General features: G+C 44.6%; 2 protein-coding genes across 7 annotated transcripts; one reads left to right on the forward strand and one right to left on the reverse strand.

The window, feature by feature from the left end:
• Window positions 1-31,203: 31,203 nt before the first annotated feature.
• Window positions 31,204-217,389, reverse strand: SBF1 (SET binding factor 1). 6 transcript variants are annotated; one of them, XM_030217000.1, is made up of 43 exons: window positions 217,184-217,389; window positions 161,121-161,206; window positions 148,934-149,071; window positions 143,138-143,260; window positions 138,646-138,756; window positions 131,570-131,675; window positions 129,884-130,016; window positions 129,066-129,174; window positions 119,804-119,917; window positions 118,819-118,896; window positions 117,455-117,568; window positions 117,050-117,178; window positions 116,740-116,838; window positions 114,529-114,733; window positions 108,029-108,141; window positions 107,595-107,744; window positions 102,296-102,364; window positions 100,894-101,043; window positions 99,224-99,483; window positions 96,425-96,597; window positions 92,186-92,259; window positions 91,621-91,816; window positions 91,209-91,336; window positions 89,682-89,857; window positions 84,163-84,240; window positions 80,510-80,649; window positions 77,127-77,334; window positions 75,820-76,016; window positions 75,399-75,536; window positions 74,356-74,433; window positions 65,965-66,042; window positions 64,833-65,020; window positions 63,482-63,658; window positions 62,808-62,909; window positions 62,536-62,721; window positions 60,242-60,368; window positions 57,221-57,351; window positions 55,023-55,256; window positions 41,999-42,106; window positions 41,117-41,328; window positions 40,888-40,975; window positions 38,470-38,601; window positions 31,204-33,627 (listed from the first exon to the last, which is right to left on the reverse strand). In XM_030217000.1, exons 1-43 carry the CDS (start codon window positions 217,236-217,238, stop codon window positions 33,529-33,531), a joined length of 5,790 nt encoding a protein of 1,929 aa, XP_030072860.1. In that variant the 5' UTR covers window positions 217,239-217,389; the 3' UTR covers window positions 31,204-33,528. The 6 variants fall into 6 exon arrangements, with proteins under 6 accessions (XP_030072860.1, XP_030072862.1, XP_030072863.1 ...); XM_030217002.1 differs by lacking the exon at window positions 84,163-84,240; XM_030217003.1 differs by lacking the exon at window positions 65,965-66,042.
• Window positions 217,390-241,971: 24,582 nt separating this feature from the next.
• Window positions 241,972-285,245, forward strand: ADM2 (adrenomedullin 2). Its single transcript, XM_030216450.1, has 3 exons — window positions 241,972-242,000; window positions 243,196-243,312; window positions 284,745-285,245. Exons 2-3 carry the CDS (start codon window positions 243,197-243,199, stop codon window positions 285,055-285,057), a joined length of 429 nt encoding a protein of 142 aa, XP_030072310.1. The 5' UTR covers window positions 241,972-242,000; window position 243,196; the 3' UTR covers window positions 285,058-285,245.
• The last annotated feature ends 3,113 nt before the right edge of the window (window positions 285,246-288,358 follow it).

Genomic DNA, 288,358 nt, shown 5'->3' on the forward strand with positions numbered 1-288,358 from the left:
TCACCACATCCCCTGCATCTCTTTGTGCAGCTGGATTATGTTTGATATCTTGGTTGCTGAGTGTCAGTACCAGTAGCCATTCATTCAGAATGCTAATGAGACCTTTTTTTCAGACAATTTGTAGGCAGCACTTCTGCAAAGCTCTTTGCTTTCTGTTATTTTAATTTTCCCAAGAACCCGTCAGTGTTTGTTACAAGCATGGAAGAAAAGCATTGCAAAATTTGACTGCTCAGTTTTCTTCATAAATCCAGAGAGAAGTACAGGATAATGTGTAACTTTTTCTCCTCCTGAGCCAGGGGAAGGGGCCGAGGACCAAGGATTCTTACTGGATGGGGTAGGGAGAGAGCCTGAACTAATCAGATTTAGTAAGATGAAAACAAAATTCTGTTTGTTCCATTGAAGATATACATATGAGGGTGAAAATCAGGAATAGTCTGTAAAACCCAGGAAATTTTCTATTAAAAAAAAGAACTGAAGATGGAAAGGTCCTACAAATGTTGCTTTTGCCAAGATGCATTGCATCATTTAGCCATGCTGAACACCACCTTCTCCATTTGTCCATGATGCCAGTCTGTCCAAATCCATCAGTAATTTTACTTCTTCCTCCTTGTTTAGCGTTCAGCCTTATCTTATTCTATGGAAAGGAAGGAGGCTAAATCTATTTGCCATGTATGTTGTACATAAAGAGGATGTTTTTTTTTTTTTTACTTTATCTACATGACATCCCTGGAAGGTTCACTGTATAATGTCTGTGGGTGAACAGAGAAGGGCAGCTGTGGCTATGGGAGAACAAGCTTGGACAAAGTATTAGTTTTGTTGGGCGAGGGAGGTTGGGAGGGGCGGCAATGGCTAATACAGTGCCTGCATTGGTGTTAAAAGCATCAAATGACTTCCTCGTTACTCAGAATGACACAAGGGCAGACATAAAAAAAAATTTCTCCCATCTCTCTGCAAGCTTCTCTTTGCAGGAGTGCAGTGAATGACCTTAGTAATATTGAATTCAGGACGAGCGATGTGTGTGACACTGGTACCGCTGAAATCTTTGATTTTCAGTGGAGCTGTGGGTGACTAAATGGGTTAGCAGAAATATTATGATTTACTCCCTCGTGTTGTGGGATGCCAACCACTTCACAACTGCAAAATATTGTGTATGATGATCAACTGCCCTTTCATTACACAATGCAACAGTTCATTGTTGTAATCTGTGAGCCAAAGGAAGGTGCAATTAAAATGATTTTACTGCCCAATAGTGTTAGTCTGGGGAGGTTAAAGAGCTGAGGCTTCCTTAAAGGCTGGGACATGAGCTCTTTTCAGCTAAAAGTGTAGAAATGTAAAAGGTGCCAGTGATTTGTCCTACTCCTCCCAGGGCACATACCCTGGTGCCTTCTGCAGTTATATGTGCCCCACATGCTTGAAGGGTTCACGCATTACCTTCAGGCTCCATAAATGAAGAGGAGATTTAATGCTACTACTAGAATTGCCGCTGCTCTGGTAGGTGAGACTGGGACCTGCAGCTTCTGAGTTCCTGCTGTTTGTTTGAATGCACTGTGATGGGTACAGTATTGGTTAATTTGATAGTAACATAGACCTCTTCCCCATAGTGAGATTCCAGTATAGCTTCTTTTCTGTATTCCTAGAGAAAGGCCTTCCATCTGCTCCCCCCCCCCCCCCCCCCCCCATATATATATATACTAGTAAAAAAGGCCCGTTTCTGACACAAATGAAACGGGCGCTAGCAAGGTTTTCCTCGGAGTGTGTATGTATGAGAGAGTGTATGTGAGAGTGACTGTGTGTGAGAGAGAGAGTGAATGTGCGAGTATGTCTGTGAGAGAGAGTGTGTGTGAGAATGAGAGTGTGTGCAAGTGCGTATGTGAGACACAGTGTGAGAGAGAGTGTGTTTCACACAGATACAGTGTGTGCGAGAGAGAGTGTGTGTATGAGACACAGACTCTCTTTGAGGCTGAGTGTATGAGACCAAGAGAGTGTGTGAGTCACTGTGTGACACATAGAGAGTGAATGTGATACAGTGTGAGACACAGAGTGTGTGAGAGACAATGTGTGAGAGTGAGAGAAAGAAAGACATTGAGAGAGAGAGTGTGTGTGTGACAGAGATACCTCCCCCCCCCCCCCCCCCCCCCTCTCTGGTGTCAGGCCTCCTCCCCTATCTCTCTGGTGTCTGAGCGTTACTGTGCAGGACGCTGAGCTCTGGCTGTGCTTCAAGGAACTGACCAATCCTATTTAATAGAATGCACCTCCAACATTCTGAAGCCGAGAAATCTCATGTGGTTGGTCACTTCTGCTTGTGACAAACCCGGAAGTACGTGATGTCAATTCAGGAGATGGATACAGAGAGCAGGAATGCCTCAGCCATGCAGTCAGCTTCAGAATGTTGGAGGTGCGTTTTATTATATAGGATATATATATATATATATATATATATATATATATATATATATATATATATACATACATACACACACACACACCCCTGTAAGGAATCGGAGAAGAGGGATTCAACCTGCACATCCTGGAATTGGTCTTCTCTTACAGTACAATTTGTTCTTAATTGTTGAACCTGAATCTTTATAAGCAACGTATGGGTATTTGTGTGTGTGTATACACCTATACAGTGCCTTGCAACAATGTTCACACCCTTGTGCATTTTTTCGCTTTTTGCTGTCTGAAAAAAATATAGTTCTAAATGCATTAATATGAGAGTTGGTTTCATAGTTCTACATAACATACTGTACATTTTCAATGTGAAAGAATCATCAAAATATTTAAAAAAAATAGTAATTGAGCCAAAGAAATCAAAAAATCTTGACTGTATAAGTTTTCACACCCTTTGACGCAGTACTTGGTGGAAACCTTTTTCGCAGCAGTAACAGCCAGAAATCATTCAGGGTAAGTATCAACTAATTTTGCACAGTGGGTTGATACAGTTTTTGCCCATCCTTCCTTTTAGAATAACTCAAGCTCTTCAAGTTGGCTAGGGATGATCTGTGAACTACAACTGGGTTACTCGAACTTTCACTTTCTTCTGAATCACTTCATTGTTACTTTGCTTTGTGCCTAGGATTCACTTGTTCAGAATCCTTATTTTATCATCCTCACTTTAATATTCCCTTATCTCTTGTTTGTCTGTCCTAATTAGATTGTAAGCTCTGTCGAGCAGGGACTGTCTCTTCGTGTTCAAGTGTACAGCGCTGCGTACGTCTAGTAGCGCTATAGAAATGATAAGTAGTAGTATTGTTCTTTTAAAAGGTGAATTTTTTTCCTTGAGTTCTGGTTTGAGGCAGACTAGAGCAGGTTTTCCTTCAGGATCTGTCAGTTCATTGCACCATCTGTCTTTCCCTTTATTTTCACAAGCCTTCCCACAACATAACATAACATAATGAACTCTCTACACTTGATTGCTTAACTTTCCCTGTCACTCATGAACTCTATAGCAATACCACTCTATTTCTCATGCCAGAAATGAAGTCGCTACACTTGATTGCTTAATCTACTCTGTCACTTAAGAACCATTTTGTATTTCTCAATCCGGAAATGGCGATTGCCATTACGGCATTATGTAAGCCACATTGAGCCTGCAAATAGGTGGGGAAATGTGGGATACAAATGCAACAAATAAATAATGCCTGCCACCATCATGCTTTTTAACATATCAAATTGTGTTAACAAGGTAAATGTGCTTTCTTTTATGCTGGCTGAAAAATGAGACGTGAAAACGACCTTCCCCATGCATGCAGTGTTGCCAATGTGTTTCTTTGCAAACACTGTAAGGCACACCATATAGCTTTTATTCAGCAGTGGCTTCCTTCTTGCCGTTCTCCCATACAGGCCATGTTTATGGAGAAATCTTAAGTAGAGGAGTGTGGTAGCCGTGTTAGTCCACTCTTAAGGTTATCAATAGAAATCAAACAAAATAAAACATGGAAAAGAAAATAAGATGATACCTTTTTTATTGGACATAATACATTTCTTGATTAGCTTTCGAAGGTTGCCCTTCTTCGTCAGATCGGAAATAAGCAAATGTGCTAGCTGACAGTGTATATAAGTGAAAACATTCAAGCATTACTATGACAGTCTGACAGGGTGGGAGGATGGGGGTGGGTAGGAGGTATGCATGGGGACACCAAAGCATATCATTGATATTCTAACAGTGAGAATCCTGAAAGGTAACTTTAAAACCATACAAGAACGTAAGACCTTTGAAGTCAGAATGATTGAATATTTTAACACTCAACAGAAAGGACTTAACAAGGATCTGGGGTTCCTAGCCCATTATAAACCATAAAGCTGTATGTCTCTGTTGATCACCCCACCCCTCACCTATCCACACCCATCCTGTTAGAATATCAATGATATGCTTTGATGTCCCCATGCATACTTCCTACCCACCCCCCTCCTCCCACCCTGTCAGACTGTCATAGTAATGCTTGAAGGTTTTCACTTATATACACCGTCAGTTAGCACATTTGCTTATTTCCAATCTGACGAAGAAGGGCAACCTTCGAAAGCTAATCAAGAAATGTATTAAGTTATGTCCAATAAAAAAGGTATCATCTTATTTTCTTTTCCATGTTTTATTTTGTTTGATTTCTATTGATAACCTGGAGAAATCTTGAAATTGTTGAACAGTCAACATTTTTCCCAGTCTCAGACAGTGACCTCTTTAGTTCTTTTGCAATAGTGTTAGGGATCAGAGTGACCTTTCTTAGCAGTTTCCTTGATTGATGCTACTGTCTTGCTGGTGCCAAACTGTTTCCATTTTACAGTGATAGCACATTTCCCTCAGTGCTCTATACGTGAAGACTTACACAATCAAGAATTTAGGTTTCTTACTCTTAATTATTTTTGGAATATTTCTATAATTATTTCTTCATGTTGAAAGAATAGACAGAGTTATTTAGATCAGTGATAAAAGTTCCTTTTTAATGCATTTTAAATCATATTTTTGTAGAGAGAAGAATGAAAAATATACAGTGGTGTGAAAACTTGCTAGGTACTGTGTATATGTGTGGTATATATAATCCATACTTCTGTCCCTCCTTAGTTTTTCTTTTAATTTCACACATCATACTTTTTTTTTTTTTTCTGGTTAATACCAGATGCGTTTGTTTTCTGCCCGATAGAGCATTTTGTATTGTAACAACTAATATTGGTGGATTTTGTTTTCCCATATTTTAATCTTTTTTTTTTTTTTCCTTTTGTAAAATTAAGTCTGCATCTCTTTAATTGTTGTCAATTTTAGGCTGTAAAATTCAAACTATTAATAAAATAGGAAAACAGTTTTGAGTGGGCACACCTCTGTCCTTACTCCTAAAAGTATGTCCTAGAAGGTGGGTTAACAGCATGGAAGGTTTGCCTTAAAACTGTGGATATTTCCTGTGTCTCTCTCTTTCAGATACTGTCTGATGTATGTCGTTTTTGGCTGACATTGGTTACCCTCTGCATCCTTGCACTAGCGTGTTCTAGTTTCACCAGCAGGTTAGCCAGACACCCTCTCCCTCTTCTTAAGTGGATGTCATCAACAGAACCTGGGACAGATCTTCTGTTGAAGAACTTCTAGACGAGCTGTGTTTCTTGCGCAATGCACTGCTATCGTATAAAGTTCTCATTGGTCCTTGGTAGTGGCTTTCAGAAGATCGTATTTTCATGGGTAGGGGTTCTCTCTTCCTCTCTCTTTTCTTCATGGCTATCCTTCATTCATCCTTTTTTGACTGCTTCTGACCACAGTAGTATTACTAATTTGGTTTAGTGATTTATGAGTATCCATGGCATCATTCTGTCCCACCCCCATCAACAGTACCAGAGCCCCTTCTCCTTGTCACAGCGAATGCAGGGCCCAAATGATTGAGGCAGTCTGGCAGCCAAAAGCTGCATGCTGCAATGTTTGATGGTTATCTATTTTGGTAAAGCTTTCTTGATTATGCCTTGTACTTGTGGGATAAGAGAAAGCTCTGAATCTAGATTACTCCCAAACCTTTTACCTTTGTAACCAGATAAAATTAAACAGGTCCTATCTATAAAAACCTAGAAAACAAGGCTGGTGCAAAGATAATGGGTTCTCTTAGCAAGTCTTCAGTCTTGAGCCCCCATCCATCACCCCAACACCACCCCTCCTAGAGTAATCTAGATAAATAGGCTATTTGACAACTTCCTTCCCTCATGGGTAAAAGCACAGGCAGTTTGTATGGTTGTGGCTGCTGCCCCCTCCCCCCCCCCCCCCCCCCCCCCCACATACAAAATTTGCTGACCTAGACTGTGCCTTAGCCTAATGTTTGAGCCACTCTGATAGAAAACGATGGCGATAGACTATTAGGCTTATCCAGTTTGCCCATTCCTTGGTGTCTGCAGCAGATGAAGTCTGAGACTTGTGGGTTATGACCATCTCCCAGCAGGTGGAGATAGCACTGAACTGAACTTTGTCTTATAGGACAGTATGCTTCTTGGTCAGTTCGTATATCTCTAGCTCCAGCAGGCAGTGGACGGTCTCACAAGCTTCTGGTCTCATCTTTACCATAGCTTCTGTTCTGGGTTTCCTGGTCCAATTGAGCTTCGGGAGTGTCTTGACTGAGTGGTGCCAGCTTTAGGGGGAGGTGGCAGGTCCCTCCTCCACCTCTGTGCCTGCATCCTGCCACTTTGTCTATTCTCCTTCCTCACAGGTTTAAAAAAAAATGTGTCCAAAAGAGGCACTAAATGCAGGTTTCCTGCTCAGTGGCATTTTGGAAGGGGTGTTAATAAGCTGGCTGTCAGCATTTGCTCCCACAGAGAAGTGACTACTTTGCTACAAAGGGGTGAGTGTTGCTTTAAATTTTCTTTGAGTGTTGGGGTTAACTTGTGTCTTTTTCTTTCTCTTTGCTCCGATGGCAGTAGAAGCGGTTAAATGCTCGCGCTGTGGGAAGTAAGCAGCGTCGGGGCTGTGTCTGAGCCCACGTCTATCCTTACCACACTGTTGGTTTCCTGCTCAGGTGATTCTCTGCCTCATTCCCCTCAGGCTGATGGCTTTGACACGACACCTGTGGCCATTTTAAGTGAGCATGATTCTGTTCCTAGGTCTGTAGCATTGTTGATACTGGCTCAGGCTCCCAGTTTTCCCTTATCTTCCACTTCAGCTTCAGCCAACGAGGGGGTTCTGGAACCTTTTTCTCCAGAATTTGTACTTCTATTGCATCAAGCTAGGTTGCTTAGACAATCTCATCAGACTTCTGATTCTTCTGATCTGTTGCCGTAGCAGCATTCAACTCACTCTGGATCACTGCAAGCTTCTCAGCCTCTGCAGGTGGCTCCTTCAGGAAAAAGGATACATGTGGAAGGTGGATTCAGTGGCCCCACTGAAGCCTCCTCACTATGAAGGAGGAGGATTTTCGTCAGCTTCTCTTATCTTCTCATGTTCCTGAGCTTCTGGAAGAAGGTGAGATTGTTAATGATGAGGCAGATGATCCCACTGCTGTGTGGACTTTTCAGAGAGAGGAATTGTCTACTAATCATTTCTATAGCGCTACTAGATGTACACAGCACTGTACACATTATAAGCAGGTACTTTCTCTGACCCTAAAGGGCTCACAATCTGTTTTTGTACCTGGGGCAATGGAGGGTTAAGTGACTTGCCCAAGGTCACAAGGTGCTGCAGTGGGAAATGAACCAAGGTCGCAAGGATCAAAGCCCGCTGCACTAACCATTAGGCTGCTCCTCCACTCTTTTATCATCAGGGCTGTGGAAGTTCTGAACATTTCTAGCCTTGAAGCTTTGGCTGCATCTCTTATCCAAAGATGGCTAGTACCAGGAAACCGCCTAAAGCATTACTAGTAGATGAGGCTATGCAGGAATTCATATCTGCACAGTAGTCCACTCCAGATGCCAGCCTTAGGATAGAGGCGAGCCATGGCTCTGGCCACTCTGTTTCTCAGGAGGAATTAGAGAAGTTCTCATTGCCCAAAGTGGACTCTTTAGTGGCGGCGGTTACCAAGAAAACCACCTTACCTGTGGAAGGTGACCGCCTTGAAAGATGTGAAGGCTAGGAAGCTGGAGTCTTCCTTGAAACTGTCCAAGGTTCCTGCTCTTTCCTTGAAGGCAGCTTTATGCAGTTCTTATGCTGCTTGGGCTTGCCTTAGTTGGGCTCAGCAGAAGCAGTGGCGGGCTCACAGTCTCCTACCACGTGTGAGTTTTCTAACACAGAGCAGGATTCTCTGTATGGTCACTGGTCTGCAGATGCTGCCTCGAAGCCTTACAAAATTACCTGTCAGAGGTAAGCTTTTTGGGGAGGATCTTGAGAAGCTGCTGAAGGACTTGGGTGACTCTAAAGACTCAGTATTTGCCAGATGACAAACCAAAGTACTCCTTCAGATCTGCTCAATCTCACAGTAGGCTGAAAAACACCAAGCGCCACTCTTCCTTTCAAAAATCTCCATATAAACACAAACAGTCCTTTCCCTCACACATGCGATCTTCTAGTCAGAATTCCGGACCTTCTAACGCTAAAACAGAGTGGCCAGAGGATCCCCATCCACTCTTCGACTCAAGCATTAGGGCCCACTTTTACAGAGAATGGGCCAATATCACTGGTGACCAATAGGTCCTCAAAATTATCAGATAAGGATACAAGTTAGAAGTTCCTCTCCCATTGCAGATTTTTTTTTTCTTTGAGTCCCCGTGCAGGGCCTATTTAAAACGGGCAGTGGTCCTTTCCACTCTTTGCTCCTTAAGAGTTAGGAGCAGTGGTTCCGGTTCTGGTTCCCAAGAAACTATTCCATTTATTTCTTGGTGTCAAAGAAAGGGGGGACTCCACTGCCCCGTTCTAGATCTCAGGAAATAGCCCCGAGTATCTGAAGAATAGGATGATCCTCCACACACCGCCAAGGACACTATTTATTATTATTATTTGTGGCATTTATACCCCGCTCTTTCCCACTCGATAGCAGGTTCAGTGCGACTTACAAAGTATGGTACAAAGTATCACGGAGATAATACAGGTATTGAAACGTATCACAGAGATGACATAATTACATATGGTAGGTTCAGTGCGGCTTACAAAGTATGGTAGAAAGTCTCACAGAGATGATACAAAGTATGGAACAGAGTGTTGAAGAGATGACATAATTACATAGAGTAGGACAATAGTAAGAGATGTGGGGTGGGGAAGGGGTTGGATTGTGGGTAATACTAGTGGTGTGGAATTATGTTTGAGAATTAGGACGGGTCATTTGGGTAGGCTTGTTTGAAGAGGTAAGTCTTCAGCAGTTTTCGGAAGGGTCCTCCCAAGGACGTTCACTAACTACACCCTCTCCAAAAGACATTACACGATGTGATTACCCGCAAGCGAGCCTTCTCCGCAGTAGCCCCCACACTCTGGAATGCATTGCCTGAAAGGCTCCGCTTAACACAAGACTATTTCTACTTCAGGAAGCAGGTGAAAGCTTGGCTCTTCAACCAAGCCTTTAATGGAAGAAGTAACTAACTTGTTAGTCTCAATCACACACACAAGGATTGACTCGGGCTGCACATACTGTAGCGGGACATGTTTATCCACTCCTACCCTAGCTGAGATAATATTTAACCATCTCTCTGACCTCACGTGCAAGTTTCTTCAAATCAGTCACCTTACTTTCAAATTCTTCCTACTTTCTTACACATCTATATGTTACAACTTTGCCTTACCTTTCACTACCAATTATAATGTTCTATTACGTATTGTGTTGTCATTGAAAGTAGTATACCATCATAAAAGAGAGGGAAAACAGCATACAAATACAACCAAGCAAGCAAAAAAAGCAAACACTGGGCCTTCAGGATTGAGAAAAATGTAGTCCTTTAATATGACAAAGACCCGACACGGGCCGTGTTTAGGCGTACAACCTCAGGGGTCAAAGTCCTGTTGGTCAACTTGCAAACTATTGCGCAAGGGGTAAGTAAAACAATCGGGGTAGAACTCCCGTTGTGTTAACAGCTTGTCTGTATTCAAAAATATGCCTCCAGTAATGAAAACCGCCAAGACTGTACCCCGATTGTTTTACTTACCCCTTGTGCAATAGTTTGCAAGTCGACCAATAGGACTTTATTGACCCCTGATGCAGGCGGTTGTACGCCGAAACACGGACCGTGTCGGGCCTTTGTCATATTAAAGGACTACATTTTTCTCAATCCTGAAGGCCCAGTGTTTGTTTTCTTTGCTTGCTAAGTAGTATACCATGCCATGTTTTGTATTGTTACTTGAATATTTTTACTGCTGTAATTGCCTATTGCTCATGTTTGATCTATTCTTAATGTACACTGCCTTGAGTGAATTCCTTCAAAAAGGTGGTAAATAAATCCTAATAATAATAATACTGCCCAGAGCAAGGCTTTTTTACCAGATCAAAGGTAAATCAAGCATCAAGGTCAGATTCGTTGCCTCTTGTGCTCCCCAAATCTCCGTGCTTGGGATTATGTGCAGGTGCTAGGCTCCATGATGCTGGACGTGGTTCCATGGGCCACAGCTCACATGCATCCTCTTCAGCAGTCTCTCTTGTGGCGGTGGTCTTCTGTGGACACGAGGCAAGATTCGGCATGTGGTGGTGATCAATGTCAGCCAGCAGGGTTGGGAGACCCATTGCCTTCATCAGAATGCCAACGGTTTATAGGACTGCATGGAACTGTAGTGGACAATCAATCGCCTAGTACTCGGAGCAGTTTGCTTCTCTCTTCAAACCTTCCAGTCGATTCTTTAGGGCAAACCGGTGTGTGTTCTTTCAGACAACATGACAGCTGTGGCTTATGTGAATAGACAAGGCAACACACAAAGTCAGTCTTTGGCAGAGGAAGCTCTTTGACTCTCTGCCCAAAGAAAAGACATTTACAGCAGATTTCAGCTGCACATATAGTGGGCATTCTCAGTGTTCAAGCAGACTATCTCAGCAGGGCCTTCCTGGACTCCACAGAGTTGGGAAATGTTGCCGGACATCTTCCAGATGGTACCTCGAAAGTTGTCCACTCTGGACCTTGATCTCATGGCAACTTGGCATAACACCAAAGTACCTGAGAGGTTGAAATTGAGAGAGAGAGATTATTCAAAGGAAGTCATTACTACATTGCTTCATACACAAAAGTGCTCTGCTGCTTATGCTAGAGTCTGATGGACCTTTGAGGCCTGATGCTCAGAGATACATTGTCTCTGTTCAAGGCTTTGCTGCCTCATCTTTTGGCTTTCTTACAAGACAGCCTTAAGAAAGGTCTCACAAGTGGCAGCTCTTGCCTGTTATCAAGGTCAAATTTCAAATTCCTCTCTGGCCTCTTGTCTGGACGAGGTGTGTTTCTTGAAGGGGGTTAGTCATCTCAAGCCTCCTCTTCACCATCCTTACCCTGAGTGGAACCTTAATCTGGTGCAAAAGGCTCCATAAAAAGCCTCTTTTGAGCCTTGAGGAAAGCTGCCTTAAAGGATCTTACGTTCAAGACTGCCTGCCTTGTTGGGATCTCAACAGCGCGCAGAGTTTCAAAGTTACAGGTTTTGTCCTGCAGCGATCCATTCCTCCTTTGTTCGGAATCAGGAGTGATTTTGTACAGTTCCTTCCTTTCTTTCTAAGGTGGTGTCTGCATTTCATTTAAAACAGCCTTTTCTTCTTCTTTCTTTAGAGGAGGTGGATTACAAAATGTTCTGTGTTACCTTGATGTTCGTTGAGTCGTTCTTCAGTATTTGCAGACTAACAATGAGTTCCAACGCTCAGATCATCTTTGTTCTCTTTTCCAGTCCGAATCATGGTACTGCAGCTTCCAAAGCAACCATTGCTCATTCAATTAAAGAGGCTGTTGCCTCTGCTTATCTCCTGGCAGGCCGACTGCTTCCTGGTTCGCTACATAAACTCTCTACTCAGGGCATGGTGACATCCTAGGTGGAATCTCGGAATTTCTATCTTGAGGAAATATGTAGAGTAGTGACTTGGTCCTCTTTGCATGCCTTTTCCAGGCATTATTTCTTGGATGTCGCAGCTCATACAGAGTCTTTCTTTGGTGCATCTGTTTTTGCTGCAGCCGCATTGGCGTCTCACCCTACTTAGGAACTGCTTGGTACATCCCACAAGTCTCTGGATTCATCTGCTGCAGATGCCAAGGAAGGAAAAATGTTATGTCTTACCTAATAATTTTATTTTCTTTAATCACAGCAGATGAATCTAGGGTCCCACCCTTTGTCATTGCTATTCCTTTAATTCATGTTCAGTTCTCTGTTTAGGGTTTTTGCTGTTATACCAATTATCAAGAGTTCCTGGTGACGAAGGGGAAATGTGCTTAATTGTTCCTTCTGCTTTGTTATGAGAAATACTAACTGACCAAGCAGCATACCGACCCATGAGAGAGAGAGTTTAGTTCAGTTCTGTCTATCTCCACCTGCTGGTAGATGGTCTCTGGATTCATCTGCTGCAATTAAAGGAAAGAAAATTATCAAGTAAGACATAATTTTTCCTTTGCACCAACAGCTAAGCTATACAATCCTTTCTTCACCCTCAGCTATCCCTAGTATTTCTCCCATGCTTTCTTGAATTCAGATACCATCACCTCCACTGGGACATTCCACACATTCAACACCTTTTTTTGTAAAGAGTATTTCCTCATAGGACGAGTGATCTATTCTTCCAGTGTTTCCTTTCAATTGATAGAGGCTTACCTTGTGAATTTATACCAAGGAAACATTTAAATGTCTTTATTATATCTTCCTTCTCTTGCCTTCTGTATATTTGGATCTTTATCTGTCCCATATGTTTTGATGAAGAACGCTGGCCATTTTAGTAGCAGACCTCTAGACTGACTCCAACCTGTTTGTATCCTTCTGAAGATACAGTGTCCAGAATTGCATACAGCATTCCAAAGAAGGTTTCAACAGAGACTCATACAGGGACATTTTTTTTCCTACTAGACATTCTACTCCATAGATGAATGTCCATGCAATAGAATGGATGTTTGGCATTTGTGGAGGGTTTTTTAAGATAAAAGGCCAGTTCTGAATGATGATCAAAAAGTGACCAAAAGCCAGGACAGAGTTCTAGTACACTTCTCTGCAAATCAATCCTATCACATTGAAATAAGTACTGTTTTTTTTATACTAAATGCTGCTTGAAAGTTGGATTGGGCAGCATCAAAACATTGAGATTATTCCAGAAGGCTCTAGATGCTTCTTTAACAGAAGTTCCATCCTGGACTCCATCAATTATGTTACCCCCTTGTGTGGACTATCTTCAGAAAATTGTTACAGGTAAGTCAACTGGGTGATGAACTCCAGCATAGCTGGGACTGGTCACTAGTTAATCCTGTGTGTCAAATATATATCAGCAAAAGCTCATATAGTACACCAGTGTTTTTTTGTTGGCCCTATAGAGGGCAATTTTTATGGTCTTTGCAAAACTTATAATCCTGGAATTAATAGCTCCTTGTCAAAGTAAAACTCAAGAGTTGCCCTTTGGAAGTTCAGCTGGCCCCCACTCCTGCATACTCTTCCATTTTATTATTTGGCTTTCAGTGAAGTTTACATTAAAATAGACACCCACCCCATATATTACAATAAATCATGTCTCTCATCCCCCAATGTACGATAAATTTAAGAACACGCCATCCAAGTGATGCACACCGTTTTCTATGTTGTATAGAACATAAAATTACTGAAGATAATTTACACGAGACCATGTCTAAAATACATATATTTGAAATACATGTGGTGATTTGAAAATGAAATCTATACCTCTAATCTAACTCTGCCCATGCTTTCATTCATGTAACATCAGTCATAATTTACCCACATGAAAGCACTTATCTGAGTAAGTAGCACCTGCTATCTGCTTAGATGGCACTGGACAAACGAAAACGGTGGAAATAGTTAATGAGCAGGATAATCCAAAATAGTATCAAGCAACCTTTTTATTGACAGCTGTAACAAACACAGGTTCGAGTAGTAGTATTTTTATTGGTGTTATGTTTTTTGTTTTATTGATTATATATGTTTTTCTTGCTACCCACTTTGGGCAAAGGTGGGATACTAATAGAATAAATAAATAAAATAAATAGTGTACAGTTGCAAAAGCTAGATACAGCTAAGTTTATTGGACTCAATACAGGCTGTGTTTAAGCTTCCCAGGCTTCCCTCACGAGTCCTCTGCGAGTTCAAAGCGTAAGTAAAGAATGTGTATAAAATCCTTAAATGACTTCCAAAGCCAGCAAGAACAGAGGGCCAACAATGACCCAAACTTGCACATTAGGAGCAGCAATAAATACCAAAATAGCCTGCAGCATCACTGATGGCATTCTGGTTGTCTCTACAACTGAAATGCTATTTTATTTGTTAATCGCTGCTCCTATTGTGCTAATTTGAGTCAGTCTTGGCCTTCTGTTCTTGCTGGTTTGGAAGTCGCTTAAGGATTTTAGATACATCCTTCTGTTTCAAACTCGCAGAGGATGCCTGAAAGAAAGCTGGAAAACTGAAACATGGCCTGTGTTTGAGTGAACTTAGCTGCATTTAGCTTTTGTGACTGTACACCTACTTTGACCTGTGTTATTGTTGTGCATAAAAAAAGTTGATTGATACTATTTTGGATCATCCTGGTCATTAACTACATCCGCCCTTTTCATTTGCTTGGTGACTGTTTGTGGAAGTTCTGGTTTTCTCTGGGTTTGAACTAAATATCACTGGGCATCATTACTGACTGTGTTGTAGTATCTTGGATAGTGCTGGGGACCAGCAGTTCTCTGGTTAGTGGCAATATTTAGACTGTTGACTAGATAACTAACTATAAATGGTGATAACGTGGCATAAAAAAAAATTTTTTTTTTAATCCAACCACAGTGGCTGAATATTGGCCGGGCGGTTTACTTCACCCCTTGTAGGAGTACAAAACATTTTTCATTATGAGTTCCATAAACATCCTCACTATTTTCAAAAATTGGTTAACAGATTTAGATAGCGTTCAAGTACTTTAACACACCCCCCCCCCCCCCCCCCCCCCCATATTAGACAGGTTTTCAATCAGCCGTACGGGCAGAAATAATCCAGTCCTTGCTTTTTACTTTTGATCTGAATCAGAAGAGGCCAAGAAGACTTTTCATAGATTCAAAATAAACTACCCACAGGTATTCAGCTAGAAAGAGTAGTTGAATGATCTTCAGTGGGAATAGATACTGAAATATTTTGAAAGAAAAGATCTCCACTGTAGATACAATAGTAAAGGCTTCACTCACTCTTAAGGTGCATTATTTGCCACAGGGTTCAATCTATGTAATGGGCCATATGCCAAGCAACATGGAGTGGCCTAGTGGTTAGGGTGGTGGACTTTGGTCCTGAGGAACTGAGTTCGATTCCCACTTCAGGCACAGGCAGCTCCTTGTGACTCTGGGCAAGTCACTTAACCCTCCATTGCCCCATGTAAGCCGCATTGAGGCTGCCATGAGTGGGAAAGCGCAGGGTACAAATGTAACAAAAATAAAATAGATACTATTGGAGATTCTACATGGAATGTTGCTACTATTGGAGATTCTACATGGAATGTTGCTATTCCACTAGCAACATTCCATGTAGAAGGCTGCGCAGGCTTCTGTTTCTGTGAGTCTGATGTCCTGCACGTACGTGCAGGACGTCAGACTCACAGAAGCAGAAGCCTGCGCAGCCATATTGGTGATCTGCAAGGGCTGACTTCTACATGGAATGTTGCTAGTGGAATAGCAACATTCCATGTAGAATCTGCTAGTGGAATAGCAACATTCCATGTAGAATCTCAAATAGTAGCAACAGTGGAGGAGTGGCCTCGTGGTTAGGGTGGTGGACTTTGGTCCTGAGGAACTGAGTTTGATTCCCACTTCAGGCACAGGCAGCTCCTTGTGACTCTGGGCAAGTCACTTAACCCTCCATTGCCCCATGTAAGCAGCATTGAGCCTGCCATGAGTGGGAAAGCGCAGGGTACAAATGTAACAAAAAATAAAGGACCCTGTAAGGGAAATTTATTGACTAGCAGTTCTTGAATCAGTTAAATGGGGTTAAAGAAGTATGAAGATAACTTATTCATTGGGGATAGCCTAGAAATTAGACTTTTTAAACATTTGTACAAAAAAAGCTTTGAGGTTTAGGTATGTGCTTTTGTTTTTTTAAGAAAAATGAACAAAAAAACCCTGCATCATACACTTAAAACTTTACAGGCCCTTTCCCCCATTGCCTCCCTCACCCCTCTTATGGGGTGCAAATAAAGGGGAGGAGCAAACCCATCACTGCTGTGACCTAATTCATCATGGCACCAACAGACAGCACCATTTTGAATTTTTGCTGTACATTAAATGGGTGCTCCTACCCTGTTTTCACAGAGGGAACTGGGAGAGTGGGCATAGAGAGAGGGCCTGGGAAGATTGTAATTGAGCCTGGTTTTACAGTAGCCACAAGGAAGCAGGCGGACTTGATTTAAAAACAAAGTAAAACTACTAGTCATATTTTAACAGCATAGCCCTAAACACTGAGACTATGTGTATACATTTTTTTTAATGTGCAATGTTTTGTTTTTCATTCCTTTTCAATTTAAATACATTGAAAAAAAGAAAGTGAGAGATATTTTTGTGCAATCTTTATCTGGCTAGTTGAGCATTCAATTTTCATGATTTTATAAATCATTACAAGGTTACATCAGTGTTTCTGACTTTGCAACAAATGATCTAGCACAGCTGTCAAGATGATGCTCTTTGGGGGTGGGGCAGGAGCTGGGTGTTGATGTCAGCATGATCAACTTAATGGATGTTGAGCACACTGGTAACTGGATACTGATCCCAATACAACCATTAGCATAATAATATAGAAGCTTCTCAACAGAAGATCCAGCCAGAAGGTCACCTTCTTCTGTGGACCAGTATGCTGTTGTCTTCAGAAAACACCCATAACAGGAAAGGAACTTAGCCTCTGGCCACTCTGAAAGCAAACAAGAAAAGGAGGAAATGCCATGTGAAGTGGAAGCAGGGCTGAGATTGGGTAACTAACAACCTATTTTCAAAATCACACCTGCAGAAGGAAGCCACTGTGGACTTTAAAGCTCCTATCACACACCAACTTTTGTTTGCCAAGAGGCCAGTTTTTATATTGCCCATTCTACTAACACATGAGAGAAACCTGCCATTTCTACAGGCCTGGTAAAAACTATGTAGATGCTAAGAATATTTGTGAATGCCCTATGGTGTTCTGTATTTAACACTCAGAATATGATTAGATAGTAATCTAAAGCTTGATGACAAAGATAGATCATCCCATTAAATAGCCAGAAATAATAGTTTGATTACGTTTTGTTTTGTTTTTTTAAGTTTTATTGGAAGGTTAAGAAAATTTGATTGATTTATCTGTTATGATCAGTGATTGTCATCTCCCTTGTATGATCTGTACACACATTGAATTCAGCAAGAAGATTCAACCAAAAGTATCCTTGTCTGAAAAACTATGTGAAGCCTTCACTCAGTATTATCATTATTATAAACATTTGTATAGCGCTACCAGACGTACACAGCGCTGAACACCTGACACAGAGAGACAGTCCCTAGAGCAACTAGTAACCACTACTTGAGCAGTAGTAACTTCAATTAAATATTTCTTATAATGGTTGATCAATCTCGTGCATCATCCTTGAGAAATGGGGAAGCCACTTCTTGCCCTAGGATTGGTTGCATGGAGTGTTGCTACCATTTGGGTTTCTACCAGGTACTTGTGATCTGGATTGGCCACTGTTGGATGCAGGGTACTGGGCTAGATGGACCATTGGCTACTCTTATGTTCTTTTCATGAACAGATAGATTTGGATGCTGCCACTGTTTCATTAGGGTTTTAGTTAGGATTTTGACTTGGTCAATCCAAATGATTAAATCTCCTCCACCATTTTTAAGTAGATTTACATTTGTTACTGTGACAAAAAAGTTCAATTTCTTTTACTCATTTACTCAGAGAACATTGGTGGTTGACATATGAACCCTTGCATCAGGCACAGAGACTGTGGCCTGTAGATTTTTAGATGGTAGTTTGATTTTTATTCTGACTTTGTGAATGATTTTCTGCTTTCATCTTGGTGCATTCTTGCCAAACCAACAAATACATAAGAACATATGTGTTGCCATACTGGTACAGACTGAAAGTCAATCCAGGTTACAAGTACCAGACAAGATCCCAAAACAGTACAATACAGGAGTGGCCTAATGGTTAGGGTGGTGGACTTTGGTCCTGTGGAACTGAGTTCGATTCCCACTTCAAGCACAGCCAGCTCCTTGTGACTCTGGGCAAGTCACTTAACCCTCCATTGCTCCATGTAAGCCGCATTGAGCCTGCCATGAGTGGGAAAGCGCGGGGTACAAATGTAACAAAAATAAATAAAAATCCTAGAAATAAGCATGGATTTTCCTGAAGTCCATCTTAATAATGGCTTATGGACTTTTCTTTTAGGAAGGTATCCAAACCTTTTTTATAAACCCCACTAAGCTAACTGCTTTTATCACATTCTCTGGCAATGAATTCCAGAGTTTAATTACATGCTGAGCGAAGAAATATTTTCTCCAATTTTGTTTTTAAATTTACTACTTTGCAGTTTCATTACATGCCCCCTAGTCCTAGTATTTTGGAAAGAGTAAACAAGCGATTCACATCTACCCAGTGGTGTAGTTATGGGGGCCTTGGCCCCCCCAAATTGGCTCTGAGGCCCCTAGTTTGGCTGGCAGGGGTCTCCAACCTCTGCCAGCTGAAGCGTTTGTCCAGCGTTGGTCACCAGCTCTCCACTGCATTGCCTGCCCTGCCTTTCCCCTCACATCGCGTGCATGCTTGTTTTAGTGAAACTGAGCATGCATGACATTTTGCGCATGCTGAATTTCATTAAAATGAGTGTTTACGTGACGTGAGGGGAATAGCACTGGACAAAAGCTTCAGCTAGTGGGGGTTCGGGACTCCTGCTAGCCAAGGTGTATGAGGTTGGGAGTGGTGGCCTCTGGGCCCCCCTCCCCCAGGTTGAGGTCTGGCTATGCCACTGCATCTACCCGTTCCAGTCCACTCATTATTTTATAGATCTCTATCATATTTCCCCTCAGCCATCTTTTCTCCCAAGCTGAAAAGCCCAAGCCGCTTTAGCCTTTCCTCATAGGGAAGTCGTCCCATCCCCGTTATCATTTTCATCACCCTTCTCTGTACCTTTTCTAATTCTACTATGTCTTTTTTTGAGATGTGGTCACACACAGTATTTGAGGTGCGGTCACACCATGGAGCAAGACAAAGTCCTGGCTAGAGTCTGTGTATTCCTTTTGTAGACTATCTCACAGTGGTAGACTCAAATGGTGAGAAATGATTTTGTGACCCTGTCTAGACAGGTGAGTATCCACTCTTCTTTTGAATGTGTACTGAAATTTCTGTTGCTTGTGGCATGAAGAGTTCCCAATACATTTTATGATGAAAACCAAACTACAAACATTTGGGATCTTTCTATATGATAGTATGCCCTGCAATCCTGCAGAATTACTTGGCAGGGTGGTTATTTTAATTAATTACAGATTCAGATACTATTTTGCACATTAGCTTCTTGAATTATTCTTATTGTTTCTATATTCTGTTTCAAGAAACAAGGAATTGTTTAAAATTTATACCCTTTCTGCTGCATAAGAAAAAGCTGGGTTTGATTCATCAAGATTCTAATGGTAAGAATGTGTATGTAAGTGTTTAAATCTCTTTTTATTCTCAGGAAGTAGTCTTGGCATCTGTCTGGGGCAGTAACTGAGCAAGAATGCCCTGCCCCCTGGAACTGGACTGAAGGGGCAAGTGGAGTAGTTGGCACAGATCCCTTAGCAGTAGTACAGCCCTTGATCAGGCACCACAGTCCATCCCCTCCTGAGGAAATCCTGCATCAGAGGGTGAGCAGAATGCACAGTGCTTGAGCACAGGACTATGGTTAAAGGCACCACACTGGCATTGAATCCTTTTGCAGCTTTGGCCATGGAAGAGGGAATGTGGCAGCAGCATAAGCACCATAGGAGGAAGGGGAAAAGGGGGGGTGGGGGGAGAAGCCAAGGGTGGTAGGGAAGGGAAGATGGTGGACAATGAGATGGAGAATACTTTGAGCTGCCCCAGGGGGTGGGGTTGGAGAGCATACAACTGAAGGTTTGCATTAGGGGGTTAGATAATCTTGGGCTCACCCTGCAAATGCAGGTTGAAAATATAGTGTGAGGCCTTGATACTTGGAACCAAGACCCTCTGTAAAACATTGTTCTTATAGACTAATCAATTACATTACAAGTTACACAGTTGACTTAAGATGCAATCTGCGCATAGTAGTTATGTGTTTAAACCAAGGTCTGCCTGCACTACAGAGATGTAAAGTAGCTCTAGTGATTGCTTTGGCCTTCCCTCTACCTGTGTCTCAGCATCTGAGATGATTTAATCATTATACCCCTGGATTCTATATAGCCTACCTAGTGTTCTATGCCAAAATCCAAGCGTATTCTATAACGAGTAACTTAATTGGTTTTATGAGCCAATCAGTGTTGTTAAGCCATTAACAAGCAATGAGCACTAATAGGCAATAATTAGAATTTACAGGCACAACTCACTAAGTATTCTGCAATGCACTGTGCCTAAATTTTAATGCATGCAGACAAAAAGGGGACATGGTCATGGGTGAGGTAGTGGGCATTCCATTGCACCTAAATCTAAAGGCCAGCATTTATGCTACATTTTCATTAGTGTAAGTGGATTTACATAGTTTTAGGCGCTAAGATACCAACTATGTGTATTCTATATACTGCATCTAAATGTAGGTGCTGCTTATTGAATATGCTTAAGTGGACATGTTTTCCATGTGCCATATATAGAATGCCCCTCTATGTGTACAAAATGGGACTTTGGGGGGGGGGGGGGGGGCGGGGCAGCACAGGTGGAGAAGATTCACTGTCTAGGAAAACCACTTATTCTGATCTCTGCATTACAGGAGCACATGTATACGCCAAGGAAAAGCTGACAGACTAGGTGCTTAATGCTGTACTGGTCTTGGAAAGCCAAATCCCAATACCACAGGCCAGTCAGTACCAGCTCCATCCCCATCCCATGCTCTGAAGCGAAGTAGCTGTATCCATCAATCAGGAGCAAAGAACAAGTGACAGGGTGGCCAAGAAAACAGCAGATCTGAGCTGGTTGGTTCAGAACTGACTTTTTTTTTTTTTAGTACAGGGGCAAAGATTAAAAAACCCAGACATTATTACCACTTTGGTTTCTCCCTTCCCTCTGTTAGTACTCAGTAGCAGCTGGACAAAAACTCACCTTTGTAGGGCAGGACTCCCACAAGGCACATGGTGATGGTACCAGTGAGCAGTTCCCTAGGGCTGTAGATAACTCAGGCTGTTCTTGAAACACCACACCCTACTCCTGGCCAGACTAGAGCAACAGCGATACTTGCACCTTTATCATCACTGCCGCTGTGCGCTGCAGAATGAACCTGCTACTATACGCATGGTGTATGCAAAGCAGCATTTTATATCACCTGGCCTGCTTACCCCTCCTATTGGTTGAATTTGACCAATAGGAAGGCAAGCAGAGACAGAGCACAGACACTTTATTCAACCAACCCATGAGCCATGGCAGTAAAAACCCACTCAAAGTCCCAACCCATGACTTAAAAAAATAAAAACGCCCACAGGCGCCAGCATAAACCTGCCCAATTCCATGGGAAAACTGCAGACCTGGCAACTCTGCTTATGAAAATGTGACTCTGTCTGCTTGCTGCTGGATCTGGACCAAGGAGGTTAGATTAAGAACAGATGGCATGTCAAAAAGCTGAAGCCAATTCAGTTAATCTCCCTCTCCGCTACGCAGCCATCATCCCATATACCCAAAGCATAGCAAACTTGCTGCATCCATATTCATTCTTTATTGTTGGTAGCATTTTTATTTGAGCTCACTTATATTTTCAAACATGCCAGTTTGTGCAGCATGTGGATGCACACGGGGATGTATCTGTTTCATGGGATTAGTTCTAATTGTAATTATTGTGTCATTTGGAGGGGATGGTTATAGGGACTCCCTATATTCATGCAGCAATGTTTTCATCTAGTAAAGAGTCACTAAAGCAGATATCATGTTACAGACTTACCACAGGTAGAAGAAATTAGGTTGAAACCTGGGAGCATTTAATATCTTTTTTTTTTCTGAGTGTACATCAAAAGAAAAATATGGTAGGTAGAAGCTTACTCCTTTTGTTTTGTGGAATGCAGTGGTGTATTATAAAAATGCACTTGCTTTTTTATATTACTACTATTTTACAGAAATGTATTGAATAATGAGTTATGTCCAGAGATAGTCTAAATGTGCCAACAGTGTCCAGTTCAGCACACTATTAACTGTCAAATCCATACAAAGTTAATTATGTTCAGTGAAAAATAAATCTGTAGGCTCAGGCTGCTTGCTACGTGAATATTCCATCACTACTAAGTATTACATCTTATGGGCATTTATTATCTCATTTATACCCCACATTTTCCCAACTGTATCAGACCCATTTGGCTTTACACTTTGTTTTAATTAATTTAGCCATACTTTACATTGCTTTTTAAACCCAATGGCGAATCCCAAGGGTGGTTAAACAACCTAGCATGTGTTATATTCGTGCAGAGATGTTTCTGTCCTGGAAAAGGGCCACTACATTCAGAGTTTCTATTTATTTATTTATGACATTTATATCTCACATTAAACATGAATTAGGTTGAAATTTGGGAGCTTTTTAAAAATTTTTTTCCTGTGCCCAGATCAAAAGAAAAAGATGACGTGTGGGAACTTGCTCCTTTTGTTTTGTGGATTAAAGAGGTATATTAGAAAAATGCACTTGATATTTTTATTACTATTATTTAACAGATAATGAATAATGAGGGCAGAGCTAACTTCATACAGAAGTCCCGAGTCAGTCAAACTGTACCAGCATTGTCCAGTTCAGCACACTGTTAGCTTCTAAGTTCATACAAAGTTAATTATATTCAGTGGAAAATAAAGCTGTTGGCTCAGGCTGCCTGCTTTGTGAATATTCCCTCATTGTTTCATTATTGCTACCAGGTATTACATATGTAGTATACCATGCCATACTTTGTATTGTTATTTGAATATTTTTACTGCTGTAATTGTCTATGGCTCATGTTTTTTATTGTACACCACATCGAGTGAATTCCTTCAAAAAGGCAGCACATAAATCCTAATAAAGAAATAATTAGGTATAAACTATGTTGTTTCTGACTTGTTTTGGACTGCTTTGGGTCCTACTTATGTTGGAAGATGGAAATGAGAAAATAAAAATTAAGTTTTGGATGTACTTTTTTTTTTTTGTTACATTTGTACCCCGCGCTTTTCCACTCATGGCAGGCTCAATGCGGCTTACATATACAGGTACTTATTTGTACCTGGGGCAATGGAGGGTTAAGTGACTTGCCCAGTCACAAGGAGCTGCCTGTGCCTGAAGTGGGAATCGAACTCAGTTCCCCAGGACCAAAGTCCACCACCCTAACCACTAGGCCACTCCTCCACTCCATTGTACAAGTTGCTGTTTACTTTTGCAATGTGTGTATGGATGCCTGTTCTGGTGTGTGCATGTGAAAATATGTGAATAACTGTCTGTACATATGGCTATGATTTCTGAACAGGCAGCCTCATTAAAGGACAAACTTTTAAAAACCTAGTTGCATACAGTGGTGGAAATAAGTATTTGATCCCTTGCTGATTTTGTAAGTTTGCCCACTGACAAAGACATGAGCAGCCCATAATTGAAGGGTAGGTTATTGGTAACAGTGAGAGATAGCACATCACAAATTAAATCCGGAAAATCACATTGTGGAAAGTATATGAATTTATTTGCATTCTGCAGAGGGAAATAAGTATTTAATCCCTCTGGCAAACAAGACCTAATACTTGGTGGCAAAACCCTTGTTGGCAAGCACAGCGGTCAGACGTCTTCTGTAGTTGATGATGAGGTTTGCACACATGTCAGGAGGAATTTTGGTCCACTCCTCTTTGCAGATCATCTCTAAATCATTAAGAGTTCTGGGCTGTCGCTTGGCAACTCGCAGCTTCAGCTCCCTCCATAAGTTTTCAATGGGATTAAGGTCTGGTGACTGGCTAGGCCACTCCATGACCCTAATGTGCTTCTTCCTGAGCCACTCCTTTGTTGCCTTGGCTGTATGTTTTGGGTCATTGTCGTGCTGGAAGACCCAGCCACGACCCATTTTTAAGGCCCTGGCGGAGGGAAGGAGGTTGTCACTCAGAATTGTACGGTACATGGCCCCATCCATTCTCCCATTGATGCGGTGAAGTAGTCCTGTGCCCTTAGCAGAGAAACACCCCCAAAACATAACATTTCCACCTCCATGCTTGACAGTGGGGACGGTGTTCTTTGGGTCATAGGCAGCATTTCTCTTCCTCCAAACACGGCGAGTTGAGTTCATGCCAAAGAGCTCAATTTTTGTCTCATCTGACCACAGCACCTTCTCCCAATCACTCTCGGCATCATCCAGGTGTTCACTGGCAAACTTCAGACGGGCCATCACATGTGCCTTCCGGAGCAGGGGGACCTTGCGGGCACTGCAGGATTGCAATCCGTTATGTCGTAATGTGTTACCAATGGTTTTCGTGGTGACAGTGGTCCCAGCTGCCTTGAGATCATTGACAAGTTCCCCCCTTGTAGTTGTAGGCTGATTTCTAACCTTCCTCATGATCAAGGATACCCCACGAGGTGAGATTTTGCGTGGAGCCCCAGATCTTTGTCGATTGACAGTCATTTTGTACTTCTTCCATTTTCTTACTATGGCACCAACAGTTGTCTCCTTCTCGCCCAGCGTCTTACTGATGGTTTTGTAGCCCATTCCAGCCTTGTGCAGGTGTATGATCTTGTCCCTGATATCCTTAGACAGCTCCTTGCTCTTGGCCATTTTGTAGAGGTTAGAGTCTGACTGATTCACTGAGTCTGTGGACAGGTGTCTTTCATACAGGTGACCATTGCCGACAGCTGTCTGTCATGCAGGTAACGAGTTGATTTGGAGCATCTACCTGGTCTGTAGGGGCCAGATCTCTTACTGGTTGGTGGGGGATCAAATACTTATTTCCCTCTGCAGAATGCAAATAAATTCATATACTTTCCACAATGTGATTTTCCGGATTTAATTTGTGATGTGCTATCTCTCACTGTTACCAATAACCTACCCTTCAATTATGGGCTGCTCATGTCTTTGTCAGTGGGCAAACTTACAAAATCAGCAAGGGATCAAATACTTATTTCCACCACTGTATATGCTAATCTCAACTCTGTTAAATGTTTCAGACATATCCATCTACTTGCTCCCATGATGTTACTCAATTCAACTCACTACATTTTCAAACATAAGCCACATTGAACCCAAATTTGCTTGGTATGTATAAAAAAAAATCTCCTGTATCCTGCACCTTTTAAGGCATTGCCTACCTAGCCAGCTGGATGGTGATGGCACAAGCAAGTTTGGTCCAGTGAAGACTAACTCAAAATAACCTGTTCCTTAGCTGGGATACCATATTGAAATGTGACCATACCATGCCTCTGTGGTTATGTTCCAACTAATAAGCTAAACAATTAACTGGATCTTGAAAGGATAATATAACCTTTGGATGCATGACTAGGAACACATATACTTATTTATTCAATATCACAATTCCTTTTTTTTTTTTTTTAGCATGGATAGCGTTCACCATGAGCTCCTTTTATTATTGACTAGATATATGTTTTAGCACATTATAACTTAGCACAAGAACAAAATATAAGAAAACCAATGGCCTGGATTAGGGGCTTAAAGCCCATTTAGTTATGTTTAAACAAATGAAAGATCTGAATGAAACAAAAATATTTATTATTTTTATTTTGACTTATAAAACCACCACTTGTCCCTGAAACATGCTAAAAACAGAATAATCAATTTGTGTATGTAAAATGTAAACTTCTACAAAACAGATGCAGTGAAGATGTGATTCCATATGCCCCAATGAAAGGAGAGCTTAATTTTACTTCCATTTAATTGCAATATAGTCCATTTTTATAACACCAGGCTTCCCAAGGCAGATTACAACAGTTACGATGACCCCATCAGGAAACAAAATATCCTCACTGAAATTTGGTCATATATTAATTACTGCATTGAACAGTGTAGAAAAATGAGCACAAAATACAGTTTAACTGCTGTTTCTACCAGCTATAATAATTTTAAGCTTTTAGTAATATTCAATTTTTATTTCATGATCTCTCTCTCTCTCTCTATATATATATATATATATAAATCTTTCAAATAAATAAAAAAAGCTATCAACTAAGTAAAAAAAAAAATTAAACCTTTTGTCCTCCACTTTTACAACTGGAACAGCTTTAGACTTTTTACGGATGGACCATAGATAGGCTTGGGCTAGGTACGCTCATGCCATCTCCTGTTCTCTATCTAAGCTTCTTGATCCAAATCTCATTCTCAGTGACATCTCTGTTCCTTAACACCTTCAGTAAGGTGCCTGTCCAAGACTGGCCATTTACAGAAGCAATTGGAGCTGGATTAGAGGTGGCAATAGGAAGGAGAGTGTCCAAGGAGGTTTGATGACAGGAGATGGCATGATGTCAAACAGTTGAAGCCGGTTCCCCCAGCGGCCATCATCTTGGTTTGCCCAAAACAAACTAGCAGCTGCTGCAGGCATGCATGTTGTTGGTCATTGTTATTTTATCTCAGTTATAGTTAAACATGCCCAGCTTGTACACAGAGGAAGTATCAAAACAGAATCCCCTTTCAGTGGTTAGAGTGGATGTAGGTGTGTATTTGTTAGAGAAAAGTGAATCCAGCCACCATGGTACAGTGTGAAAGAGATTGCATGGGAGCCACGGCATCAGTAGCATAGACTGGCTGCTCCAGAAATTGTGTGTGTGTGGGGAGGGGGGGGGGGGGCTGGACAGATCAACCTAAACCATTTATCTGGGCAAGCACAGTCATTCTTGGGTTTGTTAGCAGGTAGAAAAAAAATCAGCTTAATTTCTGGTTTACTGTACTGAAAGATTATGGAAGGAATTACTGAGGGCTGCCTCTCCTCTCTTGTCATGTGCATGTGTGTGCATACAGTCATTATTGCACATCTCCAAGTCGTTTAATTTTTTTTTTTTTTTTTTAATCCACTCAGCTTCTGGCCCATGCTGGCTCAATATGGGCACCTTGGTATGTTAACAAGTGAATGCGTGGGGGATTTGTTATTCATTTTTTTTTTTCTAAACCTCTATTTTTAATTATTAGTTTGTGATTTTTTTTTTTTTTTTAATAATTGCAAATTCAACAGGAAAAAGTCAACCTGACCAGTGGAGGAAAGGACTAGCTTTTCTGGACTGGAATCACCAGAGCACATAGCAACAGCACTGAAATCCATAAAACCGTATTGCCAATACCAAAACATCTCACTTTCTTTTAGGGCCCTGTTTACTAAGCCAAGCTGATAGAGACCCCCAAAGGAATATAATGGGTGTCTTTATCGTTAGCATGTGCTAAAAGGTTAGCGTGCCTATAGCACAGCTTAGTAAACAGGGCCAAATAGCTTTTCTGTCTGCAACTTGAATAATGAAAGAGAATGGAAGAATAATTCCCCTTAAGTAATCAACAACAGCGTAGTTCTAAGCTATCCAGTGATGTCCTATGTTTGAATATAAACCTCCCCCCCCCCCCCCACCCTTCACAGACCCCTCAAACTACCAGATCCCCTACTAACAGAGAAAATGCAAAACTAAGGTGGTTTTATAAAGCCTCACGTTTGCTATTGGTTTGGACAAACTAATATGGAAGCAAGCTTTGTGCACTTAATTCTGCCAGATGTGATCTTGTGGTCTCCAGTCACCAAACCTCCTTGAGAGTAGCCACTGCTCTTCTGATAAGGGGGAAGGATCCAAGAAGTAGGACCTATAAACTGGCAGAGGAGGTGGCTATGCCCTGACCTGAAGCAGTTCACTACCTCTTCTCTCCTCCTGCTGAGAGCAAGTGTGCCAAGGGAAGAGTGGGCAAGGCAGAGCAAAGTGTGTTATGAGGGAGAGGCAGACCAAGGTGAGAATTCCAGAAGGAGGGTGAGGGTGAACCAGGGGGACAGAGAAGGACTAACCCTTTTTAAAAAATGATCAAATCAAAGGAAGAAAAAAATATTTCAATTTTGCACTATCAAACTGCATTTTTTTAAGTTGCTCTTATGGTTAAAAAAGACAAAGTTATTTTCTCTGCTCACTCCTGATATTGTCCTTTTCAATCATGCAATTAATCACAATAAAAAATTGTAATCAAAACACAGCCCTACTAAATTCCTCTACCTACAGGCCAAATAGCTACCACTTGGCTCAATTGAAAACCAGTTAACCGACTGAACCAAAAGTTGTCAGCCAAACAGCCTGGAGGCTGTAGAAATCCATCTGCTGGAGACAGAAAAATACTACACGTAAAGCTGCACAATACTATTATAGGGCAGAGCTCATACTTCTGTATTTTGTACCTGCAACTGCTGGTCTGGTGAAGATGCCAAGGAAATTGGTTATTATCAGTGTGATAACCTGTTAGGTTGGAATTACTTGAAGAGTAAGTCACTGGGGGGGGGGGGGGGGGGGGGGCGGGGGGGGGGGGAAGTGACTGGGAGGAAGCCCAGCCTACAGGGAATGGTTTGGAAATAGAGTGCAGAGAAATAGTGCCCCAAAACTGGGAGGGGGGGGCTTTAGAAAAGTGGTGGGGGGTGCCTTTAGTTGCTTGATGGTCCCCTACCAATGACATGGAGGAGTAAAGGGGTATCTGAAATCAGACTGAACAATCCACTTTCTGCTAGTGCAGTTGTTGACCACCATTTTAGCTGTGTTAGATTAATAACTCACTAGTGCACTTTGTATGAGTGACAAGTCATTTTCAAAAATTCAGTTTTACTAAGAGCAAAGTGGATTGAATTGTAGAGCAAAAAGAAGAAGTTGGGATAAAAACACTAACAAGAGTTGCAATCATTATAGTTGTGGTACTTTTACTTTTTTTACTCAAAATTTTTAACTTTCACTTAAGTAAATTTTTTTAAATATGTTCTTCACTGTACTTTTAAATACACATTTATTTTAACTTATGTACAGTGTTGGTCAAAGTACTTAACATCTAAAACATCAGCTTAGGTAGTCCCTGACACACCAGTGGCACAGTAACCAACAACTACTTCTAATCTCGGAGAAGCATTGAGTTTCTTCAATTTAAGAAATCGTACAAGGTACTACTGAGAAGGCTGTGTGGTATATTATAGCAAGATCCCTCACCCTTTTCTCAGATCAAGGTTGATGCAAGAAAGAAAGGAAGGGTCAGAGATGGAAAAAGTCTGACATTCTGCTCCCTCAACTTTATCTTCTTAATGCAGCCTATTACTTTACAGTTTTGCAAAGAGCTGGGTTACACCGTAGTTCTCAGGACACACATGGCCTGTTAGATTTTCAGGATATTTGCAATGACTATGCAAGAGCTAAGTGCAGGCACTGTCTCCATTGTATGCAACTCTTATGCACATTTCTTGCAGATATCCTGAAAACCTAATAGACAGGATGTGTGCTTAGGACCAGCTTGAGAACCACTACTTAAGCCAAAGACTTGGCAAACTAGATCTCCACAACGGTCATGTATGCAATAAATGGGCATACCCTGTAGGCTGGTTTTGAAATGCCCTGGCTAATCACTGGAGCACTCCTTTTTAGATTAAAGCAGGACTTCCCAAACCTGTCTTAGGACATTACACCTACACCCATGGAACTTTGGAAGGCTATAAGTGCTTTGAAAATATGCCTCCTAGTGAGTCAGGTTTTCAGTATATCCACAAAAAATATTCATGAGATCAAGTTGCATAGAGTCCTTAGGACACATTTGGGAAACTCCAAGGGCCTGGAGGACAGTGATAAATAAGAGGCTGGAAGAAATAAGTTGTACAGAAACGGAGACAGAGAAAAGTAGGGAATTTATGAAAACACCTTAGTTCATACCCAGCACCTTCCTTTCCCATCTCTCAACAAACCTTGGAACTAATCCAGTAGCTCTTAACCCAACTGGTTGGGTGAGACTCAAGGCCCAGGTCAAAAACTACTCTGCTAACCTAAATAGCTTACCATTTTGAGATGGCCATTGCTTGAGCATCTGGCTCCATTCCCATTAAAACTACTAGGGTTTCATAATTTCATTATGGCAACCTGAAAACTAGTTGTTGAATATTCAAGTATGACACTTTAAACATGCAAACTTCTAACAGAAGAAATGGACCAAATCGAAAACCCTGCCTTCCAGAAAGATGGAAAGCAGAGTAAAACAGAACCACAGAATGTGAAGCAGGCAGGCTGGACAGCCGATTGTCAATGCAGTAATAGAGGAACCCAAGCCGCTGAGTTATGCCTGAACAGTTCAGACTGCTAGACACCAAAACTGTCAGTCATCACTTGGAGAATGAAAGGACAAGAACAGGCTTTCCTTCACCCCAACTTCTGATGTGACAGATACACTTCACATTTACAGCTGTCAAATTTTATTGTTAATGAACACCAGTTTGTTATTTCTCTTTATATAATTTGTGTTTTGTTTTTTTAATCTCTAGGCACAAGACAATGACTTGTATATTTGACACAATGTACAAGAACTTCAAGAATCTACAATTGTTTGGGTAAGTTAAAAAAAAAAAAAAAAAAACCACCTTCCATATTACATCAACAATGGCCACAGCAAAGGGATCCTCTTATAATTATTATACATAGGGACAAAAACCCAGGTAATTAGGATTATGTACAAAGCATTTTATACCGAAATAAAATATTTAGCTCTTTAAAAACAAGACAGTAGAACGTTAATACAGGTCACAGTTGTCATGGCAACATGGGGCAGAGGTCACAATTCAAACAGCTGCCATGACATTCTGTAATAGAGAGGTGCAAAATTCACAGTCCAATAGAAGGAAGGGGAGCCTCCCCTCAAAATCTGACATGAGGGAAAGCTTTGACACATTCCAGCCCAAGAGTCCAGGACCATGTTTGCAGAAACTGCGAACAAGACAGCTGCACCCAAACCGGGCTCCATGTACACATCAGACAACAGTCTGCGTACACTGGCGAGATTTGGGAGAGGAGCAACTTCTCATCTTCTACCCTCCCTGCCGTTAGATTACCGTTTCTGGGTTAAGGGACAAGGAAAGAGCTCCATTTTTTTGGCTGTGTGATCTCTCTCAAGTGTAACTTATAAAGTGTATGTGCAAGGGATATGTCTAGGCCGACATGAAGTTTCTCTGGAGTGGAAAGCAGAGTGCGCACTGGAAGATAATGCACCCGACATATCTTTGGAATCACTGGATCAAATGACAAAACGCACAGGGCTGTTGCTGTTGAAGAAAAGGAGGTCTTCTACTGACTGAAAAAGTACTAGACAAATACTTGTGTTTTTACACCATAAACAAGGTTCTTCCCCACAATACTCCTATGAAGTTGGAGAGAAATACATGTCTGGCATGCCCTTCCCCCGAGTTAAAGACTCGTTGCACTGACCAATGCAATTATTCAATTAACATTATGTAACAGTAGTTGTGCTAAGAGGGACTGGGAGTGTTTCTATGACACGAGAGGCTTAGTGTGTGAACCCCCCCCCCCACCCCCAGTCTTCCACACTCCTTTTCTAGGTTCCCCTGAAACAAGAAATGCAACCCCAGATGCAGGGCCTGTTGAGTTCTGCAAGCAGACAGGTCAAGTGTGCTTTCCTTTCTATCACTTCACAGGCATTTTTGATGCTCCTATAACAGTATTTTGAGAGGTACATAGTACTCGGATCATATGCAACCTCCTCTTCTGCAAGCCTTTCATAGGTGATTCCATACTGCAGGGAATTGATCGTCACAGCTTTTACAATACTGTCAGAATACACCAGGAGTTAGCAGTGTGCCTTCATGGGGGATGTTTTCATTACTTGGGCCCGTAAACAATGCTCCTGTCACATTTCACTGGCAAGAAAGGGTTTCAATGGAAACTAATATTTTAAACAAGTACTGCCAAGCCCCATGAGACCACCACGAAGACTGCTCAATTTGTGCCCCGAGTGCAGAAGCCACCGCACACCTCTTTCCGTTTATATGGAGAGTAAGGGGACTGGTGGCCAATACTCGCTGCCCCAGCAGTGCTTAACCTCCCTCTAGAACCCCTGCTGTGCCTCTCCAGTCCTAGTACTGCCTCCAAACATCCTTCAAATGCAATTCCTATTGATATTTCATTCCCCTCCCCCCCCCCAGTGCTACACAATTACAGTATATACAAGTTTATATAAAAAATAGACTTATGAGCTCCACAGAACAGCAATACTGCTAACAGAATTCCCCTCCCCTCCCCCCAACAGCCGGGGTAGACCTACGACAGAACACAACAACTGGGACTGCAAGGGCAGCACTTAGAGAACCTCCCAAGGGAGGGGAATAAAGTGATAGCTCTATACATGCTCATTTAGTCCTACCAAGCACTATCACCAAAAGGGAAGCTATCCCTCCCCAGCCCCACGGGGATGGCCTGGTCCAGCTGTGGTGGTGCTGCTGCAGTGATCTGGGGCAAGGAGTAGAAGGGGATTCCCCCCACCCCCACCCCACTGATCATGGCTGCTGGTAGCCACCCCGGCTGCATATTGTAAACAAGGTTAGACTGCAATAGTTAAACAAGACGGTCCCTTCTATAAGGTCTGTGAGTGTCTCTCACAGCTCATACAAATAATAAATCTCAAAAATAAACTTCTCATTCTCACATAAGTTAATGTAGAGCACATGATGGTACTTGTTCACACCCTCGACTTCTTCCCCGAAGTTCTTATCACATACGTGTTTCACCATAAATCATGACAGCAGGGATGTTCAACGGCAACCCTCCTCTACCGCCGATGACAACAGGCTAAATGTCAGCAGATAGGGGAGGTACTCCAGGGGCCAATGTTGACAAAGTGACTTAGGGTGTTGGGGTAAGGGCAGGCAGCTTAAGCTGCACCCACAGTGGTTTCAAACAGAGTACTGCATTCCTAACAATGGAAGCACCTTTCTAAAATCTTCTTGTCTTCCCCAGCTAGGCTGATACTGAATGTTGATCCCACCTTCAGCCTTTGCAGTGGGGAAGAAGGCCCAGAGCCACAGAACTGACGTATAGGCATGGGAGGACAGATCTTGCAAGTTATGACTCACAGGGAAGAAAACAGTCCCAGGACATGAGCAAGGGGTGGGGGAGGCAGATTACAGAAACTTCAGACCATCTAGTGGGCCAGTACTGAAATCCACCAGCCTCCGAGACTTCTACAGTGTAACAGATAGGTGCTAAATTATCCCATCACAGAAGATCCATGCTCTTCCTCCTGCTGCATCAGTCTCCAACATCAGCATTCATGAAATTACGATAACTGGTGATCCCAAACATTTCACTGCTGACTCTTGCTATATGTCATTGGAGAGAAATGGGGTGTCCACTTTCCCCATGCTCCTAGGGAAACAATTGGCAGACCTTCAGCAGGTGCAAAAAATCATGCATCTGACAGGCAGCCTTGGATCCTGTCAATCCACTGCTGAGCATGCAGCACATCTTGGGCACAAAAGTTGTAAACTCGCTTTGTCGTCTTCAGCTGTGCAGAGAGAAACAAGATAATTAAGAGTACAGGAAAACCAGAACCTCAATGCAAGCATGAGGGAAACGTGGAACAGGGACAAGAACCACTAAGCAATCCCTCCTTCCCACATTTTACATTAACTGAGGGATAGGGAGAGCATTTCCTGGCAGTTAATGCCTCATAGTATCAGTTGAGAGCTAAAGCAATAATTCACCAGGCATTAGTGAGCGTATCTTATCCTGGAGGTCAAAGTTACTACATACAGACCCATAGTTTGGCACTTAAAAGAAACCAAAATGCATTATTCATTTAGAAACTACTGTGCACCAAAGTGAAAGATTTGGATCTCTGCAAGGCTCAAGATTGAATCTCACACACCATCCTAGGGTTATTCTCAGCATTAAAGTCAGGACAGATTGTAGGTTGCTGAGATATTGCATGTCTGAGACTGGGAAGCCATATGAGAGAAGCAGCGATACCCTGTTACCAGAGGTTTGACCAATGGTGAGCCGATTCATTAGGTCATATAGAAGAGTAAGATGCCAACTTTATAGCAAGGAGCAATTAGATCTTACCTGCTCATTGGCTTTCCTTTAGTCCCTCTAGACTGGCACAGATTGGTTATGCACTCCGACCAGCAGATGGAGACTGAGAACAAACTGAGCTGTAAGTGGGCTGTGCAGTCCTCGGGAAACCAGTCTACACCTAGCAAAGAAGATGACCCACAGGTCTAAACAACAAAGAGAAAACACTACATAAGTACATAAGCACTGCCATGCTGGGAAAAGACCAAAGGTCCATCAAGCCCATAACTCCGTCTCCGACAGCGTCCAATCCAGGCCCCAAGAACCTGGCAAAACCCCAAAATTTAATAATGATCAATGGACTTTTCCTTCAGGAATCTGTCCAGACCCCCTTTAAACTCAGCAAGGCCAGCTGCCGTCACTACCTTCTCCGGCAATGAGTTCCAGAGTCTAACCACGCGCTGAGTAAAGAAAAACTTTCTCCAATTTGTTTTAAACCTACCACATTCTAATTTCATCTTGTGTCCCCTGGTTCTATTATTGTTAGAAAGCGCAAACAAACGCTTCACATCTGTCTGCTCTACCCCACTCATTATTTTGTACACCTCTATCATATCACCCCTCAGCCGCCTTTTCTCCAGGCTAAAGAGTCCTAGCCTTCTTAACCTCTCCTCATAAGGTAGTCGTCCCATCTCTTTTATCATTTTCGTCTCCCTTCTCTGCACCTTCTCCAATTCCTTTATATCTTTTTTGAGATGAGGCGACCAGAACTGAACACAATACTCCAGGTGCGGTTGCACCATGGAGCGATATAACGGCATTATAACATCCTCATGCTTGTTTTCCATCCAACTTTGCCACCTTGATCACCTAAACTGCTGCTGCCAAATAGAAGGAACACTAGCCCCGACCACCAGCAAGAAGGCTGGTACGTGGCTGAATCCCGGCACTCCCCTGTAACTGTATTTTTTTTTTGTACAGCCCCGAAAAAGAACCGACAAAACCCTTCAGGAGAGCACCAGCAAGAACCCCGAAACTACCGTCCGCTGGGAGGGATCTGTGCCATTCTAGAGGGACTAAAGGAAAGCCAATTAACAGGTAAGATCTAACTCTCCTTCCATAGAGTCCCTCTAGACTGGCACAGATGGGAAATACTTGAGCAGTGACCATCATGGGTGGGACCCACGGAGCCCCATTGTCAGCACCCTGGATTCAAACCGCACATCCTGACGAGCAAACACATTGAGGCAATACTGGCATGTAAAGGAATGAAGAGAAAGTCAGGCTGAAGCCTTCCAAATTTTCATCAGAGAAACCAATGAATGTTCCGCCCACAAAGCCGCCAAAGCCTGAGTAGAATGGGCCTTCAAGGAGGAGGGAATAGGCTGTTTCCGAAGGAAACAGGCTGAGGCCACTGCCTCCCTACCCAACGGGCAATTGTGGTCTTGGATGCCACCTTGCCCTTTTGTGAACCCCTCAACAAAACAGTTGATCCAAATGGCAAAATTCGTGAGTCACCCTCAAATAGCAATGGAGGGCTCTGCGGACATCCAAACAGTGCAAGCGCTTCTGCTTTTCCAAGCCACATCTGTCCCCCAAGACAGGCAGGGAAACCTGCTGATTGACATGAAACGGAGAAACCACCTTAGCAGAAAGGAAGGAACCGCCTCGAGAACCACTTTCTCCCGAAAAAAAACCTGAAAGGCTCCCTTACAGGACAGAGCCTGCAACTTGGAAACACACAAACCGAAGCCAAGGCCATAAGCAGCACAGTCTTCAACGTCAAATCCTTCAGCATACAGGACCCCAAGGACTCAAAAGGCGGCTCTACAAGGGCAGACAATACCAGGTTAAGATCCCAAGGCGGAACAGGGCTATGAACCAGAGGACGAATAAGAAGTACGCCCCGAAACAAAAGAATCACATCAGGAAGGGAACCCAAAGGATGCCCCTGAATCAGGCCCCAAAAGCAGGCCACAGTCACCAGCTGCACCCTCAAGAATGACAAAATGAAACCTTTATCTAGGCCAGCCTGTAAGAAATCAAGAATCTGGGGAACCGCAGTGGCACAACGGAATGGTTCCCACACTAGTTTTCAAACACGTGCCAGACGTGAAGATAGGCGAGAGAAGCTGAATGCTTCTTCAAACAAAGCATAATGGCAACCACTGACACAGAAAACTCTTTCTTCAACAAGGACACCCTCTCAAGAGCCAAGCCGTAAGCAAGAACAGAGTTGGATCTGACATGAGAACCAGACCACGAGACAGAATTGTCACTGGTGGAAATCAAAAAGGCTGCATCACGAGAAGCTGAATGAGGTCTCCATACCACGGCCTGCGTAGCCAATCCGGCACCACCAAAACCACCTGGCTGGCATGACATTGAATTTGAAGCAGAACTCTGTCTAACAAGGGCCGGGGGGGGGGGGGGGGGGGGGGGAGGGACATAAAGCAGGCCGATGCTGGGCCAAGGCTGTACCAGTGCATCGAGTCCATCCTTCTGCCGGCTGAAGAAGTGAGGAACCCAAGTGTTGATGGTGGATGCCATGAGGTCCATGACAGGGAGGCCCCAGCGGTCCACTATCTGAGAGAAGGCCTCTGGACTGAGCTTCCATTTTCCTGGGTCCACGAGATGTTGACTGAGAATGTCCACTTGCACGTTATCCACCCAGGTGACATGAATTGTGGAGAGACCTATCAGATGAACTTGAAGAGTCGCTTCTTCTGCCACGGACCAGCTCTTCGTGCCTCTGTGATGACTGACGTAGGCGACTGCCGTGGCATTGTTGCAAATGATTCGCACCACTGTTCCGACCAGAAGGCTTCAAAGGCTAAGAGGGCCAGCCAGATCGCTCTCAGTTTCAACACATTTATCAACAAACTCACCTCTAGAGGAGATCACTCCCCTTGAGCCACTCTTCCCAATGCCCCCCCCCCCCCCACCAGCCTGATAGGCCAGCATCCGTCATCAACACAGTCCACTGTGGGGAATCTAGATTCATGCCTCCTGAAAGATGACTCAACACCATCCACCAATGCAGACTGCATCTCACCAGCCCTCACAGAGGGAGGCAATCCTCCAGGGAGTGCAACTGGGGAGACCAATGGGATAGAAGTGTCCACTCCAAGGGCCGCATGTGAGCCCTGGCTCACTGTGCCACCTCAAACAAGTCTGCCATGGAGCCGAGAACTTGCAAGTAATCTTTGGCCCTCGGGCACTGGGAGTCCAAAAAGAGACCAGACCTGTGACTGGAGTTTGCAAATCCTGGCCTCCAGCAGAAAAACTCCGCCTGCGCTGGTATCGAAACGAACTCCCAAATACTCCAAGGTCTGGGATGGCTGAAGATGACTTGTCTGGATTGACTACCCAGCCCAAGGACTGGAGCATGTGCACCACCCAGGCTGTAGCCCGCTAAGACTTTGCTCGGATACACCAAAATGCCCTCTTTGTGCAGAGCAGCTGCCACTACCATCATCACCTTGGAAAAGGTACGGGGCGCTGTTGCCAGACCAAAGAGAAGAACACAAAACTGAAATCCCAGGGCCCACAAGTAACGACTGCACAGGCTTACCACTCCTCCATTCGCTAAGACACAGAACAGACTGGTTTCCTGAGGACTGCACAACTCAGTTATAGGCTCACTTCATGCTCAGTTTGTTCTCTGTCTCCATCTGCTGGTCAGAGTGTGCCAATCTAGAGGGACACAGAGGCATATTTTCAAAGCACTTAGCCTTCCAAACTTCCATAGGTTTCTATGGAACTTTGGAAGGCTAAGTGCTTTGAAAATATGCCTCTATGGAATTCATAGTTTTTGTTACAAAATGAGTAGGGAAATCCTGCTTTCTGATTGGTTAAGAACAGGTCACACTTCTAATAAATACTAGTAAAATCTCAAGCATCAGACAAAATGTTAGGCTACTTCACAGGATATATCACTATATCAAGTGAGTTTGAAGAAAAAAGGAAATATCATGACACGTAGCCAATTTTAATAGATACAAAACTCAGTCATGGTATCCTATTTTTTCCTTCCTTTCTCATCCTGTTCCCTCCTCTACCTTGCAGCCTGCTCCATTCCTCTCCCTGCTTGTTCTGTCTTCCCATCTCCCACCAAATCCCTTCCCCTTTGGGCCCATTGCCATCCTCCTTCCTGCAGTTGTACCCTATTCATTCCCTCAATCTCCTCATTCTTGTTGGCCTCATTCCTTGTACAGTACAGGCTAGGGGAGAAGAGATGCAAGCGCAGAGCAGGAAGTGTTTTTTCTGTCATTTGTCCGTGCCTTGGTGACTCTAGTTAGGGGTTTTTCTGATAAAGAAGAGATACACTTACATCAAAGAAGGCTTTTTCCTCTACAGTTTTGGGAGCTCCCATGGTAGGAGTCCCTGTGGTGATGGATTCCACCTCAGCAAGGTCAATGACCCCCTTACACTCAGTGTCCATCCTGCTATCATAGTATCTCAGCTGAAAGAAACAAGACCAGAAATGATGATAATATGTATCAGGGCACCGGCAAGTAGTAAAGGTCCAGTTGCAAAGAGCAAATATTACAACAGTGGTTCTTAACCCAGTCCACAGAGCACACCCAGCCAGATGGGTTTTTCAGGATAGCCACAATAAATATGCATGAGATGAGATGCCTGCATGTACTGCCTTCACTGCATGCAAATCTTTCATATACACACATTGTGAATATCATGAAACTCGGGCTGGATGTGTACTGAGGACTGGATTGAGAGCTATTGCACATTATCGATTACGGTGGTTAAAATAAGGCAAGACAACTACCTGCACCCTTCAGATTTAGGAAGAGTAGGATTAGAAGCACAGGGAGAAAGATTTATCCACAAAGATTTAGAAGAACTGAAGTAATCGCTCAACTGCCTGCTTTAGAGCAAAGAGAGGCCAAGCATCCCAACCAGTCTGCCAAGTTATTCTCGTTTGCACTAGCAAGGCAATATCCCAGCTACAGTGTGAGCACTGGTAAGATATTCCTCCTTATTCAAGACAGTATTTCTTGCCCTCTAGTCTCTTACGTACGTGATCAGAGGAAGAGATAGTAAATGGCATGGATAGGCCACATGGTCTGCCTTCATCTTTCTACGTTTCTCTATCTAGTTTAGCTCACAACCAGCACCCCTCCTTTTCCAGGTCTCAACACAAGGCTTGTAATAATCTAAATAGCTACCAAAACCATCCAACCTCCCAAGTCTCCAAAAAGCATCACACCATCACCAGCCCTCCGCATCTCCCCAGTTGACAGGGGGATCACACAGCCTGCCAGACTCAGCTAAGCAATGGTCTGCACGTCTACTAGGACTTTTAGTCATTACTGCTTGTGGCCTGCCAGGCAAACCCCGGCTGCTAGTTAAATTCTATGATCACGGCCTTTTCAGCTATAACTTCTAGAATTTCATATTCCCCACTTTGCTATTCACTCTAGCAATCACAACTGCTGAATTGTTTGAGCAGGGCACCTACATCATGCTTCTGCTCTTTCTTCACTTTTCTGCAACTAAGGATCCTCTCTGCTTTTCTTATGTTTTCTTAATCTGCTACCATTTTCATGCAATTTACCATTTCCTTCACACACACACACACACACACACACACAAATAAAACAAAATGTCTGAGGGCTCAGATCATGGTCGCCTTCTAGAGCTTCCTTTCTACTGAAAATGGTTTACTTCTTGTGTATTGTTATTACTTTCTCAGATAACTCTGTCCTGTATTATGAGCTGTTTGATAGCCCTCTCTGGAGCACATTTATTCTGTTTATATCCTTCCAGACATACAGACTCCAGACCTGAACACAATACTCCAGATGAAGTCTCTTCACCAACAACATAATTACCTCATCATTCTACTAGTTACACAACCTAACGTCCTCTAGCTCTGTTTTGTCACATTTTTTCACTACCTGAAAATCTTTGTATACAATAAATCAGCCCTAACAACTTTTTCCTGTTTTGTGGGCCTCAGTATTACATACCACAGTGCACTTCCTTGGATTTCTGCATCCCAAATGCAGATAACCGCTCCTCAAATTCCAATTCTCATTCCCTTTCCTCCTTCAGGCATGTCTACCATTGCAAATCTTGGCATTCTTTATAAAGGCAAAAACTTCTCGCCCCTCTGCAGTGTCAGTCACAAAGACATCGAACAGAACTGGCCCCAGCGCCCCTTTTGCCACCTTACTTTGCTGTTTATCCTACCAGCAGTTTCTAACTCTATTTTCCTCCTCAGATCCCATTCCTAGATTGCTCTATTTATGAGCCTCCTAAGCAGGACAGTATCAAAGGCTTTGCTGAAATGCAAGTATACCACATCCAGCACCAGCCTTAATCCAATTCCCCAGTCATACAAATCAACGAAAACAAGATTTGTCTCATTCAAGCTCCCTCTACTGTCCATAGTATGAAATCCGATTCAAAATGCTTCACTAGTATTAGGAACTCATGGGCAGAGATTTTCTGAAATCAAGTTGCAGCCAGGGACATTAACTTACTACCCAGTTCAGTATTTGTAAAGGTTCCTCATCATTCTACTTTACGCCAAAGCCAACGTGACAGTGTGGCCAAGAATCAGAAGAGCAGCCATTTCCTCTGGATAGACAGTCAAAAACAAAGATTCACTCTCCCTATTTCTTTAGATATAAAACGCCCATATCATCACTGGGTTTTCAGGAAAGATATGAGCAGTCCCAACATGAAATCACAAACCTCTCCAGTATCTTCAGTTTAAACTCACCTGATGTTTGGTCTTATCAAGGACAAACCAGCGAGGTTTCCATGGCTTCATGAAGGCTCCCTTCTTGTACAATGTTCCTTCGTATGACCTAGCAAGAATTTTTAGTGGTTACAACATTCTCAGTACCTTCCACATTATGAGATATCAGTATCAGTCCGACAGTATACACACGTATGCTGCGTAGCACTCATGTCATAGGGATTAGTGTCACAGCAGTCGGCCTTCTCACCTGTTCTCACTCTCTGACATCTGGAACTGATTGTAGAGGGTGCTGGTGCTCTTCCTACCTCCCAGCTTTCCACTGGCTGGGGTTGAGCTTGTACTATTGTCACTATCCAGGCTGAGGTTAAGGGTGGAGCCCACACCACTCTCCTGCAGATAGACCCCCAAAGAGCGTCGGTGGTGGGACATGTTGGACGATAAAAGCAGAGAAGTAGATATCTGCAGGACAGGCAGTAATAAGGACAGAACAAGTCAGTTTTCGGTCAAAGCACACTGATTATAGTCACTTCCAAATAGTGACCCTCTCTGCCTATACCTATGATGTGAGTGGGAGTTGAGTATGTGGCTTCAAATGCTGCTACCTAGGCTTACCCTATTCTGTAATATGGTGGAGGGAAAGGGAAGTGCAATGTTCCACTCAGGGCTACTTAGAATGTGTCCAGCTGTCATGTCTGAATTTAAGAGACTGTTACTGGGATGGATCACATAATTTGTAAACACACTTAGCACTGTGGACTGGAATAACTGGGCAGACTAGAAGGGCCAGTTCTTTATATGCTGCCATCTTTTTAAATACAATGTATACTTATTTGATTGATTGATTTTTATGTTATGAGACTGTCCCTTGCTGTTCTTTCTTTTTTTTAATTTAAATGTTTTATTTAATATTCTAATAACAGTACAAAGTACTCAACAGATTCAACAATAACATTTCTTTTCTCAAATACAACCAATAAAGCTACCGTTATAAATCTCTATGCGTTCTTTAACCACTTATATCGTACCGTTACATCGTTAATCCCTTCCCCCCCCCCCCCTTTTAACCCCCCCCCCAGTCCTTTTCCTTGCTGTTCTTTCTAGGTATAGAAATAGTTAGAAACGTACATACCCTGCTCTCCTGTTTTGACTCCGTACGCTGTATAGCCTTGATCTTGTCCCACACATCCTTCCACCGGTCTGGAACATGACCCAACTCCATTTCTAAGTTCTGCAATTCCTATTATGCAAATACAAAATCATAATTTGATTAGAGAGTAAATATGTTATGATTATTATTCACAATCCCTATTAAAGCTTTTTAAGTCTCAGGTGGTCAAATTTATATACCAGTACTGGCAAAAGGGATTTTATAGCAAGAACTTCATGTGACATTCTGACTCATTGGGCTTTCCTCTTTCTATCAGTAAATGGAGATGAAGAAGATCCACAAGCCATTATGGAGAGCCAAGAGCCTCTCCTGTTAAAATCTGTATTGCACAAACCTCTCTGAACCAGGCAACGCAGACATGCTGAGACCTCACAGGGGCAAAATAAAACAGAGGAAATGGGATCATAGTAACATAGTAGATGACGGCAGAAAAAGACCTGCACGGTCCATCCAGTCTGCCCAACAAGATAAACTCATATGTGCTACTTTTTGTGTACACCTTACCTTGATTTGTATCTGCCATTTTCAGGGCACAGACCGTAGAAGTCTTGCCCAGCACTAGCCCCGCCTCCCAACCACCAGCCCCACCTCCCCCCACCAGCTCTGCCACCCAATCTCCGCTAAGCTTCGAACATTTAGCATGAATGCCAATCACTCTAAAAACAAAATACCTCTTACTAGCAGAAATTTTAGGACAATAACACAGCTGCAGAGATTTTGCAGTACAGATCTTACCCATGCGTTTTTTTCTAGCGAAAAAGGTGTCGGTACTCAAATGCCAGGCCACACCCTTCAGGGGTGGGGTGATCACTGAGTGATCCACTCCACAATGGCCAGGCCCCCTGCAACCAGTGTCAGAATTTAAGACAAGGCAGAATTGGTGTGTAGAGCCTGAGCTCTTTCATTAAAACTTGGGGACCATGCGTCAATTTTAGCAGAAAATGGAAAAGGTGCCGGTACTCAGTACCCCCTCAAAAAAAGCCCTGGATCTTACTGACATTGCAATAATGCAATGTTCAGTAACACCATTATTTTTCTTAGTATGTTAAAACTGATATTGCTATACCCCACTATTTGTTTCTAACAGTTTCAAAGTAAAAACGTGTTTGGTTAACTGTATAATCTAGCAGCAATAAATGGGTTAATGGAATATGAATACCAGTACGTTACAAAAGATGGACATTCCATGCTTAGACGAACTTTGGCAGCAGAGTGACTAGCACACTCCTGCCTTATCTTGGCTCAATGTGGCAGCAGACAGCTGGGGTGGCCATAGGGAATAGTATATCTATCAGCATTAAGTGTCAGCAGGCTGCATTATGTGATAAAATTCAAGCTGGGCAGTGGACTATAATTAATGCCACGTGAGAGGATGGGATGACTGAAGCAGATGGGAGAGGAGCATGAAACCAGACAAAGGATCATAGGCACGTGTTGTATTTTTTTTTTCTTTCAATCAATCCCATTAACAGGCTTGGGCTGCCCACTCTAGTGACTAGCTTCAGGATCACCCAACTGCTGAGGCATTTGCAACAGGTATGAACTGGACATCTGACTTTCTTTATTCTAGAAAGACCATGATTTTCTCTTGCAAGGTACCACAACAGCACAAACACACAAAAAAGTTGAGTGTTATTGCGTCTAAGACAGATGGGTGCATGAATATTTTTGTCATGAAACTGAGGGAACATTGCTTGTGTAATATCCTATGAAACTGTGTCAGCGATGAAAACAAAGCACAAACTGTATAAGGATCATACTAGAACAGGAATGCTGCAAAAAGAGCTGGAGCCCAGTTTCTGTGCACAGCAAAGGAATGGGGCCCAGGAAAACTAAACAGGATCAATGAAGTTTCACTCCCGACTGAACATGGAAAGTTTTTCTTTGCTGGTTACTTCATAAAACTGTGTGTCTGCCAAACAGTAGACACGGTCTTTCCTGAAAAGAAAGGAGTGCTTCAGAATGACAATCTCAAGGACTGAAGACATGGAAAACAGAGGCAGTTTTGACGTTTATTTGATTGCTTGTGATGAAAGCGCAGACAGCATTAATATTACTCAGCTTCTCTTGATTTATTTAAACCTGGCACTGATGATGAATGGCGTGTTACAGGAGCTCCTTGGTGCGAGAAGCCTTTCTGAAACAAGTGGATCTCTCTTTGTTATTTGATAGTTTAATTTGCCATGGAAGAGTTATTATGGGGTACCGACTGATGGTATCCCAGCAAAATTGGCTAGCAACACAGGTTTGCAGCAAAAGGTCAAAAACCTGTGACCAAGCTGATCTACTGTATTTTGTGATTCACCAAGAAGCGTCGTGCACAAATGTGATCAACAGGAAAACATGAGTGAAGACAACAAATTATATAATGTGAAAATAATTATTTTCAACTTTGTTCCTAATCTCATATGAGTTCCACTCTTAAATATTTTGGCATACTGTTCCACTATATAGGTGTTAAGAACAGAACGTTCTGTTCCTCTGTATTTCCTCTAAGGTTGGTACCTGTCGCAATGCCTCTCCAATTAACTTCTCATCTTTTCCAACAGTACCAGTTCATTCTGCTAGCCAAGTAGATTGACTTGGACCTCCCTGGCAACCCAAAATGTTAGCGTTAATTTATATTCCTATGCACTGATATTAGTAGCCAGTATTTTAAAATATTGGTTTGGCTCCCTGTGTGACAATCCAAAAATGAACTTTGCTGCTATATTCTGCAATAATTGCACTTTTTGCAGCAGTTTAGTTAACAATCCTATCAGTAAACCGTTGCAATAATTAATCTAAATGCATATCAGAAAGAGGGCCACGGAACACAATGCTTTTCAGTCTTTATATTTCTGAAAACTCCAGACTAAACTCAATTTTTAACAACTCTTCTGTGCCAGAGATAGTACCTGTGGCGAAATGGTGAATTTTCCAGCATATGAATTACAAGAATATTTCATGAAGTGTATTTCTCTAGTTTGGCCAGCAGGTGATGCATGTTTATGTTTAAAGCTGTTACAGAGAAATGACTGTTCCTTCTTTAATTTAACACAGAGAAGTTAACCTGCAGTGATGTGGCCAGCTACTTTTTAAAAATGTTGCTCTGGGCTCTGATTGGCCCAGGATCTCAAATTCAGCTAGGATGTACTGGCTTTTTCTCCAGTCTTAGCCATGGAGAAGAGAGAGAAAGATCTATTTGCTAAGGCCCTGTGAAGAGTTGTATTTGATAACCTGTGAACAGCTATACGTCCTGAACTCCCCAGGTACTATTTAGATAGTAAACAAATGTTTAGATAGTGTTATAATTGATCCATATTTCAGTTACCTGCTATTGTTTGCTGATTGCACCTTGTCTGTTCATTGTTCTATTTTTTATGACAAACATTTTTAGTTTATTGCCTCTGCTTGTCTGGACTAAGAATCCAGGTGGTTTGTGTGTTGGGTCTGTGGGTGCTTCCTAGGACTGTGGGACCACTGGGAGTGTGGCCCCAGTAATCTAGGAATCACCAGGGATAATTTGAGGGGGGGGGGGAGATTCGACCAGAGGCAGTTGGGACCCAGTCAGTGATAGGAGGGTGCTAGTGTACAACACAAGTGGCAGGTGCAGGTGGACCTGAGCTGTGCTGGGGATAGACCCTCTAAGTGGTCACAGGATAGCCCCAGGCAGGTGGCTAGGCATTTCGTGACAGTACCTGTGGCTCTAAGCTAAATGATTCAACCAGAATTAGCCCCCTAGATCATATAATTTTGGGTCATTGCACAGTTCCATCCTATCAAAACTTGTGTAGCATTCTAATGGCTCCTCTGTGCCATTTTAAAATATTTTAATTTTATAATTAGTTTTGTGTTTATCCGCAGGAACCAACTTAAAATCTCTTTCAGACATGTGCCTTCCCAATTTATGCACTGTATCATTTGCATACTGCTCTTCTACCCCAAATTTTGTAAGGATTGCTCAAAGGGGTTTCAGATAAAAGAAAGCGAGACAAGGATGAATGATATAGGACCTTGTTAAAAATAACGTAGGACAGGACATTTGCTCATTAACACCAGCTATTTACTACCTCTTCCAGAGAAATGATATTAATTTTAAGGCCATCCTCCTAACTCCCAATACCCAACATCATCTTCTAGAAGCTGATAAAAAAAATCCAGAAAAAAAGCATTGCGTCATTCTGATCTAGGTGATGCTGTACTTCATTAGCTACTGCAACTAGAAAAGACAATGTACTCTGGCTTTATCTAAACTGACTGATGCATATCACGACTATAGAAACATGACAGCAAATAAGAGTCAAATGGCCTATCCACTCTGCCCATCCACAGCAACCAGTATCTCCTCCTTTCCCTAAGAGATCCCACGTGCCTGCCCCATGCTTAAATTCAGACACAGTCCTCGTCCCCCACCACCTCCACCAAGAGGTGATTCCACGTGCCCACCAACCTTTCCGTGAAAAAGTATTTCCTTAGATTACTCCTGAGCCTATAATCTCTTAACTTCATCCTTTGCCCTCTCATTCCAGAGTTTTCCTTCATTTGAAAGAGGCTCATCTCCTGTACATTAATGCCACAGATGTATTTAAACATCACTACCATATCCCTCCTCTCCCGTCTTTCTTCCAAAGTGTATCAATAGAAATCAAACAAAATAAAACATGGAAAAGAAAATAAGATGATACCTTTTTTATTGGACATAACTTAATACATTTCTTGATTAGCTTTCGAAGGTTGCCCTTTTTCATCAGATCGGAAATAAGCAAATGTGCTAGCTGACAGTGTATATAAGTGAAAACATTCAAGCATTGCTATGACAGTCTGACAGGGTGGGAGGATGGGAGTGGGTAGGAGGTATGCATGGGGACATCAAAGCATATCATTGGTATTCTAACAGGGTGGGTGTGGATAGAATACCTGTTAGAATACCAATGATATGCTTTGATGTCCCCATGCATACTTCCTACCCACTCCCATCCTCCCACCCTGTCAGACTGTCATAGCAATGCTTGAATGTTTTCACTCATATACACTGTCAGCTAGCACATTTGCTTATTTCCGATCTGATGAAAAAGGGCAACCTTCGAAAGCTAATCAAGAAATGTATTAAGTTATGTCCAATAAAAAAGGTATCATCTTATTTTCTTTTCCATGTTTTATTTTGTTTGATTTCTATTGATAACCTTAAGAGTGGACTAACACGGCTACCACACTCCTCTTCCAAAGTATACATATTGAGAGCCTTAAATCTAATCGTCTGCATTAACTGCTTATGCATAAAGTTTAGGATGTGGAGGATCACATGACGCAGTCTGCCTGATTCAGGCTGTTGGGTTCACAGTCTGTGCATTCATTCCACTCTAAAAGAGCGGAGTTGTTCTTCTAGGTTCAATGCTTAGGGAGCCATAAATTCCAAAAAGCTTACCAGGTCTTTATCCAGTAGGGACTCCAGAAGACCTGTAAGTCCAGGTCATCCACTTTTTGTTCTAGGTCCTCCACACGTTTTAGCAATGCTTGTTGCAATTGCAAGGACTGCTGGGCCTGGTTCTCCAACATACTGGTCCCTCTGCATATGTGCGTCAAATTCTAGACTCAAGCTATCAAGCCACTTGTGAGCCTTTTCAGCTCTGTCATAGATCTGCTGTAGCTTTTTATCTAGTGTGGCTTCTACCGCTGCTGTTATCTCCACAGATCATGAGCAGATGGTAGGGCTCTGTGAAGAGTGTGGGCTCGCCATTTCAGAGTCCCCTAAACGCTGCTTGTCGTGTTCTTTTTTGGAGCAATTTGAAAGCCATCAGCAGTGTAGGGTGAGTTGAAATTTACACAGGCGGTACTTGCTGGACTCCTGAGGCAGATCGGTTGACAGGGAATTCGTTCAGTGAGTAGAGACAGAAATTTTAGCAGATTAGAAAGAGGCACAGAGGAGGCTTTGCTATTCAGTGTCTACTCCTTACCTCGCGTCATGTCATCTCCTGGTGCTTTCTTATATATTGCCACTGATCAGACACCTCTTGGGTCTAATGGGCTCCTATGGGGGACATGAATCGAGGTTGAAGGGAGGCAGACTCAGGAAAAATGTCAGGAAGTATTTTTTGTCACGGAGATGGTGGTGGATACTTGGAATGCCCTCCATCGGGAGGTGGTGAAGATGAAAATGGTAACAGAATTCAAAAATGCGTGGGATAAACACAAAGGAATACTGTTCAGAAGGAATGGATCCACAAAAGCTTATCGGAGATTGGATGGCAACACCGGTAATTGGGAAGCAAAGCTAGTGCTGGGCAGACTTCTATGGTCTGTGCCCTGAAAAAGGGTATGATACATACCTGTAGCAGTTGTTCTCCGAGGACAGCAGGCTGATTGTTCTCACGACTGGGTGACGTCCGCGGCAGCCCCCACCAACCGGAAGAAGCTTCGCGGGACGGTCGGCACGCAGGACACACCCACCGCGCATGCGCGGCCGTCTTCCCGCCCGTGCGCGACCGCTCCCGCCAGTTGAATGACTAGCAAAAAGATGAAACACACAACTCCAAAGGGGAGGAGGGAGGGTAGGTGAGAACAATCAGCCTGCTGTCCTCGGAGAACAACTGCTACAGGTATGTATCATACCCTTTCTCCGAGGACAAGCAGGCTGCTTGTTCTCACGACTGGGGTATCCCTAGCTCTCAGGCTCAGTCAAAACAAGAACCCAGGTCAATTGAACCTCGCAACGGCGAGGGTACAACAGAAATTGACCTACGAAGAACAACTAACTGAGAGTGCAGCCTGACCAGAATAAATTCGGGTCCTGGAGGGTGGAGTTGGATTTACACCCCAAACAGATTCTGCAGCACCGACTGCCCGAACCGACTGTCGCGTCGGGTATCCTGCTGGAGGCAGTAATGAGATGTGAATGTGTGGACGGATGACCACGTCGCAGCCTTGCAGATCTCTTCAATAGTGGCTGACTTCAAGTGGGCCACCGACGCTGCCATGGCTCTGACACTATGAGCCGTGACATGACCCTCAAGAGTCAGCCCAGCCTGGGCGTAAGTGAAGGAAATGCAATCTGCTAGCCAATTGGAGATGGTGCGTTTCCCGACAGCGACCCCTAGCCTGTTAGGGTCGAAAGAAATAAACAATTGGGCGGACTGTCTGTTGGGCTGTGTCCGCTCCAAGTAGAAGGCCAATGCTCTCTTGCAGTCCAATGTGTGCAACTGACGTTCAGCAGGGCGGGTATGCGGCCTGGGGAAGAATGTTGGCAAGACAATTGACTGGTTAAGATGGAACTCCGACACCACCTTCGGCAGGAACTTTGGGTGGGTGCGGAGCACTACTCTGTTGTGATGAAATTTGGTATATGGAGCATGAGCTACTAGGGCTTGAAGCTCACTGACCCTACGAGCGGAAGTAACTGCCACCAAGAAAATGACCTTCCAGGTCAAGTACTTCAGATGGCAGGTATTCAGTGGCTCAAAAGGAGGTTTCATCAGCTGGGTGAGGACGACGTTGAGATCCCATGACACAGTAGGAGGCTTGATAGGGGGCTTTGACAAAAGCAAACCTCTCATGAATCGAACGACTAAAGGCTCTCCAGAGATGGCTTTACCTTCCACACGATAATGGTAAGCACTAATCGCACTAAGGTGATTCCTTACTGAGTTGGTCTTGAGGCCAGACTCCGATAAGTGCAGAAGGTATTCAAGCAGGTTCTGTGCAGGGTAAGAACGAGGTTCTAGGGCCTTGCTCTCACACCAGACGACAAACCTCCTCCACTTGAAAAAGTAACTCTTTTTAGTGGAATCCTTCCTAGAGGCAAGCAAGACCCGGGAGACACCCTCAGACAGACCCAACGCCGCGAAGTCTACGCCCTCAACATCCAGGCCGTGAGAGCCAGGGATTGAAGGTTGGGATGCAGCAACGCTCCGTCGTTCTGCGAAATGAGAGTCGGAAAACACTCCAATCTCCACGGTTCTTCGGAGGACAACTCCAGAAGAAGAGGGAACCAGATCTGACGGGGCCAAAAGGGCGCTATCAGAATCATGGTGCCTCGGTCTTGCTTGAGCTTCAGTAAGGTCTTCCCCACCAAAGGTATGGGAGGATAAGCATACAGGAGGCCGGTCCCCCAATGAAGGAGAAAGGCATCTGACGCTAGCCTGCCGTGTGTCTGAAGTCTGGAACAGAACAGAGGCAGCTTGTGGTTGGTCTGAGAGGCGAAAAGATCCACCGAGGGGGTGCCCCACTCTCGGAAGATCTTGCGTACCACTCTGGAATGGAGCGACCACTCGTGCGGTTGCATGACTCTGCTCAGTCTGTCGGCCAGACTGTTGTTTACGCCTGCCAGGTACGTGGCTTGGAGAAGCATGCTGTGCCGGCATGCCCAGCGCCACATCCCGACGGCTTCCTGACACAGGGGGCGAGATCCGGTGCCCCCCTGCTTGTTGACGTAATACATTGCAACCTGATTGTCTGTCCGAATTTGGATAATTTGGCAGGACAGCCGATCTCTGAAAGCCTTCAGTGCGTTCCAGATCGCTCGGAGCTCCAGGAGGTTGATCTGCAGATCCTTTTCCTGGAGGGACCACAGACCCTGGGTGTGAAGCCCATCGACATGAGCTCCCCACCCCAGGCGAGATGCATCCGTCGTCAACACTTTCGTGGGCTGTGGAATTTGAAATGGACGTCCCAGTGTCAAATTGGTCCAGATGGTCCACCAGAGCAGTGAAGTGCGGCAACTGGTGGAGAGGCGGATGACATCTTCTAGATTCCCGGTGGCTTGGAGCCACTGGGAAGCTAGGGTCCATTGAGCAGATCTCATGTGAAGACGAGCCATGGGAGTCACATGGACTGTGGAGGCCATATGACCCAGAAGTCTCAACATCTGCCGAGCTGTGATCTGCTGAGACGCTCTGGTCTGCGAAGCCAGGGCCAGGAGATTGGTGGCCCTCGCTTCGGGAAGGTAGGCCTGAGCTGTCTGGGTATTCAGCAGAGCTCCTATGAATTCCAGAGACTGGGTTGGCTGGAGATGGGACTTTGGGTAATTTATCACAAACCCCAGCAGCTCCAGAAGTTGAATAGTGCACTGCATGGACCGGAGGGCTCCTGCCTCCGAGGTGTTCTTGACCAGCCAATCGTCGAGATATGGGAACACGTGCACTCCCAGCTTGCGCAGGTAGGCCGCTACCACCACGAGGCACTTTGTAAACACTCGTGGGGCAGAGGCGAGCCCAAAGGGCAGCACACAATACTGAAAGTGCCGTGCGCCCAGGCGGAATCTGAGATACTGTCTGTGAGCTGGCAGTATCGGGATGTGAGTGTATGCGTCCTTTAAATCCAGGGAACATAGCCAATCGTTTTTCTGAATCATTGACAGAAGGGTGCCCAAGGAAAGCATCCTGAACTTTTCTTTGGCCAGGAATTTGTTCAGGCCTCTCAGGTCTAGGATGGGACGCATCCCCCCTGTTTTCTTTTCCACAAGGAAGTACCTGGAATAGAATCCCTGCCCTTCCTGCCCGGGTGGTACGGGCTCGACCGCATTGGCGCTGAGAAGGGCGGAGAGTTCCTCTGCAAGTACCTGCTTGTGATGGGAGCTGAAAGACTGAGCTCCCGGAGGACAATTTGGAGGCAGGGAGGCCAAATTCAGGGCGTATCCGCACCGCACTATTTGGAGAACCCACTGGTCGGAGGTTATGAGAGGCCACCTTTGGTGAAAGAATTTTAACCTCCTCCGACCGGCAGGTCGTCCGGTACGGACACTTGTAGGGCGGCTATGTTCCCGTGGATCCAGTCAAAAGCCCGTCCCCGGCTTTTGCTGTGGAGGCGCAGGGGGCTGCTTAGGCGCACGCTGTTGACGGGAACGAGCGCGCTGGGGCTGTCCCTGTGCCTGACGAGGCCTTCGGGCCGGCTGGTTGTACCTACGCTTCGCAAAAGAATAGGGTGCAGCCTGCCGGACCCGGGAAAAACGCCCGCCCGTGGGGGCGGGTGCTGAAGGCGCCCGGTGGGAGAGCTTGTCGAGAGCGGTTTCCCGCTGATGCAGTTGGTCAACCATCTGCTCGACCTTCTCACCAAAAATGTTATCCCCCCGGCAAGGGACGTCAGCCAGTCTCTGCTGGGTGCGGTTGTCCAGGTCAGAGGCACGCAGCCATGAGAGCCTGCGCATCACTATACCTTGGGCCGCAGCACGAGATGCCACGTCACAGGTGTCAAAAATCCCCCTGGACAGGAACTTTCTGCACGCCTTCAGCTGCCTGACCACCTCCTGATATGGCCTGGACTGCTCCGGCGGGAGCTTATCGACCAGGTCCGCCAGCTGTTGCACATTGGTCCGCATGTGGATGCTCATATAGAGCAGGTAGGATTGGATGCGGGTCACGAGCATGGAGGATTGGTAGGCCTTCCTCCCAAACGAGTCCAGAGTGCGAGACTCCCGCCCCGGGGGCGCCGAGGCGGTATCCCTCGAACTCCGTGCCCTCTTGAGAGCAGAATCCACGACCACTGAGTCATGGGGCAACTGGGGCCGCATGAGCTCTGGGTCAGAGTGGATCCTGTACTGGGACTCTGCTTTCTTGGGAATGGTGGGGTTAGTTAATGGTCGCACCCAGTTCCGAAGAAGCGTCTCCTTCAGGACATTGTGCAGCGGTACCGTGGAGGACTCTCTAGGTGGTGATGGATAGTCGAGGACCTCGAGCATCTCGGCCCTCGGCTCTTCCACAGAGACCACGGGGAAGGGAATGCTGATAGACATATCCCGCACAAAGGAGGCAAAGGAGAGACTCTCAGGAGGGGAGAGTTTCCTCTCCGGTGACGGCGTGGGGTCCGAGGGAAGGCCCGTAGACTCCTCTGAGGAGAAATATCTCGGGTCCTCCTCTTCCCCCCACGAGTCCTCATCCTCGGTATCGGACATTAGCTCATGTAGCTGAGTCCGGTACCGGGCCCGGCTCGACGTCGAGGCACCGAGGTCTCGGTGTCGTCGAGCGGTGGACTCCCGCGCCGGCGGGGACGGAGCTCCCTCCATCGACGTCGACGGGGACTCCACCTGCGTGGCGGTCGAGACCGGCACCGCAAGCGGCGGCGGTGTCGACAGCCCCGGCGCCGGGCTAGAGCTCGCCGGCGCCACAGTCATCGGCGTCGGGGGCGCAAGCACCCCCGACGCCGGCACAGCCTGGCGCATCAGCCCTTCCAGGATCCCCGGAAGGATGGCTCTGAGGCACTCGTCCAGGCCCGCTGCCGGGAAAGGCGGTGGGGCCGGTAAGGGTGTCGGTGCCAGAAGCTGCTGGGGGCCAGGAGACGGCACCGAGGTGCCGGAACCCCGACGCGTCGGTACCTCCACCACCGACGGAGATCTCTCCTCTCTGCGATGACGCTTCGGCGTCGACTCCTCTTCAGGGTGCACCGAGGGCTCCCGGTGACGGCGCTTTTTGTCCTTTTTCCGGTGCACGTCACCGGCGCCGGAGGGCATGGAGAAGGAGGAGGTCGATCCCCCTCGGTCTCGAGGTACCGGGTCCGACAGGGTTCGGTCCCGTGGCTCACGAGCTGAGGGAGTGACCGGGGCCGACTGCCCACGCGGCCTCTCAACCCCACCCTCACCGGCGGGCCGGCGGGCCGACGGGACCTGTTCTCCTGGGGTCGCTGCCATCGGTGCCGATGTCTCGGGCATCGATACCGGTACCGAAGAACCGGCCTTCGATACCGATGCCGTCGAGGTCGACGTCGAGGGGCCGGCGCAAGTTCCAAAAAGACGGTCCCGTAGAACTTGCCTCGCAACCTGAGTCCGTTTCCGGAGACCGAGACACAAAACACACGACTTGAGATTGTGCTCCGGCCCGAGGCACTGGAGGCACCAAGCGTGGGTGTCGGTCTGCGAGATCGGCCGGCCGCAGCGACCACACTTTTTAAATCCACTCGGGACCTTCGAGGACATCGACGGAAAAATCGCGTCGGCGAAGTCAAAGTCGGCAATGGTGGCTAAAATCACACCACGAAAAACAAACCGACCGAGCGGCCACTAGGCCGCAACGTGGCGTCCCCGCTAGAAGCGAGGGAAAAGGGGAGCGCGTGCTCCACACGCGCGAAATCCCTTTTTTTTTTTTTTTTTAATAACACAAAAGAAAAGAAAAGAGGAAACCGAACGGGAATCCAAAAGCGACGATCCGCATAAACGCGGTCGAAAAATCCGGCGGCTGAACAGAGAGAGAGGCAATTGCACAACTCTCTCCAGTCGCGGAAAAAAAGTAACTGGCGGGAGCGGTCGCGCACGGGCGGGAAGACGGCCGCGCATGCGCGGTGGGCGTGTCCTGCGTGCCGACCGTCCCGCGAAGCTTCTTCCGGTTGGTGGGGGCTGCCGCGGACGTCACCCAGTCGTGAGAACAAGCAGCCTGCTTGTCCTCGGAGAATGGCAAGGACAAATCAAGGTCAGGTATACATATAAAGTAGCACATAAAAAGAGTTTATCTTGTTGGGCAGACTGGACGGACCATACAAGTCTATCTGCCGTCATCTACTATGTTACTATGTCTTTTGCCCCTAGTGGGAGCTCAAATTGCAGTTTTCAGCCTCCAAGGCTCAGCTTTTCAAGTCTCCAGTCCTTAGCCCACCTTTACATTCCATCACTTAAGTTTAACTAAAAAAATAAGTACAAAATTATCTTCTCAAAAGCCTATTAATAATTGGTCTGTATTCCCATTACTCAGTCTAATTAATGTATGTCCTTGTTTGTGTGGTGGATCATCAACTATTTTTTTTCCAGCCCAATCAAGGATAGACCTGTTAAGAAATACCTTAAGACAGCTCAAATTATCAACATGTAAGTTGAAATCTCCCATTGTTCAAAAAAGGCTGAAACAAAATACTGTATGATCCTCACACAGGAAGCATACATCCTATTTTCAGAAGCCTGAAGGCAAATGCAGCATTAGCAGTCATAGCTGTGCCTGCTTTAGCAAATAGAGAACTTTCACGGTCTCATGTCACCACCCTGCTCTGGCTGCCCCACTCCACTGGGTCCAAAACTCCACCTTGAACTCACCTCCAGAAGCCGTGTGATGGAATCGGGTTCCACCTTGCTCCGATTGTCATAACATGGCCAAATGATCTTACGTTTGGACTGTGGTGCACTGGTGTCCTGGCGCTCTGCTTCTTCCATCTGTTGGTAATGACCATGCACCAGCTCCCAGTCATAGGATGGCACCTCTGACAGCGTCTCCCATGTATAATAATCCCACACCTTCAGGTTAGAGATGTTACTGTAGGGCCTAAGAACCTAGAATGTGAAGAACAGAAACCAGCATGAAAGGCAAATAGGTGGTGAAGAGTAATGCCACAGACAACATAATTCAACTAAAGAGGCACTGCAGGATAATACCTTTTCACCACTGCTTTTGGCTCCTAGCCTCTACTCAATTGCCCTCCCCCCTTGTTCCTTCTCACCCAGTACTTCCCTCACCCTTGTCTTGTCTGTCTGTATTTTTAGATTGTAAGCTATATTGCGCAGGGACTGTCTCTCTGTGTCAGGTGTTCAGCGCTGCGTGTGTCTGGTAGCGCTATACAAATGCTAATAATAATAATACCCGAGCTAAACCGCCATGGCTAAGGAAGGCCATTTTATACTTCCAGCATTCATAACCTGCTCTTATCTGCAACTCACTCACAATTAGATTTGTTTACTATATTTTTAAGCTACAAGAAAATAATTTCAATGCACAGGGCAAAACGGCATGTGTGCTTGGAAGAGATGGGAAGGGGAATTGGAAGCTGGTTTTGTACTGCTCCCTAGTAAAATTCTACTACTACTACTACTACTAATTTCTATAGCGCTACAAGACATATGCAGCGCTGTACACCATACACAAAAAAAGAGAGTCCCTGCTCAAAGAGCTTACAATCTAGATAAGACAGGTAGTTAGAACAATAAGGGTAAGGGAATAAAGAGGTGAGGATAAAAGGACAGGGCAAGTGAGTAGTGGTTAGGAGTCAAAAGCAGTGGTAAAGAGGTGGACTTTAAGTTTAGACTTGAAAACGGCCAAAGACGGGGCTAGACGTAGAGGCTCGGGTAGTCTATTCCAGGCGTGAGGTGCAGCAAGATAAAAGGAACGGAGTCTGGAATTAGCAGTAGAGGAGAAGGGGACAGATAAGAGAGATTTATCTACAGAACGGAGTACCCGAGGGGGGGGGGTGTAGGGAGAGACAAGAGAGGTACTGGGGAGCAGCAGAGTGAATTCACTTATAGGTCAACAAGAGAAGTTTGAATTGAATGCGGAAACGGATAGGGAGCCAGTGAAGTGACTTAAGGAGAGGGCTGTGAGCATAGCGACTCTGGCGGAAAATGAGTCGCGCAGCAGAGTTTTGGACTGATGGAAGAGAAGAGAGATGGCTAAGAGGGAGGCCGGTGAGAAGCAGGTTACAATAATCAAGACGAGAGGTGATGAGGGTGTGGATAAGGGTTCTGGTAGAGTGCTCAGAGATGAAGGGATGGATTTTGCTGATGTTATAAAGAAAGAAACAACAAGTTTTGGCAATCTGTTGAATGTGAGCAGAGAAGGAGAGAGAGGAGTCAAAGATGACCCCAAGGGTTACGAGCTGATGAGACAGGGAGAATGATAGTGCCATTCACAGAAATAGAGAAAGGGGGGAGAGGAGAGGTAGGTTTAGGGGGAAAAGATGAGAAGCTTGGTTTTGGCCATATCCTGCTGCAAAACCTACTACTACTACTATTTAGCATTTCTATAGCGCTACAAGGCGTACGCAGCGCTGCACAAACATAGAAGAAAGACAGTCCCTGCTCAAAGAGCTTACAATCTAATAGACAAAAAATAAAGTAATCATTTCAAAAAGAACAGCCTTTCTGGTAACAGCATTAGATAAAGAGGAAGCAGCAACAGTTACATGCCTAGCACGGACTGGAAGTGGCCCAAGACCTTTCTGCTGTATCTTCCAGCTAAGAAAAGAATTAATGGCATGCTGCATTCCAGCAGCTGACTTCAAGAGAAGGTAAAATTAAATCTTTGATCTCATTAAAGGATTGCTTAAAACAGAAATCTTAATCTCAGCTGAGATGCTGCTGCTGCTGCCATACTGTACAGATTCTTATGCCCAGCTGTTAAACACTCCTCCCAACGGAAGTAGTACCTGCAGCTCTTCTCATTCCAGGACACCGTCACTGCACTGAACTGAAAAGGTCTATTACCAAAGGAGTACCTCATCCAGCGCATACAGTGGGGCTCTTACCTCACCATCCTCTGGAGCGTACATATAATTAAAGTAGACAGGCGTTTTCTTATTTAGCCGCTCAATATAATCCCATATAGATTTGTACACCTGCTGGGCCTTACGCTCACCTTTCTCTTCATACAGAATACCTACAGGAAGGAGAAAAGAGGAATAGACACCTGTATGCTTCAGAGACTCACACAGCAAGCCAAAGATAGAGGCATTCCAAAAACACACATACAACTCCAGACCTCCTCATCCCAGTGAATATATAATGAGAAAGTTCCTACCCTCCCTATTTCCCCTACTTTTGCATATATGTCACACTGAATTGTTTCTGATCTTTAAACGAAATATAAAAACTTAGACAAAGGAAACCTGAGCAAACACAATTGTTAAATTACTTCATTTATTTATTTAACACCCATGTGGAAAAGCAACTGCCCTCTTAGTTACTCAATGAACCAACTGACCGAATTTAATTGATTAGATTCAGCGGATTAACACACAGCCAGGCCTGATTTCAGCCAGCCCTGTTGAATCTAATCCGCGTTATATACTGAGCAGTCACCACACAGTTTCTACAAGAATATAAGCCACAATCAAAGAAAATTCCAGAAGAGAAGAAAAAAAAAAAAGAATGAGATGCTGTGACAGGACCTGGAATAAGTAGTTCATGCACAAATGTATCTGAATTAGGACAGCACATCGATTAAAAATTTTATTCACATGATGAATCACAAAGCAACCCCCTCACATTTATACCTGTACAGTGCAAAATATAGACAGCAGATTGAAATGTTTCAGTTTTAAGAATTTGTATCACTAAATTGAAAATAAATAAATTATATAACACACTTTACTTTTGTAGTCTGGGGACTTTTTCTAATCATCTTCTTTCTAATCATCTTCTTTCTAATCAACTCTGTTTTCAGGGCCTCCTTTAGTCACTATTTCTTCCCTTCTTCTTCACTTCCTGCCCTATATCCAGTGGTGTGCTGGAGCAGGTTCACACAGGCTCGCAAGAGCCGGTTGTTAAGTTTTTAAGAATTTTGGGAGCCGGTTGTTAAAGTAGGGCCCTCCATGGCTACTTTAACAACTGGCTCCCAAAATGTGGGCTTGGGCCCCCTGCTGAATTCTCTTTTACTTTGCTGGTGGGGATGCTGAGCCCTGCCAGCCAAGTAAATAGACTGCTGCTGCTCCCAGCTCCTTGTTTCCAGCTCTGGGCAGCAGGCTGGGACTTCTCCAGCATGTGTGAGAAGTTACAGCATGCTGCTCAGAGCAAGACGTTGGGAGTGGTGGCAGTCCATTTATTGGTTGCCAGCAAAGGTATGCCTAGCGTGCCCGCACGAAGGGAGGGAGGAGAGAGAGGCAAGTGTTGCTCCCCCCCCCCCACCCTGCAACCCCTGGCCCTTCCAACTGTAGAGCTGGCTACGTCAGGAGAAAGAGCCTGTTGTTAAAAATTTACCAGCACAACCCTGCCTATATCCATCTTTCACATTCAACTTTCTTCCTCAAATCTGTCTAGTTTCCATCTCTTTCCCCCTCCCCTCCTCTCTATGGGCATCATCTCCCTTCTGTGTTTGTTCTCTCCCCTCTTTCAGGTCCTGGCATCCCTCCTGTGAATCCCAGCATCTGTCTCTTCCTTCCCCTCCTCCTGCACTTAGGCATCTTGACTCTCCTCCCCCCAGCCCGCTGAACTTGCCTGCACCACTAAACCCACACTGCTTCCCTCTAGCTGCAGCCCTCTCTCTGTAGCGTCCTACCTCCTATGGGCAGGATGCTACAGACAGGGCTCCAGCTTGAGAGAAGCAGTGTGTGTTTAGTGGTTCAAAATGTACAGGTAAGTTCATAGGACAGCCAGGAAGAGAGAGAGATGCTGGAGTGCATACGTGTGTGTGCAGGGGGAGGGGGGGGGGGGTGAGGAGAAGGAGGCACTGCAGGAGAAAAAAAATACTGGCGTGCATGGTATGCGGGCAAGGGCAGCAGGAAAGAAAAATATGTCAGGAGGAGGAAGTCAAGAGTCTGGGAGAGGAGAAAAGGGAGAGATAAAGATAGGTCAACATGTTAAAATTATTAATACAAGTTAAAATTTTAATGCATTAATTGCTTTAAAAATGCATTAAAGGTACAGTCTGAATTAAAGCAGTTCTGCAAGGAAGAGTGGGTGTAGATTTCGCAACAGCTAGGTGAAGCAGGTAGGGACACAGTGCAGTGATGTTTGAGTGGGACCACCACGCAACTGCCTCCACGGGAGTCCCCATTCACCTTGACTGTCACAAGCACAGCACAACATGTCCCAAGCGGTAAGTCAGGATCCCTCCTCTGCACCAAGCAGAACTTGCAGCCCTCCAAGCGATTCAGAGTCAAATTTTAGTCAGACTTACCACTGCTGGCTGCTTCCTCCCAACCTCAATCTCCACAAGTCTTACCACAGGTGAGAAAGGCTCTCTCCCATGCTCGCCAGTAAACCTCTTTCCTTTTATATTTTTTAAATTTTTTAGATTGTTGTGCTGGAAAAGGAGAGCTCCACAGGAACAGGGGAAAGATGAAGAGAGGGAAGACGTATATTCATGGGGTGACACAGACAGGCATCTAGACCCCCAGATATAAGACTCGAGCCACATGCAAAGCTGGGGATCACATTATCAACTGGACCAGGAGCAAATCACTCAGAACCAGAGGCTGAAAAGTTTGTCCATCCATCTGCTGGAGATAGAAAATACTGAGGACCAGGACTGGATGCCAACAGAGATGTCTCAGCTCACTTTTCAGTTCTCTATCTCCACTCAACTATCTCACAGGTTTTGTTAATAGTGGGAAGCTACGTAATGAAATATATTTTGTTTAAAAAAACAGAAACTAGTCAGTGTGACATATATGCAATAATAGGGGAAATCAGGGGAGGGAGCGTACTTTTTCACATCACAGTTTGCCAACTCCCATCCTAAAAGTATCCTTGGTCCCAAGACAGCTTCATCGCATTGCCTGCACATTCTTCCCTTTCCTGGGTCAGTCCCATCTCCACACTGATCATACCAAGTTCTATCCTCTCATAGTCCGAGTCCAGAAGGAAAGTGCGGAAGCGATTGGAAACGTAGTGATAGGCCAGGAACTTCAGGTAGTACTGGCTGAACTCAAACTCCATGGGGAACTGCAGGTGAATCTAAAATATGACAGAAAGAAATTAAACTTCTATGCACTCGAATCTCTTCTTTCAACTCTCAGAATTCTGAAGGAAGAAAAGTTTCTAGCAAGTGTTAACAGATCTCACACACAATAGATCAATAAAAACCCACTTTAAAGAGGCTAGAAATCTGCTCTCAAGAGTGTTAAAACTTGCAATAATTTAATACAAATATCAGAGAGTACTGGGTGGAAGCAATGCTGAGTGCAAACCTTCTGAATCCCTAACTGGGATACTACAAATCTGGGGATTTGTATAAATCACATCCCTGAAATCCTGGCTTAGAAAAACACTGAAAAATCCAGCACAAACATGTATGTATCAGACAAGCACACAGTGGAGGAGTGGCCTAGTGGTTAGGGTGGTGGACTCTGCTCCTGAGGAACTGAGTTCGATTCCCACTTCAGGCACAGGCAGCTCCTTGTGACTCTGAGCAAGTCACTTAACCCTCCATTGCCCCATGTAAGCCGCATTGAGCCTGCCATGAGTGGGAAAGCGCAGGGTACAAATGTAACAAAAATAAAATAGATACTATTGGAGATTCTACATGGAATGTTGCTCTATTGGAGATTCTACATGGAATGTTGCTATTCCATTAGCAACATTCCATGTAGAAGGCTGCGCAGGCACTTAATGGGAATATGATAAATCATTTGTCAAATGGAGTCAAGAGAGACAATAAGTAACTTCCCCCTTTCCCTGAAATACTCAGCACAAGAGTACAAATGTCTGAATCACATAAAGGGGACATTTACCTGTTAATTTCCGTTCCTCAAGTCCTGCCAGACCAGTGGGTTATGTCCCCCTGCCAGCAGACAGAACCAGAGAAAAACAGCTCAAAGCTGACCTCACTTTCCTTATAGTAACTGGTGCTTACTTCAACTCCTCAGAATCCTATATCAAAGCTACGACTACTGAAGGCAATTTTTGTGTTTTGTGTTTCCAACTCACCTTAAAGCCAAATCCGGTGCGCTTAAAATCATCAGTTCATGGTCACTAACCCAGGAATGAGAATTTGATACAAGGAAACAACTACCTTCAGAGAAGGCTACAACATACAGGTTCTCTATAGCCTTCTGAATTTGGCAGACTAAGAACCCTTGTGTTATGGCTTCCAGGGGTGGGTTCTAGACTGGTGTGGCAGGAAGAAAATTAACAGGCAAGCCCAAATTTCCCCTATTCCAGGGCAGTTCAGATGAGTGGAATGTACTCAATCAAGGAAGAGAATGTGATCACTTTAGACAACCTAAGTCCCAATCTGATATACCATAGAAGATCAGGAGGCAGGCTAGGAAGAGGTTCCACTGAGGCAGCTTTTTTCCCCTCTTCTTCCTCTTCTAAGAGCTTTACCTGGCTTGCAATCAGGGCATATACTTCTGGCCCCCTTCCAAAAAGAGGGGAGGAAGCAATAGGCACTGCAGTCACAACCTCCACAAGGATCTGAGGTGGGCAGGGGGAACAAACTGACTGGGCTTAGACCCCCTGGCTCTGCAGACCAGCCTCTCCCAATCCTAGCCCTCTAGTTTGTGCCCAAGGGGAAAGAAAAATCATCCCCAAAGGACTGTTGCCTGCAGGATTCCTCAGACTCAGGGAATCTTGGCCTACAGCCTTCCTAGGAGCAGCATATTCCGCCTACTTAGTTGCTGCACCAAGTCACATGACTGTGCCAATTGCTGAAGACAGAGAATTACTGAGGAGCTGAAGGCAAAGTGGTAATCTCTGAACTGTTTTTCTCTGGCTCCATCTGCTGGCGGGGGGACATAACCCACTTGTTTGAACTGGTCTGGCATGGATGATAAGGAAACAGCTCTTCCTCACGCCCCATCAGCTTTGTAGCCAAAAAGGAGTAAGTTGAGGCTCTGTCTCCTATTTTTAGTAAAACTAGTTAAGAAATTGATAAAAACTTGATAAAATTTAAAAAGTTGACCAATACTCATCTGAAAAGGATTATTCTAAAGAAACAGCAACAGAACAGATCATAACCTCCTTTAGGCGGTTGTTCACTTTTTTGTCCTCATGCTGCATCCTTAACACATTTATTGAAAAATATCTACTTTCAATTGAGTCTAGTTGTAAAGTAGTACAATCAGTCATCTCTCATCAGGCCTGCAGCAAATAAGACAACCTCTTCTTCCAGTATGCTCACCTGATGTACACAGTCCAGAAACTGCAGGAAGATAGGGGTAAATCCACTGCTCTGGCTACTTAGTGTCTGAGCCCCACGGTGGCTGAAGCGATGCCCAAAGGAAAGCCACTCTTTCTCCACCAATAACCGGAAACCCTCCATTGTCCGGTAGTAGGGGTCTGATAGCAGCTGCACCAGGGACACCACCTGCAGGAAGCAAGCTGGTAGTGAGGAAGTCAAACTTGGACAGAACACTAGCAGAAAAGGCGTCAACCATGCCAATTGTCACCGACCTGTGTGGTAATGTCCCAGCCATCTTCTAGGCTCACCAACACTGAGGAGCCAGTGTCCAACAATTCAACCACCAGAACTGAGATCTGCAAAATCTTGTGCAACTGAAAATATAAACAGACAATAGTGTAAAACATGCTCACGCACTCATGCAACACCTATTCAAGTATAGAAAGTCAAAAAGGAATTAAGTATGGTCTTAAAATCTTGAGTGGGACAGAACAAGTGAGGGAAAGAAAAAGGAAGGAGGCACATAAAATTATCACAAGACAGCGACAGCTTATGTGCCAAGAAGACACCTGACACACTGAGCTATCTCAATGCAGAAAATATACGAGACAGAATGAGCTATCCCAGAGCAGTCAGTTTATATGCCAAGGCTTTTAAGTAAGATGCACCAAGCTGTTTCAATACGGTGATAGGAAGCAGATATAGAAGGCAAACAAAAGCTGGGAACACCTTATACATTTACCAATTTATTAAGATTGGAATTTGAAGGCAGCAAGAGTCCTTGACAGCTCATTCCTCAATAAATCACACTATAAAGTTGCAATCAGCCTCACTTGTCTTTTTTTTTTTTACTGATACAAACACAATTACCCCTTTGGAAGGTTACACAGCTTTTGCATTATCATAGATAACATACATACTGAGGATGTACACAAGATTCACTGACCTGAGAAAGCCACTCTGATTCCTCTAGGGAGCGCAGGTAGCTCATACTGGCGTCTGTTGAAGGGCAACTGGGAACACATGCTTTCATAAGCTTCTTAAAGCTGGCCTTCACTTGCCGCACATCAAAAACCTCAATGGGGACCACCTCCCAGAGCTGAAGTGGGTCCTGCTTCACGCCCTGAGGGAACAGCAACACCACAACTGGTATTATTCAAATTACAATAACTTACAGCCCCAAGGAAACATATGCACATTAAAATCCCTGCACACAACTCCAAGAGGAAGGGCAAAGGGAGAAGGATAGACACATATGCTAGAGTCACCATGTTTGGCCACAAGGAGAACAGACACACTATAGTCAATACACAATCCTAGAAAGATACACCTAAAACACCATGCACACTGCTGGAGGAAGACACATACAGTTACTCACCCACATATCACAGGGAAGATGAAGACGACGCACTACAGTCGCCAGGTACGGCCCAAGGAAGACACATAGACTCAAGGAAATACATACATGCTACAGCCACCATAAGGGCAAGCCTAGAACTCAGGTGCCACATTTACGCACATGTATGTGTGAGCATACTCACGTGTTAAGAGGGCACCTAAGCACTATTCTGAAAACACCCACTAAACTTGTCATTCAATTCCAAGAGGGCATATACAAGGGAGGAGCATGGCTTCCACCTACATGGTAACTTACAGAATACTGTAAGATGTATGCGTCCTGCCTACTGAGGCACATATACTAATATCAGCTCTATGGCGCACGGATACTGGGTTATCCTTGTATTCTATAATGGAACCTAGGTGATAGGATCCATTATACAGCAGACATCTACAACGTGGCCTTTGGTGCACCTAAATGAAAGCGCGCAGTTAAACTACCCCCCCCCCCCCCAAATGTGGCTTCAGTAAAACAAGCAAGCTACAGTCACTATGCAATTCCAGTCGTTGTGCAGGACAGCTGTCAAGGAAAAGGGAGGCAACAGAACTACTATCTGGAGTAAGAGGTGGCTAGAAGTGTCGAGGTAGGTGGAGATGTGAAAGGAAATGAGAAGATGGGTTGTGGAGGAAGAGAAGTTTAAAGTTTCAAAGGTATTTGATATACTGCTTAATTAGCGTACAAAGAAGAGAACCAGAATAGGAGTGGGGATGGGGGCAGCTGGCAGCAACAGTTTGGGGCAACAGGTGCCAGCAAGTTGAGCAAGGCAGAAGAGAGACATAAAAGTACAGGCTGGGTGAAAGGGTTCCGAAAGAGCCAGATGAGCGTTAGGGTTGGTAGAAGGCACAAGGATGCAGATTGGTGGAAGATGGTGAGAAAAGATACTCCCTTTTGTTTTTACCTTGAGCTGTGATTTATCTCCAATGATAAAGAGTGATGCCCGCTGCTGGCAGAGGAAGTTGGACTCTGATGGGCCCCCATTGTGTTGAGGCATTAGGAGTTCCTTCCCTGCCAGGCGGCTTCCAATTTCCACATTCAGTGCATATGAGCTCATGCGGCTGCCACCACCACGTATGCTTCCCCACTTACCTGCAAGAAGAAAAGTAGTGTAAGCAAGACACATATCAAGCACCTTTCATTCAAAAGACGGGCACACAGAGATGGAAGAAGCATGTCAGGGGAAGGCAAAACCTAGGAATTGGATCTCCTCTCACCCTCGTTATATTGGTGGATGTGCTGGACCTCCGAATACAATGTACTGTACACAAAGAGAAGGAATGCCCCCTCCCTCCATCAAATATATACTATACAGTACACTCAAACAACAATGCACACTAGAATAATTTATACTTCACGTAATATAGAAGGCAGGCAAGAGCCCATTCCATCACTATAGCCCTTATCTTTCTCCCCTTCATTAATGCATCCTTGATTCCACAGCCCCACCCTTCTCTCCTCAATGTCCTCCTATAGGTCCATTCCTCTCCCCTCTCTCTAGCACAGCACTTACCCTCCCCATCAATGCCCAAGCAGCTCACTGGTTATACTATGACTTGCCCAACAATTCTCTGTTTTGTGTGCAGATATTTACTTATCAGTATGTGGTAGATATAACCCAAAATGAAGTTTGATAAATATCACACGATGCAGACTGTCCTCAAAAAGCCACTACATGAATCAAGTATACTTTCATCTTCATCCACATCTTACCAGACAGCTCTATCTCAGGGTTTTTTTTGGGGGGGCGGGGGTGAGGGTGAAGAATATAGGGGGGTGAGGGGTAACACAGGAGCTGTTGCAGATGTTACAAGAAACCATAAACTCAGAAACTGAAAAGGAACTCTGTGTTAGCATGAAAGAGTTAGCAGTGGGGTGAGACGTTAATATGAAAGATAAATGTCAGTAAGATCTCAAAGTCACACAATCACCAAATGCATTATTGCTATTAGGATTATTATTATTCTACGTAGTAAGATGCTTACTGTTAGAGCTCCAGTGGGTTAAGAGTAAGCAAGCATGCTGCAGTACTGTACCTTGTGTTGTCTGACGGCCCTTCACCGTTGGGGACTTAGTGTTGGATAGAGTGATGACCCTAGCTCTGTGACCTAGTACTGGGAAGGGACAGGACAGAAGAGACAGTCTCAAAGCTACTGTGTACTGTTCCATGACACAAGGGTAGAGAATGACGGGTGTAAGGTGACAGAATATATCTCGGGGATTTACTATAAAGACTGAGGAGAGAGCCCAGATTTTTGAGGGCCAGAGGAAACTGGCTGTCCCAGAAAGCTTTTGTTACAACAAAGCAAAGCATTCTGTGCGACATCTGCCACTGATTAAGAAATGTGTATGAGACAGCATGTATCAGCTTGGCCAGAGTTCTGTGCCCCTAGGTAACATGAAAGCCAATTAGCATCCATAGCACAGTGCAAAACTAAGTGCTTAGCTATATAGTAAATATCAAAGAAAGGTGCTGCACAGGGCATTGAGGCTCACATTGAGGACTGCCAGCCCTGAAGCAATGATGTCTCACCGCCAAGAACTGCCTTCCTCCAGAGAGCAACAAAGCCATTGAATTACAACTAGAGAAAAGCATTACCCATGCAACAAGAAGAGTCAAATCACTGCAGTACATAGTGTGAAATTAACAAAACCTCAGTATGTTTAAGAAACTGCAAATTAAATAAACCTGATCCGAGAGGGAAGGGGAGAATGACAACAGCCCATTACTGTGTTGGTAAACAGCAACAATGTGTGTGTGGAAGAGTCCCCAAGGGAAAAAAGGCTGGGAGATAAGTGTTTGTCGAGGTCTTAGGTGGGGGAGGCTTAAGAGTTTGAAAGCTGGAACTGTGGTTTGGGAAGTTCACAGGGAGAAGAGAGACCACTGTCAGTGTGTGCTTGGAAGGATCCCAGGGGAATGGATGGTTTCGGGGTTAGAGCAGGATACCGGTTCTCACACATGGATGACATCTGATGAAGCCCTGTTTGGAATGGTGTAAAATGAAGCTTAAGAGTTTACAAGAATGCTTTACTGAGCTGTGCAGGGGTTCTTGCCTCGGCATTTATTTTTAGTTATTTTAGTTACATCTGTACCCCGCGCTTTCCCACTCATGGCAGGCTCAATGCGACTTACATATACAGGTACTTATTTGTACCTGGGGCAATGGAGGGTTAAGTGACTTGCCCAGTCACAAGGAGCTGCCTGTGCCTGAAGTGGGAATCAAACTCAGTTCCTCAATTCCCCAGGACCAGAGTCCACCACCCTAACCACTAGGCCACTCCTCATTTAATGGGGCCATATTAGTTTGCTATGAAGCTTACACGAGGAGAAGCAAAACTCCTAAAGAAACCGGGTAGGATTTTTTTGAGGAATGTATCCTTGGAGAACAGCCACAGGTCTGCTGTTGCTTTCTCTGAGGACAAGCACAAAATGGTCCCCTTACATGGGAATTCCTAGGTACATGTTTATTTAAATAAAGGGAAAAAGCAATACCAGCAGGTACAAATTAACATGTTTTTAGTGACAGGTCATTTTCTCTCTCTTCTTTTTTTTTTTTATTAAATTTATTTTTAACAAAAAAATCTGGAAATAATAAAACAATAACCCTAGAGGTGGTGGAACTGAATTGTAAACTTATTATCATACCAGGAGTTCCCATCCAAAAATGTGATCCGAATGTGTGGACAGAAATTCATGCCACAGCCTTGAGATCTTTCCCACATGGTTACAAGATTTAACTCTGTCCACCACAATGTGTTCTTCCCTGCCAAGTGGATGGCTCTGAGGGTGGTTCTGTGTAAGGAGAAATTAGACCTTACCTGCTAATTTGCTTTCCTTTAGTCCCTCCGGACCGGCCCAAGATTGGACTAATGGGTTATCCACGCCTCAGTCTCACCTGCTGGTAGGCGTGGATAACCCATCAGTCCAATCCTGGGCCGGTCCAGAGGGACGCTAAGGAAGATGGCCTTAGTGCTAGGAAGTTTATCTGATGATGCTTTTCCTGAGCAGACACCTCTATATGAGCTCCCCACCTGAACGGGAAGAATCTGAAAGATGAATCCTTTGGTCAGATTTGATTGAATCAGCTACTAGGATAGTCAATCCTCGAGCTGCAGAGTGATTTGGATGCTATCTTGAAAGCACTAAGCGACTTGTAGACACCAAGAACATCAGGGTCCGCTGGACTGGTCTCCTGTTGAGATGTGCAAAGGGAGTTCACTTGAAGTGTTCGTGCCAAGACCCAACATTCTCAACAAATTCCGTACTGATGTCTGATAATTCCCTTATTTCTTCCACTATGGATATCAAAGTGATGATTTTTCCCTCTGGAAGAATGGGTGTTGCCTGTATTATACAGAAGTGGAGGAGTGGCCTAGTGGCCTTGACATCCAGAGGTGCCTAGTTCAAATCCCACTGTGGCTCCTTGTGAGTTGGGCATGTCACTTAAACCTTCACTGCCTCAAGGGACAGGGAAATACCCAGTGTACCTACTCAACAAATAAAATACATATTTAGCAGTGCTTCTATGAATTTCAACTGGGATTTGGGGTAACTGCCTTGTAAAATCTTAGGAAATGAGGAGTAACTTAATGGTTAGTTCAGCAGCCTGAGGGGAAGCGGATTCAATTCCCACTACAGCTCCTTGTGATTCTGGGCAATTCATTTAACCCTTCATTGCCCCAGATACAAAATACACCTGTATATAATATGTAAACCACTCTCACTATAACCACAGAAACGCAATATATCAAATCTCATCCCCTTTCCCTAATTTTAAGGTAGCAGGTTATAATCAGTAACTATCGCAACCCTGGATGCTTGTGTAATTGATTCTATGGTCCGTTCCTGATATATGCTCTTGATCAGACAATCGCCTAGAAAGAGCAACACATGCAACCCCAGTTTCTGCAGATCCATTGTAAAATCACACTAGGCATTTGGTTAATGCTCATTGAGCTGGATCTACGCTGAAGGGCAGTCCATGCTACTTGAGCATTGCTTTTTTGTTTTTTTTGCAGAAAAGTGGGTAAGATGCCTAGGGAAACCATCTTGCTTTGTTCTTACTAGGAACTTACTTGTTCAAGGCCCTGAGTTCTAGTTCCTTCAGAATCAAAAAAAATAAAATTCTTGCCCTCTTTTCCCCTGGTAGAGAGGTGTGGTAGCCGTGTTAGTCCACTCTTAAAGGTTATCAATAGAAATCAAACAAAATAGAACATGGAAAAGAAAATAAGATGATACCTTTTTTTATTGGAATAAAAAAGGTATCATCATATTTTCTTTTCCCCTGGTGAAACAGGTTTGACAACATTGGCCTACAAGGGGCAGAAGAGTTCATTTAACAGTAAATTCTGATGTTGAGAACTTGACCACAGAGCTCTGGATTGACCATCTGGCAGAAATTTCAACAGCTGACATTTGCATTTATTCTGTACCATGCCAAGGAGCCAAGCATTTGAGGTTAAAAACTTAGCCTTCCCCCAGACACTGGCTACCCCCACACCCACACTTAAAATCCAGTCAAAATCTCATTCCAGGTTTTGCCCAGTGAGCAAGCTGTGGCTTTCACACCCTCCACTGTCCTGGAAAAGAATGAAGTATCTTTTGCAGATGTTAAGGACAGATGTGCATTCTAGGTTTCCCATTCAAAGATGCTGTTTAACCTCCCTTATCTGCTGAGCAAGCTTGACCTTTAAATTGTACCTAAAACCTAGAGGTGATGTACGGGGAGGGAGGGAGGGAGGGAGGGGGAGGGACATGATGGCAGGGGAGTTATCGTTAAATAAAATTGATGGTCACTGATGGAACAAGTACGAAGTGTATAAGTAAATATGCTGTATTGTTATGACTTTCATATGTTTGTTTTCTACAACATTGTTTATTAATATATGATCATCAATAAAAACCGTTTAAATATAAATTGTACCTAAAACCTGATGCTTGCAGCCATGACAGAGTCTGTGCACATTAATACTCATGGGGAAAACTCCCTATACCATTTCAAAAATATCACATGTTGACCTGATCATATGCTAACTGAAGGTGCATGCTCGAAGACAGTGAAATATTTCTTTAGATTTTCCTTTCCAACTCCTGAATGGGAAATGGTAAGAGAAGCAGAATCCTCCTATGTCACTTGATGGCTGTTACCTGGGCCTCTTGAGGACTGCTGCATGTTCCCCCACATGTAGAAGGGGAAGAATTTCTGGATTTACCTCACGCACGATACAAACGTAGGATGTAAGTCATCTCAAGACCAGGAATTACCTACTATACCTGAATGTATCTGAGGAAATGGAGGGTCTCCCTGGTTCTCAGCTCACTAGTCTAGCCATTAGGCTACAACGAATGGTTAAAGTAGAACCTCTATAAGAGAGGCTGCTCCAATCATCTTCCACTCTGAAGATGAGTAATACTTTGCAAAGGTACTTGGGAAGTGGTACAGAAACCAATAGTAGGCTTCTGGTGCATAATACTAAAGGTGGAATAATGCTTCCATGACATCAATACACCACTAGTGTCTGAGGCAGCTCTGGGGCCCTTGGTGATCAATGTCATAATGTCATCCGATGTGGGATTGGACCTGGGGGGTGCAAAGATCTCTCCATATAGAATCACCTGAAAAAGTTGGCAGAAAAGACCCATTTCAGCCCACCCAGTGACTCAGATGTTACTTGCAGTGCACTTCCATGCAGAAAGTTTCCGCTTAAATTCCTGGGTTGACAGAGTTTTGCTCCTTGGTTCTGCCAGACCTGGGGATGTTGCAGAGGATTGAGAAAGAAGTTGTGACCATTACATGAGATACTTAGACAGCTGATTAGAGGCTCATGGTGCCAGGTTCTGGAAGGAGCTCAGCTACATGCCCTCAGATTCAGGACTGCCACCATAATGGGCCGCTTGTGTGCAGTTGTAGAGATGTAAGTGGGGCATATATAATGTATGTAAACATTTGCAGATAAGGCAAATAAAAGCTCATGGAAGCCAGTTCCTAGCCTGGCTCCAATTAAGCTGGAAGAGAAAAAGAACTGTTGAGTCAAACAATAAAAGATTTGAAATGGGTAGTAATTCAGTGAGAGAAATGCAGATTGAGTAGGCCTGCCCTCCGAGCTCTATGAAAGAAATAGAACTAGTTACCCCTTAAGGAATTCTGCACAAATAAATTTTGCAAACAGTATTTCAGACTTCTGCAAAATTCTGCAGACTATTTGCCCTTATCACACAACATAATCACTGCCTTTTGAAACGTAAACCACTGATGATGCAATATGGAGAAAAGTATTTTATTCTTTGAAGAAGCACCTGCCCTTGTTCCACTGGCTCTACTACTCCTTCACTTGGCTTTATCTCCTCCCCAATTCACACACATGTACGTGCACACAGGGTTTCTCACTCAGCTCCCTCAGACTCAAAAGACCCTCACTCAGCTTTCTCTCCCACCCAAAACCATCAGCTTTTGTGTACCATCACATCACTCTTTTGTTTTGTTTTTTTGTTACATTTGTACCCTGCGCTTTCCCACTCATGGCAGGCTCATTGCGGCTTACATGGGGCAATGGAGGGATAAGTGACTTGCCCAGAGTCACAAGGAGCTGCCTGTGCCTGAAGTGGGAATTGAACTCAGTTCCTCAGGACCAGAGTCCACCACCCTAACCACTAGGCCACTCCTCCACTGTTGCTACTATTTGAGATTCTACATGGAATGTTGCTATTCCTCCTTGCAGATCACCAATGACCAATGTGGCCAAGCAGGCTTCTGCATCTGTGAGTCTGACGTCCTGCACGTACATGCAGGACGTCAGACTCACAGAAACAGAAGCCTGCGCAGCCTTCTACATGGAATGTTGCTAGTGGAATAGCAACATTCCATGTAGAATCTCCAATAGTATCTATCTTATTTTTGTTACATTTGTACCCTGCGCTTTCCCACTCATGGCAGGCTCAATGCAGCTTACATGGGGCAATGGAGGGTTAAGTGACTTGCCCAGAGTCACAAGGAGCTGCCTGTGCCTGAAGTGGGAATCGAACTCACTTCCTCAGTTCCCCAGGACCAGAGTCCACCACCCTAACCACTAGGCCACTCCTCCACTCCAACCCCCAACAAGAGTCCTAACTTGCTTTGCTCTGGTCTGACTATATCTCTGGCTCTTGTTCTCCCACTCAGCTATCAGTTTGTTTTTCAGTTAAGACTGTTCTCAAGGCGCAACAGATAAAGAGCTGCAAATCTCAGTGTTAAGCAGCCAATGGGAGAGTGAATCAGCCTGCTCTGCCTTAAAGCCAAGAAGGGGCAGGGTCCCTGTTGGGCTTGAGTTGAGCACACCGATTCAATCTCCAGCCTACTCATTAACACGAAGATTCAAGCTGTACATCACCTTGGGGGAAGGCGGTTAATAAATCCCAAATACAATAGAACGATTCTGCTCTCACCCACCAAGGAACCATGGGGAACAGTCCAATAGTGAAAACAAGGTATGGACAGGCTGTGTACCCCACATGTGCTCTCCGACTTTGCCTCCCCCTCCCCACCTTTGGCTGCACAGACTGCTACTGCGGCCTCTGTTTTCCAGCTGGTACAACAGACACTGCTACTCCCCTTCTGCCCTTTGAATTTGCAGCTCGCCTGGCCAGATACCAATGCTGCTTTTCTGTGGCTGCACAGCGCTGATGCTATTCCTGGTTCCTATGCTGAACTCCCTCCGGAGTAAGCTAGGGTGGCTCTGATGTGGGGAAACTCTGCACACGCTCTATAAAGTATTCTCAAAAAGCTCTTAAGATCTGTTCACACTGCTCCATTCTGAGCTCTGTCACATGTTGTCACTTATGTGTGAGGACTGCTCTCGTGCTTCTCCTCAGAGAACCTGAATATAACTCACCTTGTGTACAAGTTTAGAAAGGTGAGTAATTAGAACTCGAAAAATATCTAAATCCAGAGACTGGAACACTGTGTTTGGCAATGTCCTCAGGGCAGCACAGTCTAAAATGCTCTGTGTCTGTTTGGCAGAACACAAGGAAGAGGAGGCGACAGCTGAAGGCTAGAACACCCTGTGTGTGCTTGGCAGGTTCCCCAAGACAGAAGCCAGGACATTGGGGTAACAGGTGTGTCTTTGGCAGGTTTTCTTTTTGTTTTAAAGACACAAGTATTGGGACACCATATTTAATTTTATGTATTGGGATTTATTAACTGTTAGGAATCAGGAGGTTGTACAAGTTTTCAATAAGGTCCCCAAAGCCCCAAAGAGATGAAGGTCAAGGTGCCACATATGAATTTGCTAGGGTCCCCAAGGAGACTGGGACATCATGTGTGGGCTATAAGCAGGGCCCCCAAGGGGACCTGTGGCACAGTATCAAAAGCATGGGGATGGAGACGGCACTTGGGATGTTTTGTGTGTTTGAAAGTTATTCAGTGGGAGAGGAAAAAGGAAAGTGAACACCTGGCAGGGTGGTGGGTATGACCCCTCATACTAGATGTAATACATGTATCGTGCTATTCTTTCAAATATGTATGTATAACTAATCATTGTATTAATTCATATTTTATATGGTTTTAGGATTATGGTCATACGATAATCATGTACGTTCAGTTATAATCCGCTTAACTGGAAAAATACATGCATAAATAAATAAAATGCATAGTCATTAGTGCATGAGGACGAGAATGATTCAACTTAAATATGTACTCACTAAGTATCAAGATCAATTTTAGACAAACTAAAGAACCAAAAGAAAAAAAATATCTTTATTGAGTATCTGCAGTTTGTCTTCTACTTATGTAGTTAAACTCTGGATGGGCAGTTACCCAGTGGCGTTCCAAGGGGGGCTGACACCCGGGGCGGATCGCTGATGCGCCCCGCCCCCGGGTGCAGCACTCCCCAGGAACAGCGCGACGCCCCCCTCCCCCGGGTGCACACTACTGGGGGGGGGGGGGGGGGTGCCGCGCGCCTGCCGGCTCTTCGTTTTCATGCTCCCTCTGCCCCGGAACAGGAAGTAACCTGTTCCGGGGCAAAGGGAGCATGAAAATGAAGAGCCGACAGGCGCGCGGCACCCCCCCAGCAGCGTGCACCAGGGGCGGTCCGCCCCCCCCTTGGTACGCCACTGCAGTTACCTCTAACCAATAGGAAAGCTATCTGATTCTGGCAAATGTCCCGCACTCTCACTGCTCAAACAGTCTGAGCCTGTATGGGTGGAGCCCCTGCACTCTTGCTGCTCAGTCTGACCCTGCAGGGGTGGGGTCCTGTATACTTTCTTATGCAGTCTAACCCAAGATGGACAGTGCTGTGTATCACCCCACTTTAGCAATCTCTTCCATCCCTCCCCCTATACATGTAGTTTAATACTGGATGACTGTGCTCCGTTTCCTCTTAACGCATTTTGTCTGCACCTCAGATAGGTTGTACTGCTCTGCACCCTGTCCTGTCGTGAAAGCTTTCCTCACCTCCTCGGCTTTCCTCCTTCCCTCCCATCACCTGCTTCATGAGAGATCCCAGCTTGGGTTGTCGCTTCTCAGAAGAATCTGTAGCACCACAAAAACAGCAGCTTTTGGCTTTTTTCTTACTTCAGATTTAACCCTCTTCCTCCCCCCGCCCAGTCCCAACAGAGAACAAGGGAGGAAGAGGAGGAAACAAAAAGCAGAGGAAAGGAAAAAGTTCAACCCCTTGAAGGAGGAGCATAAACAGTCTGGGCTACAGCATGAGGAAGTGTAAAAGTACTCCAGCAGCCCGGCAGATGCTGCAGGAATAGTACACGAGCACTTCATCCACCAGGCCAAATTTCTCTTAGCAACTGGTGCTCTAAACAATGTCACAAGAGTACTTTAAATCACCAGTTCCAGGCTCTCCCAGCAGGAGGTGCTGTAGGGAATGCATCACCACTAATTCCAGGCTGCACAGGTTTTCTATATCCAATAAGTACAACTTCCCCATCAGATGGCACAACAGCCCATAATAACGATGCATACGAGTTTGTAGGTGTATAAGTGTACTCTGAAACCACAAGTTTAAACATATCCCATGAGATGACACTACAAACCGTGGGAGTAATATGTGGCCATGTATCCTTAGAACCCAGGTACAAGATTGTCTTAAGTGGCACTGCAGGTGGTAGAAGTAATGTGCCCTCAGTGACCCCGAGTACGTATCTTATGATGCCACATCCTCTAATCTCAGTTGTTCAGATACTTGCCCAACATTCACAAGGGCGCCAACCTCATGCCCTGCTAGTTGACATGGGGGATGTCATCTTCATAAAAGTAGGTTTGACAGAATCTACAATCTAGTTTTCCGGTTCATAAGAAAACAGAAGCTCTGTGGCTGTCAGGGAGATGCTTCCCAAATCACCAGTATTTTATGACCCTAATCCCAGGAAGGATGACAGCAGAAAAACAAGATGAGAGGAAAAAAGCAAAACCAGAATAGGAAACGAGAGAAGGAAGTGCAATCCTTATTGCAGTGCTGAGGGTCACCAGCAGGCACAACCTACCTGAGCTGTTCATATGTGCAGACGTGAAGCCACTGAGGGTGTTCCGCCCGCTCATCTCTGCACACCGAGGCATGGAGTTAATGATGGCCTGAAGGTACTTCTCCTGCTCCAGACTGATTGAATCTGTCTGAGAAGGACCTACAAATCGAGCAAAAAGGGTATTCACAATCCACTGGTCTATTACCGAAGGACATGTTTAATTGCACTCTAACCTCTATACTGCTCTAGGCCAGATTCAGCAGTAACAAGGGAAGGAAGAAAGGACTTCTGGCAAGGTCACTACACACAGTTTTTAAAGTCAAAGCTCACAGTAGTTGGCAGGTCTTGAACTGAAAAGTAAAATATTAATGCATCTTCCATTAGCAAATTTTGCTGAGGTGCACACTGGAACTGGAGTGAGGATGGGACGAGCAGTACATACCTGGGGAGGGTGCATTCTGTGACTTGAAAAGCCCTACAACACCTTTGCCATGCATACCCCCTGACCTCAGGAGCACAGCTTTGGTGCGGGAGTTTCTCCAGCAGATGACAGGAAAGCGGTTCTGCCGGTAGCATCGTGATATCCTTTGAATGGTGTTGTCCTGAATGCTTTGAGGCACAATCAACAGTCCAGGATAACTGCAGGGGACAGAGTAAAATTATGAATCCAACACGTGCACACCCTAGATTAGCAAACACTGAATGGAGCAACAGAGAAAAATGACAAGGCACACAAGCAGGGAGTAACTATTGTTTTTGCACTATTTGGAATTTCTTGAGATAGTCTGGGACCTTGTTGTTAACAAATCTTTAGTCATTCAGCTAGGGAATGTTTCCCCAAATTCTCAACTTTAGTTATTTCATAACTACACCAGGGGCGTAGCCAGACTTCAGCGGGAGGGGGGGGGGTCCAGAGCCCGAGGTGAGGGGGCACATTTTAGCCCCCCCCCACCTGCCATTGACGCCCCTCCCCCATTGCCGCTACCACCGCCCGCCAGCCATTGTCGACCCCCCCCTCCCGCCGCCAACCCGCCTACCTTTGCTGGCGGGGGACCCCAAACCTCCCCCCCCCCCCCACGCCAGCCAAGGTCTTCCTCGCAAAAGGCTTCCTAGTCCTTCTGTTTCTGACGTCCCGCACGTTGTAGGTGCAGGACGTCAGACTCACAGAACGAAGCCTTACACCACTGAACTACACAACGAAGCCTTACGCCACTGAACTACACAACACAGCCGAAGAAAAGACTGGTGAAGGAGCACCTGGCAGCCTGCATAACCATCCACCAAACTGGAGAACTCTGTGTTCTACACACTAAGGCACTGACCCTGAGAGTTTTGTGTTTGAATACAGCCACCCACCCTGCCTCCAAATGCCAGTATTGTCAGAATACATGAGACCTACCTTGGCATATCATGACTAGCCACTAGTAGACAGTGTTCTGTACATACAAAGTCTAAGTATGAAAGCAGAATACAAGTTCTAGTCTTGTTGGTATGAATGGCAGTGCTAGGAACTGGCCAATCCGGAAGACTCCTCTGCACATAAATGTTCCCATCACTCACTATCTTCTCCGAGATCACCTCCTCATGTCACACAGACCACTCTACCTGAGAGACAGAAGTTCACATTCTCCCATGTGGAGCTCAGTTTATAGCTGCTGTGTGGTAGATTACACCACTCAAACTTTTCAGCCCTGACAAAACAAGTTTTTGTACACCAAGCTATTCACATACCATTTGCCGGGGACCTACCTCCTACAGATGGCATACATTCGGTTCACAGTTGAGATCCGAAATGGCTCATTCTTTGACCTGGTCAAGCTGTTACTGAGTGTGCCCAGTCCCATTCTTTGATAATCACGGCAACAAGCTCGTTCCACCACATGGCTTGTGGTCGTCTTTTCCACAGGTCTAATGGTACTGGAAGAGGTCAGGGTACTTCTGTCCAACTCCTCAGATACTGCAAACAGCAAAACCCAAACATAGGTTAACAGGACAACTTCTAACACACACAGCAGAGCCCAAACTCAGCAACTGTCCTGCCAATTGATCTTTGCCACATGTGACTAAATCAGAGATTAGTTGGATGGTGTGTTTTACACTGTGGACACCACTTGTATTTCTCACTCCGAAAATGGCGATCGCCATGACGGAATAATGTAAGCCACATTGAGCCTGCAAATAGGTGGGAAAATGTGGGATACAAATGCAACAAATAAATAAATAAATATTCAGGTATTAGGATAGTCTGTACTTCAGAAAATATACATCATACAAACATGACTGAGGTCATGGAATTCTACATCCAGGGAGAGAGGCATTTTGCATCCTTCAAGCTGTTACATCAGTGCAACACTTGGCTTTACATTTGAAACTATGAACTCAGAGGCTGATGTCACATGCCAAGATGGATGCCTAGTCCTCTTGCTCCAACTTCGTGGTGAGACCTGAGGAAAATCCCCCATCATCCATGCTAAAACTGGCTAAAGGATATGCGGAACAGTGTAGCTCCAGAGATGGAGTCCATAAAGAAAAGAGCAGACCTGAAAGAATGTACATATCTTGGAGCAGCCAGTCAGTGCAGGGTCTGCAAAAGGTTAACTGTGGCACCAATGAAGCCAGACTGTCAGGCCCCAAACTGGAAGACAACACATGGGACAAGCAAGAGATGTTACATCAGAAGATCCCTCCAATGTAGTAGTGAAAGCGCAAAAGCTGTCTGGGATTATTGACAGACTGATGAGCATTAAAAACAAACATGCAGGCAATTTTAGCCAAGCTGTGATCTCAAATATAGATGGCTGTTTCTGTTCAAAATAGCCACAGCAGCAAACAGTAAAATGGCAAATTGTGTACAGTTGCAAAGACTATCACAGTTGAAAAGGCTGGGACTTAAGAACCTTCCAGAGGAGCCTGTGAAGAGTGAGGAGCCCCGCTGAAGGATCATTGATAGGAGAAAGAAAAACAAGGGGGGGGGGGGAGAAAACAGCTGCAAAAGCGATCTAGTGGTCTACAGGAGGTTGCGGGTGAACAGATGATCAGTTCTAATAAGAGATACGGTTGAATGCGGGTGATTTAATGAGTTGAATAGATGGTTAGTAAGACAGGGTGTGTGAATGGGGGTCAAACAAGGATTACAGAAGTACATAAGTATTGCCACACTGGGACAGACTAAAGGGCCATTAAGTCCAGCAGCCTGTTTCCAACAGTGGCCAATCCAGGTCACAAATACCTGGCAAGATCTCCAAAAAGTTGAATACAGTTTATGCTGCTTATCCCAGAAATAAGCAGTGGACTTTCCCCAAGTCATTTTAATAATGGTCTATGGGCTTTTCCTTTAGGAAGCCGTCCAAACCTTTTTTAAGAGTGGGGGTGCAATGCCTGGGGAGTTGGATGTGCGAAATGTGTGTGCATGGACAGGGAAGGAGTCTCTTGGGCAAGAGGCATCACTTACCCTGGGTAGTTTTGGGTAATAGAATCTATAAGCAAATGTTGAGCCCCTTTATTGGGCTTATGATGAAAGTCTAGACACAGTGGAAGGCAAGACTGCATACAACAGGAAATACTCTGTTCACAGCCATCTATTTTAGCCTCGATTCACTCCAGTCAGGGAGGAGGGATTATTCTAGAGAAGGGATAAAGAGGGCTTAGGCTACAGTGGGTAATTCTTTGAGAATGGGAAGCTCCTTGTATTCAAAGAGCTTGGGGGGGGGGGGGGGGGGGGAGACTGACTAGCCTCTCCCAATATTCTCCCATACTTGAACATTAAACACCACATGTCAGGGCACAAAGTACAGGTTGAACTAAAGGATGCCCTGTGAAGTTTTGATTAAGAGGGAGATCAGGAAGGGCTGGCTAGTTCAAATTTACAAACGGTCAATACTAGTGAGCACCAGAGGATAGAATACATGTTAAAATGGGAAGAGGACTTGGGCAAGGAATTACAATTTACAACGTGGAAGGATATCTTTACAAGAACTACAAGACTAGCCATCTTGAGCAAAATAATGGAGAACGGGCACATCGTCACTATGAGGTGGTACTACACACCCCAGTGCATCTCAAGATGATATTCTCAGAGAGTGAGAAGGAATGCTAGTGGAAATGTGGCATGAAGGGTACATTTTAAACACACCTGGTAGGACTGTAAGTTCTTGAGGCAACTAGGGGGATGGGATTTGATATACTGGGTTTACATATTGTATACAGGTACTTATTTTGTACCTGGGGCAATGGAAGGATACATGACTTGCCCAGAATCACAAGGAGCTGCAGTGGGAATCAAACCCAGTTCCCCTGGTTCTCAGTCCACTGCATTATTAGGCTATTCCTCCAACTGCTTAAGAGCCCCGTGACAAGGGAGGTGGCATTATTGAATTTGGGGGTACAAGGCCTAGAGGGAGCACATAAGCTAGTGATGATGGGACTCACAGCAGCTTGGAAGGTGCAGGGCTGCCGGGGGGGAGGGGGCAGGAGGGCAAAACTCCCCAGGCCTGGGTGGCACACAGCAGGAGAGGACATCATCAGTCACAGGAAGGTAAGGGGAGTGTGCGGCGAAAGTTGGTGGGGCGGTATGGCATCGGCCCAAGTGGGGGGGGGGGGGGGGGGGGGGGGCAGCGCAATGGTCCGGTCCTGCCCTGGGCTTGGCTGGTTCTTTCAGCGGCCCTGGGATGGTGTTGGCTTTAGACTGAAGGCAGGGGGTGCCTTTACTGAAGCAGTTGCAAGGAACTGCTTTAGAACAGCACAAACTTCAGCAATTTGAAGCTATGTGGGAAAGCTACTTGAATCAGGTAGAGGGGAGGGGATAAGGACTGAGTTGAAATAGTTAAGGGTTCAGAAGCTGCTGCCATTTCTGACAGTACTGAGGACATTAAGCAATGAGGACTGGGATCTGATCAGACATTTGGGGGGGGGGTTAATACTGTAAATGATGTTCAATGTTGTCAAACTGGCCAAGAAGGAACAATCGTGAATCAGATGATTGTAATTTGTTGATGTTGCAACAAAAGAAAAAAAAATTTAAAAAAGAAGAAGTTTATATTAAAAAAACAAACAAAACAAAACCCTATGATCTTAAATGACCTGATGAAGAAATACATTAGATATATGTTCTAGGAGTCTTAGCTCTTCCCAACCTGAAATTTCATCTTCTTTATCCTCAAGTGACTGCTGGCTTCCACGGTACTCCCACTGGGGGGCTGTGTACTTTTTACGAGTCACATACTGACGACCAATTGTCTTCTTCGCATTCTTCACCAGGTTCCGGGAAAGGGTTCTACAAAGAAGAATGATGATCAGAACATAATACCTGCAGCTATCACACTCCTACCACCAGAGACAGGAGATTCATGGGCTACCATAAGCCTACTGACATCAGAGGTACACAGCCTACAGCTGTACTTCCCATTCTCCAAGCAGCAAGGCCTGTGGTTGCTCATTCCTCACCTTCCACCACCAGAGGAAAGATACAGAGCAGTAAGGACCATGGTTGACCTCCATTCAACAGAGCAACAAGACTATGACTGATTATCCCCATTGCCCTCACCCCACCTCCCAAACCTTTTGAGCAACTCCCCTTTTCTCAGCCATAAGAGGCATACAGACCACATCGTATACACTTTCCCATTGCCCTTCTGCCTCAGTTTCATTCTCATTCAATCAACATGGCCAAGAGAAAGTTAATGTTAACAATGAACAAGCATTTCTGATTAAATTAATGCAGTAAAGATAAAGCAAAGAGACAGTAGTAGACTGGAGGAATTGGGAGGGGGAGAGGATGGCACGGCACAGCAGTCTCCTGAATCCTTTCCTGCTGGATATGGTGTGTTACTAAATACACTTTTCACTGTTGCCTGTACAGTCTGAGCTAGTCCCATAACTAACTAGAAATCACAGAGGACTGATGCCCGAGATCCCCGCTCCTAAATCGAGTGAACAGGACAATATCATCTGCATTCCTGCACAGCAACAAGAATTCTCACCCAGTAACAGTGTAACAGAAGAAAAGGAACCAGACAATGAAAGGAAAGGATGGGAAGGAAAGGAGCAGGCGAGAGAGCTGAAAAGGAAGAAGATGTTGAAGGAGGAGCTATAATTTCATAAAAGGAGGAAAAACAGGAACTAGAAATAAAGGTAAAAGGAGGAAGACAGGCCAGAGGGATAATTAAAGAGAAAGTGTAGAAGGGAGCTACCACAGTTCAGTGAATGATCCTCTGGTGAGATGCTGTCATTCAGCCCCAAAGTTGACTCACTTACTCCTGGCTTCTTCTAGTCCAACACTGCCAGTGACTGTCAGTCCTAAGAACTGTTCAGAATCTCAAACCCAATTTCACAATATGAAGAGATCACCATTAAGGCAGCAGGACTAGCAAGAGTTATAAAAAAAAAAAAAAAAAAAAAAAAGGATTCACCTGGACGTTAGAGTATCATCATGATTCCACTTTTGCTATCATGACTTCATCTTGATATTTAGAACATGGATATTTTAAAAGCTCTTCAGCGTTAGGTTGCTCTCACCATTATACATCTGAATAAATCGAGGGGTTACGGGGGTGATCCTCTCCAAAACTCCAGGAAGGGAGTACAAGTGATGAATACCGATACAAGCTAAGACGAATGAACTCATGAAAACGAATCTATATGGACATTTGCTTCATTTTATGTATGTTTATTATTAACTATCTAATCTAAATTCACCAAAATTACAAAATGCAGCATGAAAAAAAAAATTATAGCCGAGTCATGGCTAATTCAGCCCATTTGGGGTTTCCAGCTTCTGGCTGTTAGAGTTCCTGACGGAAGTATATTGGGAATGAGGTAGGTGGGGGGAGAGAGGAAGGCCTCTGCAGCTCCCCGGGGCTGGACTGAAGCAAGTCTGCTGCAGCTCCACAGGTAGGCACGATTTTAAGAGGACATGAATCCATGCATCTGAGCTGGTAGGGCTGGACATTCCTGGCCATTATAAACAGGTACATCAGCTACTACTATTTGCTCACATTGCTTCTGCCTTCTTGTGTTCTACCACAAGAACTGAGAGCTCTGTTTTGAAAATATTGTGCATACTGTTTTTATGTTTGTATTTTCTTTTTCTGGTACAACCCACCATCCCTTCTGTAACCCTGAGTGATTCATTAAATAGTTCTCGTGCAGCCTGGAACCTTTCCCATAACTTCAGGTGGCTAGCATCTGCACTGTGGCCTTGAAACAATGGTCTGAAATCTCTTGACATGCTGTGATCATTTGAAATCATTCTTCTGACGCCTAGTGGAACTCTAATGGCAAGCACATACAGGCTACTGGGTTACTGCTTGGTATCAGGCATCCGGTGGTGCAGAAGCAGTTGCTGCTAACCTTCGGCATAGGGTCAAGCTTCTCTTTTTGCCACTACCTTTTTATTAAGCCAGGCAGACTTTAACCATGTCCACATGGCTCCCTGTCCACTTCCGCATACAATTCAAACTTCTCTTACTGACCTTTAAATGCATCCATTCTGCAGCTCCTCATTACCTCTCCACTCTCATCTCTCCCTACATTCCTCCCTGTGAACTCCGCTCACTGGACAAATCTCTCTTGTCGTCCCCCTTCTCCTCCACCACTAACTCCAGACTTCGTCCCTTTTCCCTCACGGCACCTTATGCCTGGAATAGACTTCCTGAGCTTGTACGTCTAGCTCCATCTCTACCTGTTTTCAAATCTATGCTGAAAACCCACATTTTCACCACTGCTTTTGGCTCCTAGCTACTACTCAATTACCTCCCCCTTCTTCCTTCTCACCCAGTACTTCCCTCGCCCTTAATTGTCTTGTCTGTCTGTATTATTTTTAGATTGTAAGCTCTATTGAGCAGGGACTGTCTCTCTATGTCAGGTGTTCAGCGCTGCGTGCGTCTGGTAGCGCTATACAAATGTTATTAATAATAATAACCATGGATTCTTAGGGCAGAAGTTCAACTTAACAAATACTTGAATAGTAATACGCACTGTAGTGCTAAAAAATATGTTTTTGCTACAGAAGACATTGACTAAGTTCCCCATTATCCTTCCGGAGCACCCTATCATAGCACACCCATTCTTTCCCATCACTGACACAAAGTTAAGTGCGTTCCCAGTGGTGCTGCAGGGTTCAAAGTTCACTTCTGCCTCCTACACTCTGTAGCCTTGGGCAAGCTGCTAGCTCCTATTGCCTCAGGTACCCACCTGGATGGATATAGTATAATCCAACACTTATCACTGTATAGCAGCTCTATAAAAATTAAAAGTAGCTTATGCTTCCTACGGTTGCTTTGATCGCTGACTTTGCTATTGGTTTTCTACATGTGTACCCCGGGGAAAAAACTGTGCGGCTCAGTGTCGCCCTAAGGAAAACAAGATTCCAACAAGTAATTACTTTGGACCATGGTGAAGTGCCTGCAGTGTTCACTACAACAGGAGCTACTGACATAATACCTGCATTTTTTTTATTTTGAGAAAAAAATACAAAGGCAAAGATATAAGAGCTAAAATGTATTAGCTAATAAAGAAAGGAAGATCTAGTATTAAAGTCAAAAGAAGAAGCAACCAAGCCAAGAAAGGGGATTTGGCATACGGGGCAATCTAGCCAGTGACACTGCTTTAACTGGCTTACTGGAATATTGCAGTGACAGAACCCAAAGCCTCGTGAACATGCAAAGTGCAAACACCGCGATCACCTGCCTCGAGAAACAGGAGTCCAAAAAGGACAAGTAAAAGCGCCCCCGCCCTGAGTGAGTGCCATCACCCCTTGCCAGGAGTTGTGAGGGAAAGGCTTGCTTACGTGGTGGAATGGCCGAGCTGCCCAAGAGAAATAACTCCCACTGCCAGGCCATGGAACATGTCGTTCACCTGCTGAGAACTGAGTTATAAACAGAAAGAGAACATGCTTAGACTTCGCTTGGGATCTGTTCTCCTCCCTGAATCTCCCCCCAAACACCGTGCTCTTCCCACTACATTCTTTCCACAAGGCAAGTCAACTCCCAGTGCTGGGCAAGGAGCTTCCACACAGGAGCTCTCCCTAATGGATGAAATCTTGCTGTTGGGCTTACAATTAGGTCAAAAATCTCTCTTTAAGAATACAAGTGTTCCTTCTGCGATATAAATAACTTTCAGAACTCTCTACAAAGAAAAACAGAGATTGGTTTGAAACTAGAATTTATATCACCATGTTCATTCTTTTTTATTTTTTCCATTAAGCAGCACATCAATCTGCACAGCAGAAATGTTTTAAGTTATTCAGACAGATCAGTGACCACCCCCCCCCCCCCTTCAAGCCTGAGGTAGAATTAGCCACACTGCTTGTGTCGTCTTATTTCAGATCCACATATAATGCTGATTTTCTATATTTGTTTAGTTCTAGACCATGGCAGCAGATAAAGACCAAGAGGTCCATCCAGCCTGCATGTTTTCCTTCCTCAGTACAAAATGACAAATCTCACTTGATTTCAGAATGTATCTTCACATCAAGCGCAATAAAACTAAGGATCCCCTGCTAATCCCATATGCTTTCTTAACTTCTGATATGGTTTTCCTCTCCGTGGGGAAGCTATTCTATACATTCACCACCTTTTCTGCAAAGAAATACTTTTGGGAATATTGCTGGAATAATGGAAAGTGGTGAAGGCGGTTAGCTTAGCAGAGTTTAAAAAGGGGTTGGACGGTTTCCTAAAGGACAAGTCCATAAACCGCTACTAAACGGACTTGGAAAACTCCAAAATTCCAGGAATAACATGTATAGAATGTTTGTACGTTTGGGAAGCTTGCCAGGTGCCCTTGGCCTGGATTGGCCGCTGTCGTGGACAGGATGCTGGGCTCGATGGACCCTTGGTCTTTTCCCAGTATGGCATTACTTATGTACTTATGTACTTGCCATAAAGAGATATTAACCACCTAAAAGAAAAAGGAACCATACAGATGGAAACTCTAATCTCTGTAAAGCACAAGAATGGTTCCTGACAGGAAGTGCTTGCAACTCCATAAGCCATCGTGCTAAGCAAAGCGATACAAAGAAAACCATATTCAGAGTAAGATCATTACCCGTTACCTTTTTAAGGGCTCAAAAGATACTAGGTCCAAGGTACAGGGAACTGGATTTAGTCCACGAAGGAACGATTGCCTGCAGTGGAGGCCTAAGGTGAGGAACTCCTTTCAGGAAATGAGCCAAATCCAGATGGGAAGCTAAAAGGCTCCCCCTAGAGCAAGTCAGCACTGAGGCCTATTTTCAAAGCACTTAACCTTCCAAAGTTCCATAGAAACCTATGGAACTTTAGAAGGCTAAGTGCTTTGAAAATATGCCTCACTGTTACCTAGACCTTTGACAAATCAACTGTAAAACCTTTCCTGTTTCCCTCCTGGCTTAAGAATTTTTCAGATACCAGATTCTTTAGAACTGAGTGTAATACAAAATGTACTAATGCGTGTGCTGCAGTTCACATTTCATATATGCCACCCACCATTCCCAACAACAAACTGAAACGGCTAAATCTATCACTACTAAAGTTGGTGTGCAGACGTCTGGCTTTTCTCCTTTTCAAAGTTCGAAAGTGATCTGGGGAGATTAACAGAGGCAAAACGGCTAGTTTTCCAGGCCCTGATATGATCTGTCTATGCTGATTTCCTTTGATATTCAGCTCTTAGGCCCGACTGTCCTCATAAACATCTCTAATGATTCTCCTTCTCCACAGAGCCAAATCAGCTGGCTGTCTACAGCTAAGATTCTCGACACTTACATTTCTATATTTAATTTCAGGAAATGAGGCAAGATTGTTTAAATGCCGATGACACTTGAGCTCTACCCCATTCTCACCCACATACATCACTGGCAGCCGAGTCCTCACACAAAGTGACCATAGCCTCGGTATTCTTTACATTTCACCTACACCATATGAAAACAAAAATGGGAAAATCCCTGTGGGAGTCAAGACAAAAACACTGAGATTGTCATCTACTAGATTGTCATCTCGGTAGAACGAGAGGACATGAAATGAGATTGAAGGGGGGCAGACTCAGGAAAGATGTCAGGAAGTATTTTTTCACGGAGAGGGTGGTAGACGCTTGGAATGCCCTCCCGCGGTAGGTGGTGGAGATGAAAACGGTAACGGAGTTCAAACATGCGTGGGATATGCATAGAGGAATCCTGTGCAGAAGGAATGGATCCTCAGAAGCTTAGCTGAAATTGGGTGGCGGAGCAGGTGGGGGGAAGAGGGGGTGGTGGTTGGGAGGCGAGGATAGGGGAGGGCAGACTTATACGGTCTGTACCAGAGCCGGTAATGGGAGGCGGGACTGGTGGTTGGGAGGCGGGAAATACTGCTGGCCAGACTTGTACGGTCTGTGCCCTGAAAAGGACAGGTACAAATTCAAGGTAAGGTATACACATAGGAGTTTGTCTTGGGCAGACTGGATGGACCATGCAGGTCTTTTTCTGCCGTCATCTACTATGTTACCATGTTACTATGTAGATTAGAAAGTTTACTGCGGGGTCTTGAATCATTCCTCCCCTTGGTCATCTCCGCTCTATTATTTTTGTCTTTACCTACAACAATATGCCAAATCCTGTCTTGAATACCTATGACTCTACTATATCATCTCCTTCCCCACTTCAAGTCACTGAAATGTCACCTCCATTGTTCCTAGTCTTTGTGTTCTTCCTTTTCTCAGCCATCCTCACTCCTGCCTTGTCCTATAGTCCTCTACGTTCTCTTCCCCAGAATGTTTCAGCATCTGCATCACCCTCTCTGCATGCTCTCACCATGGCTTTATTTACATTAATGGTAAAAATGGCAGCAATCATGTCTTCCCTAACTTCAGCTGTTTCTCCGACATTCCTATTAGAATTCCTTAGTCCACTGGCACCGGCCACCCATCACTGGGTCAAAGTGAAGGAGGAAGGGAGAAAATGCTGGGTCTATTCACCTGAATAAACTTCAGGATCTGCTTCTCAAAGTCCACCTATAAACTAGACTGTAAGCTCCATTGAGAAGGGATCGTGTATTCATACAACACTGTCTATACCCTGTATAACTATATAAATATATTTCATAGTACCACTGAAGTCCTTCTGCAAGCCATCTGACTTATGAGTAGAAAGGCCAGTTCTGAAACCTAAAAAACTGGACTGGCAGTTTTACAGAAGGAATGGATCCTCAGAAGCTTAGCTGAAATTGGGTGGCGGAGCAGTTGGGGGGAAGAGGGGGTGGTGGTTGGGAGGCGAGGATAGGGGGAGGGCAGACTTATACGGTCTGTACCAGAGCCGGTGATGGGAGGCGGGACTGGTGGTTGGGAGGCGGGAAATACTGCTGGGCAGACTTATACGGTCTGTGCCCTGAAAAGGACAGGTACAAATTCAAGGTAAGGTATACACATAGGAGTTTGTCTTGGGCAGACTGGATGGACCATGCAGGTCTTTTTCTGCCGTCATCTACTATGTTACAGGTTCCAACAGCTCTTGCCATAATCGCTATCCTTATCAAGTTCCCTGTATTCCTTTTAAAAGATGTCTACCGTCATCCTGATTCCAAGCAGGCGCAGCAAGGGTTGTGTTTGAATGCAGGTTAGTGCAAGCATGGTGGCTAAGCTGGTGTATGCGATTTCTGATATTTCCAACGGAGAACAAGCAGCGAGGTAACATTTCTGCTTTTCAGACTGGTGTGTATATGAGATGGAACAGGCTCTTTACACAGCAGAGGGCACGATAACACACACAGAGCGGTTTGAATATCAGCTAGAGCCCAGCAGACCATGGAGGTGACATGCTCAGTCCTACAGAGGGAGGAAGACAACTGCCACAACTGGAATAACCCCATGGTTTAAGCACAACGCTGAGGGGAACCTCTGAAAAAGCTTCTCTCCAAATACAGCGAACATACATTATATGACCTAAATAACCTAAACGTCCCATCCGGGTTTATGGGGATCAAAATGATTTATAAAATAAACAGGTTGAACATGGCAAAGCAGCAGCTTTAGAAAGCCACTGAACGCAGATATCGATAGTGAAATAGTTCCAGAGCAGTGCTGCACCATCCCAAACAAATATTAGTTCAATCCAGATCTGCCATACCCCCCTGCTATTCCAATACTGAGACTCAATTCTGAGCTTTCCTCTACACAAAGTTCTGTGATATTCTCTGAAGCCTTACACCTGAAACCAGCAGCGTAGCCAGACCTACCATTTTGGGCGGGCCCCGCATTAACCTGGGTGGGCTGTTCCCAACCCCACCCCTACACAGTAATTTTAAAATATTCCCCCCCCCCCCTGGCATTTTCTTCTGTCTCCCTCGGCCTACCTTGGCAGCGCTTTCTCCCTTCGCCATCCCCTCCCTCTCTTCTGATGGCCCTCCCCGTCCGCGTGGTCTGTTTATTTTTAGTCCTTGAAGCGCCGTTCTCCCTCCAGCACCGCACCGGCGATTCCGATAGCCTTTTGGCAACGTGCGTCGTCGGGGACGGGGCCTCTCAGGCGCATCCTGAGGTGGGATGCGCCTAAGGAGAAGCCCCGCCCCCGACGATGCACGCTGGCAGAAGGCTATCGGAATCGCCGGTGCGGTCCTGGAGGGAGAACGGCGCTTCAAGGACTAAAATTAAACAGACCACGCGGATGGGAGAGCCAGCAGAAGAGGCAGGAAAAGATGGCTTGGGTTGGGGCTTGTTAGGGTGGGAGCTGGGCGGGCCTGAAGGAAAAGTGGCTGGGCCTGGGCCCGTCCAGGCCCACCCGTGGCTACGCCCCTGCCTGAAACTAGAAAGAGCTAATCTCAAGGATCGGGCAGAGTCTGCTCCAACTAACCAGTGTTAGAACAGGCTCTCATCACTCTCATCCCCTCCAGGTAGTGCAGACAACATAGTATGTTATGGGATGGTTTCCTGTACCAGGTTGGCTGCTGACTACTTTGCTTTCTCGTTATTATGTAAGCCACATTGAGCCTGCAAATAGGTGGGAAAATGTGGGATACAAATGTAACAAATAATAATAATAGTCAAACAGGTTATCAGTGTACAAGCAACAGATTAAGCATGCAGAGAAGCCTTGGAAACATGATTCTGAGTGTACCACCGACTGCCCCCCCCTCCCCCCGAGAAGCACTTTTCCAAAGCTCACAAAGCAATAAAAACACCCTCAGTGCCCTGAGAGGATTGAAAATTATGGGGTTATGGCCAGAGAGACCAGTGTTTTTTTTTTTTCAGATGTTGATAAAGACAACAAATTATTTTTCCTGAGGTATGCCGGTGATACACTCAGAGTTGTACAGAGACCCGCTCAGAGCCTGGCAAGAAATGTCTAACTCTAAGAGACTAAAAGGTTCTTACTTGAGAGACGGGTTTTTCTCCTTTTGCTTCGGCTGTATGGTCTGCTTTGGTGACAGACCCATTGTGAAGGCAAAGGTGCCATGTACATGCTGTGGGTATCTGAGTTTGTGAAGGTGCTTCCGGAACACTTCTGCACTCTCTGATGCCACTTCCTCATCAAAGGCAATCTTCATCAGCTGGAATGACATGAAGCATTAGAGTGAGGGGTCCAAGAACCTCGTCAATGCACACAGAGAAAGCACAGGGACATTCCACAGTGAGACGCTGATCTCTTAGAAATCAGCATTACATACAACACACTAGGAACAGATGAAATCCATTGAAGGTTAATTATGGGAAGCGAGTGCAGTGTTCACACAACTCCTGCACTTAATGTTTCAGTAAACAGAATGGGTGAAGTTCTCAAAGGGAACATGAAGCACCCATATTCTAAAAGAGATCTGAATCAGTATCAGGCAACTACAGACCAGTGAGCCTATCATCAATACCAAGGAAATTACAATAAACCAGAAGGTAGTTATGCATGTGGTGATATCCTACCAAACTATTTCCAAAACATTAGCAACCAACTTCACACAGGAAATACAACATACAAAGTTTCCTACCTTTGCTAGGGCATAGAGAGGTCATCTGTTAAGTGTTTAAGGCCATGACTGAAAGGAATGCGCTAGGAGGTTATACCTTTTATATCAGGAACGGCTGGGACCAGACTTGTTCCAAAAACTAAATTTCTGGAAACAGCGGGTCTTCAGATAACAGACTGAAGTCCATGATTGTTTATAGATAAAAGAATTATGAAGATAAGGTGCTCTATTGCAATACTTTTCTGAGTGATTAAATAAGCAGCAGTACTGGCCATGTTTCTGCAAATGACACCCATATGCAGGGTTCACCAACCTTACCAGAAAATAGATATACTGACCCAGGCAAATAGGCAGAAAAGTGGCCAATGAGATTTAATTTGAAAACATGTAGGGACGTACAAATGGGGAATAAAGGACAGTAATTATTAATGTTAACTAGATAAAACGATCTTGGTTTAGTAGCTGAAATCCAGCAGGAAAGTCCAGATATATATGCACAAGACGGTGGCGTAGCTACAGGTGGGCCTGGGTGGGCTGGGGCCCACCCACTTAGAGCTCAGGCCCACCCAACAGTAGCACACGTTTAGCAGTAGCTGGTGGGGATTTTAAGCTCCGCTAGCTGAAGACGTCCCCCTGATGGTAACGAAAATGCTACACTCCATGATACCGGCACCTGTGTATGCTCAGTTTTCAGCGCATGCCTGCTACAGACTGCCAAGGTGGAAGCATTTTCCTGCCAGCTGAGATATATTTTTGGAGGGGAGAGAACATATGGTGCCCACCCAATTCTTGCCTAGGCCCACCCAAAATCTGTTGTCTGGCTACGCCCCTGAAGATATAATGGGAAATATTGTTACCTGTCCTGCAAGATCCTGCAGGAACCCCCTGGGAACTGTATTAGATAAAATGGAGGATACTATTGCAGGCCAGCAGATGCCCTCACCTGGAACGTGCAAGAACGTAGCTGCAGTCCCTCCTGGATGAATTGATCCAGTTGAGCCTGGACAGTGATTTTTTTCTCCTTTGTGAAAGCAGCAATAGGGAACGATCGTATCACCACCTGCTCTGCCGCTGCATTAAGATAATAAAATAAATATCAACCATAATACACTCTCCTACATGGCTCCTCCATGCATCTGAAGTGTTCACTCACTCTATTTTCCTTTCATCCATTCATAAACACAGACATCACAAGAAAACTGTGAACCCTAGAGTTTGGTTTTAACTGGATGCCAACCTGTCTGAATGAAATACGTGTGTCCAGTACTACAGGAGGCAGCACAGAGTTAGTGCTCACAAGGTCAAAGTCCCCATGCAGTAGCTATCCACACAGCCCTGCCACCTACAGTTGTTACCTAGAGGGTCCGTGGGGGTGCCCTTGAAAATGCAACGATAAGATGTTAGGAAGATGGCGCCTTCTGCTGGAAGTAACGGTGGACCCCCGATATTTCCTCCGGCAGCTTCTTCTCGACCATCTGGCATGAGGTATACTCGTAAGCCCTCCATCACACACTCCTCTCCAACCAACAAACTGGGCCGCAGCAGTTTTGGCTGTGAAAAAGGAAAAGTGAGACCAGGAAACAAGTGAAAACGAAGAAAAGATCAGATAGTGATATACTATGCACACCTCCCTTTTTGTAATCATCTGTGCTTTTCTTATGCTATCTTGAATTCAGATACAAGGACGGAATTTGAGACAACACAGGACAAGCAGAGAGGATCTGTGAAGGAGAGGAAGGAATTACAGTGCTAAGCAGGTGGTATGGAGGGGCAGACTAGATGGAACTTATGTCAGATAAAGATCATATAGTATGTTTCTACGTAATAGCCCGCTTCTCAGCTTGGCTAACAAAGAACCCCTTCCTGCCCTTAAATATTCAGGATCTAATGGTAGACTTCTGAAGGAGAGGTGTTCATTACCTTTTGAATAGGAGGGAGCCTCTTGCTTTCTCTATGCACAGCATCCAGCGTTTCTATGTGCATCTGCACAATGTCTGCAAAAACCAGAGTCAATGCACATGTTATTGAGAGATGAGGGAGGAGAAACAAACACCCCTACTACAGTATGCCAGGGGTGTAGCCAGACCTCACGGTGGGAAGGGGCACATTTTAGTCTGCCGCCCCCCTGCCTCGTCTCCCCATCTTGCTGCTCCCCCCCCCGCCCTTCCGCACCCCACAGCAGCAAATACCTTCGCTGGCAAGGGTCCCCGGTGGCGCCACCACGTTCCAGGACAAGTGGGTAGTTATGTCCATCGACCAGAAGGTGGAGATAGAGAATACAGAACTGAGCACCACTACATAGCTCCCTGCTAGCAGCTCAGCTCCTCAGTATCCGTCCTCAAGCAAGGAAGAAAACACACCCAATCAGGAGTATGGTCAGCAATCAACATATCCAGCCCCAAGAACCATTCAAAGATAAGGTCCCTGGAAAACAGAATACGAAGACAGTACATAGAGCCACCAACAAAGGCGTCGCACCACGGGAGGGCTCCTGGAATAGTGTGAAGAACTAATGGAAAGAAATTATCAGGTAAGACCCAATTTCTCCTTCCATTACGTTCATTCCCACTATTCCAGGACAAGTGGGATGTTCAAAAGCTATCCCTACGAGGGTGGGAAGCCGAATCTACCATACACAGAACCGACGCCCCAAATGTAGCTGAGCACTGCCTGAGCGGCACCAGCCATTCTACCATACTTACTGAAGGTATGCAGCGAAGCATACGCTGCTGACCTACAGATAGCCATCAGAGAAGACAACAAAGTCTCCACCCAAGACGTAGCCACACGTCCAGGAGAGAGAGCCTTCAACCTGAGAAGCGCCGCCCAGGATAGCCTAGGGCAACATGAGATCCCCCTGCTGTTTACCAAACAGCCCAATAGGACCAAACGAATGGCGAAAAACATCGGGAACCGGGAATTGCAAGAACGCCCTAAGACCAGAAGCTTCCAAAAAACAGACCGCTGACTACAGAAAAAGAAAGACCAACAAACACTAAGGCAAGAAGTATGGTACTGCCCCAAGTAAGACCCCTGCCTCCGAAAAACGGATAAAGGGACCTTCCAAGAGAGAAAGACACTGAAGTTGCAAGAAGCAACAGGTTGACAGAAACACCTCAAAGAACACCGTGGACAAAGAGACAACTAGACAGGTGCTTTAGCAAACTAAGCCATGGTGCCATAGAACGAGGGCCACCTATCAACAGACTCAAATGGGGAGTGCTGAAGCACCTGAAGGACCAGAAAAAGAACTCAGTCCAGAAGGAGCAGCTAAAGAAGACTCCTGCAAGCAGCCCTGAAAGCAAGCCAGGACCCCCACTGGACCTACAGCACTAGCCCCATGAATTTCCCTCCTGCCAAAAATCCAGAAAGTGGCCCAGAGAGGACGCAACAGCGACCCAAAACCTCACAGCACGCCAGACTTAGAAACACACTCTGGCAAATGCCGATGAAAGCAAATGCCACTGAAAGCAAATAACCTTTCTTCCGCAGCCGAGCCCTCTCCAGGGCCAGGCCGCAGGACCAAAGGAAAGGGGGGAGGGAACCTCCATAGCCACTAGGCCCCGACAGAAAGACCTCGACACTGAAGGAATCACAATGGCTTCCTAACCAGCAACCTCATGAGATCTGCATACCATGGAAGCCATGGCCAGGCTGGAGACCAGGATCACCCTGCCCCAAAGGTCTGCCACTCTCCCCACAGCCGGCCTAAAATCGGCATGGGGGAAGGCATATGGAGGTCTCTCGCTCAGATACAACCATCGCAGGGCAAATAGATCCCTAGAGTCCTATGCCCGGCGGTGGCTGAAGCACCGAGGAACCTAGACATAGGACTAGGCCACCAGCTGAAAACGGCTCAACCAACCGCTCCCTCTGCTGGAAACCAGAGCGTACCGACTAAGCAAGTCTGTCTCCATATTGACGGACCCTGCAAACCAGCCGAAGGTACAAACAAAGTCTCACTGCCCCGTCCATTAACAAGCTGGACTCCCCCGCCAGCAGACTGCTAGGAGTCCCCCCCGCGAGGCAAAAAAAGGTAACCGCTGCAGGCATGACCAAAAGGCCCAAACGGCGGCATTCCCAACAGTGGGACAAAGGCCTCCAGAGCTCGGCTCACTGCACACAGCTCCAGAAGACAGAGGACCAATGCCCTCCTTGGAGACCAAGAGCCCTGCACCAAGGAACCCCAGCAAAGGTTACTCCCCGGCCCGAGAAGCTGGTATCCAAAGACACCACCTCCCAAAGCAGGCTCGAGGAGGACCTTCCCAGGGTCAACGGCTGGGGAAGCAGAAACCCCCTCATACACTGACAGCAAAAGAGCCAGATGCCACCGCCCTCTGAAACCTGAGACCAATGGCTGAGCAGGGCCCCCTAATGCGGCCACATGAGAGAAGAAGGAACCCCTTCCATGGCCGCTGCCATAGATCTAAGGACCTGCACGAAATACCAGGCCTGTGGCTGGTGACAAAGTAGGAGCGAGAAACTCGGTAGCTAACTTAAAGCGTTGTCCCTCTGAAGAAACACTCAAGCTCATCGGGAATAAAAGTTGGCGCGCTGGCGCCAGCCTGCTCCTGTTGAAATTAAACACCTAACCCAGACAAAAAAACTGGTCGTGAACCAGTGCTGAAGGGGTCTCTACTCAGGCTAGGCAAGAAGAGACCTGGAGTCATCCAGGTACAGGAGAACACAAAAACCTGTGTCTCTGCAGAAAGACCGCCACTATGAGCATGACCTCAAAAAGAACGTAGAACACTCCAGGGGGGAAAGCACGACAGGGACCCAACACCACCAGGTATGTCTAACCACTATGCTCGACTGGGAACCAGTTGACCAACTGGACCAGGAGCAAGGCCTCAGAACCAGAGGAAGTCTGTTCATCCACCTGCTGGAGATAGAAAATACTGAAGAGCTGAGCTGCTAGCAGTGAGCTATGTAGTGGTGCTCAGTTCTGTATCTCCACCTGCTGGTCGATGGACATAACTACCCACTTGTCTTGGAATAGTGGGAATCAACGTAATGGACAAACTCATTAAGCTTGTGCTCTGTTTGACAGGACAGAACTTTTGACCATTGTCTAGGTTTTAGAGATGGGGAATAGATTACTGTCAATCTTTATTACCACAGCTCTCCTGCTATTATGCTGAAAACACCTGCTGCAAAATACAGCTGCAAAACTTATGAAAGGGAAATTTATAGAGCATTTTTCACACCTGTATGCCCAGTATATATGCGTAAAATGCCCCTCAAACACAAATACTTGATATGGCAAATAGGCAGGTACTTGTACCTAACCCATATATGTAAGCATGTTCATGGGAGGATAAGTACATGCACAGATTATAAAATACATACCTACATGCTAACTTCAGCTGAGCTAATGCAAACGTGTGTGGCCACATTTTAGTCATGATTTTGACCTATTTTGTGTTGGTATTTTATAAAATAAGCTTAAAATAGGTGCCCACTTAGCCTTCCAACCTAGGTGATCTGGTATAAAATTACACTTGAGGATAAAGAGGGGGTGGGGAGAGAAAAAAAAAAGTTTTCACAGACTATGTAACTACCACTCTTTGGGTATTACCCTTGCTTCTGCTGAGAAGAGAATTCAGCTTAAGATGCCCTCCATCACTTTTGCATGTCTTTGCTGAGTTATTCAAAATATTTGTCAATTTTACTCTGTCATTATGAGCCATGAAGGCTATTAAGATCCTCTCCGCAAGTTTCGTTTAAGCACCATCTAACCCGGTTATGAAATTTGTGATCCCAAAACAATATGCTTTTTCCTGTTTTGCACCTGCACTGTGGAACTTTATTCCACAAGAGGCCTGCTCAGTTATCTTACATTTCACAAGATGACCAAGAAACAATTGTGTAAGGTCAGGGAGGAACACAGGCACTGATTATTAGAACTGCTTTGAAGCATGCCCTTCCATTCAAAGATAGCAAAACAGCTGCAGAAAATAAAAATATGAACTATCTGGAGCTAGATTTAGACTGATAAAAAGGAAGGCTTCCAAACCTCCTATTATTTTGGGGCTCTATAGCTATTTGTTATCTTGATCTATTTGTAAGGTGGGTATTTATAATTGTGTGCATTTACGTTGATGAACAGAATGGTTGGCAATGTGTTTTGGAAAAATAAAAGCAGGCAAGAAGTACCTGGAATCATGGTATGCAGCATCTTCAGGTGCTCATTTGTGACCCCACTTTCTGTACACACTTTATCCACAAACCGATTAATGAAGCGTATTACCGAGTTTGCCACATCTGAGCTCTCTGCGTCCTCAAAGCCACTCTCTGTGTCGTAGCTCTCTGCCATGCTGCCTGTGACACTGCAGGAGGACAGAGAGGAAAGGAAATGTGCCATGTGAGCTTTTCCCAGGTGTCAGGAGCCTTCTCCTTACCTGCAGTTTCTCTGTCATCAATATTTACTCACTATGTCCTTCTGTATCAGGAACAGAAGGGCACACGCTACAGGAGGAGTGGCCTAGTGGTTAGGGTGGTGGACTTTGGTCCTGGGGAACTAAGGAACTGAGTTCGATTCCCACTTCAGGCACAGGCAGCTCCTTGTGACTCTGGGCAAGTCACTTAACCCTCCATTGCCCCATGTAAGCTGCATTGAGCCTGCCATGAGTGGGAAAGCGCGGGAAACAAATGTAACAAAAATAAAATAGATACTATTGGAGATTCTACATAGAATGTTGCTACTATTGGAGATTCTACATGGAATGTTGCTATTCCACTAGCAACATTCCATGTAGAAGGCTGCGCAGGCTTCTGTTTCTGTGAGTCTGACGTCCTGCACGTACGTGCAGGACGTCAGACTCACAGAAGCAGAAGCCTGCGCGGCCACATTGATGGTCTGCAAGGGCCGACTTCTACATGGAATGTTGCTAGAATCTCAAATAGTAGCAACAGTGGAGGAGTGGCCTAGTGGTAGGTCACAGTGGAGGAGTGGCCAAGTGGTTAGGGTGGTGGACTTTGGTCCTGGGGAACTAAGGAACTGAGTTCGATTCCCACTTCAGGCACAGGCAGCTCCTTGTGACTCTGGGCAAGTCACTTAACCCTCCATTGCCCCATGTAAGCCACATTGAGCCTGCCATGAGTGGGAAAGCGTGGGGTACAAATGTAACAAAAAAAAAAAATACTAGGTCTGTAATTGCTTCTCTAGTCTGCCACCATTGCCCATGTTTGCCTCATGTTATTCACTTAGTAGAAAACTAGAAATTCCTTCACAAACCCATCCTGCTCTTCCTTTCTCCACCGGTGCAATCACTATCTTAAGATAATTAGGTATTTATAACCCACTTCTATCCCCCATAGAGGTTTGAGGCAATTTACATCATCATAATCAATAAAACATTCTTCACTACATAATAATGACAACTATAGCTAAAACACAGTGATCTTACTATACTAGGAATACAAATGTGATCACCATGTCCTATATATTGGTTTCTCAAAACATAAAATCGGATTGGAAGTAATTTATTCAAACAAATTGCTCCAACCACTCTATATAAACAGCCAAGTTTCAACAGCTTTCCAAAACTTAAACCTAACTGGTAAGTCATATCTCTCACTGTATGATTTCTAGTAGTCACTTCACTGGCATCCGATCAGGTACCGCATACAGTTCAAGCTTCTCCTACTAACCTACAAATGCTCTCAATCCGCAGCCCCTCCTTACCTCTCTACCCTCATCTCCCCTTACGTTCCTACCCGAAACCTCCGCTCTCAAGACAAATCCCTCCTCTCAGTACCCTTCTCCACCACCGCAAACTTCAGGCTCCGCCCTTTCTGCCTCACCTCACCCCATGCCTGGTATAAACTCCCTGAACCCATACGCCAGGCCCCCTCCCTGCCCATCTTCAAAGCCTTGCTCAAAGCCCACCTCTTCAATGTCGCCGTCAGCACCTAACCACCATACCTCTACTCAGGAAACCTAGACTGCTCCAACTTGACATTTCGCCCATTAGATTGTAAGCTCTACTGAGCAGGGATTGTCCTTTTTGTTAAATTGCACAGCGCTGCGTAACCCTAGTAGCGCTCTAGAAATGTTAAGTAGTAGTAGTAGTCACCAATTTACATTACCTAGTGGAGGAGATAGGCACCAGTACATTACACCTTCAGACCATAGTGGAACATAGATTTTCACCAGTTTTCTTAAATACCTAGGGCCACTGCCCTGAAACTTTTGTATATTGTGGTTAACAGTTTAATTTTTACACAATACGAGATGCATAACCAGTGAAGTTAAGTTCATACAGGAGAAGCCCTTTCCCATCTACTTGCCTTCTTTGCCACTTTTGCAATCATTGTTATGAATCACCTGCAACCTGGAGATTTACTGCTGCTCCCAAATACTGAAGGTTGCAGTAATCAAGTTTTGAGACTGCCACCATTTTCAATACCATTTGCAGACCCCAGATATATAAAATCCAATCTGTCTAATCATCTTTAACGTCTACAAAGATCTACATACCATCTGTGTTCTGTATTCCTCCAACGTCAACGATGACTCCCAAACTGGGAACTGTGTGCTTACTCTACCCTCCACTGTTCTATTTGCTTTAAGGTAGTTCCTTTCAATTTCTTGACTCTTGTCTCAAAGGCAGCATATAAGTTTTCAATAAACAAGCATACAACATAACAGATTCTCCTAATATAGGATCAACCACTGACCTCTGATCTAGATCCTCCCACCCAAAGAATTTCAGTCTTCTCTAGGTCTTATCCAGTTTCACATCTGCATACAGCATTTATCAAGAAATGTGTCTTTCAAACCTGCAGCTTCCACCATCAGGCCTCAGTTGTATCTTTTCAATTCAGAATTAGGAAACTTTCCTGACAATTTGCACATGTATTGTCAAAGTGATCCATAAAATTGTTAAAGACTATAAAAACAACTCATTTAAATCCACTTTGTGTGCTCAGTGCAACAAGAGGAGCCTGTACCTGTTGGTTACAAAGCTATTGCTGACACTCTCCACGTCCCCTAGACCTGAGGTCCTAAGCAAGCGGTTCTTGCTAGTATCGAGAGGTAAGAGCAGGTAACTCATCCGGTTGGCATAGTGGATGGCTTGGCTGAACACCGTGCTCTCCTCTTTCTGTATCAGTTCCTGCTGTTTCTCCTTGGTAAAGGTTGGCCACAACCTGCGCTGCTCTGAAGCAATTTCCAATGCCGATTTATCTTCCTGCATCTCGCCAGTGATTTCCTGATGACAAAGATGATAAAAATGAGAATATAAGGTCAAAGAGGGACATGCAGTATCAAAACTCATCCAAACAGCCAGCATCCTGATAGTACTTCAATTGCAAAAAAGCTGGGGGACTGAATCGTTGTAAGCTTGAATTTGTATCAGTTAGAGGAATTAAGTTTAAGAGTATCTTTCAACCCTCTTTACAGCTCCAGGCTGGACTTTCTGCAAAAAAAGACCGTCTGCTTCTTATTTAGATTACTGATGTTTACTTAAACATTTTACTTTTTAATAAACATTATTCTAATATATAAATCTGTTGTGTTATAAACTTCTTGGCAAACGTTCTGGTCTCTTTACGAAATGTAAGCCGCTCAGAACCCTTTTAGGGAGTGACTGAAATATAGAGCCATAACACCATAGCCAAGTAAAACAATAGTACAACATAGAGAACATAGTTAAGTTTTTCTTTTTTTATTTATTGAGAACATTTATATCCCACATATTCCCACTAAGGCAGGCACTAAGTGGCTTACAGTGTTTTAATAAAAGAACATCATAACAATTCTAGTACAACACAAAGTATAAGGTACATAAAGGAGGGAAGGAACAACAGGAGAAACGAAAGAGGGATACCAAGAGGTTAAGCAGCGGAGGAGTATGATCTATCACGAAGATAAGTCTTGAGGGATTTTTTTAAACAGATTGTGATCGGCAGTCTCTTTTAGCGTTGACGGCAGAGCACTCCAGTAGCAGGGACAAAGAAAGCAGAAAGAGGAGGCAAGGTAAGGGCGACTGAATATGAAAAGGTAAAACAAAGAAGGTTCATGGTGTCCAAAGGAGCTGAGGGAAACTGCTGGGTTAGGAAGGCCGTCAACAGCGGTAAAAGGCGTGCAGGCTCGGCCCTTCTCTCTTAGCTCTGGTCCCGCCCTCATTTCCTGTTTCCACAAGGGAGAGAGAAGGGCCGAGCCTGCACGCCTTTTACCGCTGCTGCCGGCCGCCGTAAACCCGACTTGGTAAGTGAAGATGATTTTTAAAATTCGGAGGGAGGAGGCCTGGAACTGGAAGGGAGGGAGGGAGGAACAACGACACCCTCATGCGTGTGATGTCGCGTTCCTTTGCCTGGCAACTCTGCAGCATTCCCTTCCAGTGACTGGTCACTGCTCCTTGTGACGAACCAGGAAGCATGCAAACGTCAGGAGATGGATACAGCAGGCAGAACGAACCCTTCAAAGCTTCACTGCCACGGAGTCAGCTTCAGAACGTTGGAGGTGCTTTTTATTATAGTAGATTAGAAAAAACAAGGGACTCTTGGAGCAGCACACTTCTTACAAAAAGGATATCCAAAGCCCAGGACAAAATCCAGCTCTCTATTTGCCTAGAGTACATTTAAACACTGGACAGTCTAAAAAGCTGGGTCCATCTTACCTGGCTATCTTCACTGTTCTCCAGATACAGGGCCCGAATGTGGTTCTGGACATCAGAGTAGAACATGGATTCCCAGAACTGGATGTTGGTCCACACTACATGTTCTTGAACACAACTATAAGCAAACTGTGTGATCCCAGGGCTCAGTTTCTACAAGAAGACAAACAGTAAAGACAAGTTACAGGTACAAGGTCAATAAAATGTAAATACGGAAAGACAAAAAGTCAAAATAAGAAAACTTCAAGACACTTGTATTGTTTAAAATAGAAACTGAGGTACAAATTTATTTCATGAATAAATCAGTCCCTTCTTTGATAAAGTGGTTAATTAAGGTGTGGTATATTTGTGAAATGGAGAGACTGAGGGCTCTTAGTGGTAACACTTTGTCGAAGTGGGAGGAGGTTTGGGATCCTTTTACTTCAAAATGCTGTTTGTGGAAGCTTAAGGGGTACTGTGATGGGATGGTTATTTTTTTTTTTTTTTTTTTGGGGGGGGGGGGGGGGGTTGAGTTTTTGTTCTTTAAAAATTATACTACTAATGAATTAGTAAATCCTTCAACATTAATAGCCACAGTGGCCCTGTCACCGGACAAAAACTGGTTGATGAAACAGAGAAAAGAGCTTTCTTAGGTTGAAGGTTCAACTCTTTCCTGACGTTACTAAAGAAACACAAAAGCGCAGACAGAGATTTTTACTTATGAGACCTGGTGTAACTCAGTTGGGTGGGACCTTTTTCCTAAAGTACCCTTGCAAATGTATAATTAAATATCAGTCAAATAAGTATGTATTCTACGAACCTTCACAACTTTCCTCTTTTCTGGCTGCAAAAGGGATTAAGGGAGATGTTAGATCATAGCTCTATATAATAGTAAAGGGGTATCAACTATGAGCTTCTGACATAGTGCTTTTTCTTATAAATTTACTTTAGTTTTTCCATAATCGAATATTTTGAATCTCAGAAGTGTGGACTTTAGTAAACTTGCTGTATGTAAATTGCTTAATTAAGGATTTTTTTTTTCCTGTGAAAAATAGAAAACAGTAATTGTTTAATTTCCTGACATGCATGTATTTTGCTTGGTTTATATTTGTAAATTGATAAATAAATTAAAAAAAAAATTATACTACTTGGAAGTTTCTTGGTTGTGTTTGGATAACTGCTGTTGCGACTTATTCCCTTTTGGGATTTCTTGTGCTGTTTATTTTCAGTTTAATGACTTGTTTATCTGATCTATTTTGTTGTCTCAAACTGTTTAATAAAGACTTCTTTAAATTTCAAAAACGCAGGAACCCACATGACTTTTTTTTTGGAGGGGATTATTTTGTCTAACCTTCAAACCCAATCTACCCTTATAGTCAGGAGGTCGACATATTTCTTGGCAGCTTATGCCTCAAAGGACACCTACCCGGCAGAAAGCGGTCACTAGGGGTAAAAGTGCTGCAGCAATCCCATGCTCATCCATAGCAGTGCAGTCCTGGGGATAGGAGAGAAAAGGACAATGATTCCATATGTAGACCATGCAAGACCATTTTATTTATACATATATCTATATCTCTATATTTATTTATATTTTACAGGCCTAAATGCCAAGATACTAAGGGAGCTACAATATAAAAACACAGACATAAAATGAAATCACAATCCATTTAACTGAAGAATTAATAAAACCAGGGGCGTAGCTAGACACCCAACTTTGAGTGGGCCTGGACCCAAGATGGGTGGGCAGAAGAACCCCTCCCTGTCCCACAGGATCATTTGGTCTCTCCTTGTCTCACCTGCATGCCATCTGCTATTTACAAGGTATGCAGGAGGGACAGTTCCAACAACTGTTGGGAGTTTTCAGCTGGTGGGGCTTGGGAATCCCTGCCAGCCACACCATAGGTGTGCTGCTACTAGGTGGGCCTGGGCCCACCCACACCCACTCTTGGCTACACCACTGAATAAAACTGCAAACTTTTTTCATAATTAAAACATATACACATAAAGAGGGAACACTTTTCAGACTACGGAGTAAATGTAAAGTCTGCAGTTACTTTTAGCTGCAGGTGAAAAGGAAAATGTATCCTTTTGGAAGTTGACTCGGTTGAAGTGCACCTGCTGTTTGTGTGCTACTTTTCCCATATAAACTTATTCATATTTATTAGAAGCCGCAAGAAAATCCACATCGGTGCCCACATCACCGAGCCTACATGCATTTAAAACTTTCGCCTGTACTAACGCTCTTTACTGTTTATGCACCTAGAGAGTGGGCAGTTTTCATAAAGGGTATGCAAGTTAAAGTTTTACGTGCAAAAATGCTTCCGAAAATTGTCTTCCACAGGAACAAATGATCCAAAATTAATACTACAAAACAGCAACACCAACAAAACACCCAAGCCAGCAAATAACAACTAAACAAACAAAAAAACATACATGAAACTGTAGTGATGGACAAAAGCAATCAAAACAGAAACCAGTATGGCTCATATCAGGGGCGTATCTGGACTTCGCTGATAGGGGGGTCCAGAACCGAGGTGAGGGGGCACATTTTAGCCCCCCCCCCCCCGGCACCCCCCGCCGCCACCAAAACCACCTCTGTGGCCCGCCTGATGACCGCCGCCGACCCTCCGCCCGCTGTCGCCTACCTTTGCTGGCGGGGGACCCCAACCCCCGTCAGCCGAAGCCGTCTTCCTTGTTTCTTTCTGAGTCTGACTCTGACGTCCTGCACGTACACAACGTGCAGGACGTCAGAGTCAGACAACGAAGGAAGATGGCTTCGGCTGGCGGGGGTTGGGGTCCCCTGCCAGCAAAGGTAGGCGACGGCAGGGGGGGGGTTGCGAGGGCCATCGGTAGGGGGGTCCAGGGCCAAATCTACAGGGGACTGGTCCCCGTGGCCCCATTACAGATACGCCCCTGGCTCATATTATCCACACTTCATCCTCCTTAACTTCCTGCAAGCAGCCACATCACAATGTTAGCTGTTCCTAACCCACTTCCTCACTGTACACTGAATTTGTAATTTTTTTTTTTTTTAATGAGGTAGGTAACTTCATGAGTGAACCCTAACCAGATACCTAGCCCATTTACCTCCCACCCCCCCCCCCCCTAATCTCATGCACTTGGGGGGTAAAGCAGTTCCCTATACCAACTAAATTGACCCCTAAACCAAACTACCAAACATGTAAATCCATGTTTCTGCTAAAGGAACTTCAAGAATCTTTAGGGTAACCATACTTGTCTATGAAAAATCCCAACTGAGATGCCAATCCAAGAGTAAATTCATAATTTCTTTGACTGATTGGATCGAGGGAGAGGGCTAGATGTGGTGAGCGTTTAGATTTTAGTAAAGCCTTTGACACGATTCCACACAGAGGATTAATAAACAGACTGAGTGCCCCTGACTGGGTTTGAAACTGGTTGAGTGAAAAGCAACAGAGGGTAGTGGTAAATGGAGCTCATTCTGAGGAAGATGTTACCAGTTGTGTGCTGAAAGGTTAGTTCTTGGACAAATTCTTTTTAAAATATTTGTAAGTGATAAGGCCTGTCTGGTAAGATTTGCCTAATAAGGTTTGCCTCTTAGCGGATGATACCAAAATCTGTAATAGGGTAGACACCCCTGATGGTGTGGATACGAGGAAGGACCTAGAAAAGTTTGAAGAATGGTCCAGAATTTGTAAGCTAAGATTTAATGCTAAAAAATGCAGGGTTATGCATTTGGGCTGCCAGGTCTTAAGTTTCTTCCTGAAAAGGAGATAAAGCAAAATTACTCACCTGTAGCAGGTGTTCTCCAAGGACAGTAGGCCAAATATTCTCACATCTGGGTGACATCATCCAAAGCCCAGTGGGGATGCTGCCCAGTGTATACAGTTATTAGAAAATTCTAGAAGCGTCCCACCATGGATACACGGGTGCTTTCCCGCCCAATGTACAAGCACCTCCACCCCCCCAAGGGCACAAAACAGCTGGAGATCCGGTGGCCCTCTAGCCCCCTACCCCCCCCCCCCAAATACATGGTACTGAAGCCCTGCCCAGTGCATCCCAGAATGCACCAGGCAGGGCACTCCATTTTGAAGGCGGCGCCCCAGGAGGAGGGAGTGCTACTCCCTCCTCCCTTCTAAAAGGTATGGGGGAGTTTGGAGGGCACTAGGCCACCAAGGCGGGTAGGGTTGCCCACTGGGCTACCAGGGACAGGTTTTTTTTTTTTTTTTTTAGTGTTGGAGAAGTTGGGGGTGGGGAGGGGATGGGCTACAGATCCCCAGTCCTCTGTATCCATAGGGTGAAGGAGAAGGCCACCAGAGATACTTTATGGGGGGGGGGGGGGGGTTATAAAGGCTGAATGTCCACCAGACCTCCGGCCCCATGCGTACTGGGGGGGGGGGGGACTTTTTTTTTTTTATGGACAGCCTGGACCTGTGAAACAACTTCTGCTGGTGGATTGGGCCTTGGGCGCATGCCCATGCACAATCTTCTGGCTGATGTACCACCATGAACAAAACTAATAAGAGCACATAAATTTGCAGGCTATTAGTTTTGATCATCGGGGCTTTAATTCCCCGTACTATTCCGGCACTAATCTTTCAGCGCTGTTCGGAATGGTGCAGTGAATTTGATCATCGGCCCCTCAACAAAGACATCCAATATTTCAGCCCTAGGCTCGTCCTTAACCACCAATCAAATGGAATGGTTTTACTCATTCCCCTCAAAAAAAACTGGTAAAGGAGAGTTCTGATAATAGGGAGGGGTCTGAAGGTAAGCCAAGGGAGTCCTCCTCAGAGATCTCCTCTGGTTCAATTTTAGACACCCAGGTACAGTCTGAGTCAGACTCCAGTAAAGCATCCATCCTGAGTAGACTGAACTTGGTTCTGTCTCTGTAAACTAAAATGTCTACACTCAGGGCAAGAGTGCCAAGGGACAAGTGCTGTCCTGGCCATCAGGGGACATTCCTTCCCAATTGGTTGGAGGAGTACTGCCTTTTCTGAGGCAGATGCTGGCCTCTGTCAAGACACTGGTGTTGGCACACAGGCAACAGACAATGTGTGGGCCTTGAGAATTGGTTGGAGGAGGAGCCATGGCCAGCATCAACACCCTCGAGGCCTTGGCATCATGCCAAGCCAAGATCTGCTCCAACTCCTCCTGTAGAATGGCTTGGAACTATTCCTTGGAGGTAGGCATCAGTAAAGGCAGGACCAGTATTGGATCGGTAACTGACTGTGAAGATGTTGAGCTGAATCAGAAGGCTGGTCCCAGCGTTGAGGAGACTGGCACACTGGCACTGACGCCACAAAAGAGAGCAGTCCTCTCGGCATCGACACTTTTCGGATTATGGCTGTGCCATTGACATGGAGCTCCCGGCACCATGCTTCGAGGGGAATCAGTTTTGGTGCTTCTTCACTTTCGCTCGATGCACATCGGGATCCCTTGGTGACAAGGACAATGTCAAAACCTGACGAGTCCTTGGTCTTGGGTCCAATGCAGGTTGATCCAAAGGGGCCTTACTGACACTCGATGTCTGTGTGCCCTCAGTGTCCAATGAGCTCCACCAGCCAATATGGACCAGTGCATCAGATGCTGATGGATTGGACTTAGAAGCGCCAAACATTGTCTCATGCTGGGACTCTTGTCCTCTGCATTTTCGAACAGAGGCATCAGACCCTATGCATAGCAAACACCAACTGTCAGTATCAGTTACAGATATAGTTTTTCTGTACCTAGTTCACATCTTAATCACTGGGAGTTTTTAGGGACATTGGGGCAAAAACAAATGAATCAGTTGTTTGTTTTTAAAGAACAAAAGAGGGAGAGACCCGACCTATCACATAGGCCTAAGAGGGCCGAGGGAGCATTAAAAAGAAGTTAAATAAGATAATGAATAAAAAGGTCCATGTAGCGCAAGGGAAGGCACCAGACAAGACGACGAAATAAGCTTGGAAGACAGCTGGTAAACATGACTTCTCTACTCTGCGGAAAAACTAAGATTGCTGGTCCTGCGCACTCACATTGGGCAAGGCGGCATCTGTGCATGCACGGTATGGTGCTGCCAAAGGCTTTGAGAATTTTCTTGAACACTGGGTAGTGTCCGTGGCAGAGCTCCATTAGATGATATAAACCAAATGTGAAAAGATACCCTGCCTGTCCTCGGAGAAAAGGACGCATATGCCATACTTCTACGTACAACAAGCAGAAGCATTCCCGGGGATGTAGCTGGGAGAAGAACCGGATTTACATACATACTCGCTTTCAAAAGTATGTGTAAAGTGTGTATTTTCCATGGGACCATAACTGGTGTAAACTTATGTGTGTACTTCCTGCCAATGTTAGGAAGCCTGTTAAAGATTACCCTTTCAATCACACAGGCAACCCCTAAATATACCACTCTATGAACCCAGCAGTTTCAAAGCAACTACAGTATAGAATTGCTGGGCAGCGCATACACGTTATTGTAATATTTCCTAATAACCTCAAAACATTCACACACCAACAGGCGGCATCTCAAAGTGTTGTAAAAACTTGTACGAGTTCTCTGTAATCAGGACAAAACCCCTCTATCTCTGCATACAATAGCCAACACCAACTCCTTGCAGAAGCTCTAAGTTACTTGTAACCAAAATTATTAAAATCTTATCAATAAGACCCAAAGTCTCTACAGAACTCCGTACTACTTGCACTTAGCATACACTGCCCTTATCCTAATCATCCCTCCACTCCCTGAATGAGTTAAGTGTTACCTGTAAACAGCAGTTCATCATTCGTACAACAAAGTCAAACTGTTGGTGGTCCAGCACAGCCCGATTCTGTTGCACATGGAGATGGAGCTCCTGGGTCATGCACTGTCGGGCCATCCGCCCTTTCAGGGCCCGGAGTACCGCTGGAAGTAACTGCAGACCAAGGAGGAGAAAGAGACAACACACAATGGGTACTGAACTTCTAAAAGGAAGTGGGGTAAGAGAAAACAGAGTAATGGCTAAGTAGGGAGTGCACTACGTTAAGAGCATCACAAGAACACTGCAGTCTGCACTACTCCTTCTGCCAAGCCACTAGAGAGAGAGAGACTGCACTTATTAGCAAGTTGCTGGGAGAGAACAGCAGCAAGAGCAGAGACTGCTCTTCCTGGCTAGCCTGTAAAACAGCACTGCACCATGCACCACTTACATGGCATTACCTTTTTAGCATCTAACATCTTGTTCTCAAAGACATAAGAGATACAGTTCTTGACCACCTCCATCCTGCGGGCACTGTTGGCAAGGGCACTGCCATTCCGCTCCACAATGGCAGCTAGAAAATCAAGAGAGAAAAAAAAAAAGAGAGGTAATTACTTCTATTCACTGAAGGGACTTCAGACAGTGCTGCTTACAAAACAAAACAAAAAAAAAAGCCTTCTTAACAACCATTTCTTTCTAGGAATGGTTTGACTATCTTAAAGGGTCATCAACACTCAGGAATTGACTTTCTGTACTGAAAGCAGATTTCCTTTAGCAGTGGCTCACTTGCTTTTTTTTTTCCCCAGAGAAATGCTTAAGTTTGTATCATGAGAACCAGTTTTCTGAATCACAAAACTGCCAATTTCTTCTTTCAGCAGCTTGATGAAAGGTTTCACAGGCATTTTGTATGAAATTAAAATTGGGAAGAAAATCCCGGTTAGTATGGTATCACTGGCCAGCTATGCCTTTATCAACACGCAGAAAATTTACAGACCAGATATCAAGAAGCTGAGGTCTTATTGTTATCATGATTTGTACATAACCCTTGGTACAGCCGCAACAGAATTAAATAGGTATGCTTGGTGAATGTATTAATTTAACTAGATATCACAATGTTGCCAGTTCTGTTCACAAAAATTGATCTGAGGTTGCTGATGTGCTCCACCATACTTGCCTGCCAGAGGTCATGTACTTATCTACCAGGCGATCCATGAAACAAATACTTGTGTGGGGTGGGAGCGGAGTGAAGTAGTCATCTAATGTCTAAGTGTAGTGAGCTGAAAATATTTATTTATTTAGAGCACTTATACCCCACCTTTTCCCACAGAATACAGGCTCAAGGTGGCTTACAAGAGACTGGAAAGGCTAATGCCAATCCAGAAAAAATACACATATAATAGTTAAACAGAGAAATAGAGGGGAGAAAAAGGAAAAAAGAGGAGAGATAAAGAAGTCCAAAATGTTGTGAAGGCGGCGACACGCTGTGACAGAGTATGGTAGCGATGCAGCTCTCTTCAACCCCAAAAACAGCTGACTGTAAAGTGGACATTGCCGAACAGGACTGGCAAAGCAGGCGAAAGCCGACGGCTGAAAACGGGGAGACAGAAGGAAGCGAGATTCCCACGATGAGCAAAAGTCTTCAAGACGCCTCCCTAACGTAAAGCAGCTGGCGACACTCAGCAGAAGGCAACTGACAATGCAGGCCAGCATGGATTGGCGGCTGGGCAGAGCGGCAAACAGCGCAGGCAGAGCACTCCAGAAGATGGCCCACAGTGCAGAAGAAAGGCTGGAGGAGAACTGGAACAAATTGGCAGGGACGAACCGATCACCTGCCAAGTAAGCACCCCGCAGCAAGATGAGTAAGAAATGGACTGCGTTCTCCCGCTCCTAGAGCTGTGCTGGCGATGCAAACGGGTTCTCTGCCGGTCCTCTGACACTCTGAAAAGCCGATCCTAATGGTAAGTTGGACTGAGACAGTCGAAGAGAAGTGTGGAAAGCGCTCCGCGGTACCTAAAGATGCCGTGACCGCCAAAAGCGAGACAATCTACAGCCATACAACGGGATAGCTCGGCGATGGTAACCGGAGCTAACGGTTGTTAAGTCCGTTAAGCTGCAGCCATTTTAGAATCTTTTTTTCCCACTCAACTTCTTGTGCCTCTGGGCAAGTCACTTAACCCTCTATTACTCAGGTACAAAACTTAGACTGTGAGCCCATTAGGGACAGAGAAAGTACCTAAATATAATAAATGTAAACTGCTTTGGTTGTACCACAGAAAGACAATATAACAAGTCCATGAACCATCTCACTGAAGTTGAGGGTGAGAAGGTTGCTCTTTTAGCTACAGTGGTGGAAATAAGTATTTGATCCCTTGCTGATTTTGTAAGTTTGCCCACTGACAAAGACATGAGCAGCCCATAATTGAAGGGTAGGTTATTGGTAACAGTGAGAGATAGCACATCACAAATTAAATCCGGAAAATCACATTGTGGAAAGTATATGAATTTATTTGCATTCTGCAGAGGGAAATAAGTATTTAATCCCTCTGGCAAACAAGACCTAATACTTGGTGGCAAAACCCTTGTTGGCAAGCACAGCGGTCAGACGTCTTCTGTAGTTGATGATGAGGTTTGCACACATGTCAGGAGGAATTTTGGTCCACTCCTCTTTGCAGATCATCTCTAAATCATTAAGAGTTCTGGGCTGTCGCTTGGCAACTCGCAGCTTCAGCTCCCTCCATAAGTTTTCAATGGGATTAAGGTCTGGTGACTGGCTAGGCCACTCCATGACCCTAATGTGCTTCTTCCTGAGCCACTCCTTTGTTGCCTTGGCTGTATGTTTTGGGTCATTGTCGTGCTGGAAGACCCAGCCACGACCCATTTTTAAGGCCCTGGCGGAGGGAAGGAGGTTGTCACTCAGAATTGTACGGTACATGGCCCCATCCATTCTCCCATTGATGCGGTGAAGTAGTCCTGTGCCCTTAGCAGAGAAACACCCCCAAAACATAACATTTCCACCTCCATGCTTGACAGTGGGGACGGTGTTCTTTGGGTCATAGGCAGCATTTCTCTTCCTCCAAACACGGCGAGTTGAGTTCATGCCAAAGAGCTCAATTTTTGTCTCATCTGACCACAGCACCTTCTCCCAATCACTCTCGGCATCATCCAGGTGTTCACTGGCAAACTTCAGACGGGCCGTCACATGTGCCTTCCGGAGCAGGGGGACCTTGCGGGCACTGCAGGATTGCAATCCGTTATGTCGTAATGTGTTACCAATGGTTTTCGTGGTGACAGTGGTCCCAGCTGCCTTGAGATCATTGACAAGTTCCCCCCTTGTAGTTGTAGGCTGATTTCTAACCTTCCTCATGATCAAGGATACCCCACGAGGTGAGATTTTGCGTGGAGCCCCAGATCTTTGTCGATTGACAGTCATTTTGTACTTCTTCCATTTTCTTACTATGGCACCAACAGTTGTCTCCTTCTCGCCCAGCGTCTTACTGATGGTTTTGTAGCCCATTCCAGCCTTGTGCAGGTGTATGATCTTGTCCCTGACATCCTTAGACAGCTCCTTGCTCTTGGCCATTTTGTAGAGGTTAGAGTCTGACTGATTCACTGAGTCTGTGGACAGGTGTCTTTCATACAGGTGACCATTGCCGACAGCTGTCTGTCATGCAGGTAACGAGTTGATTTGGAGCATCTACCTGGTCTGTAGGGGCCAGATCTCTTACTGGTTGGTGGGGGATCAAATACTTATTTCCCTCTGCAGAATGCAAATAAATTCATATACTTTCCACAATGTGATTTTCCGGATTTAATTTGTGATGTGCTATCTCTCACTGTTACCAATAACCTACCCTTCAATTATGGGCTGCTCATGTCTTTGTCAGTGGGCAAACTTACAAAATCAGCAAGGGATCAAATACTTATTTCCACCACTGTATGTGTTAATGGAGCAAAAAAGAGGCAGGTCTTAGCCCACCATCAGATTCTCCTCTCTGTATACAGTTTCTGAGTAGCTGCCTCTGAATGGAGAACAAATCAACCTTAAACTACATAAATCTAATCATGAAGGTGCAGCCTGGAACATAACAAAACTAGGCCTAGGAGGGTGGAGTTGGATTCTAGGCATCAAACAAATTCTGCAGGACTGTCTGACTGAACTGGCTACCACATCCTGCTCAAGGAAGTAATGAGATGCGAGTGTGTGGCATGAAGACCACGTTGCAGCCTTGCAAAGCTCCTCAATGGAGGCTGATCTTAAGTGAGTTACCGACATAGCCATAGCTCTGACATTATGAGCCTTATGACCCTCTAGAGTCAGCCCAGCCTGAGCATAAGTGAGGGAAATGCAATCTTCTAGCCAACTGGTAAGAGTGCCTTTGCCAATGGCTACTCTCATCCTGTTTGGATCAAAAGAAACAAAAATGTTAGGTGGACTGTCTATGGGCTTTAGTCTGCTCCAGATAGAAGGCTATGGCTTGATATACTTTTCCCAGAATGGGTATGCAGCTTTGGGAAAAATGTTGGCAGAACAATTGACTGGTAAAGATGGAAGTCGACACTACTTAGGAAGGAACTTAGGATGTGTGTGAAGAACTATTCTGTCATGTAGGGTGGATCAGCTACTAGGGCCTGAAGCTCACTGACTGAACTGATTGCTAGAATCTAAATTTATCTCATTGCTCTATTTATACTATTGTTATGCTGTTAACAAAGCTGTATGCATTATGTCAAGCTATATCTGCTGTGCGCTGCCTTGGGTGGCTCTCTCAATACATAAACAGAGTGTGTCCGAAGAGTGAAAGCATATGCCTGTGAGTTTGTTTCTATTAGGGTCAGCCTTATATAGTGTTCACCTTTGAAAATCTGGAGATCTTTATTCATGGGAAAGGACCACGCCTTATGCTGAATACCCTTGACCCATTCTCCCACGGGAATGTCTGCCTGCTCAAACTTGCTGTCACCCTGTGAAGACCACAGTCATTTGGTATAATATCAGCTTTCTGCTGGTTTGACTGTGGTCTTCACAGGGTGACAGGAAGTCGGATTATTATCCAGAATATTCACAAAAAAACAGGATCGTCAAGGGGAGTATTTACAAACCTGTTTGAGCATAAAGGTCGGAATCAAGGATATTGTTTGAAGGTATTAAGTAATGGACATTTCAACAGAACAATAAGAGCCGATTCTAGGGCTGAAGAAAAGAACATTTTTATATTGTACGGAAGAAGTGAGGCATATTAGGTGCCGTTGACCTTTTGCGGGACTTTGAAATTCAAGTTGAAAAGCTGTTAGTGGAAAATTGTTAGTAATGCAGGATTGAAAACAGTGAAATTGCGTAACCTTGAAAATCTGAGAAGTGTTATACTGTGGAAGGATTGTACATTAATGGAATGTATAAGTATGAATGTATGAATGAATGTTTTGATTGTGTGGTGGGGAAAATTAGCATATGATATTGACATGAGGAAATAATTTTGTACACAAGGTTCTGAAATGCACGTAAAATAAATGAATAGAGAAATATATAATATTATTTTGGTGGTTACTAAAGGGCAATGAATATTCATGAAATAAATTTGCATGCAGTAGAGGCAGAACATGCAAATCTCTCTCATGAAAATTTATTGTGGGTAACCTGAAACCATGACTGGTTGGGGTGCCTCCAGGACCAGGTTTGTGAACCATTGTTCTAATGTGTTCGTTTCTAAAATGACTATTTCAGCTATGTACGGCACTAAATGTGATTTTTCAGGAATGATATGCCCTTCCTTCCTTTATTTTTTTATTAATAAAATTCTGCACAGCTTTTTTTTTTCTGTAATGCTAAGGCTTTTTCTCCTTACTCCCCACTGAATGTATGGACCTAAAGCTGAAATTTGTCTTTACCTGCTAACTTCCTTTCCTTGATTCCTGCTAGATCAGTTCAGACTGACAGATTATTCCACCCTACCAGCAGATGGAGGCAGAGAACCTAAGCTTTCCGGTGACATCACCTGTATAAGGAGTGGTGCAGTGGTAGCATAACTACGGGTGGTCCTTTGTGGGCAGGAATCCACAAGTTTTAGGCTCAGGAAAAAAATCACTGATGAGTATGATATTGTTAGACAATTAGAGAATTTATTAATCTATGAATTTCAACAGACTGCCATATTCAAATAGAAACAGGAAGAATGGTTTATTCTGTACTGCAGAATTTACTATAAGCGCTGTTTTTCTCTTTCCTCTGCAATGTCACAGCAGTTACACAATTTTATTTAATTAGATTTTGATTAACAAACTAGAAAAATTACAAGAACATTTTACCAATGCAAATATCTATTAGGAGTGGATCAGCAGTAACAAACTGGCCAATTAAAGTTCAAAATATGCAAGGCTGAAAAGATTGATTTTCAGAAGTTGAAGTTGACCGCGATTAAAAAATAAATAAAGGCTTAAATATTTAACACCAGTAAAACATGCCTGTTTCTGGAGCAAATGAAACGGGCGCTAGCAAGGTTTTCCTCCCGAACCCCCCCCCCTCCCTACCCACCCCTTCGGCGTTGTGAAGCCACTGACCGCCATTGTTCTGGACCTCGTCAACGCACGCCACCTTCATCTCCCGAGTCCTTGTTGTTTGTAAAGCCACTGGCGCCATTGCTCTGCCCTCGACGTCATCACGTTTGACGCGAGGGCGGGGCCCAGGCACAGCGATTTCGGTGGCTTCACCACCATGAACCCTTCGAACCGGAAGGAAGTGCCCACAGGTACTGACAGTGACGTCAGAACGTTGAGGGTGAGTTTTATTATATAGGATGATCAACGAGCTTCTAAAGATAGTTTATAGTTTATTCAGAAGGCTCTCCACTGAGACTGCGAATTGATATTCATCAAAAATTTTTAATTTAAGAAAGCCTGCCCAGATGGGCACGAGATGTGTCTAAAACAAAAAGACTGCAAGCATACAGACCGCAACTTAACATACCAATAGGTGGTCCAGATGGCACCATACACTTCTTTTCCACCTTGACAGCAGGAGGTGCGTTCTGCAGTTTGGCAGTGGCTTGGTCAATGATCCATTGCACAGTCCCTTCATCCAAATGGGGAAAACGCCTCTGATGTAACCGCAGATGGCAGCCTTCAGTGGGCTTCTGCACCTTGTGCATTGTGACTGCAGGATATGGGTTCTCCTACATTCAGGAAACAACCAGGTTGCACTGAAATTAACCAACTTCCACTAGCTGCCTACGAGCTCTTATTTGCTTCTGCCTAGTATTTTAGCCCCTACAAGGTCAATAGTTTTCTACAAGGTTATATACTTTTCTTCATTACCTAGTACTGTTTAACAGCAATTTATCATGGCTCTCCTTGGTAACTGACGTGTACTACTACTACTACTAAACATTTCTAAAGTGCTACTAGGGTTATGCAGCGCTGACAGTCCCTGCTCAAAAGAGCTTACAGTCTAAAGGACACAAAAATACAGTCAGTCAAGTTGGGGCAGTCTAGATTTCCTGAATGGAGGTATCATGGTTAGGTGCTGAAGGCGACATTGAAGAAGTGGGCTTTGAGCAAGGATTTGAAGATGGGCAGGGAGGGGGCTTGGCGTATGTAGCAATTTGTAAACCAACTGTATTACAATGCACATCAAGTAAAGCTTCTTACCTCTAATACATGTTCTGAAGACAGCAATTCACCAAATAAGTGATAATGCATGATATAGAGTGGAATAAAATTCCAGAACTTTGTGGAAAAAACTAGGAACAATTTGTGTGTGCACACAGGACTTCTTGTACTACTATAGCTCTACACCTTCTGTCAGTTCTCATTTGGTCAAAATACAGGGTAACAATGAGGACGGTAGATCCCTACAGAGTAGAAGGAGGGGTAGCTTTGTGGCTAGAGAAGCAGGCTGTGGACCAATGGAGCCAAGGTTCAAATCCTGCTTTTCCTACGACACTTTCTGATTTGGGGGTGAGTCAGTTCACCCTCCACTGCCTTAAGTGCAACTAGATCATAAGCCAATTTGGGCAGGGAAATAACAGTTTCCTGAAAGAGCCTTCCGCTTGGACTGGGAAAAATTTAGCTAAAAAAAAAAAATTTTAATCTAACAGATTTATTCAGGCACAAGCCTTCAAGGACTATAAGCCATTTCATCAGATGAAAGGAGACAACTACATCCAATGGGAAGAGAAAAGATTTATGTGACCGATAAAACTAGTGTATCCAGAGGCTACCTGCTACAAAATAAGCAACTTGGTATTTTCTGAAGACAGGCAGGTTCACTGACTGACACAAGGAGTACTTCCTAGCTTAAGGGTTGCCTTCAACAAAAAAACTTGGGGAAAAGAAAAAGGGGGGGGGGGGGAGAGAGACTGCAAATGGACTGTAGCGACACTGGCCTTAGATAAGTCTAGCAGTGAAATTTTCAACAGAATGGAGAGAAATGTTTTAGTGGGAGACTTGTGATGAGCAGGTTTCAATAGTATAACAGTATAAGTGGGGGTGATGAAACCATAGATACAGTTTTGATAGTGTGCTCAGAAAGGAAGGGATAAATTTTGATGATGATATAGAGAAAACTGACATGGTTTAGCAAAGACAGAGAGAAAGGAGTTAAAGAGAACCCTAAGGTTATGAACTGAGAAAACCGGAAATATGACTGCATTATCCACAAAAAGAGAGTAGGGGAAAAGAAAGATTGTCTTGAACTAGTCTCCCTTCCAGGAGGGAGCTGGTGGACAGATTCAGGATCCATGATTGAAGGGTTTCTAAAAGGAGAACTGTTGAGAGGTCCTTTGACTAGTACCATTTTTATAATGTCCAGATTTCAAACAAACAAACAAAAAACATTGGGGGCACTAGTGGGAAGGTATAAAATAAAGGAAAAATCTCCAGTTACGTGTAAAAACTAATGACTCCAGATTCCAGTCTGATTCCAACTACCTGTAGGCCCAAAGTGGCAGAATGAAAAATCCCCAGGTCCAAAAACAAAATACTTCGTCTTTTTTAAAAAGCTCTGGGATTTCACTCCACTTGGTACCACACGTGGTCGTGCAACCTATTTATGAGATACGGGGAACCTGCTCATCTTCAGAGAGACATATAATAAAAATACCGAATAGCCTATCAAACTGCAGCTTAAACGGTTTACAGTCCTGGCATACTTCAGTTCTAAACGCATAGTATAACTCACATTTTTGTAAAGTTGTTCAGCTAGTTCCTTGATATGCTTCAGGGTTTTCTGCGGGTATTCCTCCTCAGAACGCATCCGTTTTGCTTCATAGGCAACCAGCTGAAAGAGCAGACATGATGAGAGGAGCATGACCAGTACTCAGTGGGAGGATGGGCCAACTGCAGAGTTGTGTATCGAGCCCAGTAAGGAAAAGGGTCATGTGCAAAAGGGAAGCACCAAGCCCTGGGAGGAAGAGGACAGAGGTGAGCGCCAAGTGCAAAGAGTGAAGATCAAGGCCAGGGAGGAAGAGGGCTGAGCACACTGTATTTACCTCATCAAACAGATCAATTGCTCTGTAGGGAGCCCCCCTCTCTGTCACAAATCCAGCAAAAGCCATGCCCTCCAGAACTTTTGTTAGAAAGTCATCTTCTATCAAACCTCGCTGGCCAAGGAAGGCTGCCTGCCAAAAGAAGGGAAGAGTCAGTACCAATCAAACAAAAATGAGAGGCGGAAGAAACAAACAACAGAGAGAACTGGAGAGCTGGGTATTCAGTACCAACAGTATGTATGTGAACGAAAGTAAAAGAAGCAGAATATACAAACAAACGAGAAGAGGGAATCGGACAGCAAGAGAGGAAAAAAAAACGCGGGAGTGTCCAAAACATGCGGAAAGACAAATACACGGGTCAATTCACAGTCAGAGGCAGGAGGATGGTAGTAAAGGAACAGTCTTCACCTTATGGAAGCGAATAACAGGCTCTGGGTGGATACGAATAATGTGCAGACACCACCGATAGCCCTGTAACAACTGTGCAAACAAGCGTAAAAAAACAGCTCGGATCTCCTTATCCTGGAAGAGATGAAAAATACAACTGTGAAAATCAATGCAAACAGAAGGAGAAAAAGAAAACGAAGTAGTAGGATTCCAGCTAGAAAAGAACTCCCTTGCAGCCTTTCACTTCTTCTATTCCAGTATAAGAAAGAGCACAGAGGTTTCAGGAAACCCTACGTACAATATCCCAATATCAAACAGAAACCAAAATACTTGCAAGAAATTATCCACAACACATCAAACATATAAAATGCGAGTGACCGTACTCACCCGCAAATACGCAGTAGAGACTTCCCTCTCTGTCCCGCCCCCGCGTCAATACGTGATGACAAGGGCGGGACAGAGAGGGAAACTGCACGAAGGGGAGGGAGGGAACCGCTCCCCCCCCCCCCCCGCCGAGGTCGCCGCTACCGCTCCACCTCCACCCGGGCCCTCTCTTCGCTATTGAACTTACATCGCCGAAAACGCAGCAGGGCAGATCAGCTGAGCTCCCGTCAGCCTTCCTTCCCTGCCTGTGACCCGCCCTCACCGACGTTACGTCACACGAGGGCAGGACACAGGCAGAGAAGGAAGGCCCACGGCAGCTCAGTTGATCTGCCCTGCTGCGTTTTCGGCGATGTAAGCTCAATAGCGAAGAGAGGGCCCGGGTGGAGGGGGGCGGCGGTGGCGACCTCGGGGGGGGGGGGGGGGGGGGAGGGGAGGAGAAACATGGACATGGGGGGAGGAGGACATGGGAGGTACCAGAAGGAGGGGGGCCTTGGAGCTGGGAGGGAGGGACAGAGGGCCTTGCAGCTGGCAGGGAAGGAGAGGGGCCTTGGAGCTGGGAGGGAGGGACAGAAGGGGGGCCTTGGAGCTGGCTGGGAGGGAGGGACGGAGGGGGGCTCTTGGAGCTGGGAAGGCATTGGGCCTTGGAACTGGGAGGGCAGGCAGGGGGCCTTGGAGCTGGGATGGGGGGGAAGGAACGGAGGGGGGCCCTTGGAGCTGGGAGGAAATAGGGCCTTGGAGCTGGCAGGGAAGGAGGGAGAGCAGGGGGCCCTTGAAAACCCCCATACCAATACTTGCCTGTTTTAATGGGCTTAACAGCTAGTATCCCATTATCCAAGCTATAACATCTCTCAGATGAATGTTTTACCAGAGCAAATAAAAGCCACAGTGATTTGCAGAGATAGATACTCGTGTTAAGACATTTTACAGATGGCAGTACACTTTCAGCTGTACCCCAGACCCCGTGCTAGAACCACCTCTGAAAGTTTTGTCCTACCTCTTACCTGCATTCTCAATGAGGAAGCAGAGACAGAAGAGGGAGGAAAGGCCAGATCTGCAGTCTCTAGCTCTGGATCTAGAACCTGTGGAGAAACAAGTGAAAAGCTCTTATAAGGAAGAAATGGAAGTTTGTAAAAAAAAAAAAAAAAAAATAGGCTAAAAGAAAACCAGGCGCAGCAGCACTTCAGCCTGCCATGGAGGATATCCAGCTATGTCTTCCATGACATGGAAGGAAAAACCGCACCGGCTAAATCAAACGGCTCGATTGTGCCAAGAAAAAAAGGCACAAAAAAAGGTAAAGACCCGACTGCACAACCTAATAAGGCGGCCGCTGTCAAAAAGAAAAGAAACTTAAAAAGTGGAAAAAAAAAGCAAACTAAGAAAAGAAAGGAAAAAAAATAAAGGTTTTTGTTTGTGTGTGGGGGAGGGGGGGAAGGAAGCGAAAACGCTTCACCGTCACTGAAGGCTCTTTCCCGAGCACAAACAGAGCAACAGAAATTCCTGCCGCTCCTCAATGCAGAAAAAAAGAAAACTGAGATACACGCTCGCGCGGCAGCCAATCAGTCCGTGTATGCGCAGTGCGTTGCTGCATGCATGCCAGAAGGCTCTGGCAAATCTTTTGCGTTCTGCTATTTTTTCATGCGGCTCGTCGTCCCAGTTGTGAGAACAACTCAGCCGGCTTGTCCTCGGAGAACAGTCATTTCTTTCAGGTCAGCTGAGACTGGAGGTGTTTATGGACTTGTGACTCTGGGCAAGTCACTTAACCCTCCACTGCCTCAGTACAAAAATTTAGATTGTGAGCCCACTAGGAACAGAGAAAGTACCTGTATATAACAAATGTAACTGCTTTGACTGTACCACAGAAAGGCTGTATATCAAATTCTACATTTTTGTTTTATTTCACATCTGGGGAGGGAATTCCCATCATCATTCAATAGTGACATCTATTGTATATGAGGAGAGGTGATGACCTAGAGTTCTCATGCTTACCAGGGAGAGGGCAGTTTGCGTGCAGTGCAGCAGTGGATCAGGCAGCAGTGAGATGTGGATACACTCTGGGATTGTTATTGTCCCTCCATCTAGGTCAGCAATAATCACATCCAGCTGCAGAACACAAAGAACAGAAGGCTCGTCACTGTGAGCATGACAGGTAAACCCTTTGCCAGATGTCTTGCTCTGTGATACCATCACTCACATGGGCTTCCAAGTGTGCTGTCATCTTAAAACAGTGACTGCAGGTATGCAACTAATCTTTTTTGTCAAAGCTATGCATTCTTCACAGTCACAATAATGGAATTAACTAGCTAAGAGTTGAGGTAGAAAAACTATGGCACAAGTGAGAAAAAAATAATGCCAAAAAGCTTGTGTGTATGTAGCATGATTTTTTTTTTAACCAGTTAACAATGGAGACGAGACATCCCAATGAACTGGCAGAGAATTACAAAGTTACCAGTTTAAATCCAGGTCAAGTCAAGAGTGACCAAAATTATTGAACGCCTACACAAATGAACTCTCTTCTAGTCAGGATGTACTAAACAAAATGTCATCACTCTAAATAAATAAATAACCAGCATTCCACTGTTTGCATTTTCAGCATAAGCACAACAGACGACATAGGTGCAGAAGCACAGAAAAGGACTATGAATGACGTAGCAAAGCCATCAAGGTTGGTGTCTCTGTTTATTGGCTCCAGTTTTCCACAAAAGGCTTATGCCTCAGCAGGATAAGACAACAACCCTTTCAGTCCCCTTCATTGGGGATCATTCATAATGCCAATCTCCCACTAGGATATGAGAGCCTGGCAAAGGTCCAGTGGAAGGAAGACATTAAAATTAACATGAATAATCAACTGTATTAATGGTGAGCCTATACTACTAGGGATGCCCTGCTGGAACAATTTCCTGACATAGTAGCTCCCATGCTCCCCTGGCTGCAGCTTCAACATTCTCTCCAGGCTTATAAACCATTTCCTTCTGCCACTTCATCAACTCTCTTATGAAAATCAGATTCTGGTTTAAAAAAAAAACCCGAGGGGGTTTCTTTGTCAGCATAAGTGGGAGAGAGGTGTGAACTAGGTCCACGTGGAACGTCAACAGATAGACCACTGGAGAAATGTAAGGAAAATCTCTCTAAGTACATCAACAGATACCTAATATAAGCTTCTACCGCAGTTTTATGTAATCCTTGTACTTCTCAATAAAACCAACCCAGAGGTCTGAGATGACTGCTGGACAGGCTGTGACACAAGAGGGTGTTAGTGTCCCAAACTGATGCCCCGATGTTCAAAAGCAAAATGTTGGTGCTAATGGCCTCTAGAGCCCGACTGCGCCTGCATTTGCTTGTGCTGAACGCTCAGAGTCGACAAGCACATGAAATGAGATCACCACCTCTGAGCAGGAGCATGCAAATGCATGCAAAAGAAGTTATCCCGTATTCCTCCCCAAAGCTCAGCAAACAAGGGTGCTCCTCCCACGGAAAACCCTAGGCCATCTCAGAGCTGGCGTTACAGTTTGCCGAGCCATGGGGAGGGGATAACCTGTGAAATGAAAGCCCTGGTGGTCCGGTGGACCCCCGACTCCCCAAACACATAAGGGCCTGGTGGTCCGTTTGACTCCAGCCCCCCCCCCCCCCCCCAAAGGCCTTATCCCCACCTTAAAAATATTTAACACCCTGGTGGTCCAGTAGAACCCCCCTGGTCAGGACTCTGAACCCCCTCCCCCCAAAGGGCTAGCCCTGGTGGTCTAGCAGTGGCCTCCTACCTTGAAGGAGGGTCTAGGTGGAGCAGGTGGGGGGAAGAGGGGGTGGTGGTTGGGAGGCGAGGATAGGGGAGGGCAGACTTATACGGTCTGTACCAGAGCCGGTGATGGGAGGCGGGACTGGTGGTTGGGAGGCGGGAAATACTGCTGGGCAGACTTATATGGTCTGTGCCCTAAAAAGGACAGGTACAAATTCAAGGTAAGGTATACACATATGAGTTTGTCTTGGGCAGACTGGATGGACCATGCAGGTCTTTTTCTGCCGTCATATACTATGTTACTATGTTCCTCCTGCTTAGCACCTCCTCAAAATGGCGGTGCCCTGCCCAGCGCATCCTGGGATACACTGGGCAGGAGACTCCCTTATATGGTAGTTAAACCCTGCCCAGTGTATCTCAGGATACACTGGGCAGGGTACCGCCATTTTGAGGCGCCGCCCAGCAGGAGGAGTGGATCCTAGTCCCTCCTCCTCCAAGATAGGAGGGAGTTGGGAGGGCCACTGCTAGACCATCAGGGAGGGGGGGTTGAAGTCCTGGCCAGAGGTTCCACTGGATCACTAGGGTGTTATTTATTTTCAAGGGGGTCTGGGTATCCACCACCACGCCCTCACATCTTGGGGAGGGGGTGAAGGGTCTGGGGTCCACTGGACCACTACGGCTTTTAGGTTTAACAGGTCAGGGCTCGTTTTAACTCACAGCTCTTGAGCGCATGCCTAGGTACAACCCTCCCCTTAATGCTCCAAAAACTCCATGTTCAACGCTATGTCCGCGCTTAAATTTGCACATCATTAGCGTTGAGCATGAGGGAGCTGGTCAGATGTACTGATTGGACAGTATTTCTCCAGCGCTGTTCCAAACAGCGCCAGAGTTTAGAGCAGCTGGACCTGAAATCTTTTTGGCAGGCAGTGCTTGACATTATATTACAGGATGTAAGCACTTGCAAGATTGTGTGTTAACGTTTGTGGGTTTTAGCACAGACTAAGGGAACAATAAGAATATCTGATTTGATAAATGTTCTGCTTTTGGCAGCTTGTCTCTCTAGAGCAGCCAACTGGAAAAAGCAACGTCCTCCTAGTTTGATGATTGCTATAAATTGATCTGATGGATTCATGCGATGGATATATTAACTGCATTGCTGTGGAAGCAAATGACACTATTTGCAGAGATATATTCTCTCTTTCTTTTTTTTTTTTAAAGTCTTTGGCTGAAAACATGGTCACAATGCATGCTGATGAAAGGAGAGCTCTGCTTCATCATTTGCTAGGCTCTCGCCTTTCTCCTTTTTGTTTATTCTTTTGTCTGACAGAAAAATTGCTTTATTTATATTTGCTGCTGTTTTTTTTTTGTAATGCAAATGCTGATGGTATAAGCTGTTTATACAGGCTGCAATATTCAAAACAAAACAAAAAAAAACATTTTAAAAAAGACTGGGAGGGTACTACCCAGCTATTGAAGGTCACGGTTGTCTGAATTATCTGCTCACCATCTCTCACAACTGAAGAGCTATAAGATGCATTTAGGATGCACCTGTGTTCCGGAAACTGAGGAAATGATGTCAGACAGTGTGACGTAATCCGCATAGTGCCGAGGAGCACTGGGGTTGATTGCATCTACAAAAATGCCACACGCTGATTCAGGGTCCTGCAGAAGCAAAATACTAACTAAGGCTACAGTGTAATGCAACCGCACACCAAACATATGAAGGGAGACTTGCCTTGCAGGCCTGAAATAATGACGAGGCAAGAATAAAGTGACAAACTTAAATATCAGTATAAACAGCATGAGCATGATCGAGTGGACCAACTGTTCAGAAGTGGAATGAAGCAGGGCAGTACTCGACTGAGAACTTTCCAGTGGCAGGACTAAGCTTGGCTGGAACAGGTTCAGCCTGGAGGAACCCTATAGCTACTGCAGAGGTCAGCGAGTTAGGCTGCTGCAGGAGAGGGAAGATCACATAAGGAGATCAAGGTGTTACAAACAAGTAAGGGCAATACATGGCCTAGATCTCTTGCTATTGAGGGGACAAACCTGAGAGATCTGGGGCACTAGGAAGGTAAAAGTATAGGAAGTAGACTTCCTTTTTTAAAAATTGTGCTGCATATTGAAGGCCCCAGTGTGGCCCATTGGAGGTCGTCCATGATCCACTGTTGTTCGTTGGAGAAGGGGGGAATCAAAGACTTAGCCTCCAAGAAAGGTGACACATTTTGTAAGACTTGGTCCCCATTCTGGGATACTCTCACTCCAGTGGCCAGAAGTAAAATTTTGAATTGTTAGGGGAAGGGTTTAAAAGGGGTTATGGGGGGGGGGGGGGGGGGAGAGAAGTAAAGGGGGGGAAGGGGGAAATTGAGGATAGACACATAAAAATACTATCCAGTTTGTGTTGCTTTCTATTTGGGTTTGTTTTGTACCATGTTAACCGTTCTGGATATTACTACTTAACATTTCTAAAGCGCTACTAGGGTTACGCAGCGCTGTACAATTTAACATGGAAGGACAGTCCCTGCTCAAGGAGCTTACAATCTAAAAGACAGGTGTATAATCTAAAGACAAGTGTACAATCTAAGAGACAAGTGTAGAGTCAATCTGATAGGGCAGATAGATTGGGGGGCATACTATATTTCTCGAAAGGTTAGGTGCCGAAAGCAGCATTGAAGAGGTGAGTTTTAAGCAGAGATTTGAAGATGGGTAGGGAGGGGGCTTGGCATAGGGGTTGAGGAAGATTGTTCCAGGCATAGGGTGAGGCAAGGCAGAATGAGCGGAGCCTGGAGTTGGCAGTGATGGAGAAGGGTACTGAAAGGAGGGATTTGTCCTGTGAGCGGAGGTTACGGGCGGGAACATAGGGGGAGATGAGGGTAGAGAGGTAGTGAGGAGTCGCAGACCCGGTGCATTTGAAGGTAAGGAGGAGAAACTTGAATTGTATGCGGTATCTGATCGGAAGCCAGTGAAGTGACTTGAGGAGAGGGGATATTAATAAACAGATTAAAAAAAATTGTGCTGCACTTGGGCCTCACAGGAGGAAGATATATCTGAGCCATAATAGCAAAGGAGATCAGTAAAAAATGTCTGCTTATCCTGCTGGGGCAAGCAAAACAGTAAACCTAGATCTTCTGAAAGAGTATGCACATGCTATACCATGTACAACTGCTGAAAAGCAATTCTTACGGATAGCATGACTTCCTAGAAACACTCTTCTCCTTACAATTGCTGACATTTGCTGAGCAAACAAAAAGTTGCAAAGTCAAAAAGACAGCACAACATAATAAAAGGATCTTCAAGGAGAACACAGTGTCCAGTTAAAACTGGTGGATACCTGGCTTAGAGGGTCTGCCTATAATCCACATGGCGTGCAACTTCAAAAGAGGAGAAAGATCAAAAGAATTCCGGTAGGCAGCTCCTCACCCCGATGAGAAAATATTTTCAAAATAAAGGGAGGGTCATAGTATTCTAATGCCAACGGAGAATGTCCTGAACGTGAGGAAGATGAACCAAGGAATGAACCTAGTATCCCGCCTCCAACAGTGGCCAAGCCAAGTCGCAAGTGCCTGACGGAATCTCAAAGAATAGCAAGATTCCATGCTACCAATCCCATTGATAAGTAGAGGCTTTCCTCACGTCTAACCTTAACAGCAGATTATAGAATTTTTCTCCAGGAACTTGTCTAAACCTTTTTTTTTTTAATCCAGATACACTAAATGCTCTTAGCACATCCTCTGGCAAGAAGTTCCAAAACTTAACTATTCGTTGAGTGAAAAAATAATCTATTTGTTTTAAAGCATTAGCATGTGACTTCATTGAATGTCCACTAGTCTTTCTACTTTTTTGAAAGAGTAAACAACTAATTCACACTTACTCGTTCTACTCCACCCAGGATTTGTAGACCCCAATCATATCTCCCCTCAGCCATCTTCTCGAAGGTGAAGCAGCCCTAACCTCTTTAGCCTTTCCTCATATGAAAGGAGTTCCATCCTTAATCGTTTTGGTCGCCCTTCTTTGAACTTTTTCTAATTCTGCTATATCTTTTTTGAGATACTGCAACCAGAATGGCACCCAATATTCAAGGTGAGGTCATTTCATGGAGCCAGAGGCATTATAATATTCTTTGCCTTATTTTCTATCCCTTTCCTAATAATTCCTAGCATTCTGTTTGCTTGTTTGGCCACCACTGCTGCTACATACAAAGCAGAAGATTTTAACAAGTTGTCCCATGATGGCACCTAGATCTTTTTCTTGGATGGTGACTCCTAATGTGGAACCTAGCTATGATATGGATTATTTTTCCCAATGTACATTACTTTGTATTTGTGCACATTAAAATTCATCTGGCATTTGGATGCCCAGTCTTCTAATTTCTTAAGGTCCTCCTGCAATTTCTCACAGCCCACAATGTGATTTATCAACTCTGAATAGTCGAGCTGCTTATGGTTCTTTAAGTTGCTGGAGTAGTTGTTAAAAGTGGAGGGAAGAGAGCAAAATTGTTATTGTTTGACCATTTGTTAATCTTTTTCTATACTCCACTGCATTTGTTTTGCCATTATATTTACTAATAAACAGATTCTTTAACAACAACTTTGAAATAGTTTTTTGTCATCTGCAAATTTTATCACATCACTCATTTCCATCTCCAGATCATTTAAACATGACAGTTAACACTGGTCCTAGTACAGATCACTAGGGCACTCCACTATTCCTCTTCCCCCATTGGCGTTTCAGAATCTAGACAAAATTGATGCTACAGGATCTCTGAGCAGGAGTAACACCTGTAGACCAAGAGGCCCGAGGTGCAGCTTGATTTTGATAGGTTACTCCCAGTATGCCTTTGCAGTAGCCTTTGACAAAATCATTCAACATTCTCTGAAGGAATGAAAGAGGTTGCTCCAGGACAGGTAAGGAAACAGAGATTTATCTGCTACCATGAACAGTGCGCACTAGTGTGACAACGGGAGGTTGCTACCCCGTGGCTTAAACACTCAAAGCATTCAGTGCAGAAAAATGTTTTCCAACAGGGGGGGTTGGGGAAGCGATAATCCAGAGCCCTGCATTTGAACTGGTGAACATGGAGATATTTGTGTCAGCTCAGTACTGGAAACATCATACAGAAGAGCAACAGGCTGAAGCTGATGGCAGAACAGTATCTTCTACATCCAGGAGTTAGTGAATCAGCTGCATCGATGGCAGCCTATCCTAGGATTCTGGTGAACCTTGTTCCTGCACAGGAGTTGTCAGCTTGAAGTTGGTGCCAGAGGACTACAGAGATTTTAGGTGGCACAGATGGAACAAGAGTAATGCCTGAGTGACTGAGTAGAGGCAGTGCCCTCGTCTTATGCACCAAGATGATGGTGCTTCTCAAAAATCTCACCCACTTTTTTGCCTGATTATACCCTACTTGTTTATAGAAATTGTTTTTTATAATTTATATACAGTGGGGGAAATAAGTATTTGATCCCTTGCTGATTTTGTAAGTTTGCCCACTGACAAAGACATGAGCAGCCCATAATTGAAGGGTAGGTTATTGGTAACAGTGAGAGATAGCACATCACAAATTAAATCCGGAAAATCACATTGTGGAAAGTATATGAATTTATTTGCATTCTGCAGAGGGAAATAAGTATTTAATCCCTCTGGCAAACAAGACCTAATACTTGGTGGCAAAACCCTTGTTGGCAAGCACAGCGGTCAGACGTCTTCTGTAGTTGATGATGAGGTTTGCACACATGTCAGGAGGAATTTTGGTCCACTCCTCTTTGCAGATCATCTCTAAATCATTAAGAGTTCTGGGCTGTCGCTTGGCCAACTCGCAGCTTCAGCTCCCTCCATAAGTTTTCAATGGGATTAAGGTCTGGTGACTGGCTAGGCCACTCCATGACCCTAATGTGCTTCTTCCTGAGCCACTCCTTTGTTGCCTTGGCTGTATGTTTTGGGTCATTGTCGTGCTGGAAGACCCAGCCACGACCCATTTTTAAGGCCCTGGCGGAGGGAAGGAGGTTGTCACTCAGAATTGTATGGTACATGGCCCCATCCATTCTCCCATTGATGCGGTGAAGTAGTCCTGTGCCCTTAGCAGAGAAACACCCCCAAAACATAACATTTCCACCTCCATGCTTGACAGTGGGGACGGTGTTCTTTGGGTCATAGGCAGCATTTCTCTTCCTCCAAACACGGCGAGTTGAGTTCATGCCAAAGAGCTCAATTTTTGTCTCATCTGACCACAGCACCTTCTCCCAATCACTCTCGGCATCATCCAGGTGTTCACTGGCAAACTTCAGACGGGCCGTCACATGTGCCTTCCGGAGCAGGGGGACCTTGCGGGCACTGCAGGATTGCAATCCGTTATGTCGTAATGTGTTACCAATGGTTTTCGTGGTGACAGTGGTCCCAGCTGCCTTGAGATCATTGACAAGTTCCCCCCTTGTAGTTGTAGGCTGATTTCTAACCTTCCTCATGATCAAGGATACCCCACGAGGTGAGATTTTGCGTGGAGCCCCAGATCTTTGTCGATTGACAGTCATTTTGTACTTCTTCCATTTTCTTACTATGGCACCAACAGTTGTCTCCTTCTCGCCCAGCGTCTTACTGATGGTTTTGTAGCCCATTCCAGCCTTGTGCAGGTGTATGATCTTGTCCCTGACATCCTTAGACAGCTCCTTGCTCTTGGCCATTTTGTAGAGGTTAGAGTCTGACTGATTCACTGAGTCTGTGGACAGGTGTCTTTCATACAGGTGACCATTGCCACAGCTGTCTGTCATGCAGGTAACGAGTTGATTTGGAGCATCTACCTGGTCTGTAGGGGCCAGATCTCTTACTGGTTGGTGGGGGATCAAATACTTATTTCCCTCTGCAGAATGCAAATAAATTCATATACTTTCCACAATGTGATTTTCCGGATTTAATTTGTGATGTGCTATCTCTCACTGTTACCAATAACCTACCCTTCAATTATGGGCTGCTCATGTCTTTGTCAGTGGGCAAACTTACAAAATCAGCAAGGGATCAAATACTTATTTCCCCCACTGTATATATATATTTTTAATATTGGTATCTTTTCTGTCCTGAGGAAGGGGGGGTAAGAGCTCCCCAAAGCTAGTCAATTAACAAATTAAGTTAGTCCAATAATAAAAAAATATTAACAAAAAAAAAACCAAAACCAAAAAAAAAAAAAAAAAAAAAAAAAGAGTATAATTTATAATTAAGTTAGATACCACTTTTTCTTTTTAAGTCTTCACTATAAAAAAAAAATGCAGCTTCTCAAGATCGAGAATCAAGTTCCTCAAAACAGAATGAATTGTAATGTAAGAACCATGCTCAGTGTCTTCATACACTATGGCCCTTGATGGAAGGTTTCAAACATAAGACAGATGCACAGGAAAAAGGATACAACTTGACATGCGTACATGTGAAAAACAATGCACAAACGAGAGAGAAGCTTAGAGATTCAAATTTGTGCATGAGAGAAGTATCACACAGAAACAGTCAAGGAAATACCACCAATCCAAGTCTCACCAGTTCCTGCGTTTCACTGCGGAACAGTGAATTGACACCGATTATAAAAGGTGTGGGAGTGCTGAGGACCTCTAGGAGCTGTGCAGGCAAAATTGGTACGTACGTGAAGCTGTGAAAGGGAAAATAAAATACCCATGAATTAGAGACTGGGGATACGTTCATGGGCCTGGACATCTTTCCTATCTAACATTTACCCTCTCTCTTACAATCCCTGCTCCTCATTGTGGCCATCTTCCCTGCTTTTAACAGATTCTTTTATCAAAACCTCCTCATCTCCTGGTAACTCTTTAAGAGTTCTTGTTAAAGAAAGGAGAGACACAAGGACAGACTGAAACACCACAGTAGAACCTGCAGATGAGATTGGGACAGCGAGCATAAGTAACGCTACAGATACAATGTTCACAGCTCCAAAGTGAAGCGAGCCTAACCGTCAAGCAACACCACCAATTCAAGGGTGCACCTGAGTTAAGCTCTAGAGGGAACCATGATCCATGCATGTCATTTCCCAGCTGATTAGCAGATAGGTTAAAAACAGGGCAAAAAGGTCAGACTGCTGCAAATGGATACAGAAAGGCTTATGTTTTCATCTTTAGACTAACAGCAAGTCAAAAAAGTTACCACCAGCTGAACTTATTGCTGAGGCTGAAGGTGGGTATCTGAAATCTTGTGTTCCTCTCTGAACCTTCTGCTACTGCTGAGGGAAGTAGGTGAAGAATCTCACTTCCTCATGGGATCTCTCCTTCTGTTTCATCTTGAGCTTACTGCTAAGGACAGAAGCACAAGAGCTTCCATTTCTGTCTCCTGCCTGCATTGCTTACCTGTACTTGAGGGGGAACATGAGTGCCATCAGAGCCCTGCAAGCATCTGTCAATCTCTGGTAACTGCTGGACAGGAAGAGGATCTTATGCTCATTAAGGGCAGCACAGAACAGGCATAGAACATTGGTTATACCTGTAGATATAAACATACAGAACATGATAAATACTTTCTACTGAGTCAGCGGAGAAATAAGTGAGTAGGAACCGAAAATGAGAACGGAAATCATGAAAAGGAATGGAGAAACAAAATGAAAACGGTGGGGGAGGGGGGGGGGGTAAAATTGGACAAAGATAACACAGAACGTAAACAGCTGTGTGAGGCAAATAAGGAAAAATGCTGCTACAGAGCAGTACTGGAGACCACCACCACTGCGGGGCAATACAGCGAGAAGCACTACTTTACTATAGTACTATACTTCCAGTGCAGACACTCCAGGGCTGCATTATTTGAAACACTGCACTCACAATGCTGACAGTACAGTCTAGTCCTAGTAGGGGCACTGCATTTCTCAACACATCACCCTTCCACTGCTGACGCAGCACGGCAGTACTAGCGCTGGCAGTATTAGAAAAGCAGTGCATCTAACCGTGTGGTGCCAACAGGGAAAGAGCACTGGTAGTACACAACAGTGCAGGGCAGCTCGGAGATGTACTGTTGAATGCACTATCCTTTCCATGTTACTTAGATAATAGTTTTCTATTTCCTAGAATGTCCCTAAAGAGAAATCTACTACATAATAAATGTAGAGGATGCGTACACTTGCAGGGCCGCCGAGAGGGGGGGACAGGGGGGACAAAATTCCCTGGGCCCAGGACTCCGGGGGAGGCCCGGCGCCACCACCGCCGCAGTCCGGCCCGCCCGCCGTCGCTCCCTGGCATTGAACTTAAGCACCTCACCTTCGAAAGCGCAGCAAGCAGCGGCAGACCACTCCTTCCTTCCGTGTCCCGCCCTCGCCTGACGTAACTTCCGCGAGGGTGGGACTACTACTACTACTACTATTTAGCATTTCTATAGCGCTACAAGGCGTACGCAGCGCTGCACAAACACAGAAGACAGTCCCTTCTCAAAGAGCTTACAATCTAATAGACAAAAAAATAAATAAAGTAAGCAAATCAAATCAATTAATGTGAACGGGAAGGAAGAGAGGAGGGTAGGTGGAGGCGAGTGGTTACAAGTGGTTATGAGTCAAAAGCAATGTTAAAGAGGTGGGCTTTCAGTCTAGATTTAAAGGTGGCCAAGGATGGGGCAAGACGTAGGGGCTCAGGAAGTTTATTCCAGGCGTAGGGTGCAGCGAGACAGAAGGCGCGAAGTCTGGAGTTGGCAGTAGTGGAGAACGGAACAGATATGAAGGATTTATCCATGGAGCGGAGTGCACGGGAAGGGGTGTAGGGAAGGACGAGTGTGGAGAGATACTGGGGAGCAGCAGAAGGAAGGAAGGAGTGGTCTGCCGCTGCATGCTGCGCTTTCGAAAGTGAGGCGCTTAAGGTCAGTGCAGAGGGCCCGGTGGCGGGTGGCGGCCGGCAACTTCGGGTGGGGGGGGGGGGCCCGGGGACGGCCTTGTCCTGGGCCTGGCCCAGTCTCTCGGCGGCGCTGTACACTTAGAAAAAACAAAATGTCTGCTTTGGCGGATGATGGAATGAAGAGATGGCATCTTAGTGACAGACAGAAAGGATATGATACCTTACCTAGTTGTCTGAAAATGAGGGCAACACTGCAACCACTAACAGGAAGCGAATCATTAACTGGTGTCTGAATCACCTGACGATCCCCTGCTCCCAATGAGATAGTTCTCTGTAAAGAAAAAAAAAAAGTTTTACCTGCAGTCTGCAGGGGGCTTATCAAGAGCTCTCTTCTCCTTGCATACTCCAAAGACACACGAGTAACCTTACCCAAACATGTATAAACGGTGTAAAGATACCTTCAGCCCAAGGCAAGAATTAACCTTCTCAAACCCCAGGTCCATAATCACCTGAAAGCCATTAGCAACCTTTCCCACACACTATATAGAGATCTCAGTTTAAAAAAAAAAAAAAAAAAAAAAACCTAAATAACCTTCTTTATACAACGTATTTAGCAAACAGCCATGAGCAACCTTCTCTATACAATACATACCCTACATATCCTCAGCACAGAACTGTGACTAAACCAAATCTGCTTAGTAAGAATCCGTTCAGTATGAAGCAGTAGCCAAGCTAATATACCCCAAGATAAGGAATCTATGAAATTAAGGGAAAATGCAAGCAAGTTCTTATTCCCCAAAACATTTTGATATCAAGGGCATGTGCAGGACTAGCTTAAGGGGCAAACTAGTCAGGAAATGGCTCAGAAGACCCTTCACAGTGGCAGGATCTTGTTTCTTTTCTCCCACTTCTGGGTTGTGCTTCTAGGTATGGTGTCACAGAAATGCAGGCAGAAGCACAGCAGGAGCAAAGGAACATGCTCCAGGAACTGTGTAAAAAGATGAATCCAAGGGTGGAGTTTGGGGGCTGGTTACTACTGGAAAGGAGCAGACACTGGCAAATGCTGAGCATAGTGTGAAAAAGAAGCAGATGGAGAAGGATGGATATGATGAGGATAGATACAGGGTGGGGGTGGTGGGGGGAGAAAAAAGGGCATATGCAGGGGAAGGTTGAATCGACACACAGACTAGATGTTGAGCATTTTCATATTGTACTGTTGACGAAACACGACCCGTGTCAGGTCACTGATATACAAGATTGTGTGATTGATGTACAAGACTGACCTACGCTGTGGAATAAAAGGACTTGGCCCGTTTTTGAAAGCTCTTGGAAATCCTTTTTAAACCCAGATACGCTAACCCTATTACCACATCCTCTGGCAACAAATTCCAGAGCTTAACTATTCGTTGAGTGAAAAAAATACTTACTCTTATTTTAAGTATTTCCATGTAACTTCACTGACTGTGCCTTAGTCTTTATACTTTTTGAAATAATAAAAATAAATAAATTATTCATTTTTATCCGTTCTACACCAATCAGGATTTTGTAGACTTCAATTATATCTCCTCCTCATCCGTCTTTTCCAAGATACAGAGCCCGAACCTCTTCAGCATATCATATGAGAGGAGTTCCATTCCCTTTATCATTTTGGTAACTCTTCTTTGAACCTTTTCTAGTTCCACTATATCTTTGAGATAAGGTGATCAGAACTGAACACAATACTCAAGGTGATGTCGTACCATGGAGAAATACAGAGGTGTTATAATATTTTGCATCCCTTTCCTAATTACTAGCATCCTGTTTGCTTTTTTGGCCGCCGCACACTGGGCAGAAGATTTCAGCATATTGTCTAGATCTTTTTCTTGGGTGCTGACTCCTAAGATGAACTCTAGCATCAGGTAACTATGACTTAGAGAACAGGAAACTAAGGAAGAAAGAATATAAAATGGGACAAATGAAGAATGGACTAATGTGGAGTGGAGGAGTGGCCTAGTGGTTAGGGTGGTGGACTTTGGTCCTGGGGAACTGAGGAACTGAGTTCGATTCCCACTTCAGGCACAGGCAGCTCCTTGTGACTCTGGGCAAGTCACTTAACCCTCCATTGCCCTATGTAAGGTGCATTGAGCCTGCCATGAGTGGGAAAGCACAGGGTACAAATGTAACAAAAATAAAATAGATACTATTGGAGATTCTACATGGAATGTTACTACTATTTGAGATTCTACATGGAATGTTGCTATTCCACTAGCAACATTCCATGTAGAAGGCTGCGCAGGCTTCTGTTTCTGTGAGTCTGACGTCCTGCACTGCAGGACGTCAGACTCACAGAAGCCTGCGCGGCCACATTGGTGATCTGCAAGGGCCGACTTCTACATGGAATGTTGCTAGTGGAATAGCAACATTCCATGTAGAATCTCAAATAGTAGTAACAGTGGAAGAGTGGCCTAGTGGTTAGGGTGGTGGACTTTGGTCCTGGGGAACTGAGGAACTGAGTTCGATTCCCGGCACAGGCAGCTCCTTGTGACTCTGGGCAAGTCACTTAACCCTCCATTGCCCCATGTAAGCCGCATTGAGCCTGCCATGAGTGGGAAAGCGCAGGGTACAAATGTAACAAAAAAATATATATATATATCATAGAGACAGGGGTGGCTTAGAGAGGGAAGAGGAGAGTGGGGGTAATTTGGTTAGAGCAATGCACTCCTATGGAGAGTTTTTACGTTTACTAAAAACTTGCTATTCTGCACATTCCAAACAAGTGGATCTAAAGCAGTGTGGGTGAGGGATGATTATTTAGGGCGTATAGTTTAATTCTTTATTATTATGGAGATAGCTTTTGTAGCTGTGAATTGTGGGTTGAAAAGCTGTGTCTATGAGAGCAGGCGTAGCTTTTTTTTCCCCCTTCAAAAACAAGCCAGAAGCCTGAACTCTCTTGCGAGGGGGGGGGGGCACTGATGCTGGGAGCCTGGAGTTAGCTCCCGTAGGCTCCGGGATTCTCTTCTCTGCAGCCCCCGCTTTCTTGCCAGGGGCAGGACAGGGCAGCAGCAGCAGCACAAGAACTCCTGCGGTTCTCCATCATCTCTTCCTAGACCCGGGACAGCTGAAGCAGGATCTTTTCCTCCCACATGCAGGGACTCATCAGCTCCCTACAGCCTTTCAGTCACATGTTTTTGTGTTCTGGTTAAAAAAACAGTTCCTCTGCCCTGATATTTTGATGTGGAGCTCACTCAAATTTAACGGGAGGTCTGGAGCTGCCAGAACAGACAGCTCCAGATCTCCCATTAACTTTTCCATGGTAAAGCTAGGGACTGCTTCTCTGCATCGGGTAGGAAAACAGTTGTGCATCGCCTTGCAATCACATTTGTATAGTAATTAGCTCATTGTAATAGCTTTGCATTCTGTTTTTTTTTTTTTTAGCTGCTACCGTGATAGGAAAAGAGCTGAGAGAGAGAGAGAGAGATGACAGACTCTGGGGTGGAGAGGAGGGGAAAGAGGAGTGCTGGAAAGGAGCCTTGACTTATACAAGGGTCACAGCAGTTTGGGCCATTTTTAGACCCAAAATTGGCCTCGACTTATGTATGAGCATATACAGTATGTGTTACACCCACAGGCCACCTATAAATGCTTCCCCAAACACAGCTAAGGGCAAGATTGTTGGATTAGGTACATGTGGTCATGTTAATATTGCACTAAAGAACAAAATATTTTCAGAATGTGACATTCTACATATAGGGACACAATAAAGCTGCATTAAACCCAAGGAAGCACACAAGAGCAAATAATAAAAAAACATTAAAAAAATGCATAGTAAAGACAGCAGATAAGACCAGTCTGCCCAGAAAGGCAGCCAGGGTTGTACCTGCGACTCCATGTGGATTATCTCCCCCATCCCCCACACGCATACTTTGTCTTTAAGGTTATAACTGGCATCCAGTGCAGTCAACACCCTTCTATGTCTCTCTTTATTTTTCATTCTTTAAAGTGTGGAAGTTATTTTAAGTTTTACTGTGAACGGAAATTATCTATATTTTATTCCATTCTCTTGCCATATAGGGAATCTGTGTTTATCCCGTCTGTTTTTGACATAACCACACATAATGCTGTGTATGAGAGTAGGTGGTTGGTAGTAAGGAAAATCTATCAGATGAGTGGCACAACATAAGACAGAATAAAATACAAAAAAAAATTGTTCATACCAGTCCATCATCATCCAAGTCATCAGGCTGGGACAAGACACAGAGATAGCATAATAAGTGAGGTACGATAAACACAGAACACAGTATTGACACCAACACACAATGAAAGTAAGACAGAGGAGAACCACATTCACTGTTTTACCTCAGGGGCCCTGCAGTATCTACTACCCCTCATTCCCAACTGTTCAATCATAGCAGACCAGAGGAAGAACAGCTACTCAAGCATCACCTGCTGCTCCCTCACAGGGTTAATTTATGCTCACCAAATTCCAAGCCACAGTTACCCTCATAAAAATACAGGTCAGGCTGAGCCAGACTAAAGTCTATAAAGCCCAACAGCCCTTCTCCAACAGTGGCCAGCCTGAGTCACAAGTACGCAGCAGACCCTGAAAGGCAGTTCAAATTTCTCACAGTTCATTTCCAAGGATAAACACTGGCTTCCTAAAGTCTGTCTGGCTAATTTTAAGAACTTTTCCTCCAGGAATCTGTGAAAACCTCTTGAACTCCACTAAGTTAACAGATTTCACAGCTTAATTTTGCACCGTGTAAAATAAAAAAAATACTTTCTGCAATTTCTTTCAATCTGCTGGATGTTAGTTTTATGAGAGTATGCTCATTTTATCGTTTGAAAGGTTAAACCACCATCTCTTATTTAGCTGTTCGATCCCATTCGCAATTGTATATTGGAGTGGCCTAGTGGTTAGAGCACCGGTCTTGCAATCCAGAGGTGGCCTGTTCAAATCCCACTGCTACTCCTTGGGATCTTGGGCAAGTCACTTAACCCTCCATTGCCTCAGGTACAAACTTAGATTGTGAGCCCTCCTGGGACAGAGAAATATCCAGTGTACCTGAATGTAACTCACCTTGAGCTACTACTGAAAAAGGCAAGATTCTAGAATCCTAAAGAGTAACAAGATTCCATGCAGAATCTCAGAGTAGCAACATTCCATGTAGAACCCCAAAGAATAGGAGTGGTCTAGTGTTAGAGCACCAGTCTTGACATCAAGAGGTGGCCAGTTCAAATCCTGCTGCTGCTCCTTGGGATCTTGGGCAAGTCACTTAACCCTCCATTGCCTCAGGTACAAACTTAGATTGTGAGCCCTCCTGGGACAGAGAAATATCCAGAGTAACTGAATGTAACTCACCTTCAGCTACTACTGAAAAAAGTGTGAGCAAAATCTAAATAAATAAAAATATATATTTTTATCACATCCCCTTCCATTGTCTTTTGCAAACTGAAGAGCCCAAATCTGTTAAATAGAACAGGTCCCAGTTAAGACATTTGGGACTCTTCACCACTGACCATCCATTTAGAAAACTGAAAATTTAGTCCTACGCTGTTTCCCATCATTTATCAGTTTCCAGTCCACATTAAGTTGCTGTTTCTCTCATGGGAGACTTTCAAATACCACCAGAGCAAGCTCATCAATGCCAGCAACAATCCAGAATACCCCTGATCCCTTAGGAACCATAATCTACCACTTTACATTCTGTATGACATCCCACTGTTCTAACCATTTCATATATCTAAAAGGAAAAGCTGAATGCATAGTTTTGCTTATACTATTGTTGCAAACCCTGGTAAAAAGTACACATGGTGTTTCAACTAATTTAAGCAGTTTGATTATTCTCTCCCCCCCCCCCCCCCCCCCCCACTCATGTCATGGGCAAACACTACCCTCCACTAACAAATCCTGAAACAGCTGACCTCACAAACATCCCAGTACCCAGGGGCATAGCTACCACTGAGAGAGGCCAGAAAAATGTCCAGGGCTGCCAACGGTAGAGACTTATTCAGTCCTAGCTACGTCACTGCCAGGACCAGAATCAGCCTCCATCATATAGTGGGAAGAGGAAGGGATACTGTTATCCATTACTACCAGTGCCTCCCTTCAGCTATTAAGACAATTTCTTCACACGCTGTTATAAACTCTGCTGCCTAAAATTACAAATTCTCAAATCAACCATTTTTAAAAATACTTTTCAGCATCCCCAGTCAGTCCTAACTCTGCTACTAATTTTGTAAGTTAATGGCTGTAAAGCACTAAATCCATGCCAAAATAAATTTTAAAAGTTTCCCTAGAAGTAATGAATGGCATATATCATTTACCAATATTTTGTCTAACACAGTATCAGCAATTAAGAGAGCTTGAAGGCAGAGCTAATGATTTTGGTTGGAGGAGCAAAATAAACCAAAGCTACCCTGCCACCCCTGCACATCAATACACCAAATGAAACATACAAAAAAGTGGAAGATTCTCGGCTTTGTTTTAATGAGATGTGATTTCAAGATGAGAAACAATATCCAAAATGTGAGAGATTAATAGATAAATATAAGTTTACGGCATTTCAATTGGGGGGGGGGGGGTTTGCATGGGACTTTAATGAGCAAAGCTGACAAGACATTCTCTATCTTCATCTTCTAGTTGGCTAACAACCTATTGGTTCTGGACTGGTCTGGGGGACAATAAGGACAGGGAGCATTGAGTAATCTAAGAAAATACATATTTATAGAAAAAAAAAGTTGTGGATGAAAGGACGACAGCCATACAGTGGAGGTAGAGGAGAGGAAGACTATCTGAATTTTAAAAAAAAAGGGCATGGGACCAATACAGAGGATTTCAGAGAGAGGAAAGAAACTGTAGAGCTTGGCAGTTTGCATACACTGATAGACTGTATAGGTCATATGGTCTTTATCTGCCATAATTTTCTATGAATTTATAAATTATTTTCAGAATCATGTGAAAGGACTGCAACATGCAGACGTGGTTAGAAGCTGCAAGACTAAGGCAGAATGTTTCTCACAGAATTCTTGGTCTCTTTTAGGATGCATTCAGCTACCATACTCTGGTGTAGGAAATTGAGCTGGTTAAATACCTTAGTTATATGAACATAATGCTTCATGCCTAGTTCCTACCAAAAGAAAGTACAATTGATAGAGGGTCACTCATGTTCTCTTTCAAACATCCATTCGCCACAAACATTCTCAAACCACAAATTTGTTTCCACAATGACCCAAAAGCCATCAGTAACTGTGATAGTGCAAACAATCCAGCAGCTGTCTAGAATAGGGTATGCTGGGATAAACACCAAGAATACAATAATTACTTGTGAGCCACCAGTTATGGGGATACAGCAGGTCAGGAGATTTCCAATGATGTTTTCCAGGGATGCATTCAGTCCATCTGCATACACTGTGTATATCAAGCCAAGGGAATTCTGCACAAGAAAAATCACAGATCACAAAATTAACACTGTGGTACTATAAATAATTCTAAGACAACCAACATATTGCCTCAAGATTTCTGCAAGGGTAAACGTCAGAATATTTCTTAATTTAGAAAATTCTTTTATAGGCTTGGAAGAGACTACAAAAAAGGGAAAGACTTCCACAAAATCCTACCTGTCCATAGTGACAACATGAAATGTACTTAGGCATTTCTGGGGCACAGTTGCTGAAGGGCCATATTTTCTAAAATATACAAAGTACACACACATATTCTCACCAACTTCAAAGCAGGTATAAACATAGAAGCCAGCTCTGTGGGTGCTTGAGCATCCCCAATACCGAGTAAACTCCTTGACTGTGTCCAGGGACGGGATAATTTCCATTGGATTCAGCACCCTAAATCATTTAGAAGAGTTGGCTCCCCACAACATTTATATATTTTTATTAAACAAAGGTTCACTAACAGTTCTCTCTCAGCTAGGTTCCAATTTGCAAACTGGCCTAGAAGCTTCCCTCCTAATTATCAAATAAGACCATTATACACGATCCATACAAAGCCGAACTTTTTATCGCATGACTGTTCAACCTCTTTGTTATTACTGATCAAGCACTAACACTTAAACCTTATGTCGAATAGAGTCTCTCTATAGTCGATGACCTAATGTATGTTACAATTAACTTAATACTCAGGAACCTTCATGCAATACAATAATGTATTCCTTTACCATAAATGTATGCACATGATATTATATATATATATATATATATATATATATATATACCATGATCTGTTCCATGTATATTATATTCCATGCATATTACCATGTATATTTGCACCAAACACAATACCATTTGTAATTCTGTCAACCGGAAATGACAACCACCATTACGGCAAATGTAAGCCACATTGAGCCTGCAAATTGGTGGGAAAATGTGGGATACAAATGCTACAAATAAAATAAATAAATTTGTCCACAAGCTGCACAGTTTGCCCGTCACCACCTGCTGAAGACAGAGAAATACTGAAGACCTAAGGCTGCACAGTACCCTTTCAGGGCAGAGTCTATAAGTCTTTAGTTTTTTCATTGCTATTTGACGGGCACAATCCATATGGTCTGGACTGGTCTGATAAAGAGTAAGTAATTTAACTTTCTCACCAAGATATTTTTAATTCTTATCATCATAATTTGAAAATTAAATAATAGTCCGTCCTACCAGGTCCAAAATTCACTCAGTTGGAGTCTATTAGACACACTGCCTTTTTCTTTCTTTCACCATATATTTGGAATGGACTTTCCCTCTCTATTCGCAGCAACCTTTCGTTTAAGAATTTTAAAGCTGAAGTCAAGACCTGGCTTTTTGGATGGGATTATGAAGGTGCAGACTGATTGGGATTGCCAAATGAAACTTAGGGAAAGAGGGAGAGGATCAGAATACAAGGTAGGGTTTAGGGAAGGAGCTCTCTCACCTTTTTCTTGTGTGCATAGTTTACTGTCCTATTTAAATTGTAGCTCTTTCCTTATTTCTTCAATATTTTAGTTTGTACACTGCTCTGCAGTTTAGCAAGTACCAATAAACTATAAACAGTCTTGTGCAAAGTTGGCCAAAGTTTTTCCCGAACTCGCTGTTACTGCTGCAAAAGGGACTTACACTAAGTACCAAGTCGCAGGTGTGAAAGCTTATGCAATCTATACTTTTTGTTTCTTACTCTTAATTTCTTTTAAAATATTTTTACAGTTGTTCTTTCATGATTAAAGTGAAAAGTATAATTTTCGGTAGGGGAGCGTAATTGGAGTTAGTTACTTCCTGGAAAATATATGACAATTTCATGGCAATATACTAAGGAGCCATGGTGTATCCTGTACTGTTTCTCCTTGAATTTGATATATACTAAAAAGCCAGTACACACATTTATTACAAAAAAAAAAAAAAAAAAAGAAGGTGCAGAGTATGTTCTGTAGGTCAGTGAAACAAACCCCTATTTTAAGGCATTTTTAGTCTACACAAAGTTAAAACGTATATATATATTTGGATATATGAGATTGTCTAACTAATGAAAAAAGGCTTGAAAAGATAATAGAAGCTTGTGCCCAACATCTTGCACCCTGAATCCATACCCATCATAATTAGTGGCAAGCAGGAGTTTTATAGAATGGGCTATTTAAAAAGTAAAAAAAAAAAGAGAGAGAAATCTTCTCTTCCAGACAGGGTGAGGCCAATATTATTAAAATATGAGGCAATGCAGCTCAAAAGGAAGACATCTTCCGCAAATATGGTGCCAATTAGTGAGGACACTATGGTTCCCTTGAAAACTACCATTTCCACTTTGGGCTTCTGCCTTGACAGCCAGCCTGATGTCGCAGAACACATCTCCCGGAAGTCTCTTGTCTTTAGGAAGATCAGTTCTGTTCAATCATTTCTCGGCACTAATGATTTGTGTACTCATTGTCTCACTTACACGCACTTCTGTAGAGAAATATAATTCATATCCAGTCTGAAGTGCTTACTAATAAAATAGTTTTATATGATTCCAAAATACTGCTATAATAATCTTACATGGATCAATAAAGTGGACTGACAAAATGGACTCCAGTCCTCAAAAAGCTCAATAAATTGATTAGTCTAAGGTGCTACCTTCCTCCCTCAATACAATATGACCATGTTACTCTTTTGTTGAAACAACAACCTTGGCTGTCAATCAGAGTGAAGTATTAGAGCTTTTGGATGACCCACTATGTTATTTTATACACGTATTCCACTTATCTCTTGAGCTACCTTCATTTTGCCCACTAAAGGTCAGTCAACACCATTAATTTTCTGCACCCTCCTACCACCAAGTAGAATTTGCTTAGAGTCGACATGCTATTCCTCTTTCAGTTATCAGTCCTCACTTAGCTTGAGATGTGAATCTTCATTAATGTGTTGAAGGTGGCCTATAAATCTGGATTTTTAACTTGAGTTTTTTCACAGTAGAATTATGCGTCTCTCAGGGTTCCTCTTCAGAAAGATCAGCGCATTTTTCTTTTCCCCGTTCTTGAACTTCACCAAATTGTAATTATCAGTCTTTGTTTCCTCACAACCTCCCCGTTTTCCTCTTTTCCTCAACTTTACTCTAATTTTATTTTGTAATCTGCCCAGCTATTAATCTGAGAAAAGTAGCATATCAATAATAAATGTAAAAACATTTCTCTTGATCAAGACAAACCAGAAAAAACTGTCCAGCGTCAAACAACCCTTTCTGGGGGAAATCATGGAACAAGCTCAGCGTAAACACTGGTTTGTCCATGCTGACTGAGGTTCAGACCTAGATAAGGTACAAAGATTTACTGAACTGATGGAGTACCTTCAGAAGAACAATGCTGGGATTTGCCTCTGTGTTGGTGCACATAGATTTCTCAGAAACATTCAACAAAGTAGATCAATGTTTTTCACTGTAAGGCCAGAATTCACTGGCAGCACCCATCAACCCTAATTACAACTTCCTGGCTCTCCCCCAACCTTCTTCAGAGGCCTGCCAATGCTGCCTCCAGAACAGCTGTTGCATTTTCTTCTGACTGAACAGAGTTTTTCAGTGGGAGGATGGATAGGCTATAGTACGTATTGCTGGTTTTCATATTTTATTTACTTTTATTTTATATAAGCCACAACCATCTCATTGTCAGAAAAAACTCGGACCAGGGCTCCCCCAGAAAGGAATTCTACTGCCCTTAGTGCCAAGTGATTTATTGATCATCAAGACTCCTGCGCCATCCAAGTGCTCTGAGCTAGATGGAACTTGTAATGAGTTCCTTAACCCAACTTGCAGGCATCCATTGTCACCATCTCCCATTGTGTTATTGGAAAGAGAGCTCAGACAGTCAAGTTCCTGTGAGACAACCACCGCATATTCCATCTGACAACCAGCATCCAAGGAAGATGGTCCTACTTCTGTGACATAGGAGACTAGCAGTTTAGAAGAGATTCCTGTAATGGCCGCATATGAGCCCTTGCCCATGGCACCACTTCCATCACCCCTGTCACTGATCCCAGAACTTGGACCTGCCTTGACTGAGGACAAGATGAGAATCTGCTGAACCAGCTTTGACCTCCTGCGCTCCATGAGGAACATCTTCTCCCATGCTTTGTAGAATAGAGCGCCCAGATACTCTAGTGTTTGTGGAGTTAGTCTGCTTTTCTCAAAATCGATCACCCAACCCGAATGCAGAAGGCAGACAATTTTGTCCATCACTGCGCTGCACTGTCCGAATAGGATGACACACTAAATGAGCCAGTTGTCGAGATATGGGTGAATTCTGATTCCCTCTCTCCCGAATATTTGTATGGCTATACTAAAATTATATAGGACATTATATTATAAGAGGACATACATACCCGGAAAACTTCAGCATGGTCCAAACGTGATACAAGCACCAACGTCTTTGGAGCAAAGAGCTGAGCTGGTTTAATGAGGCTAGACTCTTCCTCAGCATCACCATTTCTAGAGTGATTCTGAGACTGGAAAGAGAAAAAAAACAGAAGCAAAAAGTGAGGAAAATGGAAGGTAAATACTACAGGAAGAAGAGAGAAACACAGAAGGATTACAGAGTATAAAATAGACATGTAACATGCCCAGAAGCAACACTTAACGTCAACAAAACCATCTGCAATTGTCTTGGCTCTCTCTATTTTTCCTTATATGATACATTATTTAGCATCACATCCAAATTATGTCTAGGAATCTTCACGATATTGACCCTTCATCTCTATCCTCCCATGTTTCAAACCTCCTCTCTACTGTGGCACCATCCACGTCTGTCAACGAGGCTGTTTCTTCTTACAACAATACTCTATCCTCTGCCTTAGACACTCTTGCACCTTTGATGACCCGCCCTGTAAGGCGTACAAAACCCCAACCTTGGCTGACTTCTAATATCCGCTACCTACGTTCCTGTACCCGCTCCGCCGAACGCCTCTGGTGGAAATCCCGGGCCCTTGCTGATTTCTTACACTTTAAGTTCATGTTGACCTCCTTCCAATCTGCTCTTTTACATGCCAAACAGGATTATTATATCCAACTGACCAACTCTCTTGGCTCTAATCCTCAACTTCTCTTCATCACATTGAACTCTCTCCTCAAGGTGCCCCCTCCCCCAACTCCCCCTTCATTATCTCCTCAGACCCTTGCTGAATTCTTTCACAACAAGGTTCAAAAGATAAACCTTGCTTTCTCTACCTCACCACCTCTCCCTCCACTAGTCCGTTCCCCTCTCTCTCCTTCCCCTCATTCCCTTTCCTCCTTTCCTGAAGTTACTATTGAGGAAACTACACTTCTCCTTTCTTCCTCAAAATGTACCACCTGTTCCTCTGATCCCATTCCCACCCACCTTCTTAATGCCATCTCTCCTGCTCTTATTCCTTTTATCTGTTACATTCTCAACCTCTCACTTTCCACTGCGACTGTCCTGCTGCCTTTAACATGCTGTGGTCACACCTCTCCTTAAGAAGCCTTCACTCGACCCTACTTGTCCCTCTAATTACTGACCCATCTCCCTCCTTCCTTTTCTCTCCAAATTACTTGAGCGTGCTGTTCACCGCCGCTGCCTTGAGTTTCTCTCCTCACATGCTATTCTTGACCCACTACAATCTGGTTTTCGCCCTCTCCACTCAACCGAAACTGCGCTTACTAAAGTCTCCAATGACCTATTACTGGCCAAATCCAGAGGTCAATATTCCATCCTCATTCTTCTTGATCTTTCCGCTGCTTTTGACACTGTCGATCACAGCATACTTCTCGATACCCTGTCCTCACTAGGATTCCAGGGCTCTGTCCTTTCCTGTTTCTCTTCCTACCTCTCCCTCCGCACCTTTAGTGTTCACTCTGGTGGATCCTCTTCTACTTCTATCCCTCTGCCTGTCGGCGTACCTCAGGGTTCTATTCTTGGTCCCCTCCTCTTTTCTATCTACACTTCTTCCCTTGGTTCATTAATCTCATCCCATGGCTTTTCCTACCATCTCTATGCTGATGACTCCCAAATCTACCTTTCTACCCCTGATATCTCACCTTGCATCCAAACCAAAGTTTCAGCGTGCTTGTCTGACATTGCTGTCTGGATGTCTCAACGCCACCTGAAATTAAATATGACCAAAACCGAGCTTCTCATTTCCCCCCCCCCCCCCCAAACCCACCTCCCCGCTCCCCCCCGTTTTCTATTTCTGTTGATGGCTCTCTCATTCTCCCTGTCTCCTCAGCTCAAAACCTTGGGGTCATCTTTGACTCTTGTCTCTCCTTCTCTGCTCATATCCAGCAGATTGCCAAGACCTGTCGTTTCTTTCTTTACAACATCCGTAAAATCCGCTCCTTTCTTTCTGAGCACTCTACCAAAACCCTCATCCACACCCTTGTCACCTCTCGTTTAGACTACTGCAATCTGCTTCTTGCTGGCCTCCCACTTAGTCACCTCTCCCCTCTCCAGTCAGTTCAAATCGCTGCTGCCCGTCTCGTCTTCCGCCAGGGTCGCTTTACTCATACTACCCCTCTCCTCAAGACCCTTCACTGGCTCCCTATCTGTTTTCGCATCCTGTTCAAACTTCTTCTACTAACCTATAAATGTACTCACTCTGCTGCTCCCCAGTATCTCTCCACACTCGTCCTTCCCTACACCCCTTCCCGTGCACTCCGCTCCATGGATAAATCCTTATCATCTGTTCCCTTCTCCACTACTGCCAACTCCAGACTTCGCGCCTTCTGTCTCGCTGCACCCTACGCCTGGAATAAACTTCCTGAGCCCCTACGACTTGCCCCATCCTTGGCCACCTTTAAATCTAGACTGAAAGCCCACCTCTTTAACATTGCTTTTGACTCGTAACCACTTGTAACCACTCGCCTCCACCTACCCTCCTCTCTTCCTTCCCGTTCACATTAATTGATTTGATTACTTTATTTATTTATTTTTGTCTATTAGATTGTAAGCTCTTTGAGCAGGGACTTTCTTCTATGTTTGTGCAGCGCTGCGTACGCCTTGTAGCGCTATAGAAATGCTAAATAGTAGTAGTAGTAATGTCTATGAAGGCTCTTGACTTGAAATTAAACTGACAAAGAGAAAAACAAAACACCTTTATGTACTCATTCCATAAAATACACAGGAGGAGGATGCACACAGAGTTAACTAAAATCAAATAATTTCTTTTATTCTAAGAGGATAAAAGTTGCTCTCTGGTCCCAAATTATTTGATGTTAATGGGCAGAAAAGTCACAAACAATTAATGCTTACGCTGTGATGAAAGGCAAGGTAATTACTGAGGAACACATTATGAATCACTTTGAGAATGTACAACATTAGGTTCTGTATCCATAGCTGACGTCTTAAAACAGAATGGATTCCCGGAAGAAAGGGTGGAGGCAAAAACTGTTACAGAATTCAAAGAGGATAGTAAAAAAGCACTAGAACAACTTGCACAAAACAACACTTACAATCAAAAGCAACAGTGATATAACTGAACTTCCAAAAAAAAAAAGGGCACAGGGTAACCTGCACAGAGCAGCAGCTAAAACCTTAATCAACAATGACATCACTGGACTTCTAAGAAAGACCAGACCAACACTGCTACTGCCATTCCTCTGGTGGGGGTCCAAATGACACTGAATCAAGCCACCATCATGAACATTAGACTCACCTCTAAACTAGGAGCTGCTCTGGAAATTAAGATGCCCTCTTTCAAATACTCCAAGGGCAGATATCAGCACTGGAGAAGAAATCACTGAACATAGTCATTTGTAACCCCAAGGTTGCCAGCTGAAACACCTTCAGTAAAGCCTCTATCTGAAGACCTTTAATAACCATGTACTCCTAACAGGAGAGTGGATTTCTTGGATAATCACCATAATCCATGCCTCCACTTCAGGATACAGGCAACCAAGGTACAGTCTGCTCATGGCACTGCTTTCTCTCCGACCAGCCTCCGGAGAAGTGCCGGGGACAGAGCACTAAAGGCTGGATTAACCCATTAGTGCCTAATGTTCCCTTATGTGGGAACAAATATGGGAGCACTGGACACTAATGGGTCAAGAAAGAATTACTTGTGCCTCAACCCTCCTTTCTCAGTCCCTTCGAACTTCTTAGTGCCTCCAGCACCAGGGCTAGAATAGAAACTCTTCCTGCCAGAAGAGCTGCACTGCTCATGGTCATCACCTCACTACTGATGCCCTCCCACAGGAGGTGGTGGAGATGAAAACGGTAACGGAATTCAAACATGTGTGGGATAAACATAAAGGAATCCTGTTCAGAAGGAATGGATCCTCAGGAGCTTAACCGAGATTGGATAGCAGAGCCGGTAGTGGGAGGCGGGGCTGGAGGTTGGGAGGCAGGGATAGTGCTGGGCAGACTTATACGGTCTGTGCCAGAGCCGGTGGTGGGAGGCGGGGAATGTGCTGGGCAGACTTATACGGTCTGTGCCAGAGCCGGTGTTTGGGAGGCGGGGCTGGTGGTTGGGAGGCGGGGATAGTGCTTTATACGGTCTGTGCCCTGAACAGCATAGGTACAAATCAAAGTAGGGTATACACAAAAAGTAGCACACATGAGTTGTCTTGTTGGGCAGACTGGATGGACTGTGCAGGTCTTTTTCTGCCGTCATCTACTATGTATGTTACTATGTTACTGAAAGGTTACTCCTGTAAAGGCCCTTGGAGGTCAACCTTTACCCCTGGCACCAAAGGCAGAGGGAGCCCCAGTAATCAGTCCTTTGAAGCACCAGGCTGGCAACCAGTAAAATCAAGGTTCAAATACTACTGCTGCTCCTTGTAATCTTGAGCAGGTCACTCAACTCTCCATTGCCTCAGGTACAACATTTGATTTTAAACCTAGTGTACCTGATTGTAACTCACTGAGCTACTACTAAAAAACATGCAAGTTCAATTCAAATAGAAAATTGCTTTGCCCCTCCTAATGGGCCGCCTGAGCCAGACCTACTTCCACCACAGCCAGAGGTGGGTCCTCTAGGTCCAACCCACAAACAGGATTTTCACTCAGGTCTAGCCTTAAAGCCTTGTATTACCAAAAAAACAAATCTAGGAGTAAGAAAGACTTCCAGCTTGAGGGTCCTGGCCCACTAAGGCAAGTCTATCTTCTGGTAAGAACAGGTGACACAGGATGTTTCCCACCCAAACTGCCTCCGGAATAAGCACAAACAGAACAGGGGAGTTAGAGCCCTTTGAGTGACAGGTCCAAAAAATGGCTGCCATTCGTCTGCTGTCCCAGGATTTTGATGACTCCTATGAGGAAACTGCCCTGGCTCCTTGGATCCTCCTCAAAAGGCTTCCAAGTACTCTTGAATGGTGGGCTGACACCTCCTTCCCACAGTTGTAGTTTAATGTCCAAACCTCCATTGCCATAGTGGAAGCCATATTTCACTCTCCTGAAGGCGCTGCCTTTTTAGGACAAGAATGGTATCCTCCATGGACTGCCGCCGAAGGCTGCTTGTGACACCACTCCCAGAGCTGCCCATTTGAATACAAAGCCTTCTGATCAATGGGCAAGAGCTCCTACCTCCACTCCCTGTTCTGTCGCTTCCCATGGCACTTTAACTCCAAACTCTCCTATCTTGTCAACTGGCCTCCTGTACATATTCCTGCTGCAATCATGTCTCCCCAATATGCCTGTCCTTATCACTGACTCATTTCTTCTTTACTGCCATATCCCCCCAGCCTTCCACCTCAAAGCTGGGATGGCAAAAAAAAAAGAGGGAGAGGGAGGAGGCAGGAAAAGGGAGACAATGGCACAGATTTCCAAAAAGCAAAAGGAGGCCAAGAGTGGGAGAGATCTGGACTCATCAAGATATTCACTTAAGGATACAACAAAAGCAAAGGCCAGGATGCCCCAACTGTCTGAACTCAACTGGGTACCCAGTTTTTCAACTGGACCGAGTAGACCACCATGCCCAATTCTGATGCTGCACAGACTGTCAGCCTACCATCTGAAGGAGAGGAGCTGGAGGGTGCCGTACAATAGCAAGACTCACAACAGTTTGTTTTGTCTCCATCTGCTGGTAGAGAGGCATAACCCATTTATCTGGACTGGTCTGGTGGACAAGAAGTGACTTTCTGCATGGATGTATAATACAAATTACATATGAGAAGGCCATATACTTCACACATTCAGTGGGACAGAAGAGACAGAAGCAGCAGCTTCTTACCTGCTGGCTCTCGACGGCTTCCCAGAAGGTGAAGCATGAACAGTAATGACGCTCAGAGTTAATGTCAGTCAGAACAGCAATGAAGAAAGTAGGGGAATTCCTTTCCGTAAACAGCTGCCACCCACTCGGCTGACAAAACTACAGAGAAAACGAGAGGGTCATGAAGAGGATGACACACAAAAGGTGTAATATTTGGGGTAAAGACAACTCCTACAAATGCCCTTTCATGGTCCTAAACAACTAATTCATTCTGTGAATATTCTTTTCTTATTCAAATTTGTAGTTTTTATTGAGTCATTACCTACACTTGCAAAGCTGTATAGTGCAAAAATTTCAACTACAAGAGAAGATCTGAATATACACATAAATCATAAGATATCTCCTTCTATAATTTTTTGATTTATTGGCCTTCTTTCCAAACATTCCAGTGATTAACATGGCAACCATACTATGCATAGATAAAAGAAAAACAATACATTTTGCTAGCACACTGAGGCCCCGAAGCTCAAAATTCTGGCAATGTTCCAAATGAACAGCGCAGAATGCCCTAATATTCAATGCTAATGAGATGCAAATATAAGCGCACACTCATAGTGTTGAGCATTAGGGAGTTCGGCGAGAGGATTGTGTTTGGTGCATGCACATTAGAGTTCCGCAGTAAGCTTGGCTCCTGTGCCTGGTAAAACCCGAACATGAAGCACACACTAGTGTCCGTTTTCTGCAGTCTAAATATAAGCTGCCTTTTTTTTTTTTTTTTTTAAAGCTTGGTCACTTATATTTAGACACAGGAAACAGATGCCCAATGTGTGCTTTCACTCGGGTCTGTTGTTTCTTGTGACCAACTCTTACCTCCAGATTCTATACGCGTGACCTTAATTGTGCGTGCAAATCTGGTTGTATTCCAGATTTGCTTGAGCAATTTAATTACTTAACAAGCCAATCAGTGCCGATAATTGCCATTTAAACGGTCTGTGCCCTGAAGAGGACAGGTACAAATCAAAGTAGTGTATACACAAAAAGTAGCACTATGTTACTATGTATTTAACAAGCAACTATTGACACTAATTGGCATTAAATAGAAATTATGTGCACAACTTGTTATGCATAATCTGTAAAGTGGTACACGCACATTCTAATGTATACTGCCAAAAAAGTAGGCGTGGCTACGGGTGTGGAATGGGCAGGCTGTGGACATTCCAAAAATCTGCATGTGGGGTTATAGAATACATCTGCTTAGCATCTAACTTATGTGCTGGTATTTACTTGGCGTAAATGGACGTACCTAGAGTTAGGTGCAAGCATAAACCGCAGCTAAATCTAAGAATGGTTTACAGAATACGCCTAGGCGGAAACAGTTTCAATGCCAATTTTTCAGGCGCCATATATAGCATCTAGTCCTTAAGGGCTTGAACGGGCTTCCTTCTGTTTCCAAAAGCAATCAAAACCAGCGGATTCTGCAGAAAGATTCTGAAGAGAAGCATGAGAAGAAAGAGAGGATTTCTCATGATTCTAACAGTAACACCTGCTCCAACCTGGTGTTATTTTTTGCAGCAGTAAGGCAGTTTTGTTTCAGGCACTCTTTTCTGAGCATTGGGGAGGAATTCAAAATGACCTCATTAACATGAGCTTCACATTAGCATGAAACTTGCGTTGTTCGTCTGCGTGCTCGTTTGTTCCCACGCTCTGGGCCTCTGAACGTTCTGCACAGGTAAATGTGTGCGTAGTATGGCGCTAATGGTCTCTAGCGCTCGTGTTTACTTTTCAGCATCAGGCGCCTGAATGAATGTACTAAGATCACACAATTGTGCAATTTATGTTACCTATATTTTCAGGGTGTGAAGAACCATAAAATCCAGTCCCTTTTGTGAAAATCCCCAATACCAAGGCAGAACCGGAGCCAGAGAAACAGCGCCGACAGCGAAAGCTGTATTCTATCTCCCATCCATTCCCATGCGGCAATTCTGGCAAATGATGCTGCTTTAAGCTGCTCCCCCCTCTGCTTCTGGCCCAGACTGTCATACTTTAAATCAGTATTTTTCTATTGGTGTGCCGCAACTACTCCCCAGGTGTGCCATGGGGAGTCCGATAACCCCCTCCAGATCATAGGCACTACGTAATTTGCCTCATTATCTTCCTCCTTCCACCCCTTGGGTCTCTCTCCTGTCTGCCACATTTCTTCAAACTTTGCAGTTGCCGGCAGGTATTAGAACAGGCCTTCCTCTGGCCAGCCCCAGGGTCCTTCCTTCCGACATGACTTCCTTTTGCCATGCAGGAGGGACACAAAAGTGAAAGCCTTGGGCCAGCCAGAGGAAGACCTGTTCTAACAGCTGCTGGCAACCACAAAGTTTGTGGAATCGGACCAGAGAGGCAAAAAGGGTCCAAGGGGTGGGAGAAGGAAGGTAGGAAAAGAGATCAGACCAGCGGGAGAGGAGAGACAGGCTGCAAATATAGGGAAGGGAAAAGAAAAGGGGAGACAGTCTGCACATATAGGAAAGGAAGAGAGAAGGAAAACAAGATAGATTTGAGAATGAGGCAGAGAGATCAAAGAAAGCTGAATGTGGAAATTCAGTACCAAACAGACATAGGGCAGAAGGCGAGAAAAGGAAGTGCAGACGGAAAGGAGGCCCTGGAAACAGAGTTAAGAGTACAGACAGAGGATAGCATAACCAAAGATTGGGAACAAGATGATTGGAATAATAAAAATTAAGCAGACTATAAAAGTAGGGAAAAAGATTTTACTTTCAGTTTAGTGATTGAATTATGTTGATGTTGAGAATTTACATCTGTCAGCTTTATTTTGCACTGTACAAGAGGACGAGCATTTCTTTTTCTGATGTTGCATAACATGCAGAGTCCTGTATCTCTGCTTTTTTTTTGTCTGCATGAGTTTTGTGGTTCCCTATTCTGTATCAGGTGAGAATCTTGTTCTGCATCTGCAAATGAGGAAAAGAATTCTGCTGGCATGTGTAGGAATCTGCTGTAGCTATACTGGGATGGGAGGCAGAATGAGTCAAGGGGTGGGGATGGAAGAGGGAGAAAGAAAAGTCAACGACTGAAGTATGGGGGGGGGGCAAGAGTACAAATAAGTGAGGGAACGGAGGACATGTGTATGATCAAGTAGGTGAGGGACAAGGGAACAGGGCACAGATCGGAGGGAGGGTTATGATGAAAGAGATGGGGTATAGAGTAAATAGATTGTCCCTCCTTCTCCTTACCCATCCCTCTTACTCCCTGATTCTCACAATCTTACTCTCACTTATCCCTTTAGCCCAAGATCCCTTCTCTATTTTCTCTACTGAGATCCGCTCTCCCTCTTTCTGAGATTATCCCCCTCCCCCTTTCCCAGATCCCTTCTCCACCTAATCCCTACCACTCTCCCTAACTTCCCAGCACTTACCACAAAGATCCACGCCCCACTCCTCCCCAAACCAAATAAACTAACTGGGCAAACAAGAAATGCCCAGATGATGTCTTAACAAAATTGTAAAAATGTAAAAAAACAGAACCTTCAAAAATCTGCTGCAGGAAAACTTGGAGCTGTGGCTATAGTTCATTAAGCTTGTGCAAGGTGGGTTTTCATAGTCGCTTAAGGTTGCCAAGCGAGATTAATGTCCCAATTATATTCTGCCACCAATGTCCAGATTCACAACTGCATGTTTTCACCACTATGCTACATTTGCTGGCATAAACATTTATCCGCTGAGAGCACCGACAAACCCTCCCCACCCCACCCCCCAGAACAATTGAAGTGCCAGTCTGCAGCAATGTAAGTGACAGCAAATTCTGTCTTGTGAAAATAAAAACATAAGAAAAAGTACAATGTGAGCCTAAGATCTATTCCTTCCGTATTTCATAAATGTGGGAGAGGGTCTGTGACATCATCCAAAAAGGAAAACTGCTCTCTCAGTCATCATGCATGATCCAACAATTTAGAACACTCATCTCACCCTCTCCTCATTACAAATCTGGTGTGCTGCCACAGAGAGTCCCAGGGTGGCAACAGGGAGTTAAAGCCTCTGTACCAAAACCTGCCAGAACAAAGAGATAAAGACAGGGAATACCAGGTCCAGAAGCCGTGTCCCTGCACAGAAAACCCAGAATTCGCACACTGTTTCTGGTAGATTACACTTCCAAGTTACCCTCCACCACAAAGCCAAAATCTCTTCACTTTAGGGGCCAACTCGCATCAAGATAGGATATATTAGGGAGAGCTGACCAAGGGTCCCTCAGTAACTGTTGGCTCTGGCATCATTTGGGGAGTTGGTACTCAGAGTCCCTTGGTCACCACTAACTGGGATTATTGCAAACAGTTCAGGAACAGAAGGTGAATCGCTGATGGTGTACAGCCCCGGAAGATTCACTGTACTTAAGTGGACCAGCAGCGAGTTAGGCACTTCCCCTTGATGTCACTGGGATGCTGCCTACCTAGAAAAGGCCAGCATCTCTGTGGCACGTGGCCGAAGGGGTGTCCTCCTTCATGCACCTTGAATCACCAATTCATAGGCCTGTTGTCGCGCTTCTTACCGGCGACTCTGCTGGAGGGGCAGGAGAATCGGGCTGACGCGGGTCGTCGCCAGCACTCCAGGGGCATCCTGTTGGCCGTCTGGGCGGCTCTGGCACTTCGTTGCCAGTCATGTCGGCAGCGCTGGCGTTCCCGAAAGGGATCTTTTCCGGGCGCGGAGCCCCTGAACACAGAGGACACGCCCCTCGATGCCCGGATTGGCCACTTGCGGCTGACGCCGCCTCCCTCTACTGGCCAGCCAATCCGGGGCTGTTGAGTCATTGATGATGTTGCTCCACCTTCTACCAGCTGTTCCCTGCCTTCGGAGGGCTATTTAGGAGCAGCACGTTGTGTCACTTGCTGCTTCGGCTTCTGCTTGTGTGGATTCCTGGGTGCCTCTCTCTCTCGTTGTTTGGACTTTGCCTGCCGCCTGCCTTTGAACCTTGCTTGGACCTGGACTTTGCCTTGTGCCTGCCGCCTGCCTTTGAACCTTTGCCTGGACCTGGACTGAGTTTTGCTTGCCTTGGAACCCTTACCTGGACCTGGACTGAGTTTTGCTTGCCTTTGAACCTTTGCCTGGACCGAGTTTTGCTTGCCGCTTGCCTTTGAATCTTTAGCCTGGACCTGGATGAAGTTCGGCTCACCGCTTGTCCCTGTGATCTGGTCTGAATCTGTCCGCTGGCGAGCCTGGTTCCTATCCTGGGTCTGGAACGGTTCTCCACCGACGATCCCTGCCCTGCTTCCTCAGGTAAGACCAGGATTGTTCGGCCGCCGAACACTGTTTGGCACAGGGGCTCACACCTTGTGGTTACTGGGCGTGACACCTGTTTCTACTTTGTCCTGAACTTAACTGAGAGAGGCTCATTTTCAAAGCACATAGACTTACAAAGTTACATAGGTCACTATGAGGCTTATTTTCAAAGCACTTAGCCTCCCAAAGTTCCATAGAAACATATGGAACTTAGCCTCCCAAAGTGCTTTGAAAATATGCCTCTATGTAACTAAGTCTACATGCTTTGAAAATGAGCATCTTTGTTGCTTTCTTCTTTTCCACTGGCAAAGTTGATGGGGAAGCGTAAAGTTAAAAATCAAGCCCACTGTAACAACAGTTGCTGATCCCATAAATAAGCATTTGATCTCCACAACTACAAGTGGAAGACCCATACAATCTACTGAGGGATCTTCTTTAAGCCCCTTAGACAGAACTCCTTCCCCACCTCCTATGGTATCTGCAGGTGGAGAGATTGGGATGTGTGCTATACCTATCCCTAGAGATAAGGCAGGAGAGATGCCAGGCTCCTCTTTACAAATTACTTCATTTCCTAGGGTCATAACACCGTTAGAGGATTTGCAACAACTTGGTAGTAATACTCCTACCCACGAGACAGCTAACTATAGATCTTTTAAAGGTATTAATTGCTTAGAAGGAATGCTAAAATCCTCAACTGCACAGGTGGTCACTTTTTCCTCAGAAACTGTAGACAAATTTGATAGCATGGACAAAAATCTGTCTGTTCTAGATAAACACGTATTACATATTGAGACAAGTTTCCTCACTTAAAGCTGTTTCTTTTTTCGCTATTAATGATTCTATTAATATTCATTTTAAGTTGGCGAGAACTGAAAATTCTGCAAGGATTAAAAACCTAAATAAAAAACAGAAGTGGCAATCTCAGAGTTTATTGAAGAAAGGTTCGAGTACAGGACTCGACACGGAGCCATGTCTTAATAAGTCCGGACTGTAGAAGCTTGAGCAGGGCAGAACCAGCTTATGCTAAAATCAAAAAACGCTACAGTTGTAGCAAGCCAAACAACAACAACAAAAAAAAGGTTAACGAAAATTAATTCAGTTTCTGAAAGTTGTGTCGGCATCTAGCTGAAGCAGTACAGGTGCTACTTACTTCCTAAAATTTCCTTGTAAATGTTTAATAACTCATTAAGAGGGGTGTTTTTTTTTTTTTTTTTGGGGGGGGGGGGGTCTACACAATTAGAAAAGATTTCTGTCTGCAGTTACCGCAGCTTAACACTGGACTTTACAGTGCAGTAGCTACAAATTTAACGTGGCAGCCAGTAAATATATATATTTTTTTTACTACAGCTTGTGTGTTGTCATTCAGATTAACATAAGGTACCTGCTTCCGGTTAACGTGGAAGTCCCTCATTCTATAATCTCGGGTGTGCTTAACGATATGCTTATAAAGAAAAAAAATTTAATATGCAGGTTATAAAAATACCTATAATTACGTGTATAATTGACAAATTTGCTGTTAATTAGAACAACCAGTTATTGGTAAAAATGGTGCTAATTTATAGTTACATTTCTAACTGGATTTATTTATTTATTTGCTGCATTTGATCCCACATTTTCCCACCTTTTTGCAGGCTCAATGTGGCTTACAATATTCCTTCATGGCATTTGCCATTCCAGAGTGAAAAGGTACAATTGATATCACATAGAGAACATGGATGACATAATAGATGTGTGGATAACATGGTGGATCGTCATTCCAGAGTAAAAGAAACAATTGGTGTTAACTAAAGGATATTGATGACCTGGTAGATTAAGCAGATAAAATAATAGAACGTCATTCCATAGTAAAGATGCAATTGGTATAGATGAACTCGAAGAACTACACAGTAGGCATAGGGAGAAAACATTCTGGATTTTAAGTAAGTTGTGATGTATTACAGTTCCTATTCTGGGTCATTGTGGTATGCCTTGTTGAAGAGACAGGTCTTCAGTGATTTACAAAAGTTGTTTAGATTGTGAATTATTTTCAGGTCCTTTGGCAGTGCATGCCACAGCTGCGCGCTCATATAGGAGAAGCTAGACGCACGTGTTAGTTTGTACTTTAGTCCTTTACAACTGGGGAAGTGAAGATTTAGTTGGTATTGTACTTCCTTAGCATGCAAATTCTTTAGTGTGTAACTGCAAGAGAGGGCAGATTTGGCAGAGATATGAACGGGTCACGTGTGCCCAGCATTTACATAGTAACATAGTAGATGACGGCAGAAAAAGACCTGCACGGTCCATCCAGTCTGTCCAAGATAAACTCATGTGTATACCTTACCTTGATTTGTACCTGTCTTTCTCAGGGCACAGACCGTATAAGTCTGCCCAGCAGTTTTTCCTGCCTCCCAACCACCTGTCCCGCCTTCCATCACCGGCTCCGGCACAGACCGTATAAAAGTCTGCCCTCCCCTATCCTCGCCTCCCAACCACCAACCCCTCTTCCCCCCACCTGCTCCACCACCCAATTGTAGCTAAGTTTCTGAGGATCCATTCCTTCTGCATAGGATTCCTTTATGCACATCCCACGCATGTTTGAATTCCGTTACTGTTTTCATTTGTGTGTTAAGGTTACAGAATACAGACAGTTATGCGTAAATTGCAATATTTAGTTGTGGACATTTACACCACCTATGGACAAGGTGTACACAGCTGCACCTAATGTCAGCATATAAAAGCTGACTTACACTAGTATTCTATAGCAGCAATGTGAGGGAGGGAGTGGTATATGGCTGAGTTCTCATAAGATCACTTCCTCACTGATGTTGAGAGTGAGCCACCTTAGGGCAGGTGGAGCTAACCCTTGGGGTGGAGCAGGGAGAAGGTTAAATGCCTCAGCAGCTTCAGAGAGCATTTTCCATCTCACAGATAGGCTGCAGAGAATACCTTCTCCTGCTTTAGACTTAGCCTGGCCTCAGAATGACATCCTATAGTATATCTCCTATCAAACTGAGCTCTCTTTTTCATCAAGCACTGCCATTTCCTCCCCTCACCCTCCCCACTTACAGTTTGAACTTCGTGGGTGTGGCTTGGATCTCTTTCAGGGAGAGAAAACTAACAACTTATAGCAGCAGCTTCAGAGAGCATTTTCCATCTCACAGATAGGCTGCAGAGAATACCTTCTCCTGCTTTAGACTTAGCCTGGCCTCAGAATGACATCCTATAGTATATCTCCTATCAAACTGAGCTCTCTTTTTCATCAAGCACTGCCATTTCCTCCCCTCACCCTCCCCACTGACAGTTTGAACTTCGTGGGTGTGGCTTGGATCTCTTTCAGGGAGAGAAAACTAACAACTTATAGCAGCAGCTTCAGAGAGCATTTTCCATCTCACAGATAGGCTGCAGAGAATACCTTCTCCTGCTTTAGACTTAGCCTGGCCTCAGAATGACATCCTATAGTATATCTCCTATCACCTTCTCCCACTACTCCAACCAGAGTTACACCTAATCACACTGACCACCCTTCAACATCTTCTGTCCTTCTGTGACTGTTCTCTTGTGCTTGACTGCTTAAATATTTTAAATTTAAATGCTTTACTTTTTGTCTATTAGATTGTAAGCTCTTTGAGCAGGGACTGTCTTTCTTCTGTGTTTGTACAGCGCTGCGTACACTTTGTAGCGCTCTAGAAATGTTAAATAGTAGTAGTAGTAGTAGATCAGAACAGGGAAGCCCCAAGTGAAGGAATCCTCCCAGGTACAGCACCTGGGGAGAGCCTGGGGAAGAGGAGCAGCCCTCAGCAGACACTGATACCCCCTGTGTTTGCCATAAGCAAAGGCTTCAGTGAGGTAGGACAAGTTAATAGAGTGTTGACTCAACCCATGGAGCTGAGAGAGAGAGAGAGAGACTGTCTGAGTACAGGAACTTTAGAGTTAAGGAGTGACTGTCTGTCGAACCTGTGGAAACCATGTCTGGGACAGCCTGCGGGGACTGTGAAGAGGGAAAAGTAGCGTACACTGAATTGTGGAGCCTGTCAGGGACAAGGCTCAAAGAAACTATAGTAAAGCTTCAAGTAATTGTTTGGTTCGAGTATTCCAGCCTGTGGCGATAACAGACTTGGAAAATCCTTACTTTGAACTTATAAAGCTGTGTTACTTACAACCCTTGTGTGTCTGTATTCCTCAGAGTTCCAACCCTGGCCGTGGAGCCATGCTACCACAGGCAATTTAACCGCAATACAGAATTCATGCAGCATCTTGGTGCCTAACTTTAGGTGACCTGTATAGAATTACCCCTATGTACCTATTTAGGAGGCAGTGGGCACACAACATGGTAAGCGCATTATGTTAACTGCAGGGCATCTTGCACGGTCATTCTCCGCCCATGCCACTCCCCCTGGTACAAAAAAAAAAAATACACTGGGTTTACCACACGCTGTGAACATACCGCAAAGCCCCTTATCACAGCTCTGTGCTAGCAGTTAATGCGGCATAAGCCAAGCATTAAGTGCTTAATGTCGTTTAGTAAAAGGGCCCCTAAGCTAATTAATAGAGCACAAGAGACTGAAGCCCCTTCAATATGAATTTCAATATACACCCTATAAGCTCAAGGAGTGAAGCCAGTGATTGATGAAAAACAAAAACAGGTTATATGAAGTACATTGACCTGTATATCTGATGCTTTTTCCTTCATGAAAAAAATGATTAAAAGTATTTTTTTTTAATGGTATTTTCTAGTTGTGGGAGCCTAGAGCACAACTTTTGGTGAAGTGTATTTAGTAATATTACACCCATTACACATATCCGTACTCACTTTTAAAAATAAAAAGCAAGAGTTGTTAATCATTTAAATATATTAAATGGCATCTGCCCTTTTGAAAATAAACAATGAAAAAAAAAAAAAAAAAAACATACAAACCCCGTTCATTCAATTCAGCCCAGTTATTTGCCTGTATCTTGTCCTCCTAGGCTTGGAACATTAGATCATCACATACACATACACTTCAGGAAGTATTTTTTCACGGAGACGGTGGTGGATGTTTGGAATGCCCTCCCGCGGGAGGTGGTGGAGATGAAAACGGTAACGGAATTCAAACATGCGTGGGATATGCATAAAGGAATCCTGTGCAGAAGGAATGGATCCTCAGAAGCCTAGCCGAAATTGGGTGGGGGGAAGAGGGGTTTGGTGGTTGGGAGGCGAGGATAGTGGAGGGCAGACTTATACGGTCTGTGCCAGAGCCGGTGATGGGAGGCGGGAAGTACTGCTGCGCAGACTTGTACGGTCTGTGCCCTGAATAAGGCAGGTACAAATCAAGGTAAGGTTTACACATATGTTGTCTTGTTGGGCAGACTGGATGGACCGTGCAGGTCTTTTTCTGCCGTCATCTACTATGTTACTATGTTACATACATGTGTGCCGTCATCTACTATGTTACATACATGGGCCTCTTTCAATTGAAAGGAAGCTCTGGAATGAGGTATCATAGGATACAATCTAAAATATTTCTTTACAAAAAGGGTGGTGGATGCATGGGACAGCCTCTCAGTGGAGATAGTGGAGACAAGGACTGTATCTAATTCAAGAAAGCAGGGGATAAGCACAGAGGTTCTCTATGGGAGAAGGGACTGAAGAACTCAGTAGTTGTATGGATAGGAAAACTTGATAGGCCATATGGTCTTTATCTGCCGTGTTTTAACAAAGACAGACGAATGCTGTATCGATGGACAGGTTGCCTGAAAGAGTCCAACATTTCTATACCTGAAAACTATCAATATTACATAAGAAGCTGGCACATTTCAATGGAAATTCCAAGACAAGAGGACATGATAGGTTACCCCGGGTCTAAACACCTATAGCCACCTAAAAAAATTATATTTTTTTTCCTCAGGAAGGGTAAAGGACTTATGAATAGTCTTCCACAAGATGTAACAGGGAAAAAAAATCAGTACCAGAATTCAAGAAAGCATGGGACAGGCACAGAAAAGCCTCAGTAATGGAAACTGAGGGTAAAGCCAAAGATTAAGTAGGGTTTAGAGAGGGTATGGAAAAAGTTAAGGAAAAACGGGTGATGCACCTAGTGGACATCAATTTCTGTGTGTCTTAATGTGCAGGGAAAGACCTGGATTACACAAGATTCCTCCTGCATTTTGCCAGCATAGTAGTACTTTTAATACGCCATTAACGTATATTTAAGGACTAGGGAACAATTAGATTTCATTTAAATGTCATTTCAAGTGCAAATTTCCTCTAGCGCATAGCAAAGATATGACACTGAAGAACAGCCCCCAGGCAATCCCCTTTAGGGCACAGGTGGGCAACCCAGTCCATGACGGCCACAACCCAGTCGGGTTTTCCACACCTAATATGTGCAAGATTGATTTTCACGTACTGCTTCCATTTGTATACAAATAGATCCAATGCATATTCATTATGAAAATCTTGAAAACCCAACTGAGTTGTGGCCCTCAAGGACTATGGTTGCCTACCATGCCTTAGTGGATACATTGAGGTTTAGAGGTCAAAGTACAGAATATTGCCTGGGTAACATCTGGGGCAGGAGTTTTAATCCCAGTTTTGACAAAGACATCCATTTTACCTCAGATTTCATTTGCCCCTCCCCCCACTCCCTTTGGGTTTCCCTTCTCTCCCATCATTCCACATTAATACCAGCCCTCTTCTATCTTCTCATTTCCAGGAGGACCCACACCCTCACTTTTTCATACACTTTTCCCTCCCTAAAGTTACACAATACTTTAAATAAAAGGCACTATGATGTGCCAAATCACGTCATAAAATGTGAGAGATGCACCGCTCCAGAGCTGGATCAGATGAAAATACAGTGTTGTGTTAAGGTAAGTAGAAGAGCATCAGCTGTAGCCTCTTCAGTCTGATGACGCTTCAGTGTGCAGTAAACCATCAATCAGTCACACTTCCCAAGCCACAGGAGGGTCAAACTCACCAACTCGATGCCTTGAGGGAAGGGGTTATCCTCCCAGTCCTTTTCTGGAAAGCGCTGTACGATCTGACCCTGGCCTTCCCCACTGCCTGTAGAAAAGAGATCAAGTTAAAAACACATCAACTACGCAAGCATGCAAGAGTGTTCCAGTACAGTTCCGTGAACTTGCGACAGGACACACCAAGTGTGAATAGCTGCACAAGTAACTGCAAAAACCAGAGAAGCCAAACACTCAGGCTAAAGTACATAAGCTATCCTTCAGTACGGCAGGTTAGTACCAATTTCTCCATGTTAATCTTACTTCTAACAAAACAGTCACAACAAGGGCGACAAAAGAAAGGGGGGGGGGGGGGGCAGCAGGCGATGTGAAAACTTGTCCTTTGTTGAACATTCAGGACTCGACACAAGCCGTGTCCTCACCTGAGTCCGAGAGAGTTTGAAGGCGCTTTCACCAGACAGTTTATAAAGATAAATCTTTGATTCAGACACTGAATATACCTGCATTTTTTCAACTATACACATCCAATTTTAAGTGACTCCTGAGGAAGGCCCGTGTCAAGTCTTGGATGTTCAATATAGGACAAGTTTTCACATCACCTGCTGTCCCACCTTTCTTTTGTCGCCCTTGTTGTGACTGTTTTGTTTGCACGGCTACAAGGGTTGCTGTTCTTCTGTTTTCTGTTTGAATCTTACTTCTAATACAGAAAGATTTTTAGTATGGAAACCCAAAAGTAAGTGTGCCACATTAAAGCACACCATGGCAGACATACAAAAGGTTGAATTCTTAATTGCTCCCAATTTTTGAAACAAATTATTGTTTTTCAAAATAGATCGCCTGGTACTGATTTTCCTGTTATTTCATGGAGATTGAGCAGGATCCCTTCCAGGCCCAACCAATACTCATTACTGTTCAGAGTTTAGTGGAGCATGATCTGAAAAACAGAGGCAACGCAGCCTTCTATTGTCAATTTTCTTGAAAATAACGTTTGGCTTTAACATCCTTGACTACAGATTTGGATATCGTAGACTGACCGATCACAGTGAAAACATCATTATAGTGAACAGATCTGGTTATAAAAAGGAAGGCTACAGACAAGAGGTATCAAACATACAGACCATTTCCAGCCTGACAAACTCCATCTTTCAGCCCATGTGTCTTTCCCTGGTTCTCTGCCCAATCTCACCCTGAAAGTGTGTGATCTGTAGCTGCATCACTGACATGGTGCATTTTTTACACTTTTCACTGTCTAGTGCCTCACTCTGAAGAATCAGGGGCCAGTATTTCCAGGATCAATGTCAATATTAAAATGCCCCCCCACCCCAAGCTCTGGGCTAGTTGAAGAATTACAACCATTAAACTCACTGACCAAGGAAACTCTAGAAAATGAAACCAAGCGCTATTATTTAGTACGTCTCACACAGAGACCAGAAGGCCATAATGTCCCTGGCTTTGCGCTTCTTTCTTTTGCCAGTATACACAGCTGTCTCTTCCCCTCCGCGGGCAGTACCATACAACTTATTCTTGCTGCGCTCTGCTTGCCCTTTGCCATGTTGCTTTTTCTCTCTCTCCATCTATAGCTGGGCAAAATGCTTCCCACCATTTCTTGCAACTCTGCTCTGCCCTTTCTTGGGGGACTGCTCATAGTGGCACCACCAGTCATTTTAATTTCAGTCAGCCAACATACTAACCAAGGAGAACGACTACATATATATTAACAGAGCTACCACTGTTACACCAATACTGTCAGGCCCTTCCTGCAGAGAGCAGCAATACTTCCAGGCTTCACCATTAGTCAGCTGGTGGTTATTTTAACAGGCACAACAAAAATGTATACACATACTATAACTATGTAACTATGTACACATTAACTTAATTGTGACCTTGCCCACCAGTTAGAAACTTCTACATTTTCTCTTCCCTAGTGTGGCCCAACACAGAAATGAGTCCAACACCACGACTAGAAGCAACTTCCAGACCCAGTACATTATTATAATATGCCTTCAGGCCCCAACTCCCTTTGCAAGCTTATCAACTTCTGCATCAGTTGCTGAGGGACATGAGATGGGTTCTTTAATTTATTTTTAATTGAATCTTTCCAATATGTGCCCTCCTTTTACATTTTACCAAAAGTTGCATAACTCATTGGAAAATCCTCCAAGAAGGCTGACCGTCTCAGGAATTTGCTCTTTCTTTGTTGATACTTTTCTTCAGTTGTTTGCAACTCTGCTCATCTGATCTGTATTCTTGGAACCATATCAAGATTTACTCAATTTTTTTTTTATATCTACGGATAAGTCTTTCTATGCTAACCATGGTTTCAGCCCTGTGCTTTTTGATTCTGCTAGAATCTCCTCCGGTGTTTTCAGTCACACACTCCAGTTTGCTGGAGTCTTTTTAACAGTTGTGAATTAATTATCTAAGTTTACTCAAAAATGCTTGAAAGTCTATTGTGATGTTTTGAGTCTTAACACAAAACCCTGTGTAATTATAGTGCAACATTAAAGTGACATACACGATAGGTGTTTACATTAATTGCAGTGTACCTAGAATTATGCACAGTATTGTGCCGTGTTATATATGTATAAAGACTCTTGACTTTAATAAAAGGTCAAGACATTTTCTCCCTCTGAGGATGACAGTTCTTGGCACCCAACTAGGTTTCTGCCTCTAAAAGGGCATGCAGAGACTTCAGTACCCATACTGTTTTAGTTATTCCCATAAGAAATGAAACTTCCTTATCCCTTTATTTATCCTGTTTGTCTTGAACAGGTTTCAGCACATACGTGCCTGCCTCAGGAGACTTAATGAAAATATTCAACAACTGTAGATATTTCCGTTGATGTATCTTGAAAAATGAGCAGAACTGGTCTTTATAAAGACCACTGCTGAATTAGAAAAAACGGGTCGCTTATGGACACCACTTGAGTGCAAGAAAGGGTCTTACACGTTTGTGGTCAGTGCTACATAAGTCTAATAAAGCTATAGAAGTGATAAGTAGTCACAGTAGTAGTGGTTGTAGTATGATTGTGCAGGACATTTTGGACACTTGGGCTCTTGAACCAAGGACTCAAAATTGATTTTTTTTTTTTGTCTCTCAAGTGTTTCTTTATATTTAATCAAGGAATTTTGCCAGCAGTTTAAAGCTGCCTCTATGAGGGCAACAGTGGCCCTCAATACAACACACCTTTATGTGGATTCCTTTGAGAAAGAATAAATCTGTATTACTGAAAGTGTATTTTATAATCTCACTTAATGACCTGAAAAGGGATTCCTTGCACTCCTTGAATTGCAGAAATGTACCAGATTGAGCACTATGTTCCTTTGGGTTTCTTAATCAAAAACGTGACCAAGGATATTTTGTCATCTTCATTAGGTGAAAGTGTATAAAACTTAAATTTAAAAAAAAAAAAAAAAATACCCAATCTCAAATAGAAATAATAAAAAAAAGCACTCTGTATAGTGTTCAAAACAGTATAGACTAAGAAAACTATAATGATAGCTTTCTTCAATCTTTACTGTTTTGAACACTATACAGAGTTCTTATTGGATCATTAGGGTAACTTTTGACTGAAAAATAGATAAATATGCATTTTGCTAATGAAAGGCCTCATTTCCTCACAGAATTGTTTGGTTTGTGCCTTACCTTATTCCATCATGACAGATTTCTTGAATAAGGATATAATAAGAATGCATTGGCCAGTATTCCAACAGCATTCAGTTTGGTTCTTTGTCACTGTTTGCACATAAACATCAGAAATCTAAGACTTTTTGGGCTCCATGAATTTTCCTACAGGGCAAGCTGACGTTGAATCAATTTCAGGCCACTACCCTTGTGGTCACTGTAGTGTGTGTTAGTTTTTTCAGGGTTTTTCTCCTCAGATCTTTCCATGTAAATCAAGTGCTGCGGTTTATGTTACACCAAGGCCTTGACCTTATTGCATGTATGAAAAACACGAGAACTAGGATCACTAAAGTAAGATTCATATGCTTACTTTTGACAACCCCATTAGAATGAAAGAATTGTCAGCAATGATCAACTGTCACCGATTTGAAATTTGATGTGCTTCAATAGGTTGGATAGCTCCATGTGAAGTTGATTTAATTTTAGGTGGCTTCTACAAGATTACTCTCTCTGAACTTGGGGGGGGGGGGGGGGGGGGGGGAGGGGGGCATGGTTTGAGTCAGCTATTGAGATTTTATTGTAACCTGCTGTGAAGACATGACAATTGGTGGCATATCAAACACAATTAAACTTGAAACTTGAGATTCCTGCTGCCTGATTATTCCCTGGTTAGTCAGCTGCTTATTTAAACCAGAAGCAGCTAAGTGTGGGGGTTAAAGATTACAGAGAGTACTGGGGATGACATTCCTCTATTTTCTGTGCTGCTGAATCTTTTGAAAAACACTGTTTTCAAGATTATTATGGTTCTGTTGGTTTATGATGCATATTCTTAAACTTTTTACTTAAAATACGTACGTTTTTACATTTGTATTTAACAGCAAAAATGAGCCTGATATGCAAAAGCCCTGCAGGAATTTCTGGTGGCATGTATGGAGATAATGTATGCAACTTACATGTCAAGTGGTCTGGTGGTCCCTGCGCAACCATCACAGATTTCGATGAAATTTTCTGTGAATATTCATACATGTCCCCAATGAACATTGGTAAAGTTTTACGTTCGCCGATGCAATACTTGCTGAGATATAGTAATCTGTTTGACCCCCATACTGCAGCCTTTGCGCAGGGACCTCCAGACCACTTGACAAGGAATGACCGTTGTCGTACTGTGGCGAAGTGGGAGGCAATATGGGAGCCCTTTCTGAAACATTTGCTCTTATTAAGATGGGTGTGGGAGGGGGAGGGAAAGTGACGTGTGGGGGGGAGAGGGTTGGTTTTGCTGGGAGGGTTAGTTGTGGTCATGGGAGTGGGGTGTGAGGGTATTTCACCAAAAAACAATGAGTTTATCTTGTTGGGCAGACTGGATGGACCGTACAGGTCTTTATCTGCCGTCATCTACTATGTCCTCTGCAGTTACTGCACTGAAATGTTCTTTACTATACATTAGGACTGTTTCCAGTTACCACAGATACACTTAATACCTCATCTTCAGGTGAAAAGTGACAGTGCATAAGTACCATACACTAACTGCAGTGTGCAATCTATATCCATTTTCCACCCCTAACATACTATGCAGTTAATATGTGAATTAGCATAGAGATATGAAGGCAGATAAATTTCACTTCCAATTATTCACCACCTGTTTCATATCCATTGTCCTTTGGAGTATTTCAAGGCTCTAATTCATCTCTCTGTCATATAATATTTTCCTTAGCCCACTAGCCACCCTTATTTAGGATACTGATGTCAATGCTTTTTTTCTATGCCAATGACATTTTTACTCTTCTCTACCTCACCTCTACAGCCTGATCGTTCTACATTGTACCATATTTTCACATATATAACCCATGCCCAAGTATAACCCACATAAACTAGGTGCTGTTGTATGCAAGTTTGTGTATACCCCGCACCTTTATATATCCCGTGGGTTATATATGCAAAATATAGATACGAACACCATGCAGAAACCTAGGTCGTGCAACATCATTATAGGTCTCCCTCCCTGATGAAGCCCCTCCCCAGTTGACGTGGAATTGGCTTTATAAGGCAGCAATTCAATTATTGCAGTTTATTGTCTACGAATGTAAATACTTGTATAAGCCACACCTGTGTATAACTGCACTTTCCCTGTGCCAAATGTCAAATCATATATAATCTGTGGGTTATATATGCATATGGTACTACTGTTTGTGTCTTGTGAAATATTGGCTCTTCAACCATACGTTAATTCTGAATATAGAAAAAACAGCTTACTGGATTACTGGTAAACTTCCTCGACCCAACCTCTCACTCCTTCTGGTGTTTCTCCCTACTATGGACTCTTTCAGATATCTAGGGATTATTCTCAGTTACGATCTTTCCTTTCACAAGCAGATTTCAAATGAAATTAGGATATGCTGTCCTCCATTGGCTCCGATCCCTTTGAAAAACTGATATGAACCCTCAGCACTTCACACCATGGACTCGCACCTGCTTAATATCACCTTTTGCAATTTCATTTATCCCTGACTGACCCACACCCAAACGCTTACAAAACTTTTCAAAATTCTACATCCCGTTTTCTGTGCTTTGCACACTTGAACCATGCCTCTTCTACTTTCAAATTACATTGGTTGCCCCTTCACTTCTGCATCCAGTTTAAAATTCTCTATACCACAAGACATATTCAGGGGTTCCCCTCTATCTTTCTTCTCAGACTATCCCATATATTCTTGCTCGGTCCCCTCACTCACTAAATTGCACATTGTTTAGTCTTACTATTGTTCCCTTGCTTTGCACGTCTTGAATCCACTAGGCAATACTGCATTCTTTTTCCTTGCTCCTAAACTCTGAAATTATCTTCCCCCTGCACTCTGTCAAGTGCAAACATTTTTGAAATTCAAATCTGCCATAAAAACTTTTATTTTTCAATTAACTTTTGTCCATTACTTTGAGGTCTCTACTGATTTGCTGCTAGCCTAGACAATTGTGATCTCTGAATGATTTTATCCCCTACCTCCTCCTCTTACATAAGTACATAAGTATTGCACACTGGGACAGACCAAAGGTCCATCAAGCCCAGCATCCTGTTTCCAATAGTGGCCAATCCAGGTCCCAAATACCTGGCAAGATCCCAACAAAGTTCAATACATTTTATGCTGCTTATCCCATAAATAAGCAGTGGATTTTCCCCAAGTCATTTTAATAATGGTCCATGGACTTTTCCTTTAGGAAGCCATCCAAACCTTTTTTAAACCCTGCTAAGATAACCACCTTTACCACATTCTCTGGCAATGAATTCCGGAGTTTAATTACATGTTGAGTGAGAAAAACTTTTCTCTGATTCATTTTAAATTTACTACTTTGTAGCTTCATCGCATGCTCCCTAGTCCTAGTATTTTTGGAAAGAGTAAACAAACAATTCATTTGATAGACCTCTATCATATCTCCTCTTTTCTCTGTATGATCTGTACCTGTCTTATGTTAAATGGCATTCCTTTTTATGCTATTTTAATGTATTTTAGTAAACCACCCTGACTTGCTCATCAGATATTTGTATTTTCAAACATGAGCATTCTCAAATAATACTGTCCAGCTGCAGAAAGACAGCAAGCAGCCCTCCTGCCCTGGAAGCAGATTTCTTACTTCATTAGTTCAGAAAGTTGGCACAGGTATGCTTTGTTACAGTGACTGACATTACACCTTGCATAACTCAGTTCACCCACATGGCAGCTGTCAGGACCGAAGTGAAAATGTTGAAATGTCCAAGTCATAGGAAGGTTTCTATTTGGCTTCTGTGGGGCTCAGTCGTTACCCATACAAACTACTGCTTCCCTGTTAGAATCCAACTACTGCAAAGTGAGTGGGCAGCTGGCCATCTTTCCTGTCAAGGCAGCCTGCAGGTTGTGCAGATAAAATACTTATCACTGTAATGTAACAGAGGGATGCCAAAACAATGCAACATGCTTGAACCTGTAATGTATGATCCTTTAAAATGCTGGCACAGTTTACTAAAATGATAGAACACCAAAGCCTACTTGAGACCACTTAACAGTCCTCTCCACATACGAAATCGAGGGAAGAAACGGTATCTCCACCTGTGATCCACGACACAAAAAGTCTGCATTGGCCTACATACAGATAAATGTCTCGACCTTCCCTTTCCTAAAACACTATAACGTTACACATCACAGAACTGAAACACACAGATCATTTATGTTGAAATCTATTTATTAAATTGCAGTAACAAAATGGTCATGCATCATGTTCTACTTTTTTTGACTCAGTCCCAGCCTCTCTAGTTCCTTCAATCTAAAATTTTATCCAATTTCAGATTTCATTTCTTAGGCACGAATCACTCCGCTGGAAAACAAATCCATAGGTTTCGTGACTTTGAATGACAAATCCTTTCTTCTGAGGGCAGTGGAATCTATTCCCCCCTTCCCGAGTCTGACATGGGCTCTTTTGTCTTGTTTGTTGTTTTGGAAATGAGTCTTCCCTGAAAAATTATAGTGAATTATAGGCTGAAATAATAAACAAAAATCCCACAACTGTCAGATTTACCCATCCCCATGCACAAAAAGGTGGCTCTGGGGGCAATACAGTAAAGATAGAGATGGACTGCTCTCAGTAGAGTGTCATGGCACAGGCAGGCTCAGGGAATGATGCACTAAGGACAAAGCTAGGCTGTTCACTCTCTAAAAGATTCTTTGTGCCAATTTGGCTATTTTCTTCCGTAAGATCAGAATCCACTATAGTCCATTCACTACATGAAATTTTCATACCAGCTATAACCACGTCATCCATGAGATGGAAAATCTGACACTCTTTGAAGCAGAAATTCAGTGAATGTGAATTATCTGCATCCAAAGGCATTACAGAAAAATCCTATAATTGACAGTTGTTAGCAAACTTATGTGTCAGGGCTGCCACCGCCATGGAGGCGATCCGGGGTCAGTTCCCAAGACCAGCTTTCTCTCCTCTTCTCATAACGCTCATGTGTGAATGCCAACATATGCTTAGTAGAGTATTTTCAAGAGCGCTTAAGCTTTGCTTACACTGCTCCAACCCAAGTTCCATGACACGCTAGCCTGTTGGCCCTCAGAGAAATGCACTTGTTTCTTTCTCTAGGGTTACACTGCATGCTCAGACTGGCTTTTTGGGGTTTCAATTTCAGTTTTGCTTTATTGTTTCCATTTTGTGGTTTTATACTCTATATTTAATAAGGGTTTGTTTGTATTTATGTGGGACCCAAGTAAGGGTCCTGTGCTACCATGTAGTTTTTGTGAATGATAATGTGGTCCAACTTGTACTTTCACCATCAACATCTACTTCTAGGGGAATTCTCTACAAAGAAAAAAAAATGTTCTCCACAAAAATTTTGAAAATTCTAAAACTTAAAAAAAAAAAAAAAAAACCCCAACCCTCTGCATATATCTGCAAATATTTTTTGGGGGGTAGGCACAGAATTCCCTTATCATAAAGGGTCGGCTCCTCTCTGCCTCCCCCTCACACCACATGGTTCACCCTACCCAGCCCATTCTTCCCCCACTTGGGGGGGGGGGGGGGGAGACACTGGAGGTCCTCCAGCCCTCTCTGTCCAGGAAGGAGGGGGCAGGTTTGCCTCCATCTGGGGTGGGATGGGGGTCCTCCAGCCATGTTTGACAGGTCTGGGATTTTTTTTTTTTTTTTTTGACAGCCTTGACCTGTCAAATAACTCCTGTGGGAGATTTGTACCTGGCACAATCCTCCCACAGGATGGTCAATGCTATTAGTTTTGATCATGAGAGCTACAATCAGATAAGATCAGGAGGTTGAGAGAGACTATCCATCCACCTGCTGGAGATAGAGAGCACTGTCTTATAGGATGGAATGCTCTTTGGTCAGTCAGACAGTATTCTCCTATCTCCACCTGCTGGTAGATGGTCACAATCCACAAGTCTCTAGATTCATCTGTTGCCGACGTTAAGGAACAAAAATTTCACACACACAAAAAAACCCACCTCGGCATATATTTGCATATTTTTTTGGGGGGGGGCACAGAATTCCCTTATCATAAAGGACCAGCTCCTCTCCAGTCTCCCCACCCAACATGGTTCACCCTACCCAGCCCAATCTTCCCCAACTTAGACTAAGCCACCCCCTCTCCTAGCAGATTCAGCTCCCAGCTCTATCTTTGTCTGCTAGTTCTTTAACCTCCCACCCCACTTTCTCTCTGTTCTTTGGTTCTCTCCTTACCAGCAAGACCCCAGTTCTCTTGTCCCCCTCACCTGCTCCTCCTTGCCAAGGACATTCATCCCCCAGCTTGCTCTCACCATCCCCCATAGCGAGAGAAGAAAGGGGAGAGTGGTTGAACACCGGGCCACATCCTCCTAATTTGAACTATGCAGCTATACACAGTGCAGTTCAATCAGTAGTTGGAGCCAGGGCAACAGAGGAAGAGGGGACTACAGCAGAGCCAGGGAGCACTCTATACAAACACATAACACTTTACCAAGATAAAAGCTGTATGTAATTCAGTTCTGGAGTATTGTTCTGGAGTTAGATTCCCACTTCAGGCACAGGCAGCTCCTTGTGACTCTGGGCAAGTCACTTAACCCTCCATTGCCCCATGTAAGCCGCATTGAGCCTGCCATGAGTGGGAAAGCGCAGGGTACAAATGTAACAAAAATAAAATAGATACTACTGGAGATTCTACATGGAATGTTGCTACTATTGGAGATTCTATGCAACATTCCATGTAGAAGGCTGCGCAGGCTTCTGTTTCTGTGAGTCTGACGTCCTGCACGACTCACAGAAGCCTGCGCGCCCACATTGGTGATCTGCAAGGGCCAACTTCTACATGGAATGTTGCTAGTGGAATAGCAACATTCCATGTAGAATCTCAAATAGTAGAAACAGTGGAGGAGTGGCCTAGTGGTTAGGGTGGTGGACTTTGGTCCTGGGGAACTGAGGAACTGAGTTCGATTCCCACTTCAGGCACAGGCAGCTCCTTGTGACTCTGGGCAAGTCACTTAACCCGCCATTGCCCCATGTAAGCCGCACTGAGCCTGCCATGAGTGGGAAAGTGCGGGGTACAAATGTAACAAAAAAAAAAAAAAAAACCTGACTGGCTACTGTTCCTTCAGAACAGATATGAAGCCCGTGCTCAAGGAGGGGGTGGGGAGGTGAACCAGAGATTTTATTTATATATATATATATATATATATATATATATATATATATATATATACACACACACACACACATACATACATACATATACATATATACATATATATAAAGCGCCATCTCTGATCTGGGGAAATTTTGAGCTTTGTGCTCAATGCTAGGTTGCACTAGTAGCTTCCTGCCATGAAGCAAGAGCAACAACACAACTAGAGAGGAGTTTACGCCCAGAAAGCAGAGATAACTCTTGAGAATCAGAAAGGAGGAGGAGAGGCAGGCTTCAGGCAGAACATTCGTTCAAAAATGAATTCCTTCCCAAATGCATCAGCTCACTTTAATAGAAAGAAACTGTAATGACACAGCAGGAGAGAAGAATCCACATCTGTCATGAGGCCTACCCACAGAGATGCCCAGCAAGCCGCACCTCCTCTGAGAGCCTGTAATTACCACTATAAATATACCTGTTTGCCATAAAAAGCACATCCTGCTTTAACAGAGGTTCAGTTTTCAAGTAACAGAATTACAAAGGAATCAACTGCAGCTACATCCACAAAAGCCCTCCTTTCCACCAGCATCCTTTGCCCATGGAAACCTTAATTACCAATTATCAACTTTTGGAATGAGCATAGCATTAAATTCCAGAGATATCTTCAAACACATCAGCAAAGGTTCTGATACCAATTTCCTTTCACAGATTGGTACCTATGAATGTATAAAAGTGTTATAACAGTAAAAAAAAAAAAAAAAAAAAAGAGGAGGAAGTAATATTACATATCTACAGGTCTCAGGTAAGATCCTCACCTTGAATATTGTGTTTAGTTTTAGAGACCTCTTCTACAAAAAACACTGATAAGGTAGAGGCAAATCAAAGACCACCAACGAACTGCTGTATTGCCTATAAATCAAATACGATGACAAAATATAAATCACCAACAAGCAATACTGTAGCACGTGCTATAAGAATTTTAATGACTAGCCCACATTCTCGCACAAATTACTGCAACGTGATTGCAACAAACATCGTATAAACCTGAACTGGTTGACGGACAGACGACAGAGGGTGGTGGTAAATGGAGTTCGCTCAGAGGAGGGAAAGGTGAGTAGTAGAGTGCCTCAGGGATCGGTGCTGGGGCCGATTCGGTTCAATATATTTGTGAGTGACATTCCCATAGGGTTAGAAGGTAAAGTTTGCCTATTTGCGGATGATACTAAGATTTGCAACAGAGTGGACACCCGGGAGGGAGTGGAAAGCATGAAAAAGGATCTGAGGAAGCTAGAAGAATGGTCTAAGGTTTGGCAATTAAAATTCAATGCGAAGAAATGCAAAGTGATGAACTTAGGGAGTAGAAACCCAAGAGAGACTTATGTGTTAGGCAGTGAGAGTCTGATAGGTACTGAGGGGGAGAGGGATCTTGGTGTGATAGTATCCGAGGATCTGAAGGCGACAAAACAGTGTGACAAGGCGGTGGCCGTAGCGAGAACGTTGCTAGGCTGTATAGAGAGAGGTGTGATCAGCAGAAGAAAGGAAGTGTTGATGCCCCTGTACAAGTCGTTGGTGAGGCCCCACCTGGAGTATTGTGTTCAGTTTTGGAGGCCGTACCTTGCGAAGGATGTTAAAAAAATGGAAGCGGTGCAAAGAAAAGCTAAGAGAATGGTACGGGATTTGCGTTACAAGACGTATGAGGAGAGACTTGCTGACCTGAACATGTATACCTTGGAGAAAAGGAGGAACAGGGGTGATATGATACAGACGTTCAAATATTTGAAAGGTATTAATCCGCAAACAAATCTTTTCCGGAGATGGGAAGGCGGTAGAACGAGAGGACATGAAATGAGGCTGAAGGGGGGCAGCCTCAGGAAAGATGTCAAGAAGTACTTTTTCACGGAGAGGGTGGTGGATGCTTGGAATGCCCTCCCGGGGGAGGTGGTGGAGATGAAAACGGTAACGGAATTCAAACATGCGTGGGATATGCATAAAGGAATCCTGTGCAGAAGGAATGGATCCTCAGAAGCTTAGCCGAAATTGGGTGGTGGAGCAGGTGGGGGGAAGAGGGGTTGGTGGTTGGGAGGCGAGGATAGTGGAGGGCAGACTTATACGGTCTGTGCCAGAGCCGGTGATGGGAGGCGGGAAGTACTGCTGCGCAGACTTGTACGGTCTGTGCCCTGAATAAGGCAGGTACAAATCAAGGTAAGGTTTACATATATGTTTGTCTTGTTGGGCAGACTGGATGGACCGTGCAGGTCTTTTTCTGCCGTCATCTACTATGTTACTATGTAAAGTCAATACACTTAATAAAACATGCAGATATCAAGAACTTGTTTCATTAATATCGTCATGCCACACCAGCCCCCCTCCCCCCCCATTACTTTTATCTTAACCTACCTTATCATAGTAACATAGTACCATTGTAAAAGATGGACGATAAAAAGATCAGCATGGTCAATCTAGTCTACCAAGTAAGGTGGCTAGAATTGTACCACACACCCCCCTTTCCCTTTTCATGCCATTTTTGAAGTGTGAAAGTCATTTTAATTTTTCTTTGAATCCCTGTTATATAGGGATCCTCTGGGTTTATGCCACACCTTTTTGAATTCTCCATCACTGCTTTTGCTCAACCACATCCACCGTGAGAGAAGAGAAGTGGGTACAGCCTCTGAAGAAGTAACTGACGTTGCTTTTAAGTTCAAACAAAGGAGTAGTGTGACCAGCAAGGCACCACCAATGACAACAGGAAGACAGAGCTTATAGTAGAAAAAAAAATTTGTAATGCTTTTATGTTCACCACCTTGAATCTTCATTTAATGTCCTCTAGTATTATAGCTTCTCCATCTTCGTAATATCTTTCAACTAAACATCTGTATCACATCCCCTGTGTTCCTAAGTCTCTTTTCACACATCTTCTGGCGCAGACCCCATACCATTTTGGTCACCTTCTTCTGAACCACTTCAACTGTTTTTATATCCTCAGCAAGACCCACATACTACACTGAAAATCCTTGCTTAAGTCTAAAAATCAGCTTCCTATATCTCACATAATTAAGTTCACTGGGGTCCAAAGAAGCTAAAGATTGTGCAACATGTAACCGACAACCTTATCTGCTTTACAGAGGGCATCACCACCAGCTTCTGAGTTTGCAAATGAAGCAACCTTGCTGCTCATGGCTTTGCATCAAGTCCACTCCATAACTTGGCCAATGCTGAATTTTTAAAATCGAGCATTAGAATTATGAACTGCAATCATGCTTTCATGGGTAACAAGTGTCATCCGTTCAAACCTGGAGTGATTGAATCATACTTCTTGTATTAATATCAACCTTGCTGTTGTGCTGTAAACATCTACTATAATAAAACTCACCCTCAACGTTCTGAAGTCACTCAATCACTCCCTGAAGGGTTCATGGATTCATGGTGGTGAAGCCACAACACTGACCATGTCTCTCTGCCCCGCCCTCGCATGACAGACCAATCAGAAAAAACACCCTCAGCATTCTGAAACACAAAGGACCATCACAACACCGTTCCCAGGCAACCCTAGGCAACGTAAGACGGACCAATCAGAGGAAACTACATGACAATAAGGGAGGAGCATTCCCCAGCAGAATGGCTCATTATCTGTGCAGCACGGAGAGCACAGAACCACCGCTGGAACGAGAGAAGAATATTCCTGCTGTGGGTATGTGCAAAAATAGACCGGGGGGGGGGGAGAAACACTCACTCACTCACACACACACACACAAAATAACTCTGTGACACATACACACACACAAAAAGCCACATGCTAGTGCCTGTTTCATTGGTTTCGGAAACGGGCCTTTTTTACTAGTTTCAAAAATAATTTTATCAAACTAGAATTATAAATCGTTTTATCCAAATCCTCTTAAGTTTCAAATATGCTCACACATATAGATGAAATTGCACACAATAACATTCTACACTTGTTTTATATATTATTGCATGCAGTTTGTGGCTTTAATTGGTTTATTCCAAGCCTTTTTTTTTTTTTTTAATATATTTCTTCGTAAACGACCCCCTTAATGAATTTTACACTTTTATATAACAGGAAAATGTGAAAAGCATACAGGATATGAAGACTTTTGCAAGGCACTATATTTACTCTTTCCATCAACTTTGAACCTGGTGAAGTAAATCCTCTGCCCCATTCTCTCTCTCTCTGTGGTCTCCAGGTGATGTCAATAGAGCTACACAAGGCAGATCACATATTTCCAAGACAGCACAGAAGACTGATCCAGAGAACCCACTTTCTCAAGATTAAAGAATTTGGAGATTCACCTGGCCATTTCCCACACCTGCCATGAGAAGTGGGTACAGCCTCTGAAGAAGTAACTGCTTTGCCCGCAGAACTGCCCGAGGGCTCCTATTACTCCTCTACTAATTGACCTACACTGCCATCATTGAATTATTGTCTAGTACATGAGCTGTCAATCCCAGGATCAAGAGGAAAAGGGACCCCAGGAATAGCCAAAAGAGTCTAGATTCCTCCTGTTAACTGACCAGCTGGACAACTCCTGACTAGAGACCCTGTGCCCCTGAACCAAAACAGTGTATCCCCCAGTCCATTAGGCTCACCTTAGTAAGGACCATAAATTAAGTACCTTTTTCAAATTCCATACCCATGGCAAGGCGGGCCCTGCTCAGCTCCCAAAGGTAATTAGACTGGACTCCCAGAGAGATCCAGAGACAGACTCTGAATTCCTACAATATGGGAACCACTTCAACAAAGACAACTGTCATGGGCTCTAGGAGCACTCACTCTGAGGCCCAGCACATATAGAAAAACCTCAGCCAAAGTAACTCTGCCATCAAAGAAGATCTGAACTCAAATGTCAGAAATAGGGGTGGGTGATTAACATGTTAAAAATATTTTCTGCTTTAAAATATTAACACTGTCCCACCTCTCCCCCCTACCACCACCATTTACCTCATCTCCTCTTCAGCCTCACCAGTGGCGCCAGCTTCGTCTCTGCGTTTCAAGCCTCATTCTGGAGCTCTAATAGCATTAATTTCAGGCCTCAGGGGCTCCAATAGGAGAAGGTTTGAGCGAGGAGAGTCAAGTAGAGAGAGCAGCACATGGATAAACAGTCCCATGACAATGCCTGAGTGAGCACCTGGCCAGAAGCGTGAGAGAGGAAGCAGCAGCGTTAGCGGCTGGCGACTTCAGCGCATGGTCAGAAGTGTGGGAGAGGAGGAGGCAGCGAGTTTTGAGCTGAGCAGTGTGAGCATCTTTAAATTGTACCTACTTTAAACTGTATTCATGCCTCTACCAGAAGTCAGTGTATCTTAGAATACAGAAAGCTTTCACAGAATCTTATCTTTTAACCATTCACAGACCCCTTAACTGACACAAAGGGCTGCTCTTTAAAACTGTCACAGTCAAGAGCTCAGCACCAACGTCAGCCAGAAAAAAAAATCAACAGCCACTTCAAAAATAAATATTTAAAATTATCCCTCCAGATACCATTACAGAGTTGCTCACTTTCCATATTCACTCAAGCAATGTCATATGCCTGTCAACAAATAAAATATCTATTTTATGCTCCATTTTGACAATATGCCTCAAATGTCTGTCCTTCCCCTATTACTTCAGATGCTAGGTGGTAGATTCAGGAGTCTCAAAAAATACTTTCAAAGGAAATCTATAGCCAGGGTAGAAACAAAAAAACTGTACTCTTAATTCAATCAGTAAGTATCTGCTGAACAACGCATGGCACTAACAGTGGCACATCAAAATACTGTGTTCAAAAGTACAAATGCATCTTTGGTGAGAATGATCAGTCAATGAATAATTAATTCTGATAACATCTATACGATTCCTTGTTCAGTTCACTGGTTAAAAGCCAATTTCAACAAGTTGCTGACACTGTTAGACCAGAGCTTCTCAGATATCAATAGTATCAGCACCAGAAAACACATCCTGCATGCCATCCGTCATTATTTATTTTTATTATTTAGATTTTGCTCACACCTTTTTCAGTAGTAGCTCAAGATGAGTTACATTCAGGTACTCTGGATATTTCTCTGTCCCAGGAGGGCTCACAATCTAAGTTTGTACCTGAGGCAATGGAGGGTTAAGTGACTTGCCCAAGATCACAAGGAGCAGCAGCAGGATTTGAACTGGCCACCTTTGGACTGCAAGACCAGTGCTCTAACCACTAGGCCACTCCTCCACTAGCAACATTCTATGTAGAAGCCTGCCCTTGCAGATCAGCAACGCGGCCGCGCAGGCTTCTGTTTCTGCGAGTCTGACGTCCTGCAAACAGAAGCCTGCGCGGCCGCGTTGCTGATCTGCAAGGGCAGGCTTCTACATGGAATGTTGCTAGTGGAATAGCAACATTCCATGTAGAATCTCAAATAGTAGCAACATTCCACGTAGAATCTCAAATAGTAGCAACATTCCACGTAGAATCTCAAATAGTAGCAACATTGCATGTAAAATCTCAAATATTTATTTTATTTATTGCATTTGTATCCCACATTTTCCCACCTCTTTGCAGGCTCAATGTGGCTTACAATTTTACTTATTTATTTAGATTTTGCTCACACCTTTTTCAGTAGTAGCTCAAGATGAGTTACATTCAGGTACTCTGGTTATTTCTCTGTCCCAGGAGGGCTCACAATCTAAGTTTGTACCTGAGGCAATGGAGGGTTAAGTGACTTGCCCAAGATCACAAGGAGCAGCAGTGGGATTTGAACTGGCCACCTCTGGATTGCAAGACTGGTGCTCTAACCACTAGGCCACTCCTCCACTCTGTCCATTAGCTGTAACCTACGTACTAAGCAGCTGAGAGTTAGGTGTTGTAGAGCAGGTTACTCTTGTGAGATCGCACAGCAAGAGGAAATGAACCGCTGCACACCAGGTCATTTCCTCCTTCTCTGCTGACACAGACCCAACTGTGTATATGAACCATGCATATTATTAAATGTATTATGATTTAAGAAAATGTGGCAGTGAATTATTACAATCTCAAAAATTGTGCTAAAGAATGGTTTTTAACTTGGTTTTATAATCTACCACTATGTGGCTTCAAGACACGGAATCTTTGAGTACTAGCCTCAGGGAAATAGAAGGTAACAACTATAGGGCAAAACATTCTGTACCCTACCACCAGCCCAGAAAATGGGATACGGATTGGGGGGGGGGGGGGGGGAATACAATTTATTCCCATAGCCCTGGAAATGACTTATCTCCAGTCTCTCCTTATGCTTCTGTTTGCTGATGCATTTCATTAATGGTCTGTATACCATAGTAACATAGTAAATGATGGCAGATAAAGACCTGAACGGTCCATCCAGTCTGCCCAACAATCACACTCACTATCAATTCATGATTAAATCAACAATGAACGTGATATTATATACTTTATCATGAGTCTTTCTTTGGCGTTTCTGGGACATAGACCGTAGAAGTCCGCCCGGTTCTGTCCTTATGTTCCAACTACTGGAGTTGCCCTCAAAGCTCACTCCAGCCTATCCAAATCCGTCTTGGGAAGAATTATACAAAAGGTGCTGAGAACGTCTGAATGTCATCTCTTATCAATATAGCAAAATCTGGTGGATTCCTGACAGAAAAAGAAATCCACTTCCTGACTGATCCCCATCCAACATCCCTTCTGCCTAAGATTCACAAACCTCTTCCTCTGATTATTTTTGCCATATCAGGATCACTCCTGGAACCTTTATCCACATTTGTGGATACGTTCCTCAGACTCCTTGTTTTTAAGATTCGTTCATACACTAGATACTCCACTGATATTATCAATACGTTCACTAATATAACATGTACAGGCAATAATTTTTTTTTGTTAGGAACTTTTGATGTTGAATCATTATAATGCCCTACTCTCAACCAGATATATTTCACTCTATAGAAGTTTCTGTGCTAGAAAAATTGGAACTCTTTTCCCCTTATAAACGCACTGCACCATTTCTCCGGAACCCTCAGTGCGATTAGCCTATTTTCAAACTTGTGGTGTCTTTTCCCCTCAGGTTTCATCCCATTCCATAGATAATGTATACTTGATTGTTAGATTTCATGTTTTCATTATGTTTTGTTTTACTTAAGTTGTCTTTTGTTGGGTTGGGAGAGGGGGGGGGGTTCTCTCAGATCAACAGAATAGAAATGCTCATCAAAATTACTACCTCGACTACTTAATAAAATTGCTTTGGCAACATTTGGACAAATTAGGATACCAATAAAGTTCCTTGAACTAAACAGACAAGCAATGTGGATAGCTTCTCTCAAGCTGTGACATACCACTCCCAAAAATATCAGATTTACAGAGTCACACATGGCTGCCACATGCACATTGCAGCTTTAAAATGATGCTGTCACTTTCCAGAAATAAAGACACAAAAAAAAACAAACAAAAACACACACACACAAAAAAACTCTCCCCCCAGAACAGAGATGCTGTCCATGTCTATAAATGTCTCAGTGCAACTACATAGTTCCTTAGCTTATACTTGCTGCTGGAAATCTGTCCTGGGAAACCTTTTATAGATGGACCCCTTCCCACATGCAGGACCGGGGGGAGGGGGGGGGGAGAGAGAATATAGTACTAAGGAGAAATTAGACCTTACCTGCTAATTTGTTTTCCTTTAGTCCCTCTGGACCGGTCCAGGGTTGGACTGATGGGTTGTGCACACCTTCCAGCAGGAGGAGACTGAGAAACCTCTGACTCTAGAGAGCCGATAAGAGCCCTGGCCATGTGACCCTAGCCTCAGTATTGTCTCAGTCTCCAGCAGGCAGTAGAAGGTGCGCCCATTAGTCTCTCTCTTTCTCTACTTAAAAAATTACCCTTCTGTGCCTGGGGAATCCAGTATAGAGGCTAGGAAGAGAGCAATTTTTTCATCTCCAGCCTCTGGGGTGCTAAACTGAGGGGTCCCTCCCCATCTCCCTCTGGTGCAGGGAAGGGCTAATCAGGGTTGCCAGGTCTGTGGATTTCCTGCCCAATTGGGCGGCTTTCCGCGACCCATTGTGGGCAATTTTTGCCAGCTGCAGGAAATTGGGCAGCTTTTAAAAAGTCGCGTTGCAGATTGGGTGGTTTTCTGGGGCTTCTATTGGTCCAATAGAAGCCCCGCAGAGGCTGGGTTAACGATGTCAGGGGCGGGGTTAGTGACTCAGGGGCAGGGTTAGTGGCGTAGGCTACGTCGGGGACGGGGTTAGTGACGTCGGCGGCTATGTTGGGGCAGGGTTGATGAAGTCGAGGGTACGTCAGGGCGGGGTTGATGACATCAGGGGCAAGGTTTAACTTTGAGTGGGTTTTGGGCTCGTTTGGGTGGGGAAACGTTTTTCAACCTAGCAACCCTGGGGCTAACCCTTTCGGAGGAAAGGTGTTCAGCCTTTGGGAGAGGCAGCCACTTTCACTTTTGATTGGGGGAAAAAAAAATAAAGCACCATTTGTTACCTTTCCTCTCCCCCAGGCACAAATGAGCAAGCAGCTCCAGTGTGCTACCCTGATTTGTAAGCCTGCTTCATAGTACTAAGAAATATTAAAAAAAAATTATAAGCAATCTCTTACATGCCTCAGTATACATGTATGATTCATTGCCAGCTGACAAAAGCCTTATCAATTGTGCTCATGGGAGATCTGTCAAGTCAGCTGAACATGCAACCCCCTCACTTTTTTCTTTTAATTGGCAGTAAGGGTCTTGTATGTGGGTACCTGCTTATGTGAGAACAGCAGCCCTTTCATTCATATAAAAAGCAGCCATGGCTGGAATACACATTTTATATTCCTATGCAGAGGTCTACTTATTCTCTCTCGCTTCCCATCCCAAAAGCAGTCACTCCCAAATCTCTATAAATCTCCCCTACTTACGTATATAACCTTTCTACTTTGTTCTCTAAGTTCAGTGTAATAACACTGCATGAAAAATAACTTTAAACTTTTAAACATAACAAAACATAATAAGATGCATTCCACACTATAATTAAAACTGTGGATTAAATTCAAAATAAAAGTTTCATTTAACACCTTTAAATACTGAACTGGAGGCTCTGTGGTGCAATACCAAGTGACCTAGGGCAGTTTCCATCACTACTCTAAAATACTCCCCACCCACGGACTAGCTGGTGGGATAGACGGGTGGCTTCGAAGCAGCTTAGTAAGTGAATGGAGGGTAGATCAGAGGGGGCATCAGTGGGTTGTCGTGAATAGATAAGAGGTAGGTAGATGGATGGATTTTGGGGCCCAGTTTCTTAGGCTGGTCAAGAACAGCCACTAAGATCTCTCTGATGAATATTATTTTGAACAGTTATTCTCTCTTATTATAGGTCTCTTTGATAGTACTGTTCATAAATCAGGACCCGGAGATCTTGAGTCTGAGGGTCCCAGTTCTACGTCCCCTAAGTGGGAAACATGTGTCCAGATATCCCCAGTTTTTGTTTTAACTTGCAACTGACTTCTCATTGAAATGAACCAGAAATTAAAGACTTTACTGCTGATCATTACTCTGGAAGTGATAAAAAAAAAAAAAAAGTGCAGCGATTTACAGTGCAGTTTATGCACTGAAAGAAAATTTCATATGCAATTTCATTCGCATGCACTACCCCAAGAACGATAACATTTGTTTACGCCTTTACTTCCTGTTTAGCACACTTTGAGGGGCATAATCGAACGGCGCTGGCCATCTTTGGGGCCGGCTCTGCAAGCGGATGGAGCCAACCGTATTTTCAAAATACAGTTGGGGCCGGCTAAATCGATCGCCGGGTTTAGAGGAGATGGCCGGCTTCGTTTTTCAGCCATAATGGAAACCGGGCCCAGCCATCTCAAACCCGGCGAAATGCAAAGGCATTTGGTCGTGGGAGGAGCCAGCATTTGTAGTGCACTGCCCCCCCCCCCCCCCCACATGCCACCAACCGGGCACCCCAGGGGGCACTTCTAGAAATTAAAAAAATAAATAAAAATAGCTCCCAGGTGCATAGCTCCCTTACTTTGGGTACTGAGCCCCCCCAAATCCCACTCCCCACAACTCTACACCATTACCATAGCCCTAAGGGGGGAAGGGGGCACCTGCATATGGGTACAGTGGGTTTTCGGGGGTTTTGGAGGGCTCAACATTAACCATCACAAGTGGAACAGGTGGGGGGGGGGGGGGAATGGGCCTGGGTCCACCTGCCTGAAGTGCACTGCACCCACTAAATACTGCTCCAGGGACCTGCATACTGCTGTCAGGGAGCTGGGTACGACATTTCAGGCTGGCACTCAATGGCACAGCCTCCTTCCTAAAGGAACATGGAGAGAAGACCCCCACCTGGCATACTATCACAAGGCACTTTTCAGCGTAGGCTTCAGAAGCAGAAGTGGGAAAAGAATTTCAAAGCTCCAAGGTAAAATTCCATGACTGGCAGGGCAGGATACTTCCAACTCACAAACATCTCTATATATCCATTTTTACCTTGTATATTATTGTAGCTTCTCGTTAGAGAACGCCTGACCCACAGCAACAGGTAAAGCATTTATCATTTGAAGCTCAGGTCTCAAAGGTGGTCTTAAGCATCTTCCATACACTAACACTACGGAAGTTAAAAAGGTTTTATATCAAGTTCTCTACCTGGTAATTGACAGTGGAGTAATTTCTGCTGCTTTTGTAGATGGGGGTTTGCTTTTGTTTTTTGCTGTAGGGTTTCCCCTCCTAGTTCAAAGGGGAAAACCAATAATACTGTTTAAAGTCACAGCATTCTGAAATCTGAAGGGCTTGTACATGGTAAGAAAGCAGTACTATAGTTTAATCTGGAAAGAAAGAACACAACGAGCTGTGGTATTACTAGGTGATCTCAATATGCCAGATGTCGACTGGGACCTCTGGCTGCGGATGCCGCCTAGAAGTAGGGAGATGCAGGATTCTCCACAGGAAGAGCTCCTCCAGAAAGGAATTCACATGGGAGGAGGCGATGCTAGGACCTAGTGCTTATGTAATTCAACATCTATAGACCGCTTTATCTAACTGCGAGGGTCCAGAGTGGTTTCCAAGGAATTCCACATTACAAATGGCAAGTAAATTGGTGGTAAAATTGGCAAGGCAAAAAAAACCACTTTTGAAACAGATGTGCGTCTTTAAACATTTGCAAAAAGCATTATAGGAAGACACTTTGTTCAGTAGGGAAGGAAGGTCATTTCAAGTCTTAACTACTTTATTAAAAAAAACGGTAATTCCAACTTTAAACCTACTCTCTCTAAGAAAAATAGGAGGGGAAAAAGCCTGACAGTTTCCAGACCTAGAAGAACAGAAGGAAATGCCACTAACTGATAAAATTTAAATGGTATGGTGCCCAAAACGTTTTTAATACAAAAAAAGCTATTTTAAAAATAACCCATGCTTGAACAGGGAGCTACTGAAGAGCCATTGACGAAAGTGAAATACGATCTCTTCCTAAAAATCAATCTTGCTGCAATGTTTTTCATAAGGGAATCCAAGATCCCAGTGTACCATCTGAGATTCAGTGATCATCAGTCGGCGAGGGTTCAGTATTAGAGTACAGGCAGTGATGAGGAAGACAATTTTGCCAAGATGAGGCGAATGGAATACTTCAAGTTGTCAACTGGATGAGAACATCTTCTAGGGGAAGTAGAAAGAGAGGCTGCTGTGGTTTTCAAACTTAGCAACAGAAAAAAGGAAAACATGGTCGGTGTTCATAAACTACAAGGGACCGAGTAAGAGAAAAAACAGCAACAATATCTGAAGAAGGTAAGAAAAGCTTAGAAAGCAGTCAAGAAAGTGAAGATACAAATTGAAGAGAAAATAGCAAATGCAGGAAAAATGGGGACTTTTTTTAGTTATGTTAGTGACAGGAGAAACTTCAACTCTGGCGCTGTGAGACTCAACTATCAAGGAAGGAATCTGTAGAAAATTGATGAGGAAAAAGAATTGCTTAACAAAATGGGTTTAGTGTTCACTGAGGAAGGGTAGTAATTGAATGGTATCACAGAAAATGGACACAAATATGAATAGAAACGAGGCAGAGCTCAAGACACTGTTCTCTATACAAAATGTACAGACGGATAAGTAGACAAGGCCGTAAAGTCCCTTCTGTCTTTATTACAAATATAAACCACTTGCCACCTTATAACTGAAAGAGAAAAACGCCTAGATTTCGACCCAAATTGGGAGATAGACGTTTATCTCACAAAAACGAATAAATCGGTATAATTGAAAGCCGATTTTGGACGTTTTCAACTGCACTCCATCGCGGAAGCGTACAAAGTTGATGGGGGTGGGTCGGAGGCGTGGCGAAGGTGGAACTGGGGCATGGTTATCGGCCGAGGAAAGATGGGCGCCTTTCGCCGATAATGGAAAAAAAGTATGTGTTTGTAGCTAGAATTTAGGGCACTTTTCCTGGACCCTGTTTTTTCACGAATAAGGCCCCAAAAAGTGCCCTAAATGACCAGATTACCACCAGAGGGAATCGGGGATGACCTCCCCTGACTTCCCCAGTGGTCACTAACCCCCTCCCACCACAAAAAATGATGTTTCACAACTTTTTATTTTCACCCTCAAATGTCATACCCACCTCCCTGGCAGCAGTATGCAGGTCTCTGGAGCAGTTGTTAGGGGGTGCAGTGGACTTCAGGCAGGTGGACCCAGGCCCATCCACCCCCTACCTGTTACAATTGTGCTGCTTAATGCTTAGTCGTCCAACCCCCCCAAACCCACTGTACCCACATGTAGGTGCCCCCCTTCACCCCTTAGGGCTATAGTAATGGTGTAGACTTGTGGGCAGTGGGTTTTGAGGGGGATTTTGGGGGGCTCAACACACAAGGGAAGGGTGCTATGCACCTGGGAGCTCTTTTACCTTTTTTTTTGTTTTTGTAAAAGTGCCCCCTAGGGTGCCTGGTTGGTGTCCTGGCATGTGAGGGGGACCAGTGCACTACGAATCCTGGCCCTTCCCACGAACAAATGCCTTGGATTTATTCGTTTTTGAGCTGGGCGCTTTCATTTTCCATTATCACTGAAAAACAAAAACGCCCAGCTCACAAATTGTCGAATAAAACATGGACGTCTATTTTTTTCGAAAATACGGTTCGGTCCGCCCCTTCACAGACCCATTCTCGGAGATAAACGCCCATGGAGATAGACGTTTTCATTCAATTATGCCCCTCTTAGTCTCCTTACAGCAGTGTAATGCCACGTAAACTAATCTAGTGTGCTGTCCCTGCAGGATCCTCTCATGGCCTGCAGTGCTTAAGTCTAAGGGGTTGAACTGGAGGGCTAGCCAAGGCACTTCCAAAGGGAGTGTCGAATAGGAGAAGGGAAGATAGTGGGCTAGCAGTACACAGGCAGTTACAATGCAGCTCAATTCCACAATGCAGAAGAAAGGAGAGATGCACAGTTTTTAGGAGGCAATCACTGGCTACAAAGGATTGGTTTTCTTCAACCTGCTGCTCTGTGACAGCTGCAGAAGAAAATTAAGCCGCCTGGCCCAGGTCAAACAAAGAACACCAGTCTGAAGGCATGATTTCCCCAGATTTGTACCTGGATCAGACTTATTTAGGCAACATACTGACAGCAAACACACACACACAGAGCCAGGGCTATCATGAAAGCAGGTCCCTTCAAATATTTTGCGAGGTCCACTAATCTCTCCTTTAATCAAGTAAGTTGTGATGCTTTGACTATGTAAGGGAAACAAAATGATGTACTTGTGTCTGGCTGAAAAACCTCAACTTCCTGCTCATATTCACTTCCTCTCCAGTCTGCAGCTCGGTGAACAACAAGTGAGGGGGCACAGCACCTCGAGTAAGCACCAGGTTTTAAGTGGGAGAAGACAGGACCTCCGCAGCAAAAAGCACAGATGCACAAATAATGCCATAGAGAAAGCAGAGCAGGGATCAGCGAGCTGCCAAGAAGGGCAAAAGCACACCCAAATGCAGAAGAAACACTGGTTCAGAATTGATTTTCAACAGGTCTTATTTCCCCAGCTCATAAGTGTGCAGACAGCTGAGTCATGTATTGGCCTGTGAGTGACTGGTGTTTTCTCTGTTCTGATGAGTGACTGTCTGTCTCTTTCCTATAAACTTTTTTGGTGTTCCTTTCATGTATGTTATTTTACTAGTCGCTATATTTGTAAACCGTCTAGACCCACTTGTCAGAATAGGCAATATAACAAGTTCCTAATAAACGCTACCACAATGTACACTACTTATTCAATGAATATAAAACCCATCTAGCTTCCCCATTTCCCTTACCTCTTGCAATGCTCTGATTTTGCATTCATTAGGTTCTTAGCAGATTTTGACACCTTTGATAGGACTAGCATATATAAAAGCATAACGTACAAATCCCCCCCCCCCCCCCCCCCAAAAAAAAATAAATAAATAAAAATCCCACACACAGTGGTCCTACAGACAACCCTTAGAAACATCTGCCATCAAGGCAACAAAGAGTGGGAAAGGCAGTTGTCAGTGCCAGAGAAATGCTTGGGGTGTACAGGGAAAGGTTTACCCAATCAGAGACAAAAAAAAAGGTGTTGGGAGGGGGGGGATGTCTCTGTAGCGTTCACTGGTTAAGATTCACCTAGAGTACTGTGTCCTGTTCTGAAGCCTGTACCTTCAACGGGAAACGAACTGAGAAGAGATGGTCCAGAGAAGGGAACTTTACTGTACAGTCTGCACCAAAAACCTTCATGCAGTAATACAGTGAATGATACTCATTTGCCCAGTTGTCGTCTTTGCTCATTTTCTATCACACTGAGTAGATAGCATTATACATTCCTATACTTACACTCCCCCCCCCCCCCCCCCCCAATGTCTTTTACCCAACCTAGTCCCAGCACTGCCCCTATATCTGCCCAAACGTGTTCACTAATGTATAGGTTATAACCACGGCTATTGCAACTGTCCTGGAAGCCCAATACCACTGCTGTTAGGGTTGTAATCACAGACACCCTGATCAGTTTATCCAGATTCTCTCTGGAGCCCAATGATCTATAAACATGGTTGAGCTGTTCACATTTTCCCTATCTTTTCAGAAGCCTGATACAGTCATTAACCACTTTCTCTCCACTGGCCCTCTAAAGGTTAATGTGAGTGAGCAAACACTCAAGCTCCATTCAGCATTTCCTATTCTTGTCACCACTGCCTACCCTAACTCTGTGATCTGTATCTATGCCGAGTATATTTAGATTCCGTCACACTTTTGGTAGGCACTATCTCTGCCAGAAGGGGTATTACAGATATCAACCGTCCTCTCGGTGAAGTAGCATTATTTCACAAGTCTTTTGAAACGTCCCTTCTCTAACTTCATGTCATGACCTTTTCCCTTGGGTTTCTGCCAGGTACTTGTGACCTGGATTGGCCACTGTTGGAAACAGGATACTGGGCTTGATGGACATTTGGTCTGTCCCAGTATGGCAATGCTTATTTTCTAGGGAAAAGTTTAGCTTCTCTGAACCCTGTCAAGGATCTGAATGTTTCTATCATATCCACCCAGCGTACACATTTTAAGTATCTTAAACCTTGCTTTGAAGGCCTTGGATCATTTTAGTAGCCCTTTCCTGAACTTCTTCTACCTTGTTATCATGTGAACAGAACACAGTTCTCAAGGTGTTTTTGGTACCCTTTTATTTCTTCCACCATTACAGATTTTAGTACAATTCATTTTATTTCATTTCTTTTATACTGCAAGGTTTATGGACACTTCATCATGTATTCAAGGTACATATATTCAAATCATACGTGCAAAAAACATGGCAAATGGGGGCGTGTTTTTTTTTAATTTGTTCTGCTCCTTATTCTATTTCAAGAATTTAAATTTCTGTATCTTCTCTCTCTAACTCTCCTCTCCTGTAGGGTATACATATTCAAGTCTTCGGTTGCTCTCCTCTTAACAGTTTGAGGTCTGTGTCCTTGGCAAGATACAACTTCTAAACTAAAACACAGTACTTCAAGGGCCCTGTTTACTAAGACACGCTAGCGTTTTTAGCACGCACCTAAAATTAGCATAGGCTAAATGCTACAGACACCCATATATTCCTATGGGTGTCTTTGGCATTTAGCAAGTTGGCACTGCAGAGCACATTGTTCCACTGCCAGTATGTCTCAGTGTTACTGCTAACTTTATTAATATTTTCCATAAGTAAATGCACAGCACATATTGTGGACACCTTCCCCTGCCAGAGTAGAGTTGAACAGGGACAGAAATCTAACCTGTCCCCACAAGAATCTAACCCGTCCCCATCACAAGTAATCTCCTCTATCCCCAGCCATGCCACACCACATCGCACCCTGCCACTCAGTCACCTTGACCCCCCCCCCCTCCCCCAGCAAATCCAGATTCTATAAGCAGTGAAAATACCGGTAAAATTAACAAATGTATTTTCTTCCATACTCAATACAATATTTTAAAAGATGTACATTTTCAAAAATGAAAACATCCATGAGCAGCATATCCCATCCCCTTCTATCCCATATGCTCTATTTCCCACTTTTCCATTCCCCCCTTCCATGTACATCTCCCTTATCCAGTCTCCTCCCTGCACCCACAGTCCATTCATCTTTTTTTTTAGAGCCCCCTCCCACCCACGAACTTCGTTCATCCATTCAATCCACTCACCATCCATCTGCTTGTCTCCATCCCTCCTCTTCATTTCTTCAGGCAACCATCCCAATGACAAACCAAAAATTCACTGTGTTTTGCCCTGCCACACATACCTTTATACACTGGTTGGTCTAGTGGTCTCCTCGGGGCAGGAAAGATCGCCATTCCTTCCTGCCCCGCTTCTATAGAATGGCTGCCGAGACTTCAAGCGGCGGCCTCAAGAGACTTTCACAGAGGATGCCGTTTGAAGTCTCAGCAGCCAATTTAGTGAAGCGGCTGCAATGAATGGATTAGCGGCAGCAGGGCAGGAAAGAATGGGGATTTTTTCCTGCCCCAGAGGCCACTAGACCACCAGGGTGTAGAGGTATGTGCGGGGAGGGGGGACTGGAACACTGATCTACCTTTCCACAGGAACCCCGCAGGACCTGGGTTCAACCCTACAGGATCCCCACAGACCTGGACCCATCACAGTGGGATCCCAGCTGTCCTCATTCCCATGCAGCTCTCTATACCAGAGTCAGTACAACTGCTTCATTTTTATATTAGTTGACTTCACCTGGCTTCATTTTCCAAGGTACTTACCTCCTTTCTCCTAATCCTTCCCATCTTCTCCGCTATCCTTAGTGTTGCATTTCCTCTATCTTTAACATTCTCAATCGGTCTGTCAATCTGTGAGGACTCGCAGCCTATCTGCATATCCTCACAGCCTAGTCTAGGGCGACTCCCAGGTCCACCTGGGGCCTTTGCTCTAGGTGCAGCGTGCCGTTAAACATCTTCTCTCTGCTATGTGTTATAGTTCCAGTACAATTCCTCTTCTTAGTACTTTCCCTTCCCAATCTTTCTCCATCTGAAACCACTGTATAATTCAGGAACATATTGCCCACCTTCTGCTTTCATCATCTCACCATCCCTTTTGTCTTCTCCCTTCTTCTCAGCTCTCAACCTTCAACATTTCTTTCCTTTCATTCAACCATCTCCATTCTGTCTTGAGTACATCTCGTCTTCGTCGCCGACCAACTTTGCAGCCAGGGAGACCAACAAGCAGCCACTCCTACAGCCATAGACTTCGCCGAGGCACAAAGCAAATCATACAAGGTATCTGCCAAAAAAGGAGACCAATCTTGGAGACGTCTCTGTCTTGGTTCTATGTAAAACTTTCTCAGACCATCTAAAATACGCCCTAGCTACCAAACTGCCACAAATAGTCACCCAAACTGTTAAGGCAGAAACATCAAAGCTACTCTTCAAAAGAGCCTCCATACGGCGATCTTAGGGATGAAGCGTGAACCCGCCATCCATCAGTACTCCACAGCCGAGACAACCGCATTCACTACTGGAGGCTTCAACAATGCCCTATCCTGATCTAGAACAGGATATAAGCAGATCATGAACTGAGCCAAGCGAAAGGGAACATCCAGAACATCCCACTGGGCTTGAATAATATCTCTAATGTCCTGATACATCAGGAAAGATCTAGTAGACTTGCGAATATCTCGGACCAGGGGATTCAATTTATGGACCTCTGACGCTGACTCTTCATCAAAACACCAAAGAAATCAACTGCAACTCCTCCTTATGAAATACCCTCACCACTGAGGGGTCCTCCCCAGAAGGAAGATCATCTGCTGAAGGCAATGCTCCCTGAGTCCCCTCAAGCACAGCTTCACACTCCAGATCTTCAGCAAGATCCTGGTTCATAAATTCCACAGAGCCGTCATCCTCTTCCAGAGCCCAAGAAAGCAGAGGACGCTTCAAAGAAGAAGAACAAGAGGCTGTCCCAGAAGGACCCGGTGCCTCTGTAGACAAGGGTTTGGCTTGCTTTAGAAGAAAGCCAACACAAACTCCGGAGGGAATCCCCCCTCCCGGGAATTGCCCTCTGCTCTACACCTGAAGGCAACGCTGCAAGAGCAGACTGCACTGAGGTCCTTTCCCCAGTTGCTGTCACAGACTGATTCAAAATGGCAGCGATTCCCACCAAAACTGCCTGAGAGGAAGATTCTGAACCCGAAACAGCTGTTCCAGGAACCACCGCCATGCGCGACTGAGCCGCTTCACAGGACTCCAAACGAGCAGGTTCTGCTGCAAACATTTTACATACACCCGCCGCAGTTAAACCACGACACTGACAAATGGAGCAGTGCCTTAGCTTTTTTGCCATTACTGCGAAGAACTGTGCTGCTTTCCTGCATCTCCCGCTTAAAAAGAAATAAATATTGGAGAAATACTGAAGAGAAGACAGCCAGGAACAGCACAACAGAGCCCTGAGGTAACGGCGCGACTCACAAAGGCACAGCCTTGTATGTTCCAATCTTTTTTTTTTTTTTAATAAAGAATTCAGGCAACAATTCTACCCTAGCTTTCTCCCCGTACCCCAAAAGTACCCTTCCCTCGAAGGAGTTGAGGTAATAATGTAACTCCACTCCTGCTATGGTCTAAACAGACCTGCCAGGAGAAACGGTAAACAGGGATGGATGGGGGGAGGGGCTCGGCCACCTGTGTGGCACCCCCCGAGACTTAAAAAGAACCCCCACAGGCCTCAGCCTTCTTATAAAGCAGAACGTCTGGTGCACAGTTAACAGGAAGAAAAAAAGTTAACACACAAACTGAAGGCCAGAGAAATAAAGAAGAAAAACGCCGAGACTGAAGGGCTCATCACCTACCACCTGCTGGAGACTGAGAATACCGAGGTTGGATGGGGCTGAGCAGGGTCCTTACTGGCTCCCTTGAGAATCAGAATTTTCAGTCTTCACCTGCTGGTAGGCATGCATAACCCATCAGTCCTTTGCTGAGCCAGTCCGGAGGGACGTAAAAGGAAGACAAAATAAAACACAACCGCATATTGCTGAAAACCGAGAAGGGAGCAGTTTAGAGCTGAACTGGGAATTGCTTACCATAGCCCTCACCATATATTTTCAGCCCAGCATCCTTCCATTTGATTTGCATTAACCTCCTTTCATCATTAGAAAGGCCATTCTGTCACCATCAATAGAAGCACTATAAGCATCAATAGCTTGAGGGGCTTGCAACAGCCTATTATGAAAAGCTATTTGGAGAACAATGATACAGTATGGCGCAGTATGACACAAACATTCAAATATGAGGCAGTCATCTGCTCTTAGGAAGACCAAGACTGGAAATATTTGGGAGGTCACATTCACAGCCCTAGGAGGGAGGACTCAACCATCACTCAACAGCAGTGGTTCTCAATCGTGTCCTAGGGGACCCCAACTAGTCAGGTTTTCATGCTATCCACAAGGGATATGAACGAGATAGATTTGGATGTAAAAGGAAGCCATGCACGTTAAAACTATTTCATGCATGTTCACTGAGGAAATCCTGAAACCAAAAACTGACTTGGGGGTGAGGGAGGCCTCCAGGACAGGTTCAGAAATCACTGCTCTACATGATAAAAACTTTAAAAAAATAAATAAAAAAGAGTTAGTCTGGTGTAAAAATTGGCAAAGGCAGATGGAATCTTATAGGCTAACCAACATACTGAGGAATGAGCTCTGGTCCTCAAACTTGCACCTAAATAAATTGATTACTCTATAAAAGGCAACACCTGCCTCAGCCACTGCTCTACAGTAACACTTGCTGGCCAAACAGAGCACACATATAAGATCAGAGTCCACACTGTGGATTGAAAGTCTGTCATAATGACTGGGCTTAAAAGGGTGAAAGAGGAATTCAGAGACAAGTCCTGTTTTTTTGTTTTGTTTTTTTTTTTGCTGATGAACGTGGATGTGCAGCAGCACCAAGAGATCAATTCATACAGAGATGGAAAGAAAGGTGCAAGCAGAAACTGCTGCCTTTTCCTTCCTGGTGAAGGACAGAACAAGCCTGTAGAAGTCGGTATAGTGACATCTTCTAGGGGTGCCCACTGGATCCAGTTTCACCATTAGATTCCCTACGAAAAGCCAGGCTACAAGTCCCTGCATGCATTGGGGTAAGTCCACAACTGGATCAACCCTGATGGGCGAATCTGAATCCAGCTGGTAACCCTTTCTTCAAGATAAAGAATTCCACTTTCAGTAACATCACTTCCCATTAATTGTTTTTTGTTATATAAGAATTTTTTGTACTTAAACATTTCTAAATTATGCCAATAAGCAGCTTAACCCCCCCCCCCCCACTACATCCTAGTTACCCCCCCTGTTTACTAAGCACAGCTTAGTAAAGAGGAGAAGGGGGGGTTAGTAAGGAATCTACAATGCTTTTTATCCATGAATTTCTAGGGAATAATTTTTTAGTGAAGACAGAAAATCTAACTTTCCTCTTTTCCAGCATCAAGAGAAGAAAAACAGGAGGAGCATTTGGAACTTTTTATTTATTTATTTATAATATGCACAGTCAAATACAACTTTGAGAGAAATAATAGTGGAAACATGCTAATTAATATCATAAGCTAAGCAATTCTAAAAGAAAAAATAAGCTGGGAGAGGAAACCAAGGAGAAACACCATGAGTAAATGGAACTAGAATAATTACAAGAAAAGAAGCAGAACCCTGCGATCTGTTGCAATTAAAATACACGCTGGCGGCAGTCCGCTCTCTGCTCCACCCGTGCCCTCAACCTGGCTATGCTTCTGAATGCATCATTAGTATTATACTAACATTATATTACATCTCTGGTATTTGAATTCCAGTGTAGTTAAATGTGTATATTTTTTATATTGTTTCACGGTAGTTCTATTATTAGGTTTCAATTTACTGTTTTCAAGTTTATCTCATTTATTGTATTTATGTTTACTCTTGGTTATTTTACTATTGTTATGCTGTTAACAAAATTGTAAGTTTCATGTTAAACTGTACACCGCCCTGGATGAATCTCTTCATAAAGGCGGGTTAATAAATCCCAATAAATAAATAAATAAAATAAAATGACCTACTACACTAGGAAACACATGAGGATGCCACAGACACACACTTACCCTTCAAAATGAATAACAGTTGGACCGGTTCATAGAATATATATCTTTTCCCTTCACAGGTAAAGCATTTACAAGGAAAATGTAAGAAATTTTTAAAGAGCTCTTGGGATCTCAACAGTCTAGAAACAGGAAAATTAAGAAACCTGAAATTTAGACTCTTATTTTGTCCTCCAAGTTCTCAATCATTCTTAATAAGAGGGTTTTATCTCCAGCCTGTTGCACCAACAAATCTTCCAAAGAAGATTTCTCCAACTGCTTCAGTCTAGAATAGTGCTATTTTACCACTGTCTCGATGGCTGCATTTGGAACATTTAATTTGCTTTTTTGGGGACTTGTGTGAGACCAGAAAGAGAAAGTGCTCTCAAAGTAGTTGGCAGCTTATATAATAAGCTGTACTAGCTTTTAGCATGGTGGTTTATGTCCGATTATTCCACACCCAATGTAGTAAGTTTCAGTTTGGGAAAATTCAAAAGGTGGGCATGCAAAGCGGCCTAATCTGAAACTGCACCCAATGTAACAAAAAAAAACAAAGATCAGGAATAGGAGCGAAGGGTCATCTGACAAAGTGCAGCCCTTCACCTCAGATGACCCTGATCAGACTTCCTATTTTGTACTGTTAGATTGGAGGAATACTGATCTTCTACGTTTTCAATCGCTGGCCCAAAATTATGGAATTCATTGCCATCTTCTGAGGGCAGTTAAACTGAAGTGATTAATATGCCGCGATAGACAAAGCTCTTTAATTTAGTTCATACGCCGACAGGAAAGGAAAAAAATAGTCGGCAAAATGTTACTGCAGAGGTACACCCTGTGTTTTTCTCAACCCATATTTTAATGCCATGGTAATATGAATGCCACAAGTTTAATGCATTGGGAACAGAAGCTCAGTGCATGGTTTTAGAGCAGGCTTGTCCAAGTTCAGTCCTCAAAGGCTACAAGCAGACCAGGTTTTCAGGATATCCCTAATGAATATCATGAGAGGTCAGCATATAATGGATGTAGTGGGTATGCTGATTTCTCTCATGTATATTCATAAAGCAAAGGAATATAGCATGAAATGTTAAGCTGAATAAGACACTGTAAAATCTGCTGTGATGTTGGGTAAACAATAGAAAAAATGGTAGTATTAATTATGCGATGAGGATGCATAAAGCAACAGAGTTGATCTGGCAGATCAGTCCATTTGATGGTTTGAGTATGAACGGTAGAGTGAGTGATTGTAGAGTGTTTAAGTATTAAGGAGGGTTTTAAATTTAAAATTTGTATAACTAAATAATAAAGTGGAGTAAAATAAAAGTGTTTTGATACATAGAAAAAAACCTGTGGAATACTTCCTGAAAATAATACCTTATATTAGTGTAACTAGTTAAGAAATTGGATACTCATTTGAAAATAGATGCAGATTCATTAGGGATATCCTGAAAACCCGGTCTGCTTGCAGCCCTTGAGGATTGAACTTTTAAACAAGACTGTTCTAGAGCGTTTCCCAAGTCATTCCTAGAGTATCCTCTTGCCAGTCAGGTTTTCAGCATATCCACAATGAATATGCATGAACTGTCTCCATTATATGCAAATCTCTTTCATGGACATTCATTATGGATATGCTGAAAACCTGACTAGCAAGGGGATAAGTAGTGGATCATTTGTCATCTGTAGCTCAAGCTCAGACACAGTTGGCAAGAAATTACTACTACTTATCATTTCTATAGCACTACTAGATGTATGCAGCGCTGTACACTTGAACATGAAGAGACAGTCCCTGCTCAACAGAGCTTACAATCTAATTAGGACAGACAAACAGGACAAATAAGAGATAAGGGAAAATTAAAGTGAGGATGATAAAATAAGGGTTCTGAACAAGTGACTAAAGGGTTAGGAGTTAAAAGCAGCATCAAAAAGGTAGGCTTTTAGCTTAGATTTGAAGACAGCCAGAGATTGTACCGGCTCAGGAAGTCTATTCAGGCATATGGTGCAGCAACATAAAATGAACGGAGTCTGGAGTTAGCGGTGGAGGAGAAGGGTGCAGATAAGAGAGATTTACCCAGTGAACAGAGTTCCCGGGGAGGAGTGTAGGGAGAGATGAGAGTGGAGAGGTACTGAGGAGCAGCAGAGTGAATGCACTTATAGGTCAGAGTTTGAACTGTATGTGGAAACGGATAGGAAGCCAGTGAAGTGACTTGAGGATAGGGCTAATATGAGCATAGCGACACTGGCGGAATATAAGGCGTGCAGCAGAATTTTCAACAGATTGAAGAGGAGAGAGATAGCTAAGTGGGAGACCTGTGAGAAGCAAGTTGCAATAGTCTAAGCGAGAGGTGATAAGAGTATGGATGAGGGTTCTGGTAGTGTGCTCAGAAAGGAACGGGCGAATTTTGGTGATATTATAGAGTGAATGACTGTGCTACTTTGATCATGAACTTTGTCTTTGAACAAGACTAATTCTATTATCAGACTACTTTTGAAAAACCAGATCTCAATTTTGTGGTCAACGTAGTTAGCTATATCCTGATACTACAAAATCTACTCGGTATAGACAGAAAGAATTATTGGCTATGAGAGAAGAGACAAAGAAACCGTGTGACCTTTTTATTGGCGTATTCATGTAAATGTGTAGTGAAGTGTCTTGGGTTGATCTACCTGACCATCTCAGATCCTTTTTGGACCTAAAGAAGTTGACCAGTAGTGTACCATCATAATTTGGCTTAAGGATATTTGATGTTCAGAATTGTTCTGGTTAAGTCTCTCCATCACATTTGCCTTTTGATGAGCTCATCTCAGATTATACCTCTCCCCCTCCACTTTAGAGGTCTGAGGGATGTGTGGGGCTTCTTTTGATATATATTCTTGTTTCATCACTAGGTAACTATTTTTTTTCTTTTTTTCTTGATATGATCTTAAGAAGCTTTCATTGTATTTCTTGAACAAGTGGTTTTAACTTTGTAATTTATGTTTAAACTAGCAGTTGAACCCGTTAAAACGGGCTGGTGGGTCGCCGCCCCCCTCCCCCCGAGTTCGCCAGCCCGTCTCTTCGCTATTCAACTTACATCTCCGAAGCAGGCAGAGATCAGCTGAGCTCCCGTCGGCCTTTCTTCTCTGCCTGTGTCCCGCCCTCGTGTGACGCAACGTCAGCGAGGGCGGGACACAGGCAGGGAAGGAAGGCCAACAGCAGTTCAGCTGATCTGCCTGCTGCGGAGATGTAAGTTGAATAGCGAAAAGACGGCCGTGTGGAGTGGTGGCGGCAGCGGCAACTCCAGGGGGGGGTACCAGTGGTGGTGACCTCGGGGGGGGGGGGTTGTAGCGGCGACCTCGGCGGTTCCCTCCCCTTCGCGCAGTTTCCCTCTGTGTCCCGCCCCCCCCTCGTCATCACGTATTGACGTGGGGGCAGGACAGACAGGGAAGTCTCTACTGCGCATTTGCGAGTGAGTACGGTCACTCGCCGTTTATATGTTTGATTTTTATTTAAAAAAAAAAAAGAACAGGTCAGTGAGATGGACATCCAAGATATATTTGAGAAAAAGGATACTTGTCCTCAAAAGCTCATGCCTCAAATTGAGTTAGTCTGTGAGGTGCCACCAGCCTACCATTTCTAATTTGTCAGACGTCTTTATTGTCAGTTCAAACACGTGGGTAAAACTTACAACATGTCACTTACAGCAATATGCAAACATTTTGCATCAAATGTCAATACATACACATAGTATTCACAAAATACCTTTCCCCCAGTCCGAACTACTGTATTATTGCTCAACCAAACTTCTTGTGAATTACTTTCCAATTCCCCCCCCCCCCCCCCAAAAAAAAAAATAAAAAAAAATAACTGATACTCCTTGTAACCTTGGCCAAGTCACTTCACCATTCATTGCCTCAGGTACAACTTTGATAGTATTTATTTATTTTATTTATTGCATTTGTATCCCACATTTTCCCACCTTTTTGCAGGCTCAATGTGGCTTACAATACATCATGAACGGTGGAAATATATTAGGAAATAAACATTTAGTGTTACAGAAGAATCTTGGGTAGCATGATAATGATAAAACATGATAGTAATATAACAAGAAGATATGCCCCCTTGAGCAGAAAACAAATTACAATACCTGAATTGAAATTCACCTTCAGCTCAGAATTAAGCTCCTAATTTGTCAGGACTATTCTGACATGCTGCACCTGCTGCTACTCTAGTACTGACCCCACACATAGCTTTACCTCAGTCCTGACCTGCAGTGCCCTGTTATGGTACAAAGAGGAAGACATAACACCCCCTCCCTCCCCCACTGTTCAATTATAACATCTTATTCCTTGTTGTATATAGCTTTTACTGTCTTCTCCTCACTTCTACTAATTCAACTTCAACAGATAAAAAGTGAAACAAACAGCAGGTACATCAGCAAACAGTATCAAAATTTTGCTCCCAACTCTAAGAAGAGCTATCCACAGCCACGGATGCTTGCGCCTCCAGTGAACAGCTTCCCTTCCAGCTCCGCCAACACTAGCCTTCACTCCATGCTGGTACAGAGTGAACTCCTTCCAGCAATACTAGCTAACAGCAACATGCTGTCAGCCTGTGCTCATATTTTGTGATATTAAACATGTTTACTGAAGGCTGATTCCTAGCCCACGTGGAAAGATAACGTCAGTAATTATGTTGATATATCATGGCAGAGCTTCGATCAGGAAAGACACAGCCCCCAGTTGAGGATTTGGTGCTGCACTAACTGGGTTAAGGACATGGAGGGGATGGATCAGATAAAGGGAAACATTTCCAGGTAGCTACAAATAGAGGCTTACAGAGACAGAAGCCAGCCCCGGTTCCAACCCAGCTAAAAGCCCAAAAGGCAGGAAGAAACTGCTGAGCCAAACAAGGAGAAAATGAAATTGTGAACTGTAACAGAAATGCCACGCCTCTCATGCGGAGTACATTAAGATTATCAACTCAGGATTTCTGATTAAAACTCTCATGGACTGGAGCGTGATTCAGAGCTCCCAGACATGCAACTCAGGTAAGTCTCAGATAGAGGCTTCATAAACTCACGACATGCCTCATTCACTGTTCGTAACATTAAAAGTTGCTTCCATAGCCAAGCCAGGAGATCCCTTCAAACTCTACCTTCCCCTCCAGTGCACTGGGCAGGGCAGTGCATAGCTTCAAATGCCAACACTTACACACCTCAATAGTCAATAATGTACCAAATCTCTTCAGAGAGCAAATAAAGAGGCCATCTGCCAGTCCCTTGCCTGAACGCTGGTGTACTATCACACCAAGGAAACACCAAAGTGGCTCCTGGACTAACTACAGAAATAATTCTCATTCCAAAAGATAGATGGCTCTAGCTGATAAATCCTGGGTATCAAATCAAATGTAAAAGATCAGTATTTATTTATTGCACTTGTATCCCACATTTTCCCACCTATTTGCAGGCTCAATGTGGCTTACAAAGACCTGTTATTGAAAGAAGACTTCAGAATAGGGTGGAGTGTTGAGTATTATATCTCTGCTCCTGACAGTATGAGACCATTAACAGACTGAATGAAATCCTCAAATATGTAGAAAGAAGTTGGACCCCAATCCTTAGGAACTGCGAAATGAAAATGACGCTTCTAAATATCAGTAACCAGGGATGGATTAAGGTACCTTGAGGGTAAACCTAGTCATAGGCTCCCCTACTCCAATTCACATCCTGTATTAATAGACCCTTACCCAGGACTCTGTTAACAACCCCTCAAAATTACTATGGAAGACAGCAGACTAAATATCAGAACAACCTACACTGCTGTAAACATGCAACACTCAGCGGTGCCCAATACCCAAAATATATTCCAAAAAGGAAGACCACAGTTCAAAAAGTCCAAAAAAATACAACTTATCTGTTACTGTAACTCAATCCAAATTCAAATAGACTTTCATCACAGCATATCAGCTGGTGTGTAAATGCAATCCAAAATCCAACCTGTATGTCCACTTCAAGATCAAGGTAAACCCAACGAGGGCCCCTGTTTCATCATGAGCTGCTTCAAGGGATATCCTCAGACTGTCAACTCAACACAAAGTGGCACATAAATACTTAAAACGCTGAAATTTCAAAACATCCAATCAGTGTCATGAACATGATCTCTACCCAATCAGAAGGCAGCATTCCATTCTACCCTGTGGTTTAAGCCACCAGGCTCCAGTGGCCTTACATGAAAAATCCAACAATTTTCCCTTTGCCTAAGCCGCTGACAAATTTTTGGGAATTTTTGCACTGTGGTCTTATCCTTGGACTCAAATCTCAGCGGTGGTTATTTTGCAGATATTTACTAAATAAAACATCATAAAAGTACTGAAAAATTTTTATTGAACTGTTTAAATTGACTGAACTGTTAGAATTTATGATGGAGTTTGTTGATCAATGATTAAGGACTATTGCCCACATGAGAGTTCTCTGAAAGGGGGCAGAATGATGAGATAAGCTGAGATATTTTTTTTTGGGGGGTGGGGGGGACAGCATGTATAGCAATATAAGCATTGATTTTCTGACCCTGTCAACATCCCCCCATCCAGCCTCTCTTTGCCTCCCCCATCTTGATTCAATGTTAGTTAACTCCAATACAGTAATTAAGCGAAGGGAAGGAGAAAGATAACAAAACTGGATGAGAAAAATCAAAACCATTTATTTTATTTATATACTCATTAGATTTTCTACTCTTTCCTTTAGTAAGACACCAAAATGGATTACATAATATATGGGATATACTGGGCAACAAAACTGATGCTAGATACACTGAGAAAACAGCAGGCAAGAGAGAGTAACTAAGCTAAAGACGGACTTGGGGAAAGAAACTCACTTATAAAAAGTTAACTAGAAGAGCCTAGGCAAAGGCCTGGCTGAACACGTCTGTATGTATTAGAGAGTTACACAGGGACAGATATCAAACCTGTCCTCACAAGTAATCTCTTTCATCCCCATCTGTACCAATAACCTTCAGAAGTACTTGTTTTTTTAAATTGAGTGTTAATGAAAATACAAGCATGTGCCAAAACAAACATAAAACCAATACCCCCCCCCCCCCCCAAGTCCCCAACCTCAAACCAATCTCCAATTTCTCTGCCCAATCTGCGTAAGATTCCCTCTCCTCTTCCATATCCTTCTTATTTATTATTCCTTTCCTCCATTTCAATCACCAACGGCCAAAATCTTTTCCTCTAGAGACCAAATAAACTGGGCACAAATACTAGAAAACAACATTTCTATAAAATTTTTAAAAGTACATAATATGCAAATACATATATAAAACTATAAAAATATAGAAATTATCTCCCAGGTGCAAGCACAGTACTTTCAATGTTTCTGAACATTTATTTCGTGGAAAAAAAATCCACTTTTTTTTTTGTTACATTTGTACCCCGCGCTTTCCCACTCATGGCAGGCTCAATGCGGCATACATATTATATACAGGTACTTATTTGTACCTGGGGCAATGGAGGGTTAAGCGACTTGCCCAGAGTCACAAGGAGCTGCCTGTGCCTGAAGTGGGAATCGAACTCAGTTCCTCAGAAACAAAGTCCACCACCCTAACCACTAGGCCACTCCTCCACTTGTATGCAAATTTTCAATAAATATACTTTGACTTTTTTAAACTATAAAAAAACCTCACACGTTCAGCATCTTACACAGAGAGACGTTCAATGCAGGGAAGAATTCCACACAAACACCACTATTACCGATGGTCAGTGTTCCCTGTGCTTCTTCATCCAACACTCCACACTTCTCTCATCATTCCGTGAAGAAGCGCAGCTCGGGAGTCTCAAGTCAGGACTATGCCGCACTGCCAGCCACTCCTGGCACAGCCACACAAAGGCCTGCAGCTCCTGCAACTGCCAGGAGTCCCTGCTGCCGCACGTGATACACGATCTGTTTTGCCTTGCTGTTCTACCTCCTTGCGCATGCCTGCAGGATGCACAGGATCAGAGTGGGGCAGGGGGAGCCCGAAGATGTGTTGTGCTGCACTCCTGGAAATGGAGGTTGTGCTGTGCTGTGTCAGGAGGGGGGGGGGGGGGGGACTGAGAGGTCACCCAATTGCCAGTCACCACATGCACTCATCTGTAGATCAAGTGACCCAATGTTGCTTGCCCATGCATGTGTGCTGATCAGGGAGGAAAAGGAGGCGTCGGTGACCACAGAACAAGGTGCTGTACACCCCAGGAACCCCGCAGATGCCGCATCCATCCCCGCGGGAGTCCCATGGACCTGGTGAGGATTCCCGCAGACCCCATTCCTGTGCAGCTCTCTAGTATGCATGTATTTAGCGGAGGAGTAGCCTAGTGGTTAGTGCAGTGGACTTTGATCCTGGGGAACTGAGTTCAATTCCCACTGCAGCTCCTTGTGACTCTGGGCAAGTCACTTAACCCTTCATTGCCCCTGGTACAAAATAAGTACCTGAATTTATGTAAACCACCTTGAATGTAGTTGCAAAAACCTCAGAAAGGCGGTATATCAAGTCCCATTTCCCCTTTATACAGAGGGTAATAAGCTTCCATGTGCTCTAGATCTATTTGTTCCCTATTTTGAATGCAAAGCAACTGAATACATTAAGTTCATGCATGTTAATTCTACTAATGTCAGTAACAGGTGGAAGGCACGGAAGGGCCTTGTGGAAGTGTAAGAGAGAAGCAGTTATAAAGTCTACTGTCTCTGAAGTATCTATTCCATTTCCTGGTCTTCCCTCTTCTGAATACCAGAGACATGAAGTCCACTGAATCTTCAAATGACAAATCCCACTGCAACCAGACCAGCTTCCAAAGGGCTACGTACCCTAACTCCAGAAACTCCTGAATTAAACTAAATTCATTCCAAGGCCACCCCCTTCCCACAAATAAGCAAAGGAAAAGAAGTGCCAAGCACATAAATCAGTCTCCTAAAAACATTCAGTTTGACATACAATCTACAGTCACTAATAAGCTTGCAATATTCGGAAAGATGATCAACCTATTTTTAAAACAGGCAATAGGAGATCAAAACACGCTAAACCACTGAGCAGAGATGTTTAAGGAATTATTGTGACCTCTTTTATAGATCAATTATGGTTAATTGTTTCCACAGCTGTTATGCTAATGATATGATGGAAAAGAGTGAAGTTATTACAGGGTGGCCTGGTTTCCATTATAATATGAAAGCCAACAGGACAAATGAAGGAAGATAGGGTGATGATGATAAAAATTAACACACAACATCCATATTTGACAGAAATAAGAGAGGGCAGACATAAGTAGTAATTATCCCTCACACGGTCTCTCCTATGATCCCAAAAGTGGGCAAATGTGGGGGGGGGGGGGAGGGGGCAGTTCAGAAACTGGTTACGATTATACACTTTAGGCTGTTACTGTCTTTTACATAAGGCCTAGGTAGGCAGGGAGGTGCTGGATCTCCCGTATTAGGGAGTGACTGAAAATTTATCAGTGAGCTGACCTCAAGAGTGACAAGGAAAGGAATAAAAATGCTCAGATAATCACACACAGGTATTTCAAGCCTTTCTACAGCAATAAAATGTAACTTGGCAACTCTAATAACTACTGCTACTACTATTTAACATTTCTAAAGCGCTACTAGGGTTACGCAGCGCTGTACAATTTAACATAGGACAGTCGCTGCTCAAAGAGCTTACAATCTAAAGGACAAATGTACAGTCAGTCAAGTGGGGGCAGTCAAATTGGGGCAGTCTAGATTTCCTGAAAGGTACAAAGGTTAGGTGCCAAAAGCAACATTGAAGAGGTGGCAATAAAATGTAACTTGGCAACTCTAATAACTACTGCTACTACTATTTAACATTTCTAAAGCGCTACTAGGGTTACGCAGCGCTGTACAATTTAACATAGAAGGACAGTCCCTGCTCAAAGAGCTTACAATCTAAAGGACAAATGTACAGTCAAGTAGGGGCAGTCAAATTGGGGCAGTCTAGATTTCCTGAAAGGTATAAAGGTTAGGTGCCGAAAGCAACATTGAAGAGGTGGCAATAAAATGTAACTTGGCAACTCTAATAACCTACCAATAATAATGAGAAAAACATCATCAGCCAAAATGCACTGGTTTACAGACTAACCATTTGGAATTTATCACCATATGAACAGCTCTGTTCTCACTTCAACGTCTTGGTCACGCAAGTACCCTCTTCCGTGACCAATTCAAAAACAACCATGGGAGTACAAATACACACACACACGTCTCAACAAAAATCATATCACATAAATCTATACCTCATTCCTAGAACCCTGCCACAGCCAGCGTTATTCCCAGAAAATGAATTTACATCAGTGACCTTCTACTCAATTGCCCCATTTACAGAAACACAACTGGCATACACTTCATCTGTGACACGTTTCTCATGGATAAAATCATGTCCCAATTACAGGAGCATATCAGCCTTCTCCTTAGGCATTTATCTGATTTATATTTAGCCAATACCTTCTCACAGGCAGCTCAAGGCAAGTTACATTCAGGGAAACTGGGTATTTTCCTGTGCCCAGTGGACTTACAATCTTAAACCTGTACCTGAGGCATGAGAGGATGAAGTGACTTGGCACTAATGCCAACCATCCTATATATTCTGCTGATACATATCACAATCACACATTCCAACCATACATGCTCCAAAATACCTGGTCTCATAATCAATACACAATATCCACATGACAGAATGGAAAAAAATTATAATTTAAGCCAGAAGACGTCAGTACCAGTTTCCTGGCACCAAAAGTGACCTAAGAAGAGGGAAGTGGGGCCTCATTTGCACAAATTAGTAGGGACTTAGGTAGCCCTTGGGTGAAATTCAGTCACTCAAGGGTAGGCCTGGCCTTGCCTGGGACCTAAAGGGGCCATCAAAATACTGATGTGGCTGGACTGGAAGGATCTGAGGGCCAATGATATCAGCACAGCCGGCAAGAAGAGGCAACCCAGAGTGAAGTAATACTTCTGAGCTGCCAGAAGAACCTGGTCAAAAATTGCAAACTCCACGGAGCATACTTTTCAAATCTTGTTCATTCTGTTTTGTAGTATTAACCTCAAGCGTGTGCCTACAACATTTGCTTATTTGTCTAAATCAGAATAGCATATGAAAAAGTTATGCCAGTCAAAAAAAAATTGTAGGCGTTTTTATTTTGTCATTTCTTTTTATTATGACAAAAAGGAACATGTGGTGCTTTTATCCTCCACAATTCTATTGTGAACCATACAAAAAAATGTCAAAATGCTACTTAACATCAGAAAGAAAACCTTTCCTGCTAGCAATGAAACTCTTCAGAATACACATCCTTCCCTAGACAAGCATGTCAACTCCTCACATTAAACCACTTGCTCCTATTACTGCCTCTTCCCCCTCCCACCCCCCAATTTTTTTTTTAATAAAATAAAAAAAATAATTCCTAATTCAACAATTGCATTGCTGGGGTAGTATTCCTCACATTGCATATATACAGTTCGAATCTCCCAGAAATCCCTCCTCGTATGTTAAATTTTCCATTTTATAGATAAACTCAAAAATGAAGATCTGCACAGGTGACAATTATAAAATCAACTAGAATTATCAGTGGCCCTTGTGATTCAGAAGATACCATATACTTAATTAGAATTCAGTGAATAAATGATCACAGACCTATGGCTGTGGAACTGCTGATGTTTATTTACTGTAAAGAGCACCTACAACAAAAAAACCAACAACACACTATCATAACACTAGCGAGAAAAGAACACATTTCTTAGTAATCACACTGCAGAAAAGAGGAGAGGTCTTCTAGAACCAGATCCATGACACTTCAATGAGGAAGAGTCTTCCATGGCAAGAACTCCAGATCTATGATACTGCGAAAAGAGGGGGAGAAGGGAAGAACCGGGGCCTTCCACAATAACTTGCCATCTACAATTCTCGAAGGAGAGAAGCTTCCCTACATCCATACCACTACAAACGGAAGGGAATTTGACAAGCAAGGACAAGAGCTTCCCACCATCACATCTGGACAAGCAAAACAAAGGAGGAAGAAGTGTGTAAACCCACAATCTGGGGAAAGGAACAAGAACAAATGCAAAACCAGAAAAAAAAAAAAAAAACAGCTGGACCCACCAATGAGGAAAAACAAGTAGCAACAGCATAAACATAGTGGGAAATACAAAAAGTTACAACAACTACATGCTGATCAAAACCCGACGCAACAAGTTAGAAGGGTAAACGTAAACCTAACAATGAGAGGGGGATGTCCATTTCCTCAGTCTTGCAATTAAGCACAGATTCTGTAGCACTAAACTGGAGACACTCTCCCATCCCCTGGCTGGGCTGGGTGTGTCAGTTGATGTCAGAAAGCCTGTGAACAGGAGAGAGAACAGAATTCACTGGAAACTGTGTAAACTGTTACATTGCAATACTGGAGAAATGCCGGGATCACAACCTTGACAGAACTGCAGAGAAGGAAGACGCTGTGATCACATGGGCCATTACCATACCAACAGATTAAAGGCTTGATTCCAGAAAACCGAAGTGGCAAGGGAGGAAAACAAGAACAGCTTTGCTAATAGAATCCTGTTCTGTAGTACAGAAGGAGAGACAGAAGATCATCAGGTTCCAAGAGATGCAATTAGATCAAGAAAATGCGACTGTTGGGATGAAGCAAACACACACACTCTTTGCATCTTGATATCTTGCCCCTATATAGGGAAAGGGAAATGGGACTTGATATACCACCTTTCTGAAGTTTTTGTAACTACATTCAAAGCGGTTTACATATATTCAGGTACTTATTTTGTAACAGAGGCAATGGAGGGTTAAGTGACTTACCAAGAGTCACAAGGAGCTGCAGTGGGAATCGAACTCAGTTCCCCAGGATCAAAGTCCACTGCACTAACCACTAGGCTACCCCTCCACTAGCAACATTCCACGTAGAATCTCAACTAGTAGAAACATTCCATCTTGAATCTCAAATAGGGAAAGGGAAATGGGACTTGATATACCGCCTTTCTGAGGTTTTTGTAACTACATTCAAAGCGGTTTACATATATTCAGGTACTTATTTTGTACCAGAGACAATGGAGGGTTAAGTGACTTGCCCAGAGTCACAGGGAGCTGCAGTGGGAATCGAACTCAGTTCCCCAGGATCAAAGTCCACTGCACTAACCACTAGGCTACTCCTCCAGGAGAGCCCTCATTTGCATGGTAAAAGTATGAAAACACTAGCTCAGTGATTATATCCAACATACCCTGACGGAAAAGCTAATTCATTTCCATCGTGGCATTTGGCGACAATAGCCAGAAGCTCTTTTGAGCAGGGACTGTCTCTTTGTATCAGGTGTTCAGCGCTGCATGCGTCTGGTAGCGCTATACAAATACTAATAATAATAAAATAAAAGCGTATACCTAAAAACATTAAAATATTCACTCGCTCTCTTGTTAGAGGAGCATTTTACTCTTCCACCTATTAATCTGCTACAGCCTTCCCACCCACATCTCCTCTAAGTCATTAATTTTTTTCCCCCTTCCTTTCAAACTCTATTCTCTCTGGGTTTCAATTCTTCATCCAAAGTGAAATCTGAGCAGCCTCTCAGTAAAATGTCTACTGCACCTCCCCATAGGGCCAGATGAGATACATCCCAGGATATTGAGGGAGCTCAAAGAAGTTCTGGCAGGTTCTCTTAGAATATTTAATAAATCCTTGGAAATGGGAGATGTTCTGTAGGATTGGAGAAGAACAAACGTGGTCCCTCTTCACAGAAACTGGGCCAGAGAATGGGCAGCTACAATCCAAGCCTCACTTTGGTGGTTGGAAACATAATGGAGGTGCTACTGAAGGAAAGGATAGTAAATTTCCTGGAATCCAATGGGTTACAAGATCAGAGGCAACAAGGTTTTATCAAAGAAAAACTATTTCAAACGAATCTAATAACCTAATTAATTTCTCTGACTAGGTGACCAGAGAATTGGATTGAAGACATGTGTTAGATGTAGTCTACTTGGATTTCAGATAAGCTTTTGACAGTTCCTCAGAAAGGCTCAAAACTAAAAACTAAGAAATTAGGACCTAAAGTGGTAAAGTGGATCAGAAAATGATTAACAGAAGGTGATATTACATGAAAAATTCAAGCAAGCAAAACACAGGCCTCAATGTAAAAAGACTTGATGTGGTTCAATGGAAGGTGGCAAAAATGGTACCAGGTTTGTGTCAAAAGATAAATGGGGGAAAAAAAACCCAAAACAAAAAGACTTGATGTGAATATATATACACTACAGCATGAGTCCTCAAATCCTGTCCTCAAGGTCCACAACTCTTCAGGATTTCCACAATGAATATGTATGAGACCTATTTGTACTTACTGCTTCCATTGTGTGCAGATTTCATACATATTCATTGTGGAAATCCTGAAAACCAGGTTGCGTTGTGGACCCCAAGGACTATATTTGAGGGCCCCTGCCAAACAGCAGTTTTTCCCAAGTCCAATCCTAGCCCCTTGCTGGTCAGGATTTCAGGATGAATATGTATTAACTATTTGCATGCACTGCCTCCATTATATGCAAATCACTTTCATGCACATTCATTGTGGATATCCTGAAAACCTAACTGGTAAGGGGTACTCCAGGACCAGACTACTCTGCCCTGGAGTAAAGAAGGTACAGGGGAGATATGATACTTTTTAAATATTTAAATGTCTGTATTAACAATCTTTTCCAGAAATGATAAAAGCAGTAGAACTAGAATACATAAATTAGTGTTGTTGGGTGCCAGATTTAGAAGTACGATCAGGAACTACTTTTTCACAGAGACAGACATTGAAGGAATTGAAAAACACATGGGATAAACACAGAGGATACCTAAATAGAAAGAGGATGGAAACAAAATATGGCTACAATGTGTTATGATGGGCAGAAGTGGTGCTTAGACAGCAACTTCAATAGCTGGCAAGTAAGGCCGGTGCTGGGCAGACTTCTACGGTCTGTGTCCCAAAAATGGCGAAAGACAGTTCAGGATCAAATCTGCATACTTTACATTACATTAATATCATATGTTATGCGTTCAAGTGCTGTGTATCTTAATAGGGGAGGAGATGACATCTTAAGGTTGAAAAGTGAGTAAAATGTTGTTAGTTACCAATATTACATTTATAATGAACGAGTATGCTGAAGACATAATAATAAAATCCCTCTTTGGACTATTGGCATGGTGTTGTGATACTGTGTTCCAAGACTGTTTTATATATAACTGCCTATATATGGTTGGCAAGCTGACAAATTACTCACCACCCTGTTTACAATGCCAGTGTTTTAATTATAAAGGATTCTAACTTACACATAATGCAGGGTGCAGCTCTGGACACCTTGTTGGGCAAACTGAATGGACTGTTCAGGTCTTTATCTGCCACCATTTACTATGTTACCATGTCTATTTGTTGCATTTCTCAGTTACAGGAGAAAAACAGCACATTTTTATATAGTGTTTTGCATACATTTGCACTGTCCTTTCACCAAGACCCTTGTACCTTTTCACAGGATACAGCACTTGGCCCAGTAAACAGAACAGGATTCACCTCCTCCACCTTGTCCATCTTTATCTCCAGATTTCTTATAACACCCTGGGCTAGACCAAAGTTTTACCCTCAGTCCTTGAAAGTTGCAAGTGTGTCCGGCTCTCCGGATAAGCAAACCGTACAAATTATCCTTACTCTGAAACCATAAGCTTGCAAATTAATGTTGTGTGGACATTCTTAAATGACCAATCTGTTGCCTTTCATCACAATTCTGGATTTCTATAGTACCATTTCACTCAAACAAGATCTCGGTGTGCTTTAAAAGCAAATGCAGACATTTCTGGAGATGAGATGTCTGAATGCTAGAAATATGCTGCTAAATGCTCAATTAACAATGGGGAAAAGACAGAAGAAATACAGAAAGAGTAATTAATTACACTGAAAAACTGCGTGACTGGGTGAAGTAGTATGTGATTATTTATTTAAGCGCATTTCTATTCCACATTTTCCCACAAGCACAGGCACAATGTGGCTTACAGTAGTGCATGAAACAATACAATAGGAAAGGTAAAACATAGGAAGACAGAATTGACATAGAAAGCATGCAAAGGGTAAACTGTTCAGCCTGAGCCAGATTAGCAGACCTGGGATTAGGAGATTTGAACAGAAGCACAGGCAGATCAAGTGACTTGACACACAGCGCTCTGGTCTCTCCTGCAACATGGAAAGATGTGTGATCCTGCGATTTACAAAGCAGTGAAGAGAGAGCATGGTAAAGGGACCAGCCTGCTTAGTTCTTAAACACATCCGTTAGCTCCATAATCAGCTGATGCCTGCTATGTCATCAACCTCAACAAGTGCTTCCTACAGTCAGAAAAGACCGAGGGTCTGCTGGCACAAGTTCTGTTTTTCACTTGTCTTTACTTCAACAACAAGCTTGAAAATTACTGCAAAAGCTACGCTGTGTATGTTAACGTGCATACATGTGCCTGCTCAATCCATGCTCTTTCTTCCAATCCCCTCCTATTTCAACTGATTGAACATATAGGTTTCCATAACTAACCAGACCCACTCACTGGCTGTATCTGACCCAAATATACTTGAGATTCTGTCACAGATTGGTTACTAGTACCTATGCTGTTAACCTACCGAGAGTGATACATGCCTGAAGTAGCCATTTCCTCCTGTTTGCTCCGAGCTGCCCTCCAACTTCAGACCATGATCTCGTGCTACAATTTTTCTTTTACAGAAGACACCGCCTCATACTTTACTGAAGTCTTCTAAATATTTAAACACTCTTACCATATCCCCTTTATCTTTTCTGTCAGCAAACTAAGATTTTGGCTATCCTGAAATCAGGTGATGCTAGTGGTTGTGGGAGGCAGGATGCCAAGAATCATGTTAAATCCCAAAAGGCAGCTGCCAAGACAAATTCAAGCACAACACAATTTCTTTAGCTTTGTGGCATATATGCATTTTAAGTATAGAATAGTGCTGTAAAAGTTAAGTGTGTGTAAGCATGAACTTACTGGGCACTCAATACTGTGTCTAGCCCTATCCTTGTTGCACTTCTGAGAGTGAAAGATTTAGAATTCAAGAAAGTATGGAACAGGCACACGACATCTCTTAGGGATGGGCAGACAGGATCTCCAGTATTATTCAAGATCCAGTATTGTTCTCTATAATTAAGCAGAATGTGGGAGGGTGGAAATATTGAAAATCTTCTTAATTATAGAGAATACTTGATATTTACACTGAACGCTGTCATACCTAGGGGACTCAATTGTGAGATTGAAATGGATGACGATTTAAACCCAGTCTCTGATCGGTGCTCTATTTTGCCCTATGATTTGATTCAGCTGAGTATATAAATGACAGAAAAATGTCACAGCCATCTTGCAAACCGCTGCGAAGGAAAACCTATATTTTATTTTTATTACATTTCTACCCCGTGCTTTCCCACTCATGGCAGGCTCAATGTGGCCTACATATTGTATACAGGTACTTATATGATTGGTACTTCTATTGTTGGCTAAAATATTTTTAAGAAAGATTATATTGATAATTGGTTTGTTTTAATGTTGCAGGAGACTGACCTTGAAACAGCCATTTGGCAAAACGTGAATTCATGTCGGTTCTGAAATGTCTCCTATTATGCTTTTACATATACACCAAAATGAAAACATCTATATATATAAAAGGCACCTCCAACGTTCCAATGAAGCCTCAAGCCGGATGAGGCGCCCGAGATATCCGGTTCGCATCAAAACGCAATGACGTCGAGGGCGGGGCAGCGAAGGCACAACGCGCGACTCACACAGATTCAGTTACAGCAGCGCGGCAGCGAGAGCGCTGCGAACTTTCATCGCTAAATCACAAACAAGTGAGTCAGTGAGGGAGGGACGGACGGAGGGAGGGAGAGGGGGGGTTGCAACTCAGAAGGAACGGACGGAGGGGGGGTCTGGAACTCGGGAGGGAGGATGGAGGGGGGGGGGATTACCCTGCTAGCGCCCGTCTCATTTTTTCCCGAAACAGGCATTTCTTACTAGTTAAAGAATAAGATAAGTACTGTCAGAAAATGTTTTTTGAGAAGAGATGAAACATTTGTAGTTGAAGGATCAATGAAGATTACATGCTCACCTGGATGAAATAAAATAGCCTAAGGGTTGAAGTATGCATGTCTGACAGATCCAACAATATTTAAATAACTATTTTGCAAAGAGATTTTTTTTTAATATATAGGAGTTAGGCTTGATGCTGTTGTCATCATTTTTGCCTCCTCCTTGATTGAAGAGTTGCTTCTGTGCTGTTAGATGAGAAATTCAATGGCATTCAAATACCCTTCAAATGAAAAAGCACAAGAGGCAAAACATTTCAGGAAAAGGCAAGGTTCAAGTCCCACTTCTCCCGACACTGTTCATGACTGCAGGAAAGTCACTTCACCCTCCACTACCTCAAGCACAACTTAAACTGTAATTCCACTTAGGCATGGAAGTAACTTGTGCAACAGAATGTAACTCATCAAGATTTGGAAAAAGGTGAGTATTAAATCCAAGATGTGTACAGGGGATGATGTAATATCAGTATGCAATACTAAGGCAGAAAGAGAAAACAGGCAAATGGAATTTCTAGAAGCATGACAGCAAATAAAGGCCAAATGGTTTATTTTTTAATTGTTACATTTGTACCCCGCGCTTTCCCACTCGTGGCAGGCTCAATGCGGCTTACATGGGGCAATGGAGGGTTAAGTGACTTGCCCAGAGTCACAAGGAGCTGCCTGTGCCTGAAGTGGGAATCAAACTCAGTTCCCCAGGACCAAAGTCCACCACCCTAACCACTAGGCCACTCCTCCACTGTTGCTACTATTTGAGATTCTACATGGAATGTTGCTATTCCACTAGCAACATTCCATGTAGAAGTCGGCCCTTGCAGATCACCAATGTGGCCACGCAGGCTTCTGCTTCTGTGAGTCTGACGTCCTGCACATATGTGCAGGACGTCAGACTCACAGAAACAGAAGCCTGCGCAGCCTTCTACATGGAATGTTGCTAGTGGAATAGCAACATTCCATGTAGAATCTCCAATAGTATCTATTTTATTTTTGTTACATTTGTACCCCGCGCTTTCCCACTCATGGCAGGCTCAATGCGGCTTACATGGGGCAATGGAGGGTTAAGTGACTTGCCCAGAGTCTCGAGGAGCTGCCTGTGCCTGACGTGGGAATCGAACTCAGTTCCTCAGTTCCCCAGGACCAAAGTCCACCACCCTAACCACTAGGCCACTCCTCCAGTCTCCCCATCCACTTCCTCCTCCTCTCCCTTACAGATGTCAGGTGCTTTCTTGAATTCTAAATCCTTTCAATCTCAGAAGTGCAACAAGGCTAGGGTTAGACACAGTATCAAGTGCCCAGTAAGTTAATGCTTACACACACTTAACTTTTACGCACCATTCTATACTTCAAATGCATATATAGCACAAAAATAAAGAAACATCCCCACAAAGATATCTACATTAAATACTGCTCCCCACCAAAACAAAGTTGCTCTAGATCAAATGCATGTGCACCACAAAGGTACAGAGACTCCCACAGAGGGATGTCCAGATCTAATAACAGCATAACCCATATAGGCTCAAAGAAACACACCTGTTCCAGATCAAATATAGGTACAGACACACACCCTCACACAAAGCTGCTCCAGATTAGATGATTATGCATGCCACACATAGCTAAGAGAGATATCTGCATAGCCACAGAAGCTACATCATATCTGGTGTAGACAGTACTTAATAGTACAATGAGAAACCAAGAAGAGCCATGAAAAAAAAAACCTCAGTTTCAGAGCTCTCCTGACACCCCCACCACACGCACACCTTCACATGCTCCTTGTTTCAATTCAGCTAATCCCAATTTATCAGGAATATATTTTATAATCACTATTCACTGTCCCTCATCTCTTTTCAGGCAGCTTCCCCCATCCCCGATATGGAGCCTATATGCAATACAAGATATTCTCAGAATTTCCACCTATGATGATAGTCCCTCAGCGATTACTGCCCCAACCCTTTCCTTAAGGGATGAGAGCGACAGCAAGCTGTTAGCATTACTTGAGTCCCAAAGACCTGGCTTAAATGCCAGGATGGAAGTACAGACAAAAGATAGGACGAAGTCCTGCCTCAACAGAATCCCTTGAGTTTGTCGCTAAACTAGAATAAGATGCATTAAACATGTGGGGGGGGGGACGGACAAAGATGTATAGCTGTCCAGATGTTCACAGGAAAATTAACAGGACAGCTTCAATAACTGTAGACATGATAAATGTCAAAAGTACTTTAAAACGTAGTAAACATTCACTGACCCTAGATTAGGTTTAAACAAATTCCTGGAAGAAATGTTCCCAGTCTGCTATTGAGACAGAAATTGAGAAGCCATTGCTTGCCCTGGGATTGGTAGCATGGAATGTTGCTACTATTTGGGTTTCTGCCAGGTACTTGTGACCTGAATTGGCCACTGTTGGAAACAGAATACTGACTAGATGGACCATTTTGGTCTGACCCAGTACGGATATTGAACTAGGGAGTCAATTAATCTGCGCTAGCAGACAGCTAAAGAAGTTATAAGTTGACAAAAAATATTTCCTAATAGTTTATTACAGAAACTGTAATTTATTTGTATCATTCGTTATAGCATGACAAATGAACTGGGAATCCACCTTGCCCTGTTCTTAGCATCAATCTATACGCAATGGATTCTAGTTTTACTAGTGTCATTGTGCATTCCCTCATTATCCCACCAGCCACATACCAAGACCCTGAAGAATGGCCCCACTCCGCTCCCTTCAGAAGCCCCATGGGATGGCTGCTGGGACACCTTTAAAAAGAAATCCCACGACATGATGGACAGTTCATAGCTGATGCTTTCACAGAAGTTAGCCAACAAAGTAATTACCATATGTCAATAGAAGTACAACACAGAAAAGTTTTGATTTAAATTTGGGTATAACTTTCAGCTAAACATAACATCATTCATTTTTAAATCCCTTGCCCTAAGAAGAAAGCTTTCCCAGCAATGAATGAGATATACCATACATTTGAATATTTTACTTAATTCAATGTGAACTTTTGTGGTCGTAAAGCAGGACTCCCACAGTACCTTCAAATCAAGATTATCACATTAACTATGCCAAGCCCTGGCAGAGCGTATATCACCAAATAAGGTACAACAGCAGCACTACATGACTGCATCCCTAAGTTCACCATTGTCGTCACATGACTTCCTCCATACCTACTAATTCCCAGGGTCTATATAGCCTCCTCTTGAAACCCTGTGGTTTTGCATACATCGCTCTCAGAATCTATTTTTATTCTCAGCATTTATTTATCTCATCCATCCCACAACATTCATAATCACAAATAAGCAAAATACACACCATACATATAATCAAACATCTAAAACATGCCAAAAAAAAAGTGCACAGTATATTCTCTACATCTGTTGTGTATAGCTTAAGATGCAATCTGAAGAAGAAAAGTAAATGATTTAAAAAGCCTGTGCACCCCATTGCTGGATAACTTACGCTGGTCCATTTACCAAAGATCCAGTTTTTCCTATGATCAAAACAATAGATTCTGAACCTCATAAAATTAACACTGTAGTTTTCATTGATAATGCCCATTAATGCCTAATTTACTGAGACTGTGTCTATAAATTACAGCTTAAATTCAGAATCCCCTCTTTCTCAAATAATACATATTGATCTCTACCTCTTTCCCTAAAGTGTCCATCTCCTCTATGCTCAGATTTTTACCCTGTTCCTTTTAACCTTCTCCCTAGCTTTTCTTGATTCCCCCTCCCTGAATCCAGAACCTCTCTCTCAAGGTGCCCAACCTCACACCCCTCCCTACGTCCATCAGCGCATCCTGATCAACAATCCCCTCGAAATCTCATTATAACCGGCTCCTTGAAGTCTACCCCCCCCTTTCCCCTGTAAGATACCCTGAATTCACTTGGAATACCCTGATCAGTCTGAACCTGTCCAGCCTCGCATACCCTAACAGCCGATCCCCAGCCTGCTCCCTGTCACATAAGCTATCAACCGGCATCCTTTCAACCTTCTCCCTAGCTTTTCTTGATTCCCCCTCCCTGAATCCAGAACCTCTCTCTCAATGTGCCCAACCTCACACCCCATCTCTACTTCCATCAGCGCATCCTGATCAACAATCCCCTCGAAATCTCATTATAACCGGCTCCTTGAAGTCTACCCCCCCCCCCTTTCCCCTGTAAGATACCCTGAATTCACTTGGAATACCCTCATCAGTCTGAACCTGTCCAGCCTGCTCCCTGTCACATAAGCCATCAACCGGCATCCTTTTAACCTTCTCCCTAGCTTTTCTTGATTCCCCCTCCCTGAATCCTCTCTCTCAATGTGCCCAACCTCACACCCCTCCCTACTTCCTGATCAACAATCCCCTCGAAATCTCATTATAACCGGCTCCTTTAAGTCTACCCCCCTTTCCCCTGTAAGATACCCTGAATTCACCTGGAATAGCCTGATCAGTCTGAACCTGTCCAGCAGCCGATCCCCAGCCTACTTCCCTGTCACATAAGCCATCAACCGGCATCCAACCTTCTTCTCTCCCTGACACATCCCTTGACAAGCGGCAATCAGCCAGACTCCCCTTCCTGCTGGCCCACACTTGTCCACCATAACATGCCGTTTCCTGCTAACTCTCCGCTCCCGTACTCCGTTACTACTTTCAACAGCTCAGAACCCCCCTCCCCCCACCCCAGGCCCGCGGAGTTCCCCCTGCCCGATCCCCTTCCCCACCCCCGGACTCACCACTGCGCTGCAGGTCGTAGCCCACCAGCACGAAGTAATCCGCCAGGCGTGTCATTGCGCAGCCGGGTGAGCTTCGGCCCCGTCCGTCTTGCGTCTCCCTTCCCCGGAGCCGCCGCCGCCGCCACTCCTGCCGCTCTCAGGCTCCAGCCGCGGCCTGCCTCGAGCAGTTCCCAGCGAGCTCCCGGCACCGCCCCGCAGCCGCCATCTTTCCGGGCCGCTTCTGTGACCGCCGCGCAGGCGTATTCCGAAGAGCGACGCGTGAAGGAGCGCGCAGCTGATTGGGGGAAGTAGGAGAGTGACGTCAGACTAGGGCGGGTCAGAAGACGCCGGCCAACGCACGCTGCCGGAAAAGTTTGCAGCGTGGTCAGTGGAACGATGGGCGTTGTAGTCAACTCGACTTCAATCCGTAGAACTTTATGTGCGTGACACGTTGCTATTTTGTTCATCGCTAAAAATGATAAAGAGCAAACCAGTGAAAACGTAAATATCTGGGACAGCACTGCCTTTCGTGTGTGTCACACAGCAGCACCAAGATACCTCAGAATGACTTCCAAATGTGTGGACATGACATTTTTTTTTAAATGATTATCATTTTCACACTGTCACATTGAATATTCATTATGGTTTAAAAGCAAGGATAGTTTTAAACTATAGGTTTGTTGGAGATTGAGAAGAGACAAAACAGGAAGATATTGTTTTAATACGATGTGAATTTAAGGAGTTTTATATTTATATCTTCAATTTATATATTTTTCCAAATATACCATTAACCAGTCAATCTTTCAATAGCTTTTCTCTCAGGAGCTAGACTTTATTGTTTTTTTTCTGGTTTTCTAACCTGGTTTAAAAATAAAACAACATATCTAACTTAGCAGGTAAGTATATGTAAATTAAGTTTAGGTTCCTTCTGGTTTTTAGACAAGTACTGTTAAGTGTACCCTAATCATTTGCCTGTTTCTTCCAAATACAGGCACTTAATTCTTCTGAAGAGCAGAAGTGCCCACTTTCTTGCTGTAGGCGCCTATGTACTACTACTACTACTTAACATTTCTAGAGCGCTACTAGGGTTACGCAGCGCTGTACAATTTAACAAAGAGAGACAATCCCTGCTCAAAGAACTTACAATCTAATAGACAAGTGAACGGTCGGTCCGATAGAGGCAGTCTGGATTCACTGAACGGTAAGGGTTAGGTGCCGAACGCAGCATTGAAGAGGTGGGCTTTAAGCAAAGACTATGTAGAGGATATGCTGGTCCAGGTGGTCCAGCTACAAGATCCCTCAAACATCAGGCTTACTTCATGAGTACCTACTATGATGACAATTCTATAAATTGTCACCAAGATTTAGGCAAACCAATGCTACACACTGAGCACCAATTCTATAACGGCATCTTGGCACCAAGGTGCTTTTATAGAATGCTAGCATAAGTCAGCATGGATGCATCTAAAGGTAAGTGCCAGCATTTACGTCAAGTGAATGGCAGTCGTGACTGTTGGGGCCTAAATGTGCCGTATACGTAACTTATAGTATTCCATAAGTTACACATATCTTAGAGATGCACGCATGATCTGCCCATACTCCACCTACACTTACACTCTCTGGCACTTAAGTGAGTTTAGTGTGTATTTTATAGAATAGCACCTAGCATTTATGTGCATAAATGCCAACCAATGACAGGAGTGATTTGCTTGCTTTATTTTTGTCTATTAGATTGTAAGCTCTTTGAGCAGGGAATGTCTTTCTTCTAGGTTTGTGAAGCGCTGCGTACGATTTGTAGCGCTATAGAAATGCTAAATAGTGTAGTAGTAGTAGGAGTGGCCTAGTGGTTAGAGCACCAGTCGTGTAATCCAGAGGTGGCTGGTTCAAATCCCACTGCTGCTCCTTGTGATCTTGTGCCTCAGGTACAAACTTAGATTGTGAGCCCTCCTGGGACAGAGAAATATCCAGAGTACCTGAATGTAACTCACCTTGAGCTAATACTGAAAAAGGTGTGAGCAAAATCTAAATAAAATTTATGCACATAAGTACACCTATTCTATAAATTGGTGTTCATAAATTATGCCTAAATGTAGGTGCAGTTTATAGAATTGACCTTTACAACTTTAATAAATTAGAGAAACCTGACCACTCTGAATGTCTGGTTTCCTTTAAATCTGATTGTTCCTCATTTATGGGAAGCCTAAAAGACAATAGCAGGACAATTTCCATATTTACATGCATAAATGTTTAGAATATTAGCACTTATGTACGAATGTGCATGCATACGTACCCAAGTGCTAACCTGATAAGACAGTAGCCTTTCTGTTTAAATTAAAAATTACAGGTGTTCTTTTGTCTGTAAACCATATAAAGCACATAAGCACCGCCATACTGGGAAAAGACCAAGGGTCCATCAAGCCCAGCATCCTGTTTCCAACAGCGGCCAATCCATGCTTCAAGAACTTGGCAACCCCCCCCCCCCCCCAAAAAAAAAATATATATATTTAATAATATTCAATGGACTTTTCCCTCAGGAATCTGTCCAAACCCCCTTTAAATTCCGTAAGGCCAGCTGCTGTCACTACATTCTCCGGCAACGAGTTCCAGAGTCCAACTACGCGCTGAGTAAAGAAAAACTTTCTCCTATTTGTTTTAAATCTACCATATTCTAGCTTCATCTTGTGTCCCCTGGGTCTATTATTGTTTGAAAGTGTAAATATGTACAGAACCTGATGTAATGTTGAAGCAGAATTGCAGTGCTCCGCTGTGTGTGTACTCTTATTTTTTTCTTTGTTAGCCGACCTCCTAATAAATTAAAACTTTCAGCTGATGTGCCGAGTACTAGGTCTAAATACCAATGTCTATCTTTTTGGACATAAACATCTGTTCCCCTTCTGAAATCAGGGTTGGATGTCTATATTTTGTCCCCTCCATAGTCCTGCTCAAAACACACCCAGATCACATCCCATTTCCATAAGGATGTACTTCAGTTTTACACATCCATATCTCAGCTTTATAACTTCGGGATTTTTACATCTATGCAATATGGATGTCTAAACAACAGTTTTCAGATGTCCAAAATACAAATAGATCTTCTAAAATAAGGGCCATATTGTCTATTTGCAAAGGGGCATACACAGGAATAGAGTATAGTCAGGACATCTGCAAAGGTCCTACTTATGTGAGTAACGTACAGAATACTGACAGTTACACACTTAAGTGCTCGCACACACCAACTCTATGGCTGACATAAGTGCGCGTTCCTAATTTTTGGTGCACTGATAGCCAATTACACTAGATTCTATTATGGAAACTTGGCACCTAGGCTCCTTTACAGAATAGTCTCCTAGTCTCTGGGTGCCTAATTTGAAGTGTCCAAATCTAAAACACAAGAAAAGTAACGGGTTTCCTATTATCTAGGGTTACCATATTTGCTGCTACAAAAAAGAGGACACAAAATAACATTTAGCCCCGCCCCTGCCACATCCCTGCACTGCACAGTCACCGCCCCTTGAGCCCCCCCTCAAAAAAACCAGATTTTACAAATAGTGAAAATACTGCCAAAGTAACAAATGCATTTTCTTCTGTACTCTGCTAATATCAGCCTTTGTTGTTCTTTTACCCTCCCTGATACTATCCTGACCCGAGTAAGAAGTTTCTGATTGTAGCTATTCAAAAAATATGTAAAGTTAGTCCAATAAAGATGTATAATCTTAGTTTTCTTTCTTTGTTCCTCTTTTTTGTTTTATTTGTTCATTCTCCTCTCCCACCTAATTTACTTTCTCCACCCTCAGTATATTTTTGCCTTTCAAATCAGTGGTGTAGCCACAGGTGGGCTTGGGTGGGCCAGGGCCCACCCACTTAGGGCTCAAGCCCACCCAGCAGCAGCACACCCTTAGCAGTAGCTGGTGGGGATCCCAAGCTCTACCAGCTGAAGACCTCCCTCTGTTGGTGCCAAAAATGCTGCTCTCCGCTTCAGCAGCCTGAACTTCCTAAGCTGCGCATGCTCAGTTTTCAGTGCATGCCTGCTGCAGACTGCTGAGGTGGAGAGCAGCATTTTCCTGCCAGCTGAGATTTTTTTTTTTTTTTTAAGATAACAGGGAGAGGACACTTGGTGCCCACCCACTTCTTGTCTAGGCCCATCCAAAATCCACTATCTGGCTACGCCCCTGTATTCAAATACTGGAAAACACCAGTTTCCGCCAGTTATCATCTCTGGGTGACAGCAGTACTCTTTTTTTTCTGTTTTGTTTCTCACACACAACGATGTTCGTACATTCTCAATCACACTCAAGCAGGTACGGTTTTCCTTTTTGTTAGAAAGCTCTCTGCTAACTAAAAGAATCCAGCTCTCTTCTCAAGGACATATGCACATGTTCTGCCCACATTCACAGTAACCAGTTCTTCCAAGGCAATACTGTCTCATACTTCTGCCTATATTTTTCAGTATTTTTTTCTGCCAGTTATTATTCCTCTCTTAATCATAGGAGTTTCCTTCTTTCACTTAAGGCTCCAACCTTAATTTCTTTTTTTCCTTTTTAACCCCCTTGAACCTTCCCTTTTCTTAGTCATGTCTTTCAGTCTAATCAGTTTTTTATTCCTTATACGCCCACACACCATTGCTCTTAAACGTTTCCTTTCAGCACACAGTTCTCTTCAGCTTTGTTTTTTAAGCTTACAACCTCAAAAGGAAGCAAATTAACATCCATTCAGTATAATTTCTCCCCACACGTCACTTCCTCAGCAAAATACCCATGGTTTTATCAAAAGCCCAAATGGACCCTGCTTGAAGAGCAATGCCCAGCTGCTTCTTATCTCAACTACTGCAAATTTTTTGTCACTGTTATTTTTTCCCCTCAGCTCTGGACAAACCTTTCCTACCTACTTGCATGAGCCCCTTACTGCCATTCCTCCACATTCTCTCTCTCTCACATTCCTACATCTCAACCTTCCTCCTCCTAGATTGGTGGCAGCCCTCTTACATCCTGCAACCTCCCAGTTCACCCATTCACCTCTCACAGCCAGACCTAGCCACTGACAAACCATATCCACCAATGCACAGTCTTTCTTACCTTTCCCCACTGCCTCAACATTCCAGGGCAGCATTTGTCCTGCTCATCTTTTTATAGCTTCTGCTTCTGGGTTCGTAGCCTGCCTGTAACTCTACTCTGTGGCAGCCTTTCATCCCTGCTCATCATTGTCAAAAATGTATTAATTTCTTGACAATCATATTAGGTCATTGTATTAATTTATAACAGAAAGAAGTACAGAATAGAAACAAGGACAGCCATTAATGAACATTTACTGCTTTGGGCCCGATTTTTTTTTCGAAAGGGTTTAATCCGGCAGGAGAGGCTCCTGCCCAGCAATAGAGGCCAACCAAAACCAGTGGTTTTGGTTCCATCTGAAACCGAATCTGTGGCCAAAATTTGCCACTTGGTTTCGTGCAGAGCCAAAGCTGAAATCAAAAATAAATTGCCCTTCCCGCCTGTCCCATACTGACAGAAAACGCACACTGCCATGCCCCCACCACACAGAAAACAGATCATGCCACTGCCCTCCCACCCTGTTCGGCAGAGACCTGGCCCCTGGGGCTGCCTGACCACCCTGTAGACCCTCCCCTGGCCTACCATAATAAACCCTAGTGGTCTAGCAGCCTCTTCGGGGGCAGGAACAGAGCCTACTCATTCCTGTTCTGTCTGCTGAAAAAGATGGCTGCCAAGACTTGATGCAGCAGCTTCACAAGACTGTCACAGGAGGTCCTGGCAGCCATTTTGAGATTGGCACCCAGCATATGCAGTTGGGATAATTTGATTCCCTTTCTGATTCTGATATACCTGAAAAAGTAATTATTATTTTACCTTTAGGGCAGTTTCTTTTCAAATTCTCTTTTAGCCTTACCTATCAATTGTTTGAATCAAACTTGCCAGTGCTTATGCTATTTTCTGTTTTCTTTAGTCAGATCCTTTTTCCATATTTTGAAAGATGTTTTTGGCTCTAATAATCTTTTTACTTTCACCTTTTAACCATGCTGTCATTTGCTCTTCTTTCCACCTTTTTAAATATGTGGTATACATCTGGTCTGGGCTTCCAAGATGGTGTATTTTTTTTTTAACATCTATGCCTGATTTAAAATCCTAACCTTTGTAGCTGCTCCTTTTAGCCTTTTTTTTCTAACTATTTTCCTCATTTTATCATAGTTGCCCTTTTGAAAGTTAAATGAACGTAAGAATAGCCATACTGGGTCAGACCAATGGTCCATTTAGCCCAGTATCCTGTTTCCAACAGTGGCCAATCAAGGTCACACGTACCAGGCAGAAACCCAAATAGTAGCAACATTCCATGCTACCAATCCCAGGGCAAGCAGTGGCTTCCTCATTTCTGTCTCAATAACAGACTATGGACTTTTCCTCCAGGAACCTGTCCAAACTTTTTTGAAATCCAGATATGCTAACCACTGTTAATACAGCCTCTGGTAAAGAGTTCCAGAGCTTTCACAGTAGATTTCCTTAGTGTCTGCACTCCAGTTATTAATTCGAATTTGATCAAGTTATGATCACTATTTTCCAGCAGTCCCAATACCATTACCTCTCACACCAAGTCCTACATTCCACTAAGGACTAGATCTAAAATAGTTTTCCCTCTTGTTAGTTCCTGTTATTTATTTCATGCTACTTGGTGAAGCCAGTGGCGTTCCTGGGGGGGGGGGGGCGGTGGTTGCGGTCCACCCCGGGTGCACGCCACTTGGGGGGTGCCGTGCGCGCCTGTCCTCCGTTGTTCCATGCTTCTTCTCGGCCCCGGAACAGGGGGGCAGAGAAGAAGCATGGAACAACAGAGGACAGGTGCGCACGGCACCCCCCCAGCGGCGTGCACCCGGGGGGGGTTCCTTCGCGGGAGGTGTCCTTTCACCGGGGGGGTCCGCGCTGCATCCGGGGGGCGCTGCATCTGGGGGGCAGGGCACATCGGCAATCCGCCCCAGGTGTCAGCCCCCTTAGGAACGCCACTGGGTGAAGCTTATTCTAAACTGGATGTCTGCCAATAGCCTCCAATTAAATGTTGAAAAAACACAATTTTTTATCTTTAGCTTGTTATTTAATTAAATTGTGCACACAAACTGAGTGCATGCCCATATTTCCACATGCAATTTTTGGTGACTTTTACAGAATTAGGGGGTAAACCTATCTTAGCAGCTTTACATTGGCTCCTGATTCTATCGAGGGTACAAGTTAAGATCCTTACATTGATTTTTAAGGCTTTGAAGTGTCCTTTTATGAAGCTGCAGCAAAAGGGGGCCTGCGCTGGCGTCGCGCGTGTTTTTGATTCTCGCCCACTTTCACTGCAGCAGGTAAAAGGCAGGTCTTTGTGTTTTTTTTCAAGAAATGACCATGCGACAAGTGAAGTATTTGCCGCACAGCCATTTCGGGGAGGAGCACTTATCGCCACCCACTGAGATGGCAGTAAGGTCTCCGGCGCTAACCCGGCGGTAACCGGGCAGCGCATGGTACTGCCCAATTACGTTTGGGTACCCACTGGTGCTACAAAAATTGAAATATTTTTACAGCGCCGGAAATGGCACACGCTGGGGGAGAGAACTACCGCCTGGCTGCTGTGGAAGCCCGGCGGTACTTCCCTTTTAGCGAACGGTAAGCCCGCTTTGGGCTTACCGCCGCTTCGTAAAAGGGCCCCTGAATAACGCAACTCCTTCTATTATATCATCTACACTTAAGAACTCTAAACCAGCACACACTTTGAAATCTGCTGAACGAGATCTGCTTGTACTACTGACCTTTCAGACAGTTAGGGGGGAAGTTATCAACATGGGCTACTGTTAAGATGAGTTATTTTACCACAAGTTGTGCTATTTTAGCACAGGGTCTCATTGCATAAAATGGGATCCTGTGCTAAAACAGCATGACGTGATAAAATAGCCCGTCTTAATGGAAGCCCACATTGATAACTTCCACTCTTAGTCTTCTTGGTCTTCATTCTTCTATTTTTACGTGGCTTGTCGCAAATTGGGGAATATTTTACCTCTTGAATTACAGAAGACTGATTCACTTCCGATGTTTATTATTATTTATTTATTTTCTTTGTATCCCGCCTTTGCCTCAAGTGGGTAACAAAAAAAAAACAACATATATACAATCAATAAAAACACTAAAACATAACAAACAACAAAAATCAATAGCAATTACTACACCAACACAGGAAACAATTGAATACATATTTGTTGCAAACAATATTTAGTGACACACTCAGGGGTCCTTTTACAAAGGCACGCTAGCGGTTTTAGGGACGGCTAATCAGCACGTGCTAAACTCTAGTGACGCTCATAGAAATATAACTCCAATGTTTAGTGCATGTTTATTTTTAGCAAATGCTAAAAACACTAGCACACCTTTGAAAAAGGACCCCTCAGTATCTAGTGCTAGAATGTGTAAGTTGACTTTGAGGGTTTAGTACAAATGAAGGCTATTCTGTTATGTGTTGTTATGTATTGAGTTGTTTTATATTTTATGAGGAGTGGCCTAGTGGTTAGGGTGGTGGACTTTGGTCCTGAGGAACTGAGGTCAATTCCCACTTCAGGCACAGGCAGCTCCTTGTGACTCTGGGCAAGTCACTTAACCCTCCATTGCCCCATGTAAACTGCATTGAGCCTGCCATGAGTGGGAAAGCTTGGGGTACAAATGTAACAAAAAAAAATAAATTGTATAAGTTTACTTTGTCACAATGAACATTGAATTGTGTAAAATACAACTGTTTTAAAATAAATAAGACATCTAGGAATTGTATTTCTCTAGCATTTTGCTGACGTGACATTTATCCAGTCAATATTGGGGTAATTGAAACCAAACTACATAGTCAAAAATATCAATTCTGCTTATACAAATCCAGATTACACCTAAGATTTTAAGGCTGGTTGAGATATTGTGCTAAGGATACACTAGGGTCACTTTTTAGTTACCACAGTTTGGTAAAAGGGCCTCAAAGTCTGTCCCAACTTCAACTGCCCAGTTCAGACTCCAAATAGTACTGCTAATGTTTTTGGGAACATATCTTCACATCAAACCACAGCAAAGGTCCCAATATTGAAACTTTTCCTTAAAATATCAATCCATCTTGACAAGGACTCCTTGTTTTGCTGCTGCTGCATCAGGAGTGCGGGATGAACTCAAATTAAGATAGCCCTCTCTCCCCATTCAAGTTTAAAAGCTTCTCTGTTTCCTTTTTAAGTGTCAGTGCCAGCAGTCTGATTCCCTTCGAGTTTAAGGTACAGTCTATCTTTTCGGAATAGGCTCCCCTTTCCCCAGAATGTTGTCCAGTTCCTAGCAAATCTGAATTCCTCATCCCTGCAATGTCATCTCAACCCTGTGGAGGAGAGGGCAGAGCTTCCCCAGAGCCTGAGACTGAACTGTACGCTGCTGCTGTGCTTATGGCCAAAGAAGACACCAGTGAAGGGACAGGTCTGAACGAAGGCAAAGCTGTGGTTGCAGCATTCCAGCAGATGCCTATATTGCTTATATCTAAATCCAATCTTGCCTCCTCTTTGTGATTTTCCAAACTCTGGTGGACAACTGTGACAGTACCAGGCTTTGAGGTGAGGACTAGGAACAGATCTAGGGCTGGATATTGGGATTGGGAGCCATTCCTGCACTGATGATTTCTGGAAGGATGGGGATTTCCTTCCCATCAACCTCCATCTATCAATGATTTATGGGGACACCAACCCTCACTGCCATCCTTCGTTTTGTTTGGGGATCTCCCCTCCCTATGGGCACCCAACTTTCAAACCTGGCCTTAGGAGAAGAAAGAAATTCATGGATAAAGATGTACAGCTTCTGGAAAGTGGTGCGGGTCCCCTCATTGGTGTCCTGGATTATGAAAGTGAAATACATTTGTGAAATGGAGAGATTGACAGCGATTAAACATAAAATCTTGCCAAAGTGGGAAAAAGCCTGGAAACCTTTTGTGAATGCAAGTGTTTGATGAAGGTAACAAGGCTCGGGAGGGGGTAGGTCAAGGGGGGGGGGGGATAGGGTTAATAATAAAATAAAAAATGTTTTGAAGTGTAATTTGACCTAAATTTAAGTGGACACAGAATTTCATTATCTTTTCAAGACTGTCATTGGTGAAACATTTATTGTAGATTGTATTGATATGAGCTGAGTTGAATTGAAGTGTTTCTTTTTGTTCTGTATTCTATACTTCAATAAAGACTTCTAAAAATTAAAAAAAAAAAAAGATGTACAGCTTCAGGGTCCCTTGGCAACCTGAATCTGAACCCTAGAGGCATCTCTTCATCTAGAGCAACAAGGGAAAAGGACTAATTGGTTTAGAGAAAAGGCTAGGACGTGTGTGAAGGCCCAGAGGCACAAAGTTACTGAGGACTGTAGTTAATAGTGTTGGAATTTAGAGGATAACCATGAACTGTACTACAGAGGAAGACCAATTAACTTTTGTTTGTGGCCTTATCAGACTCAACAATATTTGGAACACCATCAGTGGGTCTGACAGGGTTTACGTGACAGTGTGCTTGTGTCTAGGAGTTTTCTTCCAATTGAGCTACTTCCTAGTGCCATTTATTGATCTCCTTTGGTGGTGCTTTAATTTTTCTTGAAGCTCATATAGTGAATGTACCTCTACTCATCATCTTGAGACAATCCCAAACCATCTCAAGTCCCGCCACCTCCCTCGTAATTGTTGCGCTCTAAGTAATCATCAGTTGCTTCTGACTATCCTGACTTATATTGCTCTCTCTCAGCAGGCTATCATTCAGTTTTTAGAACATCTGCCTCTGCTGGTTTTGCCCCCTCCCCCCCCCCCACCAAAGGCCCAACCAAGTAGGTGTCTATTCAGACCAAATTATAGTTCCCATTTACTGCTACCAATAATAATAATCATAATAATAAGCATTTATAACCCATTTTTACTCATCAGGTTTAAGGCACAATAGAACAAGAAGGAAACCGTAACAGCAGCATAGTATGAGATTTCACTGTTGTGCTTCTTTTCTGGGATTACGAAAGCTGATTTGCATGCTAAGCCATCATGACTCCTGAGTGTTTGCAGACTTAACTGGAGTCAGAGGGACATTTCTAGTCTGAGACTGAACTGTCTGCCAAAATGACACTTTTATGATTTGTCACAGTGATGAGTCATAGAAACCCAGTGGCAAGTGCCAAGCTTGATTCCATCATCCATTAGCATTCAAGCTGTGACAGAATTTTCTTTATACAGTTCTCCTAAAATGGAGTCTTCGGGGTGGCTTCAGAGCTGCAATCTAGAAACTGCTTAGTGGGAGCAAGCAAAGCAATTAATTCCCAACTTTCTATGATTCCCCTCAGAGAGATTTGTTGAGGCTAATGCAAAGTAAACTGTGTTTGGGGAAAACTAGAATGACTTCCCTTGCTAGCTATGTGATCAGGGCAGCTTTCCCATCTTCAGGATTTTTAGAGTTGCCTACTAACCTCAGCTCTTCAGGGTGACTTTAACACTGCTTCCCCTGTCAGCAGCATGCATTTTACAGTTAGTGTCAGAACTACAAATCCCATAATGCTTAGTGTGAACACATAAGTAAACAGGACAAAAAAAAAGGTATGTCCAAGATCTTGGAATAATTCCTTAGAGATAATTTTAGAAGTATGCAGCCGTTGCAGGACAGATTGAACATGAGGTCTGGTTCTTCCAATTTTTGTGCCTTATGTAGGTATGTTTCTTCTCACACACACAAAATTAATAATAATAATAATAATGGGCTAGGGTCCTGCCATAAAATGCCTAGCTACCCACCTGGGGTTACTCTGTGGCCGCTTAGAGAGTCTATCCCCAGCACAGCTCAGGTCAGCCTGCATCTGCTGCTTGTGCTTAACACTAGCGCCTTCCTCCCACCAACTGGGTCGCAACCACCTCTGGATGAGATTCCCTCTCTCAAATTATCCCCAGTGATTTCTAGGTTACTGGAACCACACTCCCAATGGTCCCACAGTTCCCAGAAAAGACTCACAGACCCAACACACAAACCATCAGGATTCTTTATCAGTCCAGACAGGCAGAATGAACAATGTGTTTATTCTCAGAACTTGGAACAATGGACAAAAATATACAATTGGCAAGCAGTAACAGGTAACAGGAATATGGATAAATTATAACAATAACTAAACATCTATATACTGTCTAAACGGTACCTGGGAATTCACCGAGCCTCAGTCAGTCCTCTTTAACAGCTTTAAGCATAACCATGTACCATCTGCTGGCCAAACAGGAGAAATACACTTCAGACATAATCAATACAGGAAAATATTCAATACATTTTACAGGATTAAAACACTGTTTCTTCACAGGTCCCAATCTTGAAAAGATCATTTATTTCTTGGAAAAGGTAAGTTGGTTGAACCCTTACTGTCTTAATTGTCTGATGGTTGTATATATATGTGAATGGGCACATAAATACTTGTTTGCAGAGGTTGAAATAAACTCAAGATATGGGTTATTAAACAATACACAAAATATGGTATATTGTTTTGTTATTTTTATGTTATTTATTGGGATTTATTAACCGCCTTTATGAAAAGATTCACCCAAGGCGGAGTACAGTAGGTACACTTAAACATAAAACCTATAATTTTGTTAAGACCAAAACAATGGTAAAATACCCAAGAATAAACAAACACAATAAATGAGGTAAACTTGAAAACAGTAAAATTTAAACCTAATAATAGAACTACTGTGAAACAGTATCAAAAATATACACGATCAACAGCACTGGAATTCAAATACCAGAGATATAATACAATGTTAGCATAATACTAATGATACATCTAACATTCAACTAATATAGATATGATGCTAAAATTTTTCTACAATATGGTTTACCATATAGCTGAGGGACCAAGAGCAGATATATGATGGGAACAAGGTGCGGGATACAGTGTCAGTTGGGATAATTTGATGGTTTTCTCAACTAATGCTGTTTTTATGTTACACCATCATGCTGACTGATCTGTTACTCATGTTCTTGTCAGTTAAAAAAAAGCTTTTCAAATTAGTAATTTTCCCAGTATATCCCTTGGGTTGATGCATGTGGCAACCCTAAGAAATACATCTTCAGCCTCTTGAATTGAGAGCAGTCTCAAACACGAAAGACTTTCAAAGATCAGTTGCCCATCAAAATTGTATTAGTACAGATAGGTAATTATTTTTATTTATTGCATTTGTACCCCACATTATCCCACCTTTTTGCAGGCTCAATGTGGCTTACAGAGTGTTGTTATGATGCAGTCATTACATGATCTTAAATACAGTCGATAATAGGCTGAAGGTAGGTGTTGTGAGAGGTGTTTTTGGTGTTAAGTTGCAATGTATCTATTTATATATTCCATCTTTTTTATAAATCCTGTGCAGTCTATTAAAATGTTTTATTTTGTATTTTGTTGACATTGCAATATAGCATACTATACTATTATTTGGTATTATTGTTTGAATAATTTTACTGTTGTAATTGCCTATCGCTTATGTTTGACTTGTTTTTGCTGTACACCGCTTTGAGTGAATTCCTTTAAAAAGGCGGTAAATAAATCCTAATAAATAATAAATCTTCAAATAGATGTGAAAATCACTCTGTAACAGATGTTATAGTCTCTTCTTTATTCTATCATCAGACATATAATTGAGGTACAGAAGTAAAGCCTTCATTGCAGGCAAAATAATGGAAAGAGTTGACGAGGAATTGTTTATTTCACAGGTTTAACTGTCCAGTCAGCAACCTTTGGATGTTTCTGCAATGTTGGAAAGCTCTCTGGAAGAAATTCAGGAACAAACAAACTTTACTGAATAGTTTTGTATTTGAACAAGACTTGAATGTGCAGATTAGATTATACGTCAGGGAAGTCTCGGTTTCTTTTTTTTATGTGAAAGGATATGGATATATCCTGATGTGACTCCTGTCACTCAGGAAAGATGTAGACTATTTTTTTAATTGCATCAAAAGATTTTGGGGATCTTTTCTATGCTACAGTAGCATTTTTAGTTTGCGGTAGAAATCAACTGGCAGTAAACACCGAGATGCCCCTTATCCTATATAATAATTTGGACCTCTGCATATCCGTCTGGATGCCTGGGTTCGCAACACCTGGGTTCGTAACACCTGGGTTCGTAACACAGTTCCCATTGGCCGCTGTGGGGATGACGTCACAGGGCAGACCAATGGGAAGTGAGAGGGAAGGGAATCCAGCAGCAGGCACCGGAGGTGAGTAAACAATCGCCTCCTCCCTCCATCCCTCCCCCCTGCCTTCCCCTTCCGAGTTGCAGGACGCCCCTCATCCCCTTCAAGTTGCAGGATGCCCCCTCCCTCCCTCCTTCCACTCCCCTCTGAGTTCCATGCCCCTCCTCTCCGAGTTCAACGCCCCCCCTGCCTCCCTCCCCCGAAGTGCAAGCAGGACCTGTCCAACGGCAGCCCCTCGCCTTCCTGCGTGCCGGCTCTAATTTAAAAATTGTTACCTCGGGGTCCAGCGTCAGCATTGAAAGCGAGCGGCGCTTCACACTGCCTTCCCATCTGTCTGAGCTCTGCCTCTGGTTTCGCCCTTCCGGAAACAGGAAATGTAACAGTACGTAAAGTCTTGTGAAAATCACGAGGAAGTTTGGGCACAGCACAATGGAGCTCAAATTCTTTGAGAACCATGACAGAAGAAAACAGAACAAGGTGCAAGGTTCAACTTTATTTATTCCTGTAAACAATTTTTATTGAACAAGGAAATAAAGTACAAGAATTCAAACAGAAACATGTATTGTTCAAGATTTTACAATTTTAAAACCAAACCCAAACTCCCCACCTCCCATCCCAATCTTCATATTCAAAAAAGCTTATCCCAACGATCCAACATAAATCCCCACACCCAGCAACACAACATAATCAAAGATCGTACTGGACAATTTACTATCCTCTTTCCCCTTGACCCCATGACGCCTGATTCACCTCTATCTCATTTGACCACAACACAATCTTGTATTTGTTATCAACCGAAATGGCAAATGCCTTTACAGTACTTTGTAAGCCACATTGAGCCTGCAAATAGGTGGGAAAATGTGGGGTATAAATGTAACAAATAAATAAATAAATAAATAAATTGTAAAGATGATAAATCTTTAGCTGGATCAAAAAACTAAACAACAAACAATGAAATGACTAGGTTAAGTTTAAGATATCAAACTGATACAGAATGATGAACATACAAAAAAATACACCATTTAGATCTACCTTGCTGAATCGCACCCCATTCCCACCTACTGGAACCATTACTTTAAGCTGCAACAGAGATGACCCATTGTCTGGACTCTTATGACCCCAGGTTTTTATTGGGCTGAGAACATCTACTTTGGTTCAACTTTATTTAATATACCACAAATCAATAAATAGCTATTGGTTTACAAAAATTAAATTAAAAGCATAAACATTGAGAAGGACAAAAAGAGAGAAACACACTAAGAGACTAGGTTGCAAATGTTCATATAATAAGGAAAGGAATTTGAGGTAGTGGAATAATTAAACATAAGGAAGGGAGGGAGTGACAGAAATGGAGAAACACAGTTGAAATACCATCCAGGACCACAAAATACTGAGCACCCTAGCAAAAGGTTGTCAGCAGTGCCAAATGCCTTGTTGAAGAAAATACATCTTCAGGGCTGCCTTCAAGTTTTTTTAATTGACCATTCCATACGAAGATAAAGAGGTATTGAGTTCCAATTAGTAGGGGCAATAACAGAAAAGCAGGTGGATCTAGCATGAGGGGAGTATATCTGTGGATATATAGGAATAGTGAGCAAGTGTTGATTGGAAGAATGCAGAGAACATGAGAAATGATCTGAAAAGAAATTGAGGGAGCCCATAATGCTGATGCGTCAATATCAGAACTTTAAAGGACATGCAACAGTGAACCAGGAGCCAATGTTCAGATTTCAGAAGAGGAGTAACGCTATCATATTTTTTTGTACCGTGAATAAGTTTGGCCGCATTATTCTGGATTAACTGTGATATATTTGATAGAGAGGGAGACCATGAAAAAGACAATTGCAATAATCAAGCTGGGAACTCATTAAGGCATGAATCAGTAAGCAGAGGGGCCGTAAGTCAAAAAAATGAACGAGTAGCCCTGATCTGCATCAGGGTAAAGAAAGACTTCCGTACAACGCTAGTAACTGGGGAGCGAAAGTGAGTTGATTATCCACCACTACACCAAAAATCTTAATGATGTCTTTCAGCAGAACATCCTGAAAATTTGACCTGCTGGGGTGCCTCCAGGACCAGGTTTAGAAACCACTGAATTAGATGTGTTATTTTACCACTGACAAATTGATTTTCAAGCAGTGAACTCTGTGCAGCGAGGCATTCACATTGAAGAAACTAGATGAGAGTGCCGAGCATCTTGCCTTTTTTCCTTTATATAAATAACGTAGCAAAAACGTGCTTGAGAGAATATTACTTGCTATACGTAGATATTAGAATACTAGTAAAAAAGGCCCGTTTCTGAAAGAAATGAAACGGGCGCTAGCAAGGTTTTCCTCGGAGTGTGTATGTTTGAGAGAGTGTGTGTGAGAGTGACTGTGTGAGAAAGCAAGAGAGTGAATGTGCGAGTGTGTATGTGTGTGACAGAGAGAGAGTGAGACTGGGTGCGAGTGTGTCTGTGAGAGAGAGAGTGTGTGTGAGATTGAGAATGTGTGCCACCCCCCCTCCCTCCTTCCGAGTTCCAGAGTTGTCCCCTCCTTCCCTCCCTCCCTCCTAGTTCCAGGGTCAACCCCTCCCTCTGGGTTCCAGGGTCGTCCCCTCCCAGTTTCAGGTTCCCCCTCCCTCCCTCCGAGTTTCAGGGTCCCCCCTCCGTCCGAGTTTCAGGCTCCCTCCTTCCCTCCCAGTTCCAAGGTCCAGGGGCGTAGCCAGACAACAGATTTTGGATGGGCCTAGGCAAGAAGTGGGTGGGCACTAAGTGTTCTCTCCCCCCCCCCCCAATAAAAAAAAAAAATTATCTCAGCTGGTGGAAAAGTGCTTCTTTCCACCTTGAAAATCTGCAGAGGCATGCGCTGAAAACGGAGCATGCGCAGGTACTGGTAACGTGGAGAGTAGCGTTTTCGTTACCATCAGGGGGGAAGTTTTCAGCTGGCAGAGCTTGGGATCTCCACCAGCTACCGCTAAATGTGTGCTACTGTTAGGTGGGCCTGAGCCCTAAGTGGGTGGGCCCCGGCCCACCCAAGCCCACCTGTAGCTACGCCACTGCCAGGGTCCCCCTTCCCTCCCTCCCAGTTCCAGGGTCATCGTCCCTCATATCCTCCCTCCCTCCCTCCCTCCCTTCCAGTTCCAGGCCCCCTCCCTACGAAGTTTGAAAGTCATCTTGGCCTACCTCGTTGGGGTTACGTCAGCCACCAGCAGCGGTAAAAGGCGTGCAGGCTCAGCCCTTTTCTCTCTCTTAGCTGTGGTCCTGCCCTCATTTCCTGTTTCCGCAAGGGTGGGACCACAGCTGAGAGACAGAAAAAGGCTGAGCCTGCACGCCTTTTACCGCTGCTGGTGGCTGCTGTAACCCTGACTTGGTAAGTGAAGATGGAACGACCGGCACCGATACCTGAGCGGAAAGCGAGAGGGACGTGGGGTTGCGAAGGAGAGCGGCAGCGATGCAGAGTCCGAAGACAGCGAGACAGAGGCGACCACAGTAACATCTCCTGACGTCAAGCACGCAGGCTTCTACTGCGGGAGAGTGACGTCTGGAGCTGGTTACGAACCCAGTGAGACACACTGAAGGAGCAAATTATTATATTACATAATAACAAATGAAATATCAGCGGCAGTTCCAGGCAGAATGCAGCATTTTGGAATCCTGCAACGGTACAAGAAGCCTCAGGTGCCTTAGTGTTAGGCTGTTCTTTTATCTGTTAACGCAAAAGTTAATCACATTTTTATTTTTGGAAAATATGTTTAAAAACCATGGAAGACAGAGTTGTTATTCTGTGCAGCAGGATCTTGCATGTTCCTGGCTAGTGTTATTACAGTCGCTCTACCACCAGGGGGTGACATAATACATTTCTCCTGCATCTAAGGACAACACTTAAGGAGTTAAATACAATCTGACTTATTCTTTATGTAAAAACTGCAAGAAAATGGATTTTAGGAGCTCAACCAGCAAAGATGAAAATGTGTGTACCTATGTGTATACAATTACCTGTTGTGTATGAAATATATCTGCATAGGTACATCTAGGGGTTGGCAAACTGTGGTCCACAGACCAAAGCCACCCCTTGGAGGCCCTTCTTGCTCTCAATTTGTGCTGACCCACAGCAGTATGATCAACTTATTTATTTTAATGTATCTGCTTATCACTATGATTCCCTTTTATCAAGCTGCGCGGCAATGCTCCATGCCCCCCCCCAGCCTTCACCCAATCTCTCTCTCTCATATATACCTCCTCCCTTCACTCATTTGTCTGTCTGTCTGTCTGTCTGTCTGTCTGTCTGTTTCTGTCTTTCTATGTACACCCCCAGCCTTCACCCAATCTCTCTCTCACATACTGTATGTACCCCCTCCTAGGGTTACCATATTTTGTCCCCCCAAAAGGAGGACACATGCCCCACCCCTTTCACGCCCCACCCCCTTTCACGCCTGCCCCCTTTCACACCCTCGCTCCGCCCCCTGTCACATTTTCCCCTTCCCCCTGTCACACACCCCATCACTCCCCATCCCCGTCACCCCCTCCCCTTACCTTACTACTGCCCTGGTGGTCTAGGACGGCCCACCCCCCAGCCTGCACGTTTGTCCAGAAATACGGACAAACGGGCAGATTGGCAAAACCCGCCCAGTTGCCCGGACATGTCCTCAAAAAGAGGACATGTCCAGGTAAATCCGGACATATGGTAACCCTACCCCCTCCCTGCCTTCAGAAACAGGGCCCAGCTTAGAATTAGTAGCAATAAAAAGAACTCTTCAAACCAGCACCAGGTGACTTCTTTCAAAATATATTTGATTTTTTTTTAAATGTTGATGTACACAAAAAAAAAAAAAGAGCAAAGTGCTGAACAAACAACTAATGAAAACTAGAAAGCAATTAGTTAAAATAGATAACTACTCTCACAACTAGGCTTGTCTTTCATATGCCCCTCCCCCCTTCACCATTCTCTCTCTGCCTTCACTGTATGGAATAGGAAAAAAAGCTGAATAAAATGAACAATCCTCTGTTGTTTGGACTCCTCGTGCCTCACCTGGCTTCAGCTGCAAATTCCTCCAGCGGGATCCCTACTTCCTTCTTGCACGTCTTCTAACCACGAGCTTAAGCCACGTGGAACTGGAAGTTTGGGCTGGTTTCACGGTATCAAGTCTGTGAGACTTGGAACCATGAGATCAACCTGAACTTCTGGTGCCACGTGGCTAAAGCTCGTGGTTAGATGAGTCACGGAAGGAAAGCAGGGATCCCGCCAGAGGAATCTGTGGTTCCACCGAGCTTCTGTGGGACAGAAAAATTATGTTGGCAGGCCGGGTTTTGGCCTGTAGACCGTGGGCTGGACAAGCCTGATCTATGGTTCAATCATTTTTATTAAGAAAGCAGCCAAGCAGTACCACACATGAAATGCAATACAACAGATAGTCATACCCCTAGCAAAAAAAACCCACAGAAGTCAACAGTTATTCAAAATTACCAATACCATGGGGCCAAGAAATAGCATAGCAAGAAAGCGTCAAAGGTTCAGCAAGTGACTATGAGCCTGAGGGGTTAAAGTAATCCAAAAGGCTTCCCAAGAAGTTTGGAAACAGCGTCCTCGAGAGGAAGAAAGGTCATGCACCTGGACTTTATTTATGGCATTTATATCCCACATTATTCCCGCCCATGGACAGGCTCAATGTGGCGTACAATAGTCTATTAAGCAACATTAATACAAAATACAGGAATTAGCGTCAGAGAAGGGAAAGAGGAACAAGAGGAGGGAGAGGGAGAGAGGGGAAGGTGACAATTTGTCGATGTGGCTGCCGTGGCACACTCTCATTTAGATGTTTCTTCTTTTCAGGTCAATTTTTATTCTGTCCTCGCCGTTGCGAGGCTCACTTGACCACTGTTTGTTGTGTTGTGTAAGCCTGGGAGCTAGGGATACCCCACTTGTGAGAATATCAGCCTGCTTGTCTTCGGAGAAAGAGTAGTTACTTACTTGTAGCAGGTGTTCTCTGAAGACAGCAGGCTGCATATTCTCACAAACCTACTAGTGTACCTACTGGTTGCTCATCAGGCCCCGGATCCAAGCCACCAATAAAATCACTAATGCTGGGTTTGTTCAATGGAAGGGAACTCTGCAGCTTGATGATTTTGTCTTGAAAGAATTTGGCTAGATCTGCTGCTGGAGGAAATGCCTTCACCAGTTGCGGTAAGCACAGTGGTGTCCATTAATTTGTGCACAAAAAATAAGAGCTTTTTGGCATAATTGTAGTCCGGGCCAATCTTGGTTTTGAAGTAATGTTTTTTCGCCTGCCTAATTGCATAATCAAGTAGGCTCGCCACTTTTGGAGGGAAGAACGGGAGGGCTGCAGCCAGCCTAGCCAGGTAAATAAAATTGCCTTGAGACCAAAGAAAATCGCCATCTGCAGAAAATGCTGACATTCAGGGGGCACTGGATCACTGAAGACATAGCTGCCAAACAACATTAGTGGAGCTAGACAAACATCATAGTCTGAAAGCTGCCAAACAGAGGAAAGAAGTTCGCGCCAAAACTCCTGTACAGTAACACAGTAGATGATGGCAGATAAAGACCTATTCGGTTCATCCAGTCTACCCAACAAGATAAACTCACACATGGGATGTGATACTTCATACGTACACCTGACCTTGATTTGTCCTTGCCATTTTCAGGGCACAGACCTTAGAAGTCTGCCCAACACTGGTTTTGCTTCCCAGTGTTATCACCCAATCTCCGCTAAGCTTCTGTGGATCCATTCGTTCAACAGTGCCAGAACATATGCTCAAGGTGGCATCAGGAGCAGAACATTTAGGACACTGATCACAAGGTTGAAGATTCACCCACTGTACTCTATAGGGTGAAATTTGCAGACCTAAGAAAAATGTATGTAAAATACATTCAACCTGTTGATGGAGATTCCGTAAGCAATCCTGCAACAGCTGGGAGGAAACATCACAGAGCAAGTCCCGGGACTAGGCAGAGGTCAACTTCGTGTAATCCAAGTCTGAGGTAGCATCCGTAAGATGGATAAGCCTGATCTATAAGGCAAGCCTCTGTTATGCCATGCTCCCTGCAATGGTTGTGGTTCTCAGTGCACAATTGCCCTCTACTGGTAGTGGATGGGATTGCATAATTTCTTATCTCTTAGGAACAGATAGAGAGGGAGAATTGACAAGGGGGTAGTGGAACAGAGGAGCAGATGCAGAAGCAGAGAGATTCCAGTAGAGTTGAGAGAAATGATCTATAGCTCACAGAGAAAGGAGAAGGATGGAGAGAAGAGGGTAAAAGGGATAATTCTACAATAAGAAGAAGAATACACATTCTCCCAAATGAAATGGTGCCTTAAGTTGTGCATGACGTCAGACTCACAGAACCAGAAGCCTGCGCGGCTGCGTTGCTGATCTGCAAGGGCAGGCTTCTATATGGAATGTTGCTAGTGGAAGAGCAACATTCCATGTAAAATCTCAAATATTTATTTTATTTATTGCATTTGTATCCCACATTTTCCCACCTCTTTGCAGGCTCAATGTGGCTTACAATTTTACTTATTTATTTAGATTTTGCTCACACCTTTTTCAGTAGTAGCTCAAGGTGAGTTACATTCAGGTACTCTGGTTATTTTTCTGTCCCAGGAGGGCTCACAATCTAAGTTTGTACCTGAGGCAATGGAGGGTTATGTGACTTCCCAAGATCACAAGGAGCAGCAGTGGAATTTGAACTGGCCACCTCTGGATTGCAAGACCGGTGCTCTAACCACTAGGCCACTCCTCAACCCATTAGTGGCACTAATTGGCTTTAATTAGAATTTACATGCACAACTTTCTAAGTGTATTTTATAACATGGTTGCATAAATTCTAAAGTGCACAACTGAAAATGGGCGGGTCATGGGCATGAAAAAAAACCTATGTGCACTATTATGGAATAACTCGATCTGCACCTAAGTTAGGCTCAAGTATTTAGGCCTGGTTTTAGATGGCCTAAATGGGTGCTCCTAAATTTTAGTCACAAGAACAGCTGCTAAGCATATTCTATAAACTACGCCTAACTTTAGGCATTATTTATAGAATTGCGCTAAGTGCGTGCTTGATCAGTGCTGATTTTTAAGGTGCCATTTATAGAAATAAATCCTAATAAATAAATAAATGAATAAATAATGTATTGGGCAATTGGATAACACACAGTAAATGAACATAACTCTAAAACATGCACACGGGACTGCCATTGTGGCTTCAGCCTCTGGTTTTGTCCCAGTCTTATCCAGTGCCAGAGCCGATGGTGGGAGGCAGGGATAGTGCTGGGCAGACTTATACGGTCTGTGCCAGAGCCGGTGGTGGGAGGCGGGACTGGTAGTTGGGAGGCGGGGATAGTGCTGGGCAGACTTATAGGGTCTGTGCACTGAAGAGGACAGTACAAATAAAAAAGTAGCACATATGAATTTATCTTCTTGGGCAGACTGGATGGACCATGCAGGTCTTTTTCTGCCGCCATCTACTATGTTTACTATGTTTATCCAGCTCACAGAAGATTAGGGACTCCTTAGAAAGAGGAAGTAGATGGTAAGAGATAGCTGGAGAGAAAAAGCTGTGGAGGAGCAGTGAGATGGGGAGTATTAATTAGCAAATGGGGGAAAAGCAATGGGAAAGGACAGGTGGAGGAAGGAGGGACAGTTAGTGAGGAGGGAAAGGGGATGGGGAGGAAAGCTGGGAAGAAGGAGAAAGGTGGAGCATGGGGATGTAGGTAGTAACTATTAGAGGACAAGGAAGGAAATGGGAAGAAATAGAAGAGGGAGGGCAGATATAAACTGGAAAGAAGGGGAGGTGACAGGAGATGGAAAATGGGGAGTAGATAGCTAAGGATGAGAAGGAAGGTGGAGAAAGAGAAGGATGGGGCAAAACACTAAGAAAAGGAGGGTTATGAAGAAGGGCCTCTGGAAAGCAGGGTGGATCATAATGAGGAGGGCAGCTGAGAGGGAGTAAAATGGGAGGCACAACTGGGGAAGAGAAGGGGAGAACAGATGAAGAGGAGAAGAGGTGGGAAGACACAGCGGGATAGGAAAAGAATAGGAAGAAAGGAAAGAGGAGGGAAATGGAAGGGAGATGAGAAGAAGCATAGAGAGATGGGGAGGATTGCTAGAAAACAGGTGGAAAACATGGAAACAGCAGGTGAGGAATAGAAACAGAAGGGGAGGAAATGACTGGGGAGGAGGAAAGGGATAAGTGAGATGGCAGGAAGAGAGGCAGAGATGAGAATGTTAAAATGGACCTAGGAAAGGATAGTTGGTGAAGATGAGGAACAACAACAACGGGAGAGAAGGAACATTAGATAAAGAGGGATAACTGGGGCAGAGGAGAAAGATGAAGAGGATGAAGAGAGCTGGTGTAGATAGGGAGGAGGAGATGGGAACCAAAGGCATAGAAGGAAGGAGATTCAGTTGATAACACCCTCATCCTCCCCGTCTCATGTGCCCGCAACCTCGGAGTCATCTTCGACTCCTCCCTCTCCTTCTCCGCACATATCCAGCAGATAGCCAAGACCTGTCGCTTCTTCCTCTTCAACATCAGCAAAATTCGCCCTTTCCTCTCTGAACACACCACTCAAACCCTCGTCCACGCTCTCATTACCTCTCGCCTTGACTACTGCAACCTACTCCTCACCGGCCTCCCACTTAGCCACCTATCCCCCCTTCAATCTGTTCAGAATGCTGCACGTCTTATTTTCTGCCAGAACCGATCTACTCATATCACCCCTCTTCTCAGGTCGCTTCACTGGCTTCCAACCAGATACCGCATTCAGTTCAAGCTTCTCCTTCTTACCTACAAATGCACTCAGTCTGCTGCCCCTCACTACCCTCATCTCCCCTTACGTTCCCGCCCGATACCTCCGTTCACAGGACAAATCCCTCCTCTCAGTACCCTTCTCCACCACCGCCAACTCCAGGCTCCGCTCATTCTGCCTCGCCTCACCCTATGCCTGGAACAACCTTCCCGAGCCCTTACGCCAGGCCCCCTCCCTGCCCATCTTCAAGTCTTTGCTTAAAACCCACCTCTTCAATGCTGCATTCGGCACCTAACTCTTACTGTTCAGTAAATCCAGACTGCCCCAATTTGACCGCCCCTATCGAACTGACTGTTCACTTGTCCTTTAGATTGTAAGCTCCTTTGAGCAGGGAGTGGGACTGTCCTTTATGTTAAATTGTACAGGGCTGCGTAACCCTAGTAGCGCTTTAGAAATGTTAAATAGTAGTAGTAGTAGTAGTAGTAGAGAGGAGGAGGAATACAGAGGAGAGGAGTATGAAATATGAAGTACACAGTGGGAAAAGGACAGAAATGGGAAGAGGGGGTGATAGCAGAAGAAGGAGCAGAAAAGAGACTGAGGGGGAGAGAGGACGATGGAGATGGAAGCTCGAGAAGAAGTGGAGGGAATAGAAAAGACGAGGTTGGTAGTGATGAATTGGAAAGGCTAAGAGAGATGAGAAAAGGAGGCAGGGAGTTGGAGATGGAGGGGGGAGGGAGGGAGGAAGGTGGAGAAGGGCGGGAGAAGGGATGAACATAGAGGAGGGATGGGACGAGCTGGCTCCTCCCTGTCCCGGGACTTTGGAATATTTAACTTGAGCAGGAGTCAGAGGAGGTAGAAAACTTCTAGCAGGTAAAGAGATCGGGACGGGAGAAAGAGACTGGGGAGGGGGAGAGATAAAAGGACAGACCGCTGAGAGCGGGACACGCAGGCAGACTACGAGAGAGGAAGGGAGAGAGACCCAAAGAGACAGAAACGGTGGAAAATAGACAGAGAGAGAGTGAAAAAAAATATATACATACAAAACCCAGGAGACAGACAGGGGAAAGAGAACAAGACGCTGGGACAGAGAAGAGACAGACAGAGCCACAAGCTCTTTGGGAATTAAGAATCTGGGTCGGGGTAAAGAAAGTGAGCATACGTGACGGTTGCTTGCATAGTGATGTCGGCACAAACCCATCAGGACGCACTGTAAAGAACGGACGGATAGAAAGACCCACTTTGAGACTGTGGATTAATAACTACTCTGCAAATGTTAAACGACAGTCTGAGTTTGTGCCCCGGGCGATTTCCCCTGCAGGGAAGTTTCGGCTCCTCTTGAGAGGCCAGGAGGAAGCAGCAACCCAGACTTACTTTCAGCACATTCCCTCTGCAGTGCCTTCTAACTTGCAGCACTCTCCTCTCTGCAGCCTTGGCTTCCCTGCAACCTGTTCCTCTCTGCAGCACTCCAGCCCATCAAAAGCCTCTTTCTATCTGCCGAACTGGCCCCCTTTTCCCCCATCTTTGTTATTTTCTCTTTCATAGCTTCTCTTTCTTTAGTTTATTTTTCTTTTCACCTACACTAAGCATCACTAGGACCTGTTGTCTGTCCTCATCTAGGTATCACATCCCAGGATCCGCCCTTCTGTAGGGCATCGCATCCTCAAGATCAATCTTTTATTCTTCTCTGGCCTCACACCTCCAGGAGTTACTCTCTCTCTCTCCATCTAGCCATAGATCCTTAAGATCTGCTGTCTTCTATTTCCCTGACCTTACTTCCCGGGATTCGCAGTTTCTTTTTTTCTGCTCGGGATCTTCTTTGGATCACAGCCTCGAGCTCTACTGGTTCTCCTCCCACCAGGACTTTGCCAACTCCAGGACCTGTTGCATCTCTCCCCGGCGTTTACACCTCGTCTTCAGCATCTGCTTTCTCCTGCTTCTTTCGCAGGAGGCCTGCTACTGCCCTGGCTTGACATTTAGCTCTCCCGGACTTGCTGTGTGCTTTTTTTTTTGCTGGAGTTTCTGCTGCCTCTTCCCCCTGCGTTGACTGCTCTTGCCTGTCCTGCAGGATGTCCGTTCTGATGGCTGCACTGGGTTGCCTCAGTCTGCTGTGTCTGCAGCAGCTGCCCACGTCCCAGGCCCTTCCTCTGCCTTCAGCTCAGCGAAACCTGCAACTGAAAACCAGGTAAGCTGTCAAGATCATGCAGCGCCATGTGGTGGAATGTCAGGAAGCCGGGAATGACCTAGAGAAGGACAGAGAGACTCCGGGAGGCCTAAGGGGTTGGAGAGGGGGGAGGGGGGGAGAGGTAGGAGGGAAATGGGGAGAGGAAGCTTGTAAAGATGGAACAGAGGAACTGTTCCTGGCACAGGTGGTGAGGCAGGAGGGCTTGGCAAGTTCGGAATCGCAGCCAGTCAGAAGGCAAGGGACAAGGCCACTTACTGGGCTCCTCCTCCTTCACTATTCATTTTTAAAGTGCTTTGTAGAGGAGTGTGGTAGCCGTGTTAGTCCACTCTTAAGGTTATCAATAGAAATCAAACAAAATAAAACATGGAAAAGAAAATAAGATGATACCTTTTTTATTGGACATAACTTAATACATTTCTTGATTAGCTTTCGAAGGTTGCCCTTCTTCTACATGGAATCTTGCTACTCTTTGAGATTCTACATGGAATCTTGCTAGTCTTTGAGATTCTACTTGGAATGTTGCTACTCTTTAGGGTTCTACATGTTAAATAGAGAGGTGTGGTAGCCGTGTTAGTCCACTCTTAAGGTTATCAATAGAAATCAAACAAAATAAAACATGGAAAAGAAAATAAGATGATACCTTTTTTATTGGACATAACTTAATACATTTCTTGATTAGCTTTCGAAGGTTGCCCTTCTTCTACATGGAATGTTGCTACTCTTTGGGGTTCTACATGTTAAATAGAGAGGTGTGGTAGCCGTGTTAGTCCACTCTTAAGGTTATCAATAGAAATCAAACAAAATAAAACATGGAAAAGAAAATAAGATGATACCTTTTTTATTGGACATAACTTAAGACATTTCTTGATTAGCTTTCGAAGGTTGCCCTTCTTCCTCAGATCGGAAATAAGCAAATGTGCTAGCTGACAGTGTATATAAGTGAAAACATTCAAGCATTGCTATGACAGTCTGACAGGGTGGGAGGATGGGGGTGGGTCGGAGGTATGCATGGGGACATCAAAGCATATCATTGATATTCTAACAGGATGGGTGTGGGTAGGTGAGGGGAGGGTGATCAACAGAGACATACAGTTTTATGGTTTATAATGGGCTAGGAACCCCAGGTCCTTGTAAAGTCCTTTCTGTTGGGTGTTAAAATAAAATGCTTTGATGTCCCCATGCATACCTCCGACCCACCCCCATCCTCCCACCCTGTCAGACTATCATAATAATGCTTGAATGTTTTCACTTATATACACTGTCAGCTAGCACATTTGCTTATTTCCGATCTGACGAAGAAGGGCAACCTTCGAAAGCTAACCAAGAAATGTATTAAGTTATGTCCAATAAAAAAGGTATCATCTTATTTTCTTTTCCAGGTTTTATTTTGTTTGATTTCTATAGATTCTACATGGAATGTTGCTATTCCACTAGCAACATTCCATGTAGAAGTCAGCCCTTGTAGATCACCAATGTGGCCGCGCAGGCTTCTGCTTCTGTGAGTCTGACGTCCTGCACGTATGTGCAGGACGTCAGACTCACAGAAACAGAAGCCTGCGCAGCCTTCTACATGGAATGTTGCTAGTGGAATAGCAACATTCCATGTAGAATCTCCAATAGCAACAACATTCCATGTAGAATCTCCAATGGTATCTATTTTACTGTCATAGTAATGCTTGAATGTTTTCACTTATATACACTGTCAGCTAGCACATTTGCTTATTTCCGATCTGAGGAAGAAGGGCAACCTTCGAAAGCTAATCAAGAAATGTATTAAGTTATGTCCAATAAAAAAGGTATCATCTTATTTTCTTTTCCATGTTTTATTTTGTTTGATTTCTATTGATAACCTAAAGTGCTTTGGAAATCTAGAAATAACAAGCGAATGTTCTCTCTTCTTAGAAAAAAACTCTGTTATTAGGCAGGTTGCAGTGGAGCAAGTATCTCTTTCTCCCATTAGAGTTGTGATTGTAGCAGAACTTCGTACCAAAATGCATTTGGCTATGAGGCTTACACAACAGAGCAACACAACAGGGATGCAGAAATAACAAAGTGACAACCCGTGAGACAACAGTGCTGGCAGCCTGATGCAACACACTAAGGAGCAAACGTTTTAGAACGATTGGGGGGTGATAAACTGGACACAAATTTACTACTACTACTACTTAACATGTCTAGAGCGCTACTAGGGTTACGCAGCGCTGTACATTTTCATAAAGAAGGACAGTCCCTGCTCAAAGGAGCTTACAATGTAAAGGACAAAAATGTGCAGTCAATCAATTTGGGGCAGTCTAGATTTCTTGAATTGGGGGGGGGGGGGGGTATAATGGTTAGGTGCCAAAAGCGACATTGAAGAGGTGGGCTTTGAGTAAAGATTTGAAGATGGGCAGGGAGGGGGCTTGGCGTATGGGCTCAGGGAGTTTATTCCAAGCATAGGGTGAGGCGAGGCAGAAAGGGCGGAGCCTAGAGTTGGCGGTGGTGGAGAAGGGTACTGAGAGGAGGGATTTGTCCTGTGAACGGAGGTTTCGGGCGGGGATGAGGGTAGAGAGGTAATGAGGGGCTGCAGACTGAGTGCATTCTACCCCTCTCTAAACCCAATTAAATAGTTTCCCCCCCCCCCCCCAATATGGGGGCTGCTCAAGCATCCACTATGCCCATCAAGCTGACACCTGTGCAACGTAATATGATGCAATAGTGCAGCACAAAGTGCTATTAAATGCTATTAAACAATAAGACAGGTCAGCAGCAATACTTATTAACTTACAATAAAACACTGGGGTTAGCTACTCGGCATAAGTTTGGGAGAGATCCTGAAAGTCTGGCGGCAAGCTGAGCTTGCTTCAGCTATACGCAGGCGGCCCCCACCTACTACTACTACTATTTAACATTTCTAAAGCGCTACTAGGGTTACGCAGCGCTGTACAATTTAACATAGAAGGACAGTCCCTGCTCAAGGAGCTTACAATCTAAAGGACAAATGTACAGTCAGTCAAATAGGGGCAGTCTCCCACTTAGCCATCTATCCCCCCTTCAATCTGTTCAGAACTCTGCTGCAAGTCTCATATTCTGCCAGAACCGATATACTCATATCACCCCTCTCCTCAGGTCACTTCACTGGCTTCCGATCAGATACCGCATTCAATTCAAGCGTCTCCTTCTTACCTACAAATGCACTCAGTCTGCTGCCCCTCACTATCTTTCTACCCTCATCTCCCCTTACGTTCCCGCCCGTAACCTCCGTTCACAGGATAAATCCCTCCTCTCAGTACCCTTCTCCACCACCGCCAACCCCAGGCTCCGCTCATTCTGCCTCGCCTCACCCTATGCTTGAACAACCTTCCTGAACCCTTACGCCAAGCCCCCTCCCTGCCCGTCTTCAAGTCTTTGCTTAAAGCCCACCTCTTCAATGCTGCGTTCGGCACCTAACCCTTACCGTTCAGTGAATCCAGACTGCCCCAATTTGACTGCCCCTATCGGACCGACCGTTCACTTGTCTATTAGATTGTAAGCTCTTTGAGCAGGGACTGTCTCTCTTTGTTAAATTGTACAGCGCTGCGTAACCCTAGTAGCGCTGTAGAAATGTTAAGTAGTAGTAGTAGTCTAGATTTCCTGAAAGGTATAAAGGTTAGGTGCCGAAAGCAACATTGAAGAGGTGGGCTTTGAGCAAGGATTTGAAGATGGGTAGGGAGGGGGCTTGGCTTAAGGGCTCAGGAAGTTTATTCCAGGCTGGGACAGGGGTGCAGGGCAAGTGCCCTGGTTGGCTCCCTTATAATGTCAAACCTGTAATAAGCATCTCTTTTTTTTTTTTGTCCAATACAGAAAGTCCTGCAGTCAGTGTGAAAGGTTCTCCTGCAGCCCCTGCTATTCAGGGAAAGCAGCTGGTGGTATTGTATTAGGTGGGGGGTGGGGTGGGGGTGTCAGCCCTGCCTCTAGCAGCCTGACTGAACCCCCCACCCCTGAGGCTTTTCTACCAGAACACAATAAGACAATACATTCTGAGCAATCTGATGCCAGAGCACCAGGTGATCCAACAGTGTAAGGTCTGCTTCACTGGCTTTATACAAACTGCTGTTACAGTCATAGCGCAGCACAGAATTAAAACAGGTAGAACAATGAGAACAAATATTAATTATTGGTTGCATTTGTATCCCACATTTTCCCACCTTTTTGCAGGCTCAATGTGGCTTACATATTACCGTTAACGGCGTTAGCCGATTCCGGTCTGAACAAATACATGGTTTGGATTAATTCAATGCGATATTGTGGTGGAATGAGGTACATATACGGTAGGTACAGTTTGGGGGGAACTTAGATAGGGAGAGGGGAGGAAGAGTCAGGTAATGTCCATTACGGTCTTTGGCTACATTGTGTCGCAGGTGTCCAGGTGTTTTATGTTGGGTTGGTGGGGTATGCTCTTTTGAACAGTTCTGTCTTTAGTGCATTCCGGAAATTTATGCCTAGAATAGACTTCCTGAGCCGGTACGTCAAGCTCCATCTCTGGCCGTCTTCGAATCTAAGCTAAAAGCCCACCTTTTTGATGCTGCTTTTAACTCCTAACCATTATTCACATGTTCAGAACCCTTATTTGATCATCCTCACTTTAATAGTCCCTTATCTCTTGTTTAGGGAAGAGAACTGGGTTTTTAACAGCAATATGATCAGAAAGAGATGAGGCTGTAACACAATGCATAGTAATAAAGCATCTAGAATAGGAGAGCAGATAAAAGCCTTCACGCTTACCAAGCCAGCCCATGTATGTATTCTACTACGTTACCACAGACTTTACCCCCACCTTTCTATGCTTATGGGTGCTCTGTGCTAGTCCCAGGATTTCTTGAAAGTTTTACTGGTTTTGCGACTGCCTCCATTGGCGCCTTTTGTGTACATCCTCTGATGCTTCTGTAAAGGAATTGCCTCCACTGTATTCCAGGATCTAACCGATCTCATCCTGATGCCACATCATAATGGAAACGAAAGTATCAATGCCACACAGAGGTGATACAATAAGACAATGTAGTATGATGTAACAATGCAATGCAGTATGATGCAATCATTTTGGAACTAACATACTTATGTGAAGGCTGTATAATAAAAACAAGGAGACTAACATTTATGAACTAATCTTTAAAAATGGAATCAGCAACGATTGTCTATTGTGCAAAGGGGTTAACAAGAAAGATACTAGAAAGGAAGAGAAATGATTGTAAAGATGGCAATTGTTTTGTTTCTTTTCCCTGGGCCTCAGGTTATATGTAACAAGAGGAGATCCAGGCATTCTCATGCTGTCAGTGTCTTAGGGACCGGGAGCTGTGGAGAGATGAGTTTTTCACATCAGTATTCTCTGAACATAGTAACATAGTAGGTGACGGCAGAAAAAGACCTGTACGGTCCATCCAGTCTGCCCAAAAAGATAAACTCATATATGCTACTGTATATGTATACCTGACCTTGATTTGCATCTGCCATTTGCAGGGCACAGACCATATTACTCTGCCCAGCACTAGCCCCGCCTCCCAACCACCGGTGCTGCCACCCAATCTCCGCTAAGCTTCTGAGGATCCATGTCTTCTGAACAGGATTCCTTTATGTTTATCCCACTCATTTTTTAATTCCGTTACCGTTTTCATCTCCACCAGCTCCCATGGGAGGGCATTCCAAGTATCCACCACTCTCTCCATGAAAAAATACTTCCTGACATTTTTTCTTGAGTCTGCTCCCCTTCAACCTCATTTCATGCCCTCTAGTTCTACCGCCTTCCCGTCTCCGGAAAAGGTTCGTTTGCGGATTAATACCTGAAGAGAGGTCATTAGTAGTAGGAAAACAGGTGTTTCTCCAATCACTTTGGGCCCATTTATTTATTTAACAAAATGTACAGCCCGTACGTCGTAACATCTGAGCAGGTTACAATCAAACAAACATAATCATGATCGCACGTCCCGCAGTAAACCATTTTACCACAGTTTAGTAAAGGGGCCCCTAACTTTGTACTTGAGGCAATGGAGGGTTAAGTGACTTGTCCTTTCTTCCCGGATAGTGACTCATTACCCATTTGAACATCATTGCCAGAGAATGTGGTAAAAACAGTTAGCTTAGTAGGGTCTTAGAAAAGGTTTGGATAACTCCCTAAAAGAAAAGTCCATAAGCCATTATTAAGATGGACTTGTGGAAAATCCACTGCTTATTTCTAGGATAAGCAGCATAAGACGTAATGTACTGTTTTGGGATATTGCCAGCTACTTGTAATCTGGATTGGCCACTGTTGGAAACAGGATACTGGACTTGATGGATCTTCGGTCTGTCCTAGTTTGGCAATGCTTGTGTTCTTATGAGCTCTCATCGGCTTTATTTCCCAAGTGAGACACTTTATTTTCACCCAATAATAATTTTACAAGTGGTTCCAGGAGCACCCTCCCCTCATCACCCCTAAAATATCGCTGGTCCTAGATATACTGCAGTGATCCTAGGACTTCCATTCAGGGGCATCATATAACTTGGAATGTAAGGGGGATAAACTCCCAGATTAAGTGCTCAAAAGTTTTACAGTAATTACAGAGACAGAAAGCAGACATCGCTTTTTACAGGAAACTCATCTTAATGATGCAGAACATCTTAAAATGAAACATTGGTGAGTGGGCAACTGTGTAGCAGCAGCGCTGCATAAGAAGGGGGGGGCTATACTATTCTTGAAAGGAGTGGTAGATCAGCTTAGCCTCAGACTAAGGGGGTAGATACATTTTGTGTCAGGTACAGATAGATCGTAGAGTATTGTTGTTGAGCAGGGGTCTATGCTCCCAATCAACTAGACAACATTTTTTACAGAACCTTGTCCTCCCTTTTTATTCATAGAGATTCAAGGCCTATCATCATGGGGGGGGGGGGGGACTTTAATACGGTCTGGGACCCAGAAATGGGTAATCTGAAAAGGGCGGGAATCAGCAGTTCTAAGGGTTTGCCTAATTTGTGGTACTTACTAGAGTTGATTGATGTTTGGACAGGCTTTCATCCCATAAAGAAAGACTGTTTGTTGACCTTCTTCGCCATTAAACACTAATGGGGGAAAGTTGGGGTTATTGGGAAACACGGAGAGATGAAAGTAAGCGGGTGACTGCTTTATAGTGTAGTCGTTCCATAAAGAAAGACTTTACACATCTATCCAGGGAACATTCCACTCAGTCACGTATTGACTATTTGTTGGTGTCCAGTACATTACTAACACATATCACTAAGGTTGAAATTGGCCCCTATGCTGTGTCAGACCATACTCTGGTTTGCATGGACTGGAATATAGGAGAGATGGAGAAAGAAAGCTTTTGATGGTCTTTCCCATTGGCGCTATGCAAAGATCCTAAATTTAGGGATCACCTTTAAGACTGCTGGAAGCCCTACAAACTCAGTAACTTAGAGCATGAAGATAACCCTGCTCTTTTTTTGGGAGGCAGCGAAAGTAGTCCTCCATGGGGAGATAATTAGTTACTCCAGCCATGTTAAAAAAGGAAGAGTTGTGAGCAATTTGTAGGTGTTATGGGGTCACCCATATTGCAACTGATAAACAGCGATTGTTAGAAGTACAAAGAGCTTTAAATGAGCCATTACATCAAAAGACACTTAGATCCCTTACTTATTATAAATTTCAACTGTACAAACATGGGAATAAGAGGGGTAAGCCTCTTTCCCGACTGATATCAACAAAAATGGAACCAAAAGAGATTCTGACATTGAAAGCCCTAGACGGTTTGAGAGTCCATACTAATGAAGCGATTCATAATGTTTTTTTGTGAATATTACGAAAAGCTTTATGCTCCTCTGGTGGAGGAAGGGTTAAGGGGGTCATATATATTTGGATGGCTGTGTATCATACCCCAGGTGATCAAACTAAGTTCTTTGTCAAAGGCACCGGGACCTGATGGTTTCTGCACTGAATTCTACAATCTACTGGGTAAAGAGGTGATAGAACCCCTCACCAAAGTATTCCATCAGGTGGTGGACAATGAATATCTCCCTGAATATCTTAACATGGCACAGATCATAGTCTTATTGAAGCTGGGGTGTGACCCTGAGATTCCTGTTGTCCAATTTCTTTTTTGAATTACAAAATGAAACTTATGGCGAAGGTTATGGCCAATTGATTGGCCCAAGTGTTGCCACTGATTGTATATGACTCACAAGTAGGCTTTATTAAAGACCAGACAATGTGAGAAAAATACTGACATCAATGGACTATAGAGATAGAATTGGACAATGTTCACTGATAATAAGCTTTGATGCAGAAAAATCTTTTGGTCGAGTGTACTGGGAATTTTTATTGGCCACATTAGATAAACGTGGATTTATTGACTGCTTTGTGTCAATGATTAAAGCTCTTTACACCTCGCCTAGAGCTACATTAATGTTAAACGGAATGGGTTGGCTAGCTTTCACGTATGTCGAGGGACAAGACAGGGGTGTCCTCTGTAACCCCTGTTGTTTGTCCTTACTTTAGATCCTCTGATACAAGATATATATGGAGAAGTGGCCTAGTGGTTAGGGTGGTGGACTTTGGTCCTGAGGAACTGAGTTCGATTCCCACTTCAGGCACAGGCAGCTCCTTGTGACTCTGGGCAAGTCACTTAACCCTCCACTGCCCCATGTAAGCCACATTGAGCCTGCCATGAGTGGGAAAGTGCAGGGTACAAATGTAACAAAAATAAAATAGATACTATTGGAGATTCTATATGGAATGTTGCTACTATTGGAGATTCTACATGGAATGTTGCTATTCCACTAGCAACATTCCATGTAGAAGGCTGCGCAGGCTTCTGTTTCTGTGAGTCTGACGTCCTGCACGTACGTGGGCAGGGCGTCAGACTCACAGAAGCAGAAGCCTGCGCGGCCACATTGGTGATCTGCAATGGCCAACTTCTACATGGAATGTTGCTAGTGGAATAGCAACATTCCATGTAGAATCTCATAGTAGCAGCAGTGGAGGAATGGCCTAGTGGTTAGGGTGGTGGACATTGGTCCTGGGGAACTGAGTTCAATTCCCACTTCAGGCACAGGCAACTCCTTGTGACTCTGGGCAAGTCACTTAACCCTCCATTGCCCCAGGTACAAATAAGTACCTGTATACAATATGTAAGCCGCATTGAGCCTGCCATGAGTGGGAAAGCACGGGGTACAAATGTAATAAAAATAAATAATCCAGATGTACAGGGTCTTCATATAGGCTCTTACATTTTTTAATGAAGGAATCAATTACATCAGCTTCTTGTTTGGGAGGCGAGGGAAGCTCAGGGTCACCCCAAAAGTAAGAAGCAGTTTTTGATGATTTGGAGTTGTTATATATATAACATGACTTCAAAGAGAAAGAGTCTCATCTTAAACGCGTCATGATTAGGCAGGAGCCGGCACCCTACGGCATTATTGATACCTAGTAAAGCCTTTTAAAAATGTTTGCCTTTTTTAGGGGGGGCAGTTTGGGGGGAGTCGGTGGTGGGGATAGGGTTTTGCCATTGTAGATTGTCATCAGAGGCCATAGAACCCAGGCCAAGGTGACGGTAGAACACAGGCTTGTTGGGAGGGGAGGAGAGGTTTGGTCGAGGAGGGGCAAGTGGGGATTGGGGAGGGATTTTAAAAATGTTGTTTTTGTGTTATAATTTGTGATTTATTGTACTGGTTAACTCTATGTATTGTTTCTCAACTTTTAAAAATGTAATTAAAATGTTAAAAACATAAAAACTCAACACTGAGAACCCTGCTCCTGGTGGCCTGGAGGTGGGGAGCAGGCTTAGGCTCCAGTGGACAGTGCTGGCATTGAGTTCAGCTACCAGGTTGAAAGCTGTTTCAAAAGCACTCACTGTTATCATTCATGCACATTTCTTACTCAACTTTATTGCTTTATTTACTGTGATAAAAGCAGTTAATGGATGTTCAGCTGATGGCAAGAAATTCCTTCCGGCTGAGATATTTCCCTGAGCATGCAGGAGAGACTCTGAGAGTGCACCGTATACAAAAGCGTTTCCATAATATGACTATAGCAAAGGGAACACTGCATTGTGCGTATTTCTATTGTTGAGAAGAAGTGGGTGGGAACAATTTACAGTGGGTGTTTCAGTGATTATAATACAACAAGCAAGAGCATTGAGTTATGGGCATTTCATTGTCTTGATACAGTGGTGGAAGTGGGGCTTTTCAGGTGTTTGTTGCTTGTTGTCCTCTGCATTTGCAGGCCTGAGGCTAGATGTGTAGGCAGACTTACTAAGGTGTGAGTATTTTACTGGGTGTTGTGATTTGTGTGCGCAAGCAAAATTAATATGGTGTGACTTGGCAGTGTTTGTTGAGAAATGACTGTTAATAGAGTTAATGGCATAGGACTGAACAGGGCAGTCATGCATGGGTTGTTTGCCGAGGAGTAATTAGCTAGCCTGGTCTGTTGACTCTTGGTAACTAGCGATCGTTGCTACTCAATGTGTGCTAAATATGCTGGGTTGATCTTCACTTTTTCCAGCTTTATTATTTATTTATTTATTTATTTTTTGTTACATTTGTACCCCACGCTTTCCCACTCATGGCAGGCTCAATGCGGCTTACATGGGGCAATGGAGGGTTAAGTGACTTGCCCAGAGTCACAAGGAGCTGCCTGTGCCTGAAGTGGGAATCGAACTCAGTTCCTCAGTTCCCCAGAACCAAAGCCCACCACCCTAACCACTAGGCCACTCCTCCACTGTTGCTACTATTTGAGATTCTACATGGAATGTTGCTATTCCACTAGCAACATTCCATGTAGAAGTCGGCCCTTGCAGATCACCAATGTGGCCGGCGCAGGCTTCTGTGAGTCTGACGTCCTGCACTGAAACAGAAGCCTGCGCAGCCTTCTACATGGAATGTTGCTAGTGGAATAGCAACATTCCATGTAGAATCTCCAATAGTATCTATTTTATTTTTGTTACATTTGTTCCCTGCGCTTTCCCACTCATGGCAGGCTCAATGCGGCTTACATGGGACAATGGAGGGTTAAGTGACTTGCCCAGAGTCACAAGGAGCTGCCTGTGCCGGGAATCAAACTCAGTTCCTCAGTTCCCCAGGACCAAAGTCCACCACCCTAACCACTAGGCCACTCAACCACTTTATACATGAAGTCATGATGTTAGTTCTGTGTGTGAGGGACCAGCAGTTTATATTTGCCTCTATGACTAGGTCTTTTTGTTGACCTTCTTCTCCATTAAACACTAATGGGGGAAAGTCGGGGGGTTATTGGGAAACACGGAGAGATGAAAGTAAGCGGGTGACTGTTTTATAGTGCAGATTCACGGCCCTATGGAGAATAATCAACTGCCTTGGACCCTGATGCTCAGAAGCAAACGCGGGGGCTAGAGGCCATTAGCGCCTGACTAGCGAAACTCGGCCAGAGTCAAGGTCGCGCACTGGGGAAGATTTTGTCATCAGCAAAGGACAGACATTTCACGGGCCCGTCAGGTCAACCTTTGAAAGTTGTGGGGTTGACTGAATGGAGGATCATTGGACTGGTTAGGCTAGACCCCAAAGTAGAATAGCGCAGCAGGTTGGATTTTGAAATGGTGACACTCAACCTCAGTGACCATAAGCATAGAAGCAAGTGAACCCGCGGGAGCTGCGGATAGACATACCATCTCTACCGGGGGAAAGCAAGCCAGTTGATCATCAATCCGCACAAGATTAAGTTGATCTTTTGATGAGCTTGGAGAAACTTTATGAGTGATTGGGTGATTGAGTGATTCACTTATTGGGGGTGTGAGGTGCCAGCACTTTGCAGAATGAAAATTGTGATTATAATTAAACAAATTGCGATTATAATTGTATAAACAAATAGGGACAAATTGTATTGTTATTAGGAAACTATGTTAACATAGTAACATAGTAGATGACGGCAGAAAAAGGCCTGCACGGTCCATCCAGTCTGCCCAACAAGATAAACTCATATGTGCTACTTTTTGTGTATACCCTACCTTGATTTGTACCTGTCCTCTTCAGGGCACAGACCGTATAAGTCTGCCCAGCACTATCCCCGCCTCCCAACCACCAGCCCCGCCTCCCACCACCGGCTCTGGCACAGACCGTATAAGTCTGCCCAGCACTATCCCCGCCTCCCAACCACCAGCCCCGCCTCCCACCACCGGTTTTAGCAAGTGAACTTCATGAGTTTCAATTTTTCCACTTTGCGCAATTTAATATGATGAAAGAGGAATAATAAGAATAAAAGATGTACATAGATTTAATCCCTGTGGTTTATAGATAATATTGCACAGGTATACGAGAGATTGTTTTCCCGGTTTAGGTACTTGTTATATTAAATTTTAACTGCCAGACCCTCGACCATTCTTCTAACTTTTGGAGATCCCTTCTCATCATTTCAACTCCCTCTAGGGTATCCACTCTATTGGCTATCTTCGTGTCATCTGCAAAAAGGCAAACCTTTCCTTCCAACCCTTCAAGAAGGATCCCTCAAGACTCATTGCTCTGATTGGCACTGCTCCTTAACATATGCTTATGGCCTTTGCATGTTCATAGTTTTGAGTTATTTTATTTGTGCTGACGATGTCCGGGGTAAGAATAGCACAGGATGCCTGATCAGTGTCAACCAGCCTTTAGCTGCAATCACTGCAGTGCTGAAGAAAATAAACTGAAGTTGAAGAATACAAAACCAGAGTTATTCTGGATAGAAAAGTCATTTGCCTAGGGAGAGGAAGGAATTATAAAGTTGATCAGGTGATATGGATGGGCATATGGTATTTATCTGCCCTTGTGCTCTGTGTTCCTAGGTTTCTATTTAGACTTGAATCAGAATGTATTTATAGATGGTGTTTCTTTATCTGTGTGCATGGAGATTTGTAATTTGAAGGTTATATTGGCTTCTAAACTGTCCATAGAGTCTCAAAAAACAATCAGTGTCTTAGGCAGTGCTTGACAAACTGTATTTCTCAAGTCAAGGTTATCAATAGAAATCAAACAAAATAAAACATGGAAAAGAAAATAAGATGATACCTTTTTTATTGGACATAACTTAATACATTTCTTGATTAGCTTTCGAAGGTTGCCCTTCTTCGTCAGATCGGAAATAAGCAAATGTGCTAGCTGACAGTGTATATAAGTGAAAACATTCAAGCATTACTATGACAGTCTGACAGGGTGGGAGGATGGGGGTGGGTAGGAGGTATGCATGGGGACATCAAAGCATATCATTGATATTCTAACAGGATAGGTGTGGATAGGTGAGGGGAGGGTGATCAACAGAGAAATACAGCTTTATGGTTTATAATGGGCTAGGAACCCCAGTGATTTCACAGTGAGAATCCTGAAAGGTAACTTTAAAACCATACAAGAACGTAAGACCTTTGAAGTCAGAATGATTGAATATTTTAACACCCAACAGAAAGGACTTAACAAGGATCTGGGGTTCCTAGCCCATTATAAACCATAAAGCTGGATGTCTCTGTTGATCACCCCACCCCTCACCTATCCACACCCATCCTGTTAGAATATCAATGATATGCTTTGATGTCCCCATGCATACCTCCTACCCACCCCCATCCTCCCACCCTGTCAGACTGTCATAGTAATGCTTGAATGTTTTCACTTATATACACTGTCAGCTAGCACATTTGCTTATTTCCGATCTGAGGAAGTAAAGCAACCTTCGAAAGCTGATCAAGAAATGTATTAAGTTATGTCCAATAAAAAAGGTATCATCTTATTTTCTTTTCCATGTTTTATTTTGTTTGATTTCTATTGATAACCTTAAGAGTGGATTAACACGGCTACCACATTCCTCTACTCAAGTCAAGGTTGAAACTATTCCTGGATAAAACTGACCTCATTACAGTCATGCAAGGTTGGATTTTTGTAATACTATCTTTTTTAAAACTGTAAGTACAGCATGCCACAGCAAGGATTTTCACTATCACTTAGCATAGAGCTTACATTTCACCAATTCTGTGGCACTGTGGCACGTTCATTGGCTTCTAATATCTTTCAGAATACAATTTAAGATTCTCTTTCTTACTTTTAAAGCTAAACATAACATGGTCCCGTTATGTTTATGAGAGAGGCTGACTATGTATAAGTCATCGAGTTTGTTAGGTCCTCTCAGAAGCCTCTTTTGCAAGTTCTTGGCTTATCTGAAGCTAAGTTTACTGGTACCAAAGAGAGAGAGATTTTTCTATTGCTTCCCCCTTCTTAAACTTGTGGAATGCTTCTGTTGATGAAATACTGACCTACCAAAATTTATTGAATTTTAAAAAGAGTCCTAAAGCATGTCTATTTAGGATTAAATGGTCAGGAGACTTTTTTTTTTCACGCCTAGTGACAACTATTCTGGATATAAGAGGGTTTGAGTTCAAGTGGGCTGTTGGAAACTGGGAGTTATTGTATTTATTATAGGTTTTGTATATATGATGTTTTAATTACATGCTGTACACTGCCTAGAGACTGATAGTAATATTAGCAGTGCAAAAGGCAAATCAGAAATAAATAAATAAATAAATAAAATAGTGGCACCTAGTGGCCAGCCAGAGAAAAGCATCTAGAGTAGCTTCATCTTTCTTTCTCATGCACAGATGGACTTTCACACATCTCTTGCCAAACTCTGCTTGCAAAGTCCTGCTAAAGAGCCACATTGAGCCTGCAAATGGGTGGGAAAATGTGGGATACAAAGGCAACAAATAAATAAATAAATAAAAACATCATAATAGTAAGAAGTATCAAACATTCTCATGTCTGAAAGCTGTTAAAACTGCTATAAGGGGACACATTATCTCAGACTGCTTGACCCCTTCACAACTTCTACAACAGCTAAAACCCTGTGTGCTGTTGAGCAATGTCAGGGGGTATCCTTCCTGAGGAAGCAGGCCCACCTCTCTACAAAAACATGATTCTAGAATTGATTCAGAGGCAAGTGCTATGAGGGAATCTCAGCTGTTGCACAGTGATGCCACCTAGTGGCCAGAGTTAGTGTCTACATTAGTCTGACGCTCTGTGGAGTGTGACTGAAAAAGCAGGGTTGAATAAGGAGGAAGATTTAAAAAAATTGGGGGTAGGGGGAGGGGGCTCCAGGTAGGTGTAAATGAAAAACTCAAAGAAGGATGAAACCGCAGAGTAAAACCTCACTTTGATTCTGACAAGGAATTTTTAAACATCGCCAAGTGCCTCAGAAGCACAGGGCAAGTGACTTCAGTAACTTCCTGGAAATAGTAGTGGTTCCAAGTGAGTTACATTCAGGTACACTGGGTCAGTGCTGGAGGCAGCCAGTTTTCCAGGATCAACACAATGAATATGCATGAAATAGATTTGCAGACAATTGGGTCCCAAATATAATGCTAATTCATCTCAGTTGCGCCCTAAAATAAATGTTATAAAAACACAATAAACAAAATGAAAATGTATAAAAACAAAGCATTCAAACTAAACAAAATGAAATTTTTTGTCTGCACATCCCTAATAAACAGAAGCAGAAGTCTCGTGAAGCCACCACTTGAAGTCTCCACAGCCATTTTGAAGAAGCGGTGGCAGCGAGAATGTCAACGGCAGTAGGCAGGAAAGAGTGGGGTTCCTTCTTGATCCGAAGAGGACACTAGACCACCAAGGCGCATTACAATAGTTTCGAGGAGGGCACCCTGAGGCTTGGGGAGGAAGGCGAGCCTGCCAGACAGCCAGCCCGCAAACCCAGACAAACAGGCTGGTGGTAAAAATCGCCCGGACCCTCAAAAAGGAGGACATGTCCGGGGAAATCCGGACATATGGTAACCCTACCCAGATACCCTAACACAAGCTTGCGTAGGGTTTACAGTGCGAAGAATGCCCTTGTTTGGCGTGTTTTCCTCTGAGCATTGGGTAGGAATAGGGAACAACCTCATTAGCATGCATTTGCATGCTCATTGCATGGTGAGCCGGCGAGCTCATTGATTCACGTTCTCGTTGGCTCTGAGCATTCTGCGCTAGCGAATGCAGGTGGTAGTCTGGCACTAATAGCCTTTAGCGTCCGCTTGCGCTTCTGAGCATCGGTGGCCTCAGTAAAAGGTGGTGAGCAAGACCATTTAATCTGTCCTCACTGAGAAGCATAAGATCCAACTTTTCAAAAATTATTAGGGGTGCTAAGCCCAATGAAAAGAACCCCTCCCTGGACACATACAAGGAATTTTCTCAACATTGGTGGTGCTGAAGCACCCGCAGAGCCGGCTCCTATGCTGAGAAGCCAGCTAGAGAATGTGACCAGCTGCAAGATTTCTCCCCACTCAGCACAGTCTCGTCTTCGTCCTTCGCACTCCACCCTCCTTTGTAGAAGAGCATACAAGTTCTCCACTTAGCTCGCTCCAGCACCCTACCTTCCCTTTACCTCAGTGACGTAGCCAAGGGTGGGCCCAGGCCCACCCACTTTGGGCTCAGGTCCACCTAGTAGCAGCACATCTATGATGTGGCTGGCAGGGATCCTCAAGCCCCACCAGCCAAAAACCAACAACTGTCTCTCCTGCATACTTTGTAAATAGCAGATCTTCGCCTGCAGCGAGCAGCGACTAATACATACTGCTCGCACTGGCCCCACAGCCTTACCTCTGAGGTATTCTCGCCGATGCGGAAACAGGACGTTGCATCAGAGGGAAGGGGTGGGGCCAACATGAGCAATGTGTATTAGTTGCTGCTCGCTGCTGGTGAAAATCTGTTATTTAAAAGGTATGCGGGGGAGGGGGAAGTTTGAAAGACAATATGGTATGCAGGTGATTGAGGGAGAGACCAAATCACTTGTGGGACAAGGCAGAATTCTGCCCATCCATCTTGGGCCCAGGCCCACCCAAAATTGGGTGTCTGGCTATGCTCCTGCGTTTACCTCTGTAATAATTTGAAGAGCCAGCAACATCTGGCTTCCTATGACTGCTATGGGAGCATTTGCATTTCCACTAGGAGTTGCAGTTAATTACAGAAGAACTTGCAGCCTGGGCCTCCAAGAAAACATTTTGTCCGAAGGCTCTCCATAGCAACAGAAGTCATTGCCCTCTGATCTGAGTTCAAGGTTTGTTTTATTTGAAATAATGGCCTTACAGACTGACCATCCAAGTGGTTTACAATATAGGTAATGAAATGGACATAAGAGCGCAATAGAAATAGTATGGATGAGCTACAATTCACATAGGAAAGAGGAGAGAAAGTGTGTATGTGTTGGGGAGGGGCTTCCCTGTGAAAATCCAGGAGTGGGTGTAATTTGTTGGGGGTGGTGAGGGTTATCTTAATATCTTCCATTCTCTCCTTTAATAACGCCAGCCAAGAAAGTGCTGGGGGCAGCACTGGTACGTGGGTGGAAGTCTGGGGCAGGAGTGTGCATGCAGGATGAGGGGTATGGTCTGTAGGGAAGGGGATTATGTTTGGAATGTGTAAGGGGTGTCTGCTGTTGTCTGAGATGGGGGAGCAAAGACTAGTGTATATTGAAAGCAAAGCAGGATGTGGGGTGTCTTGGGCTGCGGTACCGGCTATCGGCAGTTATTACGGAAGACTGCTCTAAGTGGAAATGGGTTATTTGAAAATTGTCCATTCCGTGTACTGTTATCCACACTGAATGGATTGCACGAATGCAGAGAGTTTAGGATTTCCAAAATGTCACACAGTATTTTCACTGGAAAAAGTACCCACGGAGACACTTGCTGTTGCAAGTGTCTGCAGGTACTTCTCCCTGACAATTTTCACAGTGAAAGGGTGTGTGTATTTTCACTTTTAAAAATGACGGAGAACCCACAAATAAAAGATGCCTGTGACATTCCCAACAGTAGGGGGATTGTGAAATAGATGATTTTCAGAATGATTTTCATGGAGAAAACGTTTTATACATGTAAATCAGCCATCAGAAAACTGGCCTCCCTCAATATAGCTAAAAGTTTGGGTGTCCTTCCAATGAATTCTTTTAGCCGCGTTGAGAAAAAAAAAACATTCCCAGCAGCATGTTTTGGGCTGGGATAAAAAAAAAAAGTACCGTCGTCTGGGTTTTCAAATTTCTGCTTATATTTTTCTAGCAAAATTCTACCTGCACAAAAGCAGGTGCACGTTCTACCTCCTGCATCTTCAAAGGAAAAGTCCTTGCATGTGTGAAGTACTGGGTGAAAACCAGAGTATGTACAGATTTGCACTACAGCACTAACGCAGGCATTTTTAAATTTGCTTCCATACTGCCCTAGGGGCTTGGGTGCATTTCTCAGCACTGGCACAGCTCTGCCGGACCCTGAGGGAATGTTTTCCAGGACTCTCAGGCCCAGATGTTCAAAACTCCAGCGCTGTACAAAACAGTGCCGGAAAATACCGCCACAACAGCGCCGAGGAATTACTTCCTAATGCTCGATGCTAATAGTATGCAAATATATGCACGCTATTAGCTTTGAGCATTAGGAAGTCAAGGGGAGGATGGTACCTGGCATATGCGCTCAAGATTTGCGTATGCCCAGAACGCTAGAGAGGAGGAGTGAAGGAGGAGGGCTGCCGGCAAGTGCAGCTGAAGGGGAATAAATCCGTCCCTTAAAAGTTAGCTGGCTTCTCAATTTCTTAAACTAGACTGTGCTTTCCTGGAAGATGAGTGCCACAGCACCTTGAGTCAGGGTTGGTACCTATCATAAGTAGTCGCTTTGTTCCATAAGTACATAAGTAATGCCACACTGGGAAAAGACCAAGGGTCCTTCGAGCCCAGCATCCTGTCCACGACAGCGGCCAATCCAGGCCAAGGGCACCTGGCGAGCTTCCCAAACGTACAAACATTCTATACATGTTATTCCTGGAATTGTGGATTTTTCCCAAGTCCATTTAGTAGCAGTTTATGGACTCATCCTTTAGGAAACCGTCTAACCCCTTTTTAAACTCTGCTAAGCTAACCGTCTTCACCACGTTCTCTGGCAATGAATTCCAGAGTTTAATTATGCGTTGGGTGAAGAAAAATTTTCTCCGATTTGTTTTAAATTTACTACACTGTAGTTTCATCCATGCCCCTAGTATTTTTGGAAAGCGTGAACAGACGCTTCACATCCACCTGTTCCACTCCACTCATTATTTTATATACCTCTATCATGGCTCCCCTCAGCCGTCTCTTCTCCAAGCTGAAAAGCCCTAGCCTCCTTAGTCTTTCTTCATAGGGAAGTTGTCCCATCCCCGCTATCATTTTAGTCGCCCTTCGCTGCACCAGTATTTATAACCAGAAGCGCATTTATTTGCTATGCAGGTATCACTGGCGTGTTTTGTTAATACGGCTTTTGATGCATGGGGCTGTCCCAGTAATATCTCATCTGAAGGACGGCAACACCCTGCCACCTGTTCCTGACCATTAGCAAGGGCAAGCTCCATAGACCTGGGTATCACTGCCATCTTCAATGCCCAGACACCTTAACGCCAGCTCCAAGCTGGCATAGTGTTTGACATGGGAGGAGCGCCCTTGGTTGGCATGCTGCCCGCTGAGCATGGGGGAGAAATAGTGAATGAGCTCATCAGTATGCAGTTGCGTGCTCATTGCGATATTCCTTCCTGCGCACGTTTGTTACTGCGCTCCGGGCCTCTGAACATCCTGCACCAGTAATCGCGGGCGCTAGTCCAGTGCTAATGGCTTCAAGCGCCCACGTTTACTTTTGAGCAGTGGGGCCTCAGCTCTGGAGTCCTGTCAAAATGACCAGAGTCCCCCTTGCAACATAAAATGTGGGCAAAGCCCAGTTCAAATGATGCTGTGTAGAGAGGTAGTTTTAAGGTGGATCCCCCTGATTCGCTTTTAGCCCCTAACAGGGAGATGTTGAGAAACAGCTGCAGGCAGACTGTTTGTTGGCTCCTCACATGACACATCACCCTCCTAGGACAGAGAAAACAGGAGACAAGAGAGGACTGTACAGCTTAGGCTGCTGCAGGCACTTCTCAGTTTAATCTGCCCAGCTCCCCAGAAAACACTCCCAGGCACACTGAGAGGTCTCTGATTCATGGACTCACTGTCTCAGCCTACGTGTAAAACTGCAGGTCTGCGCCCCAGCAGTGCCACCTCAGCTTTCATTCCCCGCCTCCCTCCCTCCAGTTTCTCTCCACCCTTCAGCCCTTCCCTTTTTCTCTCATCTTCTTTCCTTTGATTCGCTTTTTGACCCTCCTCATTCATTCATTGTCTCTCTTTCTCCCCTTTCTTTTTCTCTATCTTCCATCTCTTCTCTCATTGTTTTATTAATTCCTTTCATGCAAAGTGTTACAGGCATGTCACAACTCATAACCTACCTACATAGTCCCCCTTACACATATACACACACAATCATATATATCACATTAATCTATGCCTGCATATCACACATACATGTATATCCTAAACAACACATGTTAATCTACTGCATCAGTCATAGTAACATAGTAACATACATAGTAACATAGTAGATGACGGCAGAAAAAGACCTGCCTGGTCCATCTAGTCTGCCCAAGATAAACTCATATCTTGAATTTGTACCTGTCTTTTTCAGGGCACAGACCGTATAAGTCTGCCCAGCAGTATTTCCCGCCTCCCAACCACCAGTCCCGTCTCCCATCACCGGCTCTGGTACAGACCGTATAAGTCTGCCCTCCCCTATCCTAGCCTCCCAACCACCAACCCCTCTTCCCCCCACCTGCTCCGCCACCCAATTTCAGCTAAGCTTCTGAGGATCCATTCCTTCTGCACAGGATTCCTCTATGCATATCCCACGCATGTTTGAATTCCGTTACCGTTTTCATCTCCACCACCTCCCGCGGGAGGGCATTCCAAGCATCCACCACCCTCTCCGTGAAAAAATACTTCCTGACATCTTTCCTGAGTCTGCCCCCCTTCAATCTCATTTCATGTCCTCTCGTTCTACCGCCTTCCCATCTCCGATGCTAATCTGCCCTATATGCCATGTATTTAATCTAGTGCATGTCATGGAACTGCATGCCATATGCCTGAAGCAGGTTGTATTTTTTAGGCTGCGGGGAGTGGGTTGCTGGATGTTTGAATGTTAGGCGGAGATCTCAAGCAAAACTATTTTTTTTTAATACTGAAAGCTAGTCGAGTATTTAGTTCTGAGAAAATTGTAGCCCTGAATATATGATATATATACAGGCAGGGCTATGCTTCAGGCTCTTCGTAATACTGCAGCTGTGTGCTTCTGCCCATCAGGGTGGTATCAGAGAGTGTGAACCCAGTCCTCGGGGCACGCCTGAAAACCCTGACTGGCTGTGTGTGTTCTGAGGACTGGGTCAAAAACCCCTGCTCTAACCACTAGGTCATTCTTCCAGACTCAGGGGCGTAGCCAGACAACAGATTTTGGGTGGGCCTAGGCAAGAAGTGGGTGGGCACCAAGTGTTCTCCCCCCCCCCCCCCCCCTCTAAGCACCACCCAAAACATATCTCAGCTAGTGGGTAAATGCTTCTTTCCACCTCGGCAGTCTGTAGCAGGCATGCGCTGAAAACTGAGCATGCGCAGGTGCCGGTATTGTGGAGAGTAGCGCTTTCATTACCATCAGGGGGAAGTCTTCAGCTGGCCAAGCTTGGTAGCTACTGCTAAACGTGTGCTACTGTTGAGTGGGCTTGAGCCCTAAGTGGGTGGGCCTGGCCCACCCAGGCCCACCTGTGGCTACGACACTGCTTCCAGTCACCTCAGATGACCCCATTGCTCCCATGCTACATCCTTATGTTGACCTTTGAGCTGGTGTAAAGATGCAGGATAAAGGGAAGAGTAAAAAAGCGTGCTAAATTCTAGCGCAATTTGTTTTTACATTGGGAGCAATTGCTAATTCCTGCTCTTTGCTTGCATTTTGCATGCCCACTGTGCTATCCTTTAGCACAGTGGTTTTATTCAAGCTTTTCCCATGCTAGAAGGCGGAGGAGTAGCCTAGTGGTTAGTGCAGTGGACTTTGATCCTGGGGAACCGAGTTTGATTCCACTGCAGCTCCTTGTGACTCTGGGCAAGTCACTTAACCCTCCATTGCCCCTGGTACAAAATAAGTACCTGAATATAAGTAAACTGCTTTGAATGTAGTTGCAAAAACCTCAGAAAGGCAGTATATCAAGTCCCATTTCCCTTTCCCTATTTGAGGTTCTACATGGAATGTTGCTATTCCACTAGCAACATTGCAGATCAGCAACGTGGCTGCGCAGGCTTCTGTTTCTGTGAGTCTGACGTCCTGCACGTACGTACAATATAAAAACCTGAATATATGTAAACCGCTTTGAATGTAGTTGCAAAAACCTCAGAAAGGCGGTATATCAAGTCCCATTTCCCTTTCTGCATTGAAGAGTAAGACTAGCGTTGGAAAATCCTGAGTAAAGCGCTGCACTAAAACATAGCACAGTTTACTATCAGCCCCTTGGTAAGGGGATCAACTCCTGGGGAGAGGAAAGGAGGCCAGGGAGGTGGAGCGAAGAACATGACAGAGAGATGGAGGGGGCAATAAAGGAGACCGAGGAGGTACACGATGCCTTGTAAACATTTTCACTCCTTTGTACGTATTTTACATTTGTTGTCTAAAAATAGAATTCAACAGGCATTAAAAATAATTTGCTTCAGTGATTAATACAACATACTCTACATATTTAATGTGAAAAAGAAACATATTATAGAAATATTTAAAAAGTAATTGATTGAAAAAGTAAAAGTCTTGATTGAACTGGGGAAATTCTATAGGTGCTAAACTTTATGTGACTATTACATGCATAAATGTTTGAATAATGACGTTTATGCGTATGTGTGTATCTTTTCAATACCTTGGAATCACAATTGATTCTAAGTTATCTATTGCTCAGAATATCTCTCGTGTTATGAAGTCGGGGTTCTGTTAATTGTGCAAACTTCACTCTATCCCATCTTACCTGGATTTTGTTTCACTACACACACTAGTTCATGTTTTCGTAATTTCTAAGCTCGACTATTGTAATTCTGTCTTTGCAGGTATTTCAAGTGTTCAGCTAAAAAGACTACAGACATTATAAAACTCGGCAGCCCATTTTCTCTGCTCTGCTAAACGATTTGCCTACCATACAGGTCTGCTTTCTTTTCTCTCTTCACTCACCATCCCGTATACTCCATCCAGATTACTCAGATCCCTTGACTCTCATTGTTTGGTCCTCCCCTCCCCTAAAATGGCTTATCTAGAATCCATCAGACATTCTGCATTTTATTTTGTCAGTCCAAAATTATGGAATGATTTGCCTCCTTCTGCTAGAACAGAATCTTCATTTAAGTCAGTACTTAAACCCTTTTATTTCAGTCGTGTTTTTGATCCCGACACTAGAGGGAGCCATTTTGGTTTGATGTAGCTGTGATTTTTTTTCAGTGTCTGTTCTTGTTACGATTACTGCTTACCTGTCATTTTTTGGCGTTCTTTTCTGTGCTGTATGTTATGTTATCTTTTATCTTTTATTTGCTGTACTGTAAATCACTCTGACCTTTTCGTTCAGAAAGGGTGGTATTTCACATTTGAACAAACATAATCATACGCATTTAAATGCAGTAAGTCTGCCTAAGCATTATTCTGCAATTACTCATTTAACCTACATAGCGAGTATTTTGCAAGGGGGCGTACACATGAGTGGAGCTTGGGCAGGGCTGTAAGTTACACACCTATCAATGACATTTAGAGGGGGGGAGTTAATCAAGACACTGCCTCGATCAAGCCATCCCTCCAATGTCAGTAGCCATAAGTTAAAGAAACTGCTGAGGAAGGTCACTGTGAGGCCTAAGATTGCTTCCAAAGTACTATTAAGGTCTCTGTCTGAGACTTGTGAAAATACTGACTGTTCACCAATTTCAATCATGGTTTATATATCAGGGTGGCAAGAAGGTAGCCAGTGCTGAAGAAAAGCCATATGATGTACCATATGACATTTGCAAGAAACACTTGGGAGACACTGTGCAAAAGTGGGAGGAGGTTTTATGGATTATTGAAACCAAAGCGAAACATTTTGTTGTCATTCCTAAGCGATATGTGTCATATAAAATAAACACAGCAAGAGGGGAATTTTCGAAAGAGACGTCCTTGCAAAACGTCCAAATCCAGGGGCGGGGAAACACGTATTTTTTAAACAAGATGGACGTTCTTCTTTCGTTTCGAAAATACCGTCAGGGATGTCCAAATCTTTAAATGTTGCCGTCCCTAGATTTGGACATCCCAAAACATGGACGTTTCTGATTTTCAGCGATTTTCGAAACCAAAGACGTCCATGTCAAAAACGACCAAATGCAAGCCATTTGGTCGTGGGAGGAGCCAGTATTTGAAGTGTACTGGTTTCCCTGACATGCCAGGACACCAACCGGGCACCCTAGGGGGCACTGCAGTGGACTTCATAAATTGCTCCCAGGAACATAGCTCCCTTACCTTGTGTGCTGAGCCCCTCCAAACCCCACTACCCACAACTGTACACTACTACTATAGCCCTTACTGGTGAAGGGGGGCACCTAGATGTAGGTACAGTGGGTTTCTGGTGGGTTTTGGAGGGCTCGCTGTTTCCTCCACAAACGTAATAGGTGGGGGGGGGGATGGGGCTGGGTCCGCCTGTCTGAAGTGCACTGTACCCACTAAAACTGCTCCAGGGACCTGCATACTGCTGTCATGGACATGAGTATGACATCTGAGGCTGGCACAAAATAATTTGAAAGATGTTTTTTGAGGGCGGGAGGGGGTTGGTGACCATTGGGAGAATAAGGGGAGGTCATTTCCGATTCCCTCCGGTGGTCCTCTGGTAATTTCAGGCACCTTTTTGTGCCTTAGTCGTAAGAAAAACAGGTACGCGTGAAAACCTCCAAGTGCTCGTCAGGGACGTCCTTGTTTTTTTCGATTATGGGTCAAGGACGTCCAAGTGTTTGGCACGCCCCTGTCCTGCCTTCGCTACGCCTCTGACACGCCCCCTTGAACTTTGGCCGTCCTTGCGACAGAGTGCAGTTGAAGACGACCTAAATCGAGCTTCGATTATACCGATTTGGACGTCCCTGGGAGAAGGACGTCCATCTTCCGATTTATGTTGAAAGATAGACGTCCTTCTCTTTCGAAGATGAGCCCACAAATCACCCTACAAATAAACATAAATATAACACCATCCCTGCAGTAAAGGAGACCTGCTAAGTCTCCTGTTGTTAGCAGGAGAATCCCGATAGGGAACCAGGATCTACCGCGGAGCAGCTTCCCCTTCCAGCAGCAGCAGGAGACGCCTTCATAAAACGCCATCTCCTGCTGCCATGGGACCAGTCTGGCGATAACAACTGTGGGACTACTACTACTATTTAGCATTTCTATAGCGCTACAAGGCAAACGCAGCGCTGCACAAACATAGAAGAAAGACAGTCCCTGCTCAAAGAGCTTACAATCTAATAGACAAAAAATAAATAAAGTAAGCAAATCAAATCAATTAATGTGAACGGGAAGGAAGAGAGGAGGGTAGGTGGAAGCGAGTGGTTACAAGTGATTACAAGTCAAAAGCAATGTTAAAGAGGTGGGCTTTCAGTCTAGATTTAAAGATGGCCAAGGATGGGGCAAGACGTAGGGGCTCAGGAAGTTTATTCCAGGCGTAGGGTGCAGCGAGACAGAAGGCGCAAAGTCTAGAGTTGGCAGTAGTGGAGAAGGGAACAGATAAGAAGGATTTATCCACGGAGCGGAGTGCACGGGAAGGGGTGTAGGGAAGGACGAGTGTGGAGAGATACTGGGGAGCAGCAGAGTGAGTACATTTATAGGTTAGTAGAAGAAGTTTGAACAGGATGCGAAAACGGATAGGGAGCCAGTGAAGGGTCTTGAGGAGAGGGGTAGTATGAGTAAAGCGACCCTGGCGGAAGATGAGACGGGCAGCAGAGTTTTGAACCGACTGGAGAGGGGAGAGATGACTAAGTGGGAGGCCAGCAAGAAGCAGATTGCAGTAGTCTAAACGAGAGGTGACAAGGGTGTGGATGAGGGTTTTGGTAGAGTGCTCGGAAAGAAAGGGGCGGATTTTACGGATGTTGTAAAGAAAGAAACGACAGATCTTGGCAATCTGCTGGATACGAGCAGAGAAGGAGAGAGAAGAGTCAAAGATGACCCCAAGGTTTCGAGCTGAGGAGACAGGGAGAATGAGAGAGCCATCAACAGAAACAGAAAACGGGGGGACTAGCCCTGCAGCAGCAGGAAATGACATTTTATGAAGGCGTCTCCTGCTGCTGCTGCTGGAAAAGAGGAAGCAATTGTTGGTGCTGCGGCCCAGAGGCGGAGCTGGGTGCGGCTGGGGCATGCCCTAAATCTCCCGCAGAAAAAGCTGGCCCCCCTAGAAAGCTCTAGTAAAGAATGGTGCGGCAGCATTGTTTTGTGGGGAGTGCATTGCAGCAGTGAAAACGAGGAGGCAAGGAAGAAATGGATGGTGCAAAAAACGGGTAGATTCCAGTCTGCCATATACCTGGGACTGGGGAGAAGATTTAACTTTCAGCTGGACAATGCTCCAAAGTACAAAGCAAAAGCAGCAGTGGAGTGACTCAGCAAGAAGAAAGTGCATGTCCTCAAGTAGCCCAGTCAAAGCCATGAACTGAATCCAATTACAAAAACAAAAAAAAAAAACCCAACTGTGGCAAGACTAGAAAAATGCTGTCCAGATGATCCCCAGCCAACTTGAAAGAGTCTGAGCTATTTTACCAAGAAGACTGGACAAAACCTGCCCCAGCCCACTTTACAAAGTTGGTAGACATTTACCCTAAAGGACTTTCTGGCTTTTATTGCTGGAAAGGGGGCTTCCACCAAGCACTGAGCTAAGGGGTGTGAACACTTATGCAAACCAGACTTTTTGGTTTATTCTTCTTAATTATTGTTTGCCTATCCGTGCCATCTACTCTTCCTGTCAGTTCCTTAGAGATCCCAGGCTCCTCTCCACCACCTCCACTGGAAGGCTGTCCCACAAATTCACCAGGTTACTTCTGAGTCTGTCCCCTTTCACCTTCATCCTCTGCCCCCTCATTCCAGATCTTCTTTTCAATTGAAAGAGATTCGCCTCCTGTGCATTTATGCTGCTTAGGTATTTACATGTCTCTATCTTATCTCCCCTCTCCTGCCTTTCTTCCAAAGTATGCATATTGACAGTGGTGTGCTGGAGTGGGCTCTCAGTTTTTAAGAATTTTGGGAGCCGGTTGTTAAAGTAGGCCACCCCATGGCTACTTTAACAACTGACTCCCAAAATATGGGCTTGGGCCCCCTCCTCAATTCTCTTTTACTTTGCTGGCTGTGATGCTGGCCCCACCAGCCAAGTAAATAGACTGCTGCTGCTCCCTGCTCCTTGTTTCTGAGCATCAGGCTGGGACTTTTCATGCAAGCGCAAGAAGGTTCCATCATGCTGCTCGGAGCCGGAAACAAGCAGCAGAGAATGGTGGCAGTCCATTTATTGGCTGGTGGGGCTTGGCAAAGGTATGCCTAGCGTGCCTGCACAAGGGAGGGGATAGAGAGGCATGTATTCCCCCCCCCCCTCCAAATTTCAGGGCCGGCTATGCCCGGAGAGAGAGCCCGTTGTAAAAAATTTACCAGCACACCCCTGCATTTTGAGATCTTTAAGTCTGTCCCCATATGCTTTTTTTGACAAGGATCACTGACCATTGTAGTAACCACCCTCTGGACCGACTCAATCCTGTTTATATCTTTCTGATGGTGTGGTCTGACACAAATGAAACGGGAGCTAGCAAGGTTTTCCTCGGAGTGTGTGTGTTTTACAGAGTATGTGTGAGAGTGAGTGTGTGATAGAGAGAGAGTGACTGTGTGAGTGTGTGTGACAGAGAGAGAGTGAATGTGTGAGTGTGTGTGACAGAGAGAGTGAGACTGTGTGTGAGAGTGTGTGTGTGTGTGTGTATGAGAATGAGAGTGTGTGCCAGGGGCCCCCTCACTCCCAGTTTCAGAGTCCGCCCGCCCCCCCTCCAAGTTCCAGGGTCCGCCCTCCCTCCCACCCACCCAGTTCCTGGGTCATTGCCCCCCTCTCCCCCTCCCTCCCAGTTTCAGGGTCACCCTCCCTCCCTCCTTCCCTCCCAGTTTCAGGGTTTGTCTGGCCCCCTTCCAAGTTCCAGGGTCCGCCCTCCCTCCCACCCAGTTCCAGGATAGTTGCCCCCCTTCCCCCCCCCCCCCAGCCACCCTGCTATGTTTAAGTGAAAAATTAGGGAGCTGTGTAATGTAAGAAAACGTACCTGCAACGTTGTGAAGCTGACTCCGTGGCTTCCTTGAACTGAAGGGTTGGTAAGGTTTGTCAGATTTGTCAGTGTGTCACCTTCTCTCTCAGTCCCGCCCCTCGCGCCTCTGATAGGTCCGCCGCCCTCGACGTCAAAACGTGATGACGTTGCGGTCATCAAAACGTGATGACGTCTAGGGCGGCAGACCTATCAGAGGCGCGAGGGCGGGGTCGAGAGAGATGGTGACTGATTCATGAATCTGATGAACCTTATGAACCCTTCACTTCAGTGAAGCCACGGAGTCAGCTTCAGAACGTTAGAGGTGCTTTTTATTATAGTACTAGAAAAAAAATGCCTGTTTCTGAAGGGAAGGAAACGGGCGCTAGCAAGGCCATCCCCCACCCTCCCTCGCTGTTCCAGACTCCGCCCTCCCTCCGTTTTCACCCCCTGCACCGTGTTACGGACCCCTGTACCCCCTTCTGCGACCCTGTCGACCCCCCTTCTCAGCGAATACTGCCCCCTGCCACCGTGGAGTACCTGTGCTGACGGGGGACCCCAACCCCCGTCAGCTGAAGTGCTGTGCTGGCCTTCGCGGCATTGCTTCCTCAATGATCTTCTGTTGAAGTTCCTCTGCGTGCGTCTGCTCTGCGTGCATTTGACATCAGATGCACGCAGAGGAACTTGAACAGAAGATCATTGAAGAAGGAACGCTGCAAAGGCCAGCACAGAACTTCGGCTGACGGGGGTTGGGGTCCCCCGTCAGCAGAGGTACTGGACGGCGGCAGGGGACGGTTTTCGGCGGGAAGGGGGGGTCGACAGGGTCACGGAAGGAGGGTACAGGGGGCCGTAACGAGGGGGGGGTTGAAATCGGAGGGAGGGCGGAGTGTGGAACTCAGTGGGAGGTGCGTGAGGGGACCCGGGGTTTTGATGCTCGTCAGGTGGGGGGGGGGCGGGTTGGTGTTGTGGCGAGGGGGGGGTTCTGTGTTGCCCCGCTCCCTGCCACTTGCTCCGAAGTGACAGGAAGCAGCGCACTGACAGCTGATTCCCATGCAGGTGGAGGAGTAGGGAAACACGCTTTGTGTTTCCCTACTCCTCCCCTTGCTTTGGAATCAGCTGTCACTGACATCACTGATGTCAGTACGTGCCTGCCTAGCAGACCACCTCTGAGGGAGGCACAGTCCTAGGCACATTAGAACGTTGGAGGTGAGAATTATTATATAGGATAGATGAGGTCTCACCAGAGTCTTATACAGGGGCATCATCACCTCCTTTTTCCTACTGGTGGTTGGGAGGCAGGGCTGGTGGTTGGGAGGCGAGGATAGTGCTAGGGAGACTTATACGGTCTGTGCCAGAGCCGGTGGTTGGGAGGCGGGGCTGGTGGTTGGGATGCGGGGATAGTGCTGGACAGACTTATACAGTCTGTGCCCTGAAGAGCACAGGTACAAATCAAAGTAGGGTGTACACAAAAAGTAGCAAATATGAGTTATCTTGTTGGCCAGACTGGATGGACCGTGCAGGTCTTTTTCTGCCGTCATCTACTTTGTTACTATGTTACTATGTTACTGGCCATTCCTCTCTCTATGCACCCAAACATCCTTGGTAATTTTTTTATAATGGATTATGTGCACTTATATGCCAGTACACAAGCATAAAAGGTGTAAAATCTAAAAGCATAAAATAGTTTTGAAAGACACTGAGCTTTGAAGTGGGCTCCCCTGAGGAAGCAGTTGGCAAAACATGGCCCATGTCGGGACCTGAAAGTAGTAGCTTTTCCACTCTTTAAGCTATGTTATGATATTTTATTTTAAGTTTTTATGTTTTTTTTATTAAATAAATTTGTATTTAATAAAATATTTACAAAATACTAATAAAATGTTATGATACACAATTCAAAACAGAGTTTTGATGATGTTCCAGCTTTAAAAGTGCAATGATTAAAATATATTGAGTTTATTTATTTATTTATTGCACTTGTAGTCTCTCAACTGATATGAGCACAAATATATATATATATATATATATATATATATATATATATATATATATATATATATATATTTGTAGATATGTTAATTTGGGTATATTGTTTGGAATTCATGAGGTTTGGATCTTGCACCTTTTCCATTTGTGTGATTTATGAGTACCCTTTATTTTTTGTGGAGTTTTGTATTACTTCATATGGAATTCAAGCAGGAACCCAACAGTAAGTAGGACATAGCTGCAGAGGAGAATGTGGCAACAGGTGGTGTCATGGCTACCAAAATGGACATTGATGTCCACCTGAATTTATGATTACACCACTGACTTATTCCATATTGTAATTCCTTCCACTGGGCTTTTAACAATTCATTTATTCTACTGTTGAACTAGGACAGTCAGAAAGGCTAGGCCGTTGATATTGGGCATTAGGAATCTAAGCAACAAGCAATCAGAGGAGTCCATGTCTTCAGGGCCTGGATGACAGCACCTGAAATGCATTTAAATTTTAAAGGCTCCAGGGAAATGCTTCACCAGTTGACACTGAAAACACAGATACTCCAGGATCCATCTCATTAATGGACCCATTAGCATTGTAGATTCCTTCTGACTAACACCTGCTTTCCTGTACCTGATCGGCTGGGCGGAAGGCCGTGTTCCCGCGGATTTTGTCAAGGGAAACCGCTCCCCTCCGGCGCCTGGGCACCCGCTCGCTCACAAGCCCCCAGGCCGGTGCCCGAGCCGCCCTCGATGTCGCCACGCCGTATGCCAGCAGCACACGAGTCAAGCGTTCGCGATGTGGATGACAGGGGGACGGGAGAACGTGCATGCTGTTGCCCGGACGCCTGAAGAGGTCGTCCGGGCTCCTCCCAAGGGTTTTTAAACCCCGCTAAGCCCTTCCCCCTTTACCAGCGGGGTGCCCTTGGTTGGCGGGAACATGCCTGCCACGCCTCGCCCGCACCCCGCTGGCACTTATGCGCAGGCCCGTCGGGGCACGGCGCCATGCTACTGGCGGCTCCGTGCACCCGTTGGGGCACTGCGCCTTGCTTTTCTGTAGTTGTTCCAGGCATCAAAGTCTGCTGTATGTTCTACCAGTGATTAAACACTTGGCAGAGCCATCAAATCAGCTGAACAGACAAACCCTTCCCACATTTAGGCAGTCTTTTACTAAGGTGCACTAGCGTTTTTTAGCTCACACTAAAAATCAGCTGCACTAAATGCTGAGACACCCATTATATTCCTAAGGGCGTCTCAGTGATCAGTGCTAGCTAGTGCACCTTAGTGAAAGGCCCCCCCCCCCCCTTAGTTTTCTTTTATTCCATTTGCATTCTTCTGAATATGCTATAATTTTCCCTGCAGCATCATGGTTTTCTGTACAAAAGTGAGTGAAGAGTGCATGAAATAATGTCCTTCATTCAGAAACACGTGTGCCTGCATGTATGTAGCAGATGTAGTATGTATGCTGCATACATTTCTTCATCTGTTCGTTCTGTCCTGGCGGATGGTAGTGCAGCCCTACCAGTATACTCCTTCCCTTCACACATAGAACTTATATCCACAAGGATTCCACGCTGCTCTCTGTTTCATGTAGAATATTTATTTTGTTTGCGGGGAGAGTCTGATAGGTACTGAGGGGGAGAGGGATCTTGGGGGGGATAGTATCCGAGGATCTGAAGGCAACGAAACAGTGTGACAAGGCGGTGGCTGTAGCGAGAAGGTTGCTAGGCTGTATAGAGAGAGGTGTGATCAGCAGAAGAAAGGAAGTGTTGATGCCCCTGTACAAGTCGTTGGTGAGGCCCCACCTGGAGTATTGTGTTCAGTTTTGGAGGCCGTACCTTGCGAAGGATGTTAAAAAAATGGAAGCGCTGCAAAGAAAAGCTACGAGAATGGTACGGGATTTGCGTTCCAAGACGTATGAGGAGAGACTTGCTGACCTGAACATGTATACCCTGGAGGAAAGGAGGAACAGGGGTGATATGATACAGACGTTCAAATATTTGAAAGGTATTAATCTGCAAACAAATCTTTTCCGGAGATGGGAAGAACGAGAGGACATGAAATGAGGCTGAAGGGGGGCAGACTCAGGAAAGATGTCAGGAAGTATTTTTTCACGGAGAAGGTGGTGGATGCTTGGAATGCCCTCCCGCGGGAGGTGGTGGAGATGAAAACGGTAACGGAATTCAAACATGCGTGGGATATGCATAAAGGAATCCTGTGCAGAAGGAATGGATCCTCAGAAGCTTAGCCGAAATTGGGTGGCGGAGCAGGTGGGGGGAAGAGGGGTTGGTGGTTGGGAGGCGAGGATAGGGGAGGGCAGACTTATACGGTCTGTGCCAAAGCTGGTGATGGGAGGCGGGACTGGTGGTTGGGAGGCGGGAAGTACTGCTGCGCAGACTTGTACGGTCTGTGCCCTGAATAAGGCAGGTACAAATCAAGGTAAGGTTTACACATATGTTTGTCTTGTTGGGCAGACTGGAAAACTCTTTTTATTGGAAAAAACTAAAAACAAATAACATACAAATCAAAAACAAGCCCCTAGCTATACACGGTCCTCCTATCTATGTACACCCCCTCCCCCTCCTCAATAGTACAGTGGAAACTGTTTATTAGAAAGACCAAAGAAAAAAACCGGACATGCAAATCAAACCCCAGGCTCCTAGCTAGACATGGTCTGCCTATCTATGTACACCCCCTCCTCAATAATACAATGGATCAACCCCCCCCCCCGACCCCCCACAACCCCTTCAGACAACTGGCACACAATCCCCTGGGAAGCATGTCCCCTCATGGCGGCTTAAGCCTCACGTGTCTCCACCACCTCGAAGCCACCCCCACCCCTTTTTCCACCCTTTCCCACTTCGCCGCTTCCTGCACCGCCCTTACCACATCCCAGCTGACTACCTCCGCCGGCCGGACCTCCTGGTACAGGGACACCCTGCAGCGCGCCATCCAGAGGCAGTACCGCAATATCACCGAAATCAGAAAGCGTGTTCCCGGATCCCCGCGTCCCTCTCCACCCTCTGGGCCATACACCCAGTCCGCATAGCTGTAGTTGCGGAAACTGGGGATCTGCAGCAACGAGGAAACCCGGTCAGAGACCTGGACTGTAAATGGGCACCTCACCAGGAAATGCTCCATCGTCTCTTCAGTTCCAGCACATTCCTCCCGTGGGCACCCTCTATCCCGCACATTGCGATATTTCAAATTTCCTCGGACGTACAGTCTACCGTGAAAGGACAGCCACGCCAGGTCTTTATACTTCACCGGGATGCGGTTCGAAGCAATCAACCGTAACCCCTGCTGCATCCGTGGGGCCGGCGCGTCCCTCAGCGCCAGAGGAGCTGAGAACACCTGCGCCCGTACTCTGTCCATCCAGACCCCCCGTTGTCCTGCCTTCACCTCCCCCACCGTCAGCCCCCACACCCTCACCAATTTCACTAGGGTCTTGCAATAACTCACCCCCCCCGGAGCCCCCCTTCGCAGTGCCACTACCCTCCCCCCCTCCCGCCATAGGTCCCAATATCTCGGCCACCACTGCAGGACACTCCTAGCCCACCCCGGTGGCTCCCGCCCTACCGCCCTCCCCAGATTGAACTGCAGGAACAAAGCGCTGAAAAACAGGACTGGGTTTATCATGCCCACCCCCCCCCCCCTCCCTCCTAGGCAGATAGGTAACATTCCGTTTTACCGGATTCGTCCTGTTGCCCCAGAGCAGCCGGAAGAACACCCCATACAAGGCCGTGTACCGGCTCTCCGGCAGCAGGCAGATGTAACTGACGAACAGAAACAAAGGAACTAAGTGTGCCTTGATGAGCTGTACCCGCTCCCCCATGGTCATTTTCCACCCCTTCCATCTATCCACCCTCCCCTTCACTTCTTGGAGACACCTATCCCAGTTGTAGAGCCTATAATCCCCCTTCTCGAAGTATATTCCCAAGACCCGTATACGTTCCACAGCTGTAGGAAACCTACCTCCCAACTCAAATTGCAGCCCCTGATCCCCAACCCACAGGCTATTGGACTTTTGAAAATTGACCTGCGACGCTGTTGCCTGCGAGTATTCCTGGATCAGGTTCTGCAATCTACCTCCCTCCCTCTGGTCCGCTACCCACACTGTAACGTCATCTGCATACGCCACGACCCTTAACTGGTTATTGTCCCCCACCTCCACCCCTTCCAGCCCCTCCGCCCCCCCCTTCTCCAGCCGTCTTATAAAAGGGTCGATGGCGTATGCATACAACAGCGGGCTGAGTGGGCACCCCTGTCGGACCCCTGCCCCTACCTCAAACCCCTGCCCTCTCCACCCGTTAACCAGGGGAAAACACCCCGCATGCCGATAGAGTAGCTGTAATTGCTCTATCCAACCCTTCGGAAACCCATAGCGCTCCAGAATGCTCCATAGGACACCCCACTGCACTCTATCAAACGCTTTTTCCTGGTCGAGTGTTACCAACAGCCTACCATGCCCTCCCACTCTACTGCGTTCTACCCCCTCCCGCACCCACGCTGCAGCTTCCAAGACCCCTCTCCCTTTAACCCCACATGCTTGCGAGGCTGCTAGCAAATCCCCAGACACCTGCCTCATTCTCTGGAATAGCATTCGCGCAAAGATTTTTCGATCCGTATTAAGCAGTGCTATAGGCCGCCAGTTGGCCAGCATCGCCGGGTCCTTCCCCTTACTTAGTAGGATAAGAGCCGCCTCTGTCAAGGAACTAGGCAAGGAACCCTCCAACTGGGCTGCCCCCCATACCCTCACCAGGATCGGCACCAGCTGCTCCTTAAAGGCCTGGTAGAACTCAGTTGTTAGCCCATCCGGCCCCGGCGAGGTCTTCCTGTGGAGCGCCCCGATGGCTTCCTCCACCTCCTGTTCTGTCCACGGGTTCAAGAGGGCCTGAAGCTGGGGTCCCCCGTGACCTATCCCCGGGGTTCCTTCCACATAACACTCCATCTGCTCCATATCCATCTGCTGGGCTGAAAGGAACGCCGCAAAGTGGTCCCTCACTGCCCCCAGAATCCCCTCCTTGGTGTCCTGCAGGACCCCCTGTGCATCCCGCACCCCCTCCATCACCCTGCGCGCCCTCCGCTCCCGGCAGCATGCGAAGGGGTCCGGGCTACACATTTTCCCGAAGTCCCGCTCATACACCAAGGAGGTGTAGCGGTTGTACTGTACCTGCTCCAGGAGTGCTTGGAGATCATGTATTTCTTCCTCCCTCCCCCCTTGTGAAATCAATGTGTCCCTCTTTTTCTTTATTGCCATGCCCAACTTTGTCCTTTCCCTCCCCTCCCTTCTCGCCTGTCTGAGAAAGAATCCCCGCGTTCGTCTTTTCACTGTATCCCACCACTCCCCCAATGACTGAAATGCCCCCTGCACTGACACCTGATCTTCCAAAAACCGGCGGTACTCCTCCCGCACCTGCTCGCTACCTAACCACTTTAAATTTAGTCGCCATAACCCCCTCCCTGGCCTCTGCGCTGCCGCCCCCCCACCTGAAGGAGGACCATGTGGTGGTCTGAAAAGTCCACGTCCACGGTTCGTGGACCCCCCAGACAAACCCCCTTCTTTACCAGGAATCTATCGATTCTACTTTTACACTGCCCTCGAAAGAACGTGAACCCCTCCTGTTCCTCACAGAAGGCCACATGCGCGTCTACCAGCTCCGCCTCCCGCATGATCCCTGCCAGCCTCACCCCGTCATAGCCCACCTGTACCGATCGTCCCCCACTATCCTTTTTCCGCAATATGGTGTTAAAATCTCCCCCCCAGACTACTTGGCGCGAAGTGTATAGGTAGGGCTTGATCTTCCCAAAGAGGAGCACCCTTTCCTTCTTGCTTTGGGGCCCGTACACATTCACCACCCTCAGTGCTCTATCCTCCCAAATCGCATCCACAACAAGACATCTCCCCACCCCCAGCTCCACCACTCGCTGAATATTCACCCGGTGGGACTTAAATAAGATCCCCACCCCACCATACCTCTCCCCCGCCAACCCCCACACCGAGGGACCCCACTTCCAGGCCCGCCTTGCCCGCCTGATCACCTCAATGGACCGCAGCCGAGTCTCCTGGAGCAGGAAGCAATCTGCTTGGACCCTCGCGAACCAGTCATACGCTAAACCCTGCTTCTTCGGAGAGGCGATGCTGGCCACATTCAGCGTGGCAAATGTCAACACTAAGCCTGCCATCCTCATTGCGAGTCACGGGTCTGCTCACTCCCAACTTCTTTCCTTATCTCCTAGGATACCCCCTTCTTACCCTGAAGCAGGTCCTCTGCTATGCGGTCTACATCATCCCCTGCCAGATCCCCCTCCCCCCCCCCGCAGCCGTCCTGTCTGCACCTTACCCCCCCCTCCCCCTTTCTTCCTTCCTTTCTTCTTTGCTCTATCCGGACCCACCCCCTGATCCCTCCCTCTCCCCTCTTCACCCCCGCCCCCTACCTCCTCCTCCGAGTCCTCCACCTCCCCCAAGTCCTCCAAGTCCTCCAGATCCTCCTCTAGCTCCACTCTGTCCCCCCAAGCCTGCACTTGGGCCTTCACCACCTGCCCAGCCCCCTCAGCTTTCCTCTTACTCCCCTTTCCCCTCCCTCCCTCCCTTCCCTCTTCCTCCTCCCTCACCCCTCCCCCTCCCCCCAGAGCCTTCCCGCCCTTCTTCCTACCACCAGTACCCTCCTCCAGTGCTTCCTCATATTTCCGTTTGCCCTCCCCAATCCCCCCTGCCGCCCCCTCTTCCTCCATTAACTCCACCTCTTCTCCTTCCCCCTGTTCTTCCTCCTCCCTCCCAACCTCCCTATCCTCCTCCTCCTCCTCCAACACCTGAAATCTGTTCCCCCCCCTCTTCCCCTGCAGCGACCCCTCCCTGCCCACCCCTACTTTCCCCCCCCTCCGAAACTTCCCTTTCCTCTGTGGCACTTGTACCCACTCCCCCTCTCCCCCCTGCTCCACTCCTGACCCAGCCCCCTGCCGCCCCCCCTCCTGCATCCCCTCCTTCTCCCCCCCTTGCCCCTCCCTGCCTATCACCCCCTGCCCTATCCCCTCCTCCATTACCCCCCCCTCCCCGTCCCTTCCCCCACATATCCCACTCGTTATGGGCCGCCCTAGGGCAGTTCCGATATGCATGGCCTAACCCGCCGCAGAGGTTGCACCTGATCGCGGTGCAGTCCTCTGTGGCATGCTGATCCCCGCATCTTCCACACTTTACCACTGGGCATGACATGCTGAAGTGCCTAAATGAACCACATCTGAAGCACTGCCGCGGCTGCCCCTTGTAAAAGCACAGTATCCTGTCACGACCGATAAAGGCAGCCGAAGGAATGTGCTGGACCACATGGCTCTCCTGTCTCAATTTGACCAGGGCTCCCCAACCTCCTGCCCAAACCCTGCTTGGATCCGGTAACTTTGTAAGTGGGGATCTCAGCTCCGCGTACCTCTGTAGCCAGTAGGCTAAATCTGCCCCAGAGATAGACTCATTTCTCACGAGCAGGGTGATCTGCACCAGGTCCGGCTTGCTGACTGGAATGGCCCTGAGGTCCCGCCACTCCCCCTTTCCCCTCACCCCCTCGTACCTTTCCCAGAATATTTCCATCCCCCTCTGGGTCATGAAGCTCAAGTCATATTCTGGGATGTTGATTGGTGTATACACGCGTAAAAGTCCTCGGGTATAAACCCCATCCCCATCACCAGCCTCAAGACCCGATCCCTGGAGGGCATTGCCCCCTCCCCTATCCATTTCAGCTGTACCACATTTCGCCGCTTAGGCAGCTGTCCACCCCCTGTCCCCGCTCCCCCCCAACCCCTCCCTGGGCCCTCAAAACCACCCGATCTCCCCCCCTCCCTCCTTCCCCCTCCCTGGACTACTGCCGCAAAGGACTTGGACCCCAGCCCCCACCGCCCCCCCTCCACACTTGTTCCAGCCCTTCCCTCTGCCTCCCCCCCCTTCTGTCCCTCTGCCCCTCCCCTCATCCCTCTCCCTTCCTCAATATCCACCGCCCCCTCCCCCTCCCGTTGTCCCCCGTCCCCTTCCCTCTCAGACAAACATCCAGCAACGTCCATAGTCAGTTCTGCGGCTTGGGCTGCCTCCAACTGATTGTCCTGCCCATCACCACTTCCTGGAACGTCCCTGCTCGTCCCTGCCACTGCAGGCTCCAGCCTCTGGGCTAATCGCCTCCTCTCCTCTGTCTCCTGGCGATACTCTGGCACCTGCCCAGTCAGGTCTGCAGCTGGCGATACCAGACTCCCTGCTCGCTCTGCCCCCGAACTCCCTCCAACCTCCGGCACCAGGGGCGAAGCCTCCGGAACTCCGCCGCTCCCCTTGGCTCCTCGCTCCCAGCCGTCCTGCTGGCAGGTCTGCTCCACCACCCGCTGCACATCTGTTAGACTTGCCATGTCCACTTCTGTAGTCAACGGAAGTCTCTCAACAATCGGGTTACTTCCCCCTTGCTTCTGGTGCAGTCCCTCCTGCGTTCTCCCAATGGCTGGCGCTTCCCGGGGGCATGGCTTGTCTGTTCCTGATTCCGCCACAGGCTGGCTGTTAGCACCCCCCGATTTCACCTCTTGTAATGGACAGCTGGTCAAATGAGCTCCCAGCTGCTGCCCGCTCCTATTCCTCTCTCTCCGACCCCTCTCCTGTAAACCGCCAGCTACTCCATGCTCAGGGAAGACCTCCCCTGCTCCCGGACTTCGTGGGCGGGGCTTCTCCAGATGCCATGCTGCTTCGGTTTCCACTTCAGTCATTGCAGACCCGGCCAAAAATACCGGAGTCTGCCTCTGCTGACCCTTTTCCAACAGGGCCTCCTTCACGGCAACTGTCTCTGCTGTTTGCACAACTGCAGGTAAGCCCTCTGAGACTTCGACCACCACCTCTGTAGAAAACAGGCTGCTACCTGCGTCTCCCTCTGCTGCCTCCATTATCTGGAGTTTTGAAAAGTTACTGAGTTCTGTCCTCCCCTCCACAGGTAGGATCTCTACTCCAGCCCCCACCTCAGAGCCATGTCCTGCCGCTGCCTCCTTATCCTCTGGCTGCTGGGTAAGTGCTCTAGACTGTGTTGTCAACTGTCTCATGTATTTTAAAGTGGGGTCACCTCTGAACCCAGACAACTCTTTTGAGTCTAATGCTGCTGAAGACACTGAAGCTTGCTGCAACTGTAGTGTTCCTGAACCCCCAGACTGAGGTATTGAAGCCATCCTTTCTCGGTTAACATAGAGCTCCCTCAAAGGATTCACAGAGCCCTTTTTTAAACAGTTCAACAAGTGTTCTTTTTTCCCCAACAACTTTGATATCCGGGCTTCCTCTTTAACATACATTTGTCTGTGCTCCGCTGGGGCAAATTTACACATAGTTCTTGCCATTTTCAGACGTTTTCCTAGCTCCACTACTTCTTTTTCCACCAGCTTAATTCGTCTTACAATATTTACCACACTACTTGCTGGATCATCAGGGTCATAGCTCACTTCAAGGAACTCCTCATCTGACGATCCATTCTCCTCACTCTCACTCTCAGCTGCCTCCAGCAAAGGCTTCTGGCAAACTTCCATCGCCTCTTCCTTCTCCCTTCCTTGGAAGCGCCCTTCTGGGGCCTGTACTATCTTCCTCCCCCCTCCACTGTCTTCTCGCTTACCTTCCGCAAGCTGGGCCATGGAGGGGGAAATGCTCTGGTGGCCTCCACTGGGCTGCTTCTCCCTTCGGTCCACTGGACTCCTTTCCCTTCTCCCGGTAGTCAAACCAGGGAGAGAGCCACTCCTTTCGGCCTTCTGGTCCCGGGCCCCAGGAGGCCCCATAGCCTGGGACTTTCCTGAGGCCTTCTCCCCTGGGACCCTCCTCATCTTTGGGGAGGGAGCTAGGTCTCACTCCCTTTCCACTGGAAGTCAGCAGAGCTCTCTAAAACACCTCCTTCCTCCTCAGCAGACTGGATGGACCGTGCAGGTCTTTCTTTGCCGTCATCTACTATGTTTGACTTAATTCCCTCTTTAACATATAGCACAACACCCTCTCCAGTTTGATCCTCTTTATCATTGTGATATAATTTGTACCCTGATAATACAGAATCCCCTTCATTGGCCTCCTTCCACCAGGTCTCTGAGATGCCTATCATATCTACCTCTTCATTGAGTGCTATAGACTCCAACTCTCCCAACTTATTTTTTAGGCTTCTAGCATTTGTATATAGACATCTGCAAGCTGCTTAGAAGTTTCTGAGCACGCTACCAGAACCCTCATCCACACCCTCATCACCTCTTGCTTGGACTACTGCAACTTGCTTCTCACAGGTCTTCCACTCAGCCATCTCTCTCCTCTTCAATCTGTTCAAAATTCTGCTGCACGATTAATATTTCGCCAAAGTCGCTATGCCCTTATCAGCCCTCTTCTGAAGTCACTTCACTGGCTCCCTATCCGTTTCCGTATACAGTTCAAGCTCCTCTTATTAACCTATAAGTGCGTTCACTCTGCTGCCCCTCACTACCTCTCCACCCTCCTTCCCAAGAACTCCGTTCACTAGGCAAATCGTCTCCTAATTGCATCCTTCTCCTCCATCGCTAACTCCAGACTCCATTCCTTTTATCTCGCCGCACCTTATAAAGTAGCACATATCTTGTTGGGCAGACTGGATGGACCGTGCAGGTCTTTTTCTGCCGTCACCTACTATGTTACTATGTTACATATAGCATGTGTGGTCTCTATAGCATGCACTTTGTGTGTAGATGCAAGTAGAATGTGTAAAATAGATGCTGCATACATGTACTTATATAGCAGATGCTATGCATGGCACATCGGTACAGAGTATGTAATGAATGTAGTATGCTTGCTTTGTGCGTGCAGAGACCACAAAACAGGAGAATACCTCTACGTCAAGTCCAAAGAAAGCAGATGAATAGATAATGCAACACAAGCTTCAATGCAGGGAGCGTTGAACAAAAACGTCTTTAGTAGCACCAAACAAAGACCCGACACAGGGCCGTGTTTTGGCGGGAGAGACCGCCTACCTCAGGAGTCAAGGATTACACTGCTGGTAGGACAAGGTAGTGTATGATGCCAGAAGTAAAGTTATCCTGATGTGATTATATGTGAAAGGATCGCATGGCTGCGAAAAACACTAGCCAAAAAAAAATGACTTGGTGACAAAATCGCCACTTCTACAGTGTCAAAAAGCTTGTTTTTGCATTCTCTACTCTTCTGCTTTGTACATGCAACATATATAAACATGTGTTATATGTCACATGCATATAAAGTATGCAAAGCAAGCAGTATGGGCAGATATATTGTTCCCCCCCCCCACCGTCCCCCCAATTTTGTGTCTATGAACCTCATGTAGTTTGTTATGGTGTCCGTGCATATTCTCTCACTTTCTCCTGTTCTTTTTCATAGGGAGCCTCCTGACAGAACACTGATGGATGGGAACCCACAGAGAAGACTAATGATCTACCTGTTTAGCAACGCCTGGGCTGCCGTGGAGAAAAGAATGGAAAAGAAAGCAGTACATGAACCACAGCTTGCCAAGCAGCAACCACAGACTCATTCACACTTTCGAGGAAAACGCCATTCCTATTCTATGCGTTTGAGTTGTGGCCTAGGTACATGCCAGGTCCAGAATCTGAGCAGCCGGTTGTGGCAACTGAGGCAGGCGGGTCGCGACGACTCCTCTCGCATTAGCGTCAGCAGTCCCAAAAGCTACGGATGAGGGTCACAGTCAGTATACCACGGCTAGAAAGACCCCAGAGAGACAGGGGTCAAGCTTCTTCCTCTTCTGTGTGACATTGGAACAGTGCTACCTGCTGTCCGTCTGTCCATTCACCTGTGTATTTATCTTCTCTTTGCTGAACTTGGTCTTTACTAAATATCTTACAGAGTAAATTATCAAACCCTTTACCAGCCTTTGTGTGCTGTTTCCATTCTTTCCCTGCTTTGGTGTTAATTCTATACCCAACAGTGTCTTACTAAGGGTGAAAGGTCATGGGAGGAGGAAGGATGAAAAAAAAAAGTGGAAGAGAAAAGGTAAGGAGAGAGGAAAAGCACGGATAAATAGAGGAGAGAGAAAAAGGGAAGAAAAGCTTGGAGGTAGACAGGCAGAGAGAGAGAAAGGTGCAGCATGGTATATTAGAAAAGTGAAGGTGGAGGAGAGGCACAGGAGGTAAGAGGAATGGTGAAGGGGGAGGGGAGAGAGACTGAAAGAGAAGAAAGCTGAAATGGAGAGAAGCTCAGAGGAAGGGGAAGGAAAGTTGCACAGGATGGGTGGACTAAAGACAACAGAGAGGCCAAGATCCAACAGACAAAAAGACAAAGAGTTTATTTATCGCATTTGTATCCCACATTTTCCCACCTATTTGCGGGTTCAGTGTGGCTTAGTTATGGAATACATTGTGAGGAGTTATGCGAAAACAAAGTCAAAGTATCGTTAAGGCAATAGAACAGTGGAGAAGAACGAAGGAACAATGGAAAGATATTCGGTATAACATTTTTCTGTGGTTAGAGGTATAAATGTGGTGAGATTACGGGGGATGGGAAATTCAGAAGGGAGTGTATTGTTGCATTACTAACAGTGTGTGTGGACTTCATGTGTTTTCATCCTTGCAGTAAATCTTATCAAAGAGGTGAGTTTTCAATGATTTGCGGAAGTTGGTTAGTTCGTAGATCATTTTCAGGTTGCGTGGTAGTGTATTCCAGAATTGCGTGCTCATGTAAGAAAAGGTTGATGCGTGCAGCATTGGACACCAGAAACACGTATTAGTATTGTGAAGAACACTTTATTGATAAACTGCCCAACATGTTTTGGCATACACCTGCATCAAGAGTATGTAGTCATATCCTAAATGTACACGGAACTGAGGTTTTGGAAGCAATAAAGCTCTATGTTTTATTCCATCCAGCAATTGTGGTTAAGAATAATGAGTACATCTTCTACTTAATCTATTGCATTATACACATTGTTCATTGCATGTGTACATTTAGGATATGAGTACATGCCCCTGATGTAGGTGTATGCTGAAATATGTCCGCGTCAGTCAGTTTATCAATAAAATGTCCTTCACCATACTGATTTGTGTTTCTGGTGTCCACCTGTTGGCATTGGGTGAAGACAAAAGATAGGCTGAGAGGTAAAGGACCAGGAAAAGGAAGGCTGGGAGGGGGAAAAGGCGTGATTGTGAAGGAGAGAACAGTGACTCTGGGGAGAGATGAAATAGGCTTAAAGGAAGTTTGGGGGGAGAGAATGAGAAACAGGCATGGATAAAGAGGAAAATGTGCAGAGGTGCTGAAAAAACAGAAGAATGTAAGGCCCGTTTCTTAACACAATGAAACGGGCGCTAGCAAGGCAATCCCCCACCCTCCCTCGCTGTCTTCCCTTCCACCCACCCTCCCAGTTCAAGGCCTCTCTCCCTCCCAGTTCAAGGCCTCCCTGCCGGCCTCCCTCCCTCCCAGTTCAAGGCCTCCTTGCCGGCCGGCCTCCCTCCCTCCCAGTTCAAGGCCTCCCTCCCTCCCTGGCCTTGCACCCACCCATTTCTAGTAAAAAAGGCACGTTTCTGTCAGAAATGAAACGGGCTCTAGCAAGGTTTTCCTCGGAGTGTATGTTTCAGAAAGAGTGTGTGTGAGAGATGGAGTGTGTGTGAGAGAGAGAATGAGACAGAGAGAGAGACAGAGACAGACAGTGTGTGTATGTTTGTGTGAGAGAGAGAAAGTGTGTGAGAGACAGTGTGTGTGTGTGTGTGTGTGACAGGGAGTGTGATAGACAGAGAGTGTGTCAGAGAGAGTGTATGTGAGAGACAGAGAGTGAGTGAGTGACTGGTCTGAGGACCCCCCTCACCCCCTCCCTCTCCCCTGCCCCCCCTGCAGCCACCCATGTGCAGCGAACCTCCTCTCCCCCTGCAGCCACGCATGTGCAGCATCCCTCCTCGCTCCCCTGCCCCCCCTGCAGCCACCCATGTCCACCAACCCTCCTCTCCCCCTGCAGCCACCCATGTCCATCAACCCTCCTCTCCCCCTGCAGCGTCCCTCCTGTCTCCCCGGCCCCCCCTGCAGCCACCCATCTGGTCTCAGAACCCCCTCCCCACCAACCCTCCTCTCCCCCTGCAGCCACGCATGTGCAGCGTCCCTCCTCTCTCACCTGCTCCCCCTGCAGCCACCCATGTCCAGTGACCCTCCTCTCCCCCTGCCCCTCCTGCAGCCACCCATGTCCAGCAACCCTCCTCTCCACCTGCAGCCACCCATGTCCAGTGACCCTCCTCTCCCCCTGCCCCTCCTGCAGCCACCCATGTCCAGCAACCCTCCTCTCCACCTGCAGCCACCCATGTCCAGTGACCCTCCTCTCCCCCTGCCCCCCCTGCAGCCACCCATGTCCAGCAACCCTCCTCTCCCCCTGCAGCTACCCATGTCCAGCGACCCTCCTCTCCCCTGCCCCCCTGCAGCCACCCATGTCCAACGACCCTCCTCTCCTTTCCCCTTGCCCCCCCTGTAGCCACCCATGTCCAGCGACCCACCTCTCCCCTGCCCCCCTTGCAGCCACCCATGTCCAGTGACCAGTGGCATTCCTGGGGGGGCTGGCACCCGGGGCGGTTCGCCGATGCGCCCCGCCCCCCGGGTGCAGAGCCCCCCCTGATGCAGTGCTGCCCCCCCGGCGAAAGGACACCCCCGCGAAGGAACCCCCCCGCCGGGTGCACGCCGCTGGGGGAGTGCCGCACGCGCCTGTCCTCCGTTGTTCCATGCTTCTTCTCTGCCCCGGAACAGGAAGTAACCTGTTCTGGGGCAGAGAAGAAGCATGGAACAATGGAGGACAGGCGCGTGCGGTGTGCACCCGGGGCGGACTGCACCCACCGCCCCCCCCCTAGGAACGCTGCCAGTGACCCTCCTCTCCCCCTGCAGTGTCCCTCCTGTCTCCCCTGCCCCCCCTGTAGCCACCCATCTGGTCTCAGGACCCCCTCCCCACCTCCCTCTTCCCTGCCCCCCCTGCAGCCATCCATGTCCAGCGACCCTCCCCTCCCCTTGCCACC

The sequence above is a fragment of the Microcaecilia unicolor genome, chromosome 10, assembly GCF_901765095.1.
Source record: "Microcaecilia unicolor chromosome 10, aMicUni1.1, whole genome shotgun sequence".
NCBI lineage: Eukaryota > Metazoa > Chordata > Amphibia > Gymnophiona > Siphonopidae > Microcaecilia > Microcaecilia unicolor.

Bases quoted from the DNA above. Each gene is read 5' to 3' on its own strand.
- SBF1 (XM_030217000.1), bottom strand. From the start codon at position 217,238: ATGACACGCCTGGCGGATTACTTCGTGCTGGTGGGCTACGACCTGCAG. The intron at 117,569-118,818 runs GTAAGAGGTAGG...CATCTCTTCCAG, and splicing joins CTTCCTCATTGAGAATGCAG to GATAAGGAGATCCGAGCTGT. The intron at 65,021-65,964 runs GTACAGTACTGC...TTCTTCTTGCAG, and splicing joins GGGCCGTCAGACAACACAAG to GTAAGTGGGGAAGCATACGT.
- ADM2 (XM_030216450.1), top strand. From the start codon at position 243,197: ATGTCCGTTCTGATGGCTGCACTGGGTTGCCTCAGTCTGCTGTGTCTG. The intron at 243,313-284,744 runs GTAAGCTGTCAA...TCTTTTTCATAG, and splicing joins AACCTGCAACTGAAAACCAG to GGAGCCTCCTGACAGAACAC.